Source organism: Semicossyphus pulcher, unplaced genomic scaffold (assembly GCF_022749685.1).
Source record: "Semicossyphus pulcher isolate SPU_LCO1_2020_fin unplaced genomic scaffold, fSemPul1.0.p SCAF_15, whole genome shotgun sequence".
Lineage (NCBI taxonomy): Eukaryota > Metazoa > Chordata > Actinopteri > Labriformes > Labridae > Semicossyphus > Semicossyphus pulcher.
In genome coordinates, this window is record NW_027211659.1 from 26,342,671 (window position 1) to 26,572,967 (window position 230,297).

General features: G+C 41.5%; 8 protein-coding genes and 3 non-coding genes across 11 annotated transcripts; 7 read left to right on the plus strand and 4 right to left on the minus strand.

Moving 5' to 3' along the window:
* Positions 1 to 6,638: 6,638 nt before the first annotated feature.
* LOC138592301 (actin-related protein 3-like) lies at positions 6,639 to 26,756 on the minus strand. Its single transcript, XM_069663053.1, has 12 exons — positions 26,575 to 26,756; positions 21,188 to 21,243; positions 19,441 to 19,565; positions 16,931 to 17,041; positions 16,625 to 16,720; positions 16,340 to 16,447; positions 15,743 to 15,886; positions 11,924 to 12,097; positions 11,601 to 11,693; positions 11,263 to 11,388; positions 9,138 to 9,221; positions 6,639 to 7,699 (listed from the first exon to the last, which is right to left on the minus strand). Exons 1-12 carry the CDS (start codon positions 26,616 to 26,618, stop codon positions 7,604 to 7,606), a joined length of 1,257 nt encoding a protein of 418 aa, XP_069519154.1. The 5' UTR covers positions 26,619 to 26,756; the 3' UTR covers positions 6,639 to 7,603.
* A 3,666-nt stretch (positions 26,757 to 30,422) lies between these two features.
* ddx18 (DEAD (Asp-Glu-Ala-Asp) box polypeptide 18) lies at positions 30,423 to 38,129 on the plus strand. Its single transcript, XM_069662926.1, has 14 exons — positions 30,423 to 30,561; positions 31,028 to 31,213; positions 31,309 to 31,545; positions 32,617 to 32,752; positions 33,235 to 33,335; positions 33,446 to 33,645; positions 33,771 to 33,885; positions 34,062 to 34,201; positions 34,296 to 34,457; positions 35,199 to 35,351; positions 35,504 to 35,617; positions 35,746 to 35,802; positions 35,912 to 36,089; positions 37,283 to 38,129. Exons 1-14 carry the CDS (start codon positions 30,456 to 30,458, stop codon positions 37,423 to 37,425), a joined length of 2,028 nt encoding a protein of 675 aa, XP_069519027.1. The 5' UTR covers positions 30,423 to 30,455; the 3' UTR covers positions 37,426 to 38,129.
* On the minus strand, positions 37,771 to 59,734 carry LOC138592222 (glycerol kinase-like). Its single transcript, XM_069662927.1, has 20 exons — positions 59,674 to 59,734; positions 54,525 to 54,598; positions 53,386 to 53,492; positions 53,137 to 53,214; positions 49,937 to 50,016; positions 49,699 to 49,836; positions 49,415 to 49,524; positions 48,711 to 48,777; positions 46,789 to 46,824; positions 46,440 to 46,507; positions 45,107 to 45,149; positions 44,938 to 45,018; positions 44,710 to 44,788; positions 44,467 to 44,563; positions 44,234 to 44,318; positions 43,799 to 43,919; positions 41,621 to 41,764; positions 41,387 to 41,473; positions 41,166 to 41,240; positions 37,771 to 39,563 (listed from the first exon to the last, which is right to left on the minus strand). Exons 1-19 carry the CDS (start codon positions 59,725 to 59,727, stop codon positions 41,167 to 41,169), a joined length of 1,623 nt encoding a protein of 540 aa, XP_069519028.1. The 5' UTR covers positions 59,728 to 59,734; the 3' UTR covers positions 37,771 to 39,563; position 41,166.
* Positions 59,735 to 65,595: 5,861 nt separating this feature from the next.
* Positions 65,596 to 74,842, minus strand: LOC138592041 (high affinity cGMP-specific 3',5'-cyclic phosphodiesterase 9A). Its single transcript, XM_069662649.1, has 14 exons — positions 74,755 to 74,842; positions 72,679 to 72,840; positions 72,539 to 72,590; positions 72,288 to 72,390; positions 71,202 to 71,344; positions 71,040 to 71,099; positions 70,385 to 70,562; positions 68,462 to 68,584; positions 68,170 to 68,262; positions 67,941 to 68,008; positions 67,744 to 67,846; positions 66,171 to 66,275; positions 65,897 to 66,043; positions 65,596 to 65,790 (listed from the first exon to the last, which is right to left on the minus strand). Exons 1-14 carry the CDS (start codon positions 74,840 to 74,842, stop codon positions 65,596 to 65,598), a joined length of 1,620 nt encoding a protein of 539 aa, XP_069518750.1.
* Positions 74,843 to 75,625: 783 nt separating this feature from the next.
* On the plus strand, positions 75,626 to 79,504 carry nifk (nucleolar protein interacting with the FHA domain of MKI67). Its single transcript, XM_069663143.1, has 6 exons — positions 75,626 to 75,828; positions 76,720 to 76,848; positions 77,252 to 77,360; positions 77,598 to 77,809; positions 78,561 to 78,620; positions 78,885 to 79,504. Exons 1-6 carry the CDS (start codon positions 75,706 to 75,708, stop codon positions 79,098 to 79,100), a joined length of 849 nt encoding a protein of 282 aa, XP_069519244.1. The 5' UTR covers positions 75,626 to 75,705; the 3' UTR covers positions 79,101 to 79,504.
* LOC138592938 (small nucleolar RNA ACA64) lies at positions 76,990 to 77,119 on the plus strand. The gene has a single exon (XR_011308242.1). It is a non-coding gene; the product is annotated as a small nucleolar RNA ACA64 (small nucleolar RNA).
* On the plus strand, positions 78,655 to 78,785 carry LOC138592939 (small nucleolar RNA ACA64). The gene has a single exon (XR_011308243.1). It is a non-coding gene; the product is annotated as a small nucleolar RNA ACA64 (small nucleolar RNA).
* A 7,361-nt stretch (positions 79,505 to 86,865) lies between the features above and the next one.
* clasp1a (cytoplasmic linker associated protein 1a) lies at positions 86,866 to 190,270 on the plus strand. The gene is made up of 40 exons (XM_069663126.1): positions 86,866 to 87,086; positions 123,347 to 123,425; positions 124,397 to 124,500; positions 125,352 to 125,443; positions 125,791 to 125,866; positions 126,372 to 126,469; positions 128,043 to 128,113; positions 143,259 to 143,399; positions 143,526 to 143,599; positions 144,982 to 145,074; positions 145,166 to 145,311; positions 147,003 to 147,138; positions 147,253 to 147,323; positions 148,330 to 148,389; positions 148,880 to 148,957; positions 149,797 to 149,964; positions 151,735 to 151,781; positions 151,911 to 152,081; positions 154,040 to 154,063; positions 156,761 to 156,868; positions 158,991 to 159,158; positions 161,825 to 161,929; positions 163,108 to 163,170; positions 163,915 to 164,018; positions 166,031 to 166,054; positions 167,549 to 167,793; positions 168,893 to 168,956; positions 169,231 to 169,394; positions 169,666 to 169,744; positions 169,850 to 169,993; positions 173,905 to 174,054; positions 174,142 to 174,248; positions 176,289 to 176,436; positions 178,325 to 178,571; positions 178,985 to 179,047; positions 180,825 to 181,015; positions 181,114 to 181,242; positions 182,922 to 183,128; positions 185,006 to 185,122; positions 186,637 to 190,270. Exons 1-40 carry the CDS (start codon positions 86,889 to 86,891, stop codon positions 186,721 to 186,723), a joined length of 4,641 nt encoding a protein of 1,546 aa, XP_069519227.1. The 5' UTR covers positions 86,866 to 86,888; the 3' UTR covers positions 186,724 to 190,270.
* On the minus strand, positions 122,845 to 122,972 carry LOC138592937 (U4atac minor spliceosomal RNA). The gene has a single exon (XR_011308241.1). It is a non-coding gene; the product is annotated as a U4atac minor spliceosomal RNA (small nuclear RNA).
* Positions 190,271 to 192,446: 2,176 nt separating the features above from the next.
* tfcp2l1 (transcription factor CP2-like 1) lies at positions 192,447 to 207,254 on the plus strand. Its single transcript, XM_069663267.1, has 15 exons — positions 192,447 to 192,505; positions 192,958 to 193,106; positions 196,094 to 196,167; positions 198,116 to 198,221; positions 200,000 to 200,106; positions 200,197 to 200,349; positions 200,469 to 200,579; positions 201,201 to 201,304; positions 202,475 to 202,526; positions 202,660 to 202,753; positions 202,874 to 202,964; positions 203,343 to 203,425; positions 204,215 to 204,357; positions 205,883 to 205,934; positions 206,019 to 207,254. The coding sequence occupies exons 1-15, from the start codon at positions 192,447 to 192,449 to the stop codon at positions 206,054 to 206,056; spliced, it is 1,416 nt and encodes a 471-aa protein (XP_069519368.1). The 3' UTR covers positions 206,057 to 207,254.
* A 3,241-nt stretch (positions 207,255 to 210,495) lies between these two features.
* LOC138592832 (sterile alpha motif domain-containing protein 9-like) lies at positions 210,496 to 218,453 on the plus strand. The gene is made up of 4 exons (XM_069663712.1): positions 210,496 to 210,604; positions 211,628 to 211,689; positions 211,782 to 211,846; positions 212,574 to 218,453. Exons 2-4 carry the CDS (start codon positions 211,671 to 211,673, stop codon positions 217,083 to 217,085), a joined length of 4,596 nt encoding a protein of 1,531 aa, XP_069519813.1. The 5' UTR covers positions 210,496 to 210,604; positions 211,628 to 211,670; the 3' UTR covers positions 217,086 to 218,453.
* Positions 218,454 to 230,297: the final 11,844 nt, after the last annotated feature.

Consider the following 230,297-nt stretch of genomic DNA (forward strand, 5'->3'; position numbering starts at 1 on the left):
GCTTCTGTGCGATTTACACACAGACTGTATGAAAAGATAGATGACATGACAGCTCCCTGAAAGTGAAGCCAAGCCCTCTCTATCGCCCCCTGCTGACTGGCTGCAGTACAGCTCATAAAGCCCGCCTCCTCCATGTTAACAGATGGGACATGAGTCAAACTATAAAATCAAAATACACGTCAAATACATTTTTCTCAAACATGGTTTCTGTCATTATAGTTAGTTCTTATCATGCTGATTTATGTCCAAGTGTTCATTTTTCTGACAAGTTTATTTTTAATTAGTTATTTGATGCGGATGATGATTGACAGCTCTGTTGACAAATCGGGCTCCTGCAGCCGATCTGTTCTGGATTAGCAGAGTGGAGGAGGAGCGGTGACAGGAGGCTAAAACAATCACTACAGTCATTGAAGTTTCCATACCTGTGAACGTTAACCTCGATCAACACAAGAAGCTGTTCTGCTGTTAAACACGCCGACGTGCGGGAAGCTTGCAGTTTTTTCGGTAAGTTAAGTGTGTGAGTTGGTTAGCGGGAGTGGCTACGGTGGTGCCACCCGCCGATCTCTACTGCACAGACTCTGGCTCCAAATGGCAGCGCCTATCACAGGGGCTATTTTGGCATCACTTTCATACAGTGAGAACAGATGGAGATGCATCGTCCATCTGTATATACAGTCATTGGTTTCACATAGAAGATGAGACGTAACAGCGTAATAATCCCGCCTTAAACTGGCGGTGTATGAGGAGTGTTTGCCTTATAAGGTGTTGGTACCACATCACTTAATGCGCTGGGATCATAATTAATGCGCAAACACGTCCTTACTCACCATCAATAAGAAGTATCAAGTGCATTTTAATAACTCATCCCATCATGCTTTTTAATGTTGCATATGCTTACCTTATATAAAGTGTTACCATAGTGTAATTTTGTAAGCTATTTTAAAGGTTTAATTATTGAAAATGTAGGTGAAAAAATCCCTTTCTGTTTTTATTGTCTCTGTTTGTAGCATCAATAGATTAGCTCCACGTGTAGTCATGCAAGATGCTGAAGCACTGCAGTTAAACTTGGTGTTGTGGCCTTTTTTCAACATAATTAACCTTTAAAGTTTGTCACTTGCTGTCACACCTCGGCTGCTCTTGTTTTCCACTGAACAACAGGCAAATTATGTCGACATTTGCTAACAGGCTGAAAGCAGCTTTGGCTGTTTTCGCTGCTCAGCTCGCTGACCTTGGTTTTGCTTAACAGGTAATGAATATAATTTATTTAACTTAATGTCAGTGAGGTAAAATTAAAGGGCAGGACTGTTTCAATCATGTAGAAAATAAGAAAAATTAATCACATCAGTTGCAGGATATGGAAAGGAACGTTGTTTTTTCAGTCAGTCAGCTTCATGTGTGTCCTGACATCACACCAGCCAGCAGTCAGTATGTCAGCATCCATCCTGTGATTAGCACTAACTCAAGCGATTTCCGGCTTTTTACCTAAGATCAAAACATATGACTGATGATTATATGTGTCATTAGCCCTCAAATGAATCCGGTCATCTGTGTCTGTGTGGAGCGAAAGCTGCGGCGATTCAGGCTCCAAAAAGGAAGTGCCCCGTCAAATCGATCTGCCTGCTGTGACATATCACTATTTAACCTCCCTGCAGTCTCTCTGGATGGAGCCCGCACATCATTTTATCCACAGCGCTGCTCTGGAAATTAAGTCCTCCTACTCCTGAGACCTTTCACCTCCACTGCTGCAAGAAAGGGGAGAATATGAAGACCGACGATGACACCCCATGGATTTTTCTCTCTTCTTAGCATGCAGCTTTTTGACCCATGTGAGAGCCTTTTACATCGCGTTGCATGTTGAAATGTAAAGAAATCATACAACAAGACAAATTCTGGGGGTTGCTTTCTCTTCTCTTATACGTATATTTTGTTTTCTGCTATTTCCTTTAATTCAGGTATTTGTTTTTCTAATGTTGGAAACAAATAAAAATTGGATCACAAAAGAAGTAAATTCCAGAGACGCTGAGAGAGTGACATCTGTTGGACAAAAGAGGAACTGCACGCATGAAAAGAAAGAAAAGGGATGTTAGATGTAGAAACCACCTCGCTGTGATGTGGAAGAAAATCTTCACCTTGCACCTTTAAAAAAAGTTTTCCCACGCACAGCTAGTAAATTCCTACACGCAAGAATAATTTGCTACCACTTAGTTGTAAACAAAAAGTGAGACGTCAGATTTGTCCTTGTTCTGCTTAAAAACAATGTCACACAACAACACTGGTCGCTGCAGCAGCTTCTTTCTTTCAAATTGACTTCCTGTCAGGAGGATTACACTATTTAAATGCAGATTTCCGTCCGCTGTGTTGCTGTTTTCTTTGACTTTCAGTAAGAAGTGATGATCTGCACAGAGGCGAGTCCACACCTCCATTAAGATGAGGCTTCGACTTCATTTGTCATTCATACAGAAGAGATGAGAAGGTTAAAAACTAGACTTTAGTAACACATCTGTGATGCTGAGGGGATGGTGGCGTCAAACACCTTTTTCTGACATCAGAAGAGGACAAATGTACGGCCTCAGTACGTCACCAAAATCATACACAAATATAACACATAATCTGTATAGTAGATAGATAGGTTAAATAATACATGTGGAAATATAAAAATAAGATATATGAGTAACTACATTTTATTTTTTTTAATTTTACTTATTTTTAATTATAGAAAATATTCAAATGAAAAATATTCCTAATATTTAAAATGAGCATGACTTGATGGTTCAAATGATGAGGATAAAATACTCGAGATGGCAGTTATGGCTCTTTGCAGTGATCCGGATCTTCAGATCTCGTTCAGCTGCACGATCAGTTCATGAGACTCGTTCACCGAGTTGTTCATTTCCTGTTTACCCGTAACGACAAAGAAACTACTCACTCACTCCTTCCTCACTCTCACTCGTTTATCAGCGATGACGGCTCTCAGTGCATTCACTGGTCTTCTCCTAAAATAACAATAACAATAACTTTAGACAAAGGGAAATTCACTTGTCTGGAATCTCGTCTACCATTTACTGAAGAATTAAAAAGTCTGACGGCTGCGGGTACAAAGGATCTTCTTTATCGCTCCGTCCTGCAGGATGTTTAGTCTGTATCCTGGCAACCATTTCATGGAGAACTTCAGCAGTTGAGGTCTACTTTCTGAGTCTTCACCAACATCTCCAGCTCATCACCTTTGTTGGGCAGAGAGTCGATGACTGATGGCAGAGAGGGCCTACATCTCCACCTCCAAGCCTTCACCTTCGCAGCAGCACAGCAACCATGAAAACACCTCATCATCTCAGCTGGAAGAGGGTGGTATCCTCTAGATTTGCTCAGTTTCAATGAAAGAAGCTCTTCTCTTGAATAGACTCTTCTCCCCACAGACATATCCATCATGATCCAATCATCACCATATAACACTTGGCCCAACTTGTCCAAAACCTTCTGACGTTATAATGTCTTAATAAAGAAACATAGTTTAGTTTAGTTGTCAGCGGTTGAAGCGTCTGTGAAGTGGCTTTGTGTGCACGCCTGAAATACTTCCGCCCCACTTTCGTTCCTAATCGGGTCGTATCGTTCACGAGGACCATTCTGGTTCAGTGAGTGAGAGAGAGAGACATTCAGTCAAGTGATATGTTCTGTAGTTCTCTTGACCAATGACATGGTCATTTGATGAATACAGCCGTCCTCCAAAAGGCTGTTGGCGTGTGCTAACATCAATCAGTCTGGTTTTCTAAAGGACAGAAGGAAGCGATCAGGAAGCTGCGAGCGGAGCGGAGTCAGTTGGAAGTAACATGAAGCGAGAGAGAATTTAATGAACGGCAGGAACGAGTCAATGCATGGAAGTGAACGGATCATTCAGTTCTTTTTGAACGAATCGTTCATGACCGAAACATCTCTATAAAATACTGTAACCTTAGACCCACAGGTTAAACAATATGGGACATAATGGCTTATTGTAATTTAAAGCGTGTTTCTCATGATGCTTGTTTGTCCAACAGTTTGAGCAGGTTTCAGGAACAGTCCGTATTAATAAGAATCTTAAAAGCAGCTTTTAGTTCTGATTGATTAATTCACATTTAAGTGAAAATAGGCCCATTGCTACCTCAGACGGCTCACCTCACCATTCAGTCTCAGTGCGTTTTACATAGAAGACAAAACATAACAGAGGCGTAATAATCCCGCCTTGAACTGGCCGTGTAAAAGGGGCTAGTCAGTCTTCAGGGAGGGAGGAACTGCATGACGCGCTTTCTTGGTGTACCACCCTCTGTGTTGTCTTGGCGATACAAGAGCCAGCTGAGCGAGATCATTGCAGTGCATCAGCATCCGAATGCTCCAGCCAAGTCAACACCACTCGTCTTGGAGTTGTCACATATTGTTCGCCTTCATTTTGCACTCACGATAATATAATAACCCAATGTCCAAAAGTCCCGATGTATCAGACAAACTCTTCCTGATTAGTGGTGTTGAGGCTTGTTACCATTGATAAAGTCCCAATGTCCTCATGTGAGTACTTTATGTTTAACGGGGTTGTAGCTTGTAAATATTGCCATAAATAAAGTTTCAGTGATAAAATCTGAAGAGGTTTTGTACCTGGTCGACTTTTCTGATGGGACCGGCTGTAAAACATGTTGGCGAGAATCGCAGACATCTTGAGTGATCAGTGTAATTTCACCATTTTACTGTCATAGAACAAGCTTGAAGATAATGACAGTAATGTTTCCATATCTGCCATATTACTCACTTATGTACTGAGACATTGTGGAGTCACACACAGCAGAGTAGCTGCTCTTGAGGAACACTCCTTCCTCCATCAGTCTCACCTCTCTGAGCTCCAGTCCGGGCAGGAAGGAGGCAGCCGGGGTCAGAGTCCCCCAGAGGACTCCAGCAGTAAGAGCTCTTCAGCAGGCCCTTTCATCATCGCCCTCGCTATCTGGTGTGCAGACAGCTGTGATGGTGGCAGCTCATTCTCTTCAAGCACTCAGCCTGCCTCCACTCTGCAATGCAAGAGGGCTCTCCTGACCAGCAGACTTAAGTTGAGGGCGCAGGAGGAAGGTCACTGTCAAGGACGGAAGACTCCAGAAAACCTGAGTCCGGCCTACAAAGTTATTTTTTCTCTTTCCTAAAGGCAGCAGGAAGTATCGGATAAAAGTTTTTGAATCCTGCGAAATATTAAGATATGACCATGACTCCTGCAGAAACAAACACACACTGCCCTAAAAACAAAGACAATATTGATCTCTCTGAAAAGTATCCTTAGAGAACTGTCCAACGACCAAGCCAGCACATCTTTTCTGGTGATAGTGACACCTAGTGTTCACAACAGGTACTGCCTTTTGAATGTAGTCGGGGAGTCAATATTTAAAAATTAAAAACAAAGCATAAAAACGTATAAATAAGATGTCCGAAGTACTTCAGATCTCATAGTAGAGAGATGAAATTTACAGGAAATATAACTGAACATAAAAATAATAAAGGAATTGGTGTACAGTCAGAAATGTCTTGTTGCATTGTCTGAACTCATGACCTCAATTTCTCTAAAATCTTTGCTCCAGCCCTGCTAACAGACAAGTTTTGTTTATTAATAAACCTTAACCAAAAAAGAGAGAAGTCTCTAAAGAGTAGAAAGAGCCAGAAGTGACCATATGTGGAAGAGATGTTGGATACACATTGCTACACCTCTGCCCTGATATTCAGTCAAAAGGCAGCCATGTACGAGAAGCATTCCCTGCTTCATCCTCTATAGTTGACTCTAATTGGGACAAATATAAAATAATAAATCAAAATATGTCGATTAAAACTTTAAATTATCAATTGATATCATAAAGTCATTAGAAAAAATATAACTGAGGTAAAATGTAGAGTAATTTTCTGGTGGACAACCTGACTTCTTTTTGTAACCAGAGGAGGTGCCCCCTGGTGGCCATGAGAAACAATGCAGCCTTCAGGCACTTGTGCATTTACTATTCATTTGAAACCAGGAGGCAACTTCCACTTTTTACACACAGTGTATTGTTCAGAGTCACTTGTACATGTTTTTACATCATAACTGATCAACTGAACTGTGGATGTTAAAATAAAAGTCATCAGCAATTAAAGGGCTAGTTCGACGTTTTCAACCTGAAAATGAAAGTGAAATGGCATTTGTTTTCGACCATAATGGCATTAGCTCCCCATAATAGGACTGTCTTTGGAGGACGCAATCCGCTTCTACAATGGGCCCTGGAAAACCTCCCTCTGATGACCAGGCAGCTTGCTAAACTACTCTTCCTCAATCTAGGACACCCGCCTCCGATGTTACGTCTCGTTCAAAAACGTCAGGTTTGAAATGTAGACTGTAGAAGATTTTTAAGACGATCCACCTGACCCATTGTCTGCAGTGAAACTGTAGTATTTCACTCCAGTGTCTCTCGCTGGGCCGTTCCTTTCAGAGGGAGGGGCGCAATGCATGCTGGGTGTTGTAGGAATGTGGAATGGGCGAAACCACGAGCTGTTTGTACAACTTCCTCCACAGCTATGGCGCCAATTTCAAATATTATTGCTTCTATCAAGCGAGTTGCTCCTTTAAGCAGAAATGATGTAAGAAGTTAAGACAAAGACTCCAGCACTTAGAAACAAATTTCAGCCTTTATTGGAATGTTGCAAGGCATTAAATACACAAATCCCATTCTTTTAATAATTTGGTATTTAATAATAAAAAAACTTCTAGTCTAACGATACTGGTCTGACAGTCTTATTTCATCTTTATAACCTCAGTACGTCTGCTCTCTTTCCTTTCCCTGCGTCACAGAGGTGGAATCCTGACATTGTGAAAGCAGATGTGAATTAAATGTCCTGTAGGAAGAATTAAAGGGCAGACAGCTATGACACATGGGGGGGAATAATAGAGGAACATCTACTAAAACTGGAGAAAATACTGCGTATCAAAGCTGCATTGTGGGTTAAAACAGTCTCTCCCCTGATTTCCCAAGTTTTACATATAAAAACTTTTGTATGAAATATAAACAAGCTCTTACTGTGATACACAGACGTGTGCATTTAAGCTGGGAAAAATAAAGCAGAAATAAAGAGGCATTAATATGTTCGTAACCTGTCAATGATCTCCTGCCTGGGCTTTTTTAAACAAAAATAATATGTTCTGGTGTCAGGAAAGTACGATAAATGTTTTTGTCATCATCCACTAACACCGTCTCCATCATCATCATATTTATCATCATTAATAACTGCATGTTTCTCAGCAGATCCAGAAATGTTCCTAAAATATTTTGGCTTACAAACCGTTTTCCCTCATTTTGAAAAGAAAGAACAGAAAAAAAAAGGAACATTCACGATAAATTTTCAGCCGCTCTGTTTGGTCTGGCGTTTTTTTGTCTCATTAAACCCTGGATCGCTTCTTGACTCACACATCCATAAGCTGAACAAGGAATCAGAAAGCACAGAAGCACCACCGTCCTCCACCTCCTGAGCCTGCCTGTCTGTCTGTCCTTTACACAGTCTAACCTCTCCGCCTCCCCCAACCCTTTACCAAAGCCCCCCACCCACCCACAGCTGTCAGACTTCGGGAGCTCCAAAGTTAAGACATGACTCCGAAGACGGGGTTGTGGCGACAGATGCTCGGCCCGATCTCTTCGTAGTCCTTTTTGGTGTGGCAAACCTGGTAGAACTCAGGCTGTGGAGGAAGAAGATTAAAATGAGTGTGAAAATAAGAACTGTAAATAAAACACACCAACATTGAAATATTAGGGATGGGCATTTGAAGGCATAGCTATAAAATTAGTGTACATTTTTCACCTGACGCAGTCTGTCTCTACTTTTTAAAGGGCGCACGAGTTCACAACGCGCGAGTCTCTGTTTCTTACTCACGCAGGGATGCACAGCAGCGCTCTTCCTCATCAGGTAATATCAGTGTATTTGCAGATACAGTGAAATTAAGTTGTTTATGGGACAGAGCAGAGGACTGAGAGACGGCAAGCTTTTGTTTCCCTCGTCTCCTCACATCATGATGCTGCTTTTGGTTTGGTGCCGATCTGGTGATTAGGGCTGGGTTTAAAAAATCGATTTTTTCCGATTCGAATCGATTCTCATTTGAATGACCCAATATCGATTAATAAATCCCAAGATCGATCATTAAATATGTGTGTAAAAAAAACGTGTCTGATCCCTCACATTTCTGAGCGCTCTTAAACGCAGCACGACTCAGCGCATCCCCCCCAAAACACGGCAGTGAGGGAGACATGCCCGGACTTGTTTACTGCAGCTACTACGGAAACAGCTGTGATCACCGACGGACTCTTTTTATCGTGTGTGCGTCCATGAATATGCGAGTTAGTTTTGCACTGATGTGTATGTTTATTACTCTCTGTTAGCGTCGGCTTTGGCCACGAGTGTATTTTCCGTATGTTGCTATATAATATGCCTTTTCCCATAATCTTGTGGGCCAAATCTCGTGTAAGTTGAAGCCCAGTTCGTTCAATCGAACCAAACCACCAGACTCCATTGACAAAAACAGTCATTTTACCTTGAAGGGAGTGGCTCGTCTCCCGCTGCCTCGATTATATATATTTTGCTCTTTTCTTGATTGTTTTTAGGTCTTGACGTATTTGTTTCAAATTTCTACATGAAATCAAACTCCAGGGGGCTCCTCTGTAAAAATTCCCAAGGGGGCGCTATGGAGCAACTTTTCAAGATGCATACACACCACACATAGAATCATATTTTTAGCCACTTCAGATGCGTGTACCAAATTTGTTTTGCAGATTTAGCCCCTGAAAAATGCAATTAATTTGTGCAGAGAATTAAAAAAGGTCAATCAAGCGTTTGCCTTAATTAGCCTTTTGTGCTAAGTAACATTTCCTGCTGGTAAAATGATCAGCTTCCTTCAAACAAAAACTCCATCAAGGGGGGGAATGAAATGTCACCACCCACAGCATTCACTTCCACTTAGCAGGACAACAAATTAAGATTGAACATAAGTGCATGTCTTCAATCGTCATATAAGATTAAAGTCATATTGCAGGTGAATCTAAAGGTAGGAATCATCCTCCTGTCATAATATAAACCGTGTATATGTTGATAGAAAAGTGTGAGTGCAGGTTGGTAATACTTACAGTTGATGCTAACATTGATCCACCAAACCACACTGCATATCTCTGCATGTGATGAGTGATAACCTGGACATCGATTGGTTTGGGCTGAGGAGGGAGAACAGAGAGAAGAATTAATAACAGTATTATTTGTCTGCAAAGGACTCAATCGTCTTGGGCTTAAATACATCTCTGATTTACACCTCCTATGTTAGGATGACCCCACAGGTATGCTCCCCACCTGTGAACAAGCGTCCTGAATATATGAGGTCTGCTTGTGCTGTCAGCATACAAAACTTCTTTATTTCTAACTTTGTTTTAGCTTACTTTTGCTTTTTGTTTTCATTGTTTTTAAATGCAACTTTAATGTGTTCTTAATGCATTTTGTTTCAATGTATTTCTGCCCCTGTAAAGCTTTGTGCCTCGTGTCTGAAAGGTGCTGTGCCTCACTTCCCCACTCTATATGCAAATAAACATGTACATCATCTTCATTATAAAAGCCATCAGTTGATGATAAAGATAAAGAGAGAGAGTGTAAATATGCAGAAGTAGAAATTTCAAAGTGATATAAAAACTGTCTCTGATCATAAAGTCTAATGTTCTCTGCAGTTGTTTGGTTTATCAGTGAAGTGTAACAACACTGCAGACTCGGGTCTGTTTTCAGTGACAAACAGGAAGTACACACTGCTATAAGAGTGTGGCATTAACACCTGTATGCAGAGCTGATCACCCAGGGTGCCTGTTAAAGCCACGTGTAAACAGGGATAAAACGGAAGGAGCATGAAAATTGTATTTTTAAAACTTTAAAGACCAGTGAGATGCGTTTAGCCTTGTAAACATCTCCATGTGGTGTCCTTCATGTGCTACAAGACATATCAGGGACAACATCAGCATCATCTCCATGGCTGGGCCTGTCTGCTGTTAAACTGCAGTGTACCAAGGACAGGCTGAACGTTTTCAGATTGGCAGGTTTGAGACGTCACAAACCTAAGGAGCCAATCCTGTTAATGGATGGGGTGACACTATGCATATCATTATGTGTAACCTATGGCAACCACTTTAGCGATGTGTGAGCCAGCTGTAACCGTCATCGTAATGTTTGCAAACTCACTACTGACTGCTAACGTTAACGTTACCTTTACTAATTACTACATTTCAAGCTGCTAAGTTTCAACAAGTTGCAACTAGACAATGAAAAAGACGTGTTTTGTTTTGTTTGACTGTTGGAAATGGGTATAGTGGGCGGGGCCTATGCAGATTGCAGAGCATGCAAACTCCACACAGAAAGGCCCACTTGGTCCGAACCAGGGTTTGAATCAGGCATTCAAGTAGAGCATTTCATGCTTTAAAACATGACATTATCTACAGTGGGGTCCAGAAGTATCAGACAAGCAGTCATGTTCCCTGGCTCTCCCCACGAGTTTTGTCTTCTCTTCTTCCTCCAAGATCACTTTAATGCAGCCTTTTTTTGACAGCTCTTCTGCTGATTAAATTCTTCATTTAGCAAATTCAAAGTGGGATACAACTCTTAGATCTTGGTACAAAGGAGATAAGGCAGCCAATGACATGTTGGCTTGAAGCCTGATTCTTTAATTCATTTTACATCATTACTTCTTGTGTTTTAATTTGAGTCCTCAAACGTTCTGATCATTTCCAGGTTTACGTCTGACTTCAGTCCCCACCGTGTGTCTATGATGTTTTGTTCCAGTAGTTGCAGACAAAATCTGCTCAAATATCGTGTGTAATACGGCATGTTTTCTATCTATGTTCTGGACTCTGATTAGCTATACTCTACTCCTGCCTCCTCCCCGCCTGAGGTGCACGGACAGATGCCTCAGCTCAGGCTGGCTTTATTAACACCTCATCAGGATGAATCACAGGTTCAGCGTTCACAGCTTAGAGGCAGGAGGGACTAACTTTATTCTTCTCAAGGTGAAGCTTTTCAATTTTACATTTTAAGCTTCCATTACTTTCATACTTTGTTGGAATAAACTCATCCACATTCAATGCACAGCTGCATCAACAATAATTGCAGTGGTAACGGACGATCTTTAAAGGCATTTCTTCTCACTTTCACTCCGCACACAGTAATTGTGTTTTGTCGAGCGAAATTGATCGTTGCTGCGTACAAATCAATGTTTTCTCTCACCTTGAGTTTGCCTCCACTCAGCTCCTCACTCATCTTCAGCCGGGCATCAACCGTCCTCTTTAAGTCTCTCTGCAGACGCCGCCCAAAGTCCCTGAACATGGTGGAGCCTCCTGACAGAACAATGTTCTGCGGAAGAGAAGGTGATGGGGATTAGAGAGCGGTAGAGTAAAAAGCACTTAACACCTGTGACCTGCAGCTGGATAACGGCCAGACAGTCTGTGTAAACAGTCGAACAGTCTGCTGGAAGTGCAACAGGAAACACGCCTCGATAAACACAGTGACGTATCAGTCTCACCCACACCTTCTCATCGTCACAGAAACGTTAACAGAGAGCTCACCTTATAGAGAGGACGCCTGACATCAATGGGGCAGTTCTGGATCACCTCGTCCACAACCTCAGAGATCGGCTGGGTGAAGTCCGGGTTAGCAAACTGATTGAAAAGGAAACACAGAAGAATATTACACAACAGCACAGATTACAGTTACATGCATGTGTGTGTTGTGGCATGATTGCAGGTCACCTATCGACTGCTATTCTCTATATTTAGTAGCATTTGATGGTAAGACAATCAGGTGGTTGTTATGGTCTGTCTCGTCTGAGTAGGAATCAATGATTTTAAATGAGTGTTCCCAGCTCTGATTGAACACCTCATTGACCAACCTCTGGGTGGAAGAAGATCTCGGGCCCCAGGAAACGCTCGTACCCCACGTCGATGGTGAACTCCTTCTTGCTGATGGCGTTGATGCCGGTGTACTGCTTGATCCATTTGGAGCCGTCCGTGTCGTACTTGTTGAACTCTTTGACTAGATCGGGGCACACGTAGCTGAACCGCTCCTGATGGGGACAGAAGGAGAAAGGCTATACATCAACCTGTATAATAAACATCAGTAAAGCACAAAAGAATCTGTTTAGTATAGTTGACTGCATGTTAGTAGTGCTTGCAGACAGGCATCTACTGAAAATTTTCAGTATCTGGAAGAGAAACTTAAAGTAATAAATGTCTGTTACGTCTGTATCTATCATCGAATGAGTGGTGATTGAGCCTATGGCCCACTGATGAAAGCCTTTTTGCAGTCTTACAGACTGGCTGTCTGTGGTGACTTTCGCAGAAAAAAGCAGCGCCCAGTTAGTGACGCATTTCCCATCAGCCAGCAGTGGTTGGTCTGCCAGAGAGGGTAGGCGGAGCTAAGTGGCTGCTTTTCCGCTCTCTGCAAGTGTTGCGAGTAAACAGTAATCTACTATGGCTGAACAAACAAAGAAAAGATGGATGACTACAGATACAACTTCAACAAGAAGTGAAAATCCAAAGAAGAAGAAACAAACTCGACGCCCAGATGAAGCAAACGGTCTGAAAAGGAAAGCGACCGTCAGCCAGGAAAATCAAGAGTTACAACCGGAGCCAACCGTGGACGTCACACATGCATGCTTTTGCATGCTCTGCAAAAAAAGCAATCACTTCCCAGATATCCAGTCTAGTAAATTATTACCTCAATATACATAAATTCTGAATAAAAAACTTTTAATTGATACTATTTGTAGTATTAATATGTTTGATTATTTATTTAGGCTTTTATTTTGATACAATCGGTGGTTTATACCAGTTGGTGTGTAAATATGGGCAGGTAAGATAGGATGCGTGGGCACCAGGAAGGTGAAAGTTGTCACCAGGTCTCGCCAAAGGAAACTTTGGCGAGACCTGCTCCTGAGTTTTGTTTTGTTTTCGTTAGTTGAAAAGGCCAAATCCAAATTGATATAGTGTTACAAAACATCGCATCGGGATACTCAAGTATTTGGATCATTTCTTAGACCCTAACTACACGTAAATGTAACAGTTTTCCTTTAAGTTTTCATATTTCTGAATAGTGCAAACGTCCATTTAAAAGCTATCCTGGCATCGTGGCGTTGTGTTTCTACCCCCGACTCAGCATGCATTTCTCCATCTTCAGTCGATGTAAATCAAGCAGCAAAATCAACCTACAAATGCCCTCTTCTATTTGTGTCACTGTGTTGTTATTGTGTTGTAATGCAACGATTATAATGAGTGCAAGGAGTGTTCTATCTTGCTGGTGATTCTACTGCTATTGAGTAATGAAAACACATCCAATTTGAAAGTATGGTGTGTCATTGATTTTGCTCATGACCAGTGAAAATAAATGCGCAGGACACAACAGGAAGCAGAGGAGATGTCATTAGCTTGATTTGCAGGGAATGTGCTCCACACTGCAGGCAGTGGAATTAACATTAGCAGACACGCGTGTCAACATGCACACACACCCTCAGCACTAATGCTCTTTATTAGAATTCACATTATTTCTTGTTTGCTTGTCGCGGGGTGATGAAGAACAGTCCCTGACATGGAGAACAGAGTCCGGGATAACAGGCTGTTTAATAAACATGGGGGACTGTGGAGAATAGAGGTGAATCAATAAGCTGTGGTGACTGACAGACGGAGCAACAATAAGACATTTAAATAAGACATTAACGTGAAGTCGTGTGTTTGTCACCGGAAAAATTAGAATAATAATTTGAAGACACAAAGCTTGACGTATTTCTCTTGTTTATCATCAGCCTGTGCTTCTCTCGTGACCTGAAAATAAAATCCTCCGGCGTGGGTTGATCTCAGTTTGAGAAACTGTAATTATAAGAAACTAAACAAACAAAAGCAGCTGGGTTTTCGAAGGACACCAGCTGCATGAAGCCAGCAGACCGACAGTGCCACCTGGTGTCCTCAAGAAGAAAAATCATGTTCCAACTTTGGTGTTTTTATTAAGCAGCTTATTTAATTAAGTCCAACTTAATGTCCAAAGAAATAACAAGCTCTAATATCAATTTGTTCGTGATAATTTACAATTTAATTTATCAGCAACACCAGCTTGCACAGACAGCCATGCAGCAAGATTAGAATAGGACAGACGTGGGGGAGCAACGAGGTATAGAAATATGGGCTGACCAAACACTTTCACAAATGCTTGTCAAAGACAGGAGAATGGAACTGATCGGTCTGTGGAACAATGTCGGTTAAAAACATTAAAGTCTTCGATCGTGTTGAGTGTGATTGAGGAGTGTGCGCTCGCTCTCTGTTTACTTCAGGGAGTTTTCCCACATGGAAATTCTGACCAATCAGAGAGCAGGTTCCTCGCACATCGCAACAATTCGGTCTATGATTCGCATCAAACAAACGGACTGTAGATGTGAAAGCAGCCTCAGTATGGGGTCTGTTCTGGGGTCAGTCCACAGACAGCAAAATGGGCTGTAATGGCTGCAAAGTAATCTTTGGGGGAAATCTGCATGATCAAAGTACATCCACTACTCTCCTTGTTTTGTTGTCTCTCTGTAGGGTCCTTTGTGTGATGTTGTCAGACACTCTGAATGACAATCTGAGCCTGTGAGAGGCAAAAACAAGAACTTTCAGAGGATATTCTTTGATCAGGCACATTCGCCAGCGAGGACAACGATGCAGCCATTAGAAAGGAAATGTACTGGGGTTATTGCAAAACTTTGTGGACCCATTATTAGACATAAAGACCCCAAAACATGTAAAAAAGAATAATAGGGCCCAAGTTTTAAAATACCAGATTTCCTACTGAAAATATATCTGGTAGTGAAACTTTACGATGAGCTTATTTTACATTCTTTTATGAAATTTCTACCCTCAATAAAATCTTTGAAACATTCCCTTATTAAAGTAACCCACTGCTTTGCATCTGCAGTATTACAGACTGGGTGTCTGTGGCGACTTTCACAGAAAAAAATCACAAGCGAAGCCCAGTTAGTGACGCGTTTTCCATCAGCCAGCAGTGGTTGGTCTGCCAGAGAGGGTGGGCGGAGCTAAGCGGCTGCTTTTCCGCTCTCTGCAAGTGTTGCGAGTAAACAGTAATCTACTATGGCTGAACAAACAAAGAAAAGATGGATGACTACAGATACAACTTCAACAAGAAGTGAAAATCCAAAGAAGAAGAAACAAACTCGACGCTCAGATGAAGCAAACAGTCTGAAAAGGAAAGCGACCGTCAGCCAGGAAAATCAAGAGTTACAACCGGAGCCAACCGTGGACGTCACACATGCAGCACTGTCTGGATATCCGGGAAGTGTGCTCCTGTAATTACCATTTATCACCTGAGGTGCCGCCAAAGAGAAGGAAACAGATCTTCAAGATGAACTTAGGATATTTCTCTATTTGTTGTTTTATGCACCTATAGCTTTAATTCATCGTATCATATACTAATCTAAGTTCCTTTGTAGCTACTCAACTACATTTTGAAGGGTCAAAACAACAGGGAAGAATGAGCAGAATATTCAGACACACCCACATGAGAACAGTGATAGCCAACATGGTGTTGTGCCAGAGGGGAAAAAACAACGCCACTGACACTATCATCTGTTTAACTGCTGTGAAACTAGAAGCCTATGTGTTGTATCCCACTGATGATAACATGAAATAACTCCATGCAGCACCAGTGAAGTGTCTGATAGACCAACCTTGACTGCCTTTGCCGTCTCCAGCGACTGCTCCGGTGGGATGCCCACCTCCCTCTCCCTCAGGAGCTGCTGGGTGAAGTAGGTGATGTCTCGTCCTGCGATGGGAATGTGCTTTATACAACTGCCGATTACATAACCTTCAGCCTGGGAGAGACACAAGAACAAATACAGAGACAGTCAGTGAAGTAATGTGCAACACAGTTGTTAAAGCTTGATGTTTTTCCATCAGGTCTGTACCGCAGGGCCTCCTCCATGTCCCCATGCTGTTGTGTTTGGCTTGCTTTAGCACATACTCAGCAGCAGCTACTGACATGCTGATTCAGTCATCCAGCCTCTAAATATATTCTGCAAGCACATTTCCTAAAACTGAGTAAGTCCTTCCAGCCTCTGAAACAACACTGCGGCCTACTTTTAAACATCAGCGCTATCCTGTTACTGTGCAAGTAGGCCGGTTGAAAAGGGGAAACAACTCTTTAGCCAAACTTTCTGAAGGGCTATAAACCTGAAAATTGATTCTTCAAAGATTAGGAAGTGTGTATTGGTGTGTGGGAGCTGTGTCTTTCGGTTGAGTGTGTGCCTGTCGATCAGGAAACTCACCACAGGGATGACGTGGGTGACACCGTCTCCGCTGTCGATGACTGTGCCTGTCAGCGTCCTCTCTCCCACCTGTCTGGACGTCCAGGAGGCTGCTAGAGCCAGCACAGCCTGAAACACACACACACATACAGAGAGATGACACACTGATAATGAGCCTACTGTATGTTTGCATAAAATTGGCTGCAGTGATTCTGTAACACATTAATTAATCAGATGACAGACTATCTGAAGGTATCAAGATTGTTTCCTTGTCCTTAACAAGCTAAGTAACACAGATTATCTCACCTGCACGGCGATGTACAGCCCTGGTACATTGAAGGACTCAAACATGATCTCGGCTGTGTACTCTCGGTTCTCTGGTGTGTTCAGAGGAGGCTCGGTCTGCGAACAGAGAATAGATACCACACACACACAAACACACAAATTCAGGTTACATAGGGAAGTGCAAGTTTGGTCTTGATTCACCATTTCAAGTATAATATGTAGCTTTACTCGCTCTTCTCCCGTGAGCCAAAATGTTAATACAACACTCAGGGGCAAAAGCAGAGGAAGCGTTTTTGGACTGATGATATTTGTAAAGCCCCGTCGTACCAGGAGGAAGTAGTGGTCCTCAGGCTCAGCCCTCAGGTACTTGAAGATGATCTGCTCCATGAAGCGCTCCATCAGGTCCCAGTCCTCCACAATCCCATGACGGATCGGCCACTGTTGGCACAAAGGGTTCAGGTAATTAGATCAAAGCATGTGGTGAGATACAGCAGGGAAAAAAGTGGTTGCTTTATGATATCACTGCTTTAAAATACAGGAATATGGTCCTACACTGTTTGTAGAAGAGCTGCTTGATTAGGAAAGTCCTGATAAAGATTTGGGGACAACTGCCGTAAAATTTGGTGTTCAAGAGGCACTTTCATCTTAAAAGTGGCCTGCGTCCTTTATACCGGTGTGACCAATATACCAGTATAAAATGATGATGGCGCTATCCGGTTGTTAAATGGTGACGTCACATCTCCGCATAAACCGTTTCCGGGTCCGAGCCGCTACAACATCTCCTATTTACAATATGCCACTGTGCTGTTTTGTGTTTTCCACGCTGTTTTAAGGGAGGAAAACTAAAGCCGTTTCCCACTGGTCAAAAAACCCGCTAACACCGGGCTTTTTTGCTGAATGGGAAAGGTTACAATCGGCATTCAGACCCGGGTCAAATGACTCTGCAGTAGACCCGGGTAATTATCGCCTTGGCTCCGATTGATGGGAACACAAAACCTGCATTGAAACGCTAATCTCCGCCCCTACAAGTTCCTCCCGTCTCCATCCGAGCAGCGCTCGAACATCGTTCAAAATGTGTCTGCGCCGAGTTTGATAAACAGACTGAACGAGTCATAGACACAATAAAGACCTAACCACTGTGACATCTTCACTGTTTACTAACCCTGTTTCGGGCACGTTTGTGACGTCAGACGGTGACGCAGCAGGAAAGAGACCGAAGGGAGTATACTTCACTGGCAATGGGAAAAGAGACAATCAGCATCTATAAGCGGGTCCTCCCGGGTCTGAAAAACCTGCGTCAACGTGCTACTCTTGGTGGGAAAGGGGGATTTGTTTGTGTTTTTGTGTGTGACTTTGGTGTTTAGAATTAGTAGTTCTAAAACAAAACAACGGACCAATTGGGGCACAGGAAGAACAGCAACTCTCATGTTCTGAAAGGTAAAGTTAGTTAAAAGTTTGTTTTTGCAGTTTCCTGGCAGGATTGCAAACTCGCATGTTAAAAAACAGATGGTAGCCTGTAATTTGTGTGCGTTTTAAATGAAAATAAATTAAAATTGTAAAATTGCATACACATTTTTATAAATAAATAATTTTTAATACCCCCCAAAACAGACTGCATATTATATTCCAGTGCAATTTATATTCCGGATTTGGTTCATGGCTCGATAGCTAGCTGGTATTGTTGTTAAACAAACTGTCAATGATTTTTAGTCAAGCTGTTTCAGCCATTCTTGCTTGATCACAGCTAAACCCAACAGCTCTATGAGCCAAGTTGCAAGAAATGTCCCACGTTGCCAAGTCCTTTCTAGTGCTCCTCCTATGAGAAGTGTAAAAGAACCTGGCAGGATGGTAATGATTTGCCAGGGATTTGTCGAGCTCTCAGGTGTAACCAGGCAGTTCTGGTTGTTATTGCAAACCACAAGAAACAAATTGATGCATTGAGGTCATATCTAACAAATTTAAAACACTTCCCATTTCCTGTAAGTGCAGCCTCGTTACGGGTTAATATCAAAGTGTGTGGACACGCACATTAAGGTTAGTGTCAATATGAAGGTTGGCTCACATTTACAGCTTTTCTTTGTCTGTCTTTATTCAAAAGATACTCAATAAAAAATGAAACAACGACGAAAAAGAAAATGTACATTAAAGGCAAGACACCACTAAACTGTATAATGCATGATAGTTTTCTATAATCAGGAATTAATGGACTACGGGCAGGCAGCCGTCGACTGAGCCTCTCCGACGTCCATTAATTCCTGATAATGTGCGGGGCATAATCCCGTGCTTAATATGCCCGGAGTCAAAGATGGGAAAATTGCATCTGATATGAAAACTGCACTCGATACATCTATGTCAGCAAAGCCTCAGAACGTTACTACATTAAGAGTTCTTTTATAGACACTCATATTCGTCTCTCTTAAACCATCTAGTTGCGTATGCAGCGAGTCCATCTCACCGAGGTGTTCCTAAAGATTCTAAATGGCAGCAGGCAGTCCTCTCTGACCTCTGAACCACCAACACTAACTTGAAGAAGACTATTATATTGTTGGGGAAGTACACGCTGTCATTGCTGATTCACATTAAATGTTCAGCACAGATGTTTCAGGTAAACAGGTTTACAGAGAAGATTCCCTCGCAGTGTTTGACCTTGGGAAAGTCTCGTGCCTCCTTGTTAAGATGAAGAAAAGCAGTCGCCCACCACTGCAATAACATGGCAGGAATCTCTGAATGCAAGCATGATGAAGACCTCAGTTCTGGTAGAAACTGAAGCATATCAAACATGGTAATTGCTTCGACAGTCACTTCTGTGGGTGTGTTAAGCAGTGAAGGTCACAAACCTTAGTGGAATATGAGGGTTTGTCTACTGCTTCATCGCCGATGTAGAAATCCAAATCATCCACCCCCTTCATCATCCTCCGCTGGGCCTGGTCTCCGACCTTGGCTGACTCTTTGATGGCGATACCTGACAAGAAAATGGAGAACTCAATAGGGAGCAACAGAGAGGATAAACTCTCTTACAAATATGTGCACATTTATTAGTAAAGAAAATGATCGAGGATAAGGGCTAGGCACCAAAAACAATCCCACCAGGGACTGTGATGTTGATAACAATGAGAAGCTTCAGACGTACTCGATATCGATCGACCTAACAGCCTGTCGCAGAGTGGAAATAAACGCAACAAAAGCCAGTCTGTCTGCAGGTCTTTAGCCTTCCAGCCAGTAAGTAAAGCCGTTCTTGCTGACAACTTTTTTACTGTGTGAGTCACCTCAACGTCACTTTGCAGATCTTGGTTGTTTTTAACTATATGCATCCATCCATCCGTTATCTACACCGCTTACCCTGTTCAGGGTCGCAGGGCGCTGGAGCCAATCCCAGCTGTCATTGGGCGAGAGGCGGGGTTACACCTGGATTGATCACCAGTCAATCACAGGGCTGACACAGAGAGACAGACGCCTACGGGCAATTTTAGAGTCACCAATGAACCTCACGAGCATGTCTTTGGTCTGTGGGAGGAAGCCAGAGTGCCCGGAGGGAAGCCAGACATGCACGGGGAGAACATGCAAATTCCACACAGAAAGGCCCGCTTCATCCGAACCGAGATTCCAACAAGGAACCTTCTAGCTGTGAGGCGACAGCGCTAACCACTGCACCAATGTGCAGCCCCCGTTTTTAACTACATCTTTTAATCAAATTAAGGATTTCCGTCATCAGAGTGTCGGGAAGTTAAGTAAGAAAACTAGCTGAGCTCATGTTAGTGGAAACTCAAAAAGCAACCCGACACACTGATTTTAAACTGCTTTAACCAGTTATAGTTACGGGGTCTTGGAGAGGAGAGCTCTGATGATAATTTGGCTCCGCTTAAAAACCTTGTGATTGAAGAGCACTGGATGAATCCTAACCTCAAAACTAACCTACATTTTAAACTACAGCTCAGACTGCAGCCCCTGCTGACGTCCCGAGTCTGTCACGGATGCCAGAGACACACTGCTTTTTAATGTTATACTGCTTAATTCAGTTTTTTTCACCTGTATTAATCACCTTTAAAATCAAGAAAGTAATTTGATGGACTGTTTAAGGGCATGCAAAGTTTAACTACTGAAGTGAAGACAGCACAGACAACTAGATGAACAATTAATGTATACAGGCTTTTAATTGAGACCGGCATTTCATTTGTCAAACGTGCAGCCACACCCAGCGAGTAAAAGGGACTCAGCGTAATTTGGGATGAGCATCTATTAGAAGTTTTACGTCAGGTCAATATAGAGAAAATGATCATTATCAAAGGGACTTTTTGCCCTACTGCCCGGCCTTATCAAGAGTTATTAAACCTTTTAGAATCGTTTTGCACTTCATATAAAAAAACTCTCTTTTGAGCAACGGCAGCTGTTACAGGGGAAATCTCAAGTAATAAGAAGGCTAATTACTGTTGTTTTAAAAGGCGATGACAAATGAATAACGGTATCTAAACAGGGCATTTTCCTCTTATCAGGATGATCATGGCCCTGGATGCCATAGATTGTTGCCCTGGTCACCGGCCTGCTTGGCTGGTGTGACTGGAATCCAATGCACGGTGAAATACTCACATGATGGAACGATGAACTGTGGCTCTGTGTTCCCTGCATATCCCAGTTTGGTGTAACTGCAAGAGAAAAACAATCACATTTCATTATATGGAGGCTGAATGTTGTGGACAGAACCGGCCAACCTGCCACACCACTGGCTCGGCGTTTGTATTACTTTAATAAAAGGTTGTTTTTGGCTGCCATCTCCTACGCTATCGTTTTGATCAATGCTATCTCTGTGTGTTGGCAGGTTGGTCAGGTGCCAAAAGCAGCAGCAGCAGCTCTGGAGTTTGCTAATGGGAGGCCATTAAAAGAGCCATTCATGTAGCACTGAATACTATTCATATTTGTCTGCAGGGAAAAAGATCACTTCTGCATAAACTCACCATGCTCAGTTAGCTATGACCTCAACACTGCTGTGTTCTTTACTTCTCGATGCAAGCTTAAGCAAAGAGGGAAGTGTTATGAATAAAAATATGAACTAAGATGTTCCTGAAAATTATTCTAACTGCAACACTTACGTCACAGGTTAAACTGGGCCATGATTTTACATATGTTGGGACCTAAATGTCTAATAGGTTTAAAACGTTTTGTTAAATTTAGATTCTTTTTTAAGTCACCAGACTCCATAAACCAAAACAGTAATTTTTACTTTGCTCATCACTGCTTCCATCGATTTAGTTTGGATCACAGACTGTATAAAAAGATGACAGCTCCCTAAAGGTGAAGCCAAACCCTCTCTATCACCCCCTGCTGACCGGCTGCAGTATAGCTCATAAAGCCCGCCTCCTCCATGTTAACAGATGGACATGAGGAAAACTTTAAAATTAAAATACACATCAAATACATTTTTCTGAAACATGGTTTCTGTCATTATAGTTAGTTCTTATCTGCTGATTTATGTCAAAGTGTTCAATTGACTTTTAATTCGTTATTTGATGCTGTCAAAATTATGATTGACAGCTCTGTTGACTAATGCGGCTCCTGCAGCCGATCTGTTCCAGGTTAGCAGAGTAGAGGAGGAACGGCGAGAGGAGACGTAACTAAAACAATCACTACAGTCATTGAAGTTTCCATACCTGTGAACGTTAACCCCCTAATACATACACTCACCAATCAGTGCAGTTGTAGATCAGAAACTTTTGTGTTTTAAGAGGTAATATTACTGTTTTGAAGAGAGCGATGCAAAGGCTGTATCTGGTTAAAAGACAGATTTTAATCTATGATAAAAAAGAGCTCTTTCCACACCATTGTGAGACAGTAGATAGATAATGTGATCCTGTCAGTGGTGAGAACGAGCACTTTTCGTGAACATACTTTGATCTGGCCATTTGCTGTAAAAGATTACATTGCAGCTACCAGCTGAGGCTATCTACAGCAGCACTTCCAAACTTTGTTGTGCATGTGAGTCATTTAAACCCCCAAAATATATAAAAGTGGGGTTTGGGTTTTGAAACACCATAATTCCCCTTTAAGAGAGACTTCAGACTAAATAGCCGTTAGACTAAACAGCCAACTCCCCGTCTCTGCTCTGTGCAAATAGTGCTTTGTGGGGCACATGCTAACCAGATGTGGTCCTGACCAGGGTTGGCCCAGACAAGACTCCCATACTTCCTGCACACATGGCCCATGGGACTGATAGAGGACACTGCTGATGACTGCCAAAGCACTGTGGGCATAATAGGCCACATCCTGGTCATAATAGTGGCTCTTTGAATTGTATGAAAAAGGAGCTGGAAGGGCCACCTCAGCAGTCTTTCAAAGAGAGGACCTAGGAGTGGTAAGGAGGCAAACTTTGGGTCAAATAGACCAAAGCTGTGTCTGCTTATTGTACCAACTTTTTCAATTTAATCTGTATAACAGCTCCATGAAAGCTACATTCTCTATCCTTTACACCAATCAAATGTTTCTCTTCCCCTTATAAAAGTCTTCCTCTCGTCCAGGAAATGACACCTTGTCTGTTTGATCAGGTATCAACTTATATTTGTGCAGAATGAAAACAGAAAGAAAGCAAAAATATAACATGAATATGCAGCACTTTATAATGAGTGTGCAGCATGATGGACGGCCACCAGCAGTTACGACAGAGGCTGTAATAGATGCAGTGTAATCCTTGTGAGCAAACAAATAAACCCAATCAAAATGTGTCCACTAAAAGTCGATTTTTTTGACATGATAGGCTCAGTTTGTTACCCTCACTGTCCGACACTAATGCTCCTTTACAGTAAGGAGAGGAACCCTACAAAAATCGATGTATTTCTAAGGTAAGATGGCGCCGACAGGCTTCGATTGAGTGATTTTTTTTGGTTTGTCAGGAGCTGAAAACATACAGTGGTGTCTGAATAGAGTTATATAATCTATTCTGGCAACTTCACCCATCTAGCAAGCAGAACACTCAAAAACCAACAGAGCTGCCAGTGTTGGATGTTTTGAACGTAGAGCCAAGAGACAGAAAACAATAGGAACACACAATAGAAGCTCGTGTACAGTATAAATCTGGGGGAACAGTTGGCAGGACAACTATGTGCAGCAAATTTGATTTTTAAGGTCTAAGTTTGCCCTGCAGTTCTACCACTAGTGACTTTGTGTATCCTCTGTTACTGTTTATAAGCTGACACACGTTTGGTTCGAAAGAAAAGCACGTTTATTATTATTCAAATACAAGAAGCAATGTGTTACTGTGTTTTTTAATCACTGGAAATTCAGCACATGAACACACATGCACAGAGAGGACTATTTCTATGACGATGTACCAACTGTTTAGGTGTTGGCGGATGGTAACCGTCAGCTGAGACTGAACAGGGAAGGTCACTTCAGATAAGAGCCACATAAAATTTTATAATGCGAATAGTTAAAGAACAAAATATAGGTTCATTTCAAAAGCCATCCACATCCCTTTAATGCTACACAAATGTACTGTTTTCTTCAGTCGCACCACTTTCATCAATCTTTTCTGTCCCATGGTCTGACTGCTTTTACATTCCATTTTAATTCTGTATAATAACTAAGACTGCAGCATCAACAATACCACAATATAATATCTCGCATTTGTCTCTTGAATCCCAGAAAGCATGGATTAGTGTTTAGTAAAAACAACAGCTGCTTCATGACATGAACAGCAGCGCTGGCTGACAGCAACAACATGTAACAGCAGCGCTCTGAACACCTTCATACCACAGAACAGTCCCAGCTTGTCGACCTCAACCTGCCTCGACAGGCTGAAAATAGGCCGCAGCACGTCTGACGATGGGCTTCATCGCACAGGACTGGAGCTGAACTACTGCAGCAAACCACTTTTGGGAAGTTGATATATCTTTTATAGAGAATATCTTCACTTTTTTGCAGCTCTACTTCACCCAGGAATTAAATTCATACCCATTCTTACTGAGGCAGTGTAACAATTTAACAGTTTGCTTAAGAAAGATGAATAATGCCTCTGACCCAACCCTTTGACTGTGCTTCCATACAACACCTGATCATTTTACAAAACTTTTACAGCCTTGATTTAAAGGTGCTAGTTTTGCAGAAAAGAAAACCTAACCTGTCTTTTCTGGTTCTTTATTTGCTTGAGCAATCCACCCTAATAATAGCAGTAGGCTGCTTATAAAGTGTAAAGGGAAGTGAGGTTGTCACTGTTTGGACATCATTTGCATGACTCAGAGGCAGCTGTTGAACTCCTTCAACATCTGCCGATAGCTGGTACTCTGTGGCTGAACTGTGAAGCCATAGCATGTCAAAGTTTCCACATAAAACACCTCATCATAATGAACCAACGCTCCGCCTAAACTATGACTAAGCGTTGTATCTGCAAATAAGAAAAAGCCTGCAGTCATTGATACTGGAACATATGTGTTCTGACTGTAAGGTTTAGCCAGAGTAGAAGCCATCTGCTTGATAAGTACAAACTAGCGCAGGCTAACCCAATTCTTAGCTGCACTTTCTTTTGCTGCCCAAGTGCAGATCAGAGGCTGCAGACTGGTTAACAGCCTGAAGGAGGAGGAGGAGGAGGGGGATGAATGGGGAGGTATGCAATGTGAGGAGTGAGGAGTTCAAGCCTCTACATGCAAGCAATGCAAAGCACTTCCAGACCCTTAAACTAACTGAGAGTACCTTTCATGCTGAGTAGTGTTATTTGTGCAGATTGCATCTGCTAAATTAAGTTGTAACACTGTAAAACAGATGTTAAAATCTATGTAACACCAAAAGCAGGAAAGAAGGTATGCACACATGCTATTTTGTTTTAACATGTAAAGTGTCTTTGAGTACCTTTTAAAGCACTATATAAATAAAATGTATTATTATTATTATTATTAATCAATACAAACACAGCTGGTGTCCAAGGTGGTAAAAAGGCATTTTCTTCCTTAAAGTGATCATTACTTATAGGAAATGATTAAACAACATCTATGTGGGTTAAAGCAAGAGAAAAAGAGAAACCTCTCAGATGTAAGTCACTTTGGACAAAAGCGTCTGCTAAATGAAACTGTAACATTGTAAAACAGATGTTAAAATCTATGTTACACCAAAAGCAGGAAAGAAGGTATGCACACACTCATCAATACAAACACAGCTGCGGGAGGAGCCAAAGAATATCTATCCCTATGTTATTATGTTTGTCCTTCGTAACAGCATTTGCTGTTAAAGTAGGTCAATATCAGGTCAACACAATTAAAATTAATTGGTTAGAAAAATAACCGGTAGCATTGCAACGAATAGAAATCAGAGAACTTAATCAAAAAAGCATGCTCGGATGCCGAGAAAGGACCATATATGGACTAAAAAGCGTGAATGAGGAAGTGTCGGCTGTAATAGGAAGTAGAACTGCGCATGTGCAAATCCGGACAAACGAGCAAAAATGATTTATGAATTGCATTGGCTAAAGTCACGGTTATTTCATCACAGGGAAAAGACCACTGTGGAAAATCTGATAATTTAATATATTAAGTTTAATTATACTGGCAATAACTACCCTCCAGTTAAATATGAGTGAAAGCAGCTGTGTGGGAAGCCTTCCTCCGTCAGGTTTCGGTCTTGCAACAGCAAACACCAGCTGAATTTTTGCAGTTAAATCGCTTCAACAGGAAGAAAACACACTGCTTCAGTTATTCATCCATGCTAATGATGAACAAAGCTAACAAACAGGAAACTAACAATAAAACGAACCGTTACTGATCACTGCAGAGGACTTCAAATTACCCGACTGTCGGGATGCAAACAGGGACAGTAATAATAGTCATATTTAGCTGTTTGTTAGCATAGCTCCCTGGCTAGCTGTCTGCATAACACAGACAGACACACACCCAGTTGATGCTGCCGCTGCTGCTGACACTGACAGTCCCAAACCGTGCTCAGCCTTTCTGACACCCGAACCCCCCTGTCTGCACCGCGGTCCGGTTTGAACAGCTTACCCCGTGCCGCAGTCGACAACACACGCCGGTAACCGTCCAGCCATCTCTCCCCGGGTCTCTGCTGCTTAAAGCGGTTAAATCTGATGGATAGAGGGGCTATCTCGGCTGGAGGATCTGGCGAGGCGTCCACAGGCGGAACCCTGAGCCCGCACAGTGCCGTTTCCACTTCCGCACTCGGCTTCTGGCAGGCAGGGAGAGGCAAGATGGCGGACACCGGGTCGAGCGACGCAGGCAGGGCTGTACAGCTGTCAATCATCGAGAGAGGAACGCATTTACCTAACCATACACTAAAAGAGGAAGGGAAAATAACTATATATATGTGTATATATATATAACAAAAATAACAATAATATACTTTTATAATAAATACAATAATAACAATCACGCAAACCAATGTATGCCTTTGAAAACAACATGAAAAATAAAGCCTACCGTGTTTGTTTTGAAATAAAACAATACATACTTAATATATTTGCTATTAGCCTATGTTTAAAATTTAAATCTTAATCTCTTCACCAACAGATGTGTGATTTTCAGTTGTTCCCCTAGGAGGCACTTTGAGACTTGATGGCATCAAACGCTTTGATTGCACTAACTGACAGTTTTATGAGCTGGATGCAGAACTTTACTGTAATTAGGAACCGTATGGAGTATAGTGATGATTTGAAAATCATTTGTCTAGACAGCCATCAATTCAGAGAGGAGCTACAGCATGTCAACAGGCCTGACACTATTCTATTCAAAGGTATTCCACAAGCAAATGTGAAATGTCTTAAACCAAAAGTGGATTAGCGGTTGATGGATTCAAACTTAAATTGTCCTCTTTGAGCTCACCTTTACTCAACATTTATTTCTAACATTTACAGTGATGCTGACAGCTGTTTGGATTTCAAGTGTTTGTAGTCTCCAGACCCTGAGATGCATCCTTTTTTTTTGTTTTTGTTTTGACACGTGCTAGATAGGCCTTCTTCAGGGACCGACATGCAGGCATCTAAGACCGACTTTGTGCTGACTTATATGCAGGGGTTGCATGAATAATGTGTCCACACACACACACACACACACACACACACACACACACATACACACACACATATTAATTGATTGCATTTATTTACCCTGTCTATCTCTACTAACCATATCTACTTTGACTTCTTACATTAAAGTATCTAAAGATGTTATATTCCTTTTTTTTACTTTAAAAGTAACAACAGAGTGGAAACATATGAATCTTCTGAGCTTAATTCTTTAAGGTCTAAAAAAGAAAATGTATGTCCAGAGTTACAATTTAAAGTGGTAACAAAAGGAAAGAAAGCTACTAGCAGCCTGTTGCAACACAGCCCAAATAGTTGATTTTAACGTAAGTCCCGCCTCTGACAAGGCAAATAGCCAATCATAGTTTAGGATTTTTGGCTGGCACCTGGGGTGGCAAATCAGATTTCAAGGGGTGCCCAGGCCACCCCACTGGATCCACCCCTGCCTCCACCAGTAGTGCCTCATCAGTGGTCCCTAAACAAGCTGCTGTGTTTGACGGGATGTGAGTGAGAACGAATGACATGGCACACATGCTGATGAAAATAAAAGAGCCTTTGGGATATGTATTGTACACACTGTCCCATGCACCACAGCTCCATGCACAGCTACCATACAGTAATACAGAAATAAGTTTGAGTTTATCTTGTTTCTTCAAAAGATTTTGTTTATTTTAGTGACAAATTGTGCCCAGGGAGGATGGTGAAATGTTACACTAAGAAACCATTTTCTTCTACAGACTGTCAAATATAAAGAAGTCTGTTTATTTATTATAGAATAGCATCAAAATTCATTACGATGACATATTTTTTTTAATGCAGTAAGGAAACATTTTCTGCACCAAGTTAATCAAAAGAGACAGGTATGAAACAATGCATCACAAAAGTCCACTATAACCTTAGTGAAAAAACACAGATTTCAGGAGTTTTTTTTATCTTTAAAACTTTCTTTTTGCATTTCTTTTTGGGAAGAGTTCTTACAAGTTAACAATGTAATATGATACGTTTTTAAGTGAATACACATTTGTATTTTAAAGCTTAAACGTTTTGTAAACTTTATTTATGTCAAATAATATAGTTGGTATTTTAACCTAGTCAATTAGTGAATCTAGTTAAGGTGGAATATCTTAAATTTCAGGCAATTGTGGTATTATTTAGCATATCATAAATCCACTGTGAGTGAGCACTGAGCAACAGTGGCAAGAAAAACAACAGGCAGATACCTCGGGCAGAACCAGGCTCATTGGTGAACAGTCATTTGCTGTGAGTGGATGGGCCGAGAAAGTGGGATTATCTTAAATAAAATTTTAAATCAAGCCAATACAATTTTAAGTACATGTGGTCAGAATTACAGTACTTATTTTTTGCACAATATTCAATTTTTCCCCCAGCGAATTCCAGGTAATATAGCCTTATTTTAGGATGATTGCTAATGGATCCTTCATTTATAAGTATTTAGTTGTTTTTAATCTGTTTACCCTAGCTTAAAGATATCTTTAGGTTCGTTGACACTAGATATTTTAAGGGATTTCTTGTTAATTTGGCAGATAATTTAAGTAGTATTAATATTACAGTATACTGTAAGTCATTTTGTTGCTAGTTTAATTGCTTTTCTTGGTTTTTAGTGCAGATTTGTTGTGGAGGAGGAGGTGGCAGCTACAGGTTGTTGGCAGAGGCTTTACCTGTAAGTGGAGTATTATAAAGGCTGTAGTCAGAGATCTACAGGTGTCTGCCAGAATCTGCAGGTGGAGGCAGCAGCTGCAGGTGTGTGGCAAACGCTGAAGTTAGAAGCTTAGATGGCAGTTGTCTGTCAGAATCTGTTGGCAGAAGCTTTCGGTGGAGGTTCAGGCTTCTACAAGGTTCCTGAGGTTAGAAAAGTTTGGAGGTGCAGCTCTCTGCCTAAATCGCAGGTCGCAGGTGGATACAGTGATTTCTGGTGTATGACAGAGCCTGGATGTTGAGACAGTGGATGCCAGTGTGTGGCAGGTCTGTAGGTGGAGACAATGGCTGAAGATGTCTTGCCAAGGCTGGAGGTGGAGGCATTGGCGGCTGATGTCTGCTGCGACTGAAGGTGGAGGTAGAAGTAGCAGTTTGAGTCTTCAAGTGGAGTCAACACTTTTCAATGTGGTAAGAGGCTGGAGGTGGAGGCAGTAGAGGCCTCCGTGTGTCAGAGGCTTGAGATGGAGATAAGGGCTGCACACAATATAAAAATTAGAAACAGGTATTAAAGTTATGTGTTTATCATATTTGGCTCTCCATTTGTTCAGACACATAGGGATTATTGAGGTGAACTAAAGAGACATAGGGATTATTTGAAGTGAACTAAAGAGGCCAAAAATGCTTTTTCTTGTTATTGTAAGGACTTGGGAAGGTTAAATGTGCATTGTGAAAAGGCTTTATTTAAAACAACAACAAAAAACCTTTTAAACAGAATTATAAAGATTAGATAATAAGAAGAAGAAGAAAAATAAAAAAATAAAAAATCTTCCATAACCCAAACTCAAAAATATGTTCACCTCTTTTTTCATTGGGCTTTTACTCTGTTTATAAAACATGTTATACACGACTTATGTAATGTAATGCTGTTTATAATCAGGCTGCCGCTTCAGGTTTTAAACCTCCAAGCCAAACATTTAATTCGCAGATGAGTTATTAATTCATGTCAATTACATCATTTTTATTAAATTATCCCAATTTCCCCGTGGCGAAAAATGTATCCACGGGGTTTTTAAATGCCTGTGCGCGAGTTACCAGTGGGGTCCTTCGTATTTTCACTCAGGCAGTGTGTACTGCTACCCTGAGGGGTCCTGTACATCACACACATACACACGTGTGCCGTCCGCTGTTACCATGGCGGACCTACAGATGAAGCTTCTTCGGAAGAGAATCCAGAAAAGAAATGACAAGAACAAAGAGCGAAAACTTCTTAAGACACAAACAGAAGAGGAGGAGACAGGTATGTGATGAAAATCAGTATAAAACCTAGTTGTTGTTTCTTGTATTTCTGAAGCGGTCATGAACGTAACATGCTAAGCTAGCTACGTTAGCTTCTCACGACATGAGTTTTAATCAGGAACTCTGATTGAATGTTAAATAATATGTATATATATTACGGTTAGCTAATCATAATTGTAACGTAAGATTAGTATATATTGTTGCCTCTAGTTTGTCACGGATTATTGTGCTTTACAAGGTAGCTTAGTAAACATTTAGCTGGCTAGCACTGTAGCACATTCAAATGCATAAAGTTCTCCTTTGAGCTGTTACTGAGCATTAGAAACCCAAAAGTATTGACTTTAAACCGACTGGTATTATCATAAACAAACATTGTGAACTACTACGATACATAATCAGGAATGACTTGCATTACTTGAAGTTATCACCATGTCACGTGTGATAATGTACTGTATTGTGATTGACAGTAAACTCAAACGGGCTGAAAGAGGAAAGCTGTGGGGACCTAGACACTACTGCTAAGACAGACAGTGAGCCCAAGAAAAAACAGAAGAAGCAGGCAGCGGTACCAGTGGAGGAGACCGCACCAGAGGAGAGTCCTCTGAAAAAGAAGAAGAAAAAAAGGAAACTCACTGATACCGCTGAACCACCAGGTAACACCTAGAAGTACCTTCAAATCTTTTGTGATTATCTACTGCTCTTAGGTATTTTTGTGATGGCTAACTAACATGTCACATCCTCATTTCAGCTGAAAAGAAGACCAAAACAGTAGAAGAAGAGGAAGAGGGAGCATCAATAGCAGATGAAGATGGAGACGGAGAAATGTCAACAGACAAACCAGAACAAGCTCCGGATGATGATGATGACGAAGAAGGGGAGGGAGAGGAGGAGGACGACGATGAGGAGGAAGAAGAGGGGGAAGACAAAACTGAAGAGGGAGATGATGAAGACGAAGATCAACCTGAATTGCCATCTGGCCTGACAGGTACTAAAGAAATGCACGATTAGTGGTAACTGCAGACTTTGTGGGATCTTTTTCAATGTTATTTCTTGGGAGGATATCTGTTAACTTAATGCAGTAGATATTGAGGGGCATGGAGCATCTCAATGTTCCTCTCCTATCTCAAATTTTTAGTTATATCAGACTTTCACTAAGGCTTTGTACACACATATTCGAATAGCTTGAATAATAGCTTGCCTCCTGCAAATGTTGGCAGTACTAACTTTTGTGATGTTGAATGTAACTGTTCGACAGCAGCACCTGTAAGAGGTTGTTCAGTTCACTGTTGCAGCGAAGGCTGGTGCCGTTTCTTTTCTCTCAGGAAATGGTCACATGATGGGAGCATCAGGAAAGGGCCAGCTGTGACTGATAAGATTTAATCAAGAAATTTATCATCATGTCAGACCCGTCGATTACAACCGCTTTCATTCTGTTTTCTCTTGATGTGCACGCCGGTTTCAAAGAGTCAGAAAACCATGGTTACCAACAGACCAAGTATTTAGCTGATGTGACGCTCTTACCCTAACAGCGTTTTATTTTTTCGCCAAGCCGTTATGTGCTGTTTAAAACAGACAGCGTCATTTTATAGTCTGTCCTGATAAGTCATGACAACAATAAGAAAATGTTGTAGTAGCTACAGGCTAAAAGTGAGTAGGATTACACAGGATGAGAAAACAGAAAAGCAGATCACTGCAGCACTCTGACTTTTTGTTCTGCTGCTTCATACATAGGCCTACACCAGGAACGCTGCTATTAGTTTCTTTAATCTGAATCTGTTAACTCCTTATTGTTCGTCAACATGCATACACATTTGTTTATAGTTGAGCAGTGTTGCCTTTAAGTGTTGCCCTTTCAGTGTCTCCATCATGAACCGGGTGTCAGCTAAGGCATACAGAGAGACTTGTGGTCGTCTTTGGGAGGGTTAACAGTGATTCTCCTGACAGGACAAACTGCAAGGACATGCTAAATCAACATTTTGTCTTTACCTGCTGTTGCCTAAAGCTCCACCTTAGCATTTAGCAATGCACTGATCATTACCCGTTCACTGTTTTTCAGGAGCGTTTGAGGACACGTCCTTTGCCTCCCTTGCTGAGATGGTGAGTGAACACACGCTGAAAGCCGTGAAGGAGATGGGATTTGAACACATGACTGAGATCCAGCACAAAAGCATTCGACCCCTGCTGGAGGGAAGGTATGTTTCCGATCCTCCCGACTGCTCTGAGATGCTCAGAAAAAAAGCAAGATTATTTTTTCAACCAGAATCAAGGTTTTTACCGTGAGCCGAATTATGAGCACCACTCCAAAACCAACAGACCCTTTGGCCAGACTTTGATTGGCCTTTGGGGACTGGAGCTACGCTGCTGCTAAACTTGCTCATGAGCTGACTTACTTCCCCCAACTGGTTAAATTATATAGTTCAACAACAGCAGCATGATTTGAAACATTAATGAGATTAATAAGGAGACAGCTGCAAATGTCTCGCATGCAATTAAAAGCCAGTGCTCCTGGAAAACTCTTGTAAACAGCATGTGTATAGGTAAAACTTGAGACTTGTGTAGGCTAACAAAGGAGTTTGATGTGTTGCTGAACTGGAGACAAAAATCCTCCATTGAAACCAACAGAATTCTGGTTCGGTGCAGCCTTCAACACTTTGTTTGCTTTGTTACTCTGCAGGGATGTTCTGGCTGCAGCCAAGACAGGAAGTGGTAAAACGCTGGCCTTCCTCATCCCGTCTATAGAGCTCATCTACAAACTCAAGTTCATGCCCAGGAACGGTAATGTTTCTTTTAATTCATCCTTTCTACCCAACGCTTTCAGTCTTTTCTTTTAGCCAATCTAACAAACTTTAAAAGTCTTTAAACTTATCCCCTCCTCTTCCTCTCAGGCACTGGCGTAGTGATCCTCTCGCCCACACGTGAGTTGGCCATGCAGACTTACGGCGTGATGAAGGAGCTGATGGTCCACCACGTTCACACCTTCGGTCTGATCATGGGAGGCAGCAACCGCTCGGCTGAGGCCCAAAGACTCGCCAATGGTGTCAACATCCTGGTGGCCACACCTGGCCGTCTGCTGGATCACCTTCAGGTAATCGGGGAGGGAGTTTATGGCACACATTACTGCAAAACATCTTGATTTATCTATGTTTTCCCATGATGTAAACGTTTTATTACTAAGATACAAAAATTAATAAAGTATTTTTGTGCTTTCAGAACACTCCTGGTTTCATGTACAAGAACATGCAGTGTTTGATTATTGACGAGGCTGATCGTATCCTGGAGGTGGGCTTCGAGGAGGAGCTGAAGCAGATCATCAAACTGCTGCCCAGTACGTATCTGTTGCTACCAAGCTGCGTCCTCTTGGACTGACTTATTATTATTTTGGGTTATTGAGTTACATTATCTTTTATCTTAGGTTGTACAGATTCCAGCATTTGAAAATACTCAGACATTACAGTCTCCGTTTCTCACCGACTGATGTGTTTTATCCTCTGTCGTCTCCAGAAAAGAGACAGACGATGCTGTTTTCAGCCACTCAGACCCGTAAGGTGGAGGACTTGGCTCGCATCTCCCTGAAGAAGGAGCCTCTGTATGTCGGTGTGGATGACAACAAAGACAACGCCACTGTGGACGGCCTGGAGCAGGTCCGTGTCATTTCTGTTCAATCAGTCTCATACTGAATGTGGACTGGCTTGGAAAGGATCTTTATGATCTAAAGTGTACTGTCTTGTGTTTCAGGGTTATGTGGTGTGTCCGTCAGAGAAGCGCTTCTTGCTGCTCTTCACCTTCCTGAAGAAGAACCGAAAGAAGAAGTTGATGGTCTTCTTCTCCTCCTGCATGTCGGTGAAATTTCACTATGAGCTGCTCAACTACATCGACCTGCCTGTCATGGCCATCCACGTAAGAAGACTCACTTACAACCTAGCATTATTAAAGAGGAATTTCTGGTATTTTAATACCTGGGCCAAATATTTCATTTGTAGACGTCTTGATGACTAAAAGATGCATAACGTTTTAGAATTGCATCAAAGTACATCCACTAAAAGTGCTTGATTCATTGTCTCTATGTCTGACAACTTTACGAAAAGAATCACTACAGAAAATGACCATTTTGTTAACGAGTAAGATGCTTTTCTTAACCAGAAACAGCCGTTGGATTGCTTTCTTCAAAGCAACCAGACTCAACTGACTTAAACGCAGATTTAACCTCTGACAACACATGAATTGCAGGTCTACAGCTGCCTTACTTGTTGATGTTTTTTAGTGTAATTGTGTGTTAAACAAATATTGTGTTGGATCCTCACTCACCATTTGAATCACAAACACTGAATAATATCACCAACAAAACAACTGATCAAGGATGTAACTCCTGTGCTCTGTGCTGTTAAAATGACTGTTTTGTCAATGGAGTCTGGTGGCTTTGAAGAGAGCGATGTAACCTCTGTTTCTGGTTTAAAAGGATCTTGCCTCGACAGACAGGTCCATCCCTACAAGGATCCTTTCTGTTGTTATATAGATATGAGGCCAGGTTTAAAAATACAGGATTTTCTGTTTAGGTGCTTCGTGAAATTCGGAGGCCACGGCCTCGTCCACAAAGTTCACAGTTGTGAAATAAAAATATTTTTATCATTTGGTTTGCAGGGCAAACAGAAGCAGACCAAACGTACCACCACGTTCTTCCAGTTCTGTAACGCTGACTCCGGCATCCTGCTGTGTACTGACGTGGCAGCTCGAGGGCTCGACATCCCCGAGGTGGACTGGATCGTCCAGTACGACCCCCCCGATGACCCCAAGGTATCAACTTCAAACAACGCATAACAATTCAAAACATGAACATCTATTATCTCCATATTTCCTAAGTCTCAGTGTGTTTGCTGATGAAGACTTGATGCTTGGTGCTGCTTGATCACTTGAGTTGGGCTTTAAGCTGTTCTTTGTGTCCACAGGAGTACATCCACAGGGTGGGCAGAACAGCCAGAGGCATCAATGGCAGAGGACACGCGCTCCTCATCCTCCGACCAGAGGAGCTCGGCTTCCTCCGCTTCCTGAAACAGGCCAAGGTGAACATCCCAAACTCTGCTGGTGGAATTTATACACCGAGTTGGTCTTTATAGCACATGATATCCACATAAGCTTTTTTACATGGGTTTGGCCTCTATTAACAAGGCCCCTGCTTTATGTTTACCAGGTCCCATTGAGCGAGTTTGAATTTTCCTGGACTAAAATCTCTGATATCCAGTCCCAGGTAAGAAATAATATCTCAACTTTGTGATACTTAATTGATGTGAATCCGTCTGCGTGTCTTTAAATGATCTGTAAATGTTGTGTGTAATCACCTCCTCCTTGTTCGTCAGCTGGAGAAGCTGATTGAGAAGAACTACTATCTCCACAAGTCAGCCCAGGAGGCCTACAAGTCCTACGTGAGGGCTTACGACTCCCACTCGCTCAAACAGATCTACAGCGTCAACACCCTCAACCTCCCCATGGTGGCGCTGTCTTTTGGCTTCAAAGTTCCTCCATATGTTGATCTGAGTATCCTTTGCTGTGAATCTACAGAACGTTTGATTAATGAGTTCAACTTAAATATTGCATTTATGACTTTTGTTGTTTGTAAGTTCTTGGTTATCTCTAACTCTTTTTAGTGGAAGGGTTAGGGTTAGGGGATTAACTTGAAAAAGAAACAAGCTGAGCTAAAGTAGAGATTTATATATTTACCATGATGCTGCTATATAAGCTTTTTAACCTGTTTTTTTAACCAGGTATGTTTGTTTTAAGGAGGAAGATACCTTTTAGAATCATTTGGCTCCAAGTGAAATCCATGTGAAGGAAAATGATTGAAGGAAAGTTAACCTCAAAACAAGCTGAACACAGAGCAACAAGCTAACGTTGGCAGTTCTGACTTCCTGTAATCACCAAGGACGTCTAAAAATATTAGTTTTAATTATTGAAACTTTAATTTAAAGAAAATATTCAGCCTGAAAATATGTGTTATATATTTTGGACACGTTGTTGAGCAGCAGTACGCCCCTTCCATCTATACAATGTTCATTTTGGCAGCTATTATAGATTCAGTCTTAGTCTTCAGGCGGAAATGTTTATTACTTTTTATCACATTTTAGTCATTTTTACCCTTCATAGTTTTAGTTGACGAAAACTTCAAATATTTGAGTCCAGTTGTAGTTAAAAAGGCATTACTTTTAGTCAAAATGTTTTCATCACCGCCTCTCATGTAACTGAAGTAGACAGCCGACGATCGTTCCTTTTTGTGCGTGTGTCAGATGACGCTTCAAACGCCCCTTCTTCTGTGAGCGCGCTCAGAGCCTGAAGTAGAAAGTTCATAACCACCTTCGTGACACCTGTTTTCTCCTACCGGGTTGTCCAGTTAAAGGAATGAATTGCTTTTACTTTGACAGACAGATAAGACGCACAGTGGGGGATAATGTGCATTTTAAATGTCCGACAGCCCACTGCTAACATTTTAGTCCCGCCTCGTCTCGCTAACGAAAACAAAACATTCAGAGAATTACTCATTAGTGCAACATTTGAGTTTTTTTAAAGCCTCTAAAAACTATAGACGACAATTACAGACTAAAGACAGAAACATGATTTTGGGACGGGGGGTGAAAACAGTCTTGAGCCCCGTTATTTGTGTTCCTCATTTCACACAGAAGGGTCTAGAGACGTATGAATAAAACCTTGTTTCCCTTAACCGAACTTCTCTCCAGACGTCCACAGCAGTAAAGGAGGGAAGCTGCAGAAACGAGGAGGCGGAGGCGGTTTTGGGTACCAGAAGTCCAACGTGCACAAATCCAAAATCTTTAAGCACGTCAACAAAGGAAGGGGCGACAAGAGGCAGTTCTCCCGCTGAAGCCCTTTCAACATAACACCGGACTGATTCCTCTTCTGTGTATTTAAGGACCTGCCCTTTTTATCACATGAACTTGAAAAGGACAGAGTGCTCGTCCCTCAGACATAATTCAGATCCAGTTATGCTCCTATGAGATGGGTAAATGTATTCTGTAAATGTAAACAAACATTGTGGATGTTTTAATAGGTCGCTGTCGACTTCCTGATTAACAAAAATGCTCGATTTTCTATCAATTCCTTCTTTCACCTGCAGGTATATTAAATCTCTATTGACTTTCAGTACATGAAGTTTGCTTCTTTCTTATTAGTAATGTAACACAAAGCAATTTAAGTAAGTTATATGCACTCTTCTTTATTACACAAGTCAGGTTTCAACACATTACAGCATCTTTACATTCCTGCAGAGCTCGAGCTCTCTTGCTAAACATCTCGTTAAAGAAAAAAAACTGACTTGCAGAAGGATCTTTATGTACATTAAACTTTGAAATCTGTCACCAGAAATTAAACGGTAACCAGATGTTCGCTTTTATCATGAAAAATTTAAAAACGTTAAATTTTACAAAATGTAACTTAATCTTAAGGTTTCATCATTCTGTATTAAAGTGACCTTCAAGATTTTCCTTAGTGGCTATACAACGGCTCGGATCCTGAATGTTTGTGCATACAAGTGAGCGACTTGTGTCTATTTGTTAGTGATTAAAATTAAAGAGAACCTCTGGTCATTTTAAACCTGGGACCTTTTTTTCTTAAACACATTTTGGAGCCTTTAGGCTGTGTATAAAAACGTATGCGACTGCTTCAGCTGGCTGCAGTGTAATCTTTTAGTCCAAATGCACACAATCCAGTTTGTCTACTTGCAACTGCTTGTTTTTGCCACCGACAGGCTCAGATTGTTCGTCTAAGTGTCTGTCAGCGTTACAAAAAGGATCACTAAAGATAAAGACACTTTGTTGTGACCAGAAACAGCTGTATCATTGCAATCTTCAGAGCCACCAGACTCCATTGGCAAAAACTGTCATTCTACGTTGCACATCATTGGAGTTTTTTATCTGCTGCTGCCTCGATCTGTTTGTTTTTGTGCTACATAATTATATCTCATAGGGAAACTAACCAATGAAGCCAAACAATATCCAAAATAACTAACCGATCGAGGCAGGGGTAGACCAGCAACTCCTGCTTTCTGTAAGGTAAAATTACTGTTTTTCCCAATGGAGTTTGGTGCTGTTGAAGAGAAGCGATGAAACTGCTATTTCTGATGTAATAGTGATAATCTTATATTAACTAACAGGTGTGTCTCTGTGGGGATGCTTTCTTTAACGATGTCAGACACTTAGATTTACAATCAGTGGCAAAAACAAGAAGTTTTAGTGAATGAACTTTGACTGAAGCATTCGTCAATTAGACCCCGAAATATGCAAAAACTTTAAAAACATCCCTTTCTAAAAACATTCTGGTTAAAAACACTCCTCCCTCTACAAAAAAAACATGCATGGCTCCCATATCCATCCTCTCCGTACACAGGATAAATTATAAAGTGCTGTTGAGAGCCTGCAAAGTGTCCGCTTCATGTCAGCTCTGAATCCGGATGGAACAATTGTCAAAACATTCTTCTTTTCCCCTCAAACCGAAAGACTTGAAGCTCATTAAAAAGATCCAGTAGTTGATTATTTTGACCCAAATGTTTCGGTCTGACTCCTCCTCCTTTCATCCAGGAACAACCCCGACTTTAAAAAGGTCGTACGCTGAGTACCGATTTCAAGAAGTCCAGTTTAGGACCACCAGCACTGTAGAGTAGAACAGCGCAGTGTCTCCTTCTGTTACAGTGATGAGGTACAATAGTGCGACTCTGTCCTTCAGACTTTCTCTAAGCTTTACTGTACAAAAAGGCAAATTCATAGTTCAGAACAGGAAGACAAAAATAGATCCACAGCTGTTAGAAAGGCTCTTCATTCCAGCTCGCACTTGAAGTTGAAGATTTCAGTCATGTCACAGTTGTGCGGTATTACTGCTAACAGGCTACACATGACTGCATGTCACCTCATGCAGCCGTCACGTCCTTTACACACTGCGAGCACATTTCCTCTTCTAGTCTTGCTCCATCACAGGCGTTCGTGTTCCCTTCCGGTTACTGCTGGTGATCTGTGAAGGGAGACAAGATAACTTAATAAAGACTGTACAGGAGTTTGTTTGTTCTTCTGACTGAAAACAAAGTCTGGAGGCAAAACAGTTTGCCTCCAGACTTCAAACAGTTTAATGACATGGTTTGGAACTAAACGTGTAAACCCACTGGGGCTGCTGCTCTGTCACTACATAAAAAAACCAACATAAAGCAGCTGAGCTAATGACAGAGCAGCGGCCTGTTTTAGTCAGCAGGAACAAGATAAAAACAGAAACATGCAAATAAAAGGTCTGGACCGACACAGCATTGATTCATTTGACTTTAAAGTCCCAACAACTGATTGGATAGAGGCTCCTTTAAAGTAATAATCTTGTAGTTTTTCACGTAAATAAATGTCTGTTAAGTCTCTATCGCCAAATGAGGTAACACAATGGTGACTGAGCCTATGGCCCACTCATGAAAGCCTTTGCATTTGCAGTATTACAGACTGGGTGTCTGTGGCAACTCAAGCGGAAAAAATCACAAGCGGCGCCCAGTTAGTGACGCATTTTCCATCAGCCAGCAGTGGTTGGTCTGCAAGAGAGGGTAGGCGGAGCTAAGCGGCTGCTTTTCCGCTCTCTGCAAATGTTGCGAGTAAACAGTAATCTACTATGGCTGAACAAACAAAGAAAAGATGGATGACTACAGATACAACTTCAACAAGAAGTGAAAATCCAAAGAAACAGAAACAAACTCGACGCTCAGATGAAGCAAACAGTCTAAAAAGGAAAGCGACCGTCAGCCAGGAAAATCAAGAGTTACAACCGGAGCCGACCGTGGACGTCACACATGCAGCACTGTCTGGATATCTGGGAAGTGTGCTCCCGCAATTTCTGTTTATCGCCATAGGTGCCGCCAAAGAGAACAAGAAGAGAGATCTTCGAGATTACAACTTTAACCCTGGGCAAAAAAATGGGAATCTAAATTTTCTGTAAATGAAGTCTGGTAACTTTGAAGATGGCGACGTAACTAACAAAAGGTCTATGTTGGTAAGGATCCTTTCTGTAACAATGTCAGACAATAGTATCCAGTAAAACACAGGACTTGCTGGTCTACCTGTGCGGTGACCAGTTAGGTGTGTAATTAGCCTCTCTTACAAGCTTGTGCGGTTAATTTACACCTCACACGACTTTTGCTTTAACAACGTCGGAATGTAAAAACACACTCGTGTGGCTTTAAGCCGGCGTTGCTTGGTTCAGTGTAAAATGGCAGAGACGCTGTTGCGGAATCGCGATATAGAAAGGTCTAATGTGAGACTTTAGTGGTTTAAATGGTTTGTTTTGTGGCTTTCTGCTGAAGCAATCTGCTATAGCCTTTTACTTATACTTATTAATAGTGAAATATGTTTAAATGCGCAGAGCTTCCCTTTAAAATGCCCAGATATCAAACTTAGAGATGAAAGATGCTGTTTGAGTCTTTTCTGTATCTTAAATAAAAGTCTGTGTCGGTCAAACCCTTCACCTCTCTGTGTTAGAAATAGTAGAAATGTGACCATGCCACAGTCAACCCCGTCACAACCTGAACATGTTAGTGTTACAACACTTCAAACTGTAGCACTTTGCATGCAGCAGTAAACGTCGGACCTTAGGGGTCTGCTCTGGAGGGGGGAGGGGTGTTAGGGACCCCCCAGGGGGCGCCGTTCATCTTCTTTCCTAAACCTGTCGTCAGTGAAGAAGAAGGAGAGCATCCAACACAGATTACAGTCAGACTCCTGCACAGGTTCAGCACTCAGGGTTCAGGAAACATTCTGCCATTAAACAACTAGTTAATTAAGTCACAGTTTAAAATGAAGATTTAAATGTACCGTTGGCATTGCAGCAAGGCTCAGTGGTCTCCCAGTTCATGGCTTTCTGCACGGCTTTCTTCCAGCGAGCAAAACGGAACTCGCTCTCTGTGAGGAGGACGGACGGACGGACAGACAGACAGACAGACAGACAGACAGACAGACAGACAGACAGACAGACAGACAGACGGGTCAGGTAAGTTTGAGGTTCCTCTAATACAAAGTGCAACACTGACTACCTCCAGGTCTTCTTACCGTCAGAGTTGATCTGAGGTTCGAATTCCTCATTTGTGACGTGTGGAAGGTGGCCGGCACTCAGGCTCCACACGTCCACCCCCTCTGCTGACCCCGCTGCCATGGCTGCACCCAGAGCTGTGGTCTCCGCCATGGTGGGTCGAACTGAAACAACATCAGACAGACGCACACAAGAGGAAAAAAACATTTTAAAAAGTTACAAACAATCTCTCCTATCAACTAAACCCCGATCCAGTTGTTGGATGCAGTGGCAGCAGGCTGAGCAAGTTAGTCTGGACCTCCCTGCCCAGCAACGCTTTCCAGGCCAGATGAAGTACATAATCCCTCCACTCATTTCAGGGTCTACCCTGAGGTCTCACCTGAAGACCATTGTGTCGAAACGTTGTGATCAGCCTATTAAACTTTTGGTGACATTGAGCTAGTGTGGAGGCTTTTCTTTTACTTTGTACCCTGAGGTTTTCCCACAGTTGAATGTGCACAAAAACTTCCAACAAGAGGAAACTCAGGAAGAATCCTGATCAGCCTGAACCACCTCAGCTGGCTCCTTTTGATGCGAACTGGCAGCTGCTCTACTTTGAACTACCTCCAGATTTCTGACGTACTTCTCTGAGGTACGTCTACATAAACTTTTTTGTTACGTTTATGCCCCTGGTCCACGTTCCTCCAGTGTTTTAGAGGCCCTCTAAAAGAGAGTAGAAATGCTGCGACCCTGTTTAAGTGTGTAAGATCACAGAGAAGAGTTCGTAAAAGATGCTTGTCTGGACTGAGATTTTGTTTTAAAACACCATTTTTAAAGGAAATATTCCCAAAGGCAAATGTTTTTATGTGACAGATAATCAGGATGGATGCTGTTTATGTATTTCCACTTGGCAGGCGAGTGTTAAAAGCAGCAGCTCTGACCTGGTATTCACTGGTATGGATGAAGTTGGACTTTGAAATGTCAACTGAGTTTCTTTTGACGTTTAAAAGACGTAAAGTTTGTGCGTCCACAGTAATGTACACACCGGTAAGGTCAGGTCGAGGTTTGTGTGTTTTTTTGTAAGTGGGACAAAAGTCAGGAGAGCCGACGGGGTCTGAAGTCCAGGTTCAGACTCGAGTCACTGATTTCAACAAAACATAGATCCAAAGTTGTGGCACGAGTGTTCAGTGTTCTACATAAGAAGTACACCACCACATTAAGCACTGCACTACTGTAACACTGTCAGAATAATACGCAAAATTCAAAGTCTAAATCGACGCAGCAGAACCAGACATATAATATTCTTTTATTCCTGACAGTCTCCTTCGTGGTGCCTACATTACCCATAAGTTGTCTGGCTTCCACTTCCTTCGGTTTTCGTTTAGTCGGATTTAAATCGCTCTGTTTGCTTAATATTTGCTTTTATTCAAGGGAATTTCACAAAGACAACATAAAAATTATGGAAAGGAATCGTGTCCTGGCGTTAGCAGCAGCTCTACACCTGGAAATTGTTCCCTCGAAAGACTAAAGGATTAGCTTCTCCTCCGCCATTGTTGTTGACAAAGTTAATAACGGAAGTCCCGCCCCTTATTGATTTTGATTGGTCGGTGAGGGAGAAGTGACATTGTCGAACGCAGCAGTGTTCCAAAAGTTAAACTATTTTCAACAGAAAGCGCTGTGAGAGCAACGACAAAAACCAGCTGACGCCGGCGTTTTGGCGCTGAGGACGCTGAACTGCATTGGTTTGTATAGAAAATAGGTGCAGCCAGTGCAAAAAGCGCCGTTAGTGGTCGCAGGCCCTGATGCAACTCATGCATCGACAGCTCAGTCGGAGATTCTGTTGTTTTACGCAAGAAGAAGCCTCGAAAGTCGAGCCCAAAGAAGAAATGACTAGCAGAGTTTTCCAGAAGCACTGCCTTATGTAAAAAGACTAAATAAGACAAAGTACAAACCAGGGTGTTCAGTGAAGATGAACAGATTCTGATATTTTGGTTTTATTCGTGTTTTTAAGTCACAAAGACTCAAATTTTACATTTAACATGGACGCACGCTTGTTTCAGCCTTTTGTTTTATCTGAATTAACTGCACTTTGGCATACCTCTCTGCATAAACAGTGGTGTATGTACAGTATATCAAATAAGTGATAAATACATGTTTATGTATCATGTGGGCATGTTTAAGTGTATGAGTACATATGTGTGTTATGAGAGTCCTCTTACCTACGGGCATACAGAGGATGTCAGCCTGCAGCTGCATCAGTAACCTGTTGGACGTCATGCCTCCGTCCACCTGCAGCTGAGTCAGCGGGATGCCGCTGTCCAGGTTCATCGCATCCAAGATCTGATGCACACGATGTGACAATTAATGACAAAGCAACTTACAATTTACACACCTTAACCAAACTCCAAAGCACTTAATGGAGTTGGCGAGTGCAGATAAGCTGACCCCAAAAATACTGGAATTATCCCTTCAGGAGCAGAACATCAACAAACGTGTGCTATCAGTTGTCACACATGGCTCTTTTCTTGTGCTCTTTAGGACAGCTGCTGTTGTTGTCCCATGTCTCACTCAATCACCCCCTCCCAAAAGCAAGAAGAAGAAACCCAGCAGGAAACCACAGTAGAGAGAAGAGGCAGGGAGGAAACTCTGCTCACCTCTCGGGTCTGAAAGCAGACGGCCTCCAGGGCAGCAAACGCCAAGTGGTTCCTGTTTGTGAACTGAGTGAGCCCACAGATGATGCTGCAAAACAAAGAGGAAACTAATGTAATATATAACCTGCATCCGAGGCGAAGGAAACAATCAAACAAACATCCCATTGTTACGACAGATATGTCTCATTCAGGGTCAAAGTACAGTTGAGACGTGTTTGAACAGCTGACTGTCTCACCCTCTTGCACTCGGCTCCCAGTAGGGGGCATAGAGTCCGGAGAAAGCCGGCACAAAGTAACAGCCATAAGACGAGCCTGCTGCAGCTGCTAGAGTCTCTGGAATAAGACAGGAAGGAGGGAGTTGTTACTCACACATTGCAACAGACAGAAATTGCCAGTGTGTTATTTTTGCTTATTGTGATGTCACTTTTATTTTGTCCTTGCTGCAAATATGTTTAGGTACGATGCTACAGTGTGCGTACCGATCTCCGAGGAGGACTTCACAATCCCCATGTTGTCCTTCAGCCACCGTACCACTGCCCCCGCGATGGCCACTGAACCCTGAGAGGACGAGAGAAAAAACATCAGGCCTGAATCACATCAGAGCAGCAGGCAGGTAGAAACGAAACAGCAGGAGTGGAGGTGTATTTCTTCATTTTGGAACAGAGACTGGGGTAAAATGAGGAGGACTAATGGCAGCTTTCACACACCTCCAGTGCAAAGCAGGCCGGCTCGTCTTTCCCCATTTTGTAGGCGACTGTGGTCAGCAGGCCGTGCTCCGACATCACAGGCTGATAGAAACAAAAGGAACAACGTCACATGAAGAGACAACAGAAGAGAAGAAGCGATTTAAAATGTCCCATGTTATATTTTTCTTACCTTGGTCCCTGTATTTCTGAGCAGGAAGCAACCGGTCCCATACCTTTATCAGAGGAAGGGGGAAAGAGAGCGATAGATCCCGAATCAATATAAAATGAGAGCCTTAAAACTTACGACACGCTCCATCAAAATACTTTTAAATTAGAGGTTTGTTTAGACACGTGGCAACTTGAAAATAAATATGATGCTTGTTTGAGCCACATTTTTTACTCTCAGGATTTCGTCTAGTGTAGCTCTGACTACATCTTCCCCTGTTTTAGTTCAACACTAAACTCCTTTATCATCCTTCATGAGTCTCACCTGTTTTCCAAAAGGACATTAAAACACTTCCAGATGACGTTGTGTCACAGTAGTTTTTACTATCTTTAAACTGGATGAGGGATTCATCTCCTTCTGAGCTACCAAAGAGAGTCCAGCTTTTAACACTAAACTGCTTTATTCAAGGTTTTAATTACCAGGTCTCAATGTTTTGGAAAAGAGGAGACGGATGACTAGGCTCTGGGTTAAAACCACTTGAACAATGAAAACTAAGGCCCCGTCTCCACATAGCGCCTTTTTCTGAGCGTCAGCGTCTGTTTTCAATTGTTCCCAATGAGGACAGAGCGTATGGGGCCGCCTAGAGCGCCTTGCTTGTGCGGCCGCTCCGAGCGCTTTGAGTGGAAAATCTCAGATCGTGTCCGGCAGATCGGCCGGACACCAAATGTTGCAGTAAGTGTTGTGCTTTTATCTACGTGTTGTAAGCTTGTTGTTAGCTGTGTAGTAAGTCAAACTTATTGTTGTCATAGAAACAAAACCTGTGATCCCTCACCGCACAGGCGCTTCATACCAGCGCTCTCCTGCCAGAAAAAGGCGCTAAGTGGACACGAGACCTAAGGGGTCATTTTAAGACTCGGTTCGTAAAGATGGCCGCCTGCCCTGCTGTTGCACCTCCATTGCTCCGTGTTCAATAAATGGGCGGAGTTAAACAAAAGTGCAGAAATTTAGCTTACATTAAGTTTGAGTCTTCACGACCTGATTCGATTTGTCGGCCTTAATGGGGAGGCCCTCTTTATTGTTTTAAAAGACTTGTTATAGTATACATACAAACATGCACGCAGCGTCATCTAGCGAGCCCTGAAACTCCTGCATAGCTGTAAAACTGTCTTTCATTTTATGGGATGTTTGCACCTCAGCTGGCATCTTGTTTCAGCAACACAGCTGCAGAATGCTAAAGGATGTTAGACGCAGAACTGATCCACAGCTTAAGCAGCACAGTGAGGAGCAAACACTTCTGCAGGACAGTTTTTCTTCCTCTAGTAAAAAAGAACAATAAGAAAAAGTGTGGACGGCTTACGTGTTTTTGGCCTGGCCTTCTTTTAAGCACAACTGACCAACCAGAGCTGCAGACTGGTCCCCAAGACACTGAAGGGGAAAAGGTTGCAGTTAGTTAATGTATGCATTAACACAAACATAAATATACTGAAAGAAACACAAGACTCAGAAGTAGATATTAAATGACGAGGGGTGGTTGGCATAAAATAAATTCGACTTTTGCTGTGTGCAACTGTCTAAAGATCACAACATATCTGTGATGAACTAAAACGGGCCCTCCTAAGTATCATAAGGCTCTAGTGGTAAAGCTGTCACATGTAACATACACCATGCTGTGAAGACACAGTTACATAACACACACACGTCCTTACCCCTGAGATTGGAACTCCTGCGAGAGAGGTGGACTTCTGTTCAGGAGACAGAAACACACAAACACGTGTTTAGAGTTTATATAAAGGGTCTGCAGAGTGACACCGGCTGTTTGTTGTGTCACTGCTCAATCCAAGTCTTTACAAAACACACAGCAGACGGGATGAACGCTTTTGGCCTCAGCAGTAAGTCTTAACTTCAACTCAACTTTATGTATGTAGTAACTTCCATACAGATATGCAACCCTGTGTGCGTCACATAGCAAAATAACACAAATAATAAACAATAAATACACTTCTGTAAGACCGAGAATTTAACTCTTAACGGTGTGATTCTGGCTCTTGTAGTCCTGAATCTTCTTCTAGGTGCTTAATGTCACACACCTCGACAAGATGTTTCGCTGTTGTAGAGAATCAAACCGTCTGTTGTGTAGCTGGTAAATTCCTGCCTGTAGCTCAGAATGCAATAACCCAATATAACAATAACATGTATGTCAGTATGATGCATTTATTACATTTTAATGTCCGAGTGATCTACAAATTAGGATTTTGTTTCTTAAACACAAATAATCAAATGTTGGCTCTTTGACATGACTGAGTACTGTGACTGTTATACAACCGGTGCTCATTTCAAGCTTAATGCAATAAATACTACTTGAACAGGACATGAGTCAAGGCTGAGCATTTCTATTACCTTATAAAGAGGTGATTATTATTGAAGTAATCACCTTTACAGCTTTAACATCTTTGACCTATGCCAGTTAAACACCAGCACTGCATTAAGTGTTTTAACTTGTGACTGTAGTTGACGGTATCGGACAGCTTCAATGTAAGATGAAATTAAAATGTGCCGTTGCAAACATCAGAGCTGAAACAGCCACTGAGCCGTTCTCCTTCATCCTCAGCACATCTCTCTGTCGTATAACTTTTTTTAATTGTCAGAGAGTTTGTTCGGTTTGAGAGAAATATTTCTTCCTAAATGGACGAGCTACCGTTTTAATCAACCTGAGTACTCTGATGTAAAAGCAAAACTTGACCCATTGAAAGGATGTAAACATAAAAAGCCCACATGTAGACGCCCTCTGCACTGCAGGGCAAGGTGCACGTTGCATAAAACAAGTTTAACAAGCGAGACCGTGTCATGGTTTACAGATAAGATACGAGCATGACAAACAAACATCTCAGACGCGGTGTGTTTCTGAGTATCCACAACGACACACGGGAGAGGCGTCACTGCAGGCCATGATGACTGTTTTATATCAATATTATTCAACCAGCTGTGATGTTACGAAACAACTCAGGGTCTTATCAGGCCGTTTATCACAGTGAGAAAAGGAGTTTCATTTTACTCTGAAAAGTGTCATTGAATCCAAAACGCACAAAGAGTAATACGCTCTCTAAAAATGTGAACACATACAGCAGTTATCTCTAATAAGACATTAAAAGGTCGAACCTTTCATTACGCACACGTCATGCAGCGCTTAAATGGAAGTAGAAGTCATTGTCGTTTTCTAGCTGCTAGCTGAAGCTATCTGCTGAAGCAAGTGCAAAACTGTTTGTACCAATTACCCTAAATATGTCAAATTAAGGCCCAGCTTTAAAATGACCTGAACGTCCCTTTAATGTGGCAAAAGTCAAAGAAAAATAAAGTTTGAGCTGTAAATGTTTTACGACCTCACAATCAGCTGTTCTGATGAATTTCACACACACTGGATCTCATCAGGTTTTATGGCCATTACAGTGATTATGATATGTAATGAGACCATTCACCATATTATTTTATGATTGTATAGTTTAACCTTCACCTACACAGACTGACATAATCTCTTCAGTATGTCACTCAGGTCAGGTCCTATCTGCTCGATCTCAAAACACAAACAGTATCGCTGAAACATTGAACACACTCTGTGCATTTCTGAGCTCACCATGAAGCCGTAGATTTCGGAGGAGCTTCTGACTTTGGGGAGGATTTCCATCGGGACGTCAAAGTACCTACAAGCAGCACAACAGCAATCAGTCTGGTGCAGGAATTAGCAGCTACATGACAGAACGGACAGGAAAAGGAAGTGTGTTTGAATTGATCAGTTGGATTTCTATTCAAAGTACACAACAACTTTAAGTCCCAAATGTTCCTACGGCTTATCATTTCTGCGTTTGCACAGTGGCCTAAAGACCTGTGATTAGGCAAATCGGTTCACTAAAGTATGAAACATCAGTGTTTTGCAAGACCATATGACAACAATGACGCCATATGAAGGGACGCCTCAACATTGCAGGTCGCTGTTTCCAATTCCCACCTAGATTTTGTTCCTCAACATAATTGCTCTGTAGGGCCTGGACTTAGTCGCCAGTCCATCTGTTATCTGCTTTCTTCTGCAACTATTACTTGTTAAAACAAATTGTCCAAAAAATGTCATATGTGATCGCAGCTCCAGGTTATATAGACATTATAATCAGGATTCGGACGGTGATCTGAACTACATCTGGAGAGGAAGAGGGACTCATTTGTTCAAAGTGCAGTGTGCACCCCGGGGTGTTTTCTTGTATTCCCCATGAAACCCACAGTGAAATGCTTGAGGCCTGTATGTTGTTTCCAAGCTCATCAATCCGCTTGTATGTGTTTGTTTACCTGCAGAGTTCAGGGTCCCAGTCCATGGTGTGAATGTTGAAGAGCATGGTGCGACTGGCGTTTGAGACGTCTGTACAGTGGACCCCCCCGTTCCTGCCACCTGTGAGACACTGAGGAAAAATAACACCAGACTAAGTGAGCGTGCAGTAGACATGCAGTAAATAAAGGGGGTCTTTCTCTAGATTCAGTGAACCTGTGGTATAGGAAACTTTTTCTTAACCTTTAATCTCAGCTCCATCTGACTCTTGGCCTGTGCACACTCGCAGACTTTGAGCAGCTCTTACCCAGATGATCCAGGAGTCCACCGTGCCGAACATGGCGCGCTCACTGAGCACCGCCTGTCGCACTTCTTCCACGTTGTCGAGCAGCCAACGCAGCTTCACCGCACTGAAGTAGGTGCTGATGGGAAGGCCTGTCTTGTGCTGGAGAGAGAGAGAACATATGCTTTCTCTTACAAACGAGGTTTGTGAATGAGTGTAAAATCTAAAAACAGAAGAAGGATTTCGTGTCCATGTTTCTCACCTTGAGGTGGTTCTTGTTCTTGCCCGGAGCTTTGTTGATGAGCCTCTCCACTGTGGACTGTGTTCGCAGGTCCAGCCAAACTACAGACGAAACAGGGGACAGCTAACACATAAGACCCCATTTATAACTGGTATCAACATACGTCCTGAGTGATTGGATCACAAGTGGACAGCCTTAAGTACAGGTGTGAACACACCCAGGACAGATTGGGATCTGATCACTCAGAGACGTGTATGCACGTGTCCTGGCCCGTCTGTGTGACTTGAGTCCAGTCAAAACATGATTAAATTTGGGGGGAAATTTCGTTTTAACCGAGACGAAGTGAAAAATCTGTTGTTCTTCAGGCCACCAGTGCAGCAGTCTCCACCCTCACTCATCCATCCCAAAATATGCTGCAGAGGATTTTCGGCTGAGTTTGACATTCAGCATGTACAGTCCATGAAATGCAGCAGGGTGTCTACAGAGGCTGCGTCTGCTTGCACGCAATGCATCCTTGTGCGTGTAGGGACTGTCAGTGAGGCTTTGCAAGCAGGTGAAGTCAGCTTAGCTTAGTTTAGGGTTAGACCCTGACCCTAACTGACCCTCTAACCGTTAGAAGGTCAGTAGTCAGTCAGGCACGCTCAATTGAGGAATTATTGCATCAATTGAGTAAATGTACCATCAACACTGATTGGACATCCACATAAACATGCAGGGAAAATTCCCTTGAAGGCATTCTTCACGCCATTTCAGAATTGCCTTAAAGAGCATGACAACATACATAAAGCAACTTCTACCTGCAACCTCCCGCGACATTGTGCATGGATATATCAGTTGCAAGAATTTCAGTCAAGACGAGTGACTTGATTCCTCTCAGAATGCATTATTTATACACGTTTTGTGGTTTATAGAGGGGAAATTACACTTAAAAAACAAAGAGTAGAGAAAAATCTGAAGAACTAAAACATCTTTTAGTGTAGCAGCTGTTATTCTTCATAGTTTCTATCACATTAATCATTTATTGACGCCTGAGATTTACACATTAATAATTACAACACATAAAACATGTAATTTTAGACTTAGTTTACACCTGAAGCAAATTAAATCAGCGTCTAATGAACAGTTTTCTTATAAAAGTTCTTTTTTCTCCACACTTGGTGGCTTCACACTGCAAACCCGGATATTCCCGCCTGAACTACTGCGCACACCAACGAGACGACCACCCACCCCCGACACATCACTCACATTCCATCAGAATAGCAGCCAATGGGGCAGGGAAACCCGCCTTTCACGCTCAACCTAAAGGCCTTAGCAGGGGGGTGAGAATGAAGGTCTCTCTGTGCTGGTAATATTAGCACACACATCAGGGCTGCAGTGGGCGGTGGCTGCATGTGCTCAACTCCTACACTGAATCACAGCCACATGGGATGGTGGGTGGAGGGGCAGTGACAGGAATGACATGGGACACTACTATCTGATGCAACCTAGTCATGCACTGTGCTGTTTCCAAGATGACACAATCGTCTGCTTTCTCAGTTAAAGATGTTACTAAGAAGTGTGGAACCTTATGAGTGATACTTCACATGATGTCTGAGCAAAGGGAATCATTACTAAACACTCTTAATTCTGGGATATTTAAACCTTATATTTTTATATATTTTGGGTCAAAGTGAGTAAGGGGCACATAAAATTTTCGAATTACCCCGGCCGCGAAACAGGCTGTAATGGCTGCAACATGACCATCCAGGGCAAATGTGCCTAATTCAATTAAGTCCACTAAAAGTTCTTTATTTTTGCCACTGACTTTTATTTTGTGTTTGACAACATAACAGAAAGGATCCCTACAGAAGTAGAGCTTTAAGTTAAAGAGAAAGATCCTCTGATCAAACCCCTTTTACGCTACGTCTTCTATGTTAAACGCACGGAGGCAGAATGGTGGGGCAAAGTTGTTCCGCCTCTGAGCCGGCAACGGAGGTAGCAACAGAGGCGAAACGGCGTCTGTGTAAACAGCGGATCTGGCAGGGCAGAACAGAGCCGTGTGCGTGTATTTGAAGCACCCACTGTTTGTTTACACTTCGCGCACGTTTTGCTTCTACAATGCTGGAACGCTGAAAAAACACACACTGTGGTCCAATGTAAAATGGCAAAGGCTGCATGGCGGTGAGCATCGTTACGGCGCTGAGGCAGAACCACAGTGTAAAAAGGGCTTCTCTCTTCAAAGCAACCAACCACCAAATACAACTGACAAAGCAGGAATTTTGCCTTTCAGTGGAGTTGGTGGTCTACCTCCGCCTTAATTGGTTAGTTTCTTGTGGTATTGTGTGACTGTGGTGTTTTGACTGGTTAGTTTGCACAACACAATATTTGTGTAAGATGCAGAGACCCAGAAAAACAAACCCTTCAAAGCCGTGTTTAACAAGCCTTTTTGGCTAATAGTGTATGAAGAGTGATGTAATGGTTGTTTTCGGTATTAAAATAAAGCCTTTCTGTTATGTCGTCAGACACTAAGTATCACAATCTGAGCCTGTCAGTGGAAAAACAAGCACTTTTATTGGACCCACTTTGATAGGGCACATTTGCCCCCAGGGATTATGTTGCTGCCATGAGAGGCGAAAACACCAGAATGACCCTCTAATGAGTCTTTGCTTTGAAATACTTTCATAGTCGAGCAGCGAGTCAAAGGCACAATTACGTGTAAACTATAACCTTTACTACCTCACTATCATCTGATCTGGTGAATTTCCCTCTCTGTATCTTATCAGGTTTTACAGACATTACAGTTATTAAAGTTTTTAACGAGACCATTTACCAGAACATTTTATGATTTTAGTTTAACCTTTATCTTATCTTAAAATAGATATAGGTCAGGTCCTGTCGGGTCAGTCTTAAAACACAAACTGAAACGTAGAAGAGACACGGTGCGTTTGAAAACACGAAACACACACACACACACACACATACAAGGTTAGGGTATGTATATGTGTCCAAAACTTGTATAGGTCATTTAGAACCCAGAAGTATGTAAGAAAGAGGTACTTGGTTATACTGAAGGAGGAAAGCTAATTTAGGTGCACGTCTGTTTATAAATATCAACTTTCCCCTCTTATCTGTTCTCATTTATGTTGCAGAATGTGTCTTACTTTATCAAATATTACATGTTACATATATTAAATATATATTTTTCAGTGATACTGGTTCATTCAGATGAATGAGAAACCCACCGATGGCGTTGTAGAGCGGCTCTCCGGTCTCTTTGTCCCACACCATGGTCGTCTCTCTCTGATTGGTCACTCCCACCGCTGAGAGAAAACAACACAAGTTTCAATGAAAAGCTCAAAGTATACCCGCTACTTTCTCGAGGTGTGGTTAACAGTCAGCTTTGGTTCCCTCATCCAGCTCCTGCTATAGGTGTGGTCAATACATCTCATCATCACCAGCACCCAGTGGTCAGTACCAGCGCGTAGACCCACCTTTAATGTTGGAGATGTCGATGTTGAGCGCGTGGAGTTTCTCACAGGTCCTCTCCATGCAATCGTAGACAGACTGCATTATCTCCTTGGGTTCCTCCTCCACCCATCTAAAAAGAAACACAAACACAGACATGTAAACACACAAAAACCCACAGGTGTGCACTTCTCAGAAGAGATCTAAAGGTGTGAACATAATCAACAAACGGTGTAGCTGTGTGTGGCTGCAAGGTGTGTTTGATACACCAGAGTAGTGTTGTTATGCTTTGTGACAGTGACTCAGGTCTATTGATTATTTGCAAATATACAGTGTATTGTTTTTAAACCGATACAGGCACATTTTATGATTAATACAAATTCAGATGCCACTGATCTTCTGCATGTTGTGTTTTGTGTTATTTATAGAAGTTTACCTTAATTCGATTTTAAAAAGAGCAGAGCATCTCCTTGGTGAATGCACTGCAATTATAAACCCCTGTATTCTGTTACACATCACTACATTCTTGCCAATACACTTGGGCTGAGCAACAAGTAGCTGAGTAGCTGCCGGTTTGAGTACAATAAAAGAAGGACCTTGGACTCCATCACACATCAAATGAAGTCAGAGATTAATTTTTAATGTGCAGTTACTTTTTAACCTCAGCAACCGAGGAAGTGTTCCAAGGAAAATTAAAGACTGCAGCTTTAAAGCACGAGAGATGTCAAACTATATTTTTTAAACATCTTATTATATTATTTATTTGCATATAGAATTACTTAGTGTTTCAACTTTTGGCAAGTAGCTGATGCTGAGCCTTAATCTACATCTATCCACACTGTTTGCTTTCTGCACTACTGGTTGAACCAGGAGATCACAGTTCTGCTGGCTTTATGAGTTTCTTAGTAGAGCTGCATCAAGCACAAGTGTGTTATTATTCAGCTGATTGAAAGAAAACTATAATGCCGCTATTTTGATCATCTAAATAATTGCTTTAATCAATTTAGCAAATACGGGTATTCAAGGCTCATCTTTGTCATAAATATCAGTAAAACTGAATTTCTTTAGCTGTTGGACCGTAGGAGAAGACGAGACATTTCAACAGGTTACATTGGTCTCATGGGCTATAGTGGTTTATAGGCTATAGTGCAGTTGCAGCACTCACCCCTCCTTTGGGAAGCTCTGGTTGATCTCTACTTGGTGTTGACTGATCACTTCAGCTGTTTTTGCGTTGAACACCTGTGGAGAAATTAAACTCATTAGAGACCAAGAGGATGACTTACACAAAGGATTCATGGAGGGGACTGTGGAAAGAGCAACTCAATTTGGACACAGGACACAGGAGTGAACGACTGGCGGAGTTAGAGCCTGGTGATCTCATCAAGTAGTCCAAATGTGAGGTTAGGGAGGATGAATAAGAGTGAAAAATATTTGACTCAGGAAATCAGGGTACAGAGCGTCGCCTCTTCTCTGAGCACCCTTAGTTTATTATAAAGCAAGACTTTGTTAGGATACAGGTCAAATATCAACATGGTGGCCTCAGGTAGGGCTGCGACCAAATATTGACATGGCAATATATCGTCGTCCTGACTTGTGCAAAACAATTATTGATAGGCTGGCGCAATATCAATATGAATGAGGGTAACGTGGACAGAAATTAGTTGGATGAATAAGTTAATCATATACCGTGATGATGTATCATTATATGATGTGTCTTGTAATATATCATTTATCGATCAGAATCGCTGTATCGTTGTCGTGGGCCATGTATCGCGTATCATATCCCACCGTATTGTTTTGCATCGTACAGTATCGTATCGTGAGTTACCCTGCCATTACCACCCTGCACTAGCACTAATAAAAGTTAGGAGATTGTTCCTAAAAAAGTAGTGGATATTAGGTTTATTTTAGGTTTTTCTACGGTTTATTTTTTTATTTAAGGCAGCGCATGTAATTTAATCTGGCAGAAGTACAAGAAGAACATCTCCTAAAAATCATTGGCAGCATTAAAGAAACTAAAAATCTAAATCACATGTGGTTTCAAAAATCTGAGATTTTATTTTTAGGTCACATTGCACAGCTCTAAAGGAATAGATTACTTCATTCACCTAGAGAGCAAGAAGAAGAATCTAGCATGGTCATTGCCCCAATAAAGAATGGCTCCCTCTTACAGAGGAGAAGCGATTTAGCACGAGGCTGCATATTAAACCACAGCGCCAGGCACAAGTCAGCATTTCATCTAATAAGGTAATAGGATGAAGCATTAGCCTACGCTGAGCACAGCAGCACAGGCCGATAGTTAAAATACAGACAGGCTGCCTGGTTATATGAACTACAACAACATACAACGCTCGGAAAATTATGAAACATTAACTCTGAGGATCATATGTCACAAGCAGTTTCCATGTCCCAGCCTTCAACCGCTCTTTAGGATTCTCACAGCTGCTGAGACTCTGCAGACACACAGATCCAGACTACGAGCTGAACTCTCTGACACCAAAGAGGTGACATTCAGACGAAGCCACATAGTTGGACAGCAAACAGGAACATCCTCCCCCGTTATAAAAGGACAGATCTTCTGACTGGGACAGATAACGTAAGACCTCTGATGTCAAAGCAGTCCAAAACTGAATCACAAATATTTATAGTCTGTCTACAACCTGGAAACGTCGGGTCTACAGACTACTGATGCCAACAAGTTTACGACACTGTTTCCATGACTCTGGTTGCAATGTTGTCCCAGAATACAAGTCGTGCATCCTTGTAAGCACACAATTATCAAGAAGGTTTCCATATTATCAGTGTCAATCTTTTTGCTCAGCCTTAGTTTGTGGTGCAACAACGCTTTCCCTATAGCAGAGGAACAAATCCAGCCAAAAGCTTTCCTTTTTGAGAGACCCCTACTATAGGAAAATTCATAACTTTAACATGACTACATCATTAAATGGATGGTTTTCTATCTCCCCAAGACGTAAGTAGGGCAACTGTCTCCTTAAAGTCTCGCAGACAAATAAGAACTACAGACATCACCTTAAACAATAACGTCTTTGTGTACAACATAGAACAACAATAGAACTGCTCTGCAACAAATATGACCTTGCAAATTCATGTTAGTTTTTTGTTCAGACCGCGACTGTCATTGTATTTACACATGGCTTGTAGAACAAAGGTAATGGCACAAAATCTGTGATGTAAATCATTTTCTTATGCCTGCTGTTTCCTGGTTGTGAAATCATGATGACTTGCATGTGTGGAAGTTAAATTTAGGCATGCAATCTCGGCTTATCAACGGTGCGGAAATAAACGAATGTCTGACATGCAAGTAGGCAAAAACCAAAGTCCAAAAAAGTAAGGCAAGGTTAAAGATGCAGTAAATCTGTTGCAAAATACTTTTTAGTTTAACTTCACAATGGGCTTTGTCATCATCATCTATGACTAGAGACGTGTTCTATTTATTTTATTTGTGTGGCGGGGTGATTCTCAAAAACAACCTTTCTTGTTAAAGTTTAACCTCTGGTTAAAATGAGCTGACCTCAGTGTCATCACATCAGCATTCAGCCTGCAACCTCACCGAGGGTTCAAGAAGGGCCATTCGGAAAGAACTCAGTAAACATCCAGGGCAAGGTGATGGCACCTGTTTGCTGAGGACATCCGTAACTTTGGACCACATACATGTAAGATATATGAGCTTAAGGAGAATGAAAGTGGTTGGTTATATGTGTAAAATAGACCTGTGTTTTCTCAACTGATCATGGTTCAAAACAAGCATGTTTTTTTCCTATGCATTGCTTACAATCAGCACTCAGATAAATCTTCAGCATCGTCTGAGCCATAATAGCCTGGATTTATTTGTTTTCTAAGGGGTATTTAACTTGGACCCTATTTTAGCATAGTCTAAGTGAAAGGTTTAGTAACCGCTCCAGCAGATAGCCTCAGCTAGCAGCCACGAAACAGGCTGTAATGGCTCAAATGACAAGTCAAATAATAATGTCCTCCAAAATTGCTTGTTTTCTTCACTCTCTGGCAACACAACAGAAAGGATCTTTACAGAGACAGAGCTCTTTGTAAGATAAGCAAAATACTTTTTTTAAACCAGAAAACAGCTGTTACATCACTTTACTGGAAGCAAACCAGACTCCATTGATAAAAACAGTCATTCTACTAGCAGAACACAGGAGATGCAGGTCTATCACTGCCTCCATTTGTTTTATAGTTTGACTTTCAATGTTTAAATTGGTACGTTAATTGGAGCCAACACGATACACACAATAACACTAACAAACCAACCCATTAAGGCAGTGGTTGACAAGTAACTGCCGTATTCTGCAAGGAAAAGTGCTGAATTCCCTTCAAAGACGAACAAGTTTAAGAATAAGAGGAAGTTTCAATCTTGATATTTTGGTCCAAAAGCAGCCAAACAACGACTTCCGTGGTCTCTATTAATCAAATGTAAAACGTTGGCAGATAATTCTTTTCATAAGATCTTCCCAGGCTTCAAAAGTCTCTTTCATTTATTCTTTGGCTGACCACAAGTTGAACTTTTATCTCCACAGAGCTTCACACTTTAATTTGTGCTGAGTCTGAATCTTCCAGCTGACCTACTTGAGGAAGTCCACTTTCACCACAATGGATCACTGAACAGGAAACAATTTAGCTCCACGGTGAAAACAAAGGGAAGGATTTGGACGGTTTCCACGAGGCAGAAGAATAACTTTGAAACTAAAAACAGTTTAACTAGAGAGGGAATGGGGTAGTAGTGATGGGAAGAGTCTCATTCAGGTCAACAGCATGAACTAAACAACAGAGGGGTGTGTCAAACAAAACTGGAGCACTTCACAATACAGTATTAATAAGTTTGTTTTCTTTAAAGGGGGTCATGAACTTTCTCAGCAAATATCTAATCATTCAACGTGCCACCCAAAGTAATTGATTGGATTTTTTAAAATCATTTCATTGATAATGTATGAACACTACTTAACTCCAGCTTGTAATATAAAGAACCACTGACTGTGTTTTTTTATCTTTTAAAACACTGTCCTTGCCACAGAGTGCAAAACTCCAGCTAAATCCTATTACTACAGAGATTAAGAAGTTCAACGTGTGTTTGTAAACATAACCCAGGGGACCAACATTTCATCACTTCACTGACGCAGTTCTCACTAAATGTTAACTAATACTGTGATATTCCAAGTTGCTATTTAAAAGCATAAAAACATTTTTTGCACTATTTCTTAAACAACCTTTTAAGTTATACTTTAAAATCACAACTTTGTGGTAAAAAAAAATGTTTTTGGTAAATAACTACATAACCTTAAACACACCTGTGTAGCACTACAAATATCTGTTAATATCTTTAAAGAAGGCACTATTGCAGACTCTACTGAAAAAAGCTGCTACCTCAGGAGCAAAAATGATTGTTATTGTCTGATAAATAATTCTAATGTTGTGATGCTTTTAATGTAAACCTTTGCTGACGCATACTTTAACTATCTGCATTGACTGGACACTTTGGCTTAACTTTATATAAATAAAATGACTTGACTCTTCAGACTTGAATTTTTACCAAAGAAAGCGGGATCGGGTTTGCAATTATTTTTAGGTTATTTTTAAGTTTTAACTTTCTTGAGTTAATTATTTAATTATCTCGAGAAAACAATATAATTAACCCTAATCACATCAAAGCAAACAGTAACTTTCTCTTATTACTTAAAGCCTTTTGTTTATCACAGTTCAGGAGTGTCATGCCTGCATGCAAAGGACGTCTTGACTACTAAAGCAACTGATTTAAACCCTAGACCCAAAACCCGTGATTGATCAACAATGTACATCAATCAGCCTCTTTACAGGCAGAAACGGCACTGTGTCTTTCTGTGAGAGATAACATTCACATCAGTCCTTAATCTTTGTATAAGCAAAAGAACAGACTATTAACAGACTGCTTTCATTCAATGCCCCTCATTTACCGGTAGGGGAATACAAAGGAACGTGTGGTTCTGTGTTTACAAAGTAATTCGCTCAGTATCGATACGTTATTTGTAGTTAAAGAAACAGAATGACAATACAGCATAGATAACGAGGGAGTTAGCCTCGCTGTGTGTAGCATCCATGCTAAATAAATAAGCGTAATTACATCTCCAAATGTATTTTCTACAATTGCAACACGTTGGGGGTTTTTTGGGGGGGGGGTTTTGTCAGCAGCCATGTTTTAAATAAATAAGGATTTGTCAGAGGAGATTAAAACGCAGACGTTTCACGTACAGATACATCAACGTCTCAGTACGTGACAATTCAGCCGGCTGTTCAACATCACTCACCAGAAACCTCGTTGAGCTCGTGCCCTGGTCAATCGCAGCAACCAGCGGATCCATGCTAGTTTCTTTTTTCCCTCGCTGATGTTAAAAAGCACTCAAACCCGGACGTTAGACGCTACCAGCTGCTGCCTTGAGTCTGACAGGGATCCCCGACACGAGTTTTCTATTTTTTTTCTTGAATATCAGCCACGTCTCCTCGTGAGGGGTAGGTCGACAGGGCGGGCACGGGGCGGACAGACCGTGGAGCATGAAGGAGGATGAACCGGAACCGGCCCGGCTAGTGCTGACGCCACGATTGGCTGCCGGTCAGAAGGCGTCGGCCGAGCTCAGACCAATCAGGTTTTGGGGGCACGGCGCAAGGAATGTGAAATATCCGTCCTGAAACTGAATGAGTTCTGTTTAGTGATGGAAATTCGGACTCTTTACAGTGATCCAGGCCATTTGGCTCAGCCCGTCGATTATCCCGGCTCTTACGGTTCCCAAACGGTTCTTTATTGAGTAGCATAACAATTTTATATTAAATTAATAATCACATTTAGGAAAGGCGAGTTTATTTATAGAGCACCATTCATACACAAAGCAATTCAAAGTGCTTTACACGGTTAAGCATTAAGAACATGAAAAGAAATGTGACATAAAGCAAAATATATAGGCTATATATAAGTATTAGACACGCCTTTTTAAGTTTTACCTCGTCAGTTAAACTTTGAGTCCTCTTGACTCTTTGTCAAGCACTATGACACGTCTATCAACGACCTTGTGTTTTCCATAACCTTGAATCAGTTATTTCCAACACAGTCAATGGGATTGTAACTGTTTTTCTCTGGAGTCCGTGACTCATACTAAGGTTTTTGAATTCCCAGAATTCTTTTGGGTCCCAGACTCCTATACTGTTACAATATTTGACCTTTCCCTTTGTTTTAAAATTGTATAGAAGTAATTAGTAATGTTTTTAGTGAAGTATTTATTTATGTTTTGACCCAACCTTTTAGTTTATCAAAGTTATCTTTAGTTATTATAGTAAACACCCCTTTTAGTTAAATTTAAATATGTGGATGTAGGCATTTCTGCATGCATGTATGAATGTATGTCAAAAATATATGTGTACATACATGTGTGTAAGTATGGATGAATATTTAATAATAGTTGCACAGACTTTTGATTATCAAGTAAGAGCTTTTTTAATGACTATTGAACAAATCTAATCTTGACAATCACAGTTTAGACAAGCCTCGCCCAGTGATCTTTGGTGCCCCCCTGAGGGGGGCTCGGACCCCAGGTTGGGAACCACTGTTTTAACCTATGATAGGTATGGGTGCACATATATAACTTAATATTCACAATATATACAATATGTTATTATACTAAATAGTTCAAGAATACCATTATTTAACATTTAGTTTGAAAAATCATTACAAAAAAAACACTTTAGTGTTTCAGTTTTAGGATTATATTTGACATATACGATGTTATAGAATCATCCTTTTATTATGTCTTGTATTAATTTCATAAAGAAGTTTTAAAAGAAAAAGAAAATAAATCATATCCCCTCATTTTAACTTGAAAGAGCCGCCTCTTAGATTCGATTCGTTCGTGAAAGACACATCACTAATGGGAGATGTCACAGTCGTTACAGCCAGGTCTCCCTTGTCCTTCCAAAGAACAACAGCCCACTTTTCATGCTGGTTCAGTCCCTGCAAAAACCAAACTGGTTCTTTCTGTCTGTTTTTTCTGAGCATACTCTCTATTTAACCATAGACTGTGGCCTATAAGGAGTGGAAGTAGCCATTGTTACGTCACCCATTAGAAGCCTTCAGTTTTGCAGTTTGGCTGCCACTATGAGGATTTATTGTAGCCAGAAGTGACCATATTTGGATGAGAGGGAGGGTACGCAGAGGCAGGGACACAAAGATAATTTTGGAAAGTTAAGGCTTCATATAGCCAAAACAAACACTCAAAAAGTAGACAAGGCCAAGCTTCGAATGTTTAAAACACATAAGCAAATAAAAAATGAAACAAAAAAACCAAAACAAATCTTGGCCCTAACCAAATGTAGGTAAAGCAAACTATCCTGCAGCCGAAGTCTGAACTGATTAAACCTGATCTATTAACCGTCTTAAAAAGAAGAGTAAAATTATTTGGAAGAACAGCATTGTTAACTAAACTGCTTTCTTGATGCTCCTCTTTATTCCATGTGCTGCTGTAAGGCTCTCTCTCTCTGTCTCTCTCTCACTGTCTCTCTCTCACTGTCTCTCTCTCTCTGTCTCTCTTGATCATCCATGCTTCCTTTACTTGCGTCTTTCACTTGCGTCTTAGTCCCTCCCACCAGAGATGCATGGAGAGACGCGACGAAACCAAGAGAGAAGAGAGGAAACGATGGAATAAAGAGACATGAGCTGTCCTTTCCAATGAAGCATCAAGTACAACGACGCCTGTTTGTGATGACAGCGTCAGCTGATCACAGCTGGATCAGCTGTCAGTCTGCTTTAACACACCAAACATACATGTCATACATTTCTGCACACCATACGTCCATACATCCATCCATCCATACCTGTACATCCATCCATCCATACATACTGACCTTCATGGTGGAGTGGCCTATCGTCCCAGCCAGTCCCTTACCGATTCTGCTGGCAAAGGGCGAAAGAGACAACACCAGACGTGCTGTGTTATGTGGCAGAGCACAGTCAGAGATCACAAACGCCAAAAGTGAATGTATCAATAAGAGGAGCCAGTCCTACGACTTGCAAAAGAATCTTTGCACTTCAGGTTTCAGCACATTCTATCAAAATAAAACACCCCAAATTGAAGTGCCAAATCTCTGCTCTAATTTGAGCAGGAGTACATCAATGCAGAAAAAACAGTGTTTTAAAGCCCTTTAAATACAAAAGTAATTAGACAGACACACAGTGACACAAATGAATCATACTTTCTGGAAAAGCATTTGCCGTCAGTCTCCTGAAAGTCTTGGACGCACAGATATCAGCAGTCTCTTTGTATGTTAAACTATGATGCTCTTCCAAAACTATGATGCAATTGGAATGGCTCTTAGACAAAAATAAGTAGACCGGCTGGGCCAGTGCAGTATATTCCTCCTCTGCAAATGATTTTCTGCTCTTCAGCAATACTTGTAATTCTCGGTCTGCCAGCTTGTTTGCCATTTCCTAGTTGTCTATTTTTTTCAACAAAAAATGCTTTTGGTATCTCTGATATCTTTTTGCTTTTTTTAAGCCACAGTATTAATTTTTATAAACTTTTGTGTTTCTCAGCGCTGAAGTTATTAACTGTTGTTCCTCTTGTTTGTGTTTTAGAGAGAGAGAAGAGGGAGCTGAGACGAGGCGAGAGGAGGAGACATTACACACCGTCAGACATCTTACAAAAAAAGGTAAATATACTTATATATACTGTCGCCTCATTACTGACGTTGTTTATTAACCAATGTATCACCTTGTCCGTCATTTGTCTTTTATAGAGAGGAAAGTAAACGAGGAGGAAACCAGTCCAGAGCCAAGGAGACAGCGTGCGCTGTGAAGGAGACGACCTCCCTGCCTGTAGGATGAGTTAACTTTTCTTCCGATGGAGCTGAACAAACTGATGCTCCGGCCTCAGCCTCCTCCAGTCGCACAAACAAAGAATATTTTTACTCTCTTACATGTTTTAAATAAAATGTATTAATTGTACTTAAATACAATGCCAACGACGTTCATTACTTGCTACAAAGTGAATTGAATGACTTGCTGAAGATCAACTTGACAATGCAAAGTCAAAGTTAGACAGCTAAAAAGAAATATGAAAAGCAAAATATATAGTAAATCTATTTACACAATGACCGTTAAGTTAAAAGGTATTTTAAAATACGTTTTTTTGATGTTTTATTATCTTGGACATATTTTTGAGAATTGGAAACCTGTAAACAAAATCATCACTTTAAAGAGAGATGTCTTTTTATGAACATTTGACATTTACAGACAAATAATCCACAAAAACAGAGTTATTCCACTTTTTTTATTAGTGTTTGGAGGTAAACAAAACAAATAACATGAAACATAGATAACATGGACATGTAGTAACAGAAGGTGAAATAAAGAAATAAAAAATACAAATCAAACAGAATAACTAAAATGCTGAAAAGTACAACAGATGTATCAAAAGCAGCGAATATAAAAGAATCATTCAAGTGAGACAAAAGCGTAAATAATAGATGTAATTCTAATAATAATATAAAATAATAATAAAGAATAAAAACTAAATACATCAGCATATTACAGGATGTTGACCGCTAACCTCTCCCTCTTCTCTCTGCCTGCCATGGGTGCATGTGTGAGTGTCCCTGCAGGCTGCCGTACCACAGCTTTATGAAAATAATCAGTCGCTTTAGTTTACTATTTGTATCTATTATTATAGAGCAAGGCATCACGATAAATTATTAGTTCCGTGTTATAAAAAAAAAAAGATATTGAACTACTTTTGCATTTTTGTCTACGGCCACTAGGGTGTTAAGTGAACCCCCTGAACCCCACCCCCCCACCCCAAACTATGCCTATGAGGGGGGCATGAAATATGTGTGCACTCACACATGTCCATTTTGGTCTCCACTGATGATATCTACTTTAACTACTAACATTTAATCTCATAAAGTTGTTACTTTCCTTAATGTTGAATTATTTACAAAGAAACACAAAATATAAATCGTCCATAAATGTAACCAAAAAAACACGTATCTACAAAAGTCACGCAAAAAGTACCAGCAACAGAAAATGTGCGACACTGAAATACCACAAAAGCTGCTTGTAACCTGTTGAACCCAAAGACTGTAAATATAGATTGTTTTAAGGGGATTTTTACAGTTTAAACGATGTGTTTACAGATGCATTAAGTGTCAATTTAACTTTTGCACACTCATAGTAAATAACTTAAAGTATTGTTCTCTCAAAATAAACAACTTAGCAGCATAATGTTCATGTTGTAATAGTCCCATTTGAATTGGCAATAAATCAGGATACGCTTCAGAGCGTGGCTTTTTGTGATTCAAAAGTCGGATAGAGACAATGTGAGTAACAATAGCTGTGTATCAATTCAGGGGCTCCATCCTTTGAAGGAGGCGGTCCATGGAGGATGCGTCCTGCGTAGACCATGCGTGAGACGGTCTGGTCTACGGCGGATTTCCTGTTTGCGTCAACAGCTGTTGCCCCCCTTACCCTTGTGTCACCAAACCCTGCTCCCGTTGCCTAGCAACAGGTAGTTAGCTGGCTAAGTATCATAACTAACGTCACGTAACTTAAACTATTATTTTTAAGATAATTTGCTTCAAGGCCATCTCGTTTGAATTGGCGTGCAATGAATCTCAGGATACGTTGGGCCGCGAAGGATGGATCCTCTGTGGCCCGGGAAAGGGAGGACGCATTTGTTGACTGCATCTGAAGGAGCCTTTGAAATGGGACAGCCTTCCACACACCGCTGTGACGCAAGTGGCCTGAATAGGGACACAGCTAACTTGTATCAACCCTCTCATCCAAATACAGTCACTACTGACTGCACAAAAACAAGATGGCGATTGCTAAAATGGCAAAATTGAGGCTTTAAAATGTTGGTCCTCAAACCAATGGGTGACATAACGCTGGCTAAGTCCACGTCTCATATACTGTCTTTACTTCTAAAACAGCCCAATCATTTGGTTTGAACTTAAGTTCAGCCTCTGAGTGGCTAGTTAGCTAATAATAGTTCAGGATAATTGGTTGGTAAAAATTGGTTGCAAACACTAAATCTACTTTAAACAGTACAAATGACTTGTGTTCAGCCCTGCAAATAAACAAGTTAAAGTACAGATACTTTAAATACATTGAAATCAGTTCAAAGTTGTACAATCTTTAGATAATAATGCCTTCAATAGGCCCAGCTTCTTAAGCGTGCTGTCCACATGCTTCACTGTGCGTCTGGTTTCGAGGTCTCCGGTCCAGCGTCAGTCAGGCTGTTGGCTCTGCTCTGTGAGCCCACAGCCGCCTCCTTACTCTTGTTTGCACTCTCGCTCTGAGCCCGGTTCTGCTTCTCCCTCTCCAGGGCTTTCTCCATCTCTGTGTAGTAATCCAGAGCCTTCCGTACCGGGCTGATAATGTGTTGCTGCAGAAGGAAGAAAGACTTAGAACAATGCACCTGAACCTTGTCCAACTTTACTACATTTCCCAGAGTACCTTGTCGATATTTGTGAAAATTAGCAGTAAATTACCTCGAGGCAGGGGAAGAGGTTTGCCAGCTCGATGAAGAGAGGCAAAAGGACAAATCTGATGAAGCCTGTTTGAGATGAAGGTTTGGTTACTTTGTCCCGGTCCATGAAGGGGGTGACAGGAAGACCCTCTAACTTCTCCACGTCACTCTGAGGGTAACCAAAAGGTCAGATCATGTAAGACTAAAAAGCAAACATAGATTTATAGTTGTAAGCTAATATTTAAGAGTTGTTTTGGGAGTATGAAATGTCTCAACATACAGTATGACTGAGTTACCTGGTTGTAGAATTCCTGCAGGAGACAGTCCAACCAGGGCTCAGCCACCTCCATGGGCCGCGCCTCGTTGGATATGTCGCTCACTTTGATCAGAATCATCATCAGCTGCATCGAGAGCAGGAACAAACGGATAATTGTCAGGTAACCAATACTTATAAAAGAAGGCTAGAGGTATGTTAAGCAATATCTGAGCAAGCATAAAAGTTACAGCACGAGGGGCGCAAGACAAAAAGTCTAATATCAAAATCCTTACAATGATTGAAAATTGCAGCTGCCGGACCAAAATGGCATTTTTGATACTGATAGGACACAAATTTTAGAGCTGATTATTGATGCTGCAGCCAACAAAGCTGATTTTTACAGCTGAATTACATTTCTCCTTTTCTATGTGACTTGAATATGACCGTGCAAAGATGCTCAGAAGTCTGCTTTCTTTAACAACTGACTTCATTAAAGAACATGTAACAGTTTTATAAATTGCCAACCAATTCTATTGCAGACCATTGTCCACTGAGCTGAGATGCCCTGGGAATGTTATGAAGTACAGAGTCAGAGCGCCCTCTGCTGGACAACCTGGTGACACTACAGCTCTGGAAAAAATTCAGAGACCCCTCCAAATGTTCCTTAAATCAGCTACATGTCACGGCCAGCCCAACCCAGACCCGAGCCCCACTGAAAACCTCCTGAATGTGATCAAGAGGAAGACAGATGGTCACAAGCCATCGATCAAAGCTGAGCAGCTCCAAGAGCAGCCTGACGTCACCTAACAGACTGTGACAGACTGGAGGAGAGCATGCAGAGATGCATGAACGCTGTGATTAAAAAACAGGTTATTCCACCAGATATTGATCTGTGAACTCTCCCCGAGTTTAAACATTCTGTTTAAACATGAACTTGTTTGCATTATTCAAGCTCTGAAAAACATCTTTGTTACATCTTTTCTTAACCAGTCGTCATTTTCTGCAAATAAAAGACCTCAATGAGAATATTTGATTTGGAAGTAGGAGAAATGTTGTTTACAATAAAACAAAAGTTCATTTCACTCAAACACACAACTATAAATAGAAGTTTTCCCTTAGCTGTATTTCTTAATCGTTGTTGAATTATGTGTTTTCATAGCAACACAAGGAAAAGCATACTCGCCAATATCAATATCTGTCATTGGCCAACACTGGGAGATAATATCTGGTTACTGATAAATCTGAAGGGCTCTAATATCTAGCAGGCTGAACTACAGCAGTACTTTTCCTATATAGAAAATCAGATGGAGCAGATTTTTAAAATCACATGCACTGGGTTAATCGTGGTTTACTTAATTTTTTGTCTGTCAAATCAGCACCCGATCAGTCAGGTAGTTTTCACTTTTATTAACGCAAAACAATGAATTATACATTTAAGATTCAACATCGGCTCAGTACACGTTTAAAGGTGCATTATTGTTTCTTGTTTCAGTATTTTCTGATCTTAATTCATCCCTCAAATGCGAAACAAAAAGATGACACATGAATTTCTCAGTGCATCTGCCCGTTGAACATATTGTGTCCTGCTCCCTTGTCTTACATTCTCCACTTACCACGTCTCTGTGATCCTTGTTGGTGAAGTCAAAAGCTGGCAGGATGGACTTGAACTTGTTGAGAATCTCGTTGTGCCTCGTCATGTCGGTGGCCAGAATGCATCTGCAGTTACAGCAGAATAAATCATATATGATCGGCTGCTCGGCTAACTTTAATGAGAACGTGCATGCTAACAGAAATGGAAAGATAATCTCACTTGATGATCCCTTCTCGAATCCGTTTGTACTGATCCATAGAGACATTTCTGAAGATGTTGCTCTCTGTCTACAAAACAGGAACATGTTTATTGCGTAGCTGAGAGGTTTAATCTTATTACCTTAGCCCTGGTTCTTGTGCAGGTTCAGTTCAAATCCCTAAACTAAAATGTATGTTTAATGGCAGCGTGAACAGAAAGCTTTGCACAGACAGCGAGTTGTCTTCCTTACCTTCTCCAGTATCTCGAAAGCTACAGCACAGTGGTGGTTCTCCAGTGGAGAGATGTCGTTGTAGCGCAGCGCGAGTTCAGTCCGAGCATTGATCTGAAAGAGGGTCAGATACTTGTTAGACTTTCTGATTGGGATCAAAATGAGTTGATGTTGAAGTAGTTCTGTATGCATTGATGCTCCATCCTCAGCAGATAACTACACAAACTGAACAGAAATGAGAAGGTGACATTCACACAACTGGAGGGAACAGGGAAGGCTGTCTAAAAAGCACACAGAGGGAATGTATCTATACCTGATAGGCGTTGTTGTATCCTGTGTGGTCAAGGTCGTGGCAGACTGCAGAGGTCAGCATGATCAGCAGGTCGGTGCTGTCCATCTTACTCCTCAGGTCAGTGAGCCAGATCAAACCATACATCTGCTCAGAGAGAAAGAAACAGACACATGCAGAACGGGGACCCGAGGTATTCTCTTGCAAATCATTTGGAGAAAGCAGGCGACCATCTACGGAAAGATTAAAGTCCTCCAACCATTACATCCATCATATGAGTTGATTGTACCGATCCTCCTATACAAACTACAGGAGCCTGAATGAGCCCCTCTGGTTAGGATTATGTAACAAAACTTCTTGTTTAGGTTCAGATAAAAATGGTTTCTGTTCAATAAAGTACACAAAAGTCCTTACATGAGTTACATTCTGTATGTGACACTAGTGCATACGTGAAGCTGGGATACTAATTTAATAGAAGTCAGCGTTGACTTTTATCACAAAAATCCCCAAAAGTCTCCACCAACACAAACAGGTGAAGTTAAGCTCAGTGTCTGTGTGTCTGTGTTGACGTCTAGTAGACAGCCAGCCGGATCCACCTGTCAATCAAGTGATCCGGCCCCTATGATTTAAGGCTTAATATAATTAAAACTAGTGTGTTATAAAAAAAATTCACCCCCGTACAGTTATCTTAAACAATAAAATTAATTATTTATAACAAAACCGTTTTTTGTACCAGGCTGTAAACATGTTTATTTCAGCTGTAAAAATGGGCATTTTCCCACCTGCTGTAATGTTATTTCTTGTTTTCTGGAGCCAGCCTCAAGTGGCCACTCGAGGAACTGCAGTTTTTTGCACTTCCGCATTGGCGGATCGCTTTAGCTGCTTGTTAGCCTGTTCAGTGTTCAAATTCAATTTGTTCAATCAAACATTTATTTAATCGTCGGCCAGTAAATAGGAGTCAGGAGTTGTTGGCTTTTCCCCGGAGAGATTACAGCGGACTGCAGTGATGAGAAGATCGGTTATTTTAAGTTTCCCGTTACGTGTCTGCTCGCCGCTCTCTCACCGGGCGAACTAAACACCTGCAGTCAGTCACCGACAGACTATAAATAATGAATTGAAATTTAAAATGAATGAAATCATTCATTATTTATACAGTCTATGGCTAATAACCGCTAGCTACGCTGAGGAGCTTATAGTCCTCAGCCATAGGCTTCAGCTCGGTCCCGCTCCGCCTCTTTGCCCGTCTCTGGATTAGCTGGATCTGGCATTTCCAATATGGCGACCCCCAGCGGCGGCGCAATTCAGGCTTCAAAACGCTTCTTCAGAAACCAATGGGTGACGTCACTGAGACTACGTCCATTATTTATACAGTCTATGGAAAGTCGGCACAGACACCCAGTCTGTAATACTGCAAATGCAAAGGCTTTCATCAGTGGGCCATAGGCTCAATCACCATTGTGTTACCTCATTCGGCGATAGATAGAGACTTAACATTTATTTAAATGAAAATCTTCAAGATAATAACTTTAAAGTCTGTTTTAAAGCAGCCTTTTGTCTCTGTTTCCTTCCTTTAGTAAACGTGAAAAGCATGAGCGGTCTGATTGGTCAGGTGTGTGCACAAAAAATACTTGAAAAGGCAAAATGTTTGTTATATTACATTACTTTCTGTTGGTATAAGAAAGAATGGGAAGAATCCTCAATGCAGCAGAGATACTTTATGGAATGCTGAAGATTGAGACTCAATCCATTACGTTTCCTCCATCATGGATGTATTTATAAAGCTGCCTGACCTGCAGAGCTGTCAAGTGATTGGAGTCACCTCTAATCCCTGAAGTCCTTCACCAATTAGTCGTAATTGTGTGTTTTCCCAATAAAGAGTACAATCAGTCTCTCTGATTTGGCCTGGTTAAACCTCACTCTAACACACTGGCACAAACACACACTCACCATCTGGGTAACACAGAAGCAGTGCTTGAAGTTGTGGAAAGGGATGTTGTTGTATCTTCTGTAGACCTCAAACAGGAACTGTTGCAGCACTTCAGGCTCGATGCTGAAGGTCTCCATGAAATCTAAATCTGTGTACATGACCTGCAGGAGCACCATGATCTCTGCATCCTCCCACTGCCTGCAAACACACACAGAATAACACCATGGGAGGCTTGGTGTTGACACAGGGTTAGCCTGTACATAGCTCTATCGATCCTTCGCCTTCATTGTGGATTTGCTTTAAAGGCTTTTGGACAAATTAAATGATGGCCGAGCCTCGCTGAATGCTGCGTGCACTACCTCCCCATGAAGCCCTCTTCAAACACAGTGTGTTGATTAAGCCTTTTATGAAGACCTTCTTTTGATTAGTGAGCCCTCTGCAGGCCTATTCATATTGAAATGAGCGTGTCGATCAGACGAAAAGGGTGACGGCTCCCTTCCTCTTCAGAAACGCATGCAGAGGTGCTTGTTGGGCACGACCGTCATTAGCCGAGCGTCTGTTCACCGGGGAAACAGGTGCACTGGTTGTTTATTAGTGATCACACAGGCGCAAAGACTCCCAGCGCTACAGGTGACATTAAAACACCACATTTATACTGGGCAAGCTTCAGCTTACCAGTTATCAAAGGTTGGGGTCTTTAAGTACTGCCGCACTTCCTCTGATACCTCCAGGGAGCTGCAAAGGTGACAACATGAGCATTAGAGATGACGAGATATTCAGAAACATATGATATGAATGGCACTTTTTTTCTATCAGGGAGTTTGACAGAGAACGTGCCTCATCTGAAGAATCTTTTCCCGTACATGCTCACACTCTTTCCTGGTTTTATGCAGAGTTCTCTTGTGGTAGAACGGGGAGGGTTTGTGTGTTCCCTCGGACAGGTCTTTAAACAATCCCAGCCAGCTCAGGTGCTCCACGCTCTGAAAAAGAGCGGGGATAAATATCGGTGATCAGTCATCGAGTCAAAGATCAAGCCTTCAAAATTACCCAAATATATATATATATAACTAATTACAGCTATTACAGCTGCCTTACTAATGAGAAGAAGGAGCTTTGCTGTTAGAGAGCATGACGTGTTCTTTTGTCAGACATTCCCTATGTGATTTAAACAATGCTATACAATAGCGTAGCATTACAAGTGATCAAGAGGGAAATAATGTGTGTACCAAATTTAATGTCAATCCTTCCAATAGTTTTAAAGACTTTCATTAAAAACACACAATGTCACCAAAACGGGAACAGTTCAACAGTTGTTAAGATATTTCAGTCTAAACCAGCGGCGAACCATCAACCGACAAAGATTCTGCAGACATTGGCATGTCTGGAGCCATAACAACACAAGAAACAATAAACGAACCATGAATGAAAACAAGCAGAGTTTAGAGGATCAATCAAGTCCTTGTTAAGATGGCTCAAAGGAGAACTGAAAACTTTGACCTGCTAGTAGCGTTAGAGAAAAAAGGCAGGGATCATCAGAGTCAGTAGAATAGATGCATTGGTTTTAAGATGTTGCAGTCGATACCAGAGATGAACAACCAACCTGCCAAGATACTGACTGACACATGGATCTCTAGAGCCATGCTGCAAGCTTTGCAAGAAATAACTTGACCCTTAATGTGTGTTTGCTCCTCAAGAACTGGGAACATTCGAGTTTTATGAAAACCATTTCGATGGACTAGAGAGAGTAGCATCTCTCTCCCAGCACAAGAGGTCAAGATACAAGTGTACAGTAATTGGTCGACTAAGAGTGAATGGCATATGGCAACCACCATCTTAAAATACAGGTGAATCACAGGGAAGTGAATTTGCACACCATGACAGCCTGACCACGGCTTCCTCCATCCTGTTGTTGTCATACCGTACCTCTAGTTTCTCTCTGAATGAATCCACCTGTTTCTTCATCTCATACACGACTGCAGGAGTCTCACCGGCCTCGATCAGGATCTTCTTCTCCAGGCCCTGCAGTCTGACATCACACACCACCAGTTGGTTTCTTTTCAAAGTAAAATGCCTCCAAAATGACTTTTTCACCTTTTGCATTAAATATAAATCCATCTTTTCTTTAATAATATCAGTAAGTAAATCCTGTTTCCCTTATATCCTCCCTGGCCTACCTTTTCTCCATGGCTGACAGGTCAAATCCGAGTGCACCAGCAAGCTCTGCACCTAAAAGTATCCACAAAAAAGGAGACTCTGAGCAGATATTCTATAAACCCGACAACACTGATTCTTCTCGGTAGCAACTTAAAGGTACCTAACGGCTCACTGTTGCAGTCGGCGGCCACCACCTCCAGCTTGTAGCAGGAGTTCGGGCTGTTGGGCTCGAGGTTCTGGGAGATGTTGATGATGCTGCCTCTGGGGTTGTACAGCTTCAGGATGTCGTGCGGTCCGGCCTCGGCTGCAGCGCGGAACAGATCTGGAGAAAATATTTTACGGTTTTCAAAGAGAAATTTCATTCGCTGAAGAAGACCATGAGGTTCGGAGGAAAGCTCTGGGATATGCTTGTGAGTGGCACTTGAGCGACACAGATTTAATAAAGGTTTAAGATTCCACCTTTTAATAATACAATCTTTATAAATGATTCATTAGTTATAACTAATACTTTACTTATTCTTTCTAAATAATTTTCTGTAAAGGTCAAAGGTCAAAGATATATTTATTATTCACAAAGGGCAATTTGTTGGACAGCTAGATTTAACCACAGGAATAACAGGTGTAGAATTTACTATAAATACAATTAAAGCTTTGTAGATGAAGTTGATCAACCTTTGAGTTGCCAGGTTGAGCAAAATCTCTTCACAGATGAGGCTGTTTGAAAATGCACCTTCTGGACAAATGGTTGCAGAGGATCTGGACTTGGTTGAAGTTGCCTTTTGGATTATGCTTCAAATATTGTCATGACCTGGATGACGGTGTGGACCCACTGAACACGAACTGACGCGGCTGAAAATTGGCCCCCATTTATTGTGTATTGCAAGCGGCTGATTCGCTGCTCATGCTGGGATAAAGAAAACTGTGATATACTACTTAGTAAACAAACCTTGTGGGATGTTGGTTTGACTGAAAAGACTCCTCAATTTATGCCAAAAAGTGACCAGCGAGGCTACACATGTGGGTCCACACTGTCAGAACCTTCACAGAAAGAGGGTCTGGACTAATATGCCAATGTGCCGAATTGCTAAGGGCTACTCATGGTGGATTCATGTTGGGCCTCTCTTTAAATAACTTAACAAAGAGTCGGTCTAGACCTGCTCTTTCTGTAAAGTGTCTCGAAATAACCCTGGTTATGATTTGGCGCTATACAAATAAAATTTGATTGATTGATTGATTGATAATATCTCTTTTTACCTTTACACTTATTAGTATTGGATTTCCAACATTTCTAACAGAACCAAAGGGTTTCGTCATACCTTGGCAACCAACAAATGTTGCCATAAATCTTCTAAAAGCATTTCATAATTATGATCATAAATTATTTATTGACCTTAATAAAATTAATTGTTACAACTTCACAATGAATCAGTCAGACGTTATTATAAAGCACCTTTCAAACAAAACAAAGAGCTTTACAAATATACTCATGCACACCTTAACAATGCAAAAAGGTTAATTGAATAAAACAAGAATAAAATAAGGGTAGTTAAGATATCAAGCATGCAATAACAAAACAATGCAGATAATAATAAAGTTAATGAATTGAATATGATGAAAAAGAGAAAGATTTAAATACAAAAAAATCAGTAGAGTAACACTAAAAGGTTAATTAAACAAAACAGCATAAAAGAAATGATAATGACGTGTACAACACATATATATATATATATATATATATATATAAATTATAAAAGATTTAACTACATTAGAGCCAGACTAAATCAATTAAGAACCGTTATCGAGGTTTGCAGTTTTGAAAAGTGGCACCTCGTTTAATAAGACTGCCTCAGAGTAAGCACCCTCTACTGTTAGATTTACAAAACTCAAATTAATATTCTTAAGCTTTATCTTTGAATCAGTGATCTTCAGTTAAGTGTTTACTTCTGCTCTCCTGACCTTACATGACACCAAGTCAGCGGATGTTACGAGAGTCTGAGCTGTCAGAGGCAGCTGTACCTCCGGCTGTAGCTCAGGCAACCTCCACAGCACTCACACAATTCTTACAGCTGCTTGTGTAACGACTGATGAATGCATTTGAATTATTTAATCAAGAGACACTTGAAATAATTGTCTGTACTATTTTAATGCAGCTCTAATTCAATGATAACCGTTTAGATATTTACAATATATTTACTCTTTTTCAATATGAAAAAGTGAGTATAATTTGTGCACCTACCTTTGACATCCTGAGCAGGACAGTCCACTGGGAACTCCGCCTGCTCCGGTTTCCCATTCACAGTGAAGTAGATGATTTTTGTTGCCATGTCATGAATTCAGAGCCGCTGATGGTGCTTTGTGTGTGTTCACTGCTGATCTGTGTCTACTGTCTGTCTGACCTCATCATTTTACTGGTAAACACCCCACCCCCTTGTTTTGATCCTCCCCACCTCCTCCTCTGCTCCTCCTTCGCCATTTTTGTTAATGACAGTGGGGGTAAATAATCTCTAATAATTTATCTGTGTATATATTTATGTTTCTATTCTTTATATGTATAATTTTGAGAGAGTAGGTTATCTTGCATAGAATAAAGTAAAAGTAAAGGTGTCTGTTGAGACAATAAATCATATGGAATAATAACAATAAAAATAACAGAAGACTGTAACTATTCATAAAACTTGCATAATGAAACAAAAAATAAAAAAACATTACATAAATTAAATGAAAAGGCTATATGGATTTTTTGAATTACAATACCTAAAGCAGTAAACGTGATTTGTGCATTGTGCAAAGACTATGCAAATATACGTATAGAATACAGTTTACATACTGAGAAAAATAAATCCAAACCATGAGTTTCAAAATTAGGAGATAATAAGTCATAATCGTAGAGAAATGCGTTTTAAAATTGAAAAACATTTCAGTTTGTCAGGTGGCAGAAACCACTCTCATGTTTGCTTTAGTTTCATTGATTGCGGCTGTTTAACTGCAGTTACTCCTCCTGGCCTGCAGGCGGCGCCGTGCAGAGCGCACTGCTCTTAATAACGCTCAAGTAAACCTTCCTTCCGCCCTTCTTTGGTTGTCACCCACATGTGCAACCGGAGGAAGAGATCAACGTGGTTTGTACGGAGTTGTTCGGTAGTGTTGTTTGCATCAAACCGTGTATGTTTCGTGTCATTTAATAATCGAAATGACTGAAAGTAAAGCAGAATCGGCTCCTAAGCCGGCCAAAGAGCTGCTGGCTTTGAACCCCAAACAAGAGTCCGAGTTCAAGAAGAAGGTTCAGGAGGCGAAGAAGAACAAATCGAGCAAGGTGAGATTAAATCGTGGCCCTGGAAGAAACACGATTTAACTATTGATTTTTTTAATGCAAAAATATCTTCTTACCATCCTCTTCCAAAAAGGGCAACCTTATTCTGATACCCGTCCTCGTTTGTGACCGAACATTAATCAGAAAAAGCAGTTATCGTGAATGCAGCTGCGTAGGTTTTACACATGGTCAAATACTATTAAAGCCGATGCTGTACATCTACCATTATAATTGAGTAATAATGGTACTGTTTATTTAAGTAGAGGCTGGTACTGCGATAATCGACATGATTTAAAACGTTAAAATGGACACATTTTATTACGTGCACATTTTTCGTCAAATACTTTGTTCTTATGTTTTACTTTGTACTCTTTATTGATACAAGCGGCATTAATGTGGAATTAAAAAATAGTTATATAAAATTAGGGATAGAGTATATCATAATAAATTATTTTAACAATAATTCTTAAAGTAGATATAATTTAAATATAAAATATAATTTAAACTGAGGTTAAACTAAAGTAGCTCAGTAGAAATCAGGCCATTATTAATTTTGTAATTTCAACCTCTGCTTTTCTTTCTGTGTTTATCTATTAAGGTAAAACCAGCTAAATAAATAAAATATCATTAGACCCCACCAATGGAGTACATATTAAAGACAGCAGAAATACAGGTGATTAAAGAGGGACACAGCCTCGACAAACAAAGTCAAAATGCTAGTCTTGCTTTGTGAATATGAAATTACCCCATCATATTACAACAATGTGAGTTCTAATCTTTTTTTTATTGTTGAAAGGTAACATTATAAAATGAATGCATAACTTGTTATTGCTTTGAGTTACAACATGTCTGTATGTTTATTTAATATCTTTTTGGCTGTATTTGTTCTTGCAGGGGATCAGTCTGAGTCCAGGAGTGATTTATGTCGGCCACCTGCCACTCGGCCTGTTTGAACCTCAGCTCAAAACTTACTTTGAACAGTTTGGGAAAGTCCAGAGGCTGCGGCTGTCCAGGAGTAAGAAGGTAGTGTGAACATGTTTGACTTATCTAACTGGAAATGTCCTCGTTCTTTGAAACAGAGACTAACATTGACTCACAACATAAAAAAATACCAACTTAAGTTTCATAAGGATCAACAAGAAACGCGTTTTTGCTGAATGTGGCTCAGACTGAAAATGGTCTCAGGTGTAACAATGGTCTGAGGTCAGATATCTGAGCCTAAAGTATCATGACGCGTTAAGCTTATCACCTGCTCACCTATTGGCAGAGCGATAAAACCCATGTGCCAACAATAACAAGATAATTACCTTTTTAAAGTTGAAGCATGAAACGTCAAGAATCTCAAAATGAAATTCAAATGTTTGTATGAATTATGTGATATTGGTCCTTTATCTGTCTGTTATTGTCTCCAATCTCTATCTTACAGACGGGTGGAAGTAAAGGCTATGCATTTGTAGAGTTTGACTGCGATGAAGTAGCCAAAATAGTCGCAGAGACTATGAACAATTACCTCATGGGAGAAAGACTCATCAAATGTGAGTATTCACGGTCATCTACATGTCAGCTAGTCACCGGCATGATTCCTGTCTGACTAAACAAGAGCATAAAGTCCCCTAACACGCATGTGGGTTGAATCATATAAAGATTAGTTGACAGGTCTCATACCAGTCCTCACACTTTTTGTTTATACTTTTGTTACATAATGATTTAAATCAATTTACTCTTATGTATATTTCTTAATGAGAGCAATGTTGCTTCTTGCCTTATCCCAGGTCATGTGATCCCACCAGAGAAGGTTCACGAGAAGATGTTTGTCGGCTCCCAAAGAGAATTTAAGAAACCCTCGTATCCGGCTGTCGATCGCTACAATAAGAAACGCACAGCAGAGCAGCTCACAAAGATGAAAGACAAACTGCTGCGGAAAGAATCGAAGCTCCGCAAGAGACTTGCAGCACACGGCATCGACTACGACTTCCCTGGATTTGTAAGTTTAACTTGCATAGCCAAATATCACAAATTAGCCTTAAAGGGAGTCTTTAAAGCACACAACACCTTCTATAGGATAGTCTTTGGAGATTTGGATGATAACGTACATTTCAGCCAACTGTGGTGTATTCATGAGAGGCAGAATCTTGGTGCTGCTGCTAATTTGTCCTAGCCTGATTATTGGGGAGGTTGCCCCCTGAGTCCTGAATAGATGCAATTTCCTGCCAGGTGACCAAAAATTGCGTCTCTCCTGAGTTTGCATTTGAGTTGGTCATTCCAAACCCCATTACAAAAATGCATTTTTTTCCCCAAATCTGTGACATGATGTAGGTCAGGGGTCTCCAACCCTGCTCCTGGAGAGGTTTCTCTGCACTCTAACACACCTGATTTGAATGGTTTGCTCGTTATCAATCCCCTGAGACGCTTCAGTTGGTTGAAAACGAGCAACTCATTCAAATCAGGTGTGTTAGAGTATGGAGAAACCTAAAACATGCAAGAAGGCAGCTCTCCAGGAGCAGGGTTGGAGACCCAGAGGAAGTTATTTCAGCCTCCTTTTGACACAATAATTCAAATTACAACATGGCATGGTTTATTTTAGTTGTAAATACAGCCCAATTTCAGCTGCCCGTTTCATGTGACAGGTTAAGAGGCCCTCTGCAGCAAACGCCATCTGAGGTGTCTAATTGATACTAGTTGATAGTGATTTGTTTGCACCGTTTTAACCTTTAATGCTGTTTTTGTTTTCCCAGGCGGCCCAGGTGCCTCCGAAAAAGAAGTCCTCTGATTCCATGAATGCGTCTACATGTAGTGTAAGTAAATCACTAGTGTTATAATAGCTTTGGCACAGACTGAAAATGACCCCAGGTGTATCGGTGATCTGGGGTCAGATAACCGTGCCCATATTACTGCGGTGCATTAAGCTTATTGCGTGTGTCTCTTCGTGGCTGCGTGATAAAACCCATGTACCAACATACTCTAACTCTAAGCTGCAAAGATTCATGGGAAAACGTGAACCAAGAAAATAAACATCTCCTCCTCCTGTGTGGCTAATGAACTCCTTTCTTCCGCTCCAGGACACCACACCGGTCTGCACGCCGTCCGTCCTGGAGAGGAGGAAGTCCATGGTCGTTGACGATGATGCAGATGATGAAATTGTCCTTAAGTTGCCGACTGCAGAGAAAGATGAAGAGAGCTCCTCAGAAGAAGAGGAGGAGGCAGACAGTGAGAAGGAGGAGGAGGATGAGTCAGAGGGCGAGGAAGCCTCTGAAGAGGACGGAGAAAAGGAGTGAAAGTCCTCTCCCTCTTTTATTGTGGACTCTGTCCGAGAGCAGAAGCATACATCAGGATCATGTTCGCTCTTTTATTTGGTCACATGATTATTTTGAACTGCGTTTAGAAATCCCATTAAGTGGAAATCACATCACATTTGAAAAAGACGCTCTTATTTAAGACTCTACCGTAATTGTGGGTATTACATTAGTTGAAGATGGTGCTTGTAAAATCATCACAGTCAGCTTGATGTAACTGTTTTGCCTGGACTGCTTTGAAAATGGCAAATGTGCTGTTCAGTCTCGGAGCAGGCTGATGTCTTTGCCATACGGGGGCAATAATGTTTTTTTCTTTTGCTTTAAAACCACAATAGTGTGGTTAGATTTGTAAAATATGGTCTTTAAAAATAAATGTCTGAACTTTCTCTTGAGCGATCCTTTTTATGCACGACGTGAGGGTAATTTTTTCAGAAAACGTCTAACAAAAATGGCGTACACACTGCCAGTGCCACAAGGCTCTTTCACAGAAGACATTCTGGCTGTGTTTGAAATGCAGCACTATATTCTACATACTACGTGCTATATACTGCATACTGCGTTCGGCGGTAGTCTGAAGTATGGAGTTTTTCAAATTCATTTCTCAGTATGCTACGCCAGGCTGAAGTAAACATTAACCGCCGCTTCTTTAGCTGTAGCGCCCCCTTCTGCTGGAATGCTGCTGCTGTACTTCATTTCAACTGCCCCTGTGATGTTCCAGCGCTTTGCATTATGGGATACAGTAGGCGAGGTAGACTGCTCCGATGCAGACTGGAGATTTTCACTGAATCAGAACAACATCCGGGTATTTTTGCCATACTGCGCATTTTGCTTTTGTTTGCGTACTGCAGACTACATGTTGGCCAAATCAGTCCGTACTGTTAGTATAGTATGGCATTTCAAACACAGCATGTGACTTTTCACAGAAGAAGCTACCGGACCAAAAAAGTTATGTAATCATTGAAATTAATTGTTTTTAAAACAAAAATATATTTTTAACCTTCAGTCCCATATACATAAAAGTGGTTATGTTTATTATTGCTTTACATTATAAATTTTTAAAAATGCGTCCTTATCACTTGAGGCTATACAATGACCGAGTTATTTACCTTAATTGTACACTACTAAAAATCGTCAAAGGAACAAACAATTTAAATATTTTACTATCTACATAGTATGGGCAAATATGTTTTGTATTTGTTTAGTGTAAGTGTAGTGTAAGATGTTTCCCATTGTTAAAATGCCTAAGACAAAATAATATTTTTATTTCATAAGCAGGTAAACCGCAGCATTGGGAGTACTGCTGTTTACTTTTTAGAATTAGAACAAAGTTTATTGCCAAATAGATTTACATATGCAAGGAATTTGACTTGGTGTTTAGGTGCAAAACAATTAACACAGAAGTAGAATACAAATAAGTACAAAAGCTAATAAACAGTGGTACTCCTGCTGTCAGGGACCCTACATCGAATTTAGATAAAAATGGACAATAAGATATAAAAAAGCAATATAATACAAAAATACAACACTGTAACTAAAGAGCTGTACGGATGTGCTGGTATGTGCAAGATGATGGTAGTGAAAATTAAATAAAATTAAAAACAGTGCAATGTAAAAACACACTATATGTAGTTCAGTGTGCGTTAATGCATAATGCATAAATCTGAATTAGAGACTTTACATTAGGATAAGAGTCTGTGTTGTGTGGGGAGGGTGGGGTTACTATTATTCTTCTTATTTATTGTTTATCAGTAGAATATTAAGTATTTCTAATAAGCTATGTGCAACCAATTTGTCCATGCATGAAGAAGAAATTGACTTGTTTTTTTTCTTTTTCATTGTATTTCCATCAAGTCAAAATATTAAGAATACAGTACATTTCTTGGACAGTGAAGTTTTCTTTTTGGATTTTGAGAATGAAGTCAAAATGTAAAAAAATATCCTGTTTGTTAAAAATGTAACCTTCCTCTGATTTATTTTTACCTTATATCTGGCAATAAAATGGAAAGTTTTACTTAATTGTCTGCATTTCCTACATTTTGCCTTCAGTCATGATAATTGGACTTCCTTTTTAACATTTAAACTTTATCCTTGCATTTTCACTTCATTCTTGAAAAAGCAAAATTAATAAATATTTTTCCCCTCATTTTTCCCCTTATGCCTGTCCCCTTTAATCTTCCACATAAGCCAGGCACTGAACCCGTAAATCCTCACGTTTATCGTTCAGTGTTTGTGTAAAAATGTAAATCCTTGTTCAGAAAAAGCCACCATTGCTCTTCCATCAAACCACAGACCCTCTGAGCCCAGTAGATGTCGCTAGACGCTGAGTTAACACGTCCATGACACACCGACAGGGTTTTTTTCTCGCATTGCCATGCGACAGTTTTCCAAGTGCCAACATCATCCCTGGATCCACTGCGCCTGCGCGAGACGATCCCATTCTTGTCCTGCAGGCAGCATTCCGGGTGGAGAGTGTGAGAGAAAGAGAAAGGCAGGAGAGATTTTCAGGCCGTACACTTTATATTTACAACAAGAAAATACTCGCTGTGTGTCCTAACCAGGTGCGGAGTTTAAGCAGGATATGGTGAGTAGAAATATGAATTGTGAAGCTTCATTGTCACATTTTCTTCTCTTTGTGCTGCCAGCCTGTCTGCCTGTCTGTGGACTGACGTTTCATTGAAAGGAAGGGCTTCGCTAGGGGCTAGCTTTAGCTTTTATTCCTCACACACCTTCTCTGCCTGGTTCAGCAGGAAGAGAAGAAAATAAACAAAGAAATGTAATGTTTCACGGCGACACAGAGGAGGCTTATGGGTAACGTTAGAAGAGTCTGGAGGCTGTCTGTGGGCTCCTCCGTTTGGTATTACTAGCAGTGATGGTCAGGCTGTGAGCTAGCTGGAGCTCAGCTAACACTGTAGAAAAGGGAGAGGGGTGTGTATTGTTTGTGTGCGTGTGTGTGTGTGTGTGTGTGTGTGTGCGTCAGACATCAAGCAAATCAATGTGACAGGTACAGTGGTCTCTCAAAGGTTAGAGTAGGTCTAGTTTAAATTAAACACAGAAAATGGCTAAAATAAAATTAATTTCTGGCTGATAACTAAATATAAAGGGTTATGTATTTTTTCTGGCATGTTTTTTGTTTTCATGGTTTAGACTGTCATAATAACAGATTAAGTAGATTATAACTAAACTGTATTAATCTCAGACCTCTGCACAAGCACTCACACATGCATGTTTACTTTACTATTCTTTGAGGTATTTACATAGACAAACCTTAACCATGACCATTACTTACCTAAACCACTACTTAACCTAACTCTAACCTTAACCACTGACCCCAAAATCTTACCAATTGAGTACATGGCTTTTGTCCTCAGTTGCACAAGCTGTCCCCAACCAACTGCTCTTAAGTCTGGTTTGTGTCACACACACTTAACAAACACACTTATGTCAATGTACTGCATACACAGGAGCAACATGGACACGCGCATTTTGTTTTATCTGCTTATTATTCATCTGTTTTAAAGGGCCAGTTCGCCGATTTTCAACCTCAGTCCTATCATGCTGTTATGGGGAGCTAATGCCATCATGGTAGACAAAAATGCAGTTTCGCTCTGTGCCTTTGGTGGACACTATCCGCTTCTCCAATGGGCCCTGGAAAACCTCCGCCAGATGATGCGTTTTACGTTCAGGGAGCTCGCTAAACTACACTTCCTCAATCTAGGACGCCCGCCTCCGGCGTCATGTGTTGTTCAAAATCATTGGGTTTGAAATGTAGCCTGCAGACCCGAAGATTTTGTAGACGATCCCCCGGTATATTCTCGTCGTATTTCGGATTCTGTACTGCTCTGAGCCGTTGTCTGCAGCGATAAATGTCCTTGACTAGAAACGGTAGTATTTCACTCCAGCATCTCTCGCTGGGCCGTTCCTTTCAGAGGGAAGGGGCGCAATGCACGCTGGGTGTTGGGCGAAACCACAAGCTGTTTGTACAACTTTCTCCAAGCATTGGCGCCAATTACAACTATTATTGCTTCTATCGATCACAGAGAACACCAGCTTTGACTGACAGTGACTTTTTCCAGGGGAGAATTGCTTCTTTAACTGACTAAGGCTGTAAATTGGCTTCAGTTAGACACCATAGTAATATGTTATCCTCCCTGATACGGATCCGACACCTGTGCAATAAAAAAATGTGTAAAAGCTGTATACTGCAAACTCTGCATGAGGAAACTGTTGCCACCCCTTCAAAATGCAGCCTGGCATGCTGTATACATTTTACATGTGGGATTTTCATCCATCCTTTATCTATAGCCTACCGCTTATCCTGTCAAGTGTTGCAGAGGTGCTGGAGCTAATCCAAACTGACATTTACACTTTCATATGTAATAAATTGCCAAATTGCTGACATTTTCCCAGCTCTCATTAACATCACACCCTCCGCGAGCATCAGGTGATAAATTACTTCTGCTCTTTTCGCCAGTTGCCAGTGACAGACATGATATATCCTTGGAGACCGCACAGCACAACTTGCTGTCTTTGTTAAAGGAGAATTGATTTGACTGTGAAAGAAGTTTACATAATTTGCGGTTTATAAACGCTAATGTATTAGCTGATACCTGAGGCTGTATCTGAGGCCTTTTCAGCGCTGGTGTCTGTGCCATAATATTTCTAATGGCAGAGATAAGATAGCAATCTTAGAGGCTAAAAATTCACCAGTTACCAATATGGCTGCCGATATATAAAGGAATTAACATTATTATCCATTTCCACCAAATTCTAGTGCAGACCAATGTGTGTTCAGTTTTGATGCTTTGCTACATGTGCTGCAGACAGTGCTGCGAGTATTGTAAACCACTGGGTCTGAGCGCTCTCTGCTGAACAAACTACGTGATGACACTAATTCTTAATCACCTCAAGCATTTTTTTCTGCATTATCCGTTACGTAAAAAAGTTTTGGTGTGCATTCAAAAATATACTTTCTGTTATCTTCAGAAGTTAAATATTGGCCAACTAATATATCTGTCGCATTGTTTTTCCCTTGGTGACAGTGTTTACCTGCATCGTCTCTGATAAATAAACTAACAAATACACCAATTTTACTGTTACAGCAGTCAACTAGTAAAAAATGGAAACTTCTACATCATGTATTGTTTTCTATTGATTGCACTAACACATAGAAAGTATCTCACACATTATGGCACCAAGAAGGTCACAGTCCAGTGAATCTTGCCCATATCTTGCTGGTTCAAGACAGGTTTGATTTTCACTTCCCAGAACAAAGGCCATCATCTGATAGAGATGTTTGAGCATTCCTTTCTGGGAGATAATCTTGTTATCACACAGAAGTCTTATATAATATGAAGGGAAAAGGCACCCTCAGACGGAGCAGTGAAAAGCTGGAACCAGTAGACACAACAGTGACGTCCATGTTTGTTTGGAGTCGCTGCTGAAGTTTAACCCCTCAGCCCCTGTGTGTCCGCGGTGATGGTGGTTTGCGCGCTGAGCATTTGAAGCTGTCAGAGAAGAGGGGTGTGGATGTTTGGGCGGGGGAATCCGTCACCAGCCATGATTCAACTGTCTTGTCCGGTTTTGTTTGATGGTTTGATTCCCAAATGTATATTTGACACCCAAACATTACACCGTATGGTTGTCTTTCATCTCATTTCAGAACCATGAGCATTACTTCTGCAGAGAGAAGTTTGAAAACCACCATCAACATCAGTACCCTTAAAGTGACACCGACACAGTGTTCACAGCTACATTGGTATTGCTTATAGGTGGTGCAGTGGTTAGCGCTGTTGACTCACAGCTTGAAGATACCTAGTTCGAAATCCCAGTTTGGAAGAAGTGGGCCTTTCTGTGTGGAGTTTGCAAGTTCTCCTCGTGGTACTTCAGTTCCTCCCACAGTCCAAAGACATTCTCATTAGGTTCATTGGTGACTCTAAAATTGCTCATAGGCGTGAATGTGAGCGTGACAGGTTGCCTGTGATTGACCGGCGATCAGTCCAGGATGTACCCCGCCTCTCGCCCAATGACAGCTTGGATTGGCTCCAGCCCTGCGCGACCCTGAACAGGTTAAGATGGAAGAAGATAATGTATGGATGATGCAGCTGACAATGATCGGAGTGATGTAGAAATGTTGGCAAAGCCATACTCTACAATACTCTCAGCATTATCTGCAGCACATGTAGCCGAGGAGACGGTGGTCCACACTGGAATTGTTGGACAACATATACAAATGTTAAATATTAAAAGTCTGTCTTTATTCCAGTTCATTAGTTGGTGATATGGGCTGCAGTAATGGTAATCGTTGATTTCTCCTCTAAAATCGGTATCTGTATCGGTCTTGAAATCCCATATCAGTTGGGCTTCTCATTTTACTACAAATAGCTACACAGCGCTCGACTTGACCACACCGTAGACCGTATAGCTTTAGCTGCTGCATTTGTTGGCCAGTTGCACGTTGCATTGAACACAAAAAGTATTGAATGCAGGAAGTCTTGAATGAAGCAGTTTGGATGCTGCTTTGCACTTGGTTATTTGACAGATAGCTTAAAGGTATTGAGCCCTGGTACTCTATTGGTCACCAGTTAATTCCAAAGGTGTTGGATGCGGTTAAGGTTGAGGGTCTACACAGGCCAGTCCAGTTTTTCCAAAGCAAACTGGGGAAACCACTTCTTGCTTTGTTCACAGGGCCGCTGTGATGAGAACAAGATGAACAGAAACTGTTGCCACAAAGTCGTAAGCTGTTGTCTGGAGCTCAGTCAGTTGATGGATGAATTGTTGAGACCGTCCACAGAAAAAATATCTATTTTGATAATCGTTCTTTATATATATTTTAAGCCATTTTTCAAGCAAGAATTCCCGTAATATGATGATCTGCTTCTTTCTTTGTATATCAGAAGTTTGACGTAACATCTTTGGGTTTGAAATGTTGGACTGCCAGAACAAACGATGTCCTACTGACCAAAAATTATAGACAAAAAACCCAAAACTCTTCATAAATGGCAAAGCAAGCAGCAATTCCACATTTATGAAGCAGCAAAAGTTTGACATTTTGGCTTCAGAAAATGACTGAAACGATTGCTTGTTTTAAATTCACACACTTTTTATGTGGTTAGCTTAGCTTAGCTTTTTACTACAAGCTCAAAAGCCTGAAATTATTTAAGACTGACTTCTTAAAAGTGTTAATTTGATTTGATCATACAAAAACTGTTGTGTTTTGTTCCTTCTGCTCCTCCAGGGCTCTCCAGGCGAGATCCCGGGACAAGACATGGAGCTCTAAGCTAGCTCTCTACATCCATCTCCATTTGCTGCCTGGCACTCTGCTCGCCGAAACCACCTCCACTACCCTTGCTATAGCGGTTTGGCTCAGACTCCTTCAAGAGAAGAAGAGGGGGAAAAAAACCCAAGTGGGAGGGAGCAGTAAACTTTCCCCAGCTGCTTTCCAGACACACACATGCTGCATTGCTGCCATTCCCAAAGCCCTGCTCCATCCATCTCTAGGGCACAGCCACTAGCTTGCTAGCGAGCTAGCACTTTGCACAAACACAAGGCCTGACCTCGGGGATAAAAATAAAGGCAGACTGTGCAATTGCCTGTTTCTTTTTGTCCCTTTTCCGGGTCACCCTGCCGCACACTCGCTAACTGGGGCTCCTTTTGTTGAGCTGTCATTCCCGCTGCTTTGAGCGGTGGAGGATTGCTACTAGCGAGTCAGCCAGTCTCTCATTCATACAGACAGGCTGAGGAAGCCAGAGGGGCTGGTTATCAGAGGCCAGGATGATGGAGCCCAGCATGGAGAACTGCCTAGCTCAGGTCCTGCAGAAGGACATGGGCCGACGGCTGCAGGTGGGGCAGGAGATCATTGATTACATTCTGGACAAAGAGAAGTCCCACGACCTGGAGCAGGATCAGACGGCGCTGGACAAGATGGTGGACGGCATCGCCAGCTCCTGGGTCAACTCTAGCAACTTCAAGGTAAACTCAAAGGGATTATGGGTCCTCAGTTTGGGGAAGATTTCCACACACCTACACCCACACTGGTTTACACCTTTACCACAACCACAAAGCTTTAGGACTCCCCATTTAAAGTCTGTTTTAGACAACAGGACATTATTGCTCTCAGGCATATCAGTGTGGCAATTTTAATGTCAATTCACAACCAGTTTTCTACCCATGGAAATAGTTGTCAACTCTCATTGTGGATCAATGTAAGAGGCAGTGATTTGATGAACCTTATGCTTGAAATTGTGTGGCACATTTAACTCAGGTTCAGAGCAACTTAAAGTGGACTTCTGTCGTTTTTAAATACAATCAAGACGTTATTTTTGCATATTTTGGTGTCTAAATGAAATAAAGTTGCTCCAGTACATTGCTCCAGCCAGCAGTCTTGAAACTGGCTGTGATGGCTGCACTTAATCTTGAGTGTCTGACAATATCATGGAAGGACCCCTAAATGGATGTTTTTCTTTTACAGAAACATCCATTTCATGACTTTTTTTAAAGCCACCAGACTTCATGTACAAAAACATCCATTTAACCTTGTAGAACACAGGAGTTGCTGCTCGTCCACTGCCTCACACAGTTTATTTGTGTGACTTTTTGTGTTTGTTTGGATCCAACACAGTGTTATAAGCAATTACACAAACAAACGACAGATAGAGTCATCGGGAGACGATCATTTCCAGTGTTCTGCCTGGTAAAATGACTGTTTTTCTCAGTGAAGTCTGGTGGCTTTGAAAAGGTGATGTAACAGCAATCTTACCCGTACAAAAAGGTTGTATTTTTTTTAACAACTAGTCATTTGGACCCTAAAATATGTAAAAAAAACAGAGGGGCCATTTTGGAAATGCTGGATTTCCCCTTTCATTAGAGCAACTGGGAAAGAAATACGCTACAGTGGAAGCTTGCTGGATTTGTGCTGCACTTCCATGTCATTGTGCAGCCACATAATGACCTTTTTCTACTTTGTTTAAGGAGGAATTTCCAGTTTTTCTCACTGTTTGCCGTGCAGAAACCGTTCTCAGGCACACAACATTATTGTCTCCATTCACCATGGAGCTGGCCCCCATTCTTCTTCTGTGATTGATTGTGCGTTGTTTTGGAGTTCAATCTAGGGCACAATTTTATCTGACCCTGAATTGTGATTACATCAGCAGTTCCCTCAGTGCGCGACCACAGGTTGCTTTGCTCTGCCATGAGTGTAAGAACACAATGTTTACCAAAGCTCTGATTTCATGTCGGGATATGCTGCTTTTGCTCTCCGTGTGTCAGAAAATGTCAGAGATATCTGCCTGAACAAAGCCGTGCCTGCCCCCAATGCCCTACATACTGTAGCCGAGACAAAGGAGAAGGCTTACGGTTGTATTTTTGCTCTTGTGCAGTCTCTGCTGTGTTGCTATAGAGTGTTGTGCCGGGATGGTAGTTTTTATGTGCTGCAAATTACAATGTGTGTTGCATTTCTGTGTTTGAGCTCTTGGAAGTCTTGTACATGCCTGAGAGAAACGGTGATGAGAGGGCAGAGAGTCTGAAATGTAAGTTTAGGACAAGTAGAGAGAGAGAGAGAGAGAGAGAGAGAGAGAGAGAGAGAGAGAGAGAGAGAGAGAGAGAGAGAGAGAGAGAGAGGGAGAGAGGGAGAGGGAGAGAGGGAGAGAGGGAGAGAGGGAGAGGGAGAGAGGGAGAGAGAGAGAGGCCTAATTGGATCTGGCCTGGTTACAGCTCTAAGTACTGGAAGTCCCCATAATCAATACTTTTGGTACAAGGCAAACATTCCTGCATTATTGCAAAGTAATAATTAGCCTTGTTTTGTGTCTTTATTGTAAATATTTACTCAGAAGAAGATTCTGTTTTGAAGCCTGGAGTTTGGCGTTTCGGCTGTAGCCATCTTGGTTTTGAAGCCAGAAGTGACCATGATTGGACAAAGTGGTGGTAGCTGAAGAGGAGCAAATGTTATCGGCAACGCTAGCGGTAGCATTGTTAGCAAGGTGCATCCATAATTCACTGTAAATATTATATTAGTTGCGTCCCAGTCCAGGGGCTGCAGCCTTCGAAGGAGGCGGTCTACGGAGGATGTGCCATGCATAACCTGTGTAGACTGTTAAAGCCGAACTGAAATGAGACGGTCTGGTCTACGGAGGATTTCCTGTTAGCCTCACCAGCTGTTGCTGCCCTTAGCCTCGTGTCACACAATGCCGCTTCTGTCACATAGCAACAGGTAGCTAGCAGGCTAACTAGCTAGCATAACTAACGTCACGTAACCTCTTGTGTGTATCTTAAGTGTATTTAAAGTGTAAGAGTCCGCCATCTTGTTTGAATTGGCGCGCAATGCATCTCGGGATACGTTGGGGCCGGGAAACGGAGGATGCATTTGTCAGCCACATCTGAAGGAGTATTTGAACTGGGACAGCCTTCGACGCACGGCTGTGACGCCATCGGCCATCAAATACAGCCTGCGAAGGGTGCAGCCCCTGGATTGGGACACAGCTATCCATTGGGATGCTAATTTTGGCTAGCAAACGACTTTAAGATCAAAGTGGACAGCCGTCTTTTCAAACAGCTCAGCACTGAACAACACATTTTTCAGGCCACCGCGGTAGCAACTTCCCAATCACTTGGTAGCAATACCCTAAAGCCTACTCTGCTTTGTCGTTTATTTTACTCCAAATGGAACAAATGAAAATCATGCTGCATTAAAGAAGACTTGAAACAAGTGATTGAGACCGTAATCTCAGAGGAAAATGTTTTCTGTGACTCATGGAAATGTACTCTATCTGGCTTTTGCAACCAGTGGTGTCGCCCCCTGCTGGCCGCTAAAGTAATGCAGGTTGAACACGCTTTGCACTGGCTTCACGTAGACACAAACTATGGCATCCTGCATCAGTCATCAGTCCTGTTGTCAGCAGTTCTTAAAAGATTTAAGGTTAGTTAAACGTGCGTGGGGCAGGGGAGTCAGTTTCTTAATGTCGAGCTGAAACGGCATTTCGAGAGTATCTATCTTCCGTATCGTGACGTATTTCCGAGTGAAACAGGACGTGCAGGCGGGACATATCATTAGAGGGATTTGATTTGATCGTTGAGAAGTGGGCGTAGACAGACGTTCTCCACAGCGCAGTAGCTAGCTAACTGACCGAGCGTTCTTGGTGCTCTGCGGCTAAATGTTGCAGATTGATCGGTTGAAATTGTTTGGTGCTAACTTACGTAAGCACGCGTGAAATTAAGTTTTACCGGAAGAAAAAATGATCAGATTTTGATATAAAAATACGAAGAAATGGATTTTCTGTATTTGTTTTGGTCTATATTGTCAAATAGATGCACAATATTACCGGGGATGTGATCTAAAAGGATTAAAATGACATTTTTCATTTCAGCCCGACTTTAAGTCTGACTGGGCTGGTAGAAACACACATCGCTACTATTCGGTTGGCACAACTCTTGTATTGTTAATTATTCCAGCAGTTTGCTCAGCACAGGCCTTGCTGATCACTTGGCAACTAATGTGGAAACTATTTAGTCTGAGAGAAAGAGAGAGAGGGCGACGGATTCATTCGCCATAAATGGAGCTTTGGGCGGAAGCCTGTAATAGCAAGCAACTGTTTAAATGAAGACCTAACAGCCTTCACTCTCTGCTAACATTGTGCACCCGCTGTGTTTCTTCTGCTGCACAAACCTTTTGTGTTTAGATAACAAACAGTAGGTCGTCTGACATCTGACAAGTCAGGTGTAAGGGAAAACCTTTCTTTTAGACTTCAGCAGAATCAATCAGTTTGCTCTTTCTTGTTTAGCCTCGAGTCTATATAAGATCTTGCCAGCTAAGCTAACAGATAGCTTAGTTTGGGACGACAGAATAAAAGACATTGAACAGTATTTTAGTTTCTGCTGAATAAAATCGTTTCTACAGCAACGCTGATATTGAAAGATAAAAAATGTTCCCCTCAAGGTTACTAACGATAACACTGTTTCTGAGCTTTTTAATATTGCATTCGGTGGACATTTGCATTTGCAGATATGAATGTTTTAATATGTTTCAGGCTGCAAACTTTTGTGAGGTTCAGTTTGCTTTAAATGGTTGCTTTAGCACGACAGGATATGTTTGCATATGTTAACTAACTGTGTACTAATAGGAGCTTGTGTTTGGCTTGTCTCAGGCTAGTCTCTGTCACATAGCCTACATGTTCCTGCACGGCTGCTGTAATGTCATTTGGAATGGAAGATAATAATATTGGATTTCATTCTTTACTTGATAGACTTGGTAACCTACAGTAGCTCTGCAACTTATACATTTACAGTGGGCTGTAATGGATCTCAGGAATGTTCCCATGAAATCAAAATGTTTTTAATCATATATTGTACTGGGGGGTATATATCCTTATTTAGCATCAAACTAAACACTTTCTTATTTTTTTTGTCCCTCCATCAAGACAACCTAGTGTGTATTGCGACGGCTCTGCCTCCCTTTGTCCCTGTGTTTTTGCAGCCATACATTTTGGTGCTTTTGGCTCCTGGAAACACCAAAATATATCTATGCCAAGTCACCCTTAGTATTTGGTTTTTACAGGATATATTTAATGATAAATTGACTCGCTTTTCTAGTCTTGCGACCACTCAAAGCATGTCGCATTCACCCATTCACACACTGACGGCAGAGGCTGCTACCTTAAGTGCCCAACTGTCAATCACTCTTCACATTCACACACCGTGGGCTGTACCACCGCGAGCAATTTGGGGTTCAGTGTCTTGCCCAAGGACACTTCGACGTGTAGACTGAGGGAGATGGGGATCGAACCACCAACTCTACCACTGAACCACAGCCGCCCGGGATGCATACGAAAAAGCACTCTGCAGGAAATTTAAGCATCATTTATCCACGGTTGGCGGCATACTTTAAAATGAAAATACAATTTTACAGGTAATTCTAAAGCTAAGAAATAGTTCCTTCAACAGTCAGGTTAATGTGTCACAGACAAGACAGGATTAAAGTCCCACAAACACCTCTAATACCTCTAATTATGTAAAATGCTATCACTGCACCACCTCCTCCCTAAAGGCCCCAGAGGCTGTGAAGTGACACTGAAATTAAGGCTTGTGCTTGTGTGCAATTTGATTACTAATGTCTTCTTAAAGGAACGGAAAGCTTTAACTAATTGCTCCTGCCAGGCTATTCTGATTGTTTCTAAATAGAGCCGTTTAGTGATTCATGCACATGCAATCTCACACGGAAAGAGTCATGTGCGCAGCAGAGGGACGCCTCTTAATGCAGTTGTCATTTTCCAGAGCGATCTCCTTCTCAGGGTGTGTCCGTGCAGCAGCCACATCCCAGCTGTGGTTCCAGCTACTAAATTACCTCGAAACAAGCGCGTACACACCTGATGGCTGGCTAAATGCAGAGGTGTGGTGCTGTTAGAGTGAGCGGATTCACTGTGAGTACTTTGTAGATCACCTGCAGTCTTTGGATGAGGTTATATTTAGGCTGTGAGTTTTCTGAGTGCGCTTCTGTTTGTATCTGCGCATGCTGTATGCACAACCCTGCTTGACATGTAAAGTGTTCCCTGTCAGCTCCATAATAATAGGTGGTTCATCCTATACTGTACTCACTCCACCTTCAAATTCACTTTTCAAAGGTCCCATGTGCACATCTTCATATTCATTTAAGTGACATTGAAAGCAATTTTATGCATTTGCACTGATTTTACTACAGACAGATGACTCGTAAGTAAGAAGGCTTTAGTATGGCGGCCGCAATTGTGCTGCAACGGCCCAAACAGAAGAAACAGGCCGCATATGCAGAAACGATTCCAATTTGAAAACACATGGAAAAGCCCAAAACAAATGCAACGCCGAAAAGGAAGGAAATGAAAAAATGTGCCGCAAAAAGCCGCAACAAATGCATTAACATCAAACGCGCGCTGCAAATACAGAAACGATGCCAATTCAATAAAACAAATGCAAAATAAACGCGCTGCAAATGAAAAACAACGTGCAGCAAAAAGCCGTAACAAATGCATCAAACGCGCTGAAAATACAGAAACGATGCAAAGTCAAAATCACACAAACACAGAAAACACATGCAAGAGAAAAAAGACAAATCCAGTCAACACAACAGAAGCGCTCCAGGTCTGATCTGTTCAGAGGAACAGTTTATTAGTGATGGAGAGAGACGGAGGGAGACGAGACAGTGAATTTATTAATTATCAGACCTTGTAATGTTAGAGTGTCTCTGTTGTTCATGCACCAGCGACTGCTGTGCAAAAACACACAACTCCATAACATGAGCAAAGAAATCACAGCTTTTGATGGCTCCTGATTGACGGATAGCTTTGCTGAAGTAACCGCTGTTACTGTGTAGCTACTGTTAGCTGTGCGGTTAGCGGTAGGCTAATTGTAGATGACTCTGGCTGTGTTCGAAATTACGTATTATACTAGCAGTACGGACTGATTGGCCAAAATGTAGTCTGGAGTATGCAAACAAAAGCAAAATGTGCAGTATGCCAAAAATAATGTTGCACTGATTCGGAAAAAAATCTCCTACTGTATCCCACAATGCAAAGCGCTGGAACGTCACAACGGCATACTACATACTACCGCCGAACACAGTATGCAGTGGCTTGTATGTAGTGTATAGTATCCGTTTTCGAACACAGCAATAGTCTGGTGTTGGACTCTGAGCACTTGCATGTGTTTTGTGTGTTTATGACTTTTCGTTTCTGTCTTTTTATACATTTGTTGCGGCTGTTTGCAGCACGTTTATTACATCTGTAGAGCGTGCATGTGTTTGTGAATTGGCATCGTTTCTGACTCTGAATCTGCAGCGTTTTTATCTAATGGACTGTTTGGGCCGTTGCAGCACGATTGCCCTTGTCGGACACCGTACTTTAGTCACCCTGCCAAATCGTTGAATGACTGCATTAGTTTACATGATAGATTTTACAACATAGTTTTATTACTTGGAGGAAGTAATCATGCAAATAATTCAGATAAAAATATAGCCTTCAGTGTAAGAGGCAGCGTCGTTGCTTCTTTTTGGATCATCCTTTCGCTTTACTCTAACCAAAACAAGCACTCGAACTCGTTCAAGGTAATGGTTTAATTAAACAACATGATTCAGATCGTTTTAATCAGCGAGTCCTAGAAAAAGCTCACCGCAAGAAAACCTGACAGTTACATTTAAAGCAGCATTCTGTGCGACAACAGCTTGGACAGTTTTGTTGACAGATTTATCTTCATGTTCGATTCACAATGCAGACGCAGCGTAAATGAGTCACGCCCAACAATTATAACAACATAATCATTGCCCTCCAGTGAATTCGTATTGTGCAATGGTTCCTCCTTGTCACTTTCGTCTGCCAGCAAACAACAGAAAAATGCCTATAAGCGGCTGTGTGGTGGAAAGAATCCAGAATTAAGTGTTTGTATGAGAATACAAACCAACAAAATGGGATTTAAGGCGATAAAATGTTCGGGATCGACAGGAAGAATGTAAATATTGTGAGATACTAGGTTAAAGCTGTCGTAGGGCTGGTTTTGATCAGTCTTAAGGTTTAGCGATGATGTTACCTGCTGATTTCACTCTTGGCCATTCAGCGGGATCTCCAAGAAAAACAAGGTGGGAAAAGGGAGACTAAGGCAGACAGACAAGAAGGATGTTGTCAGTTTAGTTATTTCTCTCCCCCTTGCATGTCGATTTCCTTTATTTCCGCCTCTCCGATGATCATAGTTTACACAGTATGACACATTGTTTTCTGTCTGCATGCTACAGGACTACAAGTCCCCAGAAAACAAACAGCAAACAATGATTTGATTAGTCCTTCACCCCCCTCGTCTCCCCCTTTTTCCCACACCTTGTCTCCCTCCAGAAGACCAGTTAGGCTCTTGTCAGTAACCATCTATCACGCCACTGCTCCCCGCCATCATTTCTGGCTCCACCTCTCCCTGTGTTGCACACGAGCCTGGAAGCTGAGCTGGTTCACTGACTAAATCGATGCAGGCTGGCAGGACTGGTTTCCGGATTGACGAGCCCTGAAGTGATCGCTCAGACAGGCTGGTGCCACCTGTAATGTTGTTGTTAGCGCTGTCTGGGCTGAGTGGCATAAGCAGGACCAAAGGAGAGGCAGGATAATTAAGGAAGCAGACCACCAATATGATAGTGACACGTTCTGTTACACTGCCTACAAGGTGTGCAGCGCTTCAGTTATCTTCCTTCAATAGTGATTATTAAACAGCTGCTGTGGGATATCTTTCAAGTTTGATCAAGCACTCAAAATAAGCTACTCCGGACTTGAATTTTGTGTATTTATCTATCTATCTATCTTACGTATTTATCTGACAACATTAGGAAAAGGATCGCTACAGAGATAGACGTTTCAGTTACACAGAAAGATGCTTTTTGATGCCAGAAACGGCCATGAAGCTGCTCTCTGCAAAGCCACCAGACTCCATTCATAAAACAGTCATTTTAACTTGCAGATAATGGGAGTTGCTTATCTGCTGCTTTCTCTACAAACAAATATTAGCTGTGTCCCAATCTAGGGGCTGCAGCCTTTGAAGGAGGCGGTCTACAGAGGATGCACCATTCATAGCCTGTGAAGACCATTTAAGCTGAACTGAAATGAGACGGTCTTGTTTACGGAGGATTTCCTGTTTGTGTCACCAGTTGTTCCCGCCCTTAACCATGCGTCACCAAACGATGCTCCAGTCGTCTTGCAACAGGTTCTAAATAGCTAGCATAACTAATGTTATGTAGCTTAAAGGTATAATAAGTAGGATTTTTCCTGTAACACCAAAGTCACACAATAACACAAACAGACTAACTGATTGAGTACCAGTGTTTTGCAATGATAAATTAGTGTTTTTTTCAGTGGGGTCTGGTGGATTTGAAGAGAGCAATGTAAAGGCTGTTACTGGTTAAAAAAAGGATCCTACATTAATGAAGAATGTGTATATCTGCAGACATTCTGTCGTCAGACACACTCAACAATCTGAGCCCGTCTTTGGCAAAAACAAAAACTTAGTGTACAAACCGTCTGGCTGCTTATCTAATTGAGCAATTCCAAAAGTTTTTATTCGTCATTCAGACTCATCCACAGATGCCTTAGGAGCTGAGCATGACCACCCTCGTCTACTCTGCATTGTGCAGGGTCTCTCCAGGGGCTTCAGTCAGATCAGCTGAAAGTGTTTGTGAAATGTGTCCCAGCTTATGTTTGTCAGATTCAGGGTAGAGGACAGGGGCGGTCTTTGGGGAGCCGTTGAGTGGTTGGTGTCTCTGCTATGAAATGGTCATTTCTTTACTGCTTATTACTGTTTGGTTCCAAAGTGGATAGTAATGACATTTCTCCTCACTTCCTTTGACCGAACAATCCCAGTTGCACCATAATGTTTGAGATGCACAGATTGCATCACCAAAACAACGTGGTTTGGTGATGCAGAGAAATAAAGCAACATAAACAAACCCCAGTCGTAAAATCGCATGCACGCGTTTCATGTGGCGCTGGGGATTTTAGAACTGAATCATGGTGGTATCGTGCGGCACGCTGCTTTTGGGGGAGGCAGTGGAGAACAGACAGGAAAGTCTCGGCCTTTTGTCTTTGTCAGGTTGTGCTCTGTGTCTGTCGGGAGGACTGACCAGCTGACATCATCAAAGACCGGACGGATGATTAGTCGTCTGGTGCTCAAACACTCGATGCTTAATGCTCCAGGGTGCAGCTGAAGGATCACTTTGAAGTTGTTCTCATAAAGGGGCTGGTTCTGTTGCCCTGCGGGGGAATATCGCGTCTCAACAGGATGTTTTACAGCAAATAATGTGGCCTATTAAGGCACCTGTTTCCTTCTGGTGACATTGTAAAGACTCACCTCGGCTGGCTGGAGTCTCAGCACACTGCTAAGTGTCAGTCTGCTACCTGAGACAAACAGAATTAATGTGGCCACATTCCAATATAAATAGAAGAATGTTTATCATTGAAAACAATGCGTCACTGTGGTTAATGGGTCGCTTTAGACTTTCCCTCCTCTCTGAATCTTTCTCATGTCATCTTTTTTTGTCTCTTATGTGCAAAACATGATGAAATAAATGTACGGATGTCCAAAGATTTCTGGCATCTATTCCTGATCATAAATAATGGATATTTGGTGATAAACAGTTAAATCTGATACTTTTCTTTAATTAAAGTATTAAATAAAGTATCTAAGTTCTCAGTCCTATCATGCTATTATGGGGAGCTAATGCCATTATTGTAGAAAAAAGAAATTCACTGCCTTTGGAGGACGCTATTCGCTCCTCCAGTGGGCCCTGGAAAACTAAACTACGCTTCCTCAATCTAGCACGCCCGCCTCCGATGTCACGTCTCGTTCAAGACCGTCAGGTTTGAAATGCAGCCTGCGGACCCGAAGATTTTTTAGAATTCTCGTCGTATTTCAGATTCTGTCCCGCTCTGAGCCGTTGCCTGCAGCGATCAATGTCCTCGACTGGAGAGCGGTAGTATTTCACTCCTGGGCCGTTCCTTTCAGAGGGAGGGGTGCAATGCACGCTGGGTGTTGTAGGAATGTAGAATAGGCGAAACCACGAGCTGTTTGTACAACTTTCTCCACAGCTATGGCGCCAATTTCAAATATTATTGCCTCTATCCATTTCAGAGAACACCAGCTGTGACTGACAGCGGCGAATTTCTCCCTCCGTCCTGTGTTTCTTACAGTTTTTTCATAGCACACTTAAAACCATTCAGGCAAAGAAGCGCAAGTATTCTTTCACTTTTTACTTTTTATTCACGGTTTCACGTGTAATTCTTTTTTTAATTTCAGTGTTTATGGTAGGAAAGTGACGTCAGACGCACTGGTGGTTTAAAACCTACACAGACAAGAGATATTGATTGCAAGATCTAACAAGAGTTAGAAAGTTGTCTGAAAAAACATCGTAGATATAAGATATTTTGCTTGTTAAAAATTGGTTCAATACTTACCTCGGTGAATATTGGGTGAAAGAATCGATCTGTGCTCAGATCCAGCTCTCTCACTTCAGCTAACAGACTCAGGTCCTTCTGCGTGTCTCTTAAAGGGGCGGTGGAGAAACACCTGACACAGATACACAGTGCTCCGTCTCTGCCTGTTACTCTTGCAGCAGCATGTCACACGGACAATTAATGAGCAGCCAGGATGAACACAGCGCAATTACAAGTGTTTTTTTTCCTGCACTTTGCTATCCAACCTCTGAGCAAAATAATGCAGATAACAAATAACCCGTGGAGCTCTGTAGGTTAGCATTCAGTCTGTCTCTGTTTGTGTATCCCTCATGGGCTTACTGAATCAACAGTGTTTATCTCTTATTTACTGCATCAGGACTTTGTAGAGTTAATAGACAGCCTGGAAAGTTTGGTAACATTTTTGGAGGTATATATTTCCAACATTATCTGTTTGTGTTCACAGTTACAGCCCATGTGCAGTGAGTGTGCTTGTACAGCAGGTAAACCTCATGGTCCGTATCCTGAGTCATTCTCTCTTGAAGGGGGACTTTGGAGCCTCGGCGTAACCTCTTGCTAAACGTTAATACCAAAACTTTGTGAACTCTGGCAGAGCGCAGGTTTGTGCAGAGCTCGGGGGGAAAAGCTGCAACACACGGCGCTCTGCTGCAGCGATGAAGGGAAGCCTTCAACATGACGCAGAGCCAGAGCGTGCTCGGCCCCTGTTATGATTTTAGATGATTTACAAAACACAAAAGACCAGTGTGTGTGTGTGTGTGTGTGTGTGTGTGTGTGTGTGTGTGTGTGTGTGTGTGTGTGTGTGTGTGTGTGTGTGTGAGAGAGAGAGGGAGAGTGTGTGCGAGTGGGGGTGGTTGCGTGAGGATTTATGGTTTTAGTTAAGTCAGGGTTTCTGTGTGTGTGTTATGAATGAAATGAAACAGCTGCCACCACACGTTTTGTTGGGGATTTGCTGTTTTGATTGTTGTGTAGAGCTTTGTGAGACTCTGATATGATCTGAAAATATTTTGCAAAATGAAAGTAGGTCGTCTGTGATTTTTGTTGCTCGGGTTTGGAACTCATAACAGGTTTTATGTGTGATCTGGTTGTAAGTTAGTAAAAACACGTTGTTAAACCAGTAAAACGTATCGATTGTATGAACAGAGAGCAAACATTAAAGTTGGATTCTTACCTATTAGCAAATATATAAACATAGTTCTTCTATCAGAGTCAGTTTAAGCTCTTAAATGTCAAACTTAGTATATTACTTCTAAGATCTTGACGTGTATTTAGCCATTTTCACACAGGGTAGTGTTACCTGGGGACTTCATGTGGCGCATTCTCATTGGATAAGCAAAGTTGACTTGACGTTATCCCCAGATATAATATCAAATCTCCAAATAATACTCCTTTCCTAACATTACTATAAAAAGGCTACCATATAATCAGATTGAGCCTGATGAAACGTTCTCCGCTGCATGCTGCTTTGCATGTCATCCATCATTTTGAGATTTATTTCAATGACCTGGTTAGCCAGAGATTGTCCTAAATTCTTATGTGACAAATACAGAGGCAGACAAAAGCAAACGCTCGTAGAGTTCACACACCGGGCAGAGCTTTAAGGACCGCTAGCATCACGTTTAACCCAGAAACGTAGCTAACAGGAGCTACACTTAGCATTTACTTTAGCAGTTATCTGTCATCATAAAGCATTTCTCGCATGATCCAGCTTCACCAAAGTCAGAGGCAGAAGATGTAGAGGGAGATGCAGAAAAGTTCAAGCAACTATCGTCTCATCTTAAAAAAAGATATTGCATTGTTTTTACGGGCGCCTGGTTGTAATGCGGTACTACCGCCAGACGGTGACTGTTTCGCATCTGAAAGCTGTTTGCTAACCACCATTAGATAACAAGAGAAGAAGAAAGCATTAGCGCCAGGTGCCGGTAAAGCTGGTGCGGCGCTGTGAGATTCGGAACCAGAGGAAAATGCAGACTTCTGCAGCCGTTAAAGAATTAATTGTGGGACTCCTTTAAAGAAAAAAAGATAATGAGATAAGTGCAAACTTTGAAAGGTAAAACTAGCATATCATCTTACAGTATGGCTGATTCTCACCGTAACAGAAACGATCCATGTCTGTTTGTTATATAGGGACGATGCAGTTTATTATGGTGCGTTCTATTTACCTCGGAAATTGGAATTTGGAACTGGGAATGACGTTACACCCGAGTTGACCGCGTTCCAGCACAGTCTGTGGTTCCCGTTCAAAAAGTCAACTACAGAACAAACATGAGGTCCACAACACATCCACAGATAGAATGTGGACAGTGCTGTGCGTACGGCTGATTTCATGAGACACAAATAAGACAGAAGTGATAATAAACAGTTCATACTACAGCTTTCATTTACTGTCGATGCACGGACATATGAGGTCAGGGTTGGTGAGGTTCCTCCGACTTTCCGAGTCAGAAATCCGACCTCAGGGGGGCGTTCCGGTTAAAATTTCTGACTGGGAACTCAGGAAATTCTGTCTTGTGAGTACAAACAGAACGCACCATTATACCCCGTATTTTTGTGGTTCACATTTTGTGAGTTGTGAAAAAGTAATTGGCGTCTCTCTCGTTATGTCGAATAGTTCCCAGTAAATATGGAATTGTATTTTAGCTTGATCTGTTAATCAGTACATTTCTTTTTGACCTGACATCATGTTTGTATTTGCAGCATGTTTGATGTGATTGTATTTGTTCAGGGTTTCTGCAGCATGTTGCCATTGTTGCATTTGTTTTTTGCTTTTGAATGTGTTTTTTATTTTGCATCATTTCTGAACTTGCAGCCTGTTTCTCCTAATAGAAATCTTTTGTTGCAGCACGTTTGCTTTTGTCAGCCACCGTAGAAAACGGCTTTAAACTGTTGTCATAGACGTACGGTTTGATCGACACTTTGGGGGCTGCCCTAATAAAATTCTACACTGTTCAGTTTGGTTGGAATCCCCTTTTTAATGATGTGATAGCTGTGTGCTGTGTGAGGTGGTGTTTGCTGTGCAGGGCTGCAGGAGAAGAGGTGCAGAGTGTAACTGTACATGTTTGTGTGTGTCTGTGAAGCATCAGCACAGCCAGCTTGGGAAAAGGGCTGCGCCATGATGTAAGTGACGCAGCAATTGGTAGAGAGGGAGGAGCAGAGACGAAGAGGAGGAGGAGGAGGAGGAGGAGTGCAGACAGAGTGTGGCGGACCTCCTGCTGATGCTCAGAGAGGCCGTTTTAAAGCACCAAACTCCTGGATCCAAACCAACAGGCCCTTTTTCTGTTTTCTGTTCTGCATCAATCCTTCCTCCTCTGTCTCCCTGCTCCTTTTTCTCCTTCTTCTCCTCTTTGTCTGTACAGTTCTCCTTCACATCCCGCCCTGTTTCTAACCCTGTGAAACCTCCCCTCTCCTTTGTTGTCTCTCATTGAGTGCAATCTGTGGCCTATTTAGAGATTGTGCTGTGTAAGAGATGATGCCTTTGTGTGTCACCACCAGCAGCGGCAGCAGCTGTAAATCCCCATGTCGTGATGACCCCCACCATCACTACCAGTTGATAGTGGTGGGACCCTTTGCTGCGCTGACCCAATGGTCATAATCTGCTCCCTTATTTAATCTGCTCAACTCGAGGATTTTTTTCCTTTTTTCTGAGATAAGCTCGCATATCTGCGTGTGTGGCAATCCCCGATTTCACCAGGTCGCTGTTTGCCATGTGATGCAGGAGAGATGTAGTCTGATTTCCTCTTCACCGGGGTACTCCTTCTCTGTCGGCCTCCGTAAACACTCTGGACGTAAATTGAAATTCCCCTCAGCAACAGTAAATCGGCAATTAATGAGCACAACTGTGCGCCGGCACACAGAGAGCGGAGATAGACCGCTGGGTGTGTTCATGCTGCGATTGTCTGCCTCTGTTAGTCGTACCCTTCATGACGGCACGCTGAGAGATGAATGAAGGGTCTTATCAGCACTACGCGCTGCCAATAACAGCTGTATCGTACTCTGAGGGGCCTGATGAATCTGTTTGTGCAGATACAATTATGATATAGATATCGTAAAGATGCTTAAACGCTCGGATGAGGCAGGATGACTGACGGTATTCCCGTGTCCTTCACTGCTCTCTTTTATTGTACAAAGGCAGCATTAATTACTAGAGGTTGTGTTCTTTAATTTAAAGCACAAAGATTAGTGACTCAACCAAGGTCAGAGAATGTGTTTCCTGTATCTTATTCAGTGCGTCATATTTTCGTCATTTAAAAAGGGTGTTCCCAAAAAGGTTTCTCTTCTTGATGCACTGAAAAAAAAACAAAAGGACAAAAGAGAAACTACAAAAAGGTGTGGTTATAATAAATGTGTGAGGTTAATTAATTAGAACAGAAATGCACATTGATTTTGTTCTTGCTACCGCCCTGCAAAACGTGTAAAACATGGCAGGTTGGTCGGTGGCCCTACACTTCAAATTATGATGCTGTAAACGTCAAGATAGGGTTGCTTTAAACTCTTATAAAGGCAGAGGTGCAACATTACAAACTCTAACAAACTTTCACACCTCATCTTCCCTCTGTTGTTGCATCTGTTGGAATTAAAGCAATAAAATCTCCATGAAAGGAAACAGAGAGTTAAATGTACTAATCTGGGAGAGGGGTAGTTTATTTGTGCTGGCCTGTCTTTGCCAAAAAAAGCAAAGCATTGTGGGTAACAGGAGATGGGGGTGGACAACTGATAGCAGGGAGCTACTGTGTTTTCCATCCTTGCATTATATAAAGAACAGAGAGAACACCGCAGTCTAGACGGATGCTCATGTTAATGTGTAGTGGTTGTTAATGGCATGGATGGTCTTTCTCCCCAGCTGATGAAATATCTGATATGATAGATACATTAACAGCTGTCCATTATGAGAGCTAGTTGTGTGTGAATGTTTAGAGATGGCAGGTTTTTGCTTTTTGCTCTTACCTCCCAAAAGAGGACAAATGAGGTTAAAATGCAGCAGCGAACAGTCGTACGCCGGGCGACAGACCACAAGAGTTTCTGGGTGATTGATCGCAGATTGAACCCTCCCGACAATCGAGCGAGAAACCTGGTGTTCAGCCCGGGTTATCTGTTAACGTGAAGGGTTTACAGATCAAGACCAACACCTCTCCAGCTGCTCATACACGCCTCGATGCTGCTTCAATAATTTCAAACAGCTTTGATATTTAGGATTTAAAAAATGGATGATTGCGCCTGTGGCTGCTCGAAATTGGAAAAACTGACATTGTGGCATCTTTTATTTATCTGCAAGATGTGTCAAAATGTGAAAAAAATAAGGACATTTTGCTGCCCTGTAAAACTGAACACCTGCCCTGACCATCCAGGTAACTGGAGCTGCATTGCGTGCATGTTTACAGGCAGGTGATGCACTGACATTAGTTCGCTATGTACTTTGGTAGATGTCTTGCAAGTTTTCCTTTCATATCAATCCAAAAAGTTGCAGCCGGATGCGTTTGTTTGCCGTACTTTACATTGCAAAACCTGTAATGTAAGAACATGTGCATATCACAACATTGATTCTGAAACAATGCAAACAGGCTCTACCTTTCTCCCAGAGATTAATGCTCATTATCATCAGGTTGTAAGGGCGTAATCAAATCTGAAGCCGTGCATACTGATCTATTTCACAGAGTCATGTTATACAAGTTGTTCCTCCTGAGGCGGACCACCTCTCTCCCTGCAGGAGGAAGTCACAGCACATTACAGCTGAGAGAAGAGAGGCCTTTAAACTCGTCTCAGCTCTTTTTGGTGCATTTGTGTGTGGCTGTGAAAACAACCTGCAGGCACCGATCAGCTGAGTGTCAGTGTGTTTGAGTTCTTGCCAGAGTGCTGGTCCCAGTTATGTGTGTGTGTATGTGAAGTTTACAATGAGTATTGAAAGCACCACTTTCTACATGTCAGAGTTAACATAGTTTTATGCATCCTGTTACTATGTTCCTCGGTGATCACAGCATGTATTCAGGCAGGTGCTGACTCTTCTGAACAACGTAAACACGCACGCTGTCTTCGTCTTTTGCTCTCTGTCTGTCTGTCTGTCTGTCTTATTATTGAACTCTGTCACCCCTCATCTCTTATTCTGCCTCAGCAGTGCTGCGTCATCCCGTCTAGATTGTAAAAGCCTCTCATTTGAAGTATGAGTTATCCAACATTCGACACACAGCTCTTTTTTGTCAGTTTTCTCAGAGTCATAGGTTAACCAGAGGCGTTTTCCACCACAGGAGCTCTTACCAGGAGCTAGGAACCTTTTGGAGGAACTCAGTGCAAACAGGATGTAACAGTTGTAGTTATATGATTTTAAACTCCTTTTAAAACTTGATTTTATGCTTCATTATTGGATTGATGTATCAGTGATCAACAGTATATCATCGTTGCAAAGGGACAACATTGATCCACATCAGTAGCTTTAAGATAAATCTTCCAAAGGCACGTCCATGTCACCATGTCTGCACAAACTAACTCATTGCAAGGATAAAGGAGCAGTTCGCCCCTGGAAAAAGTGACTGTCAGTCAAAGCTGGTGTTCTCTGTAATCAATAGAAACAATAATATTTGAAATAGGCGCCATAGCTGAAAGTGGTTTCGCCCATTCTACATGCGTGCATTGCGCCCCTCCCTCTGAAAGAAACGGCCCAACGAGAGACGCTACAGAGGAGAAGAGCCGGTACAGAATCTGAAATACGACGAGAATATACCGGTGGATTGTCTAAAAAATCTTCAGGTCTGCAGTCTACATTTCACACCTGACGATTTTGAACGAGACAAGACATCAGAGGCGGGCGTCCAAGATTGAGGAAGTGTAGTTTAGGAAGCTCCCTCCGCCAGACGACGTAAAATGCGTCATCTGGCAGAGGTTTTCCAGGGCCCATTGGAGAAGCGGATAGCGTACCATAATGGCATTAGCTCCCCGTAATAGCATAATAGGACTGAGGTTTTTTTTCTTGGCAGACTTTTTGTTTGTGTTTGTGTCTGTATCTGCAATTGTGGTGTTGTTGTCTGAGGAATTGATATAAGATAAGATCATGATGAAACTTGTGATTTACACCCCTCGTACTCCTGCATTATATGTCATCCACAATTTTTAAAAATCAGCAGCAGCCTGGTTTGAATCTCTGGTAAACTTAGACATGCTACTCTGAAATAATGATGCATTTTGGGTGCTTTACATAGTGTCATCAGTGGTGTATAATCTCTTGCAAAATTCACATGTAAAAACAATTTTTTCTCTGCCTCAGTGGACATCTCACCCGGTACATTTTGTGCCAACTTGACTATAGTGCTCTTAACAGCTCCTCCTCTGTGCTGACTTCTTTTTCAGCATGAAATACAACCTGCATTAGATTAAAATACGGCTTAACCTTGCCAAACACATCAACTTGAGTGTGATAAAGGTCTGTATCCTTCTAGCTTTCTGTATCCCTGTCTCAAGATCGCCTCCCTCTCATACCGTGCTTGATGAGTCGTTTCAGCAGCCTGTCAGTCAGCCCAGACTCTGATGTTTTCATTGCAGCTTCCTTTCTCTTGGTGTACAGCGTAACACAGTTACTCCCTTGTCTGGCAGCTCGGCACGTGGCTTTGATGTCTTTTGTGGCAGCCTCTCCTTAAGAAACTGGATTACATCATGAGTAGTGCAGCAGACACTCCTGTTTTTGCAGAGGTGACAGCGGCTCGTCCCCTCCCTGAACAGTCAACTCTTAAAACGCCAAAGACTTGTGCACCTTTAGGATCAGATTTTTACCTGCCTTTACACTTAAGGACAAGAATACAAAAGATCAATTCAAACCTCAACAAACAGACTAGTTTTAAGTAAAGCCAGAAACATGGTAGTTTGTGCTCTGATTGTTGTGGAGTCTTAAAACAAAACGCCTGAGTGTTCAGACTCTGAATTCAAAAGGATAAGCTGACGGGGCTTGCAGACTGCTTGTTGGGGGGCGTGTTGCTTCAGGAGCCAGTGAAACAATAGAATTGTGTTTTATTTGTAGGCTTATGTTTGTGCATGTTTTCTTGAGTGACGTTTGCCCCAGGATGCTGCGTCCTGCTGTGCACGTGCACCTCTTGCACCCTCAGAGGAACGTGTGAAGAGGCAACAACCCTGTAAAACTTGCGTATAATCCCGGGATTGTGTTCTTAAAATTCTAAGGAGTGTTTTTGTCCAGTCAGTTCTCCTCCATGTCATTTTCCATGTCAGCCTCCTGCAGCTCTAACACCCGTATCATGTTATCAATTTGGCCATTGGTTCTGCAGAGTCAGCAGAGGAAGGAAACCACTGAGTGGAGCGTACAGCTAATGTGCTCTGTCATGGTCCAGCGTTAGCGGTGTGGAAGAGTGCTGTGTCATGGACAAAAGAGTGTGTTGTACGATACAGAAATGTCCTTGTTGCCTTCATATTACAGGGAAATGTGCTGTGAGGCAGATAAAAGACTTTTTTATACTCGATAAGTACAGAGTCAGGGAAGAGCAGGGGGAGCAATACAGCTGAGACATGCTTTGTCAAACACTCACAGAAGTTCGCTAGCATGGCAGATAGTCAAAATGATTGTTATGATTGCAATATTAAAAAGAATAAGTTCTGTATGATGCACCTCTGAAATCCACATAAGGGAAACTGGCATTGAATTGGTATTCTGGTATTTTTACATATATTCAGTCATGGGTTCATTTTTTCTCTTTTCAAAGACGCCAAACTCTACAGACAAAAACAGCAATCTGATGGGAGTTGGTCGACTCCCGCTGCCTCGTTCGATTAATTGGTTTTCTTTGGTGTTTTGATTGATCAGCTTGGATCCGACACAATCCTTGTGCGACACAGAAAAAGACACTAACCTATTGAGGCAGCGGGAGACCAACAGCTCCCGTGTTCTGCAAGGTAAAATTGCTGTTTTTATCAATGGAGTCTGGTTGCTTTGAGGAGAGCAATGTAACGTCTGTTTTTGTTAAGAAAAAGGCATCGTACTCTTTAACAAAAAGGTTTATCTGTGTATGGATCCTATCCACGATACTTTTAGACACTTTGGGTAACAGTCTGAGCCTATTGGAAGCAGATTTAAGCACTTTTAGTGGCAATACTTTGCATTTTTCGCCAGGATTAAGGTGCATCCATAACAGCCTGATTTTACAGATATTGGCTTATAGATCAACTGGCGACATTTCAAAACTTTATGTACCTATGAGACATTTAGATCCCGACTGGAGCAGGGGCGGCTGTGGCTCAGTGGTAGAGTCACTCAATCGGAAGGTTGGGGGTTCGATCCCTGACAAATATAGAGAGGATATTTCATTATTTGAATCCCAAATTAGTTCCACAACAATTGATCAACACAGATCTTTTTGTTTGACCTGGATCGTCTCCTTCGTATATTCAGTCTTTGACCCAATGCTTCGTTTAATGGGTACATAACAGGACAGGACACCCTTCAGGTATCCTGTACATGCTCGTCCTGGATGCCCTCAGACACGAGTGAAAGTGGTCTGATGGATGATTTGGGGAAATAGAGAGAGACAGTTTTGACCTGTTATTTGTAATGAGTCTTTAGAACCTCATGTTTAATTTCCCTTTTCTTTATAATGCTTTTTATCTCCAAACAACAGCAGCTTCAAACACACTGCAGGGCTGCTCTAAGACAGGAACAACTTTATGCATGGATGGAAACTTGCTTAGCACAAATAGTTTGTCATTTACTAAAACTCATCCTAAGTGTGATTTTTAACAAACTTGTGAGAAGTACATCGGCTGCCTAAAGTGACTTGGCCACATCTCACCTCATTCTCAACACAATGCACGATTGTCAGTCAACACAGCATAACCTCTTCATAGGTAGAGTATTTCCTCCCAGCCATGCCCGAGGGTTTCCCCTGGAGACTGTCCACAGGCCTCCTGCAGGCTGTCAAACCACTGTCACAACAAGTCTTTACAGTAGGCTCTGACTGTGTTCAGGCTCAGTTTGGATTTGTTTTAATCACAATGGGCTCCACATTATCACTGTCCCTTTTACATCCAGCAGAGCCGGGCTTCTGTGCAATCTGAGCAACCAAATTAATATTCACAATTCATTGTTTTTAGGAATTGATACAGTATCGCAAAACACATCCCACTACTCACTTGTCATATAATAAGCATTGCTGGTGTAGCACTGCTTTGTAGTTCCTTTGTGTTATTGAGTGAATTGCTTAGTTCAGATCCAGAACAACATTTGTGTAGCTCACATTAACACAACACAAAGTTGCATATCCAGGCAGCAGTAGACAAGCAATGCTTATGTTATGCAACATAAAATGACTGTTTTTGTCAATGGAGTCTGGTGGCTTTGAAGAGACATATGCACCGGCTGTTTCTGATATCAAACAGCATCTTACTCCTTAAAATAAAGGTCTTTATCTGTAGGGATCCGTTGCATAATGCTGTCAGGGACCAAGAGCAACAATCTGAGCCTATTAGTGATTAAAACAAGCACTTCTGTCGGTGGGTGTACTTTGCTCGGGCGCACTTTAGCCCCCCGGGGTTATGTTGCAGCCTTAACAGCCCGTTTCTCAGGGAGAGGTAAAAGAATCTACAGGAGAAAATAAGATAAGTCATTTAGACCCCAAAATATGTAAAAATAGTACCTTTTAGTACCCTTTAATCCCCTTTCAATGTGAACGTGCTACCCTATTGCTATTTAACGTATCAGTTGCGACCTGTCCCAGGCTTGATTTGCAGAAATATCATCTCTATATGTCCTTGTCAATAGCTCCTCTCACACATGCACTGCACAAACAGCCGAATATTTCACCCTAACTTTATGCAGACTTTTACCTGTCAGCGTCCTGCTAAAATGTCTGCAAGAAGTCGGGCTGAGCCGATGTGTGAACGCAGCAGGTGATAGTCAGGAACATTCCAGGCGAGGGGTGATGATGTTTATATCATGCAACCGAAAGAGCGGCACGTTACAGGATGAATAAAAACATCGAGGTTGAAGAAGAAGAAGAAGACATACTTTATTAATCCCCAAAGGGAAATTAGATTTTTTCACTCGGTTTTGACAAACATGCTACACACACATGGACCCGAAATACACATGCACAAACAGACGTGCATTAATTGAGAGATGCATGAAACGGTGAGGTGGCTGCACATGGACATGCGCCCCAAGCAGTTGGAGGATTCGGTGCCCAGGAACAGACACCGCTCCAGCTACCAGCCCCAAGTTGGTCCATACCCGGACACCCTCTGGTTCCCAAGCCAGGTCCCTACAGCCTGAGCTACCGTCGGCCCCAAAAGGAGCATCACCAAGACGACATTAGCAAAGATGTCTGCAAACTGGAGAGATGAAAAGATTCGGGCTGAAGCCGAAATCATTCCTTACATGCATGGACTGCTGTGTACTTTTTTAGTCATGTACTGCACCATGCGACCCTCCCTCTGACAGGGAAAATCCCCCGGTGTGAGGGACATGTGTGAAAGGGCAACTCTGGAAAACTTCAGGGGCAGACTGTCTTGAAATTATCCTGCTCCAATCTAACCTGTGTCTTTCTTCTCTATGACCTTTATAAGTTCCAAACAAACAAACTTACCACCCTCAACTTCTGTGTTTATGTGTGTGAGCAGTCTCACCGCAACATCCTGAGTCAGCTTTCTCCGCCTTCATGTCCAGTCGTATTTAGTAGCTGCATTAGTTTGCTGCCACTTTCATTAAGACTGTTGTCTGCCAGCAGATTGATCTCCCCCTTTATTCTGTCTGACACGTGTCGTAGCAGTGTTTGTACGGCGCCCTCAGACACTGACTTTGTGTTAGTAGCTTCAATTTTGTGACTCGTGTCAAAAAAGCTGAAAATAAAATCAGTTCAGGTACGTGAGGTTCCTGCTGCAAGGTGTTTATTTTATTATCTGTGATTAATGAATTTCACCCTGTTAGGCTTTTATTTTTGGATATTCTATTCATCAATAACTTTCATCAGTGCTGGCTTGTACACTTGGGTAAGCATGTGTTTCTTTCACCTTTAATAGCTGATAAAGTGTTTCTTGTTTCAGTCGATGTGTGGTCGGCCCCTGTTGCTGTTTTTAGTAAAATGCTGGTGGCAAGTGGGACTCATGAGCACCTCAGCTAACGTCACTATCTGTCCCGTGGTTACCGTCTGATAAGCCACATCTCTACCTCTAGGACAGAGTTTGGGTGTTTCAAAATAAACAAGACATTTAAATCCAGTGATGGAAGCAGTTTTAAAGACCCCCTCCAGTGAAATCCAGCGTTTAACCGTGTAAACATCTCCATGTGGTGTTCTACGTGTGCTACAAGACATATCAGGGACAACATGAGCATCATCTCCATGGCTGGGCCTGTCTGCTGTTAAACTGCAGTGTACCAAGGACAGGCTGAACAACACGTTTTCAGATTGGCAGGTTAATGGACGGGGCGACACTATACATATCATTATGTGTAACCTATGGCGATGCACGAGCCAGCTGTAACCGTCATCGTAATTCTACTGACTTCTAACATTCATGTTACTACTACTAGTTATTAAATTTCAAGCTAGCTAAATTTCAAGGAGGATTTTTACAAGGTAATTAAACCTATTTTGCTGAAAAAAACATATCAGACACAATTTCAAGCAGAGGATTTGTTATGTCTTAAAACACGACTTGAGCTTGTCTTTAATACAAGTTTATCCTTCCTGATAGGGATGGGGATGAATATTGAAATACTCGAGTACTCGTTGACATCATTATTTGAGTAATGTTACACTACTCACGCACCTGTGCGTGCGTTGTTTTCAGCTAAAGTAGTTTAACTCAGTAACATGCACCAGGTCAGCCGTGACCAGCAAAAGTAATGTCTGGAAGTACTTTGACAAAAAAGAGGACGATAACGTGCTGTGCAAGATATGTGGTGTTAAACTTGTATCTCATAGAAATACTAGTTCGATGTTTAGGATTTTTACAAGGTAATTAAACGTATTTTGCAGAAAAAACACATCACACAATTTATTGTTCAAATTTTATGTCTTAAAACATGACTGGAGCTGGTCTTTAAGATATTTAATTGATGTAAAAGTTGTAATATCACCATGCAAAAACACGCTATTAAAATTGAAGGTCCTGCATTCAAAATACACAAAAAGTAGAAGATGCACAAAAGTATTTAAGGTAAAAAAAACCAAAACACTTACAGAACAGAAATGTAAAATTATTCATCATGCAATGACCCAATTCAGAATGAAATATCTAATCAATGGATTGTTCTATTGATGCATGAATGTGTAGGGTTGTGATCATACCGTATATTGAGACACTAAAACGAAGGACATGCAAACAATAAAGAAGCCAATAAAGAAAAGTAACTCAGCTTTTATTCACAAGAGAAAAGAGGATAACAATGTTGGCTTTCATTAAGTTGAATTACATTTGGAAGCATCTGATTGGTCCATTTTCATAATTAACAACTAATGGTGAGTGCAACGTAATTAATGTTTTAAGACTTGGTGTATTTAAATGTATAGCCTCAACTGTACGTCACTTTAATGTTAATGTTAATGCAGCAGTTGGTGAAGATGGAGCTGATTTTAACTACGTTTTATACTGCTGGTGTGCACAATCCATAATGACACAACATAATTTATTCGTTTGTTTTATTTTGAATAAATAATCTGACTCTGCAAAGTAGCTGAAGTTGACAGGATAAATGTAGTTTATGGAAAAGTGCAACAATTGCCTCCATAATATCGTGGAGTAGACGTTTAAAGTGATATCAAATAGAAAAAGTTGAATAAGCAAATAAATTTCCCACTGCTTGAATCAGATGTTCAGTTTTGTCCTTAGTTACAGAACATTTTGTTGACTTTCTCTCTTGTTTACATGTTCTAATGGATTTAACCGGTTTTCCATTTTTAGCAGCCTGAAAGATCACATTTTTAATAGAATAGGACCCTCAATGTTCGGTTGCTTGACAAGTAAACAGGCGCGCCGCAGGCTAAATGTTGCTAGAACCTGACTGGGGTCTGGTGGCTTTTTATGCAAGTCACAACTATTTGAAATACAAGATCTCTCTGTGATGCATTCAGGCTGGTTCTGTGGAGAAATGTCACCATGTCTATGGGAGTGGGTGAGCACTGGGACGTCATCGTCTTCAAGTGGGCGTCCATTAGTGAATTAGTCTCTTAATGTGTCTGTGTGGGTTTCTCAGCAAGGACTCTGGTCTGACAGTGTGAAAAGTGTTACTACACAGAGCTTCTGTCAGCCCAATCCTGAACACTTATGGCATTTCTACGAGTCTGTCTAATTACCGCCGTGTCCCACACTGTGTTCTGTTTGATGTTTACTTCATGTGCCGCCTTCAGTTTTTGCGTCTTTTAACCGTTATTGCTTTCTTTCCTCTGTGTCGTCTCTTTTCTTTTTTTCCAATGACGTCTAATTTACCGGACTTTTTTCTGCAGGTTGATATGATAACACTGTGTCCCCATTAGAGCCCTATCCCTAGCAACAGTCTGTTCTGCATAGCAACGGTCTGTTATTGAGAAATAGCAGACCTTAGAATGCCGTAATTAACCAATCAGAATCAAGTATTTAACACAGCCGTGAAATAAGTGTTTTATAATGTTTAAAAAACGTGCAAGCTTGTAATTATCATCTGTCAAAATGCAGTGCAAAGTTAACCATTTGAATTACCTGAAAGAAATGTATGCTAGCATGTTAGCTCACTTGCCACCTGCCCTTTCCTGCCATCTTTTGTCAGATTACTGTAGTCCTCCTCGTCTAAGTCTATCCACATCCTCGTTTCGCCTGCAGAGGAACCGATTGATGCCAAAGGCTGACATATTTGTTTATCACTCAGTTGGAGCTAATTACAGGGCTGTTATTGAATTTGGTGTGTGTGTGTGTGTGTGTGTGTGTGTGTGTGTGTGTGTGTGTGTGTGTGTGTGTGTGTGTGTGTGTTGAACTGTGTGCACATGCATCCACGTGTTCCTTCTCTCCAACCCATTTCCAACCATGTTCAATTTATTTTTTTGAGTATTTGTGAGTTATAAACCTGTAAAGGCCTTTTTAGGAGCTTAAAATCACTTTCACAGGAGTATAGCTGAAAAAGAAATCTGCATATTTAGACTTCTGGACATTTTAGAACACAGTTTTGTCAAAACAATATTAAAAAGTCCATATATAAGTTTGTCTCATCCACTTTAGCCACTGTTATCCAACATCTCTCCCCGTCACCACATAGGCAGATGCTGTGTTCCTGGATATGTGTTTACAAGATGGCTGATATTTACGGATGACAAATTAAAGGAGGACCCTCAAATATGGACTGCAGATGCACATGCAGAGATGGAGGGATCATAGCATGTTTTAAAAAGCTGAAAGATGATTGGAGTCATGTGCTGTGGCCTTCACACTCACCAGATGTAAACCAAATGGATCTTTTGCTTAGCCCCACGCCCTTCAGTTTCTGTTGATACACATGTTTAGCTTTCACTGCATGCATTCGTCCTCTAGGCCGACTGTAGCTGCAGCTGGTTAAGAAGGTCCCTGTTAGGGAGCCCTGGTGGCACAGGTTAGTGCACTGACCATAAAACACCACATCCCTAGTTTGTGTTTGCCCGGGGATCTTTTCTCTCTCCCCTGATTTCCTGTCGTCTCTCTCTGCTGTCGGCTGTCTCATTAACGCACAAACGCCCCCCAAAAAATAATGATATAAAAACAAACAACAAAAAGCCCTCGGACATTTGTGAGTTAATATAAACTCTGTTTTTTGAGTCATGGCTTCGATCATATTTTGGATCAGCAAGAAAAAAATAAAAGATATTTATAACTTAAACACTGTTATGTCTGTCACGCTTCATCTAAACTGAGTTAAGTTTCTAGATGCAGCTTCATGTAAAAAATCGGACTACAACAGTATTAATTATAAAAGCTGCATCTTTTAATATAGAGTATTAGTGGCACCCACCATAAGTAGGCTAAACATTACAAACAGGTGTGTTATAATCTACAAAAACAAGGTTTTAACGTAGCAGCAGTGGCAGCATCTAACATGCTCAGTGTCACAGCGGATGTGCATGTTTTTTTTTCTTACTGGCTACACCTGCACTACATTTGCTGCTTAAGTCACAGGCAGTAAAACGAAGTGTGAGCGTTATGAATCTAACTTTGTGTAAGAGGGGTACAAGTAAGTTAATATCCACACAGTAGGCTACAGCAGGCTGTGGGACGAAGTTACGTGCCTTGATAGTTCCTTTGAAATAAATACTGACGCGGTGAGAGTGAAAGGAGAAGAGCGGATGTCCCGCGCCTCTCGTTAAAAATATAACGCATAAACGCACCAGTTTGTTTATATTATAAATTCAATTTAAAGGGAGCCAGTGTTGGAATATGTGCACTCCAAAGGGCTTGATGAGGCAGGGGTGCAAAGCAAGCATCTGTTTCCAGTTGCAAGCTGTAGATTTTGGTTTTAGATGGTATGGTTGGATGGATAGTATAATGTTTTTTTTGGCGGCCATTTTGCCTTAATTAAATAGGACAGCTGAAGAGAGACATGAAATTTGGGGAGAAGAGAGTGGGCGGTGACATGCAGCAAAGGGCCGAGGGCAGGAGTCGAATCTGCACCCACTGTAGCCCCTGATATGTGGCACCTGCTCTACCAACTGAGCAAAACCAGCGCCCCTACTATATCAGTAAAGTAAAGTTAGCCATCAATATCCTAAAACAATATGGTCGACTTCCTTCCATTCCTACACTCGTGCTGTGGTATTTCTGGTTTTCTAAAAGTGAAAAGAAACTCAGCCTCCTCTAAAGTCTTTGTGTACTTAGCGTCACTCTTCCGACAGGCATGTGCACACTGCTTCGGCATGTAGAAATCCAAAGGATGACAGGCCTGTTGCTTCGCTAAGCTGTTACACGATGTGAGGTTTAAGGCGTAAGGATAGAGGGTGTCAAATTCTGTGCAGATTGTGAAGCAAATGATTATTTTCTGGAAGTTTTTCTCCATGAATTTGTCGCCACTTTCATTTTAATAAAGCTTTAAAAAGTGTAAATAAAATGTGTTTTAAAATTGGACCATAGAGGCTGTGAGGCATACTCGCAGAGACATGTATTAGTATCAGTAACCATATGTCTGGAGGAGGATGCTCTCGTCTCAGTGTTTTCACTGCAGGAAGTCGAGCATGAAGTAACATCTCTGGAGGAAGTGAACTGGAAACGGCCGTGTGTATTTGTGTGTAACTGCTCTGTGTGTGTGTGCTACGTTCACTCTTCTCCCTGTCTGACTCTTTATGTGTGGTCTGTGTTCGCAGCCCTGCCGGCTGTTTGACATAATGAATGTTTACTGTACATCTCGTCTCTCTGCCACCATGCCCGGAGCGCTGCTGCATGCAGCTGAGTCACTGTGTGGTCACTGCTGGCTCATCACACTGCAGGAATATGATAACTCTGCTGCTGCTGCTGCTGCTGCCGCCTCTGAAAGCTGGCATCGTATCAGAGCTACCCATCCCATGCACATAGAAATGATTAAGTCATTAGACATTTAGAGTATGTTGGCTTGTGTTGGAACATGCCAAGACTTTTTCCTCTTGCAACAGTGTGTGTTTCTTCAGCCAAACCTCCAGAAGAGTATTAAAGGGCCATTCTGGTATTTTTAAACCTCAAAACGGGCTCTAATGGCTGCAACAAATTCCTCGGGGGCAAATTCGCCCAATCACATTAAGTCCACTTGAGGTGCTTGTTGTGCCATTGACAGGATTAGATTGTTTTATGAGTGTCTGACAAGATTACTGGAAGGATCCCTAAAGAGAAAGACATTTTTATTTTCATAAGTTGTTTACTAGAAAATCACCAGAAAAACACTCTCTTGAAGTGACCAGACTCCATTGACAAAAACAGTAATTTAAACTCACAGAACAGGGGAGTTGCAGTTCTGTAGCTGCCCCTGCATTTAGGGTTGTTTGTGTGACTCTCTGACTTTGGTCTTTCAAATTGTTACTTTGGATCCAACATAATTTACATATAAGACACATTAACATTAAAACCTAACTGATCAAGGCAGAGATAGACAAGCAACTTCTACTCATGTTCTGCAAGGTAAAATGAATGCTTTTGTCAATGGAGTCTGGTGTTGTTGGACGAAGCGATCTAACAGCTGTTATAGTGTCAGAAAAGGGAACTAACTCTTTAACAAAAGTGTAGCGACCCTTTCTGTAATGTTGTCAGACATTTAGAATAACAATCTGATCCTGTCTGAACTTTCAGTGGACTAACTTTGATCGGTCACATTTGCCCCCGAGGATTACATTGCAACTATTACAACCTGTTTGGCGGCTGCAGCCTGAAGCAACTTCCTGGAGTCATTTGAAAACCTTCTGTAGCCACTTAGAGCAAGAAATATGTAAACATGAGACTTGAAGAGGTTTAAAAATACCCAGAATGATCTTTAACTTTTTTGTCAAATAGTCGATAGGCGGGGCAGTTTAGCTCAGTTGGCAGAGCAGGCGCCCCATCAGCTGTGGGTTCGACTCCGACTCACAGCCCTTTGGTACGTATCATCCCCACTCTCTCTTCTCTATTTCCTGTCAATCGTCAGCTGTCCGATCCAATAAAGGAAACAATACCACATAAAATAATCTTAAAAAGAGAGTTGATGGGTAAACAGAATAAGTTGTGTTGCAGTTTTTGCTCTGGGATGTAAATAAGAGTAACTGAAATGTGCAGTATATCTGTGCTGTAACATGCATTCCCTAACTACAGAGAAAAGATTTGCATACAGGCAATCACAACATTTCATTTGAGCTGTGTTTGCATAAGGCAGTAATGGTCACCGCTCAGTCTTTGGCGTGACCGTGATAAGGTCCGACAGCAGCCTGTAATCTGCAGATACACATATTTGCTTTCTAGCTCGCGTCTCTTTATCTGCAAACATATGCACATGTCCTGTGTTGTGCCTTGGCTTAGTGAACAAGCTGCGAGCAAACATCCATCAGGAAACGGTGCACTTCATCTGCCAGTTCACGAGCTATAAAGCTGATAGTGATTAGCAGAAGTCAGTTTATATACTGAAGGATTTATTTCTGGCATACAAATAGCGGGCTTGTGAAATACAGCAACAGTGTAATTTCAACTGGACTTTAAAGTAGACCTGGATAAGACAACGCTCTAGCTTTACGGCCTTGTCTGAGACAGAAATTAGTCAGCATTATGTAGCAGGAGGCAGGAGGGAGGGCCAGGTATGCTGCATAATCATAAAGCACTCTGCAATAAACTACAGCCTTCTGATGAAGAGGAAGGGTTAGCTTACACTGTTTTAATGCGTCTACGTGTTTCTTTTAAATATCAGAAGGTTTATTTTTGGTAACTTGCATTTTTCTGTATCAGAGATGAAGATAACAGTCTGTGTTTGGGTTCTCCTCCTGCACACAAGTCTGGCTGATTTAGAGGAAATCACAGCCAAGATGGCGACATGTTTGTGTATGTGTGTTTGCCTTTCCCTCTCTTTGTCTCTGTGTGCGGTGTCTCCGGCAGTAATGAGATGACAGGCTTGGTAGTGAGCGAGAGAGAAATCCTTGATTTAATTTAAAGGCTCCTCCACATCAGAGGCAGATGGAGGAAGAGGCCGCAGTCTTCTCCAGCAGTTTTCAGGATGAGCAGGAACATGTGTTTGAGTGGCATGTTGTTGATGTTCGGGGGTTAGTCTGATCCGTGGTTGGTGCCTGATTCGACGATACTTTTGGACTTTCTCCTGTCGAGCTTGAATTAAAAATACCCAGAAAATTAAAGAAAGAAATATCATTCAAGTGTTTCTTAAAACCAAATGGTACGGCCTGAATAACATGGTTGTGTTTGTTTAATGTAAAACATGAGTGAGAGAAAACTTCATCTTAAGTGTGTGTTCCTTTAATTACCTTAGAGTAGTATATTTAACCATCCTGCATAAACACAGCATCCCAAGTAGAACGTGCAAAGTATAATGACTGGCTATCAAACACATTACCTACTTTCAACATCTTATTTTTATGGTTGATGGTTTGTTCAGACAGGTAGCTATAAAACTGGAGCCTGAGCAGTATGTGAATTTTGGGATCTGAACATCTTTAATGGCGGCCGATAAATGTCATAGAATATTAATCCCGATCGTGAATTTGGCTTCCCATGATTAAATAATTGACTGACTGTGATGTTGACGTTTAAAGTGTTCCGCCCTTAGAAAACCCCCAGGGGGCGATGGAGAGGTTTTGGCTTCACGTTTGGGGGAGCTAGCGTTGTCATGTTATGAGCGCCTACCTTGCAGCGGCAGTTCAAAGCAGAAGGGTGAACAACAGAGAGCGGAGTTTTGGGTTCAACGAGTGACGCATCTGTGGTTGTCATAGTTACAGCAGCTGTTGAAAACTGGAAGATAATACGTAGCTGTCCTCGATCATGGGCCCTCAGCTGTTGTTTGGAGGTATTTCAGTTTAGGGCAGGTGATGTTTGGCAAGAAAGAAATGATATGCAAAGAGTGCATGAAACCACAGAGACTGATAGACAAACTATATGGTTGTTTTCTGCATTATTGTTCTGTAAAAAAAAGTGTTGCAGATTGGAAACAATGAACACTGTTATAGATATATCTGGGAAGGAGGCATATTGGCCAGAAATATTGGCTGACTGATATATCGGTCGGGCTCTATCCAGAACATAAACAGAACCTCCCTAGTATCAGTTGTCAGCCACATAAGTGTTCCTCCAGCATCTTTGTTTTGATGATGTCAGGTGTGTTCAGACATGCAGCTACGACCACGAAAGTACAAAAAGTTTCAAAGGTGTGAAGATGCAACCGTAGCGAGAGGCAGCATGAACACGGGGAGCTGGGGAAGGTTAAGAAGTTAAAACAGATTCTTACACAACTCAGACACAAGCGGAAGAAGCTGCCCGACGGCAGCTGGTTATGTAAATGAAGTGCTCAGTGCATACATACCCAACAGCTACTGCCTGAGTCAAAGGCAGGAGACAACCTGCCTCTTTGTATAAAACTGACTGAACTCACGCTGAAGTCTGAAGACCCAAACTTTTTTTATTGGTCAGTCTGTGATTGGAGGAGAGTGTGATGACGTGTTATTCTGCCTGGCAAAGACCTTCACCGTTCAACACCATTCAAACTATGTGCTCAGCTCTTACTGATACAAGGTCATACCTCTCATGATGTTACATTTGTCCACTTGTACATGTTCAGATTTTAAGTCGAGAAAGATTTTATTTATACACTTATTTTAACCGTACAAAGCAAAGAGATTTCCTTTGATTCATGTGACTTTTAGACTAAATTTGTTGCATTTATAATAGTTTTATGATCAAGTTTGCACAATAAAATGTTATTTTTACAATTCCTTATAATAGAAGCACTGCTGGTTGTTCCAAATCACTAAAGATTAAGGGCCAGTTTATGCCACTAAACAAGGATGTCGCACAACTTGTTGTCCGACTAAGTCAGATTTCACAGAACAAACTCTTCATAGTTGTTCTTAGGTGTCTCATTCGGGAGGAAAAGCAGGAATAATTCACCTTTTATGACAGTTTCATGACAGATGCATGAGATGAAATGATAATTATTATTTTCCAACTAGATTTCGTTGACAATAAGATCACGAAAATCCCAAAATATTGCTTTATAACCCTTAAATCGGCACTCAAACTAATTTAAATGACTGAGATAAGACAAATATATTTTTTATGAACAGAATTTTAGTGAGAACAATAAATGATAAGGCATAAATAAAGGATACATTGATTCATTCAAAATGACCAATCTTAGACCTGCTGTGCATTATCTAGCTGGACAGCTTTTTGTCCCCACAGTAATCTCTATTTACAGATTCTGTAGGTGCCTGACAAGATTGAAGTACTGGAAATGTTCTGGTTTCGATTTGCAGTACGTTTGTAGTCCAAGTAGTATTGACCAATCACGCATCAGCAGGCTGTGGTGGAGAGCACGATCTGCTCCCTTCAGCTTGACGCGTGCTTGAAGCGGCCTCCGTCAAAAATAGACTCGTCACGTATCTTTAGCAGAGCGGAGAGACGCTTCTGGGACGCGCCGGAGACTGAGGGGAGTCTTGAATGGGCGCGATCAACTTCAGAGGTCGCGGCGCACTCTGAACGCGCCAGAGACGGATCGTGTAGAATTTACCAGTAATCTGCATCATGATGTTGTTGTGTCAGCAAACTTAAGAGCCGTTAATTAAAGTCAGTCACAAGAAAATCTGTTTCTTTTTAGGCTTCATCCCGCTGAAGTAAGCCAGAGTGCAGCCTCTGTGTGACTTACTGCTTACAGTGAAACTGAGACTCAGCACAGACAGATGAACGGGCGCTCCTCCGGGGGGTTTGTCCCATCCCAGGACAGTCAAGACAATCAATGAAATTGTCCGTACTTTTCTCCTCACTTCCTGTCTCTTAAAGGCTTGTCTACCTCGCATAATTTTCAGCACATATAAAATGTGAAGTTTGTCCTGCTGTTGCCTTTTTCTGATGTTTTTTCGTTGTTTGTAGGAAAGGCTTAAAACACTTGATGCCACAGACTCGCATGTTTTTCAAAGGTCAGGTTGTTGAAAGCCTGAGGCCGTGAGGCATGTAAAGACAGACTGCAAACAGGAAAAGAACATGGACCTGAAAACATCTGTTAGTCTTTATATTTAACCATCCTGGGCTTCTGCAGAGTGTCACAAATTTGTCATACGGCTTTTGCTGATTCAGAGACATGACCGGTGCTGCAGCAAACACAAACCCTGTGCATTAGAGGAGATGAAATGGGGAATTTTGGGTCGGAGGATTTGGGAGGGGATGATGAGGGAGAGATTTAAGTGTAGATCCTTTGGGGGGGGGGGGGTTTACAGGGTGGATGTATTTTTATTTTGGGGAGTCCGGATGTGGATGACAGCAACAGGGAGTTGGCCATCTGTCTGCAAAGAGGAGGAGCCTGCCAGACCCGCACTGGACTGTTTAACTCGCAAAGGGTGCAGCCGTTGCCATGCACCCTTTGTGACTGGGCTTTACCCAAGTTTAGAAAAAGAAGAAAAAAAGTGTGTTTACTTGAGATGTCACAGTAAGAAAAGGTTAGACAGACCTCCTGCGTCGGCCTCAAACGGGAGGAGCTGAACCTCAATGTGAGATTACCATTTCAAACTGACTTTCTGTGGAGGTTTTAACCCATCGTTACACTCTGCCGATCCCCCTCAGAGCGCTCAGCGAGTCTTTGTTTGGGCCCTGTCATCAGTCTAATTACTGTAATTCCCCTTCAGTCGGAGAACAAAGGGACTGATCTGAGGATTAAACCCACAGACAGCCGACCTCCTGCCTCGGATGCTCACTACCTGCTCCTCCAGTCTGCAGTCATAAAAAAGATTAAATCTGTTAAAGAAATGAGGGACTATAAAGAGGACTAAATAAAATATGTAGAAATATGAAGAGGAATGAGGAATAAGTGAACAAACAATAGGTTGAAGATATAATCTTGAAGATTTTCATGTAAATAAATGTCTGTTAAGTGTCTATCTATCGCTGAATGAGGTAACACAATGGTGATTGATCCTATGGCCCACTGAAAGCCTTTGCATGTGCAGTATTACAGACTGGGTGTCTGGTGAATCAAGCAGCGCCCAGTAAGTGACGCGTTTTCCATCAGCCAGCAGTGGTTGGTCTGCCAGAGAGGGTAGGCGGAGCTAAGCGGCTGCTTTTCTGCTCTCTGCAAGTGTTGCGAGTAAACAGTAATCTACTATGGCTGAACAAACAAAGAAAAGATGGATGACTACAGATACAACTTCAACAAGAAGTGAAAATCCAAAGAAGAAGAAACAAACTCGACGCTCAGATGAAGCAAACAGTCTGAAAAGGAAAGCGACCGTCAGCCAGGAAAATCAAGAGTTACAACCATGACAAAGGGAGCCAACCGTAGACGTCTGGTTATCTCTGATGTATGTGACCGCAATTGCCCTTTATCGCCATTAGATGGCGCCAAAGAGAACGAAACTGAGAGCTTCGCGATGCTAATTTTAAAATTAGGTCTTAAGCTCTTAAAGAAATAAATCAGTATTTATTTTAAATAGAGGAAATATAAAAGAGATATTCAATCAAATAAATAACAAGTTAAAATAACGTAGATAAAGTAAATAATTTAAACAATTATTGTATTTTTTTAAGCATATAATTGTATGATTATTCTGTTTTTAGCATATTAACAAAAATGTTATGTTGTTAATGTTAATTGCTTTGTTTTTCTTCCGATTCCCCTCTGATAGCATTAATAAAAAGTAAATAATTAAAAGTTAAATACATTTAATATGAACAGAAAAAATAGACTATAGGCATTGAATACATACATTTAGATTTTTAAAAAATGTTTATCATAAACAGATAAAAGTGTAAATAAAAATGCTTCTAAATATTGTTTTACATTTTCATTTGATTCTTTCATTTATTTCTCTTACTCTTACTTACTTTTATGAGTTAATCTCAGAATTATTTATCTTTATATTTCCAGATTTATTTTCTCACAAGTTGACTGAAAAGTTATTTTCTATATCACTGCCTCGAGATTTGAAAAAGAGAAAGACCCTACATCAGTAAAATAAAGTTAAGAATTGCTGGAAATCGTTTTGTGTTTAACTGAGGAAGAATGTTTCTGTCACCAGTAAGTAAAAGCTCAAAGTTTAATATACTGTGAATGTACTGACGTGTCGATATAACGCCACCAGATGGCAGCATTGTTATCACTATGCTGGATAGTTACCTCTGCCGCTGCGTCACAGTCTCCTTTACTTTCATTTTACAAGTTGAGGGTTTCCAAAAATTGCACCATTTCCCGGACCGAAGTCCAGGTGATGCGTTAGTGTTGTTATGGTTGTCAGCAGGGCTACTCTCACTATGCGTTCATTGAGCAGCTCTCTCACCCCATGACAAGGAAAGATGAAATGGGAGGGGCTTGTGCTTTTATATGAAGGTTTGGTGACAGAGTGTACAGTCATGGTGCAGAAGTAAAACTGTGTTTAATTTGTATTTGATTCCTAAATGTGTTTTAATTTAATGGTGTGAGGGCTGCATAAAGTCAGTGTCAATCATAGGCAGTGCAAAGCCTAAAAAGCATGATAATGTTCTGTTTACCCACAATCCCCTGCAACAGGAAATTTGAATACAGCCCCTTGGCCTTTCCAGGCTTGCTGTAAGGCCAATACAATTCATTTGTGCTTATAAGAAATATATAATTTGATAAGACTTATTTTGATGGAAATACATTTTAAACTGCATTATGATTTATTTTTTATGTTTTTTTATCTCCACCAGGTGGCTCTGCTGGGTTTGGACCTCTTATCTGCCTTAGTGACACGGTTACAGGAGAGATTCAGGGCCCAGGTGGGAACAGGTAAGATTCAGGTTTTTATTTAATGAGTGGATTCTGTGTTGTGTCAAATAATTAACCTTATAACCACTTTCTTAAGCTAAAAGTCTCTCGTATTTCTAAAAATTAAGACCTAAAGAGTTTGTCTTTTCAGCACCTTTTTTCATCTCTTTCTCTCTATCCTCCTGTATAGCCCCAAGATTCAACTATTAGATAAATAAATGAAATAAAATAAGACGTTTTAAGGTTATGTTTTGTGAAGTTTATATCTTTTTTACCTCTCTTTCTTTTGTGAACACTCCTACAAAATTTGAATAACAGGACAAAGAGGTCCTATTTCCTGTGTGTGTCTCCCCTCGTTTCACCTTGATTGTTGGCAGCCCTCAGCTCCTCTCGCTTTCTGCACTTAGTTTAAATATGAAAGGGTGACTTTGCAATTCTGATTCCTCCTTTGTGTGAATTTCTGAAAGTTTTACCACAGCTTTAATCCAGAAATAAAATGTGTTTTAGAAGTTTTAATCAGTTAAATAAAGCCTGGTTAAACAAAGTCTGGGCAATTTGTTCCAAAGGTGCAGTCATTGTTTTTGAGTGTCCGACAACATCATGGAAAGGATTCTTATAGAGAAAAAGCTTTTTGTTAAATAGTAAGATGTTTTTTTTAAAACCAAAGAGCAGCAGTTACAGCGCTCTCTTTAAAGCCACCAGACTCCATTGACAAAAGTTGAAGAGAGCGATGTAAAGGATGTTTCTGCTTCTTACTCTTGAGCATTTGTTTACTATATTACAAAACTATTAGAGTCTAATTACCTGTTATTTATTTAGACCCCAAAATAAGTACAAATACGACCCAGATACCAGAATTACCCTTTAACTACCCAACACTTCATAGACTCCTGCTAACCAGTTATGTTGCAGTAAATCAGATTTTCTTTCCTTGATTTAACTCTTTTGAAGGGATAATTGTATCATGTTTCCTCCTGATCTCTCTCCTCCAGTTCTGCCCAGCCTTATCGATCGATTGGGAGATGCAAAAGACCAGGTGCGAGACCAAGACCAAACAGTGCTGCTAAAGATCATGGAACAAGCTGCCAGCCCGCAGGTACCAACACGCATACTCGCCTAGAAACACACAAACCTGCAGCTGAATTCTTTCTCATGTTTAATGTAGATTTGCTGCCAAGATTACTTTCCTTTTTGACTTGCTTTTCATCTGAATAACAATGTGTGCACGGTCTTTGTCGGTCAGTTTCCTTTGTTAAATCTTAGCTTGTTCAAAGTTATAGTTAGATCTGAGGTGATGCAATTAATCTGATCCTCAACCTTTGATGTTTTTATCCAACACAACTCAATCCTGTTAGCTGATACCCTACTTTTAATATGAACAATACAGATGGGAATAACCAGAGGTTGTTGCTGCTGATAGGATACAATCAGCCCGTTGTTATAGGAAGATTTGGCTCCATGAGTGCTCCGATGGAGGCTCCGTTAAAGAAGTAAAGGAAATGCCATGTGTGCCTAAGATAATTTATATCTAAATGCTCTTTGTTTTATGGCAGTATTGATGCATCAGACAGAAGATATGCTGCTCTCCTGGAAGAGTGGCGTCTCTGTTTGCTGGTTTATCGCCCTCTTCCTGCTTCATTATTTCATGAGCCATTAATAATCCACCATCAGTCCTTATCTAGGTATAAATAAAGCCGTCAAACACCTGGCTGAAATCCACAATAGCTGCACAAAGATTGATTTACTCTGCAGATTGAAACTTTTGTCAGGCTTTGTAACATACTGGAAAGCACAGCCTGCTACCAAGCTAGTTAGCTAAACATTCTGTCGTTGGTGGTAACATAAGGTAGGCGCGCTGTTGTCCATTTCCTGTCCTATAAAGATATTAGTAGAGTTATCCTTTGCTAAAAACACAATAAAGCACATTAACATTTTGTTTTGTTTCAGTACGTGTGGGACAGAATGCTCGGAGGCTTCAAACACAAGAACAACAGGACCAGAGAAGGAGTGTGCCTTTGTCTCATCGCCACGCTGAGCACGTGAGTCAGATGCCTCCAACCTGCTTCACTTACACTGGTCATAGCTGTAAGAATAGTCGTAAATCCTCCTTTAGATACTTCCTGATATAATTTCATCTTACCAGGTGTTTGTTTCCAGAGCAATTTCCCATGTGTATGATATTCACAATTTAATTCTGTTAAAATATGAAGGATTCCTTTGTAAACATCTTTTTATATCATCAATAAAGACACAAAGAAGCATTTTATTTCATTTGATTATAGTGGTATTTTGCAGGTATTTTACCACCCTGTCCCGATACAGCGTGTGTGTGTCTCCTTGTTTATCTCTTCCTGTGGGTGTGTTTAATTTAATTCTTGTCTTACAGATATGGAGCTCAAGGCCTGACCCTTAGTAAAATTGTTCCTCACATATGTAACCTTTTGGCAGACCCCACAAGTCAGGTATGCCCCGTTGATGCCTCTTCATGCTTTTGTGCTGTCAGAAACCCTTTGGGGAAATAATATTGTGCAGAACAGACATCAATCATAATCATTTTAGACAGTTACTAAAAAAAATACTGGTTATAGCCTCTCAAATGCAAGGATTAGCTTGCTGTCTTATTGCTGTAAATTACATATTTTGAGTGTTAAACTGTTAGTCAAATGAAAAGCCAATTTTGAGATATTCTCAGTTTTTCCTTCCTTGTGTTCGCAAGAATATGATACTTTATTTGACACCAGAGAAAGCTGTTACATTTCTCTCTTCAAAGCCACCAGACTCCATTGAGAAAACAGTGATTTTTACCTCGTAGAACACTGGAGTAGTTTGTCTAACACGGCCCAGACTGGTTACGATCTGAACGAAATCACACACTAACACGTCAAGGCAAAAAATGAGCACAGAAGAGATTTCATGAAAGCTCAATGTGCATTGAAGGTGTTAATGATTAAATGTTTTTGTTTTCAGGTACGTGACGGGGCAATGAGCAGCTTGGTGGAGATCTACCGACATGTGGGTGAGAGGGTGAGGATGGATCTCAGCAAAAAAGGCCTTCCACAGTCACGGTACGACCACAGGAAGCTACAAACCCGTCGCTGTCCGTCGTATTACTTCTGCCCCCTCCTTTCATCCTTATTTATTTTTTTCTTAAATCATTTCTCACTTAGTTTCTCATAGAAATAATCACAAATCCACACAGGATCTGTTGGACATGTGCTGTAGTGAGGAGAAGATTTTCTCCCTCATGCAGACACAAAGAGGTAGTAGGCGACAACATCACTGTTCTCCCCCTTGTGGCAGAATCGAACATTACACCTTTAGAACACAGATCTACTACAACAGATTTACAATCACTTTCTATTTTTGGTTCTCCCTAATGCAGTCAAAATGAAAGGTCCTGCAATAAACCAATGAAGGTTATTATGGTCTGTTTTTCTTTGGACCAGTTTCTCCTTTCATGCTTTTTGTTATCTTGACCAGTCGTCATTTTCTGCAAATAAAAGACCTAAATGAGAATATTTTATTTTTGTTTGTGTGGACAATGTTGAGCTCGGACAGCCATGTAGATATATTGGTGTACACTGTCTCGTTGCGGGTCGACATTTCCAATTCCCGTTGAATGTCGTATGCCGCATAAATGCTCAGCAAGGCCTGCACCTCGTCGTCGGTCCATCTGTCGTAGACTTTCTTCTCTGACTCCATCTCAAAGCACGAAACCATATTGAAGCACGATGATAACTGTGAGCTTGCAGCTGCAGTCTTTAAACATGGCAGGTGAAATAAGCGCTGCGAGTACAATCAGAAGAGATCAGCACTGCAGGCCCCGCCCTGACAGTTCCTGGACAATTGGAAAGTAGTGGCCCCTCGAGCAGGGACCTTTCAGATGCAGAGAGTTCCTCAAAAGGTTCCTAGTTCATGGGGAAAGTTCCTGCTGTCGAAAAGCACCTAATAAAACAAAAGTTCATTTTACACAAACACAAACCCCTAAATAGAAGAAGCAGAGAAAAACAGACTTTTGCAGTCGTCTGTGCAACAGTTGGGCTGAGCTGAATGGCTCTCAGGAGGCGAGGTGTTTATTCCCACCTCAGACTGACTTCATGCTTCTATTAAATATGCCTTCATGTATTAGCTCCTGACAGAACACCCCTGCTGATTTTTCTAGATCTGGTTTATTGTTATTGGCTTTATAATCAGGCCCTGAAACAGTTTCCAACACACACTTTGACAGTCTGTCCTTTTTACATCACGCGTCAGCGAACATGTTACGACACTTTCTGCTACTCTTTGGTCTCTTCCTTCGATGTAGTGGCCTCTGCACACCACCATGGCCCCTCTCCTGCTGTCTCTCTCTCTCTCTCTCTCTCTCTCTCTCTCTCTCTCTCTGGGCCTTAGTGCCAGTTTGTCATCGGCGTGGCAGATTTTGATGCCGTCTATTTTGGTCTTGGCCGTCCATGCTGCAAAAGGCAGAGGGAGACTTTCTCACCCAGGAAGTGATGGATGGTGCAGTCAACAACACCGTCATTCTGTCTGCTTTAACGTCCTTCCACTTTGTTTTAATCCCTGTATTTTCTACACATGTATCACCACCTGTTAGCAGATCCTTGATTCTTTCTTTCTGGTGGTTGTCTTCTTTTACAGGTTGAATGTAATCTTCAGCAAATTTGATGAAGTCCAAAGATCCGGGAACATGATCCCCTCCTCTGGCTCAGGTGAGTGTTCGTCCCGTGTGTTTATCAAAGCTCGCTGTCCTAGCTTCTGTTTTTTATTGACTTGCAGTTTTCAGATGGCGCTGCTGATGTGCACATGTGCTTTTTAAAGCTTTTTTAAAGCTCAAGCATTGAGGAAATAGTTGGAAGGAGTACTTCTCTTCTCTTTGCGTGCGTCTTTGTTTTGGTTGCTTTGCTCCCCGCTAACATCCAGCACAGTGGGAAATGAGGACAGATGTGCGGTGAATATCAGGGCGGTTGTTGTCTCAGTGTAATGTGGTAGAAATTGAGGGCAGCTTGTGGATCTGGAGCAGCTCTGTGATTGTTTTATTTGGTGCCTTGAAATATTTGTGAGAGTAGAGCTTTTTAATCATGGGTAAAGTAGCAGGCTTCTCCGTTTTCTCTACTGTTTCTCTGCTGTATCAACAACTCTCCATTCAGTCACATTTCTTCCGCGTGTGCCAGCTTCTTTAAGATTTTTTGTTCCGTTTTGAGGCTGTGTGTTGTTTTGTCTGTGGAGGAAGGAAGGGGGAGGGGGGATGCAGTCCAGACGGACAGCCTGGGGTTAGCCGGGATGAGATATCTCCACAGGAGGTGGGCATCCACTGGAGCTTTCAGATGTCCCTACATTTAGCCAAAGACCAAAAACAGACTTTAAGAGGCCTCCCTTTGATGCTGACCTGACACTAAGCAACATATCAGGCGATTTCACTGTCGCAGAAAATTTTCCAATGTAGAAACAGAACTATGAGAGTTTTGCTGGAGTTGTGGTGCACTCCCAACACCTCGATCGTTTGGTGTAAGGTCGTCATAAATCTCAGTCCAAGCTGCCTTATGTCAGTTCTTTTCTCTTCTTGACTTCCAGATAATATTTAAAGGTGCAGTTCGCCCCTGGAAAAAGCTGCTGTCAGTCAAAGCTGGTGTTCTCTGTAATCGATAGAAGCAATAATATTTGAAATTGGCTCCATAGCTGTGCAGAAAGTTGTACAAACAGCTTGTGGTTTCGCCCATTCTACATTCCTACAACACCCAGCGTGCATTGCGCCCCTCCCTCTGAAAGGAACGGCCCAGCGAGAGACGCTAGAGTGAAATACTACCGTTTTCGCTGCAGGCTGGATCGTCTAAAATATCTTCAGGTCTGCAGTCTACATTTCAAACCTGACGATTTTGAACGCAACATGACATCGGAGGCGGGCGTCCTAGATTGAGGAAGTGTAGTTTAGCGAGCTCCCTGGCCTTTTCCAGGGCCCATTGGAGAAGCGGATAGCGTCCTCCAAAGGCACAGAGCGAAATTGCATTTTGTTGTACCATAATGGCATTAGCTCCCCATAATAGCATGATAGGACTGAGGTTGAAAATCTGTGAAGTGGCCCTTTAACAGGAAGCAGCTATCCAGGTAGATAGTAAACATGGAGGGGTCTCCAAGACTATCATGATGTCCTTAATGAATGTGATGTGATAGTTGGAGGGAGGCTGTCTTGCTGTTTGGACACACTGTTATTGCAGCAGCAATGAGCTCCTGTGAACTGAGATGTTTGATAAAGGGAGGAAAAAAAGGCTTTGCTAGCGACCTACTAGCTCATTATGCTAACCCAGTTAAGAAGAAGAAACAGCCTTATTCAAAGTAGACAACACAAACCACTGCACACAAAAAAAAAGCTGATTCTGTTCCTGCTTATTTTCTCTTGTAAATTTCCACCAGAAGCATGATGGGAAATAATCTCACCAGGAGTCTAATTGTTGTCTTGTGAATATTAACCCTGCACGATGCCAAGTGCTTTCTAGAAGTGGTAGCTTGAGGTAATCAGACTTAAGTCTTTTAAAAGTCTTTTCTTGTCTTGTCTTGTTTTTATAAAAGTAGACAGATTCACAATAACAACACAAAGGCTGTTTGCTCCTGGTTTTGTCCACTACGAGTGTTTTGCTTTGTAGTCCAGTTGTGACCTCAGTGTAGGTGAAATCTCCCCGACACCCTCACTGCTGACTCCATCCCGTTACAGCTGACTTCATCCACAGAGTATAAACAGTTCAGGGACAACAGCTGAGTCAAGGAGAAACACTCAGAGCACTCGGCTCAGCGTTTCAAAACAGTCTGCAGCATCTCCCTCCAGCTACCGCTCCCAAACATTTCACATGTGGAGTTCAGCTGACAGAACAGCTTAATCCATCATAATATTCACGCACGCTACGCTCACCCTGTAGTGTTGATATAAGATGATCGCTTCTCTGACTTACTGTAGGGATTTTAAACGTCCCAAACAAACTTAAAATGACTTCAGTTATTTGTGAATGGGACTTTTCTGCAGATTCACACTGAGGAAAACTATCATGCAGCTGTTTACTTCAATTATCTGTAGCTTCTTTTAGGAGCATATTTTGATCAGACAATACACCTCTGGGAAAAGGAAAGAAGTAGTTTGATGTCCCATGAGGTAGAGTGGCATTGTGGAATTTGTCTTGTTGTTAGACTTTCATCTGCAATTATGGTTGTTTATCTATCGGACTAAGGAAGTAGTTAAGTCACTTTTATTCACACGGTCATTTTATTTAATGATAAAAACGTAAACAATAAACACTTTGCTGACTTCCTTCCTCACTCACTCATTTTTGGATATTGACGTATCTGAAAGGCTAAACTTCAGGGTACATCAGCCTCTGCTGGACCTCAAACTTAATGGACGTTCACAAGTAGATAACTTGAATACGCCCTTTAATATAATCATATAACTGTCATTCATTGTCTTAAAACTTAATCAGAGAATGCAAGTGTGTTATAATACAAACACATTGTTTAATATTTCCTTTTAGTTTATAACACAAGTCAAAGCAGCCATCAAATCCTACAGGCTGTTGCAATCTGCTTCTATATACCACACTGACTATTGAAACATTGTTTAGTGTGCAGATGATATGAAATATTTCACTTTAAGAACAAACAATAATATTGCTGGTTGTGAAGGAAAAAGAGAGAGTTGCAATCCTTCCCGATCAACGTTTAGCAGATTTGTCGAAGGTTAATTTGGGAAAGTAAGAGGAAAATGCAACAAAACATGACTCACTGTAGCAGTTATTAGATACCCGAGCGTCAGATTCATCATGATCGGCAGCTCGGCGCCTCACAGGCTGGACTCCGCTCTTTCACAGCTGCACTGAAATTGACTCTGTGACTCGATGAAGCTTTCATTTCACACTATTTGTCTCAGAGCTGTGAAGAATGTCTGGTGTTTGTGTGGTCAGAGAATGAACTGCCAGGAAAGTGTTGAAATAAACTGAGATATGTTGTAAAGTAAAGATAAATATATGGGACAATGTATGCAGAGATTTATAAGTGAAAAGTCAACGTTCAAAAACAAGCACAAAAAAAAGCAATAAGATGTAGGAAATATACCTTAAAATAAGCAAAACTGTAAGTGTGCCTGCTTTTACAATAGGATCATGACTTTACAACAACACTGTAAAACAAGAAAATATAAAAAATATAAAGAAAAACCTTTTTCAAAAGAAAATAAGAATATACTGCCTTGATTAAACATATTTTTTCTTGATTAGATCCCACTAGTTTGCAGTGTATCCCTCCACTGAAAACCTTTTTAATGTGCAGGACTTTTATTGTGAAGGTTTTGACCTTCCTTGCCAGGGGATGTAGTTGTTAAGGTTCTGGCCCTCTTTTGCAAGGGACTTTTATTGTGAAGGTTTCAAAGAAGACACCTGTTTCCTTTCTCATTACGTCTTCATTTGAATTGAATTTATTTTATTTGAATAGGGACGATGCAATTTAACATAGTTCCAGTACATAGCATGAGACAGATGTGTTGCGCAGAGAGTTTATGGCTTTCGCTAATTTTCAACTCTTGTCCCTAGTTCATGCTCGTCACAAGTTCATGCTTGTAGCGATAGAGAGGTGAAGACAGAGGCTGCGGCTTGCCGTCACACAGGTTACCAACAGATTTGAAATCAAGTAAAATATGTCAAAATGTAAAGAGACACCTGTATTTATGCACAGGACTTTTATTGTGAAGGTTTTGACCTTCCTTGCCAGGGGATGTAGTTGTTAAGGTTCTGGCCCTCTTTTGCAAGGGACTTTTATTGTGAAGGTTTCAAAGAGCACACAAGTTTTCTGTCTCATCATGTCTTCATGCTTGTAGAGATCTACGTAAGAGAGAAGACAGAGGGGGCGGCTTTCAAACACAGGCGAGGAGGAAAGATGAAGGGAGGAGGGAAGAGAGTGAGAGTTAAAGGAAGAGATAGAGGAGAGGAGAGGGAGGGATGGAGAGCAAAACAAAGCAGCCATTTCTGTAGCTGCGCTGGGATGTAAACAGTGGGAGAGAGTAGTGCAGACACTATAGAGAGAGAGAGAGAGAGAAAGCTGAGCCATCAGCTGTGCAGCAGTATTCCTCTCTGGCTTCAGTGCTGAGGGCGGCTCTGCACCATGACAGCTGGAGAAGGTAAGACGTGGTTTTCTCACATGAATCCTGCAGATTTAAACGGCACAGAGATTATCCATCAGCCTGGTAGCGATGTCTGTTTGTGCACGTGGCGGTGTAATGGTCTATTAGGAAGACATAGCGGTTTTTACGCTGTTATGTAATCTTATTTTTTACTGCTGTAGTCTGTATTCTCTTTGATATCTCCGTTCTGTGTCTCTGCTAAGTGTTGCAGCTGCAGTGTTCCCAGTGCAGGACTGTCACCTCTTGTTTATCTGCAATGTGCAAACAGTCTTGCCTTGGGATGCACTGATCCCAGGCTGTGGTTATCACACAGAGTATCGATCTTCAGGGAAGATTTCTTAACACACCTCTCCTTTTTGTTGCTGCCGTAGAGTCGCAGAGGGACACTGATTTTAAACCTGAAACTGCTTTATTAGCTGTTTTGTTTGTTATGTAGAGAAGGTGACCTCCAGATGATTGTTTGTTTCCTGTTAAAAACCTTGAAAATGATAAACGACTGATGTTATCCTGACCTAAAGGGGAAAACAAACACAAGCTGAGCTGATGTTAGCGGCAGCTCAGGGGCTTCTAAATACCTGATTGCGCATTTAAGCCTCTAACAACTCTACAAACTAATACAAAGTTTGGCCTGATGCTGTTATATATCACAGTGCTACCTCCACACCTATTGCAAGCAGCGGTAGAACAAAAACATCCAAAACAAAGCTCATGACCTAAACAGACGCCCAATACGCTGCTGATGCATGACGTAGGACGCGCATATTTATGTAACACAGGATGGAATTGAACATTTGGTGCTGAAGCTTACATCTCTTTTCTTTGATCTGCTTTTGTAACTGACTCGAGGTCCCCCCAAAATAATCTCTGAGTTATAAATAAAGGTTGAATGATTGATTGGATGTGTTCTAGCTTCGCCTCAGGTCTCTTCTCAGCGTGTTAAAGACAATGGGAGCTGTTACTGTCAGTCTGAACACTGTTACAAAGGCTGTTTATTATTTCTGTGATGTTTTATGCAATCAGTTCAGCCCCCCTGATTCATGTCATCTGGTTCATTTTAGATGACTTGTTCTTTTCTCAGTCCCTCTATGATTTTGTGGGCGTTTTCTGGCCAGAAAGGCCTGATTTCACGATGTTTTGAGGCTTTTTTTTCTTCGTCTAACACATCACACATCCGCTGTGAGCGACTGAGACAGATGCTGTAATAAAGCGTCTATTAGCTGAGCGAGCGGTTTGTCCTCTGACGTCACCTTCGGTCGATTTCTGTGTCAAGATGCCAAATAAAATGTGTAAAAACTGAACACTAAAGTCAATAGCCATGAAATGCTCATTTCTCACAGTGCACGCACATTCAATGCTATCCATATGTGCAAAGGAGTATCCACACATTATTTGTTAAACAGTTCTACAGTCCTTCCCCAGCGAGCATTTTGAAAATAGGTTTAAATGACGACCATGGCCCCCGTTGAAAAGACGTTCAAAACTGGTTCAAAGGTTTTTTCACAGACTGCTTGAAGACGATTAAACGTTTATGTTTAGACCAGATTTCACCTGATTCTGTCAGAAGATTCTTCACACATTCACACATATATTAACGGCAAATTTAAAGTCTCATAGTGGCTAAAATGGTTGTGTAAGTGAGCAGTGCATCACTGTCACCAACGAAAAAAACAAAAGAATAAATAGATGAAGCTGGATTAGATCCAACAATCGCTGCACTCGGGTCAAGCGTTAATAACCATTGCCCCACCAGCATCTTCTTACACATGCCTGTCCGTCAGGTATTAATCACCTATGACAGCATCCAGGGCTCGTTCTGCCTTCACAGTCAGACCTGCACAGCTGAAGTACCTGCTCATGCGCAGTCTTTTTTTTTCTTCTTCTGCTGAGAATGTTCAAAACCTCTCCCTTCACGATGTCTCTGAACCTTCTTCTTAACATCACACGGCCCATAAGGCGCCGTGTTTATGACTTCTGTATGAAAAATAAAATGGGTAAGAAAATGTGTTTCTGACACGTTGATGTTGAATTGTATTTTAGCTGGTGAAAAAAAAAAGGTTGAATTTGGTCTTAGACGTTCAGCCCTGATTTCACCGTGTTCTTCAGCGTTGAAATCCCGGTTGGTGCTCACTGGGACAGTAAAGATGTACGCTGATGTTTAAAACATTGCAGACCCCAGGGGATCAATGTTGTGATTGACTGACTTCAGGCTTGTGGGGAAATAGGATGATTGGTCAGAATTGTGTAAATGCTGTGGCAATTGGTTGCATTTGTGTAAATTCACAGGAACACAACTTTGCAACTTTCTGGAGGAACTATTTTATGATTTTTCCTTCTGTTTCCTTTAAAATTACCCTATAAAATGTAAAGAAAATATTCATATCACTGCTGTTTTATGACATTATTTACTGTTGGCTACAGGCATGTGGCACAATATAATATAACAGTGTAATACTTCTCCACAAAAATAGTCAGATTCAGTAAATTACCATTATCTGTGTATCCACAGGCTTTTGTGCACGCGGTCCTGATTGAGTGAGGTCGGACTGTTACAAGACAAATGTCAGAAACTCTTCTGTCCTTCCTGGACTCTTTATGAAAGAGCATGAGGACTTTTACAAAACTTTGTGTCTTCTGTCCCCCAAAAAAGTAAAAACAAAGAGGTATGAGATTTAAAAACCCCGGTCTTCTCCTTTAAATAACAGATACCTGATTCCAGTAACGGACTTCTGTAGGCCTTTCAGTGTCGTCAGGATTTCTCTGAGCTGTGTGGCTCTATATGGGCCTATATATAGCAGATTAATGCATAATGCAAACTGAAGCTTCAAATAGAGGCAGTCATATAACCACAGAGAACACTCCCAGCCAGCAGTCACGTCTTAGAAAGAGGGGAAACTGTGGGTTTATTGTCCTATCTGCAGCACATGAGCCAACGGGTTCTCAGTTTCCTCAACACAATTACAGAACGCCTTTGTAGTTGGCTAAAACCCGAGGTGTGTTTTTCTGAGAGTGTGAGTGTGGCTGTTTTGTTTAATTATCACTGCGGACACTGCACGTCCCCGTGTTTAGCTGTGAGGAGCTGCAAGCAGAGAACATGCCATCATGATTGTGGCGACGTTCTTGCAGATAGTTATGTAATTTGAATTCTTTACATCCCCTCTTATACACACATGACAGAAACACTTCCTCACATTTGGATCCCCCTATGAAAGCAGAAATAACGTGCTTTTAGAGCTGTGAAGGTGAAAATTAGTTCCCGGGATTATTAGACTGTAGAGACCCAGTTCATACGTTAGCTACGCCGGCTATTCTCATGGATTTGGGATGAAACTAGTTCCCTTTTGGTCAGTGTGCTTGCGAATGTGCGTGTGTTGTATGAAAGGGTTAATACCACAGAAGAGGGGTGAATTGCTAAAAGAAAGAACTCTTATTCTTTGATCACCGCACACACACACACATAGAGAGGGAATGCACGGCTTTGGGAAGAGCTTAACGTGTTTTCTTAAGCGTGTATAGATTGTGTGTGTGTGTGTGTGGGTGTGTGCTTGCTCGTGCCTGTGCATGTGCATCTGCAGCTATTGGCTGCTGACAGTGTGGAGGAGGCTCCGGATTTAAAGCTCTAAAGAAAGACCCTCATTTTTTAATCTGTATCTATTTAACTGATTTTATTTCTAAGCGTGACGAAGTAGAAGGTTTATTTTTCATTGTTGCCACATTATCTGTGGATGATATCTGTACATAAATCATCAAAGGGCATTTTCTAGTATCCTAAAACCTATTTTTACAAAATCTTTTTACATACTCCAAGCAACTGATGACACAAAGTTTTGATTTGCTCCAGATAGCTTCAGCAGGCAGCCATGAAACCAGAAACAGGCGTTAAATCGTTTCCTTTAAAGCCTCTGGACTTCATTGATAGAAATATTTTACCTCGCAGAACACAGGAGCTGCAGTTAGTTTGTGGTATTGTGTAAAGTTGGGGCTTTAAAACCAGCTCCTGTCATGTTTTAAGACGTATAAAATGCTCTGCTTGAAATAATAAATTGTGTCTGATTTGTTTTTCTTCAAAATATGTTTAATAACCTTGTAAAAATTCTCCCAGGGCATCTCCTCCTTCTCCCTCCCCTCCCTTAAAAATTCCTGAATCTGCCAACTGCCCCCTCCATCACGAAAACAAAACACTCTGCCACTCTGCAACTTGTTGAAACTTATAGTGAGCTTCAAATGTAGTAATTAGTAGTAGTAATCTTAACGTTAGTAGTCAGTAGTGAGTTTGCAAACATTATGATGATGGTTACAGCTAGCTCATGCATCGCCGAAGTGGTTGCCATAGGTTACACATAATGATATGCATAGCGTATCCAGTCCATCACCCCGTCCATTAACAGGATTGGCTCCTTAGGTTTATGATGTCTCAAACCTGCCAATCTGAACACGTGTTGTTCAGCCTGTCCTTGGTACACTGCAGTTTAAAAGCAGACAGGCCCAGCCATGGAGATGATGCTGATGTTGTCCCTGATGTGTCTTGTAGCAAATGAAGAACACCACATGGAGATGTTTACACGGTTACACACTTGATGTTCACTGGAGGGGGGCTTTAAAATTGTTGGTTCGTATTCGCACAGAATTTATTTTGCACAAAACAACAAACAACAGAAAGTGGCAGCTGTAGAAACTCCTGTGTTGTGTGGGGTAAAATTACAGTTTTTTCAATGGAGTCTGGTTGTATCCTTACCTTAGCAAACTATCATTACTTGCATTAAAACTCCTTTGGAAGATCTTGTTTGCCTTCATTTTAAAGCTAACACACGGTGGAGAGACGGTGAGATTGTGTATGTGTGACTGTGTGTGCAGATTGAAGATTAACGTGCTACAAAGAGAAATGAAGAGACAAAACAAGAGTACAAACTGTGCTCAGCCGACTGAATGATGTGTTTGTCTTCCTCTTGCTGTCGGCCGAGTGAAAGGGCCAGCAGCCCCTCTGCCCGTGTGACTCTGAGGATTAAAGGGGGTCTTTGAGGGGCACAAGAACAGATCGCTGTGGCAGTGGCCCCTCTGCCAGCACACACAGGCGAGGGCTATCTGTGCCAACTGCACCGAATATCTCTTACAGGCTGCAAAAACACAGCCGCAGTTACTGACAGCCAGGCCTTCATGCACATTTGTTTATGCACTCAATCTGTTGTGCTTCATCAAGACATTTTGAAGCCTTTAAACTACCATAATGACATGGTGTGAATAAGTGTCAGTGAGTATTGAAGCATCTAGACACCAGGAAGAAAATGGAAAGAGTGCTGAGTGACGGTGCTGCTGCTGTGGATGGATATGTCTAAGATGTAGCCGTGCAATTAAACATTTGGTTCTCAAAGATAATCTTATTTTGAACCACAGTTGTTGTTACATATGTGAATAAGAGACTGTGTTGGTCACTGGGAAGTCAACAAGTGACTTCTCTGCTTCTGTTCCTCCTTTCTTCAGTCGATTATAAAGTCTGACTCGGACAGCCAGCTCATTGTCTTTAGGACAGGCCGACAACAATAACGTGTTTCTGTTCTGTCAGAGCGCTGTGACAACATCTCTCCCACACTCAATGGCCTTTCTTTTCACTTGTGTGTGTAAAACTTTGCATTTTGCACATGCAGGATCACGTTGCATGATAAAGCCGCTGGGAAAAGGATGCTGGTATTTTCACATGGTTGCTGGAAACAATGGAACAGCTGAGGTTTTATGCAGAAACTACTGACTGCATATTAGAAGAAGGACTTGTTTTGAAGCCTTCAGTTCGGTATTTGTCCGTTGCCATCTTGGTTTTTCTGAGCCAGAATAATATTTGGACAAGAGGGTGAAGCTGAAGAGGAGTGAGGGGTTAGCAAATGCCAAGTCCTTAAACTTTATACAGTCGAAGTCTAAGAGAATTCTGTTACATAAAAGCTGCTTAGGAAGAAGAAATATCTTGTCTGACAATTGATAAGCTTAATGTACCCTGATTTAAGACACTGCATCTCACTTTAATCTAAGTTTTTGCAGTGCAGTAGAAGCCAAACTTCACAGAGGCTTGTTTGATTTTAACTTGTAGCCAGAAGGTGACATTTCTGCCCCACCAGCAGCAGCCTCTCTGGTTCGTCAGCAAAACAAGACATCTTTGTTATGACATAACGCCGATCACCAGTCAGCTGTCTCTTATGTAACCCCACAGGCTGCTGGGTAAACCACAGCCTGGGTGAAGGACAAGGCCACAGGGAGAACCTCATCTGTTTCCCCTTGAACTCCAGAGAGAGAACCAGAAAGAGACGGAGAGACTGCGACGGAGCGAAAGAACAGAAAATGAGACAGAGGGAGAGAAACATGAGGGGAGCAGGGAAAGAAGAGGTCAAAAGAGGAGCAGGAAGTGTTAAAACAGTGATGTTGTTTGGGAGACCCCCTCTCGCCCTCACTGTCAGCAGTACAGAACATTTTTAGTCGTCTAAGAACTTTACTTTCTAGAACTTTCCTCTAAATCCCTCGTGCCTTTGGGTTTGGGGGGAGAAAATCCTCCCATTATGTAAAGCTGCGCTTCAGAGACAGATTACTGGTGACTCTGCTGATGCTAAATGCAGCTTCAGCAACTTTGAGTCCTTCGCTGTGTTGCAGTTCACAGTGTGTACTGACACCTGGTGGACGTGTAAGGTAGCGCAGCATTAATCCCTGAAGCAGGCTTTACTGAATACTTTTAATAAGGGTTGAATCACACTAACATAGGATCATTATTTAAGATTATATTCCCCCCAAAAGTAACATTTTCACAATAAGGGCTGCAGTTAAAGATTATTTTCATTATTCAATACTTTTTTATAATAAATCAATAACTCATATGTGAGAAAGCTGTAAAAAACGTACATCAAGGCACAATCAAAAGGATTATTTTTCAAACCTTCAGTTGAAATCTTAAAGCTTTACATCTACAAAATGCACATCTTAACATTTAAGAAGCTGGAACGAGATAAATTTAATTATCAAATATCTGTTCATCAATTATCAAAATCTCAGCCGATTAATCGCTGCAGCTCAAATTACAATAAAAAGTTTTATATAAAACTTGTTTTTTCTATTGGTTTTCTGTTTCTCCGTTGTCTTGGTTGACATATTAGTTGGCATTATTTTAGACAACATTATGTCAGAAGAGGCCGACAGTTTTCTGCAGATATTGCCTTAAAAAGCAACAGTTGTTTTTACCTGCACAATAGCAATAATCCACCCTTAGACACTTTGACACTGTTATATATCATTCATTTATGCACGCTCCTTCATGTTGACCAATTATCAGGACGGCCTGTGGCATCACTGCTGCTGTCACCGCTCACCTTACCTCCAGACAGGACTAATGACCTGCTGTGTGTACATCAGTGTTTGAAACGCTCTTTGCTTGTTGCATGCAGCTCTCATTGCTCCCCCGACGCTCTGATAAATCACCTCGACATTTGTGTCAGCATCGGTAAGAACAGCCCCTCCGACAGCTGTAATCAATACCTCCTAAGTGTGGCAGGGTGCTGTTCCTTCTCTTAAGGTGCTCAAGCTCTTCGTGCAGAGGAGGTGATGGTGCAGGATGAGCTCATGTATCTTGTTTGAAGGAAGCATTAAGGTCTCTCCTCTTCATCAAACGGTCTTTACTGAACTAAATGTTGTTATTTATGTTGTTATCTATGTGTAACTCTGGACTTCAGAGAAAACTCGATGTTCAGCAATCAATACATCTAAATTAATGACAGAATGACTGAAACGCTTACGATACAAAAGACACGATATATATGGCCTTTTTTTTTTCATCACATCTGACTATCTAGTATTTACCAATAACGCACACCCATCCATCTATACCGTTTATCATGTTCAGGGTCCTGTCGGCTGGAGCCTATCCCAGCTGTCATAGGGCGAGAGGCGGGGTTACACCGGGACAGGTCGCCAGTCAATCACAGGACTGACACATAGGCTGTATTCGAAATGCTGTACTACATACTACATGCTATATACTGCATACTGCGTTCGGCGGTAGTCTGTAGTATGGAGGAGCTTTTCAAATTCATTTTGCAGTATGCTACGCCAGGCTGAAGTAAACAATAACCACCGCTTCTGTAGCTATAGCGCCCCCTTCTGCTGGAATGCTGCTGCTGTCTGTGATTTCAGCTGCCGCTGTGACGTTTCAGCGCTTTGCATTGTGGGATACAGTAGGAGAGGTAGACTGGTCCGATGCATACTGGAGATTTTCTCCGAATCAGTACGACATCCGGGTATTTTTGGCGTACTGCACATTTTGCTTTTGTTTGCATACTGCAGACTACATGTTGGCCACATCAGTACGTACTGCCAGTATAGAATGGCATTTCGAACACAGCAATAGAGACAGACCATGATTCACGCTCACATTAACACCTAAAGGCAATTTAGAGTCACCTGTGAACCTAACGAGCACGCCCCCAATCAGGCATTCTTAAAGCTGCTGTGAGGAACTTTCAGTCTGTGTTGATTTTGGCGCCCCCTGTGGACAAAGCCGTACCTCTTATCTCTTTGCTGTTTTTGTCCTGTACGTGCTTAATGGTTGTTTTTAACAAAATATCTCATCCTGCTTTCTTTAACAGTCACATGTATCCCTCACGGTGAGTCTTTGCCCTGGAAAGGCAGCGTGCAGTTAATCACTTCGTCTGACACCTTCCCCCCCGTCAGCGGTTTCAGGCGTTAAAAATAACCATATAGAAATAATCAATCTCGTCCCTGATGGTCTGGTTTGCTTTTCTAGGTCATATAGAATAATCAGAATTAATTTCACTCTGTTTCATAACCAGTGAAAAACTCCTCACAGGAGCTTTAACATAATTAATCGAGCTTGGTGCCGGTTTAGCGCAGCGGTAAAATCATGCGTCCCCCATGCAGAGGCGACAGTCCTTGATGCGGCGTCTGCGGGTTCGACTCCCACCCTCGGTCCTTTGCTGCGTGTCATCCCAATTTTATCTTCCCCTGTTTCCGACACTATCCACTGTCCTCTCTCTCTCAATAAAGGCACTGATTGCAAACAGTTATACAGTTTAAGATCATCCGCTGCCTGGTAACGTCCATGCTTTGATGTTCCTTTAAAAGCAGAACTAGCAGATGCAGATGTGATGAATTCAAGGCGGCATTTACAGAGCAAGAAAAACAACTCTAACCAGACTCCTACTCGCTAGATTTTATGGCCTATTGTTCATTCTACGCCTCTTATACTTTGTCACCTTCTGAGATAAAGTATGGGTTCTTGTTTAAACGCAGTAGTATTCTGTTTTGCTGGTAGTGTAGAGTACTGGTGTGTGATCTGACTGCATCAGACCCCTCCCTCTTTTCACCACGAGTGTCTCTACGGTCCATCAGCATCACCGGTGATGCTACTGTGAGACATACACACCCGTATATCAACACACACACACACCCCACTGAACTCCAGGAGGAGGGCTGAAGGGTTGGTTAGTCTGGCACTTTGTTAGAGCTCAGCGTGCTACAGAGGCACACACAGATCACACACACACACACATCCAGTCGACAGAGATGTGAGAAGGAGAGAGCGTGTTAGAGGGTGCAGCAGAGACATGCTGAGGAAGCTGATGTGCAAGAAAATCTGCGATCGTAAGAATGACGCCTTTTATCTCTCCCTTTCTCCCTCTCCGTTCTCCTCCTGCTCCGTTTCCCTTTAAATATTCGTTATGTTTTGTCTTTCTCATCTTTCCGTCATTGATCTGCTCTCTCTGGCTGTACGTCTCGATCTTTTCGGCTCTCAACCTGTTGCCTTTTGTCCCCGTCTTCCACTTTCTGTCTGTCTCCGTGTCTGTGATGGGTGCAGCGTCATGTTCGTGAAGGAGCTGGTCTTCATGTATTTGCTTGATCGTTGTTTTATTCTTATGTCAATAACTATGTCAAGGCTCTGCTGAGGAAAACAGTCTTAATGTGCAGATAAGAGGCGAGGCTTCGCTCCTTAACAATGGGTTATTGCAAGTCAAGTCACGTCTTGGAACACTTCTTTAATTTAGGGCTTTCAAAACACGTGCAAGTGCTTCAAAATAACGGAAAATATTTACATATACAGGAAACAAATCATGCATGACAAAAAAAATCAGATAAGTATTGCATATATTGAAATCTAAAAGATAAGACAAAACACATAAGATAAGAAGTAATTACAGTTACAAGGGCGTAAAGAGACAGTGACCTATAAGCTGCAAACATTCACATTATAGCTGTGCCTCAGCTGACTGCAGCCACCCAGCACCATCATATCTGCCCCCGGCTAATCCCTCGTGTGAGTGGTCACGTTGGGCAGGTGACGGGGGGTTCACACATCCCTGCATGGCTGCCAAACCAGATTAAAGTCAGATGGATGGATAGATTAAGTTTGAATGGATACATACACACAACCTGACAGATTGACCGGGTTGCACTCTGCATTAGAGGTCGTACGGTGCCGAGATGAGTCAGGGGCTACTGTTGGGAGATTAATGAGAAGAGAATGATGATGCGTTTCACCTCTGAGGGGAGCCATGTTTCTCTGAATGATGACCAAACAGTGACTTATTGATCCTGATGGGAAATATCTCTCACACAGTCATCCAGCCGTCATTGAATAACACTTACTTGTCACAGGAAACGGATATTTCCTGCAACAATAACATCATATATTTTCCTTTTTCTTCCTGATGTCGCTGCAGATAAGAATTTTGAGGATGAGGACTCTGTGGATGGAGGCCGGTCCTCCTCCTCCTCTTCATCCAAAGCGCCCCCCGGTGGCAGGAGGACTGTAGTGAGCTCTGTTAGAAGACCCAGCTCGGCCACCACAGCTAAGGCCACAGGTGAGGGACAAACTCTATCCCTAAAGATGCGCCAAGTTATGATATGTGTATCTTTCAGTATTCGGGTCGTTATGGTAAAAGTGCTGTTTAATCTGAGGAACACTATTTTCCCGTTCTTTTCCACAGCTAAGGAAGCAGCTGCGGGTGCTGTTGATGAAGAGGATTTCATCAAAGCCTTTGAAGACGTTCCCTCGATCCAGGTATGCTGAGAGAAGTATCGTTTGGTTTCGTTAGAGGGTGTAAAGTGCAGCACAAGAAGGAAGATTAGAGGGGAAGGTTTTCAACAAAGATAATAGTATGGATTTAAAAACACAATGGGCACTGAGGAAGAACCGTCACGCAAGAAACAGCTTTGTTATTACGTGGAAAAATGTGTTTTTTAATATTTCTTTGGCTTTCTTCTTTTTTTTGCACATATTTTGGGGTCTTAAAGGACATTGTTTTAAAGGGAAAGCTCAAATCTGACACAACATAATACCACCAAAAAACTAACTTTTCAGACCTGATTTGGGACACTTTCATACGTGCTCCTAAATCAGATTCAGGTCTGACTTTTTCCAATGTGACCTGAGTCTGAACTGTTACTTTTACGTCACTCTCGATCAACATCACAATTCTGCGCTGGCGGGAGTCAAACTGTAAATATAAACATGGAAGACTGCTGCGATGGAGTCAGTGGAGGGATAGTGAATCTGCACACACACTCCCGTGCTGAAGTAGCAGCCATTGCTCCACAAAGAGCCATGATTCAAAATTTGGCTCTCTTTTTCCTCGTCCTCATTATTATCTGCTGTCGAATTCGCTGGCTTCCATGACGCATCAATTTACACATGAAACCGGAAACCTAACTTCCATGGCACATGTTTGTTTAAGTACGGTGGCGTGCTGCATGTGTCTTTGTTATTGTTCTTTTGCACACGCGAGTCAGTTCAGGACCGTGACCAGTTCACACTGGCTTTACTGCCACCAGCTGTAATCTTCTGCAGCAACTCCCAAAACTTTCCAGAAGTTTAAATGACTGGAATTGCGTTTTTAATGTGGGGCACGTATTCTACAGATATTTGTCTGGTTCGCAGACCAGCTAAGGGGAGACATGTGTGGCGTAAAGCATCTGCTGCTCCCATCGGACTCCACTTGTTCTTGAAAAAGAAAACCTTTGTCTCTTCTCGTTGGTCGACAGACATTTTTTATTGTCGCACTTTATTTCAAACCATTTCTTCTTCATTTCCGTCACAGAAGGTTTCTACAAGGACACAGCTGAAGTAAAATCTCTAACATCTTAGATTTTATAACACACCCAACTCTACTTTAATCGTAGATTTTATTCGGCTAATTTCAAACCACAGGACTTTTTAGCTTTAGGCTTCGACAGCTTGATTTTATGCTCATGGCTGAATTTCATTAACATGCACGGATGCCATCTATCAAGTTAATGCGAGGAAATTGACATTATATTTGTGCAGTTAAGACTGGGGATACTCCCGCTCATATGGTGTATAATTGTCTTTTGCCTCTGATACTATAACTGATTCTGACTGTAGTTATATTGACAACATCCTCTGTTTTGTCTCTCCGTCTCCAGATCTACTCTAACAGAGAGTTTGAGGACCAGCTGACCAAAATCAGAGAAGTGCTGTCTGATGACAAACATGACTGGGAGCACCGAGTTGTGGCGGTAAGACCCAAACCCAAACACACACATACAAACACACACAGGTGATGATATACTGATGCATCGTTGTCTCTTCTGTCCTGCTCCTCTCCAGCTGAAGAAGGTGCGTTCTGTCATGTTGGCCGGAGCAGCAGAGTATGATGGTTTCCCTCAGCAGCTGCGTCTCATGGAGGCTCCGCTTAAACTGTCAGCTAAAGACCTGCGCTCGCAGGTGGTGCGAGAGGCCTGCATCACACTGGGGTAAGAACTTAAGTCAAGGTCAAGGGAAACATTCTTACCCACAGGGAGCATTCGTTTTACAGCCAGCAGTGACTACAAACAGACCACAGAAGCATTGCCAAATAAGTATTTAAGTCCTAAATCTTCATCTTCAGGTCCTCACCTTTTACAAGTGCCTAAACTTTTACTTCAATCGTTGTCATGGTAATCGACGGCAAAAATCAGTTTTATCTTTTCTTCTTAACCCCTCCAAAATAAGGATTAGCTTATTGAAATAATAACCCAACATTAATCATTATAGTAACTTTTAAACAAACCAATAACCTACATGAGCCACTGATGTGTGGCTGGATGAACACGGACACGTGTTCTGGGATGAAAATAAATCAATGTCCATGCACGTCTTCCGATCCTGCGCTCCATTTATTCAGGTTTCTTTGTCGTCATTCAGTTCATCAAGGCAGATTTCAATGTCCGTTATATTGCAGTGATGTTTCCATTCATCAACTATAAAGCAAGTTGAACTGATGGGGCACGACACACTGATGGTAACAGACAGTTGTCTGCGCATGCCCCCTCATCACCGGGGGATTACCTATATGCACTCCTATACATGTTGCTCCCCTTGGTGTTCGATATCGGAGCAGCGTGATGATACACATTGACCGTGTTAAACATAAAACAAACAAAAAACCTACATTATGGCTCCAGCAAAAGGAGAGTTAAAGTGACCAAGACACTGACAAAAATCAGAGTCCAGTCCTCTTGAGTGGTGGAGACGAAATGCAGATCGTTAACCGCAGCTGTAACCGAGCGCCGGAGAAAAATTTAGAAATTGAGAAAATGCTCACACCCACACCTCCGGGTAATTTAGAGTCACCAGTGAACCTGACGAGCATGTCTTTGGACTGTGGGAGGAAGCCAAAGTACCCAGAGGGAGCCCACTACGTATGAACAGGGGTTCGAACTTGGAACCTTCTAGCTGTGAGGCAACAGCGCTAACCACTACACCACCCCAAATCGAATTACTTTTATTATGAGCTACAATCTAACTTTTGCTGCCGAAGCTTCGACACTCCAAAAAAGGTATTCGGGACAGCCTGAGTGGAAACAAGAAACAGGACAAAACTTCCAGTAACTTCCAACTGAGAGCGTCATGCAACACAACACTGATTCACATTTTAATGCTCCTAATAAAAACAGATCATTTAAAATAATTTCAGTTTAAAGTGGAGCGTCGTTCAGTTTTCATTCATGGATCAGCATCAGCTTTGACTGGCAGCTGTGACATTAACTTTGCAGGGAAAACCGCCTGCTACGATATTTTCTTTCCACATGCTTAAGCTAATGAACATGAGCCGTGCTCGGGTATGAAACGAGCAGCATGCTCTTCACCTAAAAACATCCGTCATCCAAATATTAATGCCACCCTGATGGGGTGGAACAGAGCAGAGATGCACTGAAAGAGCAGCAGGTTGATGAATCGATGGGAGCTACAGGATCCTGTCACTACTGCAGTTTGCCTCTCAACCCAGCACAAAGTTTTAGAGCTGAGGTTGAACATGTCGGCTCTTTCCTCAGTTTAAACTTTAACTAGATGTACAATTTTTGTACTTTATTCTGTCGGCCTCTTAATTCCTCACCATTGAAGGGTTTATTGTGGGATTGAAAGTTGTTCTAACACCATGACTTCTCCTCTTTCTCCCTGCCAGACATCTGTCTTCACTGCTGGGCAACAAGTTTGACCACGGAGCGGAGAGCATCATGCCCACGCTGCTGAACCTTGTGCCCAACAGTGCCAAAGTCATGGCCACGTCTGGCATGGCTGCCATCCGCCTCATCCTCAGGGTACGACACCTAGAGGGGAGAGTGGACGAAGTTCCTCGGGCTCCTAAAAGATATCATTTATCAGTGACGTTCTGAGATTAACAGTGGGGTGTTTGTTTTGTCTTTCTCTTCCAGCACACACACTACCCACGTCTCATCCCCATCATCACCAGTAACTGCACCTCCAAATCCGTAGCAGTCAGACGGTAAGAGGACATTAATGCTGCCACTAGATTAATATCACTCATCTGTACATATAGTTTTTGTTTGATTAAAAATCTTAATCCATATATGCTGCACCCAACATGGTAGTTTGGTTCTATTTTTTTTTAACCTGGGCCCTGTTTTTATGTGTTTTTGGGCCTAATTGACTAATAAGTACAAATATTTTTGAGTTGCTTAAGTAGATTGTTTCAGCCAGCAGCCATGAAACACGCTGTAATGACTGCAACATAATCTTTCAGGGCTGTGCGCCTGAAGTAGGTCCACTAAAGGTGCTTGTGTTTTTTACTCATAGGCTCAGTGTCTGACAACATTACAGAAAGGTTCCTACAGAGATAGACCTGTTTCTTAAAGAGTAAGGTGTTCTTTTTGAAACTGCAAACCGCTGTAGTATCACTCTCTCCACCAGACTCCACTGACAAAAACAGTAATTTTACCTTGCGGACCACAGAAGTAGTTTGTCTATCAGTGCCTTGATCATGTTGTTTGTTTGTGTTATTGTGTAATTGCACAGATATAATTTTGGATTCTCATTAACCATTTAAAACACCAAAATCACACAATAACTAATTATTGAAATACTAATAATCAACTGATCAGGGAGCAGTCGTCCAGCATGTCCCGTGTTCTGTGATGTAAAATTACTGCTTTTGTCAATGGAGTCTGGTGACTTTGAACAGCTTTTTAGGTTAAGTAAAAGATCTTACCTTAACAAAAGTGTTGGGATCTTTCCGTAATGTTGTTAGACAATAAGAATAACAATCTGAGCCTGCAGGTGGCAAAAAAAATGCCCTTTCAGTGGAGGTACTTTGATATGCACATTTGTCAGGGTTTACGTTTCTCGGCCGCGAACTGAAGCAATCTCCTGGAGCTATTCCAAAACTTTTTGTTCCCTTTCAGTCATTTAAAAACTGTGAAACTAGAGGGCCATGGTGGTATGCCCTTTGTCATGGTGTTGCCTCCTTAACAAGTGTTAAACTTCCTTTGCAGACGCTGTTATGAGTTCTTGGATCTCATGTTACAAGAGTGGCACACTAATACACTGGAGAGGTAAGTTAAATATCTTGCTATCTGCTCGTTCCTTCAAACCTCACCAAAGCACTTAGGAAGTTTACATGTGGTGTGTGTCAAATGGATAATGTGGTATAACATATGTGCATGGCATTTGAGCTCGCTAACATTTGAGTTAGCCAAGTGTTGGCTGGGTGCACCGCTGATGAGGCCCAGTAAATTGATGAGTCCTGCGAGAGCCGTCATCATCAAGATCCCCAAGCGATGAGCCGACTTTCCTCCGTCTCTGTAACCATGAGAACAGCAGCAGGGACTTTAAAAAGTGCGCGATAAATCCTGTGGGCGGCCACATTTCATTTGGACCACGAGAGGAATAAAACTGGAAGAGAAGGAGAAAGATCTTCTCCCTTTTTGTGATGTAGCATTTGATCTCTAAGCTTACAGGAGTCGTCCGCCTGTGCTTCCTGTTTTATTTTGATCGTGTGTTAAGTACTCATTCTTTCCTGAGCATGTTTCCTTACTATCCCAGACATGTGGCTGTTCTGACTGAGACCATCAAGAAAGGCATACACGATGCGGACTCTGAGGCCAGATCCATCGCAAGAAAGTAAGTGTCGTTTAAGGGTTTTGAACCTCAACTTTGTGGTCAAAGGAAAATGATCAAATCAAGTGCTCTGCTTGAATCTATGGTACTAAAATCTACATTTCAAGCTAGAAATCTTGTTTTTTATGAACTCTGACCTTAGTTTTAACGACAACTTAAAGACAATTTAAAATCAGCATACTACGACCTTAAAAGCAATTAAGAATTAAAGGATTTCTGACCAAACAAGATGCAGAAAATTTGCTCATGCGTTTATTTTTTTTAGCAGGCTACACTATTAGTAAGAAATCAATCAGATGCTGCAGCTTGTCCTGAATGCTAAAGCTTAGAGTCCTCACTAACAGAGAAAGGGGGGCACATTACAATGTTACTGAAATCACTGCACTGGCTTCTTGTGCATCAAAGAATAAATGTTAACATCCTGTTAATTTTGAATAATGCACCCGAGTGCGTGCCCATCATCTGGGAAAGGTTTACTCCTTGTTTCCAAGATTAAAACAAAGCTAAGTGAAGCAGCGTTAAGTTCTTGTGCTCTCCACCTGTGGAAGAAGCTTCCTGAGTACCTGAAGTCTGCTGAAACTCACTTCAGAATCCTTTACAATTATTTACTTTATTCTTAGCTCTAACTTTTGTTTTATGTTATTATTGTCGTTTTATTGTCTTGTAACTGCAATTTTAATCTTTTCTTACTGCCATGTTTTTAATGTATTTCCCTGCCCCTTTAAATCTCTTTCAATTGCTGTGTGTCTAAAAGGTAGATTTGCATTTCACCAGTTCAACAATGTTTACCCTGGCTGAGTTTAAATCTATCCTCGTCTTCTTTTCCTTGCCCTCACCTACAGGTGCTATTGGGGTTTCCATGGTCACTACAGCCGCGAGGCAGAGCATCTGTTTCAGGCGCTGGAGTCTACCTATCAGAAGGCGCTCCAGTCTCACCTGAAGAGCTCTGACAGCATCGTGTCTCTTCCCCAGTCTGACCGCTCCTCCTCGTCTTCCCAGGAGAGCCTTAAGTAAGAACCTTGATGCCTTTCTTGTGTTTCCTCCTCCTGTTTTACATCTTTATCTCCAGCTTTGCATGTACTCTAATCCTCGGTTACACGTTGTTCTCTTCTTCTCCTCTCTCACACCGTCCTCTCTCACACCGTCCTCTCTCTGTATACACTCAAAGCTTTTGCACGTCTATTTGCTGTAATTGATTGGAGGAAACCACTAATGCATCTGTCTTATTGAATATGGTTGTAAAAACATTGGTAATTATTATCAGATGTGCATCAGACCAGTGAGCGCTCTCACACACAGCTACATGCACACACACGCACACACACTTGGATCGATTGCCATCATTTGCCAAGTTTATACATTCCCAGTGGAGCGTGATGGCTAATGACCTCATACCCGATCCATCAGTAGTGCAGCTGTTGTGGTCATCAGTGTGTGTGTGTGTGTGTGTGTGTGTGTGTGTGTGTGTGTGTGTGTGTGTGTGTGTATGTGTGGGGTGTGGTGGGGGCTGTTTCTGTGTAAGGGGGTGAGCTCATATTTCTTTTGAGCTAACGTTCACATTATTAGTTTTAAGTCTGAGATACAAATAGATCTGTTGTTTTCAGATGCTAATTTAAAGGAGGCACTGAAAGGCAAGTTAGAGATAAATAAGTTGTTTTTCTCTCACATGTTTATGACTAGTTGTTTGCTAACATAATCTTTATTAGTTTCTTAAATTATTCAAATCTGAAAACATGTGAAAAAAGTTTTAATAGGTGGAAAAAAAGGTCACCAGGTACATTGTTCTAAGTCTTTGTTGTAATACTCATTTTGGCCACAAGAGGCTGTAAAGCACCTTTATTGAAATAGAGCTGAAACCATCATTCTTGTCTTTATAGGGAGTTGTAATAAGATACAACTTACTTTCACATCTTTCTTTTGCCCAGGAATGTATTTCTTTGCAGGTAGAAATTAAAACTCACCTGGAAGGAAACATAAATTCATTTCGCCCTATTTGGTTACAAGGTCGCCTCGCAGCTAGAAGGTTTCGAGTTCAAACCCCAGTTCGGAAGTCACAGGTCTTTCTGTGTGGAGTTTGCATGTTCTCCCTGCGCATGCGTCCTCCCGTAGTCCAAAGACATGCTCGTCAGGTTTATTGGTGACTCTAAATTACCCGCAGGTGTGGATGTGAGTGTGAAAGGTTGTCTGTGTCAGCCCTGTTATTGACTGGCAACCTGTCCAGTGTGTAATCCCGTCTCTCGCCCAATGACGGCTAGGATAGGCTTCAGCCTGCGTGACCTTCAAGAGGATAAGCCGTGTAGATAATGGATGGATGGATTGAACGTGGGTGGATTGTGGTGAAATTTAGCCTCATGTGGTCAAAATGAGGATTACAACAACAAACTTGATAAGCCTGATTTATTTTTTTCACAAGCTAAAACTTCACCTGGTTTTACAAACCAAATAAAAAGAAGAATAAAATAATCCCGACAAATATTTTTTCACCTGCTTAACCTTTGTTCACCTGTTTTCAGAAACAAAAATAAGTATCTCAGAAAAATTATACATTTTTTTCCACCCATTTCCTGGATGAAAAATATAAGTATCTTACCTTAAATATTATTAATATTAAAATATATCATATGTATTTTAATCATAAAAAACGAGAGAGACTTCGAGACTTGAAAAATGGATCCCCGGTAGTTTCACACTTGCCTCTCAGAGTTTCTGCGTCTGTCTGAAGGACTGTGGCGTACATAAAGTCTGGGAAGCATCTAATTGGTGTTTCTACTTTTTTCCAGCCGGCCATTGTCTGTGAAGAGTGTCATTGGAGGGAGCATAACAAGAAGTAAGCCACGTCCTCATTCATTCATCTTCTATCCCCTGGTTTATCATGACAAGTATATAAAGTTTGTTAAATAGTGTGGGGGAGTTTCTGTAACTGCCTGGTTCCTTCCTTATTTCTGTGCATTTGTAGGTAAGCTTGTGAGCACCAGGGTGCCTTCCACGTCTGGTTCTCTGCAGCGTTCACGTAGCGACATCGATGTAAACGCCGCCTCCAGCGCCAAGTCCCGTCTGTCCACCGTCCCTGCCTCCTCACCGTTCGGCTCGGCGGCTGCACTTCCTCCGGGATCCTACGCCTCATTAGGTAAACCATCAGTCATCTCCCGTCAACTTATTGTCCAAAAGCAGAAAATAAGAAGTCTCTGCATGGCAAGAAAGATCTCTCGCTGTCATTCAGCTTAAAATGCTCATGAGACTGGCACAGTTTAAAACTAATGCTGTGTAAACTCTAAGCAGGATAAAAGGCTTGGTTAAAATGACAAGTAATTAAGCTATCGTTTTGACCTTGACCTTATTTCAGTCGAATTCCAGTGTTTGTACACCTCTGTCCTATTTTTTTTTTAAACATATTTTAGGCTTTAAATGACTCATAGGCACAAAAAAAAAAACTTTGGAAAAGCTCCAGTAGACTGCTTCTGAAATGGTCTGTAATGGCTTTAACATACTCTTTTAGAGCAAATGCCTCAAAGTACATCCACTAAAAGACAAATAAGATTGTTATAAAGCTGTCTGACAACATTACAGTGATAGAAATTTATGTTTATTGCAATGTCCTTTGTTTAAACCAGAAACAGCCGTTACCCTCCCTTAAAAGCTACCAGACTCCATTAACAAAAATGGCGATTTTACTGTGTGAAACTTTGGACTCGCTGATCCACCACTGGCTCTATTTGTTAGTGTGTCTGTGTTACTGTGTAACTAAAACGTTGTTTGGGATCCAACACAATATTTGTGTAACACACGATAACACAGAAAAACTAAATAATTGACACAGTTGTGGAATATTAACTCCTGTGTTCAGCGAGGTAAAATGACAATGGAGTCTGGTGGAGAGACATATTATTATTATATGATATTACGGCTGTTTGTGGTTTCAAAGAGAGCATCTTACTCTTTAACTCTTTATCTCTTTATACCTGTAATTTTCAATTCAATTGTATTTGTTTATTTGACAGGGACAATGCACATCTTCTTAGCTGCACCAGAGTTAGCTATCAGCTAATTTGCATCAGTAGTCCCTGGGCAGGAAACAGAGAATAACAAAAAAATTACAAGTAAAAAAAAAAGAATTACCAGACAGAACATATTCACATTTACAACAACAACATTTCAAGACATTAAAACACAACAGCTGTTTGTGTTTAGGTGTGATGGGTACATGATTGGGTTGATTTTAGCCATGATTTCATTTACAAACATTAAAGCTGCAGCACTCTCTTATATAACTTAGAGTTCCTAAACTTTGTAGCTCTGACAGAGAAAGCTGATCTGCCACACTCAGCAGGTCACCTCTGTAGGTGTTCCTAGTTGTCCTCCCATTGTTTGAGCGCAGTGATAAATTCTTTCAGTGGGAGAGGAGCCGGATTATTGATTTTCCTGGACGTATTGTGATGTGGCACATTTTCCCGGTAAGATTGCACTGCAGCCGTTACAGCCCGTTTCTCACCTGCTGGTAGAAGCAATTTACTGGATCTTTTTTTTTACTTTCACCCAGGTTTAAAAAATACTTTAATTCCTCCTCAAGGAACGACATGAACCCTGAGAATAAACACTGGAGTTTAGCATTAGAACGAGGTTCAGACTGAGCAGCTATTTACAGACATTTTTCAGAGGCCCGTTGAAGCAGTCACTCTCCCATGATGATGGAGTATTAAAACATTTTCTCCTGTACTCACTGGCTTTTATGGGCCTGACTGGGGTTATTAACGGCTGCTGATGTTGTCATTAGGCTGCTCCATCAGCAGGAACTGTTTAAATCCAACATTGACTTTTTGAAAATATAATTTGATGAGGCTAAGCATCCCTGAAATGCCCGTGACTGATGCCAACTCTCTGAAATTCTGTGATCTTTTTGCCATGCAGAAACCTTTGCGTCTCTTCTCCAATGAGTCCCCAAAGCTCGTTAATGTCCGTTACTAATGATGATGAGGCCCCTTGCTTACCCACTCACTCACTCTTCTCCTGCTTCAATTGCTACTAATGTCTCACTCTACACCTCTCCTCCCACTCGCTGCTGCACCGCCTTTCTTTAATGCCCAAAAGATGGCACTCCGGGTAAAAGTGATGGTAAGACTTGTGTGTCTGTCTGTGTGCCTGTACGTGTGTATTTGTGCAACTGGCACAAGAGAGTGAAGGTGTGTGAGTGTGTCTTTCTGTCAGATGTCCCGGGCTACACATTAACATCCTTTGTCTCTCCATCCGTGCACTCTTTTCCTCTCTTGATCCCCCAGTGGTCGTCACTTATGTGGAACTCTGCATGGACTGTCTGCATGGATTTCCCGACTTTAATCCTAACAGTTGTTTCCATCAACTCTGTTACTTACACAGCAATCAAGTCTGAACTCATTGTCTCACACTGTTCTATGTCACACAGTCCTAGTTTCTGTTTAGTTGGTAGAAACAGTTTCTTCTTCTTTCACAGAAATTGAGGCGCTGTTGAAGCAGTCGGTGCCCTGCAGCCTTTTATAAACTAAAAACAAGTGCCAAATTTAACCTCCGACCAGAGCTTTAACATCCCTTTGTCAGGAGGAGTGTCCTCTGGGTTGGACCGTTCTGCTGTGTGTACGATATGGCATGAATTTGAATGAGACTTGTCTCATCAATTTTTTCATGTCAGTCATGAACAAGTCAAAGCAGGGTTAACAATCCAAACAAATAAAGCCTGTCTTCAGCTTACCGGAAGTTATCGAGTGAGTTATAATGAGGAAAGTACGTTTTTACTGACTGTTCTCACCTTAAAGATGGGTTTGTGATTCTAGTCCAACATGCTGCACCATGATAGTGATGAAAATGGCTTTCTTTGTGGCTAACTTTCCCTCAGGCAGCAGACACTCTGGATTTAACTATATTTCTTGTTATTAATTATATTCGCAATATAAAATCAGGCGTGGAGCGTCTGGAGGACTGAAGGGAGGGTTTATTTGTTTGGTTTTTGATTTTATCTTTCTCTAAAATCACAAACTCCATCTTTCTTATATGAATAATATTTCTTAATAATAGAAAACCTGTCATGGTCGCAAGCGACCTACATTTCTGACAGCAATAGCCAACATTTAGCCCGTATTTGGCCAGTTGAAATCGCTCATTTCATTCCAGAATTTTAATGCAAATGAACTTAGGCTTATTTTTTTGTCACAATACCGTTGATCCTTAACTGAAGGAGGCTGTTGCGCACAGTGTGATCCTAGACTGACACTTCCACTCTACCTCAAGGAAACTTTTACTTTTTAAAAGAGCAATCCTTTCCTCCTTCCTGGTGCTTTTACAGGATATGCGTTTGTGTTTTACTCGCTCAAAACTTTTCCTTTTAATTTTTGCTTCTTTATTGAGATCCACAACTCAAACAAAAGGATCGGCCTTACCGGAGCGGAGGACGAGGCCGGTGCGTCACCGCGCAAACAGACTTCAGTAACAATAAGCTGTTGGTGCTTTAGCAGCGGTCTAAAACTGTGTAGCTGCATACCTGAGAGCACCGCCGGCTCAAATGGCTCACCTAATACATTTTAAATTTTAAATACATTTTCCAGGCACTATTCGTAGCTTGTTGTGCAACCGGATGCTCTAGATGTCTTAGGTGAGATAGGTTTTGCCCCCATCTTATCATGAAGTTTTTTAATGGACTCGCTCTGGTTAGAGCAGCCCGCATTTTTATCACACCTCACATTTTTAATGGTGCTGTGGAAGTGAGAGTGGGAAGAGGAAGTAGTTTTGGATAGCAAATGTGTAACTACAGTCTGACCAAACTCAAACACTCTCAAATCGGATTTACTTATGTTGACATTTAAAACATGACATTAGATAGAAAGATATTTTAGTGTTCCTTGGGGTAAGGTTATCATGTATGTCTTTGGGTTGACCTTGTGTAGGCAGCTTTAAATGATGTTTAATGTTTGTTTGTCTTCTTCATGACCTGGGTCAGAGAGTTTGCTAAGATTTCTCACCTTAGGGGGATGTGGTACAAGTGCCTAAAAGTCACTTAAAGCCGTGGCAGGCAATTTATTTGAGATGCATTTTCTCTTGAATTTGTGGAAATTTTCTTAACGGAGAAACTCACCGCTGGAAAAAGTGCTCTCTGTAATCGATAGAAGCGGTAATATTTGAAATTGGCGCCATAGCTGTGGAGAAAGTTGTACAAACAGCTTGTGGTTTCGCCCATTCTGCATTCCTACAACACCCAGCATGCATTGCGCCCCTCCATCTGAAAGGAACGGCCCAGCGAGAGACGCTGGAGTGAAATACTACTGTTTTCGCTGCAGGCAACGGCTCAGAGCGGGACAGAATCAGAAATACGACGAAAATATACCAGTGGAAAAAAAAACTGTACATTTCAAACCTGATGATTGACATCAGAGGCTGGCGTCCTAGATTGGGGAAGTGTAGTTTAGCAAGCTCCCTGGCCTCCGCCAGATGATGCAGTTTACGGCAGCACTCAGTAGTACCAATGCTCTTGCATACAAAGTCGCCTGCCAAAGTTTTAACTTGTGCTTTTCTGTGGTTTAAGTCTAAGCTAACACTAGCACAGCTCTGCTTTTAGGGCACACTTCAAGGTTGTGGATTACAAGCATTGTGGGGATTTTTTGCAAATTCGAATGGACCCAGGTTTGTCTGTTTCCCTCCTGTGTGTTTCCAGGGGGGGTTTCTATCCCGTCATCCAGGTCTTCGTCATTCTGTCTCCCCAGAGTTTCCTATCCAGGGTTGGGGTTAACTCATAGAGTAATTTAAGTGGATTTAACTCTTGCTGCCTCTGTTGTGGCTTCCTTTCAGGTCGTGTTCGTACCCGGAGACAAAGCTCGGGCAGCGTGGGCGGGGCCAGCACCTCCGTGGTGGACAGTAGAGGTCGCAGCCGAGCCAAAGTCGTCTCACAGTCCCAGCGTATGTACACACACCCCCCACACATGCTCTCGACGGGGCACGTTGATTTAAATCAGAATAGCAATCTAATCATTCAGCTGTAAATGTGCATACATGCCATTCTGTGTCTCTCATATTTCAGTATGATCTCTGTCGGCTTTGAGATCATACGAGACGCTTTGTTGTTTATGTATGTGTGCGATGTTTCTCATGCGCTACGTCTCCTTAAAAAACTCTCACAAATCTTGTGTATTTGTGCAGCTGTGCCGACATGCATGCACAGTATGTGTGCTTGTGTTTTAGATTTATAAGTGTGTGTTGAGCTGTATATTCTGGAGATATGTCAGTGATCAGTACACAGCTTCAGCCATCCAGAGAGCATGCTGGGTAAAATCAGTAACCCCTTCTGTCTCATTTTGACCGTTCTTGATCTTCACCCTGTCCTGCCTATTGCTTCCATCACCCAGGATCCAGATCAGCCAATCCCATCAGTGGTAAGGCCTCAGCTTCATCCAATCACAAGCCAGACGCCTCCTCCCCTTAGCCCCGCCCCCTCTCATGCACAGATGTCTGCACGCGTCCCATCCTCTAAGCTTCATTATTTGTTTCACCACGTACAGTCGCAGCATGCTCATCTCTTTGTTTCTGTTCCCTCCACAGTTTGACAAACCGTTTGGATTGGAAATATGTGCCGTCAGCCATTTTGTTGTGTTGTCTTTTTTTCACTGTTGTTTTCATGGTGTTGAATGTTCCCATTGGTGACTCCAGTTAATGTTTCCCCACAGTTAGAACGTTAATCCAACCCTTCCCCACCCCGTGTGTGTTACATCTGTGTTAGTTCATTCCTCCTTTTTAAAGAGGTGTTCAGGTCCTTTTAAACCTGGCCTCTATTGTTTTATATTCTGGGGTCTAAAAGACTAATAGGTACACAGTAAGTAAGTGTGCATCACTGTTGCTCTAGTAGGTAGCTTCAGCTGGCAGGTGTGAAACAGGCTATAATCTTTAAGAGCAGTGGTTTTCACCTGGCCTCGCCTCAGCACCCACCACCACATCCTTAATGACAAGTCGCCACCCAAACTTCTCACTCACTCAAATTTATTTAATAAAAAATGTTGCAGTTTGGAGATGGAACAAAACATCACAGCATCATAGTCAACCAAAATTTTTCCAACAGAAATAAATTTAAAAAGTGCAACATAAATGCAGCTACTGTCGACTCATCAAGTAAATGTATGCACCTGTGTCCTTCAAAATAAAAGTGCAGACTTTTTGCCACAATTAGTTTTTTTTCAAGCACACATCTGCGTCCCCTAAAAGTGCTTGTTTTTGTCACTGAAGTGTTTTACAGCCTCATAGAAAGGATCCCGACAGAGATGGACCTTTGTTTTAGAGAGTTAGACAGACACTACATCGCGCTCTCTTTTCAAAGCCACCAGACTTCACTGACAAAAACCATGCAGAGCATTGGAGTTGCTGGGCTTCTGCTTCAAACTAGTCACTGTGTTTGTGTTAACACAAATATCGTGTTGGATCCAAACCAACTATTTAAAACACCAATGACTATCAAGAATAAAAACTAAGAGACTGAGGCCGTGGTAGATCAATAACTCCCATCTTCGGTGAGGAAATCTTACTGTTACAGGAGCTTAAGAGCCTAGAAGAGAGCTTTGCAACAGCTGTATCTGTATCATCACTTTAACAAAAGGCTCTATGTCTTTATTATTATATATTATTAGTATTTTAAATCTGAGTCTGTAAATGTCAAAAACAAGCATTTTTGTTGGACGCAGTGATTTTATTGCAGCCAGTTATGCAACTACCCACTGATGCTATCTACTGGAGCAAACCGTGTTTCATGTTGTCATGTAAACCCAAACGTGCAGAAAGTAGGAACCTGGTTCAAGAATACAAGAATTCCTTTTTAATCTGTCTTTGCCTCTGACTTCTGTGTTGCCGCTTAAAGAGTATTCAACTTCAAATAAAACTGAATAAAACAGCATTGGGTCTTTGAGATTCGACTCAGTCTAAGCATGTTAGTAAAAGTTGCACCACTCCCTGCAGTATCCCAGACAGTTTCTAAGCCTCTCTGAGTGTTGTCTAAGTGTGTTGCATGTTTTTGTGTTTGTCTTCCCTCTCCCGACAGCCGGCAGTCGCTCCAGCTCCCCGGGCAAGCTCCTTGGCCACAGCAGCGGCTACGGCCGGGTCACTCGAGCCACGGTGTCGGCGTCCAGCACGCCAGCGGACAAGCGCAGCAGGATCCCTCGCAGCCAGGGCTGCAGCCGCGAGACGAGCCCCAGCCGCATGGGCCTCGGTAAGAACAGGACTCCAGCACACACTAGTCACACTACAGGACTACTGATTATTGTTATATAATTTCTGAGTCACAGCTTACCTATGATGTACACTTCTTTAGACAGATACTTCTCTTATGCAGTTTTAAATTATTCAGTCTGCACACTTGATCCATGCGGAAAAGTTTTATTATGACAAACTTATGATCCTGTTTGGATCACTGTCACGTCAGAATGTTGTTTTTGTTGCCAATTTTTACATGAAAATACCCTTTCTTGTTATTCTCCTCTATTTTAAACATTTTTGAATATAGGTGTTAAAATATGAGTTGATTAATTTTATATTCCTAAATATGAATCTACATTTATATCATACATAAGTTTTATGCTCGATATCTTAATTTATGGCTTATTGACGCCACTTTTGTTGTGTTTTTGTCTCCGTTGTTGAATTGTTTTTCCGTTTTTCAAACATCCTCACTTGACTAAGAGTTACAAATAGGACTGAAAACTCTGTCGACGTTATATACGGCTACAGACATCACCGTTTTCTTTCATGATGCAGGAAAAACAGTGTTCTTTTATTAATCAGTTTCTTGTCAAATCCACCCTTCTCAAATGTGGACGCTCCACATCACTGAATAATAATAATAACTTCGACTTCTAAAGCGCCTTTCATGTGACCCAAGGCCGCTCTACAGAGTGAATAACGAACAGACAACAGAACAAAACAAGCAAACAAATAAGGCAGAAAGAGGTAAATAAACTCAGCACTGAAAAGAGGGGAAGGTGGTGACTTCTAGTCCAAAGGCCGTGGTGAACAGATGGGCTTTGAGGGTGTAAATTGACAACACATGTGTGCTCATAACCATAACGAACATGAGCATATGTACTGATAAGTGACGTGTGATATGTCCACACACATTCTGTCGAAAACAAGTGAAACTGGACTTTCCTATCTGAACTGAAGATAAACTTTGGAAACAGATTTTCATTGTCCATCTCAAAGAGCTGTTGCTTATTCAAGCTCTGATACTGACATCACAAAGATAACCGTGTCCAATTTTAACTTTTCATCATGATAAAACCGTCACACGTCAAGCATCGTTCAGACCTATTCTTACCTGTGATTGGTTGAGAGGGAGTGGTGGCTGTGTGTGTCCTGGTAGTTTGAGTATCTTCCTCTAAACATCTTTATTCTGTCTTGAAAATGAGGCTAAAACTATGAGGACTGTGAAATCATGTCGAGTATAAAGAAGATGGATTGTTACTCTTTTGTAATCAACAGCATCAGGATGGTGTAGCGTGCGTGGCTAATTTTGCACAGGTGTGTGATGATCTGACCCTATGAGTATCTAGAGAGATCCACGCATTCATGCAGAGTCAAACCTCTGCTGACAGATAATCTTTTCCTCGTCTTCCTGTCTTCTTTAATAGACTGGCTGCTTTTTGTGTCTTTAAGTGACGTTCAAAAGTTGTTTCAGTAAGAGACAATATAAGACTTTCTGTTGATTTGCAGATCCATCATTTTCATTCACTTCGTCTGTAGCTTAGACTGTATACAGGAAGTCAGCCACCAGTTTGTCGATTACTGCTTTGAAGCCCAGAGTTAGGCATCATGGCGTCGCCATCTTTGTTTTTTGAAGCCAGAAGTGACTACGCTTGGAAAATATCTTTGATGTGCATTGCCACGCCTCTTTTCTGGTAACAACTGGTCAGTTATTCTAGCCACACCCTAAAAAGCATACTCTGTTTTATCTTTTCTTTTAGCCCAAAAGGGACCATCATTTACAAAATAAACATCATGATGTATTGTAATAGACTTGAAACTAGAGATTGAGACCATAAACTCATTAGTAGGTTTTTTACTGAGGTGATAAATCAGATGAAAAGTTGGGTGAAGTCAGACTTCATTTTGCAACCAGTGGAGTCGCCCCCTGCAGGCCGTTAGACAAAATGCAGCCACTTTTGCATTAGCCTCTATTTGAACAGAGTCTATGGTCTGTTAGCGAGTATGTTGTATGATTACAGGTTTGTTTTGATAATAAGGGGACATCTGTAGCTCATGCTCCTCTGTTACTGCTGCTTTGAACACATTTCGATGTGTGTCTTTCTTAGTATCTAAGTTTCAAACCCTGTAATCCTTGTTTTATGAGTCTAACCTTTGTAACACATTTACAGAAGCTTGAGTTGCTCTATCTAACTAATGCTGTTTTACCAACTCACTCACTCACCCAGCATTTTGATACTGCTTCTTCTCTGTTTTACTGTGACCCTGTTTCTGCTCCTCTTCATCTTCTTATTTCTCCAGTCAGTCTTTATCTCCCTTTATGTTTTGGCAACAGCTGCAGTCACTATATTATCTGTACGTCACTTAGGCATATGCATTTGCAAGAAATATTGTGAGCACATTCATAATCTTATCTCTGCCTTTATTTTACTATCAACGTAAGCAGGGAACAAAGTTAACTGTTTGTAATGAAAGTAGCATCCTGGAGATGCAGTACATTCTGCAGAGCTTTACACTTTCAGTCTTCTTCTTCCTCTCTTCCCTTTTTCTTTTCCTAATTTCTGACCCACGTTCCCCCATGAATGCACACTGACATTCCCACCTAACTTGTTGTCCTGACAGCCAGCCTGTGTGGTAAAGCTCTTCTTCCTGCTGCTCTTCCCTACCGCACGCTAGCCCGGAGCCGCATTCCCCGTCCCAGCATGAGTCAGGGCTGCAGTCGCGACACAAGTCGTGAGAGCAGCCGCGACACCAGCCCCGCTCGGGGCTTCACTCCTCTGGGTGAGTATCGCTGTGTTGTGTCACAGGAAGTGTCCGAAACCAGAAACATAGGCCGTCCTTGTAGTGTCTTCTTGCTATTCTACTTCTGGCTGTGCATGCACTAACTGTGTCTTTCTGGTTTTAGGGGAGATTTTAGGTCTTTGTGGGGATACAATATATTTTTTTCTTTAGGCTACCATCTTGAAATGTACCTTCTTCATTTTGGACTGTTTTAATCTGTGTACAAATGTTGTGATTCTAGGTCTGAGTGCCTTGTCTTATAGGTTTATTATTAAATATTACACAAGACGTGTGACCACTTATGTCACCTATTATGGGGTTTAAAAAAGTTGGTAGCTATAAAAAGTGTTTTAATTCATCCAGGAGATTTCTTCGGTTGGAAGCCATTCTCAGTTTTTGATATACTCTTTGCACGGTTTGTTAGTTTTGTGACTTTAGTGTTTTAAAGAGGAAGGAGAGGTAGACCAGCAGCGCCCGTGTTGTTTTTAATCAACAGAGTTTGGTAGCTTTGAAGACGCTGATTTAAGGGCTTCTTTTGGTCTCAAGAAGAAAAATCAACCTTAGCTAAAAGGTGTATCTCTGAAGCAGTGATTTTTCTTTGCGTACGAATTCTGTGTGGTCATTGAAGTAGTATTTATTCTGTTTTAAATATAACTAAATCCATTCCATATTTGACATAGATTCCTTCCCCACACATAGATTAATGAAAGAATCATAACCTCAATCATGTTTTGTGGTATTTTGATTTAAAACACCAATTATATAACGTACGTATTGAACAGCAGCAGACAGATGACTGCTCATTCATTGTTGAATTATTAGTATTAAGTATTAAATTGTTGTATCTTATTTATTCTACATTTATTCAAAGCAGTGACACGTTTTTTCCCCTTAACATATTTCTTGATTTCCTATTTGTCATGAGGGACGAAGTGGTGGAATTTATTGTGAGTTTAGGTCCAGTGTAAACGTTCCTGAAGATTTTGACAAATTAAAAACATGACAAAATCAGAAGAATTGATGAAATAACAAATTAATTAAGTTATTAATTGTAGGACGCTAGGTGCAGCCGTTTTAAATGGCTCCTGAGTCTTACCTCAGAGGTCGCTGTTAGACATGTAGTGTGTGTCACTAACCCTCACGGTCCCGATGTCGCCCACCTCTCCTGTCCCCTGCAGCCTCCCGACGTCACTCCCGTTCAACCAGCGCTCTCTCCACAGCCGACCCCCACGGCCAGTCAGGTGACCTGCATGCTCAGAAACCACCCAACTCGCCCAGTCGCTCATTGATAAAAACTCCCTGTCGTAGAGGCAGCCTTGCCTTTTGAATCAGCATGCTTCTGTCATTGCGTTAAGTGATGTGACCGCAGGCCGCTTCCATTACGTTATGTTTCAGTTGTATTCAGTGTTTTAGAAAACAGGAACGGTAAGAGGAAGTTGTGTTTGTTAAATGAAACATTTAGTTGTCATCTGTTTGTCCATTAATCACCATTTTGCTTCTTAAGTGCCTTATCATACTTTTTCATCGTAGCTGTGTATTCTGTGGAATCATGATCTGAAGCCTTTTTTTATTGGTCCAGTGTTTCAGCTTTAATCGTTATTATTTGCCACTTTTCATATTTTGAACTTTGTGAATTTTGGGTTTAATTTGGTGAATATTTTTATAGTCTTCATCTCTGCCTGCGCCTGGTCCTGATCATCCTCTATTTGTTTTCTGTTGTGACATGTATCCTTTATTCATTAAGCTTTTGGTGGTTGGAGACTTGAGGCTATATTCCTCTCTTGGTGTCTTTTCAGCGTATTCATTTCCATTTTATTTCTTAATATTCAAATGTGTCCGAAGGAAACTTTGTAGTGTGGCTGCCACAATAAAAATCTTCCTTTCCTTTTGTCTTTTCAGGTAAGTGACAGTGGCCACACTGACTTTCTTTCCAAGCGTCACTCATCATCTTCTTTTGCCTTTTTGTTTCCCCACTTCCTCTCTAGACCGATACGGTTTGATTCACCAAGCAAGAATCTCTGCGTCAGTCAACGCCATGAGGGTCCTTAACACCGGCACTGAGGTGGAGGCAGCTGTTGCTGACGCTCTGGTAAGTAGCTTCACTTCAGTCTCTTCAGAGGAGACGGCTCTTAACAAGAGGGGATTGTGGATAAATCAGGCTCTAGCCAAAATATTCAGATATGCAGATATTGTGATGGAATTAGTTGACTTACCGTAAAATCTGGAACATAAATCACACCAGATTCTAAGACGCAGTCTGTTTTTGGGCGTAACCTAGAGGGAAAAAAGGTTTTCTATAGCTTTTTATTAATAAAAATGTTATGTCAACTCTTTTTCAATTTATTTTCATTTGAAAAACATTCAAAACACAAATTATAGCCGACCATCTCTTTTCACCATGTTGAGTTTGCAATCCTGCTAGCTACCGGTGCTGTAGTTGAGCTCAGCTACAGCTGATTCTTGTGAGGGAGGCGGCTGCACTGACAGATCATGACGGGGCATGTCTGTGACAAAGCGTTAGCTAGATTATAGCGCCATCGTCTGGGTAAAATACCGTAACACAATAAAATGGTACATTGGTCGCACCAGTGTGGAGGACGCAGTCCACTTTTCAGATGAAAAAAATAGTATTATAAGTCTTATACACCGAGTTTTACGATAATTGCAAAGTGGCCTCATTACTAAAGTGCCCTATACCTGCTAACTGAAGCAGAGAAGTTGCAGATCTTAGTCTTAAAAAGCCTTGTTTTTTCTGCCCTCATAAAGAGTCTTGACTTTAAAGGAGAAACATATTCAAATTGTCCTCTTGCCTGCTTTGTTTTCACAGTAAACATTTCAGTCAGCACTGTTAGATATGTAGCAAACAGTGTTACTAAAACTAGCTGAAGAACATACTTTACTGAACATAAATCATGGATGTAGCCAAACCCATTTGTTTTTGTTTTAAAGCCTTGAGGCATTATTTGCGTGAGAAAGTGGAGCTGGAGGGGAGCAAGGGGTTAGCAAACACGAAGTTATCAGCAAGTGTTAGCATTTACTTGGTTCTTAAGGGGTATCTTTAATTCACATTTACTGGGGTGCTATTTTGGGTTAGTTAAAAACAGGTTAATACTTTATATTAAGGTTCACATATTCACTATTAATTAGTTGCTTATTAGAGTGCATTTAGTAGCATACTGGCTCTAAACCCTTAGTTAATGCCTTAGTAGTTGTAGAATATGCTCCTGCAGAATAAGGTGTTAATAAGTGCTTTATAATGACTAATAAATAGCCAATATGCTACTCAAATGCATGCTAATAACAGCTAATTAATAGAGAATATGTGCACTTTAGTATAAAGTATACCAAAAACAGGATTTACACAAAATGTTCTTACAAAAAAAAACAACAACTTGTCAGTCGCAAGGTAATCGCCCTAAAGCATACCCTGCTTTTTTTGTCTATTATACTTTAAATGGAACCATAACCTAAAAAAACAACATCATTCTGTTTTGAAGAAGACTTGAAACTAGCATTTGAGACCATGAACTCATCAGAAAATCCAATACAATATGACAACCAGTTGAGTCGCCCCCTGCTGGCCATTAACAGAATGCAGAATTCAACCAGTCGCTCTTCTCCCGCTCCAGCCTCCCGACCGAATATGGTCACTTCTGGCTCCAAAAAACAAGGACATGGACACGGTCAAAATCTCAAGGCTTCAAAACAGTTGTCTACAGACCAATGAGTGACATCGAGGTGGCAAACAATCTAGTCAACAATCTTAATTTCTTTTATATGCTAGTTTAAGATACTTAAAAAAGTCACAGAGGCATGCAGGTGTCATTTAACCTGTTTGTATTGTTGTTCTGATACCTGAGGACGCATGTATGTTCACAGATAAAAATGGCTTCATGCCTAAGGGTCATATCCAAATGTCTATGTGTTCTTTCTTCTGACCTTTTAGTTAGAGCATCTTAACCTTTCCCAAAAACTAGTTGAAATGTTTATTGTCTTGTTTTGTCCTCTTTGACACACGCAGAAGGACTGTGCTTGTTCTTTGTCCCCCTTTAAACCTGCCCTCTCTCCTCTTTCCCTCTCGGTTGTTTGTTACCATTTCAGCTGTTAGGAGACTCCAGGAATAAGGTAGTTGGTCATTTTCCCTTCTGTCCGTATATCCATGCCATCACGCACTAATCAAGTCCGGAAATCAATGATGCAGCTTGACTCATTATATTGGCTCATGACACCCCCCCACCCCTCTTTTTATTCTTTTTATTCTTTTTATTTTAACGTGAATGTTTGTCCATCGCATCCCAGTTGTTGGCATTTATGGTACCCAGCAAAGTCCTCTTTTCTCATTGTGATAATGTGTTGAATGTCATCATCTTGGTACATTATTCACATGTTTCTTTATCTTTTCCATGAGAGTTAGTATGCTCTACATGTTTGAAGTGTCCCCCACTGCATTGCATTTGTAGTCAAGACCTTTGCTTACCTGTGGCACTGCTTGACTGGCTTTTGATGACAAAAAGAAAGTTTTGTTATTTCTTTTTTACGGAGGAGAAGCATACTACAGCGGATTATCTATCAATTTTACCTTTAAACCTGAAGAGGAATTCTTGTATTTTTAACCTGTGCCCTAATTTTACATAGTTCAAGGTCTTAATAGCCAAACGCCAATCTCCACACTCACAGACTTTGAGGCTCGTAAGTGTGTGAGTGCTTATTGCTGTCCCACCGTCAAATCACCAAGTGCGCGAGGGCTCTGATGCAGACTTTCCAACATCAAATTGTACACTTTCCACGAGTCCGCATATCTGCAGACTTTCCTGCGGGACTTACCCAGACTTTGTTGTGAGCTTGGTGATGTGAAGAACTTGATTGTCCGGCCCCCCACTAAATGTAAACAAATGTTCGTATACTGAAGAAGTATTCAATAAAGTTTGAACAAAAAAACAAACGTAAACAAAGCGAGCATGGACGATGACGGGGACAACCATAAATAAGTTTATCTAGATGTTTGTTTTTCTGTTAAATATTGGCAAAGGATTAACATTAACACCTTTCTGACTTTTGACAGTTTGCTAAAATATTCAAACACTATAATGCAAGAGCCACAATTACATACTGGAGATCAGCTCTTTTAGAATTATTTAATGGCGCATCTTGTTTCCAAGCAACGTGCAATGCCATGATAGCGTGTCCCATTCCCCGTTTTTATGCAGTTCCCAAACCCTCACAGACTCACGCACTAATGCACTGCACACATTTGCCTGCGAGGGTTACATTGGGGCCAGATTTTCTGGTGCCTGCTAAAGCGATCTACATTAGTACTTCCAAAACGTGTTGTACCTGTTTGTCATTTAGTCCTTAATATGCTAAATTAGTGCCCAGGCTTAAAAATACTGTAATTCCTCTGTAAAAGTCTTCAGAACAAAACAGGAAGTGTTCGTTTCACATGATAGTACAGAAAGCTGCATGGCTTCCTGATGCTACTGGCGACCTTTAAGCTGTCAAAGACTGTTACTCATGGCTGACTTTATTTGCCCTATTAGCACATTACCTGCAGAGCTTGGTTAACGTTCAGGTGTCAAACTGTGTGTCTCTCATTTCCTTCACATTTTCTTTCTCCAACAGAGGAAGCCGATGAGGAGGAGGTACGAATCACCCGGGATGTACTCTGATGACGATGCCAACAGCGATGCGTCCAGTGCCTGCTCAGAGCGCTCATATGGCTCGAGGAACGGAGGCATTCCCCATTACCTGCGCCAGACGGAGGACGTGGCGGAGATCCTGAACCACTGCGCCAGCTCCAACTGGTCAGAGAGGAAGGAAGGCCTGCTGGGCCTGCAGAACCTCCTCAAGAGCCAAAGAATACTGAGGTGGGATTTGGTCCTGAATTTTAATGCCTGTTACTGTGTGCATAACAGAAAAAAGGAGATGTCAAAGTGTACATTTATACTAGCTGCTCTTTGCAGGAGTAGAGGCCCAAGAATATAAAAGCACACATGCTTGAATTTCTCTGTACGAAAATACAAAATTTGGGTCAAAAGAAAAATATCTCTTGACTGCAATCTTCATCCGAGGGAGTCTTGAGCATCACGTCCTTCCATCCCTAAAGACATAAGAACAGCATGAACATGCTGTGCACTGGACAATGTTTGTGTTGGAAAAATGTTTTAAGTTAACTCCATGCTGAAAAACCCTTTAATTTGTCCGTCCAATTACCCACACTTGCAGTATTTGCGAGTAGTCATGTGCCTACTTGTTAAAGGTATTTTCAGTAATTGCCCCAGTGCCCATTTAACAGGTTTTGGAGTAGAAAGACAGCCTGACACTTGGATCTCTTTATGTCTGACCACTGTTTATTCTGACATATGGGGAAACATCTATGTTTCTCCCACTGCCAACTCCAACTCAAATAAAATAAAATATAAAACGTCGGCTTAGTTTGCAGCAACTTAAAGCTAGCAGCCATCACTCTTAAAGGAGCAATTTGCCAATTTTCAAACTCAGTCTTATCATGCTAAAGATGTCTCCGCTTCTCCAGTGGGCCCTAGAAAACCTCCAGGGAGGCCAGGGAGCTCGCTAAACAACACTTCCTCAATCTAGGACGCCCGCCTCCGATGCCATGTCTCGTTTAAAATCGTCAGGTTTGAAATATAGACTGCAGACCTGAAGATTTTTTGGACAATCCACCGGTATATTCTCGTCCTATTTCGGATTCTGTCCAGCTGCAGCAATGAGCCATTGCCTGCAGTAAAAAAGGATAGTATAACAACTGTAGACCCCTGGTTCCCCTCCCACCCTCGGCCCTCTACTACGTGCCGTCCCCACTCTCTCTTCCCATGTTTCGGACACTATCCACTGTCCTGTGTCTTTCAATAAAGGAATAAAAAGGCCAGAAAGAAAGAGTTTGAAGCATTTTGCCGACCGCAGCTCTGCTTTACTCACTTCCTGTGTGTTTTCTGTTCACTGCAGCCGAGTGGAGCTGAAGAGACTGTGTGAAATCTTCACAAGGATGTTTGCAGATCCACATAGCAAGGTAAAATAAGTGCACGAACTAAAGTGTAACAAGTAACTGTGACGTAGGCATGGTATGCAAAGAATATAAACAATGTATCTGTGACTTAACTGAAACTAACAGCGTGTCTCTTGTTGCATGGTCTGCCTTGCTGTGGATTTAACAACAGAGAGTAAGTGTGTTTTTATCATTACTATCACAGGCATGAAGCTAAAACTGACTGAACAAGAGCAGTTTAATCACAGAGCAGTCAAATCAAGCAGGGTTTTGTAATACATGTTTGAATTGTACACAGGTGTTCAGCATGTTTCTGGAGACTCTGGTGGACTTCGTCACGGTCCACAGGGAGGACCTGCAGGACTGGCTTTTTGTCCTGCTCACTCAGCTGCTGAAGAAGATGGGGGCAGACCTGCTGGGCTCAGTCCAGGCCAAAGTCCAGAAGGCTCTGGATATCACAAGGTCTGCAATGACCGGCATGGCTGTAAAGGTCACAGGGAGGGGTTAGCCAAGATTAGGGGCTGTTGTGCATTTCCAGTAGATAAGGGGACATTTCACACTATTGGAAATTACTTTTGTATTTATCGAGCAGCTCCAGACCATTAATTCACCAGTCTGTGCATGTTACAGAGTAGTAGTCTCTCCTTGTGTGTAAGAAGTTTTTCCAGGGAGTTAAAGGTCCTTTAGTCTGAGCGTAAAACCAAGTTCACTTCTCTTTCTTTATCTTTGTCAGGGACTCCTTCCCGTTCGACCAACAGTTCAACATCCTGATGAGGTTTATCGTGGATCAGACTCAGACTCCTAATCTCAAGGTAAGGTCCAAAGAGAGAGGGTGATTATATTTGTAAGGCAGGTGATTGATGGTTGACTGATGTGACTTTATTAGACATGTGATTATACGTTTCTTCTCTCTTTAGGTCAAAGTGGCCATTTTGAAGTACATCGAGTGTCTGGCTCGGCAGATGGACCCGACGGACTTTGTGAACTCCAGTGAGACCCGCCTGGCCGTGTCTCGCATCATCACCTGGACCACAGAACCAAAGAGTTCTGATGTCAGGAAGGTGGGCCATCAACTGTTCGTTCTGTTGTTTAGCACGGACAGTGGGAGTGTGTTTGACAAGACGAAACTTTAAACACTCCAAACCTGAACTTATGTTAGTTCTTACTTTAAGTAGGGTACATTTATTCAGTTTATGTTTTTAACACTCCCTTTAAAATCGTTATAATTGGACTGATTGGAGGATATTAAAGACTGGCCCCACTTTCATATTTTAAGTCCTTAAATGACTAATGGTTATACATTGATTTTTGCTTTCTTTAATCAGAACTAGCCTAACTTTACTCTCTTCAAAGCCACCAGACTCCATTGACAGAAACAGTAATGTTACCTTGCAGAACACAGAAGTTGCCGGTCTACCGCTGACTCGATTGGTTACTTCAATAGTGATATGGTGTTGTGTTTGATTCGAGGTTCATCATTTCATTTAAAACACCAAAGTAACAAAACAATACAAACGATCAAGGGAAGGGTGGACCAGCAACTCTCAATGTCGACGGAGTCTGTGGCAGCAGGAGTGATAGCTAACAGCTGTTTCTGCTTAATCTAAATTTAGCTAAAAGCCTATTTCAGAAGCGATCACTCAAATGTTATAAAACTCTGAACCTGTCAGTGGTAAAAACAAGTACTGTAAGTGGATGCACTTTGATCAGGCTGATTTGTCCTGGAAGATGACTTTGCAACCATTACTGCCAGTTTCTTGGCTGCCAGCTCAAGCAGTCTACTGCAGCGGTTCCACGTCTTTTTGGATCTAAAAGTCATTAATACCCAATTATTTGTTAAAAAAAATAGGGCCTGGATTAAAGAATACTTCTCTAAAGCAAAAGAGGACATATTAGTTTTAAATTAAAGCCTTTGTTTTTGTTTCTTTTATTGCTTCAATACCGAGTAGTGTAGATATAATCTTCACTGGAAATAGTGCCATAATAAACTGTCATCATAACATAACATGTTAGCTAGCTTATTGGAGACTTTCAAGTGTGAAGTTACACAAAGTATTGGGATTTGAGATGTTCATTTTGAATGATTGTAGAATATCTACTGCATATAATATACAGTCTGTTTCATTATTAAGATGGAATTTATCTTAACAGTTAGTCAGAAGACAAACATACAGCTGGCAGCATCTTGTTTACCTGCACACTTTTTTATCACTTGAATTCTTCAGCTGTTGTTGTTTGTTTAGTAACTGTTGTAAACTTTGATAATAGGCACTCTCCGCGTCGATGGCCTTGGGTCAACGGCCCATTATCTTCCCCTTGTCTGATACACGTCATATGTTCTCTCCTCTGTGTCCCCTTCTGTTTGACTTTCAACTGCTGTTCCTCAAAATGAACGATGAATCAAATCCTCACCTAGTTTCAGATCACAGGCGTTTACCTCCAGGCAGCTGGAAATAGATCTACAACTATAAATATGTGTCTGCTGCTGAGAGCTCACTTGAGTTTGTTTTCATGAGTAAAGACATTATCCAGACATTATCCTTAAATTATCCCGGCATTATCCAGACATTATCCTGGCATTATCCCGACATTATCCAGACATTATCCTGGCATTCGCCAGACATTATCCCGACATTATCCAGACATTATCTAAACATTATCCCGACATTATCCCGGCATTATCCAGATATTAACCTGCCATTATCCTGCCATTATTCATACATTATCCCGCCATTATCAAGACATTATCCTGCCATTATTCAGACATTATCAAGACTTTATCCTGCCATTATTCAGACATTATCCCGCCATTATCCAGTCATTATCCAGACAATATCCCAACATTATCCTGGCATTATCCCGACATTATCCTTGCATTATCCCTACATTATCCAGACATTATCCCAACATTATCCAGACATTATCCTGGCATTAGCCTGACATTATCCAGACACTATCCAGATATTAACCTGCCTTTATCCTGCCATTATTCATACATTATCCCGCCATTATCAAGACATTATCTTGCCATTATTCAGACATTATCCCGCCATTATAAAGACATTATCCTGCCATTATCCAGACATTATTCCGACATTATTCAGCTATTATTCCAACATTATCCCAAAATTATCCCAAGAATATCCATGGATTAGAAGGAGGTCATTTTGAATTTGTTTCGTATAGGACTGGAACTTGTGATTATTTTTATTATGTTCTATTTTTTCACAAATATTCATTTTTAGGATTTGAAAAAAGCTCTAAAAGAATATAAAAATACAGTTGTGTAGTTATAGGTTGGGAATGGTCCTGGAAATTTTACTTTTAATCCTTGAATAGTCACCAAAAAGTGTATTTGCCTCCATATGTGACGGTAAAGGACCTGTAACTTGCTATAATGCCCATTCTACCCTGCCACTGTGCCCCAGACCCTTCAAAACTGGGTGAGCGAGGAGCTAGCTGGCAGGTCCAGTACTGCAGCCTTACTGTCCGCTGAGGGCAACCAGGAAGACAGGTGTAAGCAGGTATAGAGCCCGCTCCGACAGCTGAAAACTACACGATAAGCACGCAACGCCCCGCCTGCCTGGAGCCTAACCAACACCTTTAAGATAGAGAAACCTCGAGTGTGGCATCTTTCACTCACCTCTACATCTACGCTGTAGCTGTTATGCTGTAACAACCTTAAATCAGTCCCTGCCTTGCACTCACTCACCAAACAGATTGAGCTTGTTTTGCAACTAGGAAAGACTTAGTTTAACCTTTGTGTTTTCCAAATTACTGGATTTGCTTGTTGCTCTGTATGAATGGATTTTTAAGCCGTTTTTATTGATAGGAATGCTGTTTTGTTACTACTGTGTGCCTAACACATTTTGTTTGTCTGACTCACATTAACAGCCTCTCATCCACCTGCATGTTAACAACTTATTTTTGCATAAGAAGAGTTATTCAACTTTCACACTTATACGTTATATGTTTATGTAAAGCTCCAGGTAACAGTATTCTAAACTGGGAGTATGATTCCGTTACATAATGTTTCCTTTTTTCCAAAGCAACTAAGACTAAATGAAACATCTATACACTTGAGCACAGCAATTTTATGTTTTGTGGTAATGAATTAATCCTCCGAAACACTAAACTTATTTGTTCTTGATATACAAAAAGATTTTGTTTTTAACTGATATAGGCAGTGACAGTTCCTTTGGTCAAACTGCACAAAGAGTAGCATTATGATGTTGGATGTCACAGGGACTGTGATAAACACAGCAGAAAAGCAGAAAACAACGATAACAACACCCTTTTTTATTTTTACATCAGCTGGTAAATATACTGTAGATTAAAAACAAAACAACAAACCAGAATAAAACAATGTGTTTCATAAAAATATGGTTGTTTTTCCTCAAATACAAACCAGAGTCAAACATTGATGCCAGTTTTAGCTTCTGTCACGGTACAGTATGATGCCCTCTGATGAACCAAACCACCACCTTGGTACCCAACAGCACTCTTAATGACCTTTCTTTAGACCTCCTTAAGTTTGATCTTCACTCACCTGCATGTAGAAACATTGACACAGCAACAATGAACACTTACTGTAAATACTTCATTAGTTTTTCACTGAATGCGGCTTTGAAGACTCACCTTTTAACGTTTCTTTCTACAGGCTAATGCATTCATTTGTCTGCAAAGGATTGCGCTGTGCAGTTGGTGTCCATGGTTTCAGAATAGTTTTGCCCTGTTATAACCTTTGCATCTAGAAAATTTGCATCTTTAAAATTGTCACATAATTAATAATTTGCTCATCTTTGCTTCTTTGATGTCCAGAAAATGTCAGCACAGCTCCTCTGCCTCACTGTGGTGATAATGTTGTTAAAGACACCAGGTCATGGCACTTCTGGAACCAAGGACACCATCTGAGCTTTTTCTATGCTGTTGATGTCCTCCATCCTAACCCGCTGTTTTACGCCTCCTCCAGGCGGCTCAGGTGGTGCTGATCTCTTTGTTCGAGCTCAACACCCCAGAGTTCACCATGCTGCTGGGAGCTCTGCCCAAGACCTTCCAGGACGGCGCCACCAAACTGCTGCACAACCACCTGAAGAACTCCAGCAACACCAGCAGCAGCGTGGTGAGTCAAAGCAAACAGGAGTAGAACCGGATCAGACAGCAGGGTCGCCACCTTCAGGTTTCATTGTTGTTTCCTTTGCCTTTCCAGGGGTCTCCGAGCAATACCATTGGTCGGACGCCGTCACGCCACACCCCCAGCAGAACCAGCCCCCTCACCTCTCCGACAAACTGTTCCCACGGAGGATTATCTCCAAGGTAATGAATCAGTCATCTGTTATTTAACTATTCTAACACACAGCTTTCTTTTGTATTTTCTGCTGTGATGTTTTTGTTGTCTAACTAACACACAACCTAACAGGCGGGTTTGTAAGGGCATGATACTGAGTGAGCTGCTCAGAGAGGTTAAAACTTTTCTACAAACAATGAGGGTGAAATAATTTTCCTCTGGTTGAAAAGTAACTGTTTTTAAATGCATATTTACATTCGCCAGAACTATAGTGAGGTGCCAAGCGTCTAATCTGTGCTGAGAGCTGCATGTTTGGAAATATTTTCTGGTCTCCAAGGGCTTAAAAAATGTTAAGCTCAGGTTAAAAGTTCAGATGGTTCAGGGGTGGGACAGACACCACAAACACCAGGCGGTGCTGAAGAGCTGGACAATAACCTTGGGCCTTAACTGTTAAAGTGATAATCTCGAAGACTTTTCATGTAAATAAATGTCTGTTAAGTCACTATCTGTCGCCGAATGAGGTAACACAATGGTGATTGAGCCTATGGCCCACTGATGAAAGCCTTTGCAAATGCAGAATTATGGACTGGGTGTCCGTGGCGACTCAAGCAGCGCCCAGTTAGTGACGCGTTTTCCATCAGCCAGCAGTGGTTGGTCTGCCAGAGAGGGTAGGCGGAGCTAAGCGGCTCCTTTTCCGCTCTCTGCAAGTGTTGCGAGTAAACAGTAATCTACTATGGCTGAACAAACAAAGAAAAGATGGATGACTACAGATACAACTTCAACAAGAAGTGAAAATCCAAAGAAGAAGAAACAAACTCGACGCTCAGATGAAGCGAACAGTCTGAAAAGGAAAGCGACCGTCAGCCAGGAAAATCAAGAGTTACAACCGGAGCCGAAGAGAATGAAACTGAGATCTTCGAGATTACCACTTTAAAGTAACTAGACACAAATGTCTCTATGTGCCTTAAAGAGAGCGACAGTGTGTGTTTTCAGTCATCAGCTGGTAAATACACCTTGGTGGACACATCACCTGTATGTCCAGGCTCATATACGAGGCTGTTTGCTGATAATGTGACTGATATCGGGTCCCTAAAATACAACTTAATACAGTTTCTCTGTGTATATAACAGTGGACTCTCTCTTACTGAGCAGCTCATTCACCTGAGTCACTGTGCATGCCTTTTACCTGCAAGCAGAAACCCACAAACATGGATAATGGTGCTTTTGTCTTCTGGTTGTAATAACCCTCATTACACTTCATGCTGTCTGGCTAAAACAGTTACAAACCTCTCCTCACTCATGATGGGGGAGGAGTGTAACTAATGCACAGCTGACTTTGTGGGATTCTGCTTCTCTCTGATGCTCTCCTCTGAGTTAACACTTTCCCTTAACCTTAAAGCTCAGACTAGTTTCTTTTTCTCTTTCTCTTTCTGCACACTTGTTTTTCTTTTCCTCCTCCCTCCTCTTGTCTCGTCTTGTGCTCTCCACTGGTTGTTGTTTTCCACCCACCTCCCCCCCTCCCCTCCCTCTCTCACTCCTGTCTGTCCATCCTTCGCTCCTCCCGGCTGCGCTGTGGCAACAGTCGGTTATGGGGTTGGGGTGTCGACGGACTTTCAAAGCACCCCCCTGCCCCTCCTCCTCCTCCTCCTCAGCCCCACTCCACCCCTGCTGCCCCCTCGCTAAGGGTCCTGCGCAGAGCATATTCACCCAGGTAATGAGGCGGGATGAGACACAAAGGACATTTTTCCTCAAGGAAGCCAGACCCCGATCTTTTCCCTGATCCAAATTCCCTTTTTCAAATCCAATTGAGAGATCTTTCAGTTTCATTGTACGTCAATTTCTCACTAAAAGCTTGTCTTTGTGGTTAATGCTGTGGTCTGCATCTACTTAAAAACATGCACTTTAACACATCTTAAGGTTTACTTACACCTGACCATTCCCCTTCTGAAAACTAACCCGTGTGTGGCTAAAGCGCTCAGCATGGTGACCAAACAAATTCATGATTGTATAAGATAAACTTTTAATGTAAATCTTGTGTGTCTATCTGTCTGTGTTTGTGTGTCTAGCAGCATGATGGAGTATGACACCGAGAACATGAACTCTGAGGAGATCTACAGCTCGCTGCGCGGTGTCACAGAGGCCATCCAGAGCTACAGCTACCGGAGCCAGGAGGACCTGAACGAGCCGATCAGACAGGAGGGCAAGAGGGACGACGCAGTGAGTCACAACATTTCACCTCCCGGAAGATTCCTGCTCATAGAGAGTTTTAAGCCACGATCTGACATTACAGTTGTGCAGCCTTGTAGTCAGTACAAATCTGGATTTTAGATTTTTTTGCACAAAAGTCGAGCAATTGTCTTTTCATAACAGAGAAATTCTGGTATTTGTAAAGCTTGTTTTGACATGTTTTTCGGCACAAAGATTTATATCAGTACAGTCCATTTGCCCCCAAGGATTACGTTGCAGCCGTTACAGTGTGCTGCCAGCTGAAGCAAACTACAGGTGCAATTCCAAAAGTTTTTACCTATTGTCATTTAGACCAGTGGTTCCCAACCTGGGGTCCGGGCCCCCCTCAGGGGGGCGCCAAAGATCACTTGGAGTGCGCGAGGCTTTGTCTGCACTGAGACAAGATTACATTTGCACATGTTAAATGAAATCATGAAAAACACTCTTACTTGATAATCAAAAGTCTGTTCAAATAGAAATATATTTTACTTACACACATGTATGCACACAGATATATTTTTTGACATACATCCATACACGCGTGCAGAAATGCACACATTTATATTTAAAGAGTAACTGCAGACTTAAACATGTTTCTTTAGCTTTAATCTGAATTATATTGCCGTACTGTGATGAACACATCATTGCTGGTGTTAATATGACAATTCTTACCAAATTTATAAAAATCAGCATTTCATGGGTTGGAAATGGGTTTTAAATCAGCCCTGGACCTTTCCAGCCGATGGTGACGTAGGTCGATCGTTTGGGACAAAGCTAGGTAATGAAATGTATTTTAACCTCCTGAGACCCGAGCTTTTGTTTGGTATGCATTTTTAATTTCTCCTACCTTTTGGGGATTAATAGGACCTAATGAGTATGAAACCTAAGAATTGTCTTTGTGTGACATTGAAAAAGTCCCAATGTCCTCACGTGAGAACCTTGTCATAACGGTGTTGTAGCTTGTTGCTATTGATAAAATTAGTCAAATGTGTCAGCCATATCGAGCTACAACTGTTAATACGCATTAAATAAACAAGTTTCAATCATAAAATGTGAAGAGGTTTTGTACCTGGTTGAGTTTTCTGTAGAAACCGACTGTAACACATTTTGGTCGGGATCACGGCCATCTTGAATGTACACTGATCAGTGTAATTTGTTCCATGAATGAGACCAGCGGGTCTAAGTTTCGCAGAATTAAATATAGTGGTGCTTTGAAGCCAAATGTAATGTCCCCGTATGAGGACGCAGGGTCTCAGGAGGTCAAAAAAAGAATGGTAACGCCTGTCAATCAGAGGTGGGTGGTACACCCCCCGGCCCCGTCTTTGAGAGGGAGTCTGTGAAACGGCGCTCATTTTCAAATATATCCTGATCGAGACACGCCAGTCACTAGAGTTTACACTATTTTTGCTAGCGCACTGTACATTAGCCTTCTAGCTATATGTACTTGCATTGCCTTGACTCAAAAAGCTCCGGCTTCAGGCATTAGAGGGGTTGGAGCCAACGGCTCGAACTGATAGGGCTCGGGACCACCACGGTCCTCCACCACACTAAAGTGCTCTTCGGGGGACTCTGGAGGGGAGAAGTCCTCCACCTGAAAAGAGCCCTCTGCGGCAGATGTGCCTTGTGCCTCTGTGTCGCTCTCCATTTTTCTCTGGCCAGACGTCACTGAGCTGCCAGACACGTCCACCCCCCTCTCAGCCCCTTAATTACATTTGCATTGCATCACATAGACTTTATACAGAACCATGATGACTACAAACTCTAAATGTGACGGAACAATAGTTAGAGAAAGCATATGTTATAAGACCAATAAGAAATTGCTATAGATAATAATATATCTCTCATATTCTCCCTCATCCCTCCCTCTTCTGTCCTACAGGCAGGAAGAGAAGGCGTCGCGTCCTCTCCCGGCTCCGACGCCCGCCTCGGCTTAGACGTAGTGGAAGGTGGTCGCACCGCCTTAGACAACAAGACGTCCCTCCTCAACACGCCTTCACCTCGCTCGTTCTCTGGGCCACGAGGTCGTGAATTCGCTCCGTACGGCTACGGTGAAACCATCTGCACGTATGACAAGAGCGCCCTGAAGGAGGCCGTGTTTGACGACGATGTGGAGCAGTTCAGAGACTGTGAGTTCATGGTGGTGTTGTTTTTTGATGTGGTTTTGGTAGCAGACATAAATATTACATCATCAAAATGTACTACACAAAGCAGAAACATCACCCTACCAAGCTTTAGAGTGATGTCAACACTTAAACAAGACCTCAACAACAAGTGTGACAGTATCTATTTGTATTCAGCTTCTCCTCAGTTGGCTAAACATTGCACTGATACAAGGTGACACGTTTACACGAGCTACAGAACAAAGAGGACACACTTTCTCTGCTGTTTACACAAACACAGGTGTGAGCCTCATGTGTGTCAGTTGTTGTTGTTGTCATCACATCCTCTGCTCTGCAACCTTTTGTCTCCCCTCTGTCCCTCACCTCATCCCCCCACCTCCACCTTCATCCCTCCTCCACCCCCTCCTCCTCCTCTCCAGGCCGACGTCAGGAAAGTGGTGAAAACAAGATGACGCTCCCCAAGGTCTTTGGTCCCGCTAAAGGTGCCTCCCCTGCTGGACTAACTGTCTCTCTGATTGTCTCACTCACAGACTTTATGACTGATTTACTGACTGAACCTTTGCTCCACTCACCTGTTGTGTGTTTGCATTATTCACTTGCATCTCTGAATACCCATTACCATTCTTTCAAGGTCTTCTAACTCCACCCAGTACCTGTTTTTCACTAAGTCCAATCTATCCTGCTTCTAATGCAAAACTAGCTGGCAGGAGCTTTTACTAACAGTTATAACATTCTCTAAACTTAAAGTGCTAATCTCGAAGATCTCAGTTTTGTTCTCTTTGGCGGCACCTCTGGTGATAAACAGTAACTGCGGGAGCACACTTCCCAGATATCCAGACAGTGCTGCATGTGTGACGTCCACGGTTGGCTCCGGTTGTAACTCTTGATTTTCCTGGCTGACGGTCGCTTTCCTTTTCAGACTGTTTGCTTCATCTGAGCGTCGAGTTTGTTTCTTCTTCTTTGGATTTTCACTTCTTGTTGAAGTTGTATCTGTAGTCATCCATCTTTTCTTTGTTTGTTCAGCCATAGTAGATTACTGTTTACTCGCAACACTTGCAGAGAGCGGAAAAGCAGCCGCTTAGCTCTGCCTACCCTCTCTGGCAGACCAACCACTGCTGGCTGATGGAAAACGCGTCACTAACTGGGCGCCGCTTGAGTCGCCACAGACACTCAGTCTGTAATACTGCAAATGTTTCCTCAATCGGCGACTTAACAGACATTTAATTAACTGAAAATCTTCGAGATTATCACTTTAACTTAGTTAAAAGTGGGTGGTTGTTTAGTTTGTCTGTCTTGTCTTTTTAGTTTATGGCGTAATGAATAATCTCCTCAATCAAATATCTAGACCCTTCCAACTCCAGAGCACAATATGTGAAATTAGCTTAATTATGTTAACACCTATAGCACAGTGGCAAGGGGCCTACATTTAAAAGATAAAGCTACATTAGAACATCAATAGAATCACAGAAGAAGTGTTGGTTATTGCCACTGACAGGCTCATGTTGTTATTCGAGGTGTCCCTGCAGAGATTCACCAGACTCCATTAACAAAAACATTTACCTTGTCGATCAGGCGAGTGGCTGGCGAGCTGTGTTTATGTGTGACTGTGGTGTTTTATATACAATAACACATACACACTCACTGATCAAGGCAGAAAGAATCCTGTTTCTGTCAATGAAGTCTGGTGGATTTGAAGAAAGCAATATAACTGCTTCTGTAGGGATCCTTTCTGTAATGTTGATAGACATTATAATAGTAATAATCTGAGCCTGGTACATGTATATGTACGAGTACATGTAAAACTTTAAGCTATATAGAATTTTTAGCCCTTAAATGGCAAAATGAATTTAAATTGTTAAACATTTTTCACTGCCAGAGTCATTCTTTTACTTAACCCCCACATACCCAACACTGCATATGTAGCTCCTAGTTTAGGCGTGCATTTACAGATGTATTTCTCAAACAAAACGCACTCTTGTGTTCATTTGTGGCATGTCCTGTCACTTTATATTCTTGTCAAAGATGCAATTTTTACTAAATCATACTTAAGATTGTAATTGAGACTGCTTTTACAGTCCATGATTGTAGAGATAACCCTGCAGGTAACTCATTAGCATGGCATTGTATTATAGTGTTTTTACTAGTCCTGCAAACATTAAAGACTGAGGCTAAGAGTGGATTATTTCTGGGCCATGACGAGGTTTCAGTAGCTGTATTTGTGATGTGTAACATTTCCTCTCATCCTGTCTTGGCGAGCAGTCGGTCAGGACCACTCAGACATGGTAGCCGACCTGCTCAAGGAACTGTCCAATCACAACGAGCGCTCTGAGGAGCGTAAAGGCGCCCTGGTGGAGCTGCTGAAGATCACACGAGAAGACAGCATGGCTGTGTGGGATGAACACTTTAAAACCATCCTCCTCCTCCTGCTGGAGACACTGGGTGATAAAGATGTACGTTGTGTGACGGCCGTGAGTGGTGCTAATTACTGTGCCACAAAGTCGTGTAAACATTTGTGTGCAATAACTGCGTATTCCTCTGTTTCCTGCAGCACACGATCCGAGCCTTGGCCCTGCGAGTGCTGAAAGAAATTCTGAGGAACCAGCCGGCCCGCTTCAAAAACTATGCCGAGCTAACCATCATGAAGACGCTGGAGGCTCACAAAGACTCTCACAAGGAGGTACACAGCCACCACGTAAAACCACATGACAGTATTTTGAAGCTGAGGACACTACACTGACATTTTTTGCATACTGTGCTGGCAAACTGCCTGGTTATATGTCATGCTAATGCAAAGCAACATTAGCTAACATGTTTGCCTTCTCCAATAGCAGCTCTCTTTTTACCTCTGTTTTGGTCTCCACCAACTCCTGAGGAAAATATGTGATTCTTTATCTGCTAAGGGCTTCACAATGTTCACCTGCTATTTGCTAACTGTGTCTGTCTGCCAATTTGTGCCAGGCAGGGAGGATGCAATGGGTCTATCAAGTTTTCACTGTCTGTGTGCATATAACTGAAGAGAGAGATGCTGATTATTACAAAAAGTAAACTTTATTGCTCGCAAAATGTCCAAATACGACAAAAGTTATCGTTATAGTTTTGATTCTTGGTGTGGACCACCTTTTTACCTCCAGGTGATGGAGCGCTACCGTTAGCTGTTACCATAAGAGCTAATGTTAGCTGTCAAGAAGGAACGGGGACACCTCTGCATCGCTCTTCAACCCTTTACACTCCCACTCGTCTGATCCCTCTTTTCATTCAGGGCTCTCTTTATACCTTTTTTCTCCTCCAAGCTCGTCCTTCTTTTTGCTTCTTTAGCAGTGTATGCCGTTGTCGGAAAAGGAGGTACAGGAAATTTACCGTTGCCGTAGCTCCTGACTGACACAACCTCTGCGTGCGCGCTGCTGACACAAGTCACATTGAAGCCGAATGACGCTAGTTTGTACAGAGTTGCTGTGATTGGCTAGTTACGTGGAAAGCTAATTCTGATTGGTTGTTTGATCGGATGAATTTTAAAACAAACTAAATATTTTGGGATATACATAATGGGTCCAAAATGTTTTGGAATTCGCAGGCAGCCCTGAAACAGGGTGGCAAAAGCACCCGATCAAAGTATGTCCACTAAAAGTGCTTATTTTTGTCAGGGACAGGCTTTGATTTGTATTCTAAGTGATTGACACATAACAGAAATGATCCTTACAAAAAAGACCTTTTTATTAAAGAGAAAGTTTCTTATTTAAAATCAGTAACAGCTGTTACATCACTTTATTCAAAGCAACCAGACTACATAAACAAAAACAGTTATTTAACCTCACAGCACACATGAGTTTCTTGTCTACTGCTGCCTCAGTCAGTTTTATTGTATTATTGTGCGTAACATAAGTATCGTGTTGGATCTGAAACCAACCATATTAAACATCAGAGTCAAACAATAAAGCAAACAGACGATCATATCAAGCAAAGGTACACCAGAGGTAAGCAAAGGGAAATTTACTGTTTTTCTATATGGAGTCTGGTGGCGCTGAAGAGAGTGATATAACTGCTGTTTCTTGTTAAAACAAAGGATCATACCTTAACGAACATGATCCATCTCTTCAGGGTTGTTATCAGTAGTGTTATCAGACAATTAGAATAACAATCTGAGTCTGTCAGTGGTAAAGAGAAGCACTCTGATTGGTTGCAGGACATTGCTGTTTCCCTTATGAGGCTTTCACAATGAAACATTGAGATTAAAGCTGCACATTTCTCCAGAGGGCGCCAGTTGACACTCTCTGATTGGTTCTCCAACTCACACATGCAATGCTTCATGCTTTATTTCCGTGTAATATCACTGATATTAATGTGTTCATGTGCTTTAAGGTGGTTCGTGCAGCAGAGGAGGCAGCGTCCACCCTGGCCGGCTCCATCCACCCGGAGCAGTGCATCAAGGTGTTGTGTCCTATTGTGCAGACAGCCGACTACCCCATCAACCTGGCTGCTATCAAGATGCAAACCAAAGTCATTGAACGCATCGCCAAGGACTCCTTACTGCAGCTGCTGCCCGACATCATCCCTGGACTCCTGCAGGTCTGTGTCTGAGGCTCAAATGTAACACGCTGTCTGAGTTTTCAAAGTTATATAGATTTTAGATGGATTTATCGTATCTTCATATTTAATAGATCAAAAGTGGCTCCTGGAATACTCTCTTTCTTTAGTTCTGACAGGTCACTCTGCAACTTTTTTAGGAGTAAGAACGGACAGTTTTAGATGGATGATTAAATAACAGAAGCAGGGGTTGTTGGGGACATACAGAGCAGTGTTGGCTCCAAAAGGCTTATTTGGGCAATGTGCATATTTGGACACTGGTAATTATTTGCCTTATTTGTCCCTGGAAAAGCAACGTGACAGAAAAAAAGCGTTCTGTAAGAGCATTTTAAGTTAATGTTTTAAGTTTATTGATCGGTATCATGGCTCCAGGAGCCCCTGCAATGGACGGGGTCTTTTTTTAATGCTAGTTTGAAATGAAGAGTTAAATGTTTTAGGTAGAAAGTTGCTAAACCTAACTTTCAATCCTTCAATTTGGGTGCAGATCCTTCTTTCAAGGTCAAAAGGTCAAAATATCTGTTAAGCTGTTAGAATTTGTCTAGACACCCACAATCTGCAGACGCTAGAAATTTAGCATAATGAAGTCTAGCCTATGTTTTCACATTGAAAATACTTTCTGCATTAAAGGGCCAGTTCGCAGATGTTCAACCTCAGTCCTATCATGCAATCATGGGGAGCTAATGCCATTATGATGAAAAATGTAATTTCGCTCCGTGCCTTTGGAGGGCGCTATCCGCTTCTCCGATGGGCCCTGGAAAACCTCCCTGGTCTCCGCCAGGTGACGCGTTTACGTAGTCTGGCGGAGGCCACAGAGCTCGCTAAACTACACTACACCTCAATGTAGGACGTCGCCTCCGATGTCACGTCTCGTTCAGAATCGTCAGGTTTGAAATATAGATTGCAGACCTGAAGATTTTTTAGACGATCCACCTATATTCTCGTCGTATTCCAGATTCTGTCCCACTCTGAGCCGTTGCCTGCAGTGAAACGGTCGTATTTCACTCCAGCGTCTCTCACTGAGCCGTTCCTTTCAGATAGGGGGCGCAATGCATGCTGGGTGTTGTAGGAATGTAGAATGGGCGAAACACAAGCTGTTTGTACAACTTTCTCCACAGCTATGGCGTCAATTTTAAATATTATTGCTTCTATTGATTACAGAGAACACCAGCTTTGACTGACAGCGGCTTCTTCCAGGGGAGAACTGCTCCTTCAAGATTTAAAACAGTTTTTGTTTAAAATGCTTGCATGTTGTTTTTTTGAGTTTGTGGCATCTTAACCTGTAAATACTGCATATTTTTCCCAACCTGGACTTATGAGAGAGAAGCAATCCATGTTACAGGCTGTTCATTCAAACACAGCATGGCTTGTTGTGTATGTTGTGTATAAAGTATATTTTACATGCACTTGTTATATTTAGACGTTTTACAAATTAAATTCAAGCTGGTTTAATTCTATTAGTGGTTCAAAAAATATGTTATTCTTTAGTTGTGAATGGGCACCCACACAGCCTCACAATTTGATGAAACTCATAAAAATAATTAGCAACAAAAACACAGTGTTAAGTATATGAAACATGTTTTAAAAGTCATAATCATCAGTGTGAAATGGAAGGACTCAATAACAGTAGAGCAGTTTTTTTTGTGCACAAACAGAGTAAAATCTTCTGAGTCTTCAGCTCCAAACTGCTTATTTGGATAATGTGCATATTTGGACACTGGCAACTATTTGCCTTATTTGTCCCTGGAAATGTTTGCGTGTACTCTGCCCTCTCTGCGACTCCTCCCACGTTCCCGCTGACCCCTTGTGTGTGTGTATGTGTGTGCGCGTGCGGTGCCTGATGCTGCCTCGTCTCTCCGCAGGGCTATGACAACACAGAGAGCAGCGTTCGCAAGGCCAGCGTGTTCTGTCTGGTGGCTATCTACTCTGTGATTGGCGAGGATCTCAAACCCCACCTGGCACAGCTCACGGGCAGCAAGGTACCGACTGCACCGCGTCTTTGCATGTACACACACACACACACACACACACACACACACACACGGTTACCAGAAGCTCTTCAACAGACGCAGAGCCTTATCATCTTCCCATGTTGTTATTTCTGAGCAGGTTTCAACTGGTTGGACAATTATTAAAAGTACAGGGTCATATTTGCCCTACTTCCCCGACATGTGTCCTTGGATTATGTAAGTGTTGACTACTGAGGGCAGAATGAGGGACCCTCCGTTACCTAGCCACCCCTGCTTTCCCCCTTGTCAGAGAAGAGTCTGATACATGAGGAAGCACCGTCACATTGTTAACTCATACTCTGAGAATGTCGTGTCTTGGTGCAAACAGAAACTTTGACACAATTGATCGTTAAAAAAAACTTTCCTTTCATGACCACTGATGTTGTGGAGTCCGGAAAGAACATTTAAAAGGACAATATTGAAGAGTGTCAACTGAAGATTAGCTTAATTTAAAAGCATGTTTTAAAACAAAAACAACCTCTCTCCTGATTAGAGCTTTAGCCTGTTTCAGAACCAATCTTTGCCTGAAAACATGGGCATGTATGTGCCGGGTAAACAGCCACACACAAACTGGACTCAGGAATCACTCCATTAAGAGCTTGCCTCCTGCATGCTGGCAGTAGTAGCTTCATAAAATAGATGATTTAGCTTCACAACAATAATTAGCATAGACAACAAGGTCAGCAGCACCTGTGATTAGCTAATACTTCTGAATTAACCCTTTGTGTTATTGTGTTACCATGGTGATTCAAACCAATGACTGTATATAGATGGACGACGCATCTCCATCTACTCTCATTGTATGGAATTGAAGCTAATATATCCCTCGTGACAGGCGCTGCCATCTTGCGATGGTGACGTCATTTGGAAAAATGTATTTGGCGTGTATTTTGATTTTATAGTTTGACTCATGTCCCATCTGTTAACATGGAGGAGGCGGGCTTTATGAGCTATACTGCAGCCAGTCAGCAGGGGGCGACAGAGAGGGTTGGGCTTCACTTTCAGGGAGCTGTCATGTCGTCCATCTTTTTATGCAGTCAATGATTTAAACAGTTTGTTAGAGCCGACAACATACTAACCAGTAGAGGCCGAGGTAGACCAGCAACTCCCATGCAAGGTGAAATTACTGTTTCTGTGAATGAAGTCTGGTGGCCTTTGAGGGATTTAAAGGCTGTTTCTAATTAAAAAAGGATCTCAATGTTTAGCAAAAAGGTTTATGTCTGTAGAGATGCTGCTAATATTCAGAACAACAAGACTTGCTTTTAATAGACGTGCTTTAAGCGCCCTGGAAGTTTACCTTACAGTGAGTTTTGCTGCTGCAGGCTAAAGTGATCTACTGGAGAAATTCAAAACATTTTGTACCCATGTTTAATTTAAACCCCAAAACATGTGAAAATAATGCCCCGGTTCTATAACAATTCAACATACATAGAAGGGCAGCTCTGAGGAAATGACTTATAACTCTTGTCTTTGTTTCTTTGCAGATGAAGTTACTGAATCTGTACATCAAGCGCGCCCAGACCACCAACAGCAATAGCAGCAGTTCCTCGGACGTCTCCTCTCACAGTTAATAGAGGGAAGCGACGTTCTGAAACCCCGAGGACAGACGGCGATGGAGGATTTCCAGTCGCGCTTCTTCAACACTTCTCTGTCTCTGAGCTTCCCCTTCTCCTCATCGTAACTCGAGCTCCACTGCGCTTTCCTTCAGTTTCGAGGACGTCCTGTCTGCAGCCTGTTTGTCTTTCAGTTCTTTCTCCCCGCCTTTGCTCTAGAAACGTTTGAATGTAACTGTGGATCGGCTTCAGACAACACATTTGGAGTTTTTGGGGGTATAGGAAATGCAGTTTTTTTTGTCCTCCACAAGCTCCACATCGGTTCTTGTCAATGAAAGCCTGCTCCTCCTTCTGCCCTCAGATTTGGCAGTATGAGGAGGACGTACATAATGCCCTGAAATGTTCATCACCTGAGTGGGATGAAATGTCATTTGGCTGGCCCAGTGATGGTAATAAGCCCATATTGATTGGGAGGAATTCTGGTTTGGGGAGATAAAAACCAAATATTGTAAAAAATAATCATAAAAGTAATGTGTAAGGGAAAGAAAGAGTTCTGTGTGAGCATTTTTAGTTTGTGTTTTAAGCTTATTGATCAGCATCATGGCTCTTAGAAGCCTGTACATCGATTGTAGTCTTTTTTTTAAAGCTAATTTGTAATTAAGAGTAGCTTAATCAGTTGATTCCCCCTTTGATGAAATTGTTGTTACACACAAGTTGCCAAAATGTAACTTTTCAGCTACAGAATTGACAATCCTTCAAATTGAGTGCAGATCTCGCTGTCGAGCTGCACGACTAAAACAGAAAGCAGAAATTGAGCTGACGAAATGTTGCCTGTATTTTCACGCTGAAAATACTTTCTGTACTGAGTTTAAAAAACAGTGCTTTTTTGTTCGAAATGGTTTCACAAACTGTTGCCTGTCGGTTGCCAGTTTTTGGCATCTTATCCTGTAAATCTCTGAGGCTGCTGCTCAAGTCGAGTGACTCTGTTTGAAGAGGAAGTCTTTTGTAAATACTGCAGACGTGGATTTGGTAGAGAGACCGACGACGGAGACAGTGGAAAAGACATTGCCAGGCCTTACTCACTTCACACACACACACTCATGTTTGTTGACTGGGACTGCAGAGAGTGACCGGGACGTGCAGCACTGAAACTCTCGAAAACTGTGAATCTGCAGGAAACGGACCCCGGCAGCGTTCTGGACCTGTGATGATGCAAATACAGTATTAGTTGTTCCCTCTGGTTTCCCCACACGTAACCACAGCTTCTGCAATAAACTCACAAGCAAAAGTCTTTTGTACATACACTTTTGGACCACTGCTTCGCAAAATTTTACAAAACATCAACGGGAAAAAAAAGGAAGTGAACAGTTTGACTTTCTCACTTTTTTGCACGTTAGCTCAATAGCTTGCATGTAAACCTGCAGCACATGTCAACTCCGTGCTGTTCTGAAAGGCCCCTGGTTTTTGGCTGTTAAAGTGCACTTGTTACATCATCAGATTACTCATCTCTGATTTAATGTTTCAGCAGAGGAGTGCGGTTGTCACATTAGCCACGCTCATGTGTAAAAGGTACAAATGGAGCAAGAACTGTGACCAAAACCATGTGTTCGGTGTTTTGACAGGAACACCTCTGGGTACGGCTTTTATTTTTGATTTCAGTATTAAAGGGGAGTTCTGTTATTATCTAACCTGGACCTAGTTTTAAATATATTTGGGTCTAAATGACTAAGAAGTACAAAACGTTTTGGAATAGCTGCAGTAGATTTCTTCAGACGGCGGCCATGACACAGACTGCAACGGCTGCAACATCATCCCTGCAGGCATCTGCGCCCGGTCAAAGTAGTAGTAGTTATTCTAAGTGTCTGACAAAGATATGCAAAGGATGCCATCACACATAGACCTCTTTCTCAAGGAGTAAAATCCTTTTTTTATGCCAGAAAATGTTTTTTCTCTTCCGAGCTGCCAGACTCCATTGACAAAAACATTCTGCTTGGCAGTACGCAGGGCAGGAGTCGCTGGTCTACTGCTGCCTTGATCAGTTAGCCATCGGTTTGGTTTGGCTTTAGTGTTTTAAATGGTTAACACAATATTTGTCTAACACAAATCAAGCAGTAGTAGACACGATTCCCCTGATCTTCATACATCCATTATCTTCCGCTTATCCGAGGTCGGGTCGCGCTGGCAGCAGGCTAAGCAAGGTGACCCAGGCGTCCCTCTCCCCAGCAACGTTGGAGTCGCGGCTCTACTGTGAGCTCCGTCTGGATGTAAGTGCTCCTCACCCTCTCTCTAAGGCTGAGCCCAGACACCCTGCAGAGGAAGCTCATTTCCTCCGCTTGTATGCGCGATCTCATTCTTTTGGTCACTACCCACAGCTCACGACCACATGTGAGGGTTGGAGATCGACTGGGAAATCGAAGGCTTTGCCTTCAGGCTCAGCTCCCTCTGACCTGCGAGCTGAATCACTTGTTTGTCAGTGGAGTCTGGTGGCTTTGTCGAGAGGGACTCACAGGCTGTTAACTGAAGAATGGTCCATCTGTGAAGGGATGTAGGGACACTTCAAATGACAGTCTAACAATGTCAGTGGATGTACTTCCATCGGGTGCAATTGGCACCAATGATTACTTGTAATGCAGCCATTACAGTCTGTCTCACGGCTGCCAACTGAAGCAATCGACTGGTCACATGACCCTTTAACCCATAAATAATTTAGACCTCAAAAACAAGGAAAAACAGAGTCCAGGTTTATAAATACCAGAGCTCCCCTTTACGTTTGAGGTACCAAGAAGCTTTAAAATGTTGGATTCCTGCAACACGACCTCTCCAGAGACCCTTAAAAGAAACGAGTCCAGTCACGGACCCCTGATTTGTTTGGTGTTATCGGTTCGTGGTTCAGTTAATCTACTGTAGGAAGGGATTATTATTCCTTTGCAATGATGTTATTTTATTTGCTAACTTCTACTAAATTAATTCTAATGATAATAAGGAAATATTCCTGACTTTGCCTGGACACGCTTTGAGTCCTTGGAGAGGAAATGTGGGACTCAGTTTGAGGTTAGATGTTTTTGTTGAATTCACCAAGAATGGGCCGACTGGAGTTATTTAATTACATGAATGTACAGACTTTACATGTGTTATAATTTTAGGTATAGGTACTGAAAATGATTTGAGTATCACGCGGCTCGACCCTGCGTTTCTTTCTCCTGAACACAAACCATAAGCCGGCCTTGTGTTCTTTTAATCAGGGCTTCTCCATATTTAAGTACATCCGCACACGGCTTCAAACAGCAAATTCAGCAGACTACTGGTCGCGAGCGTCACATTACTGGTCCTGGAAACAGAAAAGATGGAATCCCTTGCAAACTGTTCACTATGCATGTTCTACAGTCTTTCTTTTTTCGTCTCAATCGGTCATGTAATATTCAAACCTGTATTTATATATTTTATTTTGTTCTCTCATGATAAACTGTACAGAAGGTTTGTTTTGTTTACTTCCACCTGTGATAGATTTGCAACAATGTAAAAAAATTGTTTGCTCTAGAAATAAACGGACAAAGAATTCATTTCAGGTTTTTTTTTGGTTCATCCTTTATTTCACAACACAAGTTGATTTATTTTGAAGCAAAACTGTCTGTATTGGCTGCATCCCATCGGCTACAGTCTGACGACGATACAACCTCTGGGGACGACGGTGAACATGTCGGGCGACATTTCAACATCATGATGCAGATTAGTAAGAAGTCAACATGAAGCTGTGTCAGGTCTGTCCTCAAGAGGAGAAGAAAACAACTTTAAAATGAGAAGCTTGTTGAGTGGAGGTCGGATCAATTCTGATGCATTCGAGGAAGTCGGGAAATCTAAACGCTGAACGGCTTTCGTGACACAGTGTCAAGGGAATTAATCTCAAGTTTAATTTTAGATGTAGAACAGATAGTTAGCTGTTAGCATGCAGATGTCTGTTTATAGAGATTAATCAGAAGCTAATCATCAGTTAGCCGCTGATGGGAGCCGGGATGTCATTACTGCGCATTACGCTCCGCCTGCTTTTGCTCTCCACACGGACTGTTTTTCCTGTGTACGCCGCAGCCCGCTGATACATGATTGGTCAATATTATTCGGACTACAAGCGTAGTTCAAACGGACACCAGCACATTTGCTGCCCCTAAAATCCACGTCCCTGCAAATAGAGATTATCTTTCAGGTAAAATCGTCAAAGTACATGAAAGACAGAACGTAACAGAGGCGTAATAATCCCGCCTTGAACTGGCAGTGTGAAAGGGGCTTCTGACAGCAGTCATCGCTCCCTTCAAAGCCACCAGACCCCATTAGCAATACAAGTAATTTTACCTCTTAGAACATGGGAGTTGCTGGTCTACGTGTGCCTCACTCGGTTGTGTCACAGTGTTGTTTCTGATCGCAGCTCACCGTTTAAAACACGAAAAAGTACAAAACAAATCTAATAAAGAAAAACTTCTTGAGGCAGCAGTAGACCAACAACTCCTGTGTGCTACAATGTAAAATTACCTTTTTATCAATGGAGTCTGGTTGCTTTGAAGAGAGCGATCTAACAGCCGTATGTGGTTTGTCTCTGTAGGGATTGTTTCTGTTTTGTTGTCAGACACGAAGAAGAACAATCTTAGTCTGTCAGATGCAAAAACAAAAGCTTTTAGTGGACGTGCTTTGAGAGGGAGCATTCGCCCTGAAAGATGCCGTTGCAGTCGTGCACAGCTTCCGGCTGAAGCAATCTATCAGAGCGTACTACTGTTTGAAGCCATCAGTCATTTAGATTCCAAAATATGAGGATCAGGTTTACAAATACCAAAAGTCCCCTTTAAAGAGTCACTCAAAGCTCGTATGTCTTCCCAGCTTTCTTTCCCCTGCAGGTTGAACCTTGTTCTGTGACCTCTGCAGCCGTACTGGCAACAGTATTTCCCAGTTGTCCATCCATTTACGAGCACATGCATCCGAGCGCTGAGGTGTGCTTAGCTGCTCTGTATAAACATTAACCTGAACAGACTTTCTGAGACTCGCTCCTGATATCTCTCGTCCTTTTGAGGAGCTCTGAAGAGGCGGGACAGCAGCTGCAGCGGTTTGTACTCGACCTTGTTGTCCTAAATCAGCTTATTAGCAAATGAAATTAAACACACATGTTGGGATTTAACTGTTTCTGTAGTGCTCTTGATTCACTATCAACTCAATTTCTGTTACTTATATTATAATTAATGCTGTTTGTAAGGGTGACTTTAGCTTTAGATATCAGCTCTCGTGAGGCTCTTCCATTTCTTTTTTTTGGAACACAAAAAACAGAAGATAACTATTTTTACTCCATTCATTTAACAGCTACTCGCTCTTCTCCGTGTCCCCCCAAACCTGTGTCTGTTCTCATGTTTGTTTTGCAGAGTTTACCCACAAACATCATTACCCTAAGTGAGCTTGAAGTCTCTTTAGGGCCAGACTGTTGCCAGTGTCAACAAGTGGTCAAGAGGAGCTGCTATTAATGCATCAACCCTGCTAGACATTGGTAGTGGGAGGTGTGCCTGCGCGCTCCGCCTCTCAAAGGTCATCCAAGGTATGCTAATGACAGTCCTGGTGACATCACAGCGGCGATATAAGAGGGAGGCAGCGAGGTTTGGCTGCAAACCTCTCTGAGCTGAAGCAAGCGGGCGCAAACGTAGCTCCGTCTGTCTCCACGTCCTCTTCTTCCCTGTGGTCCCGGGATACAAGAAGACATCGCACTGGAAAATATGCTGTTCTGCCATTCCCAGCCTGAGTCCTACCACCAGCACTCTGCTAGTTACATTAGGTAAAGCACAAGTCATGCTGAGAAGCTCCAGACATTGCAGGCGTTAAAGTTAATCTACAACGGGTTAAATCAAAGTGTCAGTGCCAAGCAGTGATGTTTAGTTGCACAAGAATATATGGAGAGAAGTAGGAGTGTCTTTGTTTTTGTTTTAAATGTGCAGAATTGCAGCAACTCTGAGCACATTAAACTATTCGATAATTCACATGAAACTGCCGTGTAAGCTTGAGATTTAAAAATGCATCTCCATGGCTTTAGGCATTCAAACTCCACATTTAGACAACAAACAGACTTTTTTCTCAAGATGAAATGAAGTGAGCTAAACAGTGACACTGTGTTTTGTAACCTCAACCTTTTGCACCTTTGTTCATATGATTAAATGATTAGATAAAAGAACAATCACCTTCATTGTCCTCCATACTCAGCCCCAGGTCTGTCTCTCTGGACTCTTGCAGGGAGGCCTTGGCTCCTTTCCTGAAAAACGAAGAAGCAAAGCTTATGGCTGAAAATGGAGCCAAGAGGAGCCCGTTCCAGTACATTCTGTGTGCAGCCACCTCACCGGCTGTGAAGCAGCAGGAGGAGAGTCTCACTTATCTCAACCAAGGTAGCTATCTGAATGTGAATGTCCACTTTGACTAAATGGACTGGAGCTCATTTTGTCACATGTAATCCAAGCAGCCTCAGGGTTAGATCAGCGCTAATGCAGGATTAAACATGCATTTAATCTCTGGACAAGGCTACACTGTGGTGAATAAGATCATGTCAGCGATGGGGCTCTGCACCTCTGCACCCCCAGTGTGTCAAAGCATGAAGCAGCTGGGATAGACTTGTTTGCAAAGTTATGATGAGTAATCCACAAGAAAGTTTAACTGCTAAAAACTGTTCAATTCGACAACAGAATTATCAGTGAACCCGATTTAAACAGACTGCAGAGATTCCGCTCTTACCTCTCTTGTGTTGTGTTGATCAGAATCTCAAATTTCAGTTGTCTGAATCTACGGATGCAAAGAAAGGCCACAAAATTCACATTTTTCTCTACAAGGGACAGTGTATATTATTGTGAAGTTTCACAATACTAATTTCAAAATTTCATAATTTCTTATCACAAATTTATTCTGAAAGATATAGATATATATATATATATATATGTATATATATAAGTATCTTAAAAAGTTCTATTTTTTGTTGACTTTGGCGCCCCCTGTGGAGAAAAGTGGTGTTTCAAAGATCTGCCTGGTGCTCGTTTGTTTTGAAAGCCGATGAAAAGAAAGAGGCGACTTCTTTTTTTTATTTGAACACAACAAAATGCATCTATATGTGTAGTCTATAGTAATAATAATTTCATTAATAAACTTAAAGATATTTAAATTCCCTGGTCATGTCTTGCGATGTACTTCATAGATAACATATAAATATTATATTTTATATATACATATACATACTATAACTATTGAAATATAATTTCTCTCTTATGATCTCGTGCGCTTTTGTAGGTCATATAAAGGGATTAGTTTTAAACTGAGACCAAAAACTCCAGTAGGGGTTGATTTTTTTTATTTTTTTAATGTTACTATTGTGGCCATTTTTTGCCTCCGTAGGCCTCGATAATAAGACAACTGCTACACAGTCTTATACAGTATAGACAAGGCTGCCCCGACTTTACTGTATAGATGATAATGTCGCTAAAAAAGTGTTTCAAAATATTAATTTATGATCAGTTATATCAGTGGGACTTGAAAGGAGTTATAGTGATAAAATGAAGTATTTATCACTATGCATGTGTGCAACATGAGCTCCTACACGTCAATGTGTCTTATATTTTCTGATCTCATTCACCTCCTTTCTCCTTTAAAAGTTGTTCTTTCTGTCTTTGACATCTTTCTGATGTTTCTGTCTCTCTTGTTGAACACACTGACATGTTTTATCTGTGCTTTGTTCACCTTTATTTATCTACAAGTTTGCCCTGCTTATCTGCTCTGCAGTAATTTTGTTGGAGTAAAAAGGGAATTAAAGTAAGCTTGCAATAAAATGCTACATTTGGGCTACAATGACACTGCCATGTAAACACAGCTTACATCTATTACTTTGATGATAAAGCACTGAGGGTCACGGAAGAGCTTCAGGGCCACATGTGAAAAATGTATTTGAGTTTAAACTCAGAATTCTGATTCTTGGTTTAATTAGATTTTTTTACTTCTGCAAATAAATGCAACATTCTGGCAGTAATTTAATCTGAATTTATTCTCAGACTTTTTTTTACTGACTTTAAAGTCGGAAACTTCTTTGAATATTATTTTTTTCTTCTACAAATGAAGGTGAATTCTGACTTCAGTCTTTTATTTATTTTCTCATTTACATTTATTGTTTTTTCTTGTTCTGCAAATAAAAAAAAAATTGAGATCACAATTCTGAGTTTAAACTTTTTACTAAGAATCTTCATTATTGTCTTCTGCAAATAAACTCAGAAGTCTACGACGCGAATAAGGGCCATTGCGGAAAAAAAGAAAGAAAGGATGGAGCCGGAGAAGAAGAGAAATATTCTGGGAAAAAAACGTGAAAATTCCGAGATTAAAGTCGGAAATTTGTCAAAAAAAATAGCAAATTTGTGGTTATTTTTGAAAAAAAATAAATGCCAAATTTATAAGATTATAAAGTCATACATTTGCAAGGAACAAAAACTAGTAAAATAGTGTTTTTAGGAACCTTTTAGAGCTGTGACCCCCCCAAAAAGTAGGTTGGGGTTCACAGACCCCTGCCTCTCCTTTCACCTGTGTCTCTTCTCTGCCCTGTTGGCTCTGCTGCTCACACAGCTCGGAGCATATTTAGTCTGTTTTCTCTGCACACAAGAAGCAGACTTCATAGAGGAGAAAGACTGAGCGACTGTGCTCCCCGTTTGCCCCAGGGGTTATTATCACACGTGAAAGTTACCCTACAACCTCATGACGGATACTGAAAGGAAACAAACCTGCATTACAGACAAAAAATATATAAAACTACTTCTGATAAACACTATTTTACAAGGTTTTGTTTTTCGCAAATGTATGACTTTGTAATCTCATAAATACGCCATTTTTTTCTGGCAAATTTACGACTTTAATCTCTGAATTTTAGGAAAGTTTTCTTTTTCTATTTTCTTTTTACAATGGCCCTAATACGCCGTCGTAGATTTTTCTTCATTTCTGAATTCTGACTTTCTTTTAGTCAACATTTTTATCTTTTTGTTCGTGCAAATAAAATCAGAATTCTGCGATTTCGTTAAAGTGAGGATTCTGAAACTCTGACTCTATTTGCAGAAGAAATAAAACACATTTCTATGTAAAGCATAAATTAAAAGTCAGAATTCTGAACATACATTTTTCACATTTGTCCCTCGTCATCTTCCATAGGACGTCTTAAAGTGCCCCTCACGGCTGTTTTAATGACATTCATTGTGATTTTAAACGTCATGTATCTGATCAGGATGGAGACATGTTTCCTCTGGCTGGCTATAATTTGATCTAATTTCTATCTCCACTGCCCCTTCTTTTGTGATTGACTGATTTCCCATTTTACAATTTTAATCAGGTTTTTTTTTAATGTTTTAAAATGTAGGTCAGTCCTACGAAATCCGTATGCTAAACAGAAAACTAGTGGAGTATACAGATATAAGCAGCAAATATGTAAAGGTAGGTGTAAGGTATTGTGTTTGTCTCTTTCATGTGACCTCTACTTCTTTCTTCTCTTATCAGTTTTTATGTTTCCACTCTGCTGGTTCGTCACAGGTCCCTCAACCCTCCCTTCCACTTCAGGGGTGGGGAGTCGACCTGGGAGAGCTTGGTACTATCACCCAAACTTTCCTCTCCTGTTTCCTAGATTTCACATAAATGCTTAGCAAACACACAACTTATCTCACCTTCACATTTTCACCACAAACACACACATTTCTATATCCCTTTGCTTTGTGAATACGACCCTTTAGCAGCCCATTGTAGTCAAAAGTTACTCCACACATTGCAAAGTTATTTAATCTCTGTGTGAGTGCATCCACTCGCCATGTCTCCGTTGTCAGGCTGCCATCGCCATCACTGAGACGCTAATGTTAGCAGTAGCATCCTAGAAACACAAGAATGGGACAGGTGGCATCTATGCAAACACATGACGTGCTGGATGCAGGGCTTCTTTTTTAGCTCACTGCTCAGTCATGCGTGAGCCTCCCTCCATAAATATGCCAATGGTACATGTTTTCACAGGCTGTTAATCTAACTGGATGATTTATTTCATGCCCTGGCAGGATTTATAAAGGTTGGCTTTAAAGGGGTCCTCCATTTTAATATTCATTTAAAAGTTAATATTGCAAAGCATCAGGGGAGGCATGAGAGACAGTTAGAAAGGAAAGGAAATAAAGAAAAAGAGGCAAAGATATCCTGACCAAAGCCCCGACAATGGGTCGCCCAAACTGTGTAATTTAACTCGCAACTTAAAGTTTAATTCTGGTGTTTTTTAAACTGGGAGCTACTTCTGAAATATTTCGTTTAAATAACTAACAGATACAAAAGTTTTCTGAATTGCCCGAGTAGATTACTTCAACCGGCAGCCCCAAAACAGGCTGTAAGGGCTGCTACCTTTCAGGCAAATGCACCCCATCAAGTGTCTGACATCATTATAGAGAAGAGACGGACCTTTTCTGTCACCAAAGTCACACATTAACACAAACGAACACAGTTTGAGGCAGCTGTAGACCAGCAACTTCCGTGCTGAAAGCTTAAATGACTAATTTTGTCAATGGAGTCTGGTTGAGGAGAGCAAGCCATAACAGCCTGTGTGGTGACTGCTGGCTGCAGCAATCTGCTCGAGCAATTCCAAAGCTTATGGTCATTTAGACCACTATATATGTAAAAAAAAAAAATAAAAAATAGGGCCCAGGTTTAAAAATACTTGACACCTTCTTTATGAAATCTTCTCCAAAGTCACGACTGGTAAACTGAACTTCACGTGTAAAGGTAGACTGTCCCTTTAATGAAATGCTGATCTTTGAGCTGCATATTTAACTTTTGTTTGATATGGTGACAAGAGGAATACTAGCTAACACAAGGGTGGGTCAATAAGGTAGCAACGACAGCTACTGGCTCTACGATAGATGCAGTAAATTACTCTGTGGACGGCCTTTGTTCAGGGCTCACACATGGATTGAATATTACCTGAAACTTGTGACCTTGCTGGAAATATAAGTAAATTCTATGAGGTCCGGCAAAGTGAGTGAGTGATTTCTTTGTCCCACCACCTAATTCCATACTTTAGTATCACTGAATGAGACTTTGTAGAGTCCTAAAGGTCCCATTAGATGGCACCAAAACTCCTGGAGTGTGGGAGCTGTGACTTTAGAAGTCACTGTTGGTGCTGCTGCTCATTTTCCCTCATGGGTATGTGCAGTATGACTTATGCATAATGGATGGAGATGAAATTCACTCTGAATTTCCTTTGTCTGATGAATGTACCTCTGTATGTTTTGATGGATTAAAGAGGGGAGCCTTTTTCGCACTTTGCCCAACAGTCCAGCTGTTCGGCTGTGTGCGAGCTGCCCCGCTCAAACTGAGCTGCGCTGTTGCCTAAACTCCTGATCCTGCCTGTTCACAGAGCATTGTGCGCGTGGTGTTTCATGACCGTCGCCTGCAGTATATGGAGCACCAGCAGATGGAGGGATGGAGGTGGAACAGGCCCGGGGACCGAATCTTAGATATAGGTGAGATGACCTGAATCACTGAAGATCACTGATATGACAAAGATCAAATATCACTGATATCCAAAGTGTTGATGATATTAAGTTAAAAATATGAAGACGTAACAGAAAAAGGTCCTTGAGCAAGAAATGTATCTGCACACGCTGCCATTGCAGCACAAACTAAAGTAGAAGGCTAATGCCGTTCTAAATATGAACCACAATTAAGGCAAACGTTTGCTAGTTTTATCCTTAAAATAACAGCTTCAAAAAAACTTTGATATAGTGACATGTAATAAGGAAAATAGTGCCTCTTATATTGCGGCACTGACTGGCTGTTTTTGCACAATGAAACTTGGGTCACAGGAGACGTGCGTAACACATTATTGCATGGAAAACCTTTGTAAACTTCCCCTTATCCAGTCTCAATTCAGTATTTTCAGTACAAACATTGAGTCAGAGACAAATAGACCAAAGATGATGTTGACATCTGAAACTTAGAAGAGAAGAAATAAGAGAGTGACCAAGCAAGAGGCAGAACAAGAGTAAATCTCAGGCTGGCTGTTGGCAAGAGAGTGAATTGCACTAATGAAACTGTAGCGGTGCCAAATCTATAAAAATACTTCCATAATGTTGCTTTAGGCCAATTTAATTGCCTCCTTACATTTCCAGTTAAATTCGTAGACTTAATATAAGAAGTGGACACAGCGTCTAGTTTAAAAAAGGAAGCAGAAGTCCCACAAACCTGCAAAAAATCTACATAATCAAAGTGTTTTCTCCTCAGTTGATTACGTCAGTAAACATGTTTCTAATAGTTTATGTTCTCAATCTCTACTTTCAAGTCTTCTTCAACACAGCATGATGTTCATTTTGTAATTTATGGTTCCATTTAGAGTAAAACAGACAATAAAGCAGAGTATGCTTTAGGTTGTGACTACCTGTGAGTTGTCACTAAGGATAGAGATGTAGCAATCAGTATCCACCACAGACTGTATAAAAAGATGGATGACGTGACAGCTCCCTAAAAGTGAAGCCAAACCCTCTCTATCGCCCCCTGCTGACTGGCTGCAGTATAGCTCATAAAGCCCGCCTCCTCCATGTTAACAGATGGGACATGAGTCAACTATAAAATACACGTCAAATTTTCTCAAACATGGTTTCTGTCATTATAGTTAATTCTTATCATGCTGATTTATGTCAAAGTGTTCATTTTTCTGACAAGTGTACTTTTAATTAGTTATTTGATGCTATAAAAAGGGGGCTGACCTCATGATTGACAGCTCTATTGACAAATATCTGTTCTGGATTGGCAGAGTAGAGGACAGTGTTGCCAACTTGGCAACTTTCTCGCTAAATCTGGCGACTTTCCAAATCGTCCAGGCGACTTTTTCTGTCAAAAGCGACTAGCGACAAATCAAGCAACTTTTTCTGGTGTTTTGGAGACTCTGACGTGAACCCACGTATCGTTCTGCAATTACTGTCCTCAACCAACAGCAGGTGCTGCCGTGAGCCCCTCCCCCGTCCCAAAGCACTTTTAGGAGAGCCAACTTCTGGCTCCAAAAGAACAAGATGGCGACGACCAAAATGCTGAACTGGACGCTTCAAAACAATAGTCCACAAACCAATGGTTGATGTCGCGGTGGCTACGTCCACTTCTTACACATGTTTGGGTCGCATTATGAATGTTTGTACCAAATTTAATGGCAATCCATCTGAGCGTTGAGATATTTTAGTCTGGACCAAAGTAGTGCACCTACCAATTATGTTTTTATAGCTAATGTGGACTGACTGATTATTTGCAGACATCCCGCTGTCAGTGGGTATAATGGAGCCGCGTTCCCACCCTCTGCACCTCAACACCATCGAGTTCCTCTGGGATCCTGTGAAGAGCGGTTCTGTTTTCATCCAGGTACAGACAGACTCTGGTCACCTTTCTTGAGAGGTAAACATATATGACAAATTGACACGAGACAAACCCTCTCTTGCATTGTCTTCTCAGGTCAATTGCATCAGCACCGAGTTCACCCCCAGGAAGCACGGTGGCGAGAAAGGAGTCCCCTTTCGTATCCAGGTGGACACTTTCACCACCAACGAGCACGGGGAATACATGGAACACGTCCACTCCTCCAGCTGTCAGGTCAAAGTCTTCAAGGTAAGAAACTTTCCGACATTGTTTCATGCTGCCTGCCCACTTTCAGAACATTAATGTACAAGTATATCTTTATTTATCTATGACAGGTTAACTTCTAATGACTCTTTCTCTTTTGGAAGCCTAAAGGAGCTGATCGTAAACTGAAGACAGACAGGGAAAAGGTGGATAAGAAGACCCCTCAAGACAGAGAAAAGTACCAACTGTCCCATGAAACCAGCGTGCTGAAAGAGGTGAGGCACACTGATCAGATCTGAGAGGAGCGTTTGTTTGCTTTCATTTTCTCTCAAGTGTTGAACTCTCATTGTTCTTTATTTTTATGAGCTATCCCCTATGAGAGTTTTTTCTCGCCTAGTTGTGCCCACAGTACAAGTTAAGCCAGTTCTACATCACTGTGTGTTAATATGTTGCTTTGCTTGTTTTGAGTCTTCCTTTCTGTCAATGATTGAGACTCTTTTAACTTGCGTGTCTTTGAATGTCAAGTGACACAGCAGTTCCTGTTGTTGTGTTAATCCGGTTTGTCATTCATCAGGATTAAAATCAAACATACACTGCAAGTCACAAAAGCCAGCGGATATTTGACACGAAAAGGAAGGGACAGGTTGGCACATGCACTGTACTGCACTGAAAAAAGAGAATAGCCCGTAGACGTACGTACTTCCACACCAAGTGCTCAAGCTGTTAGGACTGCACCTTGAGGTGGACGGCCAGACCTCGCCTTTACTTGAATTTTGTTCTGTAAACGGTGGGGGGGAAAAGGAAAGAGCTAAAAAGGCTTCAATGTAATATTTTTTAATTGTTTCGTTGTTTGTTTTTAATAGTCAGGAAACATCTTTCTGTTTCTCTCTCTCAAGTGTTCCCCATGGCCAGATGCCCTAAACCTCGCCAGCCACAGCAGCAGCAACACTCCATCTCCAGTTTACCACAGCTCCCCCACTTCCTGTAGCTTCACTGATGGGTGAGTCAGCCTTCACGCCAAGTGTTACCATTTTTAGATGCAGCAACCTAATCCATTTAGTTTTGAATTGTACCGTGGAGCTGGAGTTTGACTGTAGGTGAAAGTTTTCCCAAAGGTCTGTTTTAAAGGAGAACCTGGGCCCTACAAATTTGAGTGTCGAATGACAATGAGAAGCAACTCTCGTGTTCTGTGAGGTAAAATTTAATTTTTTCAGTGGAGTCTGGTGGTAATTTAGAACCCATAATGTGAAACCAGAGAGCCCTGGTTTACAAATACCAGAATTCCTCCTTAACCACCCCAACAGAAGCAACAGCTCCCTCGATGGGTGCTCACTTGTAAGACTGTGCAGGAGAATGGACTCAACCTGTGCTCTATAAACACAGTTAAAGACACTTTGGCCCAATCCCAAATCAGCCCCTATCCCCTCACCCTATCCACTCCCCCTCTGTTTGCGCGTTCTCGTGGAGGTTCGCCATATTAAGGTCCGTCCCAAACCACTCGGTGCGGAGTATGAGGGACTGTTAAGCCTTTAAATAGCGACTCTGCACAGGTGCAGGCTTACGACCGCCCTAGCAGGAAGTACGCGTGCAAGAGGAGAACGGAGGAAACAACGTATACATGTAAAAGTTCCGTCTTTCTACTTTGTCAAACATTTTAGATCCAGCACTCGCACCTTTGTTTTCCTCACGCTGACTTCACATCCTGACAGAATGTGTGTTGTTGGAAAGTAAAAATATAAAAGATAAAACAAAAAAGAGGAGAATAATTTAGTCTCTTAGGTCACTTGATTTGACTCACATAGGTCATATTTACCAAATATCTCATTCTCGTGGCTTTAGATGTCGTGTGTTTACAGGGACAGCTATCCTCACCTCTCGCAAAGAACAGCATAAAAGCCGTGCAAACAGGCCGCCTGTCCGTTGCCATGGTGACGGCTGCTTCCCTTTTCCGGTAGAGTGGGGAGGGCGTCCCATATTCAGGCTATCCATATATGCCCTCCCCCCTCATTAGAAGTGCCCTCCACAGCTGTGAGTGTAACTTCATGTGGAGTGACACTTGGTAGTGAAGTGGTCGTGAGCAGGGACTGTTTTGGGATTGGGCCATTGTTTTGTTGCACACCCAACCAATCACCTGATCTGTTCTTTCCTCCCCATGTGCACGTTTCTGTAGCAACTGTTCTCCAAACCAGCAGGGGGAGCTGCTCATGCCCGGCTGCTCTGATGTAAGTAACAGAGGGCAGAGCAGCGTGAAAGTGTTAATGTTGCTCTCTTATTCCTTTTAGGCCATTATTTGGAGACAGTGGATGCTGTGCTGCTTTACTCATTTCAAGGACTCTTCTTCTTTTTGCCATGTAGCACCTTCTGCCATCGTCCTCGCTGCAGGACACTCAGCAGTGGCTGCTCCATCACAGGTTCTCACCTTTCTCAAGGCTCTTCTCCTGCTTCTCAGGTAACGGGGTGGGGGGAACACAAGCTATTATACAGTCAGAGAGTGCAGGCACACAGCTGAGTGACACAATCAAAGCAAAAAGACGGAGGAAAGAGAATACATTTTCTGCTGTCGCTGCAGGTGCAGATCTGTTGAGGATGAGCAAGGAGGATTTGATCCAGATTTGCGGCCCTGCAGACGGGATTCGCCTCTTTAACACCATGAAAGGAAGGTGAGACATTTCTTTATTCTCAGTCACATCAGAAGTGGGCCCTGAAGTAGTTTGAGGTGGTTCTGGAAGTTAATTTCCCTTCATGCAACCCTTAAATGATCGTGTCTCCGTTCCCCTCACTTTCATATATATAGAGTATATTTATACAGTCTAAATGACCTATGAATATATATAAGCCTTCATGGGTTGTAGTAACTACTTCTTTCAAATTATTTCAATGTAAACAGTATATGTTTAACAGAACTCGGTCAGGACAGTCCTAACACACCTGCATTAAGTGATATGCAGTGTTTACAACAGGGGAAAGGAAGAACCGTCATGTCATGTTGTCATGTTGCTGCTTCATGTTGGACCTTGTGCTCTGCCCACATCTCTCAGGTGTATACAGCCCCGTCTTACCATCTACGTGAGTCAGCAGCAGGCCAGGAATCAGCCTCCCATCAAGCCAGGCAGTGGAGACAGTAAGTGCACATACTGTATGTAACCATATAGTTGTTACTATTTGTGCATACTATTTTGGGGTAGACAGTAGCACAGTCTGTCGGGACTTGGCTTGGGACAGGAGGGTGGCTGTTACAAGTCCCGATACAGACCAAGCACAGAATTAGGGCTGGTAGCTGGAGAGGTGTCAGTTCCTTTCCTTGGCACTGAATCCCCCCAACTGCTCGGGGTGCACGTCCATGTGCAGCTCCCTCACTCTGACATCTTTCCATTAGTGCGTCCTGTTTGTCAGTATTTCGGGCCTTTGTGTGCGTAGCATGTACATCCTCTTCTTGTTCTCATCACAAATGTTTATTAGTGTCATCCATGAGATCTATCCTTATGCAGCCTTAACGTTACTAATGTATAATTTAAATGACACATTTATCATTGAGATCAATCAGTTAAAACATATTCAATCATTAATCATTTAAAAAGCACCTCTGTAAACTAAACCTGAACATTTCACCGTAATAAAAATAGATCTCAGTAGTTTAACTGGAATGTATTAGCTCGTACAGATGTACCTGAATTTATTTCCACACATTTAATCATGTATTTTGGGATATCTGGAATATTAATACTAAGAAGAAGTGCTTTCCAGACATTAATTACACATTAGTCAACATATAAGAAAATATTTAATTTGTTTTGGCAGCAAAACCAATAAAACTCACTTTTTTAAAGTATGACTCTACTCTAATGTAGTTATGGAATTGCACATGAAGCTGATCCATGCGTCCCCTCTGTCTCTGTTGCGTTCCCTGCAGTCTACCACGCTCTGTACCTGGAGGAGCTCACACTGCTGGACCTGTCGGAGAAGATCGCCATGCTGTACAGCATCACTCCACAGCAAATTACACACATCTACAGACAAAAACCCACCGGGATCCACGTCTTAGTCTCTGACGAGGTAACTTTACATCTCCTCTATCAGTCACTGACTCTTTATATGACCTTTGAACTGTTTACAAATGATTATAAATGCCTTATGTTGCAATGAACTGCAATAGGAAGTAAGTTTCGTGACTGCACCAGCAAAGCCTTAATGAAGTTAGGTGATGTATAGAGCCAGAATGTCTGCTGGGATGGTGGTCAGGACCAATGAAGGGGTCCAACAAACACAGGACTTGCACCTTGGAGACCAGTATTTCAGTCCTGTATGAGTCTTGTTTTCAGGTTAGGTCACGTCACTTGTGTCCCCTTACAGGTAAACTCAAGTGTGTAACCTTGTAAACATCTCCATGTGGTGTTCTTCATGTGCTACAAGACATATCAGGGACAACATCAGCAGCCATCTCCATGGCTGGGCCTGTCTGCTTTTAAACTGCAGTGTACCAAGGACAGGCTGAACGTCACGTTTTCAGATTGGCAGGTTTGAGACGTCACAAACCTAAGGAGCCAATCCCGTTAATGGACAGGGTGACGCTATGCATATCATTATGTGTAACCTATGGCAACCATGTAAGCGATACGCGAGCCAGCTGCAACCGTCATCGTAATTTTTGCAAACTCACTACTGACTACTAATGTTAACGTTACTACTACTAACTACTACATTTCAAGCTGCTAAGTTTCAACAAGTTGCAACTGAGCGACGGCAGAGACGTGTTTTGTTTTTGCGAGGCGGTTGGAAATGTGCATTGTGGGCGGGGCCTATGCAGATTCAGGAATTTTTAATGAGGGAGAAGGAGGAGATGCCTTGGGAGGATTTTTTCAAGGTTATTAAACATGTTTTTAATTTATTATTTCATTTTATATGTCTTAAAACATGAGTGGAGCCGGTCTTTAAGCATTTCTTGAAAACTATGATCTTTTTCTAAACCTTCAGAACTAGTTTTGGTGCCTAAACAAACCAAACTGCAAACATCTTTGTTAGGTTAAGGCACCAAAATAACGTGGCAAAGTTCAGAGAACGTATTTTGGGCTAAAATAATTCACAAAGTTAACTTTTGGATTCAGTGATTGTGTGAAAGTTCCCTGAAGGCTGCAGGGACATTTTGTGCTACCACTATGAAATTTAGTCGTGCTGACTGACATGAAAAGTCTTTCTTGTTGCACGTCCGAAATAGACTTTCTATGGAAATACATAAGTTTGAAATGACTGCTACACAAATGTTTGTTTATGTACACAAATCTGTGTACGATACTATATTTTCATGGCTGTCTCAACAACTGCCATTCATGTGGGTTGTAGGAGTGCTGCTTACCTGGATGTATACGTCACACAAGAGGTTAATACTCTGTCCTATATAAGACTGGAGTTACATCCATCTGACTGTCTCTTAAAAACCTGTAAGAGAAATCACCAGCAGCCACATCAGACCAAACGCAGTTCTTACTAACATGAAAACGGTGGTGATGTTTTTTACTATGAAGTGCAGCCCTTTGGAATTGGAAATAATCACCGTTAACATTGATCCATCTGTTCATTTCAGATGGTGCAGAACTTCAAGGAGGAAACAAGCTTCGTCCTGAGCACTATAAGAGGTGATCACTTTTGTTCTCCTCCTCTTAATCATTCAGCATTTATCGTGTCTGTTTTTACTGACCTTTTGCTTTTTTGGTTTCTAGATGAAAACACAGATGGCTACCATGTTGTGCTGAAATAACCAACAGGTGCTCTGCAGGTTCAACGTTGCAGGTTCTGCAGGTTCAATGTTTCATCAATGGAATTGTACAGACTATATTTAAGTCATTCTTGCCTACAATATGTGACCTACCAAGATTTCTAGTAAAGTCAAATGGTGTAAAGGGGAATTTCAGCATTTCTAAACCTGAGACCTGTTTTCTTACATTTTGGAAACAGGCTGAGACGTAATCCCTGAGGGTAAATGAAGCTGATCAAAGTGTGTCCATTAAAAGTTCTTGTTTGTGCCACTGAGAGGCTCAGTTTGATACTCCCAACACTACTGAATGGTTCCCTACAGAGATAGACCTTTTTTTAAATAGTAAGTTGTTTTTCCTACGACTAAACAGCCGTTATACCGCTCATCTTCAATGCCACCAGACTCCATTGACAAAAACAGTTCTTTTATCTTGCAGAACAGAAGTTGCTGGTATACTGCTGCCTCCATCTGTTACTTTGTGTTATTGTGTAACTTTTGGGTTATTAATGGTTAGTTTGAATACAACACAATATTTGTGTAACTCACAATAACACCAAAAACTAACAGATCAAAGCAGTGGTAGACCAGCAACTTAAATCACTTATTTTACCAATGGAGTCTGGTTGCTTAAGGAGTGTGATGTATGAGCTGTTTCTGGTTTAAAAAGTTTAAAAGCCCTTCTTCTCTGAGGGATCATTCCTGTAAGGACAATCTGAGCCTGTCAGTTGTAAAAATAAGCACTTTACTGGACATACTTCGATCTGGTTCATTGGCGAGTGCGTTACAGGCAGGCTCACGGCCGGCTGCTGGCTTTTCTGATTCTGTGGTTTTGTTCATGTTGTCTTTAATTTTCCTGTTTTTTTATATTTGCATTTTTTGTTACTGATTAATGTTTGAAATGCCTTGGAATTAGTGGTAAACATAGTGTTACTCCTTCATATTTGCCTACACTTATTAGATACCTGTGAATACTTGTGAATGGCTTATGATAAGAGAGCTAAATAAATGTCGCAAATCATCATGCAGACAATTAGAAAAACCAAATGAACAAAACTGTATTATGTTATTTTAATGTAAAGCAATGTCCATGTCATGCTTGTCCCACATATGAAATGCTGTGATGAGACTTTGGAGGATGATTTGACCACCATGGCTCTATCATAAGTTTATTTAAAATATAAATAAAGTATTTTTCACTGTTTTCTTTGGGTCCAGAAAGTTAATTTAGGTGTATGAAAAGGTCTGCTGAGACACAGAGTCAAACTTCAAATACATATTTATGTGTTAAAAGAGGGGGCAATGCACATGAGGAGCATGTGCAGGGATCATGTAAAGTGTTATAAAGTCATAAAGGTTTTTTATCGTCTGCAGTCCCTGCAAGTCGTAAAGTCATCATTTGTTTTATGTAAATCTTCAGAGACAAACTCGTATACAGTTCAACAGGCATCTCTGACACTTCGTCCCAGGTTCTTTAAATCATATTCAAGGTACGATCAGAGAACAAGAGAGAGGCTCCAAATCCAAAAACTAACCTTCCCTCATGAAACTGAGCATGTGCTTGCATTTGCTGATATCTGTAATTTTCAATATTTATGGCAACAATTCAACTTTATTCACAAAATGCAAAGTAGATCTTTCTCCTCTTATTGTTTTACCTTCTACCTGGCACCAATAACCTCGAGTATCGAAGACACACCTGGAAAAGTTACAGGTGAGTCATTATCACTCCCAGCCAAACGTGGTCGGGGGTCACACTTATGGAAGCCAATTTCTGCTAATGTGATTTAAAAAAGATCTTGTAATTCCCTTTGATGTTTTATAATCTCAAAATAAAGAGAAACATTTTTCAGAAGAATGACCAAGCATCTCAAATGAATGTTTGTATCTCAAAACGAGGAGAAATGTTTTCAAAAGAATGACTTATCTCAAACCAATCTCTTAGTATCTTAAAACATGAGAAACTTTGTCAAATTGCTGAGAAACTTTATGAAATTAATAATTACGTCGCCCAGAAATTAATACTTAATTACCTGAAATAATCTTTTTTTTTTAATAATTACTTACCTTCTTCCAACTTCCAAATAGCAACTAAATGATCTCAAAAATGACTAAATGATCACACAGATATACATACATTACATAATCTCAAAATAATCATATGCTTACTCATCACTTTGAGATAGTCATTATTTTAAGAACGTTTGTCATTGTTTTTATCACAGTGGCAATATTGGACTCTACGGAGCCCCCGAGGGTTCATGACCATAGACTGTATAAAGAGAAAATTAAATTTTTTTGAGGGATACTTTTGCATTCCCTCACAATACTTCTGTATTCCCTCGCAACACTTCTGTTTTCCCTCGCAACACTTTTGTGTTCCCTCGCAACACTTCTGTTTTCCCTCGCAACACTTTTGTGTTCCCTCGCAACACTTCTGTGTTCCCTAGCAAGACTTCTGTGTTCCCTCGCAACACTTTTGTGTTCCCTCGCAACACTTCTGTGTTCCCTTGCAACACTTCTGTGTTCCCTAGCAAGACTTCTGTGTTCCCTCGCAACACTTTTGTGTTCCCTAGCAAGACTTCCGTGTTCCCTCGCAACACTTTTGTGTTCCCTCGCCATAATGTTCGTCTTCTTCTCCCTCTCCTTCTGAGCAATATATTTATTTCCACCCAGCTGCTCCCATTGATTGATCTTTACTTTGAACTAGGCATTAAGTATACTGATATAGTAAGACTGCTTGATAGGTTTGGTTATGTAATAAATGAAAGTAAACTCAAACGGATTCATAGATCCCGACGTCTCTCCAGAAGAAAGCAGCATGGATGCAGGTGACAGACCAAACCACAGCAGACCTGAATCTCCGTGGCATCATACGTTTGTTTGTGTATCTACTGTTACTGTTTATCTCCATATTATAGCCTCCTGCACTATATTATAATCAGTATTATAACTGCTACTTTTATTATTATATAGTATATTATATCATATCATATTATTGTATACATATAGTCGTATTATCATTATTATATTATTACTGATAACACATACTGTATATCATATTATACATCATACTCATGCTCTTATAATGTTGCGTTTTGCAGATGTTTATACAGTTTCAGTTTGATGATTTAGGTAAACTGACATGACTGGGTTATACTGAACTAAGAGTAAGATTTTTGAGTCTACAGTCAGTGACTTGTTATCAATTTAATTGTAGTAGTGCCAATATTAATACAAACTGGGAAAATGTTTTCATCTTTTTATTTCATTTCATATTTCATGTGCATTTTTTCTGATACAGTGCTGCAGTGCTGCTTAAGGGTCCCGTTTTGTTAAATATGTCTGTCTTTGCACTTTGAACTTACCTTGATTTTAATGATGTGATGTCAGTTTGCCTACTTGTGCAGAAATCCACAGGAATATTATGTATTTCTGCAAGCTGCACCAAATGATGTAAATTCCATAATTCTGACATCTCTCAGTGTAAATGGTGTGAACGATAAAAAATATATTGGACATGTCTTCTGTCAAAAAGGTTCCTAATCTCTACACCGATATTTACTGATGTTCACTACATTATTAAGATAAGATAAGGTAAGATAATCCTTTATTGATACACAGAGGGGAAATTCAGTTGTTGCAGCAACACAAAAACTACTTGCTAAGTAGTAAATACAAATAAACAAAATAAGTGGTCTATATAACTGTGAGTGAGGGTGACAGTTATGGGATAAAGTGACCTGGTATGATAGCAGCAACATTTTACAGTATGAAATTAGGTATGTGCTCAATTCACATCATTACTCATAATTCCCTCACATCTTTTTAAATTAATTTTTCAAATGTGAGGTATGTGAGTTATGATGTAATATGAGCTGACTTTCCCTTTAATATTCTAATAAACAGTACAGTAAAAACACATGAAATATGTCATGGATATAGTCAGGGTCATCCTAAACAAGAATCCATTCAAAGCTTCATGTAACCTATTGAGAATCTTTTTAAATTAATTTTCAAATATGAGGAAATTATGAGTTATGATCTCACTTGAGCTGACTTTCCAACTGTACAGTACACATGGAATTTGTATCGTTAGTTTTATTATATAGAATGTCACATAAGGTGCAATATAACGTCGGGGTTTAAAAAGGGGTACTTTGTCCTTTTTGGCCTTTCGAACACCCGTACCGTAACTCCACGAATAGACAAGCATCAAAATCCAGAAGAGAAGAAGAACATTATTGCGATGTATGAATTGCATGGTGACGCAAAAGTATAGCCTACCTTTAAAAAAAATCTCGCCATGGCCCCTCCATACTGGTATCTTCGGTAACACACAGACTCATACACGCCAAGTACCGCTAAGTTTCGTTTCTTCCTAAGTGACCGCCCACATCAGGACTGGCTGATTTCCGTGTTGGTCTCCATCGTTGTCCTCTCTCCTCTCTGCAAACACACCAAAGATGTCTCTTATTTGCTTTTCTCGAAACGTCTGTCGCATCGCCCATGCTCCAAGACGCAACAGCGGAGTCTAGATACGCTTTGAGGGGGGTAAGTGCTTTTTATACGAGCATTGACAGAAGTATTCGAGTCAGTATGGCACAATCTAAATTATTTAACACAAGACGTCAGTGATATGGTGTTAACCCAGTCTATCATTACTTCCTGTCCCTGACGTGCAAGTTTGGGATTTGTTTTTTGTGTTTAAAATCTATTGAGAATTTACCTTCTTGCTTTCCACTTTGACATTGCTTTGATTACAAACAATTATATCTTGATAGCTATGTTTGCTAGTGCCTAGGTACTGTATATTTAGTAACAGTTGAAAAAAAATCCAGCTTCTTCCTGGTTTTAATTTAACTACAGTGAAAGCACACTGTTGAAAACAGAAGTCTCTGTTAGAGGAACCAACCGCACAATACGGCATTAGACAGATTTTATAGAGAAAACAGTTTGACAGGGACTTGAACATTTTGCAGTGTGGGAAACAATGTTGCTGTTAAGCATTCAGTTATTCATTTTTGTAGTCTAACTGATGCATTCACCGGCACTTAAATGTAGGCTAGTAAATTCAGTTTGTTAATCTTATACATGAGTGCTGATATTAATCGTAGAAAACCTACCCTACCCAACCACTCCCTTCATCATTATCATTTTACATTTCGATTGGTAATCTAATACCTGTTTAGGGTTTGTTTTCATCAGTTTTATTAGGGCCCAGCACGAACTGTGTTAGACCCTCTTGAAATGCAACTATTATTTATTTTTCCTTTAATCAAATGAATCACATTTTTTACAGTCCTAGACTAGATTAAAGATTCAAGTTTGATGGGTCTTGCACATGGGTGTGGCAAATAGCTCCATACCAGGCCTTACCTGAAAACAAAGTGAACTCCACTCCTTTGCCATGTTGGTTCCTGCCAGGTTTTGCAATCCCCATCACTCCCCCAGCATCTGCCCTCAGGCTTTTGAAACTTCCTCTATTAAATAGAGCCTTCACAATTGTCAGGCACATCAAACATTACAGACAATGGTTATACATCAATATTTTAATATTAACATTTTCTCTTGCAGCATTAGGGGTCAAGATGTATAAGAAGTGTGCCAGTTAACATGAATGATCAGGAAAAATGAAGGTAAGGCTTTAATCTATCCCTTTTTGTGTTGTGTGCAAGCAGTATAGTAATTAGTCCTCTAACGTTAATTGCTACTTAAATTATTTTTGTAGTATTAGTGATCTACGTTTGTGAAGAAGGAGCCAGTGCTGACATGGCGGACCAAGGCGAAATTAAGGTAAATAACAGTTGAATAATTTAAAGTCCTTTACGATAATCCAATAAACCTGCAACTACAGTGAAGGAGGTTTCACATTGAATTCATGCACTTAAAGATTAAAGGTACAATCTCGAATATTTCATTTTTTGGCCTCTTGAGCACCACTCACTGGCAGTAATCGGTATTATGGGAGCATACTTCTCAATTTAACCAGACGTCTACGGCTGGCTCTCTTTGTCATGGTTCTAACTCTTAATTTTCCTTATTGTTGAAGTTGTATCTGTAGTCATCCATCTTTTCTTTGTTTGTTCAGCCATAGTAGATTAGTGTTCCCTCGCAATGCTTATAGAAACCGGAAGTGCAGCCACTTAGCTCCGCCTACCCTCTCTGGCAGACCAACCACTGCTGGGTGATGGAAAATGCGTCACTAACTGGGCGCCGCTTGTGATTTTTTCCGCGAATGTCGCCACTGTCACCCAGTCTGTAATACTGCAGATGCAAAGGCTTTCATCAGCCATAGGCTCAATCACCATTGTGTTACCTCATTCGGCGATAGATAATGACTTAACAGACATTTATTTACATGAAAAAGTTCGAGATTGTATCTTTGAGTTAACTGACTAACACAACTTTGTCAAATGTCTTTACTTCCTACATGTTAAAACACTTAAAGTCATTGTCCATGTCGAGTATGCAGTCATTTTAATTGTAAATGTGGAAAATAATAGCACCTTGTTTCATTTAGAGTCAGGACGAGGATGGGTCACCTGACATCAAGGATTGGAGTGAACAGCAAGTGAGAGAATGGGCTCTCAAGTTGGATGGTGTGGATAACAGTGTTGCAGAAATACTGTTTAAGGAGAACATTAATGGACACAGTCTTTTGCTGTTAGATACAACAGACTTAAAGACAATGGGTGTGAATTTTGGACCAGCAAAACTTATCATTCATGCCAGAGATGAGGTGGTGAAATTAATGAAAGAGTACCCAACTTGCTCTACAAACCAGCCTGAAAGGCCATGCAAGCCTTATCCATTTTGTCGGTACCATGATACATACAGATACATGGAGAACAGCATTCTTGATATTACAGAGTCTGGTGCCTCAGACTTAATTGAACCCTGCCATGAGTATAAAGCCTTTATCAATACAACAGATGAAACTAAAATGAGCAAGTTCACAGCTGAGGTTATTCGCTTTGGTTCTGCCTGTATGAATAGCCGCACAAATGGCACCATACATTTTGGCATAGGGGACAAGCCAGACTTCATCCATGGGCAAGTGTTGGGAGTGGTTGTTGAGGACAAAGAGGCTTATGCTAATGAACTTAAAACTGCCATTGAAGGGTATTTTGAGTTTAAACACAAACGGGCTGCTCAAACTTGTATCAGACCTCCCCGATTTGTTGGGGTTCTCAATAAGAATATGACATCATCTGACAAATGTGTGATAGAAGTGGACATTGTTCCTGAATCCACGATCTGTGAAGAAAACATCTACCACACTTACATGGACATAAAAAAAATGAAGAAAAAGGGTAAAGAAACAGCCAAAACTGAAACGCAATCGAAGCGATTCTTTGTCCGAGATGGTGGCAGCAGCAGGGATCTTCTTGCAACAACGACTTTCGCCAAACCTATGGAAGAGTACAACCAGTTTGTCCACAAGATGGCGCAACTATCCCAACTCAGAAAACAAGCAGAAGAGAAGCACCTTAATGTGATAAAGAGCAGTACCCAGGGCTCTAAATTAAGTCATATGATAACCGGTGGATCCCTCTCCTTAGATAAGTCACACTTTGAACAGTATGTGATAGTAACTAACAAATCACATTCAACCCAGTTTGAATCTCTAGGATTTCTTGTGGAACTTAACCCAACGGCTGTTTTAGACTTTGATCCAGAATCAGCTAAATGTGGATTACAGCGGAACTTTGAACAGAAAAGTACTGTAAATGTTCACTTACCAGTAAGGTATAAAATCACAGAAGGAGTTGAGGACATTGCTAACAAGTTGAAATTAACTCGTAACACCAGCTGGGTATTCTGCAATGGAGGTATTGAAAATGAGGATCCCTCAGACATAGACCAGTGGTTGATGAAAAAGGGAGCGTCCGTCCGAGATGTGATTTCTTTCTTGTGTCGGAAAGACGTGCTTCCAAACCAGAGATTCCTTGTCGTTTTCTTGCTTTTGTCGACAGTGAGTGAGAAGATGGACCCCCTTGTCGAGACTTTCAGTACATTCTGCCAAGAGCTCAAAGGCACCGCGCAAATCCTTTGTTTATGTGAAAATGAAAAAGCATTTACCTCCTGGAGAGACTTAATTGAGGCTCGGTGCGGAATCAACATCTCTGGTAGATGCATATATGAGCTTAGTTTTGCTGAGGTCAATGGCACTGTCCTTAGTCTCCTGTCCAAAAACCGTAAATCAAGTCGTTTCCTACCCTGTGGTGGGGGAAGCAAAGTGCTTCTTGAGAAGAAAGTGGAGCGTAGCCTGAACACCTTGGAGGTCTTGTGCGTGAACCAGTGTGAAGGAGGAAACCAGGACAAACTTATCAAAGAGGAGAACTTCTACAAAGGGGGAAAAGTATCATGGTGGAATTTCTTTTTCTCAGAAGAAGCTGGATCCACACCATTTATCAAACGCGACAAGTTTGACTTCATCATGAACACAGTCTTACCAGATTTGTGCACCCTCAGAAAAGCCTGCGTGCTGTTCAACCTCATGCATGTACCCGGATGTGGCGGGACAACTTTGGCCATGCATACTTTATGGGCTTTACGGGACAAATTCCGTTGTGCCGTCCTCAGAGATGGCAAGGCTGACTTTGCTGAAGTAGCTGATCAAGTGGTCAAACTTTTAATGTATGGCGATGAGGAGCAGTTACCACGGGTGCCTGTTTTGCTGATGATTGATGACTTTGATGATAAGGAAAAAGTATTTGACTTGCGGCAGCTCATTGAAAAAGAATGTGCGAAGAAAGACATTCGGTCCAAGACCGCACAGGTAATTCTCCTGAACTGCATGAGGTCAGAGTCCTCTGAACCAACTGAACCAACTGGAGACACAGTGTTCATCGGCAATAATCTCTCTGATAAGGAGCAGAGACTCTTTGAGGAAAAACTTGTAGAAATAGAGAAAACACACAAGAATGCCGAAACATTTTATGGATTCATGATCATGAAGAAGAACTTTAAGTCCGAGTATGTTCAAGGTGTGGCCCGCAACACTCTGAAGAGCTTCAACATAAATCAGAAACATGCACAACTCCTCGCTGTTTTAGTTTTGCTGCATGTTTACTGCAAGGGTGCCTCTCTCTCCATCTCTCTCTGTGAGGAATTTCTTTGTCTTCAACCAAAACCAATTTGCGGTACTGTCAAGGTCGAAGAAGGATTTGGGAAATTTTCCCCTTTAATTGCCAGGTGCTCAGTTGAGGATAAGGTGGTATTCGAAGCTGTCAAAATGATCCACTCAAGTATTGCTTGGCACTGTCTGCAGGAACTTACAACAACACACAATGTTAGCAAAGCTGATATAACCGACCTTCTGCTGACCACAAACAAGCTTTTTGAGAGCACACAAGGCAAAGACAAACTCCTGCAAGACGTTCACCACATTTTGGTGAAGAGATACCATTCTGTGGAGGAGGAGTCTCAGTTCTCTCCACTTATTCAAGACATTGCAAGCGAAACCGCAGGACAGGAAGAGATGGTGCTACAAAATGCATCAAAAAAATTTGAGAAAGATGCCATTGTCTCTCAGTTACTTGCCAGGTACTATTACCTAAAAAAGAAGGATTTCTTAGAGGCAAAAAAATGGGCACAGGGAGCAAGAGAGCTTGCCAAAGACAACTCATATATTGCCGACACATCAGCACAAGTGATCAAGCATGAGCTGAAGAATGCCATTGCAAACTACAAGGAAGAGCCTATTACTCCAGAAAAATTGGAGACATTAATCAAAATGGCTCAGTCAGCAATAGAAGCATTCAAGGCAGCACAGAACCTTGCAAAAAAGGAGTCAATTCAGCGATTACAAGTAAAAAGAGACAACAGTCCTTTTAATGTATCAGGCTGCCTGGGAGAAATTCAGGTTGGAGTACTTGTCATTGAAGTTCTGGAAAAGACCCCAATATTTTCTGCTGACAATGTCCGCCATGATATAATGAGTGGGCTTCTCTGTGGAGAGGTAAAGCTTCAGGATGTAGAGAGACATGACCAACGGCAGAACAAACACAGACGCTACTACTTCATTCTCAAAGAATTTGAGGATGTACTTTGCAACCTCAAATACAGGATGAAGTTAAACTTTGACCTTCTTGAGAATTTTTATGTGAACTTGGGCACCAGATTCGGAATGAAAGACAGTCGTGAACAGCGAATCCTAAATGAGCTGTTCAGATGTTTCAAACAGTATGCAAAGCTGTTCTGCAAGACAGATTCTGCGGCTCTTTTGAAGAAAAAGAACATGCCGATCCTGCTGAAACTACTCCAGGCACGACAGTTCCTGGAGATGCACAAAGCTGATACCTATTCTGGGATTCTGAACAGTCTCTCAAATGACACCGCACCTGAATCAGTGGAGTATATCGCCAAACTTTATGGTTTTGTTTGTTTACCTAACCATAGCCCGACTGTGAAGGAGAGAATCAACAGCATCTACGTCAATGTTGTGTTGAGTCGTGTCAAACTCGAATCCAAACACATCCAGCCATACCAGACACTAATTCCTCTCCTTTGCCAAATTCTACGTGAGCAAATCCCATTAGGTGATAATTTGCCACTGTACTTCATTGCAGTTGTGCTGTTGTGGCCACAACAGTTCCAGTCCGCTTCAGAATGTATGGGTCTGGGGAAGTACATCTCACTGATGAGGACCGCTTATCACTCAGTGATGAAGGAAGTGATGAATGGAAAGAGGCCAGTCATCCATTTCTTCCTGGGGAAGAGGCTGGGTTATGAGCGACTGGTACTCTTGGGGGACATCAAAAGGTGTGTCAGGGTTGGACAGGATCAGTTTGCCTCCATTTGGGAAAATGGCAAAATATGGAAAGAGAAAAAGGTGGAAGAGCTCCTTTGCAGGGTCACTGGTGAGGTGAAGGGTGACTTCATACTGGCAGATACTCACATCTCCACTCTGAAGGTGGAAATCCCTCCAGTGTTTGGAAGTGAGCTTAGAGGGCATTCCCAGGGGTCAAGAGTGTCCTTCTTTATTGGTTTCTCAATGAAAGGTCCTCTTGCACTCGACATTACCTAAACTAAGAGAGTGGCTGGTTCCAACACACTGTACTATAGGCTAATCATTGTGGATCCATCTTCTTAATAACCCTATGTATAGGCTTTAACTGAAAAAAGATGGAGTTACCTGGAATTATTTTTGATGCTATGTTACATTTTTCTGTGTATATTTTGCCTTGTATGTTACATAATGGATCTCATGGTTTGGTAAAGTAACATTTGTCAAGTAAAACCTTTTACAATGTCTTAAATATGTCTTATATCAAAATGTGCACTGTAACTCACAAGTCATTGTAAATGTGAAACAAGTGATTTTTAATCACTGAAAATCTAAATGTTTTTTTCCATAATGATTTAATCCGATATTAAAAACTGTTTAATTTTGTAGTGTTCTTTATTAACTGAACAAATATGTTGTGACTCAATTTAATTATGTTGAAAATGAAATATTGTACAATACATTTGCTTTTGGATAAAAATGTGTGATTTTCAAAGTGTCTTTAATCCTGCATGTTCCATAATTCATACAACTTATTTGCTCTAAATCATTTTTAAATCATGCTCGACTTGCCTCTCTTGTATTTAATGTGCCATTTGATTTTTGATACTGAATATTGAATTGTTGATTCTTCAACTTTTTATGTTTTTATATTTTGTCATTACTTTAGAGACTGTTCAGAAAGTTGTTTTTTACATTCCATTAAAAACAATAATGAAGAAAACGCTGTCTTATATGATATGTAAGAATTTGCAGCATCAGACGTGTTTGATATCGATATGACTTATTTCCATTCAGTAACCCTTGAATAATGTTTTGTTGGGCTCTGTTGTATTTAACCGAGTTATTTAGTTGTCGATAGTGAATATGAAATTGTGGAGTTTGGGTATTTTTTAATGTTGTTTATGCTGATCCTGACTCTCGGTTTATACTGAAATGATTTTTTGCCTTACTTTGCCGACTTTCTTTAAAGAGCTTTTTTTTTTCATATTTGATGAAAGTCTAAAATAAATGCACTGTCAAAAATGTGTACTTTAAAAGATGTGTAAGAATTGGCAGCATTTTACATGAAGTATCTTTGATTCTGCTTGTTCCTCTCTCTTGTATTTAACCGACTCATTTACTTTTTGTTACTGCTTATTGAATGTACTTTTATTTTTTTTATGTTAATGCTGATCCAGATTTTTAGTGATACTATGTTTAAAATGAAAAAGATTTTTTGTCATCATGTGTAACATCCCTCAGTGATTCTGAAAAAAAACATTTTTTTGCATTCCATGAAAAACAACGAGCTTTGAAAAAGCTGTCTAATAAAAATGCACTGTAACATTACTGTTTAAGAATTTATTAAAATTCAATCTGTTTAATTCAACACTTATAAAACGTTAAAATCCCAGGACTGTCCCCAGTGTCGTCTGTTTCTTCTCTGTTTTTTTGGGGGGGGGGCATAATTACTACTATTATTAAAAGAACATAAAGTTAAACAGATTTAATATGTACATATTTGAAGTACAGTACTTTGTGTAAAGTATGAGTGTCCAGTTCAGGGTGTTGTTACCTACATCACACACTGGAGGGCCTCACAACCTCAGAGTTTATAAAACCCTACAGTATTTAGTTATGTTTTTGCTAAAAGTGATTGTTTTTGCCACTGACAGGTTCATTGTCATTCTAAGTGTGTTAATACACATCAGGTAAAGGATCCTAACAGAGATCTCCCTTTTTGGTTCATAGTAAGACGCTTTTTTGACACCAGAAAAACACTTTATAAATTGCTGTCTTCAAAGCCACCAGACTCCTATGACAAGAACAGTCATTTTACATTGCATAGCTCACATTTTGCTGGTCTGTTGCTAACCTTGATCAGTTAGTACTACTGTGCGTAATGGGTGGTTAGTTCAGATCTAACACAATACACACAGTAGCACAAAATAACTCACCTGGCATGGCAGCAGTCGACGAGCAACTCCCATGTTCTGTAAGGTAAAATTGATGTTGACAAATGGAGTCTGGTGGCTTTGAAGAAAGCGATGACATTTCTGGTCTTTCCCCTAAACAAAAAGGTCTATGTCTGATGTTGGCAGACACGTACAACAACAATCTGAGCCTGTCAGTGGCAAAAAAAAGCACTTTTAAGGGTTTGAAGGTTTTTTTTACAATGCAGACATACAGACTTAATCTGCGATCTGAAGGTAGAATTTCCTCTGAGATTGAAGGTGTCATTTAGCCTTACTTTGGTAGGTTTTCCTAATGGCAATAAAAAGCTAATTTGGTCATTCGTATGCTGTGTTGCTGTATTTCTACCTTGTCAGTCAAGATGGATTGAGTCAGGTGTTAGTTCTAAGTATATGTGCAACTACAACACATGGCAGAAGGCATTCTTCAGAGGGTCATTATTGGAGGTCAAAGGTCATAAGTGTGCCCTCCTTTTTGTACATACTGTAGTGAAAGGAAGCTTTTGATACCAGACATAGGGGTAGATTCAGGAGGAGAAAGGGTCAACAAGGCCCAAGTGATGATCCTTCTTATCCCTGTTAGGAAAGGTGATACTACATGTTCATAATATACACACTGTAAAGTAAAAGCAAACTATTCATTGTGTCAACCTGCTTTTTACATCTTATAAGGTACATTTTCATTAAAGCAAAAAACTTTTTGTGGGATTTGAAATCATTTAGCAAATTATTTTTAAATTAAAAGTGTAATCCACAAATTTAGCTTTGATCTCCTACAACTTTGTCAGACTGATAATGGACAATACAAGGACCAGAATAAATGCAGCAGCCAGAAATATATTAAATAACAAATTTATCAGCAGTAATTAAAAGTCATTATTTTTCTTTGTGACAACAATAAAACAAGCAGCAACAAAGAACTGCTCCTGCTTACATGAAGCCAAAGCTTAATACATCTTGGAAGGATACATGCACATTACTTCCTCCCCTGTAGAGGGCGCATTAGAGCTGTGCGACACTGCTCTCAGCTCAAAGTCTGACTAAGCCCTTTGTTGCAGTAAAGAAATCAAAATTCTCCTCATCCTCTCTCTCTCTCTCTCTCTCTCTCTCTCTCTCTCTCTCTGTCTTTGGCAGCCTGATGAAGTTTTTTATTTTAGACAAACCAAAAAGCACTTGTGCTCCTTCAGTGGTCAGTGGGGATGAAAATGATCCTGATCGTCTTGCACCATTCTGCCATAAAGTGCAGCTGTCCGCCCTACATTAACACATCTGTGAAAAGCTGAGCCGGCTGAAAATTGGAAGGAAAACTCCTGGTCAGCTAAGGCATCAGAGATTTTGCCCTCACAAATGTTGTTCCCACTGTAATAATGCGTCCCATTCTTTATATTTGTTGTAGTTGTGAACTGGATTTACCACATATTTGTGTTCTAACAAATGGCATAAATAAGCGTACAACAGCAGGCTACAGATAGCATTTGCTTTTATGGATAATGTCAGCTAAGTCATAGTAATCAATTATTTTAATATATAGATCTCTAGGACAGTTTCCCACAACCCCCTGGGCAGCAGTTCCCATCGAGCCTAAAATACTCGACCCTTTTGACCTTCCTCCCAAATGTCCACCACCACCCACACCAACCTACCAACTCTGTCCGCTGGCTCTGAATTATAACGTTTGCACACTGGCAGGAGCACAATGTGACGATTGTGATTGTATTTTAATTCTGATGGCAAGTGAAAAAAGATAGCTTCCTCTGAGAATGGGCGAGATTTATGGGCCCTGTCCTGGCCACCGGCCCCACATCCTCTCTGATCTGCTTTTACTCCGACGACCCTTCGACCCTCGGGGGTCATTAGGGAGCCCCCGAATGGTCCGGTTGGCTGCCAGCCCATCTCACACTGCTTGTTTTCCAATCAAATCACTATATTTAACGGGGACACGAGCCCAGGGCCAAGTCCAAACAGACATCTGTTTGAAATTGTTCCTCGCAATTATTTCACACAGAAGTTCTCCCTCCTCTGCTCGCCCCACTTTGCTCTTTTGTTTGTTGTTGTTTGTTTTCAGCGAAAATCCTCCCCCTCTGGATTGCTAATGGACAGAAATGAGAGGGGTAAGTGGGGGGTTTTGGGGTTGGGAAGTGGGGTGGTAGTGAGGGTCTGGCTCCTGGAACCGCTGTCGCAGAGATATGCAGCCAGAGGAGAAAAAGAAAACCAGCGAGGGCTTTTTGAATCAGCACAAAGCAGGTTTTTCACTCGGAACACAGGGAACAGCTTTTACACTCAGAGGCCCTGAGCTGCTGCCAGCTCACATGACGTCTCCATCAACACTGTCAGTCAGAGGCTTTTATATCCTGTGGGCAACGTGCATTTAAAAACAAGGCTTCGCCAAGAGAGAGAAATGCTGGTTATTGGTGCTAGTTTTTGGTAAAGAATAAGATTCGCTTAACACTGCAGGAAATTATTGGCAGCCTTACAACAGAAGAGCTGTGGCTTCTCAGTCATGAGGTCAGTCTAGATTTTCAGATTCAGTCAAACATGTTTGATATTTATGTGAGTTTTGAATCTTGGCCAATTAAAACAGTGAAGTCCAATGAGCTGAACGTCGTCAAAACCAGTATGTGCGCTAACAACAAACCAAGGAGAAATGAAACATGGAGGAACTCAGTGAGCAAGCCACTACACACACAAGGGCTGCTAACTAAATATGACAACACAGTTAGACACGGTGAAAGTGGCACGACAGATGGCTCCAGTGAAATGGTGAAAGTTTAAAGTAGGGAAATGCCTAATTAGCTGGCTTCTACGTAACATAAGGTAGCTGTGTATCTAGCTGTAGTCCTGTAAAGAGTGACACTGCAATAAACCCTTTAAAAGTTTAGTCTTGTTATGGTAGGCCTTAGAAATCTGGTACACCATACATTACTCCTGAAATGACATTAGTTGTTGTAGAAAATGAATGTCCTTACATACATACATATCGTGGGTTGTGTGTTTGTTTAACTTATGCACTTATCATCCTTATTCAGCCCCGGCCTCTTTTTTATCCGGGGTAACTGGCTTAGAACCAAAAAACCTTCCTTCCTTTTGAGACTTTATCCAAACAGTGGAAAAGGTCGGGCCAAGATCTGTCATCAACTCATACGACTTCTATAGAGCTATATTCGTATTATTTATAAAGACTAAAGATTTATTCAGACCAAAAGTAAAGAGAAGATAAAAGCGTATTTGCACCGGGCCACATAAATCAAGCTAAATAAAGAAATTCTTGGGATACGCTTCAGAAATGTTCGAAAGCCATTCAGACAACAAGCTGAGCCGGACCTAGCTAACAGGTCATCAAACAGGCCACTGATGAACCTCAAGTAGCTGGAAGCGGCAGAAGAGTTCATCTAGACACAGTTCTTGGAAAAGTGATGAAATTAACCAAGCTGTTTGCTCCTCTGGGTGATGTTAGAGCTCAGACACGGCGGCTGTTGGTGCTACAAGATGTCCAGAAGGGAGAATATTGTCGGGTTGTGTTCAACAAATCGCAATAAACACAAATGATCCTGCAGTCAAACTTCTGCAAGTGAGTAAAGCAAGCACCGTTTGTTCTGATCATGGCTTTAGAATATACAAACACGTCCAGCGTGTGTTAGCATGCTAACATCGATAATTATCATAACATGTACAGTGGTGGCTGAAGGGAAAGCCAGTTTTGCAGGTATTTGGTCAAACAAATCGGGACAAACTTTGACATTATGGTGACACAGACTGAAAAGTTACTGAGAAGTCAACTAGGGGAGACATACAGGTCTGCTCAGGCTTTCATGGCAATGCATCGAATAATTGTCAGGACATTTCAATCTCTGCATGAATGCCTGGACAAAGTATCACAATCCATCCAAAGGTTGAGGAAATATTTCAGTCTGGACCGAGCTGGATGGACCAATCATGCATCAGACACACCCTGGCATATACAGAGACCGACTTCTGGCATGGTTAAAACAGAAAACTGATGGAACTAAATATGGAAACTAAAGTCTCATGATTCAGTCTGATTCAGCATTTTGAACAAAAGTTAAAGCTTCTTTCCGGCCGGCAAGATGTGAAAGCATCATGTGTGATGACTTAAATAGCAACAAGAACTTGTACTTGTTTTGTGTGTGATTCTGTGGGAACACTTTCTCATGCGTACTGCTACATGATCCAAAAAGGATGAGAACCTCTGGTTGAGATGTTCAGGAGAAGTCTTCTTTAAATCAAGTGTAGTACAGTATATGATGGCTGGTTTCCTGGAAATATAACAAGTAATTTGAATGAGATGCATACTGATGATGCATACTTTTACTCATACTTGTATCACTGTTCTCTGGTGCACATTCAAGCCTGCCAAGGTTGGGGGTGGTCTCAGGATAGCTGTGCTGCTGTGGGGCATGTTGGATATGTGAGCGTTTAGCAGGAGCATCCTGTTGTCTGTCAAACTGAACGATGCTCTTAGTCACCCCCACCCGTGTAGCTGGACATTAGATGTGTGATAATGCTTTGTCACCTAAAATGGGACATTTTGACACTTTGGAGTGCTAAAAGCAGGATATCAGCGAGGACTTTAGCACTGTACCTGAGTCACACTAAAAGCCAAGTAGTGAGCGTTTTTCCACTTTCTGTCATTGGGGAGAAAGTAAGAACAAAAAAATATATAAAGTACTAATTGATGAAGGATTAAAGGATAGATTTTGGATTCTAATTTGATTTAATGTTTATTTAAACCTTTAATTTCTTAAATTGGTCCCCTCACTGTATCTACAGAGATGAGGCTCCAAATGAATACTGAGTTCCACTGCTGAATACCCTGAGCTAAAAGCAAGCACACACACACACACACACACACACACACACACACACACACACACACACTTTGTCAAACATTCATGCTTAGCTTTGCCTAATGATTTAGAACATTATCATGTTTGTTGCCAGAAAAAGTCAGTGAAATTGAGATTTGTCAACTTTGACCTGAAGTTGTGTGTGTAAGTTACCTTTTACCTTTGGGTGTTCAAAGGTGTATATACAGTAAATGACTTTCACCCCTGGAAAAAGCCACTGTCAGTCAAAGCTGCATTGCTCCCCTCCCTCTGAAAGGAACGGCCCAGTGAGAGAAGCTGGAGTGAAATACTACCGTTTTTGCTGGGGTCAGAGCGGTACAGAATTTGAAATAAGACGAGAATATACCTATAGTATAGTCTACATTTCAAACCTGAGAAAGGAAGTGTTGTTAAGCGAGCTCCCTGGCTCCCTCCTCCGCCAGATTAATGCCGATAGATTAATTTAAAATCATCTATCAGGCAATAGTTTAAGACCTTTTAAGAAATTAAAGTGTTGAGCAATTTTACACACATCTTTAGAAGCAGTCTAACCAAACTCCAGTGGTTTGAACGGATACAAGCAGATAAGAAAGAGGGAAGCAGTAAATCCTCAAACTAGCCCACGTTAAGACCAGGATATATGCAACACTTGTTCCTTCCTCCTGACGGCACTACAGTGGTTCACTATCCTACACAGACCTGCTGTGTGTGCTAAAAAGAAGAACTTTATTTGGCAAGTGAACCATTGTGCATTGTATGGGAGGAAACAATCTGTGTTTTGTCCTGGCTGATTTTTTTGCATCAGACCCCCCTTTCCTGCCTCCAGCCCTCCAGGGGAAAAGAAGGGCGAATATATGATACTTGTGAGATGGTCAGGCCTCATGTTAAAACTCAAGTCACCAGCTGGAACTTTAAAGGTAACCGACCCCCGAGCCTCTCGTGCTGTGGTTGGTTTCTCTGAACACGCTCTTCTTTCCATTGATTTATGAATGTAGGAATTATCTCAGTGGTTTTTGAGGCTTTCCAGGCTTTCCATATGTGATTAAGGACAACAAACACAAAAATATCTGTCAGTGCATGTTCTGGCAGAAGGCCCTTTTTTTAGAGCCCAGTCATTCCACTGTCTCTCAGCTGTGCTCAGCCATTCAAACTGTAGTTGTAGTTGGCATTTCCACTACAAAATTACAGTGTTGTAGAAGTGAAATACTAGTCCATCCATGACAGCTTTTATGTAGCAACATCTCGCTACAGCCAAGGTCTCTCCGCCCCTCAACAAGGTCAAGGGTTCAGGTTTAAAGGGGAAATCCGGTATATTTAAACCTGGACTCTATTTTGTAAATTTTTAAATGATTACTGGCACAAAAAGTTTTGCTCCAGGTGCTTCAACTGGCAGCTGAAAAAAGCAAAGCTTTCATGGCTGCAACACAATCTTTCAGGGCAAATGCACCAAACTATCAAACGTCAGGCTTGGGGAGTAACGGAATACAAGTGATGGCGTTAGGTAACAAAAAAGGCAACTGTATTCCGTTACGGGAAAAAAAAGAGGTCATTAGATTACAGATACATTCATTCAGATATTAGCAGGATAACAATTTTAAAATACATTCTAAAATGAAGACGATATAATACCAAAGATGCTCTGTAACATCTGCCGTCTCATTTCTAAACCGCCCGTCTGACCGTCTCTGATAACACCATGCACCTGCACGCACACGTTACATCACTTAAGGACACACAAGTCTCACAGCACCGCTCCTCAAAGTTGCCATCAACAGTCTATGGTTACCATGGCCTGTGCTGAAAAAATGCTTTCACTGGGTGGACATGTATCCATCATTTTGTCTTCAAAGGAGAAAATGGGAGCAACATCGCAGCACAGTGCACGTTCTGTCTGTGAAGATGCTGACATTATCCAAGGACTCGACATCTAATTTAAAGAAACATTTACAGGTAAGACCAACCGCTAACGTTAGCTGCGCAGAATTCCAGTTAAAAATGTTAGCTAACCTGTCGTCGTCTTCTTCTTCTACTGAAAAATAGTTTGTGACTCTGGTGACGATCCGCGGCCGGGATGGTGTGGGTAAAAACACAAGCTCCAGACTGGAACAAGTTTATAGCAGTTTACTTGAAGTTTGAGTGTGAAGTAGTGAGATCAGCAAACTTAACAAAGCACATTTAAATGTGCATAATTAGCATTTTCATTTCAAAGGCATCTGGCATTACAAAAGGATTGACATTCTTTCCTCTTGTCTTTATTTGCAGATTTAGTATTAAATTAATCAGTTACTTTAAAATTGTGACACTTGGATTAGGCTACTGAATAGACTTTTACCAGGTAATTAGTAACTGTATTGGAACACATTTTTAGGTGCTTGTTTTTGCCACTGACATCTCTTCAAAGAACCAGACCCCATTTTTGGTTGCAGAACAGGGGAGTTGCTTGTGTTCCACTGCCTCAATCATTTAGTTTGTGTGTTTTGTTTTGTTGTGTTGGATCTGAGCTAAGGCTTAAATGCCAAAGTCTCTCAACAATAAAAACTATCTAAAGCAACAATGCAGTTTAAAAGAAAAGCATCTTACCTGAAAAACATCCGTCTCTGTCGGGATCCTTTGAGTAAAGTTTTCAGATGCTTTTAAGCAATCTGAGTGACGGGCAAAAACAAGAACTTTTAGTGGACGTACTTTGATTTCGCACATTTGCCCTGAAAGATTACTTGTGGTGGGCAGAAGCCATCTACTGGATTCCAAAAGTTTTTCACCTATTAGTTATTTAGACCCCAATATATATTAAAAAAAAATAGGGCCCAGATTTAAAAATGACCAGATTCCCCTTTAAGGTGAGAAACTTTTTTTGGCCTATTAGTTTTTTTCTTGGCTTTAAAAGAAGCAAAAATGCTGCAATTGGTTTCACAGTGTTGGGGAGGTGCCTGGGTTAATGTGGCCCAAAGAAAATGTGAGTAAGCCAAACCAAAGGAACATTAGGAAAAACGGAACTGCCCAAACTCCCTGTGGTCTTTAACCAGCCCATTTTTCTTTGCCACAATAACAGATCTATCTTTAGCTTTTAATGCAGTCAGGAATATACTCATCTTTTTTAATGTTCTATTCCGATGCATGGGTTGCAGCAGACGGATCAAAAGTAAAACCACATTTATGCTTCAGTGATCAGAATGACATTTGGGTACTGTTACATCATTCATTTCAAAGGGAAAGTGCAGTGGGAGAGGGAGATGAGTGGGCGTACATTCTTTGTGCCAGTTACAACAGGAAGCGGGGTAAGGAAGCATAAAAGAGGAGCTCAAAACGTTGCTGACCAAGAGCTAAGACGAGGTCATCCACTCCTTACACTCACTCTTCCTCACATGAGCCTTTAATCAGAAGATCCCCCTGACTTCAATCAAACGATGGCATTCCTCAGCGGCCTACTCATGACGATGCTCTGACCTCCATTCCGGCTGGCAACCTAGGAGAGGTCATGATCTGGGTTTGGGGCTGACCCTGGACTCTTACACCCCGGAGGAAGGCCACAATGCTGGCCTTCATCACAGACATCCCCTCGGCTCTGTGCGAGTTGATCATAATTCTTGCACATCCAGAGTTTAGCAGGGCACGTTCTGCCCTCGGGCCAGCAGCAGCAGGATGGGCCAAAGCTCTATAGGAGCAGTAGGTAACCCTGAGTCAGACACGGGTCACGTTCCTCTGATCCCAGTCGGCACAGAGCTCAATGCAGGAAGCCTTTGATGAGAAACTGAGCCAAAGCCCGGGGAGAAAGGCACAAGAGCCCCAGCCAGTGAATTGCTTTATTATGATGACCCGACCTCAAAGGCCAAAGAGCAAAATGTGACACACTTCGATCCCTCTTCAAAAAGCTCAAAATACATTCAGGATATAAACTGAAGTATAGCCCATTTTATTACAGTTTGACCAAAACAATTTAATGTAATTAAATCCATGATCATCATCATCATCATCCATGATCCTTTTCTTAAAAAAACAAACCACATCGGCCCCGCAGTTTTTTCAACATAGTATAATAGTAACTAATTACAGACATTGCGGGCCTTGTTGTTCAAGCTAGTTGCTGTTGTGCAGTTAAATTTGGCATTTCAAAATGCTACGACGGCCTACATGTGCAGGAGGCAAGCTGTTATGCGAGCCCTTCCCCTGTTCAGCAGCCTTTATCAGCCCTAAATGGATTAGCACTGTTTTGGGTGAGAGAACCAGTTTAGCGTTTGCCCAGTGTACGAGAATAGTCACCAGTTCAGATCAATGATTCGCAACGAGACTGGATGCTTCTGCCAAAAGAATCCCTGACTGTAGGCTGAGCCGTTCACATCAAAGCAACGGAACGCACACAGACACAGCTGACCGTCTCCATAACGACGTACCGACATACCCCACTATATCTGTGTTAATACTATAACGTTGGTATTAGGCCTCGGACAAGTGTATGACAGTGACAGTGACATGCTCGCAATGTTAGCTGTAACTGATTAATAAACGGCGAAGACAGAGAGTTTGGAAAGAGAGGATCTGGAGCCGTTTTTGGCAACTTCAGCGCCAGAGACAGGGTGCCTACGCCCATTGATGCTGTTTCCTGATTGGCTGAAGTGAAAGAGCTACATCACACCGCTGCACACCGCTGCAATTTTCTCTGCAACATTCTAAAACTGTTTTGTCGCGTTGCGAATCATTGATCTGAACTGGCCCTAAGGCATTGCATTGCATTAGTCCTGAAACAGTCCTCAAATTCTCCGTATGGAAAACTATTGTTCAGGCTTTAAAATTAAAAGGTAGCTGTGTGGATGCAGCCTATATAGGATTATAAAAGTAAAGCCAGGATGTGTCACTGATACCAAAAAGTTAAAGTCAGCGTGCAGTTAATCACAAATAAGCAAGCACATGACTGACAGACAGTGTTACAAGTCAGGGGATCATCAAAGCTGATGTCATTTGGCCTTGGGAACATTACTGTCTGCACTTAATTACATGGAAATCCACCAAGAAGATATTAAGATAGGGATCAGGGAAAACTTTGATGTGATGATGCCGCTACTTAAGAAGTCAGAAGACCCGTAAAGTAATACGGATTCATCCTCAAGAGACCTCAACAATCTGTATTACATTTCATGGCAACCCGAAGTGTCACACAAATGTTCGTGCCACAGGAAATGTAAGAGTAGTCAAAGGCTTTCTTGTTGGCTTTTTTATGAACTTTACTTTATTGCAGACCTCTAAATTTAATACAAGCTGTCTGAGGAATTGTTACACTTAAAACCTACTTCACTTTATGAATCTATGTTCAAACTCTGTGTTTGTTGGACTGTGGGTCAGCTGAGGAGAGCAGTCTTTCATCCACTTGTCCCTCTGCTTCTCTGACACGTGTTGTTTTGTCTGGTTGTGGCCACTGTGCAGGGTGCGAATGTCCTCAACCAACAGCTGACTTCCTTTGAATACATTTCACTTAACAGGAAGCAGTTCTTTAGAGCCCCTCAGGACGAGGTGTTGGCCAACATAGGGACAGCTGAGCTAGTAGGAAGGGGATTCCACAGATGGATTTGGATGCTGCCTCTCCCCTGCCTCCTCTTGGATAACAAAATGAGACTAAGTATGTCCATAACATGTTGACTAATTTTGAGCGAAAATGTGGGTCCTTTCTGTGTGGAGTTTGCATGTTCTCCCCGCGCATGCATGTGTCCTCTCTGGGCTTCCTCCCACTGTTCAAAGACATGCTCGTTAGGTTCATTGGTGGCCCTAACTTGCCCGTAGTGTGTTTGTGAGCATGAATGTGTGCCTGTATGTGACAGCCCTGTGACTGACTCTCCTGCCTCCTTCCCAATGACAGCTGTGATCGGCTCTAACCCCTCCCCCCCACGACCCTTAACAGGATAAGCGGTAGATAATGGATGGATGTTTAATGCAACTAAAAAGTAGACATTGTTAACATCTTAAAGGAGCAGTTCGCCCCTGGAAAAAGCCACTGTTAGTCAAAGCTGGTGTTCTCTGTAATTGATAGAAGCAGTAATATTTGAAATTGGCGCCATAGCTGTGGAGAAATTTGTACAAAGAGCTTGTGGTTTTGCGCCTTCTACATTCCTACAACACCCAGCGTGCATTGCGCCCCTCCCTCTGAAAGGAACGGCCCAGCGAGAGACGCTGTAGTGAAATACTACCTTTTTGCTGCAGGCAACGGCTCAGAGCGGGATAGAATCTGAAATACGACCAGAATATACCGGTGGATCGTCTAAAAAATCTGCAGTCTACATTTCAAACCTGAGGATTTTGAACGAGACATGACATCGGAGGCGTGCGTCCTAGATTGAGGAAGTGTAGTTAAGTAAGCTCCCTAACTCAGACTACATAAAACACATCATCTGGCGGAGGTTTTCCAGGGCCCGTTGGAGAAGAGGATAGCGTCCTCCAAAGGCACGGAG

Coding starts and splice junctions, on each gene's coding strand:
- LOC138592222 (XM_069662927.1), bottom strand. CDS start 59,727: ATGGATCCGCTGGTTGCTGCGATTGACCAGGGCACGAGCTCAACGAGG. Junction 50,017..53,136: donor GCCGCTCTACAACGCCATCG/GTGGGTTTCTCA, acceptor TTTCGTCTGTAG/TTTGGCTGGACCTGCGAACA. Junction 41,241..41,386: donor GCCTTGCTGCAATGCCAACG/GTACATTTAAAT, acceptor CACTGACGACAG/GTTTAGGAAAGAAGATGAAC.
- clasp1a (XM_069663126.1), top strand. CDS start 86,889: ATGATGGAGCCCAGCATGGAGAACTGCCTAGCTCAGGTCCTGCAGAAG. Junction 126,470..128,042: donor AAAGGCCTTCCACAGTCACG/GTACGACCACAG, acceptor CTTCTTTTACAG/GTTGAATGTAATCTTCAGCA. Junction 152,082..154,039: donor GGGATCCTACGCCTCATTAG/GTAAACCATCAG, acceptor AATGCCCAAAAG/ATGGCACTCCGGGTAAAAGT.
- ddx18 (XM_069662926.1), top strand. CDS start 30,456: ATGGCGGACCTACAGATGAAGCTTCTTCGGAAGAGAATCCAGAAAAGA. Junction 30,562..31,027: donor AACAGAAGAGGAGGAGACAG/GTATGTGATGAA, acceptor TGTGATTGACAG/TAAACTCAAACGGGCTGAAA. Junction 33,646..33,770: donor GTCTGCTGGATCACCTTCAG/GTAATCGGGGAG, acceptor TTGTGCTTTCAG/AACACTCCTGGTTTCATGTA.
- tfcp2l1 (XM_069663267.1), top strand. CDS start 192,447: ATGCTGTTCTGCCATTCCCAGCCTGAGTCCTACCACCAGCACTCTGCT. Junction 200,580..201,200: donor AAACCAGCGTGCTGAAAGAG/GTGAGGCACACT, acceptor CTCTCTCTCAAG/TGTTCCCCATGGCCAGATGC. Junction 202,527..202,659: donor TCATGCCCGGCTGCTCTGAT/GTAAGTAACAGA, acceptor TTTGCCATGTAG/CACCTTCTGCCATCGTCCTC.
- LOC138592832 (XM_069663712.1), top strand. Junction 211,847..212,573: donor CGGACCAAGGCGAAATTAAG/GTAAATAACAGT, acceptor TGTTTCATTTAG/AGTCAGGACGAGGATGGGTC.
- LOC138592301 (XM_069663053.1), bottom strand. CDS start 26,618: ATGGCTGGACGGTTACCGGCGTGTGTTGTCGACTGCGGCACGGG. Junction 21,244..26,574: donor GTTGTCGACTGCGGCACGGG/GTAAGCTGTTCA, acceptor TTTCTCTTGCAG/TTACACCAAACTGGGATATG. Junction 12,098..15,742: donor AGACGGCAAAGGCAGTCAAG/GTTGGTCTATCA, acceptor TGTCCCCATCAG/GAGCGGTTCAGCTACGTGTG.
- nifk (XM_069663143.1), top strand. CDS start 75,706: ATGACTGAAAGTAAAGCAGAATCGGCTCCTAAGCCGGCCAAAGAGCTG. Junction 77,361..77,597: donor GGGAGAAAGACTCATCAAAT/GTGAGTATTCAC, acceptor GCCTTATCCCAG/GTCATGTGATCCCACCAGAG. Junction 77,810..78,560: donor ACTACGACTTCCCTGGATTT/GTAAGTTTAACT, acceptor TTGTTTTCCCAG/GCGGCCCAGGTGCCTCCGAA.
- LOC138592041 (XM_069662649.1), bottom strand. CDS start 74,842: ATGGCAACAAAAATCATCTACTTCACTGTGAATGGGAAACCGGAGCAG. Junction 72,391..72,538: donor CTGTCAGCCATGGAGAAAAG/GTAGGCCAGGGA, acceptor GTGTGATGTCAG/ACTGCAGGGCCTGGAGAAGA. Junction 67,847..67,940: donor ATTCGAGAAGGGATCATCAA/GTGAGATTATCT, acceptor CTGTAACTGCAG/ATGCATTCTGGCCACCGACA.